The sequence below is a fragment of the Balaenoptera ricei genome, chromosome 10 (genome assembly GCF_028023285.1).
Source record: "Balaenoptera ricei isolate mBalRic1 chromosome 10, mBalRic1.hap2, whole genome shotgun sequence".
NCBI lineage: Eukaryota > Metazoa > Chordata > Mammalia > Artiodactyla > Balaenopteridae > Balaenoptera > Balaenoptera ricei.
In genome coordinates, this window is record NC_082648.1 from 6,366,825 (window position 1) to 6,639,091 (window position 272,267).

Sequence of the window (272,267 nt, forward strand, 5' to 3'; positions counted from 1 at the left end):
CGGGGATAAAGGACAGTGGAGGGGCTGGTCCCCTGTGGGGCTGGAGTGGGGGGAGTGGCCCTCCTCAAATCCCCATATAAGGCAGGGCAAGCAGTTAGGCTCCTGGATTGGCTAATTCAAATGAGCATTCCACCTGGCAACAGAGTTTCTATTGGCTCTCAGGAAAAATAGGAGGAAGGTGGATGGAGGTTGTTGGTGGCGGTGATTGGAGGGGGGGGAGGGGAGTGGAGATGACCGGAGTGGGGGGCGGTTACCAGGGCAACAGGGTAAGAGCCCAGCAGGGTGTCCGAGACAGCAGGCGGGGCTGCTAGGTGGAGAAGGGGGGAAGAGGAAAGGAGGGTGGGAGGGAGAGGAAAGAGACTGACGGGGAGGGAGCGAGACTGGGAGACTGGGCGGGGGGGGGGGGGGAGGAGGGGGGAGAGGGAGATAAATGAAGCAAGAGAGTAGAGAGATGGAGAGGGTCAGAGATCGCTAAAGACATCAGCGAGTATGTCAAGAGAAACAGAGACAGAGATGGAAAGATCTCAGAGAAAGATGGACAGAAGTCGGCAAGGAGAAACCTGGGTGGGGCTCCAAGATTTTTGAGGAGACAGAGACTGAGAAACTGATAGAAGAGTCGAAAGAGCAATTAGGAGGTGTGGACACCAAGGGACCAAAAGATGGGGTACTTAAGCACTCAAAGACTAAATGGTGATGATTGGTCAGTTATGTCTTTTTTTATTAAGAAAATGAAAATGATAAAAAGATGAAGACTAATGATAGACAAATACAGGAGTGCACATACACCAAAGATATCTTTTTCCAAACCCTAGCCTTCCATTCCATCCACCTTCCTGACCTTTGCTACACACCCCAGGCCTCCTGTCCCCTCCTGAAACCCCAAGCTTCTCAAAATGACCCAAAGATACCGAGACTGAGGGAGAGGAGCTGAGGGTGTGTGGAACAGTGTGGGCTGGAACCCCCTGCAAAAGAAGCAGATATCATCCAGAAAGGCTGGGGAAGATGGCAGCAGAGGAATGAGAAAGACCAAGAGAGGGAAAATGTGGGAAATAAGGACATGAAGAGGAGTTGAGGAAAATCAGCTAAGGATGTAGGGCCGGGTGACAGACTCAGATGAGACAAGAACAGTGTTGTCTGGAGAGAGAGGGAAGGCAGAGATGGAAGGTAGAAGAGGGCAAGTGAGAAGTGGAGAAGGGGCGACAGAAGAAGAGAGATGTGAGACAGAAATGGATGAGGAGGGATGAAGATAGAAGGACCAGGCAAAGAAAAGTGAGGTGGGATGGGCAAAGAAGAAAGGTCGAAGATGGAAAAGGGGAAAGGAGATTGGAGGGCCTCTGACTCCCCTCAGATCACAAGCGAGAACCCGGAAGGGAGGAACCCAGCAGGGGTCACAAAAGTCAGCCTAGGGCAGGATGGAGGGTGGGCGGCCCTTTCTGCTCTCTCAACCCCTCCCAAGGCCACCCAGGGAACGCAGATGCTGCAGGAGAGGGGAAATCCAGCGAGATGTGGAAGTAGCTCCCGCCCTCTTCCTCCTCTTTAAAGCTTTTGGTTTCTCAAATACCTGCCCGGCCTTTCCATCTGCTTCCCCCCACCCCACCCCTTGGCAAAAATCTCGAGGCTATTGGTGGGGTGTCTGTAGGATCCAGGCCATCCCTCCAGCCCGCCCCCAAAAGACACACTCCACATTCGCCGGCAGTAGGTCGGGATTCGGAGAGGTCCCTCCCCGCAGGAGCCCCACCCCTTCCCACCTCCTCGCCCCACTCCTTTCGCCGCGACCGTAGTCTCTCCATTTCCCCCTCCTGGTGTAGTCCTCCCTCCCGCCTCTCGCGCGCTCCCTCCCCTCGCTTTCATCCTCCTATCCCCACCTCTCCAACCTCCGCTTTCATCCTCCTCCCCTCTCCTCTCCTCCCCGCTCCCGCCTGCCCCACCCCTGGGAAGCCCCTCCCGTCGGGCAGCGCCACTTTATAAGCGGGTTCCCTGGCCGGGGGCGGCAGCGGCTGGTCGGCGGCAGCTCTGCGGGTGCGGGGGCGGCGAGCCGAGGACCGAGCGACCGCGGCCGGAGCGCGCCGGCCACCGCCCGCACCGCCCTTCCGCCCGCCCTCCGGACGGCCGCAGCCCTGCGGGTCTCCGCTCCAGACCCACCCCCGCCCCACCCCGCGCGCCTCTGCCGCCTCTTCCTGAGCCCCAGCTTGCCAAGCGGCCGCCGCTGCCGCTGTCGCCGCCGCCGCCGCCACCGCGCCAGGTTCCGGCCGCGGCCACCCTCCGCCGTCCAGGGCCCTTCCGTCCCGGCCCCGGGACCCCGACTCCCCGCCAGCCCCGGCCCCGGCCCCGGCACCATGTCGGAGAAGAGCGTGGAGGCAGCGGCCGAGTTGAGCGCCAAGGTACGGGCGGGGCCGGCGGCGGCCCGGCCCCCGCACGCCCCCCGGGCTCCGCGCAGTCGTGCGCCCCAGGCCGCCCCCGACGGCCCCAAGCTGCTGCCCGGATGCGGGGTCCCGGCGGACCCCGTTCCGCCCTCCCCCCGCGCCCCAGCCTGGCGCTGCCTGTCCCGCTTCGCGCGGCTCGCGCCAGCGCCCTCTAGCTTCCCGAGCACCGTGCGCCCGGCTCCCGGCCTGGCCGCTCCGGCCCCGCGCCGTCCCCACCCCTCTCCGGCCCCGGCTCGCGCGCCTCCACCCCGGCCGGTGACCGTCGGAGCTCTGCGCGTCTCATCTACCCTGCCCCCTCCCCCGCGCCCCTCTCCGGCGCCCCGTCCCCTGTCTTCCCTTCCAGTCTGACCTCACCTTTCCTCCGCTAAGCGGTTTGAGAGCCTCCGGTGTAAACAGGACTCTCCTGGGAGGCTGCTCCTCTCGGCCCCTCCCCTCGAGGCCCGACAGTCTCTTGCTTCTCTCCTCCGACAGCTACTGCCTCTATTTTCTCCTTCCCTCCTTTCCTTCCATCTTTCGTCCACTGGCCTTCAGCTCTCTTAGTCTCCATAGCCCTCCTCCAGCGTCTCCCCCCACGCTTAAAGAATCTTGAATTCCTAAAAACCAGAAGGGGGCCGGGAACAGCCTTCGAAAAAGCTGGGGCCCAGCATTGCATGGCATTGCATCGCGCCGCCCTTGCTCCTGTCAGCTCCCTCCCTGGCCCCATCCCTTCGGCCTTGCCTCTCTTCCAGCCTTTCTCTAATTTCCCTAGGGAACCTGCTGAGTGTCGCTTGGGGAAATTAATTCGGCCAGGGTTTGGGGGCTGGGAGCCCGACCTTGGGTGGGGGGTGGTTGCTGAGGAGGTCACAGAGGTCTCCTGGAGGCCGGTGAAGTGAAAGGGGGAACCAATGGGATTCGAGGCAGTGGGAGACAGGGGCTGCGTGTGAGATCTGACAAGGTGTGCTGAGCGGCCCTCCGGTGGGCTGTGCGGTGGCATGTGACTTCCCTGAGTAGGTGTCTTTGTATGTCTGAAATCCAGCGAGTGTGTGGGACTGCCCGTGTCAGTTACATGTGTGCGTGTGGAGACGTAGCTGTTCTGGAATCGTGTTGCTGCTTTGTGAGTGCCGAGTGGCTCCACTGTGCTCTTGTGCTGTCTCAAGAGTGTGTGCCAGAATGCCCAAACACCGGGCCGTGTGTCCCCGGATCGCGTGGGCGCCCCTCTGTAGCCGTGTGTGTGAATCAGTGTCAGCCCGTGTCAGTGTGTGTGCCCGTGTTGAGCAAATGAGGCCAGAGAGCAGCCTAGCACAAGACCTAGGTCACATACCCTCCTGGAAAAGGGATCACGGAAGGACAATGACCAGGAGGACAGGACCAGACAGGGGAGGAGAGGGCCCGGCCCCTTGGACTTTGGCCTCTGGTAGACTCCCTCCCTCCCTGGCACTCACTCTCCTTCCCTCCATCAGCCCCGATGAGAAACTCAGGCAGGCCAGGGCCGTGCAGACCTGGCGCTGGGGCCCCCAGAGAGAAGCTGACGATCCCCTGGCTCTCCGGGCCCAGGATGTAGGGGAAAGCCCACCAGGTAGTAGAAATGCCATGCCGACCATGTGGCAGAGAAATGAGGACAGCGAAGTGGCATGAAGAAACCTAGCTGGAGTGAGAGGGGCAAGCGTTGTGTGCTCCCCATAAAGGGAGAAGGGAATTGAGCGTCCCTCCAGGCCAACCACCCAGCACCAAACCTCTCTCCTGTCCCAACCCTGTTCCAGAAAGGACACACCCTCCCAGGGTGATCTACTCACCCAGAAAACTTCCATCCCCGTGGAATCGGATACACAGAGTTGCACACCAACACCAGATCCGATCCGATCACACAGAGACACCACAGTGCCTGCCAAGGGGTGGGGTAGAGAGAGGACTGGAATCTCAATTGGAAGGGCCGGTGTGGTGTCCCAAGAGAGGGGACTCTTGTGAGCACCTCCCTGGGCCACATCACATCAGGACAAGACATCAAAGGTGTGCCTGCTGGGGTCTTGGGAAGGAGAGAGGGGCCGTGTGGCGGGAGGGGACTCTACACAGGGACCTTCCCCTCTACTTTCCCATCCCGCCCACACAGACCTTGTCTGTCTCTTCGTCTACGTCTACCAGGTCCCAGAGTGTTTCCCTTCCACATTTCCCTTATCCTGCTTCCCCTACATCCCCGCTGGCAACGGTGACTCCTACCCTTCTGCCACACCAGTGCACACACCACACCAGGGCCCACACCACACCAGTGCACACACCACACCAGGGCCCGCACCGTGCTGGTGCATGCACCATGGGTGGTCGGGAGGAGGAAACCACCTGCACTGTCTCGGGGCAGGAGTGGGCAGGTGCTAAGGGGCCCTTCCTATTCCTGTAGCCTTGGGCCAGGTACGAGCCTGAGGATTAGGGGGGCACAAAGGCAGAAACAAAGGCTTTCGCAGCTGAGAGGGAAGCTGGGAGGGATGCCCAGGAGAGAGTACTCAGGAGAAGGCCCCAGAGGTAGACAAAAGGCAGAGCAGGGCCGGCAGAGGGAGGGGGCAGGCGAAGGAGGGACCTCCAGAGGGGGTGGGGCGTCAGGGCTGCGAGCAGATGGAGGGGATTTGCTTTGCTGAGCTGAACTCTTCAGCCGGTGAGGTTGGGCAGAACTTGGTGGGGGTGATGAGCGCTTACCTTGGCTGCCTCTTCCCGGGCTTCGTCACTTTTCTCCTCCCCCGAGTCTTGGGGAAGGTGTCTGGTCTCAGCCCCTCTGTGGCTGTGAGGACCCTGGGACCTCTGTTCAGTCTCTAAGCCGCACTGCCCACTTTCTCCATCTCCCACTCCTCTAAAGTCACTGCAGAGGGAGAACCGGGCCTGGAGGGACTTAAGGGCTGCAGATCGTTTGTGGTGAGAGGAAGGTGACCTCTCTCTCTCTTGCAGGACCTAAAGGAGAAGAAAGAGAAGGTGGAGGAGAAGGCAAGCCGGAAAGAGCGAAAGAAAGAAGTGGTGGAGGTGCGGAGGGGTCACCTGCCCACCGTGCCCCCAGCTCCCTTCCTGGGGGCCCCGCCTTTCCCTGACCCCTCCCATCCTCGCCGCCCTGCCCTCAGGCCCCTTACCCTTGGCGGTGATGGTGGGTGGAGGCACAGGGCCACCCTGACACCTCCCTCTCCCGGTCCCGCAGGAGGAGGAGAACGGAGCTGAGGAGGAAGAAGAAACTGCCGAGGATGGCGAGGAGGAAGATGAAGGAGACGAGGAAGGTGGGGAGGGGCAGGGAAGGCTGGGCTCAAAGGAACCGTCAGGGTGGGTTTGAAGAGCCGAAGCAGGGCTGAGGGCCGCCACAGGGGGTCTCTGCTGGAGCTTCCAGCCCTTCCCCAATGACCCATTTCTGGCTCCTCAGATGAGGAAGAAGAAGAAGATGAGGACGAAGGGCCCGCGCTGAAGAGAGCTGCTGAAGAGGAGGTTTGGGCTGGGTTGTGGGCTGAGGGGCTGTCAGGGACGCAGCAGGGCCGGGAGCCCTTTGGATTTGGACCTAGATCCCGGTGGTGCAGGGCGGGGGCTGGAGCAGCACAGAGGGCGGTCCCTCTCCCAGGCGACAGCTACCCCAGCTCTTTCCCTCTCCACAGGATGAAGCGGATCCCAAGCGGCAGAAGACGGAAAACGGGGCGTCGGCATGAGCCCCCTGCCAGTGGGCTGGGGGTGGGAGGCCACTCGGGGGCCTGGAGGTGAGGGCAGGGACAGCCGAGCACAGCCGCTCTTCACCTGGCTCCCTGCTCTGGGCCCCGCGCCAGAGCTGCCGCCCTCTCTCTCCCCAGCCTTCTCATGCCGCCCCTCCACACACTGCCCCCTCCATCCTCACTGCCATCTTCCACCTCCTGACCTGCTCCATCTGAGCTCCCCAGCTGGTCCCCGGTGGCCCCCTCCCTCTCCCTCCTCTCTTCCTCCATCCCCGCAGCCAACCCCACCCTCCTCTGGGAGCCTCTCCTTCCTAACCTCTGCATCCCAGCCTCACGTCCTGCCCATCCCTACCCTGCCTGATCCCTGGGTCTCCCTCAGATCCCCTTCTCTCAGACAGCGCCAGGCCGGGGTGGGAACAGGGTTGGGGCCGAGCCCCACAGCTGCCCCCCTCCCCTCCCCTTTTTGTATAATTTAATAAAGAAACGGTCGCGCTTCTGTTTTTAACCTGTCTCCTGCTTTCCCGGGCAGAGCGAGGAGGGTGGCCGATGGCACATTCTATCAGGACCCCTTCCCTCTATAAAAATATCAGCGGCACCCTCCTACCACCCACCCCGGGAGAAGACAAGAGCAGCTACGCTCCGGGTGGACGGGGGGCGCGGTGTCTTTGAGAGCTGACTCGCGTCCTGGTTTTGGATTCTTGGGGATGCTCCTCTCAGCCATACACACACCCTTCCCTGCTAACCCACACCAGGCTAGACACTGCTGAGCCCAGTGGAAAGCTACCAGCCCTATTGTGCTGAACCAGGCAAAGAAACAGCCTCAGAAACAGGAAGTCCCGCCCCTGAAGTGGGAGAGGGCAGGAGACCTGGGTCTCAGCCTCTTTGGATGGAGTGAGAGTTGCCTGGCACTGAGCAGTGAGCTCCTGGTCAAGCAGGGAGAACTCCAGGACCTCCTGTGGTTCCAGGCCTGCTGCAAGTTCTGGCTCCGCAGGCTGGGTGGCGTGGGGAGCAGGGGTTCCCCGCTGGCCTTCTCAGGCTTCCTTCCTTAGTTCTGCCTCAGTTTTTCCTGAGGGAAGATCCCTGCTGCAAGATTTCTGCATTTTTCCGTATCACCCTTGCCCTCTCTTAGTTCAGAGCCTCTGGATTGGGAGAGCCTGCTGATTACACAGAGGCCTGAGCTGTAGAGGGGTGTGTGTGATTCATTGATACCATTCATCCCCAAAGATGAGAAGACACCTGTAACTCACCCGGGGTCAGGATCACACACACAGACACATATACTCACAGCTTTTGTCTTCACACTCCCTACCTGACCTTAAATCTCTGAGCCTGCCTCAGTTTCCTCATGTGTACAATGGGGGATAATATTAGATTTCATGAGTTACTGTACACAAAGTGCCCACTACAATGCCCAGCACATAATGAAGGCACAATATAGTGTAGCTATTCTTTTCCCTGTGTGTGGGGTGCCCTTCAGACCTACCATCTTTTAGGGTACAGTAGAGCTTCTAGGAGTCATTGGATGGGTGGGGAGACAGGTAGACGAAGGTAATGAAGTTCTGGGAAGGTAAGGGAATAAGGGAGGGGATGAGTACCAAGGAAAGGGCTTGCCAAGAAAGTATGACGGGCCTGGGGAGGCAGCTCAGAGATGGGCAAGTGGGTAGTTCAAGGCAGAGAAGGGCAGAAGTTCCTGGGGAAAGAGAACAGTCAAGAGGGTGGGGGAGGAGTGGAGAGGGTGGCGGGGACACCCAGGACTGAGGAAATAAACAAGGGGAGCGCCACCACAGGGGTGGAGGTAATGCTGCTGGGAATCAGCCCCCTCAGACTTTCCACTGCGAAGCGAAACCGTGAGCCCTGGGGTGCTGGGGGGGGCAATGGGGAGGGGAAGTGCAGAAGGTGGAGGGAAGACAGAAGGACAGGGGCCAGGGCCCTGGGAGCAACAGAACGGCCTCTAGCTCAAGACAGCCACCTTACCTCCACTCTGCTCTCTGCCAGCGCCCTGCCCCGTCCCCCGGGACCCCCACCCCACCCTGACTGCACCCTCTGGCTGCCTGATCTGCCGGGCTTTCCTCTAGGTTCCAGCCCCTGGTCATTGGTTCCTCCCTCTCTCTCCAGGCCTCCATTCCTCTTTTTCTAGATTCTCTTTCTCCAACACCCTCTTTGCAGAACCTCTCTTTTGAACATCAGTCCTTCCCCACTTTCTGACTTCTTCCCTTTGGAGGGCTGTGTGGCCCAGGCCTCAGAGGAGATGCGGGAGGCTCGGTTCCCGGCCTGGCTGCTTCTGCAACTGCTGTGGGCAGCTGCAGGTAAGGTGGGGACCACCCTCTGGGAGGGTTGACCTCCAGACCCACAGCAGGGGGTGAGGAGGGATTTCTCGATGACCACACAGATGCCAAGGTCCTTAGATTGGGTGGATTCTTCTAACGCCTTTCTTGGGGCAGTCCTTCAGCCCCCAAAGCCTCTCTTAGGTCTCCCCCTTGGCAGGGAAGGGGCAGAAACCCAAGGTCTCCCTCAGCCCTGTTTCTCCCTCAGAAAACAGTGAGGCTCCCTCTCTGCTCTGAAGTCTCTTGGCTCATGGCCCCTCCCCTTGGCCTCTCTTTTCCTCCCCAGTGGAGGCTCCAGACCCTGGGGCAGAGGTCCCGGTGGTGTGGGCCCAGGAGGGGGCGCCTGCCCAGCTCCCCTGCAGCCCCACGACCCCCCTCCAGGATCTCGGCCTTCTGCGAGCAAGACAAGTCACTTGGCAGCATCTACCAGACAGGTATGCACCCCAAACTGCAGCAACAAGACCCCCAGATCCAGCAGTAAAGGCATCCAGACTCCCAGTCCCAGGCCCAAGCCAGCCCTCTGTGTTCTCCCCGGAGCTGTCAGTCCCCCAGAAGCCAGTGGCGCGGCCCCCACCCCTGCCCTTCCTCCGCAGCCTGCCCCCCTCACACCTGCATCCCCCAGCATGCCTGCCTCTCTCCGGTGGTGGATGGTGCTGGCCAACCGGAGCGGGGGACGGGACGGTTAGCAGTCCAGAGATCTTCCCTTTGGGTGGGCTTCCTCATCCTCAAAGTGTGGTTGGACGGCCTCTTCCCCGGGGTTTCTCCCCCTCGGATTTCTCAGTCCCATCTCTCTCCTGCCCAGTGAGCCCGCGGCGCTCTCCCCCCGGGGCCCGGGGCCCCGCCGCTACACGGTGCTGAGGCTGGCTCCCGGAGGCCTGCGCGTCGGGAGGCCGCCCCTGCAGCCCCGCGTGCAGCTGGATGAGCGCGGCCTCCAGCGCGGGGACTTCTCGCTGTGGCTGCGCCCGGCCCGACGCGCCGACGCCGGCGAGTACCACGCCGCTGTGCGCCTCGGGGACCGCGCTCTCGCCTGCCGCCTCCGTCTGCGCGTGGGCCAGGCGGCGGGTAGGTGTGGGGGGGGGGGGGATGGAGGGGGGGAGAAGCGGGGCTAGGAGGAGGGCGCCCCATATCCCGCCGCCCCGGAGGCAGGAAGGGCTGGGCAGAGGCTGGCTGTGCTTCTAAGGATGCGCCCCAGGCCCTGACGGAGAGCCCCGAGGGGCGGAAGGGGCCGGCGAGCCTGCCTGCGGGGTGGAAGGTGCCCCCGGAGAAGCACGTGTGTCGGGGGAGGGCCCGGTGGAGAGATCGTATCACCCCTTGAGCTCCCCTTCCCCGACCCACAGCGGGAGTGCCAGGGTGGAGGAGGGGAGGCACCCCTTCCAGGGGAGAGTGCGGGGCTGGAGTGACCCCGTTCAGACATCTGTAGTCTGTAGCTCAGGGGGTGGGCTTAGTGGGGATCCTCAAGCAAGGCCTGGAGAAGGGGAAGCGTAGACCAAGCCCAGTGAACTGGAGGCAGGGGGCAGGGGAAGTCGGCAGGGGACTCCTGGGCATGCATTTTAAGCACCTCCAGGGGCCAGGCCCTGGGCTGGTTGGGTGGGAGGAGGGTTGGGAGAGAGAAGACAAAGAGATCTACAGCCAGGTGCCTGTTTCCAGGAGCGTCCAGCTTAGTTGGCCTGATGTGTTGGGAACGTGGGCCTGATCAACCTTCTCTGTCCTTGCCCAGTGACTGCCAGCCCCCTCGGGTCTCTGTGGACCTCCAGTTCCGTCATCTTGAACTGCTCCTTCAGCCGCCCTGATCTCCCAGCCTCTGTGCACTGGTTCCGGGGCCCAGGCAGAGTCCCCGTTCAGGAGTCCCCCCATCACCTCTTAGCCGGAAACTTCCTCTTCCTGCCCCATGTCAGCCCCTTGGACTCTGGGACCTGGGGCTGCACCCTCACCTACAGAGATGGCTTCAATGTCTCCACCACGTACAGCCTCACTGTTCTGGGTAACTCCTCCAGTCTGCCTTCACACTTGACCACAATCCCTTCCTGCCCCCCTGCCTCCCGTCACCTCCCCCGGACTTATGAGCCCCCAAACCAAGCTGACGGCACCTGTGATTGCTCTGGGCCTCGCTGTCCCACTCCTTTCTCTTTCCCTTTGCAGCCTCTCAGCGGCTTCTCCCTTCCAGCTTTTCCCTTGGTCATCCGGCCTCACTTGCCAGCCTTTGGTCCCCTGCTGGCCCACGCGCACCCGGGGGTTCTGAGTATCCTCAGTTCATCCAACTTATTCTGCTCCTTAGCACTCTTCAGAGCCGGACCACCTCCTGCACCCTTCCTCCTCCCTTCCCTGCAGACCTAGCGCTCCAGCCCCTTTGTAACTTGGGGCTCCCTTTTCTTTGCAGGCCTGGAGCCCCCAGTCCCTCTGACAGTGTACGCTGGAGCCGGTTCCAGGGTGGAGCTGCCCTGCCGCCTGCCTCCGGGTGTGGAGACCCAGTCTTCCCTCACTGCCACGTGGGCCCCTCCTGGGGGAGGCCCCGACCTCCTGGTGGCTGGAGACCATGGCAACTTTACCCTTCTACTAGAGGCTGTGGGCCAGGCCCAGGCTGGGACCTACGCCTGCCGCGTCCACCTGCAGGGGCAGCAGCTCAGTGCCACTGTCACTTTGGCAGTCATCACAGGTCAGCCCCAGGTGGGAAAGGACAGGAAAGGAAGGCTAGCTGGGCAAAGACTGGGCAAGTCTGCCTCATGATGCCAGGCCACTGGGCACAAGTTGCAGGGGGATGCCCCTTGTGGCCTCCTCTTTTCTCGCCCCCATATAACGAACAGAAACTGAAAATCTCCCCTGAGTCACTGGATGAATGTTCCACTCTTCTGTAAGGGACTCCCCTGCTCTGAATTGGGGGGAGGGTCAGAGAAGTTAGAAGGAGAGGTGGCAAAAGTTTGAATGGTTCAAGAGAAGTGGAATATAGTTCAAGAATCCTTGCCCACTTTGGAGCCAGGGCCTGGGTTAAAGTTGCGGGAAGTGGCCTGGACTGGGGAGGAATGAATAAATCCGTCCCTTAGTCAGCAAATATTTACTGAGCAAGGGCTTTTCAAGATAGTATAAAACAAACATAGAAGAAAAAACCAAACTCAGAAAATATGGGTTGATTGTTTGGTAGCTATCACCGCTTGGTTGTGTCTGCCGTACTCACCTATGCCACTAAATAGTAGCACCGCATAGTAGGCGCTTAATAATGTATATTGGTTGAATGAATAAATGAACCTGCCAACAACACATCTCCTGAAGACCAGTGCTGGATTTCCACTTGCTTCCCACGTATCTCTACATAGATATGGTACCCACGCCTGTCTCACTCTGAGCCCCATCTTTTCCTCGCACCCAATCCTCTTGCTAAGTCACCTTCCCGTCAGTAACTCCACTCATGTCCTACTCATCCTCAGCTTCCTCCTTCCCAGTCAGTTATCACAGCCTACCAATTCTTTCTGTCCAAGGTCTTCTTGAGGGTCCACTGTCTTGAGTCAGTTTTCCAAGCTATCTGCATGACAGCTCAACGGGAGAGAGATTGTTGCCCCTGTTTTACAGAGAAGGAACTTTCCCAAAGTCACAGAGCTGGGAAGTGCCAGACTTGGGGCTAAACTCAGGTGTCTGTGCCAGCAAACCTTCAGGGGCTTGTACACCATGCTCAGCTCCAGGCCATTCATCAATTTTCTCCTCCTGCCCATCCCCACCGCACAGCTTCGAGATGATCTGTCTCTAGATCTGTTGATCTGTTCTCTAGACATTCAGAAATGGGGATAGAATTCATTTGGGGGACACAGATGTGAGCCACAGCATGGAAGCAGGAAAAGTGCAAGGTCTCCGGGGGGCCAACTCACCTGAACGATGGGGGTTCTGAGCGTTTGAGTAGAAAGTCATGGAAACGAATCTGAAATATCTGTCATGTGATCCTTCCGGCCAGTTTGAGTTTGAACAGTCCCCCGAAGGCAGTAGGGAGCCTGGAAAGTTTGGGGGCAGCACAGTGATCTGACCAGAGCTTTGTCTTGATAAGATTAATTTGGCCATGACCCTGATCTCCTCCCCTCAGTCTCACCCAATCAGAGCCCAGGTGAGTCAAGGTGACTGAGACTTGGGAGTTGAGCCTATGCTTTCATGTAAGAGGGTCAGGGCCCCAAAAGATCTCTTCCCTCTAATTTTTTCAGTGACTCCCAAATCCCATGGATTACCTGGCAGCCTGAGAAAACTGCTTTGTGAGGTGACTCCAGCATCTGGACAAGAACACTTTGTGTGGAGCCCCCTGGACGAGCGGTCTCGCAGGACCTCTCCAGGCCCCTGGCTGCTGATGCCGGAGGCCAGGCTCCTTTCTCAGCCCTGGCAGTGCCGCCTGTACCAGGGGCAGAGGCTTCTCGGGACCGCGGTATACCTCGCTGAGCTGTCTCGCCCAGGTCCGAGACCCCACAGCACCATAGCCCCAACTCCAGACCAGTCACCTCCATCCCACTTCCAGACCTCCTCCCCACACCACGCCCCGTCCCCGCTCTTTCTCTCCAGCCAGGGAGCTGACCTCCAGCTCTTGTCTAGGCCTGACCCACTTCTGCCAATAATTAGCTGAGTGACCCTGGACAAGTCCCTTAAACTCTCTGGGTCTCATTGTCGGTAACATATCAGAGGGGTATGGCAAGGTGTCCTTCCAGCCATGACCCTATGGCTGTTGCAATCCTGACCTCTCTCCGTAGGTGCCCAACGTTCTGGGAGAGCCCCGGGGGCCCGGAAAACAGGCCACTTCCCTCTCCTCATCCTTGGTATCCTCTTCCTGCTCGTGTTGGTGACTGGAGCCTTTAGCTTTCACCTTTGGAGAAGACGGGTGAGCCGGGAGCCCCCCTCCCCAGTCCTTGGTGTGCTGTCTGGCACCCCTTCCTCAGGTAGATGAGCAAGGTTGACCCCTGAACTTGCCCTCAGAGCCCCCTCTCCATGAGCCTCTGCACTCCAGGGACCCCTTGTACCTGAAGGAACCAAAGGAGGCTCGGAGGGGCTGAGAGAAGGCCTGGGACCATATGGGCAGGGAGGGGCCTGGGAAGGAATAGCTTATTCCCTTTCCCTTCCCCCTCCTCTTTCTCCTACCCTCCGTGTCTGGCTTCCCACAGTGGCGACCAAGAAGATTCTCTGCCTTAGAGCACGGGACTCACCCACCTCAGGCTCAGAGCAAGATAGAGGAGCCGGAGCCCGAGCCGGAGCCCGAGCCGGAGCCCGAGCCGGAGCCGCAGCCGCAGCTGAAGCAGCCCTGAGCTGGAGCCCGGCAGCCCCTGCCCCTCCGCAGTTCAGTGCAAATAAACTCCCCGTCAGCAGCAAGCCTGAGTCTGGCCCCTTCTTGCCGAGGGAAGGTTCTGTCTCTCCCCAGCCTCTGGGGCTCCCTTCTCACACCCTGGCCTTCTGACCTACTTTCCCCAGGCAGTCTTGCATCTTCCCCTTTTCCGTTCCTGGTTTCTTCGTGAGTCTTTCTTCCTGGTCTCTCTCTTGCTCTTTCTTTCTCCTGGGGAGTCGTTTTCCGGAAGGTCCGAGCAGCCCTCACCCCTCACCCCTCCAGCCCCCTCCTCCGTCCTGCTCACGTTGCTCTGGCTGCCCGCTTTCCTTTCTATTTTGCTCCTCTGGCCCACCCCACGCGCGCCATACCTCAGCACGGTCCTTGGCCCTCTGGCGGCAGCGCGCGCGCACACACACACACACACACACACACACACTCACACACACACACTCAGCCCTGCCGGGTCGAGTCCTCCCGGAGATGGGGTCTCGCAACCTTTCTGGGTGGCAGCCTCCGCCTCACCCCTACATTCCGCAGCCCTGGGCGACCTGTCTGGTCCCAGTAACGAGAGCACACTGCCCCCCAGTGGTCTCTGTTTGTCACACACCACCGGAGGCCACAGGGCAGGCTGAGGCAGATTAGCAGTGTGGGGACCGGAGACCAGGCAGCTCAGATGCCCCGTGGGCTGGCTCTACCTTTGTGACTGCGCTCTCCGTGGTCCGCGCACGAGCGCGCACCCAGCGACTGTCTCCCGCCCTGTACACCCTCAGGACAGATCACCCTGGCCCTGGCAAAGTTATGATCCAAGTCTGACACAGGGGAGTCCTGGGGACAAAGTCCCCCACGTGGGGAAGAGAACAGACAACCAGACTCTGGCTGCTGCTAGAGCCTCAGGAGTCCAGAACCCTGGCTTCTGATCCCGGCTGTGCTGATGTGACCAGAGCTAGTCTCCTTGAGCCTCAGTTTCCTCATCTATTAAATGGGGCAAGGATGATACTGCACCCAAAGGGGTTGTGCAGACATTGGATAATACAAGGGCTTTGAAACCTGTGACGGTGCTGAGCGTCCAGTCGTGAAGGAGGAGAAGACCCACGAGCCTGACTGCCGCCTTGCTCTGTCTGTCTGTCTCTCTAGGAGGGAACATTTCTCTGGGCGGGGCAGACGGTGCTTTAGCAGAGCACACACACACACACTCACACACACACACACTCACACACACACACACACACACTCACACACACACACACACACACACAGGGACCCAGCCCTCCGCCTGCAGTGTTTGCAGGGCTCTGGACCTGGGCTGAGGGAGCTGTCACCCTGGAGTGGAGGGAGAACACGTTGCAAGCGGGTAGGAGCTGGTCTACAGGCGCCAAGGGGTGGTGCACAGACACAGGATGTGGCAAAGGCCCTGCCACTGTCCCCCGAGCCTGTGTGCTGTGTGCAGTGACACAGACACGAACCATGAAGCTGAAGACCTGCCCTGTGGAGACACAATGGCCAGAGACTTGGGGACAGAATGGGGAGACGAGCACCTTCGTTCTGTGCAGAGCCCTGGTGGGGAGGGGCCTGAATAATGACCCATTTGAGGCCCTCTGAAGTTCCCAGCCTTAGGATGGTGGTGACCCTTGTCTCGTCACAGGCAGGGACACAGGGGCGCAGAAAGGAGGCTCTGGGGGCTCGCCAGGGACGGTCACACTGTAAGGAGAGGCCTGAAGCCCCTTGGAGCGGCCTTCAAAGCACCATCTCCCCCCTTTGCTGTGGGCTAGGGGCGCTGCCAAGGAGACTCCTCGGCTCTGCCCACAACCTGCTCTCCACGGCCGTGGTGGAAGCCACCAGGCTTTAATGGAGCAGGGGTTTCCTGGAAAGTTCCGTGGGTGACATTCTTCCTCTCTACGAGGTGACACCCTCTGCCCTTTGGGCTTCTGAGAGGAGTCACTGAGGATTCACAGGCTCTGTGCAGGGACGTCCCCGCGCTCCTGCACAAAGGGGACAGGGAGGGGACAGAGGCCACCTGTTCCTCCACCCACTGAGGAAGAGAAGAGCAGACAGCAGAAGCGAGAGGGGGCAGGGGGCTTGTGTAGCAGTGCTCCTTTGATTAATTCTCCCCCCTGTCTCTGTGGGATCTCTCCTGGGGGCAGGGTCGCTTTCCTGCTCCTGCCCCTCTGGCCCGGAGCCCCACTCCCCATCCAGCAAGAGAACCTCCAGCCCTATCCATATCCTCTTAGGGTCCAGGGAATGAGGTTAATCCATCCTGTTTCACCAAGTTTATCTGCAAACTGACATTCCAGGCTGGGGTCCTGCAGGGGAAAGGGCGGCAAGGAGGCAGGGAGCTCATGGTGGGTGTGGGGAGGGGGAATTGTCTTCGGTCCTCATTAAAAAGGAAGGGAGGGGAGCTCCCTGGTGGCCTAGTGGTTAGGATTCCGGGCTTTCCCCCTGTGGCCTGGGTTCAAGCCCTGGTAGGGGAACTGAGATCCCGTAAGCCGCGTGGTACAGACAAAAAAAAAAAAAAAAAAAAAAAGGGGGAAGGGGGTGTATTAGTTGTTTACTGCCATGTAACAAATCACCCCCAAACTCAGTAATTTAAGACAGTAAAGATATTATCTCACAAGTTCAGGAATCTGGAAGCAGCCTGGCCGAGTAGTTCTGGTGCGGGTCTCGTACGGGGGTTTCTGCCACGATTTGGGCCAGGGCTGTAGGCATCTGAAGTCTGGGCTGGGCTGGAGGACCTGGTGGTGAAAAAGTTCCCTCAGGCGGCTGCCGGCCAGGGGCGTTGGTCTCTCCCCACATGGGCCTCTTCACAGGGCTGCTCATGACCTAGCAAGACGAACGCTACCATGTCTTTACAATCTAATCTGGAGAGTGACGTGCCATCCCTTCTGCTGTTTTCTGTTGGCCACAGAGCCCATGCTGGTACAGTGTCGGGGACAGCATGAGGGTGTGAGGTGAAGGAAGCAGGAATCGCGGGGGCCATGTTGCACCCCGCTATCATGGTGGGGAACGGTGCCTGAAAGAGACATAGGTCAAGGGGGGAAGAGGCCTCTCTGAGGACCTCCACCCCCAGCCCTGCCAGGGACCTGACGGCCTCCTCCAGAAGTTCTGGAGGCCAAACGAGGTCCAGAGCTTTGCCCAGTCCAGCGTGTCAGGCAAGAGGCCATACTGTGCGCCTTCAGGCCTGTGGTCACCGTTGCCAGTGTGTCCCCCGCCCCCGATCTGGTCTTCTCATCTCCACGGGGCAGGGCAGCCCCGCAAAGGTGCCTGCCTCACCTCCCCCAGCAGCCAGAGGTACTAGGCCTGGGCCCCTGCTGTTACCCCTCCCCCAAAGGAGGTGAGCTTAGCTTTCCCTGCTCGGGCCCACCCCAAGGTGGGGTTCGCCCTTTGAAGGGAGTGAGATTGGGGTGGGGATGGGTTCTATCTGCTCCACTCTGTGGCTGACAGTTTCTCCAGGGGCTGCAGGTGCCAGCTGGCTGAGCCCAGGCTGGGCTCTGAAATTTGCCTGCTCATACCTCCCATGGGGCGGGAGGCCTTGGAACCACCCTCTGAGAGTTGTAGAAAGTGGTCGTGGAACCCGGGGGGGAATGTGGCCTGGGTGGAGGTGATGCAGTCCTGCAGAACTCTGCTTCCCAGAGAACAGCCTCTGTGACCCCTCGCCCCTCCCCCACCCCCAAGCCCCGCCCGCGCCCGCTTTGCCGAGGCTGCGGAGGGTGCCGCCGCAGCTGTTCTGGTGAGGAGGCCACCACAGGACTGCACCTGGGGCTTCCAACCTCCCTGCTCCACAGGCGGCCCCACCCCTCCTCCCATAGCCTGGTCCCCGACATTCTGTCAGCAGCCTGGGTGCTGGCTGCCCTCTGTCTCCACCTCTTGCTCCCCCCTTGGTCTCCCCCCCGCACCTCCAGCCTGGAGACAAAATACAAGCAGCAAAAATAGCTTTGTTTCAGGGACCAGGAGACTTCTGGAAACCCCCATGCTCCGAGCCTACCGTCATATAATGGGGCAGAGAGCTTAACCTCGGTTTCTTCTTCTGTAAAATGAGGATAGTCATACGTGCTGAAAAGGTCTGGCATGTGCTAATGTATGTGAAAGTGCTTTGAAAATGGAAAATCTCTCTATAGATGTGAGGGATCCTGGGGATGCCGAGCCTCAGAAGCCCCAGATGAGGTCACTGGCCTCCTACCCCCTCCATTGCTGTGGGAGAAGACTTCCCGCCTCCTCATCCTGGCCTTTCTTTTTTTTTTTAAATTGAAGTACAGTTGATTTACAATATTATATTAGTCTCAGGTGTACAGCATAGTGATTCAATATTTTTAGAGATTATACTCCATTTAAAGTTATTACAAAATGATGGCTATATTTCCCTGTGCTGTACAATAGGTTCTTGTTGCTTCTTTATTTTATACATAGTAGTTTGTATCTCTTAACCACCTACCCCTCTCGTGCCCTTCCCCCTTCATCCTGGCCTTTCTTTTTAATTTATTTTATTTATGTATTTTTGGCTGCGTTGGGTCTTCGTTGCTGCGCGCTGGCATTCTCTAACTGCTGCGAGCTGGGGCTACTCTTTGGTGCGGTGCACGGGCTTCTCACTGTGGTGGCTTCTCTTGTTGCGGAGCATGGGCTCTAGGCACACGGCTTCCATAGTTGTGGCACATGGGCTCAGTAGTTGTGTCTCTTGGGCTCTAGAGCACAGGCTCAGTAATTGTGGCGCACGGGCTTAGTTGCTCCGCGGCCTGTGGGATCTTCCTGGACCAGGGCTCGAACCCGTGTCCCCTGCATTGGCAGGCGGATTCTTAACCCCTGCGCCACCAGGGAAGCCCTCCTGGCCTTTCTTAACGCAGAGGAGAGGCAGTAGGGTGAGGGGGACCATCCAGGGATTAGGGGCCAAGCAGGTAAGTTCAAATCCTAGTGCCATCAGGTGTAGTTACTAGCTTTGTGACTGTTAGCGATTCTCTTAAACTTTTCGAGCCTCAGTTTCCTCATCTGTATGGTCTGGAAAATAATACTTATGCCCGATCATTGTTGTAAGGATTAAATAAAATACACAACCATATAAAGCACACAGCAGTTCTAAATGTTCAATATAAACTTGCTGTCTCTTCCCCTTTTCTTTTCCTGCTTGAAAACCCCAGAGGGAGGCATTGGTTCCTGGGAACCCATCTTCACAGGCAGTCACAGGCCACAGACCCAAGAGCTGGGTGGAACTGATGTACCAGATGGACTGGACATCAGTACCAGTACATCACACCGTCCATCTGGTACATCAGTTGCAAACTGGTGGGCCCTGAGCTAGATCCAGCCCTTGGAATGCTTTGTGTGATTTATTCAGTGTTAGAACAAAACACAAAATTAGTTGCCAACATTAAAATTAGGAGATATTACATAAATGTCTGGTTTCCCACCTTCTCTTGAAATTTTGGCAGAGCTGGCGACTCTGGGTTCACGTTCTGGTACAACCTCTACTGTCAGCTCAGCTGGAGCTGTGTGGTTAGTAGCTGCCCTCATTAGCTGAGGCAGGGCCTCTGTTTACCTCAGTCCTCACCCCTCCCTATTGTTTACTACCAGCTTTTCTCAGTTATAGTGCCTAGCAGGCTCCTATAGGCATTTAAATCTGTGAGCCTTTCTATAGCCCCTCTGCATTCATTCATTCAGAAAGTATTCACCAGCCAGGGGTGGGGGGGAGGGGGGAACAGAGAGTTTGCATTTAAGAGGGACAGAGTTTCAGTGGGGGAAGATGAAAAAGTTCTGGAGATGGGTGGTGGTGAAGGTTGTACAATAACATGAACGTACTTAATGGCATAGAACTGAACACTTAAAAATGGTTAAAATGGTAAATTGTATGGGATGTATCTATTACCACCGTATATTTAAAATCAATCAATATCAATACAACTTAATATTTTAAAAAGTATTCGACAAGTATTAAGAGTCTACCAGGCCCCAGGCTCTCTGCTGGGTGCTAAGTAAGACAGACGTGGTCACCACTGTAGCCCTTGAGACAGACACTAAACAAAGATTTCATAATTGTTTCACTTAGATAAGTGCTTCCAAGGGAGAAGCCGCACAGGGTACTGGGAGGTCTTACCACAGGTGAACCTTCATTCAACTGGGGCGCCTGAGCAGCCTTCTCAGACTATGAGGTGAGGGTGTGGAGCAAGGTACAAACAGCCAATCCTGCCCCTGGGGTGGGTGTGCTGTTCCTCACCCCACAACCCTCACCTCTGGACCACCCGCCTCCAGGCTTCTTTCAGGGGAGAAATCAACTTCAGTCTCATTCCAGCCTCTGTTATGTTGAATTTTCTTTCACTGAGAGCAGAGCCCAGCGGTTACTGATCTATGCTTCCCGCGGAAGCCTTTCTCAACCTCCCAGTTGAAATAAGGTTCCCTGTGACAAGCTGTCCCAACATTCTGTGCTCCTCCCTTTGTAGCACTTATCCAGTTACGATGGAATTATTAAATGTTTAGTGTCCGTGTCACCATGTCTAGCTTACTTAACATTACACCCCCGGGCCCCAGCAGAGTGCCTTGGGCTGGTAAACACTGCACATTTGTTGAATATACAAATGAATGGAGAGAACTAGGCCAGGTCAGGGGTTATGGTCTTAAATGCCTACAGGAGCCTGCTCAGTCATGTAAATGAGAAAAGCAGGCAGGATGTTTGCATTCCTGCCTGAAGGAGGACACACACTCTCCCTTGAAGGACACGCCTTAGGGGTTGCACCTAATACTTGCTCTTATATCCATTAACCAAAACCGAGTCATTTAGCCATACCCAGCTGCAAGGGAGGCTGGGAAATATAACTTAAATCTGGGCAACAATGAGCTCAGCTAAAAATCGAGGGTTCTATTACTAAGGAAGAAGGAGAAAACAGATTTGGGGGACAACTAAAGGTCTGTCTGTGCAGAGAGAGAGCTAAGAACTGAAGAGTGGATACAAGTTTTCCAGTTTGGTGATTCTCAATGTGTGGCCCATGGGGGTCCCTGAGACCCTTTTGGGGAGGGGGTGTTGCCAGGTCAAACCATTTTCATAAAAAGAATAGGACATTATTTGCCTTTGTCACTATGTTGACATTACAATGATGTTGCAAAATCTGGGTTAGACTGCTGCCTTAGCACAAATCAAGGTCATGGTGTCAAACCACGCTATGGTCATTGTGCTCTCTACCGCCAGGCACTTGCAGTAAAAAAAGAAGAAAAAAAATTAATGCCAGTTTCACTTTAGAATGCACTTGATGAAGCAGTAAATATATATTAATTGTATTAACTCTCAACCCCTGGGTACACTGTGTTATGAAATGAGAAGTAGCAGAAAGCGCTTTGGCTGCAAATAAAGCACAATGGTTGTATCAACAGAAACACTCGTATTAATAGCTGGAGTTGCAAGCTGAACTAGCCACTTTTGTTCGTAGTAAGAGAATGTCGTGATGACACGCGCATGTTGGAAGGACCACTCAGGCTGCTGTGCAGAGGATGGCCTGGAGGAAGGTAGAATGGAGAGGCCAGGAGGCCAGTGAGGAGGCAGGAGCTGTGGTCCAGGCGAAGGATGATGATGGCACCGTGGATTGGAGTGGTGGTGGTGGGCAGAGTGACTTGGACAGACTTCAGAGCTGCTTAGAAGGTAACTTCCAGGGGAACTGGTAAATAAATACATGGGAGGGGGCGGGTGAGGAAGGAGGCAGAGATTACACCCGGCTCCTTGGGCTTGAGCAGCTTGGTGGATGGTGGAGCCCTCACTGAGTGGGAAACTTGAACAAGAAGTAGGTTTGGAGGGCAGTACTATTCAGGGGATGAGTTTAGTTTGGGATGCGTTGAGTTTGCTATGTCTGATGAACATCCAAACGGAGAAACCCAATGGGCAGACGGATACCCCCATTCGGCGCTCATGAGAGATCTGGGCCAGAGAGAAACATTTGAGGGTTGGCCGTGGATGAAGGCCCAGAGGAAAGGAGCCTGGTCCATGGTCACTCTGGGTGTCTGAAATGCCTCAGCCCAGGCCTTTTCTGCTACACGGGCCCAACTATAATGCCCCTGGGGAGGGAGCCCCAGAAGCCCTCCCGGAACAAATGTCCTCAGGGTCCTGGAGCCAGGGGCTGTGTGGGGCTGACCACAGCGGCTATCGTAGGCCCTCTATCTCCCCCCCCCCCACATCTGCTTTCCCTGAAGCCCAGGCCAGACTGTAGTATCACTGATACAATCTTTTTCTTGCCACCCAACGAAAAGCACAGTGACGCTTGTTCTCGCCACTCAATGAGAAGCGCAGTGACACTCTGGGCTCCAGCCGGGTTCTGCTGATTTTTTTCCCTTGACTTTGCCATTTTCATTTTGACAACTTCCCCAAGAGGCAGGGGGTGGGGACCCCAGCCCCAGGTGGTGACGTTGGGGGCTGGCCCAGGTCTGGGGCGTGGACGAGCTCACTACCAGGCTTCCTGTGTCTCCGGTTTAGCACATCTCTGCAGAAGTAACAGGCGCTCTCCCCGGTGGGCGCCTGCTCCCAACACTCACATAGACACACCTGTGCAAGAAGCAGAGGGGAAGGGAGACCCAGGCCCAGAGGTAAGAGGGACAGACAGGGCTTCGTTCCTTCCCGAGGGGCGGGGAAGGGGAGAGGAATGCGGCAGAAGATGTGTTGGATTTCCAGGTCTCTGCCCACAGCTCTGACCACCTTCTCTTGCATTTCATGAGCATTGATCTCCCCTTGGAAATGGGAGCTTGCAGAGGCCGGGGATTACGCCACACTTCTCTCCGCAGTCCCACGGCGCACAGCTCAGTTCCCAGAGCGGAAGGGTGTTGACTCGGAAAGGTGACTCCGAGAGCAGAGAAGGAATGGGTGCTCAAGTGCCCCGGGCTGAGAAAGGCCACTAGTCATGGGGAGTGGAGGAGATGAAGACAGGGAGAGGGGAAAAGAAGAAGACAAGAGGGAAGGAGGGATGGGAAAGACATAAAAATAATCAACAAATATTAAGGAGGGAGGAGGCCTAGAAAAAAGAAAGGAAAAGAGAAAACAAAATAAAAGCAAGAAAAAGAGAAAGAGAAGTAGAATCTGGTCTAGAGACAACTCTCCTCCAAAATTAATTTTCCCAATGACCCAATCACCAAAAACTCACACCAGAACTCATACTGGGGGCACTTCATAAGCTGTGTGATTGATGTAGCCTCCATCGACTCCCTGTTTATGTGTTTCTACACTTTTGTGTACTTTTTGTGCATTTTTAGGATTTTTGAACAATATGTCTGAAGGCACTTCCACTTTAATTAGCTTTAAAATGATAAATGAAGCAGTGGAAAGGTAAAATTCCCAGAAAGGGTTGAAACTGAGCTCTTCGGTATGACACGCTATAAAAGTGACAGATACGTATTTTTAGGCCACGACATCGTTAGAAAAATTGGTTCTAAGGAATTGGTTTTAGGTGCCTCAGCTGCTCTGGAAAAGGAGGCTAGTGCGGGTTAGAAAAGGATTTGCAGACCCTCCCCGGGCTTGGTGGGCGTGTGTGATGGGGGGGGGGGCACGCAGGAGGTGATACCCCTCAAGTGGGATGCCCTGAGGACCCCAGCCTTCCGCTCCCATGCCCTGGGTCCTTTCCTCTTTCCTGAGGCCTCCCTGGCCTCCAGCCTTGTTCCCTGGGGGTCCTCTGTCCTCCCTTCCTGGCTGGATTCTGGGCGAGGGGCCTCCCTCCTCACGGTCAGATCCCTCAAAATAGAAAGGCCCCGTTCTCGCTAATTCAGAGATTTCACTCTGGGTGGGATAGCGCTTCCTGAACGTCCTGCTCTTGTGGCGTGACTTTTTCGGGGTGCGAGGCTGAGGGTAGAACCTGATGGGAGAGGTCACCGCACCTCATGTTCTGGCAAACAATTTCTTGCGCTGTGCAGGCTCTGGGCTCGACCAAAATGGCCGCCCTCCTCACCTCCGATGAAAGGGTTCCCAGAGGGCCGGGTCAGAGAGAACCCCGGGCTGTTTCCCTCCTTCAGCGTGGGGGCCCTTAGGTAGAAGAGGCCCCCCTGGGATAGAAACTCCCCCCACCGACCGGTTTGGGGCAGAAGCCCCTCAGCCCTGGGGCCCTGATCCTGGCCACGGTGGTGTCCGCCACGCAGCTGGAGAGCAAGGGCCCGGCACGCCGTAGACCCTCAATGAGCGCTGGTTGAATGAACTACCTCCGATGAGGGTGGGTGTCGGGGAGGAGCAGGCGGGGGCCTGGGTTTGTGGGCTCCGAGGCTGGGGACTGTTCTGCACCTTTCGGGGGATTGTGGTAGGAGGGGGGCTGCGCTCTCCCCACGTGGGCGGCAGAGACAAAGGAGAGGATGGCGGAGGTTGCAGCCAGGGAACCACAAGGGTCCCTCAGAGGGACCACGTCGCTAGGAAGTCAGTTCCTGTGAAGCCGGGAGCAGCACCCGGGCGCGTGCGGTGGAGGCCGCATCCCGCGGCGGGGCTGGAGGGGGCTGCCGGGGGCCGCGGGGAGGAGATGAAAGTGCCTGCGGGACCACAGACGGGCACTGCGGCGGGGATGCGCCCTCCTGCTCCCCCCCCAGCCTCGCTCCTCAGCCCAGCCCGGGCCGGGGAGCCTCGGGGCGCCGAGGGTGTGCGGTGCCTTGCCACTTTGGCCTCTCCTCGCCTCTCTTTGGGTGTCCTGCTCCGGGCGTGGGCGTGGGTCTGGCCTCTCAGAATTCCCTTCGCTTCCCCTCCGCCCCTACCTTGTTTGTAGGACCCTGGGCTTTGTGTGTGATCGTGGGCTGTGTGAAGTGCAGCTGCTGCTTCAATGAGCTGCTCTGGGTCTCGCCCTGCCGCCCTCTTTCCCACCCATCCTCCCGTCATCTTCCCTTGGGGCTTCTGTGTGTTTCTCTGAACCTGTCCTTTCCCTTTTCTTTTTTAATATTTATTAATTTAATTAATTTATTTATTTTGGCTGCACTGGATCTTCGTTGTGGCATGCGTGTGGGATCTAGTTCTCCGACCAGGGATCAAACCCAGGCCCCCTGCATTGGGAATGCGGAGTCTTACCCACTGGACCACCAGGGAAGTCCCTGTCCGTTTCCCTTTGTCCAGCCTGCAGCCATCTCCCTGGCATCCGCCCCTGGGCTCCAGGCTGTGTTCTGCAGGCTCCCTTCACACGGAGGCTTGTGGAAGCTTGCATCCCTGCCAGAGGCCTGGATGCCGGTTTCCAGGCCAGAAGGGCCTAGAGAGTAGTGGCAGCTGGAGAGAGGAGGGATGCCAAAGGAGAAGAGGCAAGGGGCTCTCAAGGTGAGCCCAGGAGAGCCAGACTTGCCTCCCGGTGTCCGAGGCACAGAAGAAGGGGGACACGGATGCAGGGAGTTGAAGGTGGAGGCATCAGCGTGGGGAAGCATAGGTGCAGGAACGCACAGATGTGAGCAGAGAAGCAGGGAGAGAGAGAGAGGAGCCAGGGCCTCGGGGACCAGCGGGCCCTCCCAGCCGCTCTCAGGGGCTGTGGTGCACAGGATGCTACTGTACCGGGGCGGAGCGCCTCTGGGGAGGCTGAGGATGTGGAAATCAAAGGCCAGCTCTCTGAGGCAGCAGCGGAAGCCCCAGGCACCAAAGCAAACAGCAGCTGGGAACCCAGAGCCTCCTACACCAAGCTGAGCCCTGGGGTGGTTTGGGGCAGCGCAGGGAGCTGGTGGCGAGAGGTGGCCCTTGCACAGACCCCAGGATCACCGAGTGGGGAAGAAAAAATGACCACCACTTGGGGAGAGGCAAGAATGTCCCCAACCTTGCTCAGGCATCTAGGCTGACTTTGGACCCCAGGGAAGGGCTATCCCACATGCAGACTCCTTCACTCTCCGCTCACCAAGGACACGGTGAGTCTGGGGTGGCGGCAGTGGGACCCGCTCTCAGATGTAAGCGTGCCCTGCCCTACTCTTTCACCCCAGCCTTCCCCTCTGTGCCTCCACGGCCTAGGCCAACTTGCAAAACAACTGCACCTGTGACTAGCTTCCCTCTTCCTTTCCTGGAAACCTTCTTCCTGACCTCTTCTCTTCCTATTTCCCTGGTTTAAAAAAATTCTATCAAGTTCCCACCATGAGTTAGGCCCTGGATAGTTCCTCTTTCAGGCAGATGGAGCAACAGGAGGGGGCTTTCCCCCTGCCCCCCAAACCTCATGAGGAGGACCAAGCCCTCAGCACCCATCTGAGTGCTATATCCTTATCATGGATCAGTGCCCAACAGGAAACAGAATGCATCTCAGATGGTTCAAGACCATCTGCAGAAAGAGGCGTGGACAGGGGCCCAACCAGCATGTTGAGGCACCAGATACCAGTAGGAAGAGGCGGAGTCTTGAAGGGGAAAGGGCCAACCTGATGTTTCTAGAACCCAGTGAGGGTTTGAGCTGTGGTTAGGGGGCCATCTGACAGAAGCTGTAGTCGCCAGGGGAGGGAGCGGGGAGAGAGGGAATACAGCCATTGCCAGAAAATATGCCCAGAGCTGGGAGAGAGTAAAGATAAAATACCCCAGCCTCTCTCCCTGGCCCTCCCATCTCTTGTGGGTGCTTCTCAGTGGCCAACCCCAACCAGGAGCTGGAGGGTGAGGGAGCCGGGGTGACACGCTGTGTAGGGTGTGTAGCAGTCAGCCTCCTCGTGGAAAGCAGGGCAGAGAGGATGGAGCATACCTGGGGGGGATGCGCACGAGAATAGGCGGCGTGGATGCGGATGATTGGGCTTCATCCAGGCCAGGCCTGGGTGGGTGCAGACCCTTCGCTGACCCATTTTAGTAACAGAATTAACATGTTGAGTACAGAAAAAAGGAATCAGTAATTTCCCCTCTTCTGTTCAATTCAATTTGGTTTAAGTTACCCAAACACACCCCGAGACCCTTCTCTGTGCTCCAGCTGGTACCAGTGGCAGCATTGCTGGCTGGACCATCACCTCTAACCCAGAGGAGATCAAGGTGGTGGAGGAGAGGTGGGAACCCAAGTCATTGCACCCGAAGGTAGAAGGTGGGACGTGCCCAAGGGGGTGTCAAGTTCAGAGTGGGAGGCTGTGGGAGTTCAGAGGGGGCAGATCACTGCAAAGGTGGTCTAGAGGGAGAGAAAGACCAGGCAGTGGGGAGAGAAAAGTAGGTCTGGATGCACAAACTCTGGGCCAGGTGCATGCCGACACTGCCTCCAAGGCCGTCTATGCTCTGAGGCCCGTTTACAGCCTGGGCCTGGAGTTCAAAGACACTTTTCTTTAAATTGCAGTATAGTTGATTTACAATGTTGTGTTAGCTTCTGCTGTACAGCAAAGTGATTCGGATACATGTATATATATATACATATACATTCTTTTTCATATTCTTTTCCATTATGGTTAATTACAGGATACTGAATATAGTTCCCTGTGTTACACAATAGGACCTTGTTGTTTATCCATTCTGTATATAATAGTTTGCATCTGCTAATCCCAAACTCCCAATCCAACCCTCCCCCACCCTGCTCGAAGACACTCGAGCCTGCCCCTGCCTGCCTTCCAGGCACTGTCTGGTGGCCTTCCTTTAGTCTCTACTTCCTCCATGTCATCTATCTGGTCCCGTTACCACATCAAGCTTCCTAAAGCTCTACAAAGACCACTCACATCTCTGCTCAAAAAAACAGCAGCGACTCCCAGTGGCCTGCACAGCCGAGCCCTAACTCTCTAGCCTGCCTCTGAAGATTCAAGGTCAGGTTCCACGCGCCTTCCCATGTCACCCCCGACTACTTCCCTCCACAGCCCCCTGACCTTGCACATGGCAGTGGGATGCCCCTCCCCTTTCCTTTCCAGCTAGCTCAGTGTTTTCAGACTTGAGTGTGCATCAGTCGCCCAGAGGTTTGCGAAAACACAGACAGCTGGACACACCCCCAGCTTCTGATTCAGCAGGTCTGGGGTGGACCCGAGAGTTTGCCTTTCTCACATGTTCTCAGGTATCAGCCACTGCTCATGACCTGTGACCACACGCTGAGAATCACTGCTCCAACCCAGTGCCGCCCATTCCTTGAGGCCCGTTCAGAGCCTTTCTGCGACCCCCTCCTCCACAGCCTTGTCTGTTTTCCAAGCCCACAGAAACTCTGAAACATCATCTTTCTCCTTGCCCCACTCAGAGGCCTCATAGGGTCGGTCTGACAGTGAGCAGGGAATTGCCCTCTGCTCTTTCTCTGACCGCATCACTCACACTGAATCAGGCCCCAAGTCCTGGCAGTTTTATTTTATTTTTTAAAAATTTATTTATTTATTTATTTTGGCTGTGCTGGGTCTTAGTTGCGGCATGCGGGATCTTTAGTTGCGGCATGCGGACTTCTTAGTTGTGGCATGCATGCGGGATCTAGTTCCCAGACCAGGGACCAAACCTGGGCCCCCTGCATTGGGAGCGTGGAGTCTTACCCACTGGACCACGAGGGAAGTCCCAGTCCTGGGAGTTTTAATTCAGAACTCCTCCCTCAAGTCCCTCTCTCTGAGTTCAGGCCTCATCTTCTCTCACCAGAATTCTTGAAATCCTGCCTCCAGGGCTTGACCTCCTCCAGCTCATTGTTTGCTCAGCAGCTGAAGGCATCTATCTTGTAAATCTACTCCTGTCCTTCTCTAAGTAAAGCTCCCTAGCGCCCAGGGTCGAGTCCCAGCCTCCCAGTATGGCACTCAAGGACCTTCATGACTTGGCTTGGCTCCCTGGTCCTAGTCCCAATTTACCACCTTCTCCGAGAATCCGTTTCTGATCCCACCTGGCAGAGAACCCACCCCTGGCCTGAGCACAGCATGTGTGGCGCGTCCAGTGGGTGTCTTGTTAGAGATCTGCATGTCTAGATCCTGGCCTGGCTGTCCAGGTCCTGAAGGGATCCCAGGCCAGGTGAATGCCTGCTGACTGATGACTGGTGTCTCCCCCAGGCCCTGCCTTTTCTTTGGGGGAAGGCCCAGGTCCCTGCCTGCCTCAGCAAAGCCACAATGGACCCTGGAACCTCTCTTAGGCACCTGTTCCTGGTGCTGCAACTGGGTGAGTGCTCAGACTTGGAGTCTGGGTGCAGGTGGCCTGGGAGGAGGGGCTGATTGGGAAATGCAATGGGACGGGGGGATGAGGCAGAGGCAGGGCAGCCACACCCTCGAGGCCTGACCTCCTGCCTGTTTTTCTACCTAGTGATGCTCCCAGCCGGCACACAGGGGAAAAAAGTGGTGCTGGGTAAGGCAGGAGACCTCGCAGAGCTGCCCTGCAAAGCTTACCAGAATAAGAACCTGCCCTTCAGCTGGAAAAATTCTAACCAGATCAAGATTCTGGGGCGTCATGGCTCCTTCTTGCACAAAGGTAGGCTGGTCCCACTCCCCGTTCAGAGAGAAAAGCCCCAGGGATTGAACACCTCTGGTGTCAGAGCCCAGCTCCTAGTAAACTCTGGGATCCTGGAGGTTCCAGCTGAGAGTCTCAGGGACTCTCCAAGTCCAGAGCCTCCCTCTGCCAGCTGCTGGTGGGCTGGGGAATGTCTTCTGGTGGTCTATTATAATTTCATTATTTTAATGGATATTAGAAAAATAACTATCATATAAAACCCATGATTTCATGAATATTGTTGCTACAGATCCATGACCATACTTTGTTTACTTCCATTAAAAGCGATAGAATGATTTATTTCTAGCTTTTCAAGTGGAAAGAATTAAGATTTCAATACTTATTAGGAACGTTATTTTGCAGTAAAGGAGATTACTTTCTCACATAAATTTTACGCACATGCTTCTCTTTAAATAACTCTTCTTTCTTCTGTGTATGACCTCTAATATTCAGCACATTATTAAATGGGAGTGTCATATAAGTCAAAAGTAGAAAAAAAAATGAGTCAAAATGCCACCAGTGGCACCGCTAGCAGCATGAGGGGTGGAGCCTCGGATGCTCCAGGACCGTGAAGAGTTGTCCCAGGGATAGGGGAGGATGGGGGCGACGGCTGCTTCTTCTAGACGCTAAAGAATGCAGCTGGACCTGGATCCCAAGCAGGCTCTCCATATCAAGCAGACCCGGAGGACAACGCCTAGCTGGAGGACCAAGCAGAGCGGAGAAGGCCAGCCACCCTGTGCCTTTGGATTGAAGAATTTAACCCATTTACATGTAAGCTGTGTGGCTGACAGGGTCTTAGTGCTCTGGCCAGGTGTCAGGCCTGTGCCTCGGAGGTGGGAGAGCCGAGTTCAGGACATTGGACCACCAGAGACCACCTGGCCCCATGTAATATCAACCAGCGAGAGCTCTCCCAGAGACCTCCGTCTCATCTCCATCTCAACGCTAAGACCCAACTCCACTCAGTGACCAGCAAGCTCCAGTGCTGGACACCACATGCCAAACAACTAGCAAGACAGGAACACAACCCCATGCATTAGCAGAGAGGCTGCCTAAAATCATAATAAGTTCACAGACACTCCAAAACACACCACCGGACGTGGTCCTGCCCACCAGAAAGACAAGATCCAGACTCATCCACCAGGACACAGGCACCAGTCCCCTCCACCAGGAAGCCTACACAACCCACTGAACCAACCTTACCCACTAGGGGCAGACACCAAAAACAACAGGAACTACGAACTTGCAGCCTCTGAAAAGGAGACCCCAAACACAGTAAGTTAAGCAAAATGAGAAGACAGAGAAATGCACAGCAGATGAAGGAGCAAAGTAAAAACCCACCAGACCAAACAAATGAAGAGGAAGTAGGCAGTCTACCTGAAAAAGAATTCAGAGTAATGATAGCGAAGATGATCCAAAATCTTGGAAACAGAATGGAGAAAATACAAGAAACGTTTAACAAGGACCTAGAAGAACTAAAGAGCAAACAAACAATGATGAACAACACAGTAAATGAAATTAAAAATTCTCTAGAAGGAATCAATAGCAGAATAACTGAGGCAGAAGAACGGATAAGTGACCTGGAAGATAAAATAGTGGAAATAACTACCACAGAGCACAATAAAGAAGAAAGAATGAAAAGAATTGAGGACAGCCTCAGAGACCTCTGGGACAACATTAAACGCACCAACATTCGAATTATAGTGGTCCCAGAAGAAGAAGAGAAAAAGAAAGGGACTGAGAAAATATTTGAAGAGATTATAGTTGAAAACTTCCCTAATATAGGAAAGGAAATAGTCAAGTCCAGGAAGCACAGAGAGTCCCATACAGGATAAATCCAAGGAGAAACATGCGAAGACACATATTAATCAAAGTATCAAAAACTAAATACAAAGAAAAAATATTAAAAGCAACAAATAATATTCAAGGGAATCCCCATAAGGTTAACAGCTGATCTTTCCGCAGAAACTCTGCAAGCCAGAAGGGAGTGGCATGATATATTTAAAGTGATGAAAGGGAAAAACCTACAACCAAGATTACTCTAGCCAGCAAGGATCTCATTCAGATTCTACAGAGAAATTAAAACCTTTACAGACAAGCAAATCTAAGAGAATTCATCACCACCAAACCAGCTTTACAACAAATGCTAAAGGAACTTCTCTAGGCAGGAAACACAAGAGAAGGAAAAGACGTGCAATAACAAACCCAAAGCAATTAAGAAAATGGTAATAGGAACATACATATCAATAATTACCTTAAATGTAAATGGATTAAATGCTCCAACCAAAGGACATAGACTGGTTGAATGGATACAAAAACAAGAACCATATATATGCTGTCTACAAGAGACCCACTTCAGACCTAGGGACACATACAGACTGAAAGTGAGGGGATGGAAAAAGATATTCCATGCAAATGGAGATCAAAAGAAAGCTGGAGTAACAATTCTCATATCAGACAAAATAGACTTTAAAATAAAGACTATTACAAGAGACAAAGAAGGACACTACATAATGATCAAGGGATCAATCCAAGAAGATATAACAATTGTAAATATTTATGCACCCAACATAGGAGCACCTCAATACATGAGGCAAATGCTAACAGCCATAAAAGGGGAAATCAACAGTAACACAATAATAGTAGGCGACTTTAACACCCTACTCTCACCAATGGACAGACCATCCAAAATGAAAATAAATAGGGAAGCACAAGCTTTAAATGACACATTAAACCAGATGGACTTAATTGATATTTTTGGACATTCCATCCAAAAACAACAGAATACACTTTCTTCTCAAGTGCTCATGGAACATTCTCCAGGATACACCATATCTTGGGTCACAAATCAAGCCTTGGTAAATTTAAGAAAATTGAAATCATATCAAGTACCTTTTCCGACCACAACACTATGAAACTAGATATCAATTACAGGAAAAAAAAAACTGTAAAAAATACAAACACATGGAGGCTAAACAATATGCTACTAAATAACCAAGAGATCACTGAAGAAATCAAAGAGGAAATAAAAAAATACCTGGAAACAAATGACAATGAAAACACGACTCCCCAAAACCTATGGGATGCAGCAAAAGCAGTTCTAGGAGGGAAGTTTATAGCAATACAATCCTACCTCAAGAAACAAGAAACATCTCAAATAACCTAACCTTATACCTAAAGCAATTAGAGAAAGAAGAACAAAAAACCCCCCAAAATTAGCAAAAGGAAAGAAATCATAAAGATCAGAGCAGAAATAAATGAAAAAGAAATGAAGGAAACAATAGCAAAGATCAATAAAAGTAAAAGCTGGGTTCTTTGAGAAGATAAACAAAATTGGTAAAGCACTAGCCAGACTCATCAAAAAAAAAAAAAAAAAAAAAAAAGAGAGAAGACTCAAATCAACAAAATTAGAAAGGAAAAAGGAGAAGTAACAGATGACCCTGAAGAAATACAAAGAATCATGAGGGATTACTACAAGCAACTATACGCCAATAAAATGGACAACCTGGAAGAAATGGAGAAATTCTCAGAAAAGCACAACCTTCTGAGACTGAACCAAGAAGAACTAGAAAATATGAACAGCCCAGTCACAAGCACTGAAATTGAAACTGTGATTTAAAATCTTCCAACAAACAAAAGCCCAGGACCAGATGGCTTCACAGGCAAATTCTATCACACATTTAGAGAAGAGCTAACACCTATCCTTCTCAAACTCTTCCAAAATGTAGCAGAGGGAGGAACACTCCCAAACTCATCCTATGAGGCCACCATCACCCTGATACCAAAATCAGACAAAGATGTCAAAAAAAAAAAAGAAAACTACAGGCCAATATCACTGGTGAACATAGATGCTAAAGTCCTCAACAAAATACTAGCAAACAGAATCCAACAGCACACTGAAAGGATCATACACCATGATCAAGTAGGGTTTATCCCAGGAATGCAAGGATTCTTCAATATATGCAAATCAATCAATGTGATACACCATATTAACAAACTGAAGGATAAAAACCATATGATAATCTCAATAGATGCAGAAAAAGCTTTTGACAAAATTCAACACCCATTTATGATAAAAACCCTCCAGAAAGTAGGCACAGAGGGAACTTACCTCAACATAATAAAGGCCATATATGATAAACCCACAGCCAACATCGTCCTCAATGGTGAAAAACTGAAGCCATTTCCACTAAGATCAGGAACAAGACAAGGTTGCCGACTCTCACCACTATTATTCAACATAGTTTTGGAAGTTTTAGCCACAGCAATCAGAGAAGAAAAAGAAATAAAAGGAATCCAAATTGGAAAAGAAGAAGTAAAACTGTCACTCTTTGCAGATGATATGATACTATACATAGAGAATCCTAAAGAGGCTACCAGAAAACTACTAGAGCTAATCAATGAATTTGGTAAAGTTGCAGGATACAAAATTAATGCACAGAAATCTCTTGCATTCCTATACACTAATGATGAAAAATCAGAAAGAGAAATTAAGGAAACACTCCCATTTACCACTGCAACAAAAATAATAAAATACCTAGGAATAAACCTACCTAGGGAGACAAAAGACCTGTATGCAGAAAACTATAAGACACTGATGAAAGAAATTAAAGATGATACAAATAGATGGAGAGATATACCATGTTCTTGGATTGGAAGAATCAACATTGTGAAAATGACTATACTACCCAAAGCAATCTACAGATTCAATGCAATCCCTATCAAACTACCAATGGCATTTTTCACAGAACTAGAACAAAAAAGTTCACAATTTGTATGGAAACACAAAAGACCCCGAATAGCCAAAGCAATCTTGAGAAAGAAAAACGGAGCTGGAGGAATCAGGCTCCCTGACTTCAGACTATGCTACAAAGCTACAGTAATCAAGACAGTATGGTACTGGCACAAAAACAGAAATACAGATCAGTGGAACAGGATAGGATAGAAAGCCCAGAGATAAACCCACACACATATGGTTACCTTATCTTTGATAAAGGAGGCAAGAATATACAATGGAGAAAAGACAGCGTCTTCAATAAGTGCTGGGCGAACTGGACAGCTACATGTAAAAGAATGAAATTAGAACACTCCCTAACACCATACACAAAAATAAACTAAAAATGGATTAAAGATCTAAATGTAAGGCCAGACACTATAAAACTCTTAGAGGAAAACATAGGCAGAACACTCTATGACATACATCACAGCAAGATCCTTTTTGACCCACCTCCTAGAGAAAGGGAAATAAAAACAAAAATAAACAAATGGGACCTAATGAAACTTAAAAGCTTTTGCACAGCAAAGGAAACCATAAACAAGACAAAAAGACAACCTCAGAATGGGAGAAAATATTTGCAAATGAAGCAACTGACAAAGGATTAATCTCCAAAATATATAAGCAGCTCATGCAGTTCAATATCAAAAAAAAAAACAACCCAATCCAAAAATGGGCAGAAGACCTAAACAGACATTTCTCCAAAGAAGATATACAGATTGCCAACAAACACATGAAAGGATGCTCAACATCACTAATCATTAGAGAAATGCAAATCAAAACTACAATGAGGTATCACCTCACACTGGTCAGAATGGCCGTCATCAAAAAATCTAGAAACAATAAATGCTGGAGAGGGTGTGGAGAAAAGGGAACCCTCTTGCACTGTTGGTGGGAATGTAAATTGATACAGTCATTATGGAGAATAGTATGGAGGTTCCTTAAAAAACTAAAAAGAACTGCCGTACAACACAGCAATCCCACTACTGGGCATATACCCTGAGAAAACCATAATTCAAAAAGAGTTATGTACCACAATATTCATTGCAGCACTATTTACAATAGCCAGGACATGGAAGCAACCTAAGTGTCCATCATCGGATGAATGGATAAAGAAGATATGGCACATATATACAGTGGAATATTACTCAGCCATAAAAAGAAACAAAATTGTGTTATTTGTAGTGAAGTGGATGGACCTAGAGTCTGTCATACAGAGTGAAGTAAGTCAGAAAGAGAAAAACAAATACCGTATGCTAACACATAGATATGGAATCTAGAAAAAAAAAATGTTCTGAAGAACCTAGGGGCAACACAGGAATAAAGATGCAGATGTAGAGAACAGACTTGAGGACACGGGGAGGGGGAAGAGTAAGCTGGGACGAAGTGAGAGAGTGGCATTGACATATATACACTACCAAATGTAAAATAGATAGCTAGTGGGAAGCAGCCGCATAGCACAGGGAGATCAGCTCAGTGCTTTGCGACCACCTAGAGGGGTGGGATAGGGAGAGTGGGAGGGAGACGCAAGAGGGAGAGGATATGGGGATGTATGTAAACGTATAGCTGATTCACTTTGTTATACAGCAGAAACTAACACAACATTGTAAAGCAATTATACTCCAATAAAGATGTTAAAAAAAAAATGCCACCAGCATGAAATGTATTTTTATAAACATATTTGTTATTTTATAAGTTTATTCAATTTATTATTGTTTGCATTTCATTGCTTATTTTTAACTTTTTAAAAAATTTTCATACATATATAAAAGTAAAATATTTATATAATGAACCCCCATGTATCCCACTCAGCTTCAACAATTATCAATTTGTGGCCAATTTTGTTTCATCTATATTCCCAACTCCCCACCACCATATTATTGTATAGCAAATACCAGACTTGTGTCACTTAATCCGTAAATACTTCAGTATGTATCTTTAAAATGTAATGACTTTCAAAAAACATATCCACAGTAAGGACCTACTGTATAGCACAGGGATCTATATTCAGTATCTTGTAATAACCTATAATGAAAAGAATCTGAAAAAGAATATATATATATATATCACTTTGCTGTACACCTGAGACACTGCATATCAACTATACTTCAATTTAAAAAAACACATCTACAGTATCATTATCAATGCTTAAAAATTAAAAATAATTCCTTAATGACAATAAATATCCAATCAGTGTTCAAATTTTCCCAGTTGCCTCATAGTCGTATTTTTACATTTGGTCTATTTGAGTCAGAATTCAAATAAAAATTTATGCATGGTATTTGCTTGATATGTCCCTTAAATCTCTTTAAATTTATACATTTACTCTCCTTTTTTTCCCCTCTTGCAACTGATTGTTGAAGAAACCAGGCAATTGTCCTGCTAAGTTTTACATGGTGGTATCACTTAACATGTTCCTCTGTCCCTTGAATCTCCTATAGATTGGTGATTAGATCTAGCGCTTTGATCAAGTTCATTTTTTTTTCAGTGACTTATTACTATTTAATAACTGTATTCCACATTACAACACATTAGAGCCCCATCTTTTTAAAATTGAAGTATAGTTGATTTACAGTGTTGTGTTAGTTTCTGGTGTACAGCAAAGTGATTCATTTATATCTATATATTTATCCCTCCCCCTTTGGTAACCATAAATTTGTTTTCTTTGTCTGTGAGTCTTTCTGTTTTGTAAATAAGTTCTGTTTTGTAAATTTTGTATCATATTTTAGATTCCACATATAAGTGATATCATATGATATTTGTGTTACTCTTTCTGACTTACTTAGTATGACAATCTCTAAGTCCATCCATGTTGCTGCAAATGGCATTATTTCATTCATTTTTATGGTTGAGTAATATTCCATTATATATATCTATATCTATCTATATATATGTCTTCTTTATCCATTTATTTGTAGATGGACATTTAGGTTGCATCCATGTCTTGGCTATTGTAAACAGTGCTGCTGTGGATATTAGGATGCACACATTCAGTCTTTTGACAAGACCATTTTATAGATGGTGTTTTATACTACCAATTTCATCACATCAGGAGCATGTAATATCTATCACTCCTTTTGTGCTATTAAGGCTAATCAGTGGCTCAAGTTTAGTTTTAAGTGATAATTATAATAACATTCTTTTTAGGTTTTTGGTTTTTTTTTAACAGTTGCTTCTGTTTATATCAAGTGATATTGGCTTTCTGCTTACTACAGTGCTACAGTTTCCTTTTAAAATAAATTAATTTTAAAAAGTGAATCCATTTAAAGATGTTTCGTTAATAGGACAGGTAGATTTGGCCAAAGTCATGTATGAGGTGCAAGAATAATTGAAGCTTGGGAAATACAGCTCTAGTCCAAGACTCTGATGTTACTAGTGAGGAAACTGAGGCCCAGGGAGAGGAAGATTCTGTTTCTGCCCCAAGCTTTTGTGCCCCGTTAGAGGCAGAGCTGTGGCTAGATCTTGGCTGTGGCTTTGGTCTTTCAACGTTCAACCTGGGCTCCCCTGGGGAGTCATCCTCAGGGCAGTCAAGGATGAACTGGTTATGGTGCATAGGAAACCATCTTTGTTGAAAATGCATGTCTCGCCTTCCTGCCTCTGTCCAGTGGAAAAAAATCTCCTCCTTCTCTGGCAAGAAAGTTCTTGCAGGGCTCCTACAGTCATGATTCAGACACCCATGTTCACCCTTCAAATCTGGACGTGAAGAAAAAAGGGGGTATTGGGCTGGATCTTCATTGAATCAAAGCCACTTCCTAAAATTAACAAAACCCCCAATTCCTGATCTCTTTCTGATAAAAAGACACAAAGCAGAAACCTGCACACTAAGCAGCTGACTGCCCTTTACCTATGTCCTCTCCTCTCAAACAGCTGCTTCAAGATGCCCCTATGATCAGCTAACCTCTGTCCTCCCCTGGATGGTGGGCTCCTGGTGCCCATTACATAATTTATATCCCTGGGCAGAGCTCAGGACAATAACTCCCTCCCACAATCTCTGTGAGCCTTTTTTTTTTTTTTTGGTCCTAGAATTGTATTCTGCTGAATTGCTTGAAATAAGTGGACTTTCAGCTGGGGCTTTATTTTTATTAATTTAAAAGTTAAAATAATTTGAAAAAGTAATACAGTACATGGTAAAAAATTTATTTTTCTTATTTATTTATTTTTATTGGAGTACAGTTGCTTAAAAATGTTGTTTTAGCATGGTAAAAATTTTAAACCGTACTAATGTTACACAGTGACAATAAATCCCCCTCCTACTCCTGATCCTCAGTTTCTTGGTTCCCTTCCCCAGAAGCAACCGTTTTAATCAGTTTCTGTATTTCCATCAAGAGAGGAACTATGCATGTAGAAGCATATATATATAGGTTCCCCTCTCTTCTTACATAAAATCAATTTATCATATATGGGTGTATATTATATGTATATATATATATATATATATATATATATATATATATATATATATGGAGAGAGAGAGAGAGAGAGGCTACATGTTAATTAAGTAATTAGATAATGTTCTAGGTGCTGGGGATATAATATAGTAAAGAACAAAAGAAACATTCAGGCAATGAGCACACCATAACAATGCACCTGGTTCTAACCTTGGGGTTTTTTTTTCTTAAAATTATGCAGGCATTTTGAAGATTGTTCTGTATTCAATATGTGTGTGCATCTATCTATATCTGCATATATCTGTCCCTCTATATATTTCTACCTCATTTCTTTTCTGTGACTGCATAGTTCTTTTGTATAATTATACCATGATTTATTTGACTAATCACATATTGTTCGACACTTAGGCTGTTTTCATTTTATTGCTCTCACAAAGAAGAATTCTTCAGTGAGTCACACCTGGTATCTTTGGACATATGTACAAATGTATCTGTAGGATGAATTCCTAGAAGTGAAATCAGTGGGCCAGGTCAGCTTGCTCTTTAGATATCTTTTTATTATACAAATTTTGCTGAAATGGCATCTGCTATAGTAACATGCGACTGTATATCAATGTGCACTTTTCAATATGTTACTTCCTTTATGTAAATTTTATTGATGTTAACTGTTTTTTTCTCCAGATTTTTAAAGTATTACATGCTCATTATAGAATATTTGGCAAATGCAGAAAAGAATAAGGAAGAAAATCAAATGCACACATAATTCCACCACTCAGAGATATCTGCTGTTAACATTTTCATTTACTTCCTTCCGATCTTTGTTTAGTGTGGAAAATATATATTATTTACATAGATGATATCATACTATACATACTTTTTATCCTACTCCCTCAGAACATTATATCATGATGGGACAATCAATTATTAGGCTAATTTTTTAAAGTAATCTGTCAATGTTTACTAAATACAAAGTTCTAAAATCTTTTTATCTAGTAATAGCTATTCTGGAAAATCTATTTTTTTAAATAGTTTTATTTTATTTATTTATTTGGCCGTGCCACGCGGCTTGCGGGATCTTAGTTCCCCAACCGGGGTTTGAATCCCCGCCCTTGGCAGTGAAAGCGTGGAGTCCTATCCACTGGACTGCCAGGGAATTCCCTGGAAAATCTATTTGACAGGAATAAAATCAGAAATATTTCATGAAACCTGTGCAAGGATGTTGTTATAAGCATTACTTATAATATGAAAGCACAGAATTCAAACTGAAAACCCATCAATGATGAAAGGGTTGAACTATGGTACAACTGTGGGAAACTATGCAGATAATAAAAAACAAAGGCTTTCCAGAAAATTGAGTAGACATACATATTAGTCTGCTTGGGCTGCCATAACAAAGTACCATGGTCTGGGTGACTCAAACAAGAGAAACACATATTCTCACAGTTCTGGAGGCTGGATGTCCTGAGATCAGGGTGCCAGCATGGTTGGGTTCTTTTATTTATTTATTTATTTATTTATTTATTTATTTATTTATTTATTATTTTTGGCTGCATTGGGTCTTTGCTGTGTGCAGGCTTTCTCTAGTTGCAGTGAGTGGGAGCTAGTCTTCATTGTGGTGTGCAGGCTTCTCATTGCAGTGGCTTCTCTTGTTGTGGAGCATGGGCTCTAGAGTGCAGGCTTAGTAGTTGTGCCACACGGGCTTAGTTGCTCTGCCGCATGTAGGATCTTCCCGGACTAGGGCTCAAACCCGTGTCCGCTGCATTGGCAGGCAGATTTTTAACCACTGCGCCACCAGGGAAGCCCCATGGTCAGGTTCTTAAGAGAGTTCTCTTCCTGGCTTGCAGATGGCCACCTACTTGCTGTGTCCTCACATGGCAGAGAGAGAGGGAGGGCTCTCTGGGGTCTCTTCTTATGAGGGCACTAATCCCTCCAGGAAGGCCCCACCCTCATGGCCTCATATAAATCTAATTACCTCCCTATCTCCAAATATCATCACATTGAGTGTTAGGGTTTCTACACATGAATTTTGGGGGAACACAATTCAGTCCAGAGTAACATACTTTTCACTCTTCCTCTCACGAAATACAAATGAAAACCTAGACATTGCATATAGAACTAACATAAGAAGATTCTGAAAGGTGTTGAGAAGAGAGCAGACTGGTAGGGACCTCAGGGCCTGAAGAATAAAAGGTTGGCGAGTTTTCTTTTTGCCTCGAATACCCCAGTCTTGGAGCTGAAGAAGCTGGCAACCTGGAAGCTCTGATGGGCACAGACAAAAATAAGCCTCACAGAAGCCTGCTCTCTTTAGTCAAAGGACCAGGGAAGGAGCAACTCAGCAAGACAAAAAACTTCAGTATAACGACTGCTCTACTTCAGCCAAACACCAGAGGAAAACTGTGACCCCACACCCTCCCATGCCAACAAAGGCTGAATGGGAGCCTAAATTTCCACACACCCCCACCCAGGCTGTATAAGGCACCCAACACCTCCACTGAGATGGGATCAGAGAATGCAAAGTAGAGAATGGGGCTGTGCATCCCCACCAGCCAGTGAGAAGGCTCCTCCACCCCCTGTAAAGTCAGTGGAGATCACAGGAAGATCCTGGACTTCCACCCCACCCAGCAGTCAGGAGGCACCCCACCCTGCTGGGATGGTGTCAGAAGAGGTCTAGTGGAGAGTCAAGACCTTTACCACCACCCTGCAGTAACCAGGATCTATGGAGACCACATGGGGAACTGGAACTTCTCCACGTGGGGAACTAGAACTTCCATCCCTGACCAGTTATGAGGAGCATCCCCCTCTAGCACAGTGGAGGGTGAGAGGAGAACCTAGATTTCTTCCTCTACCTGGCAGTAATAAGAACGGTATAAAAGAAAGCCAGTTAAAATAGAAGGTTTAAATAAGATCCAGAATCTCATAACACTCAAATGTCCAGGTTCCAAGTGAAAATCACTCTTGATACTAAGAACCAGAAACATCTCAAACTGGATGAAAAAAAGAACCAACAGATGCCCACACTGAGATGAAAGAGAGGTTAGAATTATCTAACAAATATTTTAAAGCAGCCATGATAAAAAGTCCTTCAGCAAACAATTACAAACATGCTTGAAACAAATGAAAACCAGAAAGCCTCAGCAAAGAAACAGAGGATGTTGGAAATTTCCTGGTGGTCCAGTGGTTAGGACTTGGTGCTTTCACTGCTGGGGCCCAGGTTTGATCCCTAGTTGGGGAACTGAAATTCCACAAGCTGCACAGCCTGGCCAAAAAAAAAAAAAAAAAAGGGTAACATAAAAAGAACCAAATGGAAATGGAAATTTTAGAATGGAAAAATATAACCAAAATACAAGGGATCAATGAATGAGCCCAACAGCAAATTGGGGTGGGGGGGACAGAGGAAAGAATCAGTGAACTGCAAGATAGAACAATAGAAATTACACAATCTGAACAACAGAGAGAAAATAGACTGGAAAAAATGAACAAAGCCATAAGGACCTGTGGGACTATAACAAAAGATGTAATATTTGTGTCAGTGAGTGAAGGAGAAGGGAAAGAAAATTGGACTGAAAAAGTACTGGAAAAAATACTGGCTGAAAAATTTGCAAATTTGGCAAGAGATATTAACCTATAGATTCAAGAAGTTGATCAAAGCCTAAGCAGGATAAACCTAAAGAAATCCACATCAAGACACATCATAGGGCTTCCCAGGTGGCGCAGTGGTTAAGAATCCTCCTGCCAGTGCAGGGGACACAGGTTCAAGCCCTGGTCCAGGAAGATCCCACATGCCACAGAGCAACTAAGCCTGTATGCCACAACTACTGAGCCTGTGCTCTAGAGCCCATGAGCCACAACTACTGAGCCCGCGTGCCACAACTACTGAAGCCTGCGTGCCTAGAGCCCATGCTCCACAACAAAGAGAAGTCACCGCAATGAGAAGCCCGCGCACCGCAACAAAGAGTAGCCCCGGTCACCACAACTAGAGATAGCCCGCACACAGCAACAAAGACCCAATGCAGCCAAAAATAAAATAAATAAATAAAATAAATTCTAAAAAAAGACATCATAATTAAACTTCTAAAAACTAAAGACAAAGAAAAAAATCAAAACAACTGGAGAAAAATGACAACTTACCTATAGGGTATTAAAAAAACTTTTTAAATTGAAATATAGTTGATGTACATTATTGTTAGTTTCAGGTGTACTATATAGTGATTTGACATTTGCATACATTACGAAATGATCATCATGATAAGTCCAGTAACCATCTGTCCCCAAAGTTATTACAATATTATCGACCATATTTGTTATGCTGTATACTACATCCCCATTACTTATTTATTTTCTAACTGGAGGTTTGTACCTTTTAATCCCCTTCACCTATTTCTCCCCTCAACCCCCCTCTAGGGAAACAATTTGAATGACAGCATCAACCATGCTGGCTGAAGGAAGTGATATGATATTGTTCAAATACAAAAAGAAAAGAATAGTAAACTCAGAATCTTATACCCAAAGAAAATATCCTTTAGGAATGAAGGAGTCAAGACATTCTCAGATCAAAAACAAACAAACAAAAAAACTAAGAGTTTGTTGCCAGCAGACCTACCCTAAAAGAATGGTTCAAGGAAGTCCTTTAAACTGAAAAAAGATGATAAAAGAAGGAATCAGAATATCAGGAAGGAAGAAAGAACAAAGTAAACAAATATATGGATAAATACATTAGGCTTTCCTTTACCTCTTGAGTTTTCTAAATTATGTTTGATAGTTGAAGCAAAAATTATAACACTATTTGTGTAGTTCTAAATGTATGTAGAGGAAATCTTTAAAACAATTATAAATAGGGAGGTTAAAGGGATGAAAGGAAGGTAAGGTAAGATGATAATACAAGTAAGCTGTGATAGGTTATATATGCATATAATGTAATACCTGGAACAATCAATAAAAAATACAAACAGATACACTCAAAATTGCTATAGATAAATTAAAATGTATTCTAAAACACTCTTAAAAATGTTTATGTCCCAAAGTATAAAATAAACATCTATGAGTCCACACTGGTATAAATAACTGATTAAGTAAATAAATGAGAGGAAAGAGACAAATCTCCCATGTAGAAAAGTTTCAAACAATTTCTGTCTATAATCTGCCCTCAAGAAGGTAGAGAACAACTCCTTACTCTTTAAATGTGGGCTGTTAATAGTTATTGACTTCTAAAGAGTACAGTATGGAAAGGGGGGCAAGAATAACTTCTCAGTGAAGAACCTGAAAAACACTACCTCAGCCAGGTGATTAACAGCTTTAAGTCATGTTGATAGTGTGTACCCTTGATGTATAATGAAAATGACACTTTACCTCTGTGATCTTCCTCCCAAAACCCATAAACCCAGACTAATCAAGAGAAAAACATCAGAAAAATCCCAATAGAGGGACATTTTACAAAATACCTGACCAGTAATCTTCAAAAATATCGAGGTCATCAAAAACATGGAAAGTCTGAGAAACTGTTGCAAGCATCAGGCACCTGAGGAGACATGAAAATAATCATAATATGGTATTGTAGATGGGAGCTTGGAGTGGAAGAGGGACATTAGATAAAAACTAAGGAAATCTGAATAAAGTATTGACTTTAGTTACTAATAATGTATCAATATAGGTTCATTAATTAAAGGAAATGTTACTAATGTAAGATGTTAATAATTGCAGAAATTCAACATGGGGTATATGGAAACTGTACCATTTTCACAATTTTTCTGTAAATCTAAAACTGTTCTAAAAAAGCGTATTACAAAAAGATATTCAGGTAACCTACAGGAAGACAAGACAAAGAAAAGAAAGCAGAACAAGCAGAAAACAAAAACAAAATGGCAGACTTAAGCCCTAACGTATTAATAATTACATTAAATGTAAACCGTCTAGATATACCAATTAAAAAACAGAGATTGATAGAGTGGATTAAAAAGCATAATCCAACAATATGCTGTCTACAAGAAACTCACTTCAAATATAATGATACAGGCATATTGTAAGTAAAAGGATGGAGAAAAAGATATACCATGTAAGCATTAATCAGAGGAAAGTGGGATTGGATATGTTAATATCAGATAAAGTGAATGTCAGAGGAAAGAAAACTACCAGAGACAGAGAAGGACATTATATAATAATGAAAATGTCAATGCCTCAAGAAGACATGGTACAGTCAGCTTTCCATATCTGTGGGTTCCACATCCAAGGATTCAACCAACTGCAGATCGAAAAATATTTGAAAAAAATTCCAGAAACTTCCAAAAAGCAAAACTTGAACTTCTCTTTCACTGGCAACTATTTACATAGCATTTACATTGTATTTACAGCTACTTATATAGAATTTACATTGTATTAGGTATTACAAGTAATCTAGAGGTGATTTAAAGTATACAGGAGGATGTGCGTAGCTTGTATGCAAATACTATGCCATTTTATATAAGGGACTTGAGTATCCATGGATTTTGGTGTTCACCGGGGGTCCTGGAACCAACACCCCTCAGATACTGAGGAATGAGTAATCCTAAATGTGTATGCACCAAACAATAGATCTATAAAATATGTGAAGGAAAAACTGATAGAACCAAACTGATAGGAAAAATAGACAAATCCTCATTGATAGTTGGAGTCTTCAACACCTCTCTCCCAACAACTGACAGTACAACTACACAGAATATTAGCAAGAATATAGAAGAACTCAGCAACACCATCAACCAACAGGATCTAATTGACATTTATAGAACACTCCACCCAACAGCAGCAGAATACACATCCTTTTCGATGTCCACAGAACATAAACCAAGATGGTCCATACCTTCAGCTATTAAACAAACCTTAACAAATTTAAAAGAATTGAAATCATACAGTGTGTTCTCTGATCACATGGAATCAAACTGGAAATCAAAATAGAAATATAACAGGAAAATCTCCAAACACTTGGAAACTCAACAACTTTTCAATATTCCATGGGTCAAAGAAGTCTCAAGAGAAATAAAAAAGTATATTCAACTGAGTGAAAATTTTTAAAGCATCTAAAAGAAAAAAAACCTACAACTAGTGTTATACTTAATGGTGAAAAACTGAATGCTTTCCCCCTAAGATCAGGAAGAGGGCAAAAATGTCTGTTCTTACTACTCTTATTCAATATGGTACTTCAATCCCTAGCCAGTGAAATAAAGCAAGAAAAGGAAATAAAAGGAATACTGGTTAGAGAAGAAGAAATAAAACTATTCCTATTTGAAGATGACATGATTATCTTTGTAGAAAATCTCAAGAAATCTATCTTGAAAAACCTCTTAGAACTAATAAGTGAGTTCAGTAAGGCTACAGAATATAAGATAAACATACAAAAATCGAATGTAATTCTATGTACTAGCAATGAACATGTGTACACAGAAATTTAAAATACAATGCCATTTACAGCTGCTCAAAAAAAAACATAGGTAAGTGTAACAAATATGCACAGGATTGGTATGCTTAAAGCTACACAGTGTTGGTGAAAGAAATCAGAGAAGAACTAAATAAATGGAGAGACATGCCATGTTCATAAATTGGAAGACTCAACATAGTGAAGATGTCAAATCTTCCCAAACTGATATACAGATGGAACACAATTCCTATCAAAATTCCAGCAAGATTTTTTTGAAGATATAGATAAGGTTATTCTAAAATTTATATGGAAGGCAAAAGGAGCTCAAAAAGCTAAAACAATTTTGAAAAAGAAGAATAAAGTAGGAGAAATCAGTCTATCTGCTTTCTTTTAAAAAAATTTTTAAAAAACACTTATTTATTTATTTATTTTGGCTGCACTGGGTCTTAGTTGTGGCATGCATGTGGGATCTAGTTCCCTGACCAGGGATCAAACCCGGGCCCCCTGCATTGGAAGTGTGGAGTCTTACCCACTGGACCACCAGGGAAGTCCCTATCTGCTTTCAAGACTTATAATATAGCTAGAGTAATCAAGACTCTGTCATATTGCAGAGGAATAGACACATAGATCAGTGGAGCAAAATAGAGAACCCAGAAGTAGATCTTCATAAATATGCCCAACTGACTTTCTTTTTTACAAAGGTACAGAAGCAATTCAATGGAGGAAAGATAGCCTTTTCAATAAATTGTGCTGGAGTAATTGGACATCCATAGATAAAAACAAAATCACTCTCAACAATAACAAACCCTTGGGGACTTCCCTGGTGGTCCAGTGGTTAAGACTCCACACTCCCAATGCTGGGGGCCCAGTTTCTATCTCTGGTCAGGGAACTAAATCCCACATGCCTGCCACAACTAAGAGCCCACATGCCAAAACTAAGACCCGGCGCAGCCAAATAAATAAATAAATATATATGTACATATTTAAAAACAAACAAACAAACAAACCCTTGACCTAAGTCTCAGACCTTATTTAAAAATTAACTAAAAATGGACTATGAACTTAAATGTAAAATGTAAAATTATAACACATAGGAAAAAATCTTCAGGATCTAGACTAAGCAAAGAGTTCTTAGACTTGATACCAAAATCATGATCCATAAAAGGAAAAATGGACACATTGATTTTTTTTTTTTGGCCGCATCCCACACGGCTCGCGGGATCTTAGTTCCTCAACCAGGGATCGAACCTGTGCCTCCTGAAGTGGAAGCGCAGAGTCCTAACCACTGGACTGCCAGGGAATTCCCGACACGTTGGTCTTGATCAAAATAAAAAACTTTGCTCTGCAAAAGCCTCTATTAAGAAGAGGAAAATTGTCTTAATTTATAAAATGTGAGAAAATATATTCAAACTACATATCCAACAAAGGACTAGTATCTAGAATGTGTAAACAACTCTCAAAATTCAATACAAAAAACCCCAAAAAAATCCAATTGGAAAATAGGCAAAAGACATGAACAGACATTTCACCAAAGAAGACATAGAGATGGCAAATAAGCACATGAAAATGTGTTCAGCATCATTAGTCATCAGGGAAATGCAAATTAAAACCACAATGAGATATCACCACACACCTATCAGATTGGCCAAAATAAAAAATAGTAACACCAAGTGCTAGTGAGGATGCAAAGACACTGGTTTACTTTTACATTGTTGGTGGGAGTATAAAACAGTACAGCTGCTCTGGAAAACAGTTTGGCAATTTCTTTAAAAAACTAAACATGCAACAACCCAGCAATTGTACTCGGAGACATTTACCCCAGAGAAATAAAGATTTATGATGACATGGAAATCTGTATAAAATTGTTGACAGCAGCCTTATTAGTAATAGCCAACAACTAGAAACAACCCAGATGTCCTTTAATGGGTAAATGGTTATATCCGTGCTATGGACTATTTTTCAGCAGTAAAAAGAATGAACTATAGATTCAGACCACAACCTAGATGAATATCCAGAGAATTATGCTGTGTGAAAAAAAAAAAAAAGCCAATCCCAAAAGGTAACATACTGTATAATTTCATTTATATAACATTCTTAAAATGACAAATTATAGAAATGGAGAACAGATTAGTAATTGCCAGGAGTAGGGAGAGGGGTCTGGGAGGGAAGGGGGTTTGGCTAGAACAGGGAAAAGGGTAACATCTTTATGCTGCTGGAAATGTTCTGCATCTTGATTTGTATCAATGCCAATATCCTGGCTGTGATATCGTGCTATAGTCTTGCAAGCTGTTACTTTTGGGGTGACCTGGGTCAAGGGTACTCCAGATTTCTCTGCACTATTTCTTACAATTGCATGGGAATCTACGGTTTTCTCAGAGTAAAATGTTTAATTTAAAAAATCAGGGACTTCCCTGGTGGTGCGGTGCTTAAGAATCCACCTGCTAATGCAGGGGACATGAGTTAGATCCCTGGTCTGGGAAGATCCCACATGCCGCGGAGCAACTAAGCCCAGCTACTAAGCCTGCGCTCTAGAGCCCGCAAGCCACAGCTACTGAAGCCCGCGCACCTAGAGCCTGTGCTCCGCAACAAGGGAAGCCACCGCAATGAGAAGCCTGCGCACCGCAACGAAGAGTAGCCCCCGCTAGCTGCAACTAGAGAAAGCCCGCGCAGCAACAAAGACCCAACACAGTCAAAAAAATAAAAATATAAATATAAAAATAAAAAATCATCAGAGTATAAAGATTAGCTTTCATAGTTTCAAAACAAACAGAATGAAGAAGCTCCACATACACATGCTTAGAAGGATGTCAAGCACATTTTGTTTAGTGGAAAGTAAGCTATGGGCTTCCCTGGTGGTGCAGTGGTTAAGAATCCGCCTGCCAATGCAGGGGACATGGGTTCAAGTCCTGGTCGGGGAAGATCCCACATGCTGCAAAGCAACTAAGCTCACGTGCCACAACTACTGAAGCCCGCGCGCCTAGAGCCGGTGCTCCGCAACGAGAGAAGCCACCGCAATGAGAAGCCCGAGCACCACAACGAAGAGTAGCCCCTGCTCGCCGCAACTAGAGAAAGCCTGTGTGCAGCAACGAAGACCCAACGCAGCCAAAAATAAATCTTTAAAAAAAGAAAGAAAGTAAGCTATGTATGTATCAATAATATACTCCCTTTTTTTTTTTTAATTTATTTATTTATTATTTATTTATTTTTGGCTGTGTTGGGTCTTCGTTTCTGTGCGAGGGCTTTCTCCAGTTGCGGCAAGCGGGTGCCATTCTTCATCACGGTGCGTGGGCCTCTCACTATCGCGGCCTCTCTTGTTGCGGAGCACAGGCTCCAGACGCGCAGGCTCAGTAGTTGTGGCTCACGGGCCCAGTTGCTCCGCGGCATGTGGGATCTTCCCAGACCAGGACTCGAACCTGTGTCCCCTGCTTTGGCAGGCAGATTCTCAACCACTGCGCCACCAGGGAAGCCCTATACTCCCATTTTAATTTAAAAATTCAATGTGTGGAATATATGTCTGCATGAGCAAAGAAAAAATCATGGAGGAATCCACACCAAGTTGTAGTATTAAGAGGGTGGGCAAGGGAGAAGTGTTGAGTCTGTATAATTTTTTTAGTTCAAATAAGTAACGGAAAAAGTAAAGATGATCTTAACACAACTTTAAAAATGTATATTATGAATATTTCCATTTCATTAAAAATTATTTATAAATATCATTTTTGGTGTCAACCTAATAGTCCATCAAGTTTATATGCTCTAGTATACAGCCATTATCCTTTCATCTGATCTTGTACCCTATTAACAACACTGTAATTATTGTTTTTGTACCTACATTTTGGCTTGCATTTAAAAAAATTTTATTGGGATATAGTTGCTTTACAATATTGTGTTAGTTTCTACTGTACAGCAAAGTGAATCAGCTATACGTATACATATATCCCCTCTTTTTTGGAATTCTTTCTCGTTTAGGTCACCACGGCTTGCATTTTAAAATTATCATTTTAAGGATAAAGTTCTAGAAATGAAATTAAGGGTATGAGCTTTTAAAAATAGTTGGTATATACTGCAAGATCACTTCCAGAAAGGTTCTAGCCATTTACAGTAAGTCTAGATAATAATGTCACTGTGTGCCTATCTCACCAGCACCCTTGCTGACACTGAATAGTAATATTTAAAACTTTCTCTCTCTCTTTTTTTTTTTTTTTTGGCTAATTTGATAGTTGAAAAATATATCATTTTTGGTTTAATTTGCATTTCTATGATCGCCTGTGAGATTGAAACATATGTGCTCCCTTCTAAACATTCTTACCTCTTTTGTGTCGACGTTTTTGTTCTGTTCCTATGATTTGAATTTCCTTCAGAGCAACTCCCCTTCCCGGCTTCCTGATCTCTGACCACGGCAGTATCACTCTCCTGACTCCCCCAGTTTCTGAACCATAGAGCCAATTTTTTTTTCCCCCTACTTCAGTCCCTGATTTCCCATCAGTCACTGCTTATGGCCATTCCTTCCCGTGGAAGTGTTTTTCTGTTTCATCTTCTTTGTTCTCATGGGAACGCCACCCTCATTAGCCAAGGCCACATACCCCTCCCCTGGATTACAGTGGAAGCTTCCTGGCAATTCTCTCTGCTACCAGTCTCTCCTACTTCGATTCTCTTCCTCCTGCAGCAGTACTGGCTCCTAAAGCAATGCTTTGCATGTGTCACTCCCTAGTCCGTTAGGCTAAGCCTGGAAGCCTCTGCCTGCCATTCTTCCCCTCAGCATCGCTTCCTGCAGCTCCCCAGCCAGAAACCTCACACCCAGCTGTTTTCCTCACTGCTTTGAGGTGGTTGCCTGCACGGCTTTCCTGGAGCTTTTCCCCCTTCCTAGATGTCCTTGCTGCAACCCTTTCCTCTAGCTCACCGCCTGTACTTCTTTTAAGGCTTGGTTCAGTACTGGTCGTCTCCATGAATTGATCCCAGACGCACTGATAATCTTTGACCTTTCACAAAGTACAATCACTTTTACAAGGTATGGAACAGTCTGGACAAGGGGGTCATGATGAGGCTCGGAAGACGTTTTAAAAGGGAAGCAAGGAGGAAAAGTTATTTTAGGGAAAGGGTGTTACATTTCATTTGGAACCAATTGAGTTTTGGGTGATGGCAGGACATCCAGATAAAGTCATCCCTTGGGCCACTGGAAATGTAGGCCCAGGATGTAGGCGAGAGGCTGGGGCTGGGGGTCATCTGCAGAGCCGACAGGGGATGCAGTGGAATTGAGAATGTGTACAGAAACGGGGAAAAGGATCCAGGAGAGAGTCTGGGGTAGCACCTAAATGTAGATAGCAGAATAGGAGTCCAAGATGAAGAAAAGGGAAGGGTGCTCAGATGTGGAGGAGAGAATCGAAAGAAGTGACACGGGGGCAGAACCAGAGGAGGCTACCCCTTCAAGCAGTTTGGTAGATTGTAAAAGGAATGTAGTAGGATTTCAGAAAAATTGGGGAGCTAACCAGTACATGGATCCAGGGGAGAGAGCAGGTGGGGTAGGGACTCCTGCAGGACAAATGAAAGGGGAGGTGGGCAGAGCTGGAGGAAAATCTGGGGTGGGTGTGAGCCCAGGGCTACAGTTTATCTGGAAAGGTCTCCTGGAGAGAGTGGACCTGAGCAGCGGGAAGGGGCTGTGAGGTCTGGAAGAGGCAAGAAGGGAGAATGACGGCCGACTTGACAGTAAGTCTCCCGCACCAAGGCCAAAATGGGGGGAGGGCCAGGGGGTTGAGGGTGGGAACTTTATCTCAGCCCCCTTCACCCCATCCCTCCAAATATGCATTCTAAGTAAAAGCCTGTGTGTTCACTATGCAAATTTAGCTTCTAAAGCCCTTCATTGTAATGAAGCTCTGGGGCTGCTGCTGCACCCAGAAAATGGTTAGCTAAAGAGAAGAGCTCCCTCTGGGTGCTGGTTGTTAGTTCTGATGAGGAGATTGAAGGAGGCCACATGTCCGTGCCTGCAGAACTTTCCAGAGACAGTATTGCACAGTGTACCCAACAGCCTGAATCTTAATCCTGGCTCCACCACTTACTGGTGTCAAAATTCAAAAGGTAGAAAAGGGCATAAAGTGAAAAGCCCTCCCACACCTGTCTCATGGGGATGCACTTCCTCTCCCTAGGGACTATCAAGGCAACCATTTCCTTACGTTCACCTCTAGAAATATTTGTTCATATACAAGGCAGGATAGATAGAGAGACAGATAGATAGATGGATGGATAGATAGATAGATAGATAGATAGATAGATAGATAGATAGATAGATGTTAAATAACTTTCCCCCTCCTTTTCAAACAATGGTAGCCTGCTTAATATCTTGCTTTATTCAGTTAATGATGTTTCTTAGATCCATCTCAGAATAGAAAGAGCCTTCTCATTCTTCTCTTATAGCATTCCACTGAATGGGTGAACTCTAATTTATTTAACCTCTCCTTTCTTGGTGAACATTTAGTTCTGTATGTGCATTTGTAATTCTGGTAGATATTACAAATGACCTTCCAGGGGAAGGGATAAATAGGGAAATTAAGACTAACATTACACACTACTATATATAAAATAGATAACTAATAAGGACCTACTGTATAGCACAGGGAACTCTTCTCAATACTCTGTAATGACCTATATGGAATAAGAATTTTAAAAAGAGTGGATGTATGTATATGTAGAACTGATTCACTTTGCTGTACTGCAGAAACTAACATGACATTTTAAATCAACTATATTCCAATAAAAATTTTAAAAACGAAAACCAAAACAAAACAAATTACCTTCCAAAGAAATTGTACTGGTTTATGTTTCTGCCAATAATGTGTGAGCAAGAGTTTGGGCAACTACTTAATTTCTCTGAGCATCAGTTTCCTTATTTGCAAGATAAGCAAAACAGTACCTATTTCTCAGAACTGTTGTGAAGATTACTTGAGATGATGCATGTAAAGTGTTTGGAGGACACTTTACAGGAGTAGGTGCTCCTAAATGAGGATAAGATTTTATATTTTGGGTTAGTGAGATGTTGTCCTGGCCTGGTAAAAGGATGTGTTGGGACCTCCTCGCCAGTCTGGGCTTCTCGGATTAGGACCCGAGGCAGATTCTGCTGGAAATGAGCAACTCAGATCAGCAGAGTTGTGGGCACCGCCCTTGCCAGTGGGTGCCATGTCTCCAGGGTACCCCAACGTCCTCAATACGGTGGCGTTCTACTCCCAGGTCCCTCCAACCTGAACTCTCGAGTCGAATCAAAAAGAAACCTGTGGGACCAAGGATACTTTCCTCTGGTCATCAAGGATCTTGAAGTATCTGACTCGGGGACTTACATCTGCGAAGTGGAGGACAAGAGGATCGAGGTGGAATTGCAAGTGTTCAGATGTGAGTGGGGCAGCCTGGGATGAGGACACCCCTCCAGCCAATCTCCCTTCCTCCTTGGCTCCCATCCCTGTACCCAAACCAGGGCCTGAGCTGGTGGCATTTCAACAGTCCAGAGACTGATCAGACAGGCCGCCGCGTCTCCTCAACCCCTCCTCAGGCCTTGGGTCAGGCAGGGGGAGTCGAAGAGACCTAGGGGTGGGGGTGAAGGGGATGGAAAGGCAGGAGACAGAGGGAGGACCGAGAGAGACAAGGAGGGAGGACTGAGAGAGACAAGGAGGGAGGACTGAGAGAGGCAAGGAGAGGGGGAGGGGAGAGGGAAACGCTGCCTTGGGCTGGGGATGGGCAGAAGGGAGATGTTGGGATGGGGGTAACGGAGAGACACCCTTGGTCTCCTGGCTTCTTCCCTTCTCCTTGGAGATGGTGATTGTGTGTGACACAACTGGCCTGCTTCCCCCACAGTGACTGCCAGCTCGGACACCCACTTGATGCTGGGACAGAGCCTGACCATGACCTTGGAAGGCCCCTCTGGTAGTAACCCTTCAGTGCAATGGAAAGGTCCAGGGAATAAAAGGAAGAATGAGGCCAAGAGTCTGTCACTGCCCCAGGTGGGGTTGCAGGACAGTGGCACCTGGACATGTACCGTCTCCCAGGACCAGCAGACGCTGGTGTTCAGCAAACACATCCTGGTGCTGGGTAAGAGGCGCGCCCCTCCCCCGCAGGCCCCCCTGCCTGACAGACGCTCCCTCTGCTCTCGCTGCCGCTTCGCTTCTGGGTCTGGTGTGGGGTGCGGGTGGAAGGAGGCCAGCGCCAGGGCCCCCTGCAGCAGAAGTCTGCCCTGGGGGACATACTGGGCCCTCTCTCCCTCAAGATGCTGATTTACAGCCATGCCTCAGGGTAGTGGACATGGGGGAAGGAAGGGACAGGGGATGTGAGGATGTGAGGGACCCCAGAGACCCAGGAGGAAGCCCCAAAGGAGGGCTGTCAAGGGCGTCTATGTTCTCCATTGCCTCAGCTCCCCCCTCCCACCAAGTTGGCAAAGCCACTCATTCAGGGACACTCACAGCAGCAAGCCAGCCCTGATGAAATTTGACGTTGCAAATTTGATGCCTCCTGAGCTAGGCATCAGGACGGAAAAAAAAGAGCCCAGAAGGCAGGCACTACCCCAGATCCTGTCCTCCAGGTGCTTATGGGACACACGGTAGGGTAGTGTGGTGGTGAAGTGTGTGGACTCTGGTTGAAATCCTGGCTCTGGCTTAACCGTGTGGCCTTAGGCAAGTTACTGAACCTCTCTGTGCCTTGGTTTCCGCATCTGTAAAACAGGGATGGTCTAGCCTACCTTGTCGTGTTATGGGGAGAAGTAATGTATGGAATGCACTTAGAACAGCGCCTGGCACATAGTCAGCCAGTATCTGCTCTTATCTTGTGAAGGGTGATAACTTATGTACCCAAGTGGTACAGGCCAAATGGCCTCCGTGCTCCAGGATCTTGAGGAGGGAGAGGCCCCTTGTGGCTGGGCTGTTCTAGGAGGGCTTCTAGGGAGAGGGGGTGCTGCCGTGGGACCTCCCTGGGGTGCAGAGCTGAGAGAGGAGAGGAGAGGTAGATGGGAATTTAAGCGCCCGAATGGCAGCCTAGGTGTTTGGACTCACCTGGTCTCCTCCCGTCTCCCCCCACCACGTGCCTACCCGCCGCGTGCCTGCGTATGGACCCAGGTTCTCTCCCGTCCCCCTCCAGCCTTCCAGGAGGTCTCCAGCACAGTCTATGCAAAGGAGGGGGAGCAGATGAACTTTTCCTTCCCACTCACATTTGAAGATGAAAATCTGAGCGGGGAGCTGTGTTGGCTGCAGGCAAAGGGGAATTCCTCCCCCCAGTCCTGGATCACCTTCACCTTGAAGAACAGGAAGGTGACTGTGGAAAAGGCTCGCAAGGACCTCAAGCTGCTCATGAGCGACAAGCTCCCGCTCCACCTCACTCTGCCCCGGGCTTTGCCGCAGTACGCAGGTTCTGGAAACCTGACCCTGGATCTCACCAAGGGGAAGTTGTATCAGGAAGTGAACCTCGTGGTCATGAGAGGTGAGGGGCTAGGCTGAGAAGGCGAGGGCGGGGCGGAGGTGGAGGGACCTGGCCCTGGGACCCTCCAATGCAGGACAGGCCCCCAAAGGGATGCCTAGGCCCTGGCTGCCTGATAGAGCCAGTCAAGGGCCCTCTGGTTTGGGGGCTGGTTTTGAACTGAGGTTGCAATCCTCTGTCCTTCCCTGACATCCAAGAGCCGGCCTCCACTAGGATTCCCAAGGGGCCTCCCTGAGAACCAGGCTCTAGTTCTGCCTCTGCCCGACCCTCTGTGACCCCAACTAAGCCCCTCCCCTCTGTGGGTTGGCTTTCTCCTAAGAAGGATAACAGTATGAAAGTGATGGTGACAATGTCAGATGCCACATTGAGTTCTCCCCATCCTTATCTCCTTAATCATCATAACAACTTCACAAATAATAATGGCTAATATTTGATGCTTCGTACATGCCAGGCCCCATTCAAGCGCTCTACATGTATTTCTCCATTTAATTTTTGTCTGGGGCTCAGGTGGGTAAGTAACTTGTTCAGGGACTCACAGATAGTAAGCAGTGGGGCTGGGGTTCAAATCTAAGACTGTTGGACCTCAAAAGCTCTGTTTCCTCCATTATAACTGCATGAAAATGTGCTCTGAGAGGCTAAAAGAGGGATGCCAATGTAAAGTATCCTTTTCATTGTCCTACGAATCCCCTTAGAGCATGGAGGTGCTGGGAACCCAGAGGTCCAGGCTTCCAGTCTCAGGCTCTTGTCCCTCTGCAGTGACTAAGTCCCAAAACAGTTTGACCTGTGAGGTGCTGGGACCCACCTCCCCCAGGCTGACACTGAGCTTGAAGATGGAGAACCAGAGTACGAGGGTCTCAAATCAGCAGAAGCTGGTGACGGTGCTGGGCCCTGAAGCAGGGATGTGGCAGTGTCTACTGAGCGACAAGGGCAAAGTCCTGCTGGAATCCAAGGTCAAGAGTGAGTGAGAGTCCAGATTCCGTGGCCTAACCCCGAGCCCCTCCCTCCTCCACTGCGGGACCCTCCCAAGGCTGGTGGAGACCACCCAGCCTCCCAGCTGCTCTGAGATGGGTGGGTTATAGGTATGGTGCCTGGACACAGGGGTGATGAGGTGAGGTGGGGGTGGTCCTGGGCTCTTGTAGTCCTGCAAGCTCCCATCTCCCTAAGGTCTACAGCCCAGGAGTGGGGCCCACCTGACCAAGAGCCCCCTCCCTGGCTCCTCTTCAAACCCAGACAGACACACACACACATACACACATTCATGCGCACGGCACATGGCGTGGACCACCGCTTCTAGCTCCCCAGGGTACAGTGCAGTGTCTAAACCTTAAAACCCCTTCCGCAGCCTTTCCCTTCCGGCCCTGGGGGCCCCTGGGGGCCCCGTGCACCCTGCCCCGCTCTCCCAGCCCAAGGACCAGACCCAAGTGTGGCAGGGCAACGAGGCCCTCCCTCCTCGGGCCGCCCCCCCCCCCCCCCCCCCCCCCCGCCGCGTGCCCTGTGCCTGACTGAGCGGGCAGGGAGCTGAGCACAGCTCTTTCTCTTGCAGTCTTGCCCCCAGTGCTCACCCACGCCTGGCCGAAGCTTCTGGCTGTGGTGCTGGGGGGGATCACCAGCCTTCTGCTTCTCGTTGGATTTTGCATCTTCTCTGTTAAATGCTGGCACCGCAGGGTGAGTGAGCCTCCCCAGACCCCCTCGTTCCCCCGCAGGGCACTCGAGCACCTGAGGCCTGTAGGCAGCAAGGATGTCCTGCATCTGTGACCTGCTTCTGCTCTGGCTCCCTCTGCCCACCGCTCGGCTGCCTCGCTGCCAGCTGGGCCCCGTCCCAGATCCCACGCGGAGGGAGAGACAGGAAGACGCAGAGTTAATTCTGGGACAGATGGCCTCAGCCACAGGCACTGCCTCGCCCCTCCCACGCCCCCCTCCGAGGGGCAGCTCCCGTTCAGAGGCCTGGGACCCTCACGACTCCTCTCTTTCTCCCTGGACAGCGCCAGGCAGAGCGGATGTCTCAGATCAAGACACTCCTCAGCGAGAAGAAGACGTGCCACTGCTCGCAGTAACTAGGGGGCCGAGAGGGAAGGGAGGGGAGGAAGAGAGGGAAGGGAGGGGAGGAAGAGAGGGAGGGGAGGGGAGGAAGAGAGGGAAGGGAGGGGAGGAAGAGAGGGAAGGGAGGGGAGGAAGAGAGGAGGAGGGGAGGAAGAGAGGAGGAGATGGGGGCTAGAGGGAGGTGGTGGCGAGGAGAGAAGCGGGCAGGGATGGCCCAGGAGGTGGAGGACGGCGAGGTGAGGGGCAGGGGGCCTGCGATGTGTCCGGAGGCCATCACTGAGCTGGAAGAGAAAAGCAGGGTCTGGGAGCCACGGAGGGCCTGGAAAGCAAGGGGTTGGGGAGGAACAGACGTGCTCCTCGTATTCTTCGTCCCTCCAGCCGGCTCCAGAAGACGTGTAATCTCACCTGAGGCCCCAGCCAGGAGGAGCGTCCCACCTGCAGCCTCCCCAGCTGGCTCGCCCTGCGTCTCCTGTTGGTCTCCTGGGCCTGCGGACCAGATGAACATAGCCGGCATAGCGCCTCTGTCTGTTTCCTGCCCTCCCCGTCCAGTGGGCCTTGGGTCCGCTCTTCCAGAGGCTCACTCACGCCCTCTTCCCCGTTTCCTTTTCACTCAAACCCTAGCCCTTCTTTGACGATTTCTTCGCGACCCTCTCCCTCACTGCTCACTTGGATCTCAGGGGAGCACGTGGGACCAGCCCTGCCTGGCCTGGAGAGTGAGGCTGGGTGTCTGAAGCACGAAGCACAGGGCTGTCACTGTACGAGAGAGGACCCTGGGACCAGAGAAGGCAGGGACTAGCCCAAGATCACACAGCCAGTCAAGGACGGATCCAGATCCAAAGGCTCCTGACTGCCGGCCTGTGCTGCTTCATTCTGCCTGCGTCTTACCCTGTGTTAGCAGAACCACAGACTTACATCCTGACCTGAGCACAGACCAGCACCCTGGGCACACTCGTGCGCAGATACAGTTCCTTACCACCCAAGCAGCGTGGCGCTGTCTACAAATCAGTTTCACATCCTTTGTCTATTTGAACCTCATGAAAATCCCACAAGACTGGTAGTGACAGGACCAAGATTATCATCTCCAGTTTATAGACCAGAAATGGAATGCAGAGAGGTCAGATGATTGCCGAGGTTCACACGGCTAGTACGTGGACGAGCCCAGGTCTCTTGACCTCTAGGTCCACTGCTATCTCTTGGACACAGGGACAAATACCACACAGATCTCTGCAGTTGGCTGGTCATAGATGCCCGGTATGTACCTTGGATTCCCTTCACCGCAGGGAGGTTGCCTCAGAGAGTTCAGGGCCTCCCTGCCTAGGATCCCTCCTTCGTCACCTGCAGGCAGCAGAATCCTGTTACCAGAGGACAAAACCTGCAGTTCTCCTAATCAGGGCACAGGCTGCGAGCACAGGCCCTGTGGGAGAGTGTCCAGTGACCCGCCACTCACCCTATCAGAACCTTCTAGAAGGTGAGCTTTGCCAGGGGGACAGGGTGGGGAGCTGGCCAGAGAGTGAACCCTCTGAGGGTACCTCTGGGCCTCAGAGATACCCCCTGGGCCTCAGTCTCCCTGCCCCATACCCCCCTTCATCCCTCCCCCAAATGAATCAGGGGACAAGAAAATTGGGTTTACAAGTTTTCTTCTTCCTCCTCTTCTTGATCCATTTCTCTCAGGATCCCCAGCCTCCTCTGCCTCTCTCTCCTCCCTTCCCTTTCTCACCACCTCCCGCAGTCCCTACCCTTTTCCCTTTTTCCTTTCCTTCCAGCTTGCCTCTTCCAGGAAGAACACCCGGTTGTCTCCAGGGCTCCCCATGGCTTGCTTTGTATTCCTGCCCACTCCCCACCCCTGCCTCCCTGATCTGACAGAAAAATCCAAGAGACTGACTTTAAGGAAGATGCTCTCCTTCATTTGTGTGTGTGTGTGTGTGTGTGTGTGTGTGTGAGAGAGAGAGAGAGAGAGAGAGAGAGAGATGACTCTTTTCTGGGGACCTGGAATCTTCTGATCTGTGGGGTCAGACCCAGAGGAGAGGTTGCCAGGCTTGCCCCAGGAAGGAGACGAAGTTTCCCTGGGGAGGGAAAAATCCTCTGGAGGCCGATTACCCACCTCCCCACCCCGGAGGGCCCTGAGTGTGCGGGTGTGTGATACACTGAAGGGGAGAGACTGCAGCAGGGGCTGTGTGTGCCCTGCTCGTGAAAACCTGTGATGTGTGCGGGAGAATTGTGTGTGTCGCCCACGCAAGTGTGAATCTGTGCTCCAGGAGGGGGAAGCGGTGTGTATTGGTGGGGTGCTTTCTTTCAGCCTGTGTACCCCACATCCCGCAAGCGGCCCCAGCGTCCTCACCAGCGCCCCTCACTCGGCAGCCTCCAGCACATGCCCGCGTGAGGTTCCCCCCGGGCACAGCCCTTACAGATACACACAGTGACACTCGGTGACACACGTGTCCAACTCCCCGAGCAACACCAGCTGCCTCATCGAGCTTGAGTTCGTGTTGAAAACCGGGTGGGGTGGGGGCAGGACACGATCCAGTTCTCCAATGAAGCCGGTTCCCCGCCGTCCTCCTCGCCCCCTCCCTCCTGGCGCCTTCTTCGCCCCTCCCCCTCCAAGTCCCCACCGTCCGGTCCCCCGCCCCGCGCTCGCCCCCGCCCCTCAAGGCTCGCCTCCGTCCCGACCCGGGGCTGCGGCGGCAGGACCCCGGGAGAGAGGGGCTCGGAGGGACGTAGGGGGCCGAACGGAGAGGCTGGGACGGGCGGGAGGAGGGAGGCCCGGAGGGAGGAGGGAGGAGGGAGGAGGGCGGCGAGCTGGAGCCGGCAGGCGGCGGGAGCCGGGGAGAGCCGCGTCGGGAGTGCTGTCTCCATGGCAGTGCTGGGCGCAGCCCGAGGTAAGGCGACCCCGGCCCTGTCCCCCGTGGTCCCCTCCCCTCTCCCCCCCGCCGCCTCCTCTCCCCTCGGGCCGGCCCCTCCTCCCCAGCCACCTGCTGTTTCTGCCCTGGAGACCGCGGTGGGTGGCAGGCAGGAGGGAGGAGCCGCCTGACCTTACCCCTTCACCCCGAAGGGCAGGGCGAGGGACCCCTTTCTGCCCTGGAGTCCCCCGGACCCCCTCCCACCTTCCTCTGATCTCTCTCCGTCCTTCGCCTCCTCTCTCTGTCCTTCACATCCTTCCTGCCTCCCTCCCTCCCCGAGTCCCCAGCTCTTTCTTCCTGAGCCCACCCTCTGGGCCTGGGTGGGTGTGGATGGGAAGGGGTCCAAGGCTGGAGGGGAGGTGGGGGGCACTCCTGACCAATTCCCTCCATCTCCCTCTAGCTGGCCATTGCCATGGCAACTAGGGTGTACTGGGCTCCGAGGGAAGACAAAGGTGGGGGATGGACTAGGACCTCTTGCGGAGGGCAAGAGTCTAAGGGTCTGCTACAGGCAACAGACCCTACCACTGATGTGCCCCATTTTTACCTCGCTTACCCCAAAACCATTATGCCGATCCTTCCTGCCTCCACTCTCTTCAGGCTCTCACTCGAGTTCCTCTGAACCCCTCCCCAGGGCTCAATGAAGCTCAGAGTCACCAAATCCAGAACATCTTCCTTCCCATCAGAGGGAAACTGAGGCTCAGGGTAGGGGAGGAAAGAGTGGGGGTCTATGAGGTGGAGGGAGTCCGAACCTTATTGAACACTGGGCTTTTCTTCTCAGCCTCCCTATTCCCTGCTCCCTCCCTCCATCCCCCCCTCACCTCCCCCCAAAGCCTCCTCTCCAGGGGTCTCTTGGCTTTTCCTTCTATTTTCAAATACTATCACTTTGCCCCCTCTTTCCTTCTCTTCTGTTCAAACTCTCCTTTTTCCCCCTAGTTCCCCCTCTTTCCTTTTCTGGATGCTTCTGATGTCAGTGGTTCCCCTGCCTTCGGGTTCCCTGCCACCCCCCACCCCACCCCACCCCCGCCTCGGTCCCAGCTTCCTTTCTCCCATCTTCCCAGATACCCGGTGAGTGGGCGGGTGATCATGCAGGCTTGGGGAGATGGAACTGAGCACCTGGACCCCTGGACCCAGGAGCCTGGAAGGTTGGGGAATGGCTGTAATACCATATCCCAGTTTCCAGTGAGCCCTCAAGAAGAAACAAGTCTTGCCTCTGCCATGGTAGCTCTGAGGAGAGATTCAGGGATGTGAAGATAGCGGTTGAGGAGTGCTGAGCAGGGGACAGAAAGAGGGACCCGGGGGCGCCAGAAGCAGGAAAAATGGCTGACGAAGGATGGGAGACAGGAGGTCAGAATACCTTCTTTCCTGGAGGTCTGGAAAGCAGGGCTCTCATCTGTGTGGGGTGTTTGACCATCTGCTTTAAGGCAGGAGAATGTTCCGAATGACCCCATGACCCCTAGTAACCAGTCATTTCTATCATTTCAAGAGAAGGGAGCCTTGGGTGCCAGCTGGAGACCAGCCTAGACCCAACCTTTGCTCCGCCCCTTCCACACCTCATCTCTCCCTTGCAGTGTGCCCAGGAGGCTGAGCCCCGCCCCCATGCCCCTTGAGACATCCAGAAGACCCCTGACTGGCCAAGCACCAGAGGCAGAAGACAGCTGGAAGTCCTGACATGGGGACCAGGGCTTCCCAGCCAGCCTCCTAGTTGGGAAAGCGGTCAGCTTGCCTCCCCCATCAACTACAGGGATACTTCTGGAAGGGTCCCACCCAGCATGGAGGCGGAGGACCACCTCTGCTGACCCTCAGTCCCCTCCCCTGTCCTCCACACCTGACCTTAGCTGGGTCAGTCGTGCAATGCTGAGCGCTAGGGTAGGCCTAGGGGCGGCCTGCCTCACTCCAGGGCAAGGACTGTGGGCATCATGGGGGTGTGTGTGAGTGGGGCTCCTGGGTGAGACCTCGCCCCCACCCCCAAGAGTTCAAGGGGGGTGGGGGGACCGACGAAGGATGGCTCGGGGTGGGCCGGGGGCAGAGGAGGCCTCCCTCCGCTCAAACGCCTTGTCCTGGCTGGCCTGCGGGCTCCTGGCCCTGCTGGCCAACGCCTGGATCATCCTCAGCATCTCGGCCAAGCAGCAGAAGCACAAGCCGCTGGAGCTGCTGCTCTGCTTCCTGGCAGGCACGCACATCCTCATGGCGGCCGTGCCCCTCACCACCTTCGCTGTGGTGCAGCTCCGGCGCCAGGCCTCCTCCGACTATGACTGGAACGAGAGCATCTGCAAGGTCTTTGTGTCCACCTACTACACGCTGGCCCTGGCCACCTGCTTCACCGTCGCCTCGCTCTCCTACCACCGCATGTGGATGGTGCGTTGGCCCGTCAACTACCGCCTCAGCAACGCCAAGAAGCAGGCGCTGCACGCGGTCGTGGGCATCTGGATGGTCAGCTTCATCCTCTCCACACTGCCCTCCATTGGCTGGCACAACAACGGCGAGCGCTACTACGCCCGCGGCTGCCAGTTCATAGTCTCCAAGATCGGCCTCGGCTTTGGCGTCTGCTTCAGCCTCTTGCTACTTGGGGGCATTGTCATGGGGCTGGTCTGTGTGGCCATCACCTTCTACCAGACGCTGTGGGCCCGGCCCCGGAGGGCTCAACAGGCCCGGAGAGCGGGGGCTGGGGGCGGGGCCAAGGGGGGTGGGCCAGGGGGGTTGGGCACCCGGCCAGCCTTTGAGGTGCCGGCCATTGTGGTGGAAGATGCCCGAGGGAAGCGGCGGTCCTCGCTGGATGGGTCCGAGTCGGCCAAGACATCCCTGCAGGTCACCAACTTGGTCAGCGCCATCGTCTTTCTCTATGACTCACTCACAGGGGTGCCCATCTTGGTGAGATTGGGGCTCTCCCCCCACCTGCTGTCTCCAATATCCAGACCCCAGCATGATCACCTGACCTCTAACTCCATCATCCATCTTCCTCTCCTCTACCCAGCCCCACTTGTGAACCCCCATCTCCATCATCCATCTCCTAGTTCCCATTAGCCCAGCTCCGTAGCCTGTTCTCCAGTGACCAGTACTCAACTCCATCATCCATCCTTCCGTCCCACTCCCTGTCCTCTGGCTCCATCATCTATCCTGCAGCTCCACTATTCAGCCCCCCAGACCTATCACCCAGCTGCCAAGCTCCACACTCCACTCCCGAACTCCCTCTGGATACAACAGAGTCTTGAGCACCCCTGGGTGGCAACCCCAGAGAGCTCACCACCCCCCCCCCCAGCTTTCTGTATCCCCATCTAGTCCCTATTTCTGTCTGTCTTCAAGTTTACTGTACAGTGTCTGCTCCTCTCCCTCTGGACCCCTGGGCTTTCTCTCCAGTACTCTCTCCTGATCTTCCTCTGAGTCAATCCCTTCCCCTCTGTTCAACCTTCTTCACCTCCAACTTTGCCTCTGTCCTGACCCTATGTGATCCGGACCATCCGCTCCTGACTTCTTGCCCTCCCCGCCCCCGGCTGCACTAAGATGTCGGATCTGGGGTCGAGTGGGCCCCCTCGGCTCTGGGCCCTGACCCGGGGCCACTCTCCATCCTCCTGCCAGGTGGTGAGCTTCTTCTCCCTGAAGTCGGACTCGGCTCCCCCCTGGATGGTGCTGGCTGTGCTGTGGTGCTCCATGGCACAGACGCTGCTGCTGCCTTCCTTCATCTGGTCCTGCGAGCGCTACCGCGCCGACGTGCGCACGGTGTGGGAGCAGTGCGTGGCTATCATGTCCGAGGAGGATGGCGACGACGGTCAGAGGAGGGACTGGGCTTTCGCTTTCCTAGGCGTCGGCTCCCTTTCCTGCCCTTTTCTACCAGCCCTTTTCCTTGTGGGGACGGGCTGCCCTGGAGTGCCCCCTGCTGGACAGAACCTGCCGCGCCCCTGGGTTGACTCGTGGCTCCCCTCTCCCCAATCATCACCCCGATGCACACCCACTGCTTCCTCCTCTCGGTGTCTGTTCCCCCTCGAAGGCCACGCTAGCCAGCTCTGCCTCCGCCGAGCCTAAGAAACAGTCCAGAGAACTAACACAACCATAAAGGAAGGCTGTGGAACCAAGGGAAAGCTAAGCTTCCTGAGAGAGACTCCCCAGCTACAGGGACAGCTCCTGGCGTGGGATTGGGGGGCCAGGGGTAACTGTTTCAGATAAGTGTGTCTATATGTATGAATCGCTAGGGATTCAGCACTGAATGCAACAGACGTTGGCCACTCTTGTCTTCCTCTTGGAGCTTACAGACTAATGGAAACAGGATTCTCTGGGGAGCTTATAAGGGGGTGGGAGCTTTTGAAGGGGGTGGGGAAGTGGGCATTCCCTGCCTGTAACCACCCTGCCCCTTTTTTCTCCTAGATGGGGGCTGCGATGACTATGCAGATGGCCGAGTGTGCAAAGTTCGCTTTGATGCCAACGGGGCCGCGGGACCAGGGGGCAGGGACCCTACCCAAGTGAAGCTGCTTCCTGGAAGGCACATGCTCTTTCCCCCTCTTGAGAGGGTCCACTACTTACAGGTATGGGACTAGGCAGTACACCTCCTATTCTGGGTATCCCCTCACTACTTTTCTCCAGTCCCTGCTATCCATCCCGACCCCCTATTCCCTAGCCCCAGCCTGCAGGGCACATGAGGAGTAGGTGAAAGGAAGGCATGGCAAGGGAGGCTCCCCTTCAGACCGCTCAGAACCAGGTTTGCCCATCAGAGGGTGTTTTGCAGAAGTGTAAGGGGTGGAGCCATCTTGCAGAGTCCCCACTTTGGTTCCTGCCTCTACCCCCTTTGTCCCGGCAGCACCCCTGGGTCTACTTGCTCCTCTCCCCAGGTCCCTCTGTCCCGCCGCCTGTCCCACGATGAGACCAACATCTTCTCTACTCCTCGGGCACCTGGCTCCTTCCTGCACAAGTGGTCATCCTCTGATGACATCCGGGTCCTCCCAGCCCAGAGCCGGGCCCTAGGGGGCCCTCCTGAGTACCTGGGACAAAGACAAAGGCTGGAGGATGAGGAGGAGGAGGAGGAGGCTGAAGGTGGGGGGCTGGCCAGCCTTCGCCAATTCCTGGAGGGCGGGGTTCTGGGGTCAGGTGGGGGACCCCCACGGGGTCCAGGCTTCTTCCGAGAGGAGATCACCACCTTCATTGACGAGACACCTTTGCCTTCTCCGACGGCCTCGCCAGGGCCCTCTCCTCGCCGGCCCAGGCCGCTGGGAGTCTCACCCCGCCGACTCTCCCTTGGGTCCCCTGATAGCAGAGTCGTTGGACTTCCTTTGGGGCTAAGTGCAGGGCGACGCTGCTCCCTGACAGGAGGTGAGGGGAGTGCAAGAGCTTGGGGAGGATCTTGGGACCCAGGTAACCCCATCTTCCCCCAGCTGACCCTGTGAGCCCAAGTGGGCCTGCTGGACTTGGGTGGGGGGGGGGGACCTGGGTGGGTAACACCTCGTTCTGTCCCTGAGCCTGAGGCAGCTGCCTCCAGACTCTGGGGAGATGGAACCCCTGCTGTCTCTCATCCAAGTGACCAGATGCCTGACTCACCTTCCATCATCCCTAGCAAAATGTATTAAAGTCTGAAGTGTCACCATGGAAACCTCTGTGTCCAGTGTGCTGTGGTGGCAAAGGGGATGGTCAGAGGCTTGGCGGGTGGAATGGCTCATAGAAGACAAACTAGAGCAGGCACACTGGACAGAGGCACAGAAATATGCACGGAGAAAGACAAACATGCAGACATTCACAGAGACGGCCTTATGAGAGCACCTAGGGCTTGGCTGGGCTGGGCTGGGCGGGAGGGGGGTGTGGAGGGCGGAGGACATAGGGAGACACTTGAGTTTGCTGGTTTGGGGTTTGAAGGACCTTCGTTGAGATCTGTGGAGGTGGTTTTAGAGGATGTCTCTATCTCCCGTGCCTCAGCGCTCCTCCTTTTCCCAAATCTGAATGAGTGCACTTTCTGGGCAGGAAAGGGTTTGAGCAGACTTGGTGTCACAGACCTGGAGTTTACCCCCCTCCCTGCTGCGTTCGAAAGTTCTTTGTCCAAAAGTGCGTGTGTGCGGGTTTGTGGGAGGCATCCACGCTCCTTTTCCTGGACCCAAGAGTGGAGGGGGACGCAGACGCAGTAGCTCTTCCCACCCAGGGCCACGGCGGCTGGAGTCAGGGGTCCTAAGAGGCTCCTCAGGCTGTCTTCAGAGCACCAGGCCTGCTCCACGGCCGGCCGTCTGCCCTGCTCTCCCCGCGGTCTGTTTCTTGGTCCACACCACCCCGCTTGTCCTAAAGCCCGCGTTCTCCGCGTCCTCCGCGTTCTGCCAGGCGTCCTCTGACTCCTGGCTCTCTCTCACCCCGGCCTCTCCCAGGGTTGGGGCTCGGTCCCATCAGCTCCCGTCGGCGCCGCTCATTCCTCCTCTCGTCCTCTCCTCCCTCCTCTCTATCTCTCCTTCCTTTCCCCTCCCTCTTCCTTCCCCGTTTCCTCCCTCTTCCTCGCGGCTCCCGCAGTTCCCTCCTGCAGCCGGCCGGCGGCTCTCGCACGATGTTCCGGCTCCTCCGGTGGCTGACGCTCTTGCTGCTGCTGCCTCCCCCGGGGTCCCCCGAGCCCCCCGGCCTGGCCCCGCTGTCCGCGGGGGCGCCCCCCCAGGCCCCCGACTTGCTCTACGCCGACGGGCTGCGCGCCTACGCGGCGGGGGCCTGGGCGCCGGCGGTGGCCCTGCTGCGGGAGGCGTTGCGCAGCCGGGCGGCGCTGGGCCGCGCGCGGCGGGACTGCGGGGCGCGCTGCGCGGCCGAGCCGGGGGCCGCGCTCCCCGCCATGCTCCCCGCCTCCCCCGGGCCCGACTCCGGGCCGGGAGCGGCGCGGAGCGCCTGGGAGCCGCTGCTCCTCCGCGCCGCGCTCCGGCGCGCCGAGTGCCTGACCCAGTGCGGGGCGCGGAGGCTGGGTCCGGGGGGCGCGGCGCGGCTCCGAGTGGGGAGCGCGCTCCAGGACGCCTTCCGCCGCCGAGAGCCCTACAACTACCTGCAGAGGGCCTACTACCAGGTGCGCGGCGGCCCGGGCCCCGGGGGTCCTCCCAGGCCCCGCCGCCCTCCTCCTCCAGCTCCCGGGAGGGGCGGCGAGCCAGCGCCCGGACCCGGGTGGGGCTGTGTGGATAGGACCTCGTCTTTGGAGTCCGTCCTATCAAACCGCGACAAACACCCATCGAGGCCGCCGAGGGACAGCCTTGGGAGAGTGGGAGCGAAGTTGGAATGGGCGTCATGCGGCGGGGTGGAAGTAGATCGGAGATGGAGGGCAGGGGCCTGGAGTTTTAGAAAGTCTTACTGAGACCTACGTGAAGTGACAGCCGCCTCTTCCCAGGAATGGAGGGGGAGGATTAGGGTTGAGATCCGCCGCTGGAGAGAGAGCATGGGGGCGGGTAAGGGGGTGAGTGTGAGCCTTCGCTTGGGGCAGGAGGGAGCTTCGGGAAAGAAAGAGGAGCGGGCCAGGGCTGAGGGGCCCGGTGTCCCGGGGCAGGGGCAATGGACAGTGCGAGCTACTGGTGCGGTCGCTGTTGCCTAATAATGCCTACGTGGCCGGGGAAGGGGGGCGCTGGTCACACACACCTCAGCTCAGGGTCCTAGAGCCCTGCGGCTTTTGCTGGTCGCTCGGGTCACCTCTACTTCTGCACCTCGCTTACCCATCACTTCCACTTTGTCTCCCAACGAGGTCCCTCTGCCCATATCCCACCCACTCCAGTCTTCAGAACCTGCTTCCGTAGCTACCAGACTCCTGACAGTCCCAGCATACTGGGGGTCTGGAGGTTGGGTGGTGGGCAGTTCTCACCTACCAGTCTTCCAGAAGGCTCTGGGGCAGTGCCAGGTGTGTCTGGGGTGGGGAGGCGGGGGAGGAGGCAGAGTCTGACACCCCTACTCCAGGGCTGACTCCCTCATCCTTCCCGCTTCTCAGCTGAAGAAGTTGGACCTGGCAGCAGCCGCAGCGCACACCTTCTTTGTGGCCAACCCAACGCACCTTCAGATGCGAGAGGACATGGCTAAGTACAGACGGATGTCCGGGGTCCGGCCCCAGAGCTTCCGGGACCTGGAGACGCCCCCATACTGGGTGAGACCCTCAGCACGACCCCTATCCCGCCCCCAGTCTTTGACTGGCTGGATACACAGGCCTCGCTGGACTGTGCATTGTCCGCCGGGCATCAGGAAATCTGGGTACCGTCCTCTGTGACCCTGATGGGAAGTCCCTCTCTGGGACTTAGTTTTCTTCCTGAGATTCACAATGTCCCATGTTCTAACATTTGGATTTCCGAGGCCCACCCTGTATTCCCCAAGGTGAACTGGGACCTGGAGTCCAGGCCCCAAATGAGACCCACACCCCTCTCCTTCTTTCTCCCTCCTGATCTAGTCTGGCAACCCTTGCCCCAGGATTTCAGGTGACTGACCACTCCCCTCCCCAGCAGGCAGCCTATGACACCGGCCTGGAGCTGCTGGGGCGCCAGGAAGCAGCACTGGCACTGCCCTGGCTAGAGGAGGCCCTGCAGGAGAGCCTGGCCCAGGTGGAGAGCTGCCGGGCTGGCTGCGAGGGGCCTGAGGAGCAGCAGAAGGAAGAAGAGGAGGAGGGGGGGACCGGGAGCCAGGGAGGCCTGTATGAGGCCATCGCAGGTGAGGAGCTGGAGCGCGGGGCCTCGTGGTGCCAGGGGAGGCGCATCACAGGCTGAGGGGCGCACGTGTGTCCCCCGCAGGGCACTGGATAGGGGTCGTGCAGTGCCGGCAGCGCTGTGTGGAGGACACGGCCACACGTCCTGGTCGCAGCTTCCCTGTCCCAGACTTCCTTCCCGGCCAGCTGAGGCGGCTGCACGAGGCCCATGCTCAGGGTCAGTGGGGGAAGGGTGAGCCCTGGGGGTGACTGAGGTTGGAAACGGGGAGAGTGAAGGTTTGTCTCTGATGGTATCCTGAGCCCCATCCCTCCATCGCTCCGTCTGTCTCTGCATCTGTAGTTGGTCAGGGCTCCATGGGGACCACCACCTCAGGAGGACTCTTGCTCTCCTTTGGTGCCATCGTGGAAAGCTCAGGAGATGGGTCACAGGGCTCCTTCTGTCCTTGCTGTTTCTCACCTTCCTTTATTCTCTCCTCTCTTCCTCCCCTCTGAACTCTGCCCACACAGCTCAGGTATGTTCCAGTAAGCTTTGGAAAGAAGTAGTGGATGAGCCAGTCGGCTGGGTGGGATGGGGCCCTGGGAGACCACCTCCTCCGGCTCTGCCTCTGTCCCCCTGGCTTCTTGCCTCTGCCCAGGGATCACAGCGGTGCCCGGTCTCTGGGTCCCCCCTCCCCACGCTATTCTCTGTCTCCAGTAGGGAATCTGTCCCAGGCTGTGGAAAATGTGCTGAGCGTCCTCCTCTTCTACCCGGAGGATGAGGCTGCCAGGAAAGCTCTGGACCAGTACCAGGCGCAGCTGGGAGAGCCGAGAGCTGCCCTCGGGCCAAGAGAGGTAGCGCCTCCACACTGCCCCCGTGAGGTAGCCCGAAATCAAACGGGTGTGCTGGAGAAGTCACCTGGATCCCGCCCCCCATTCTGGCCAAAGGCGACCCCAAGTCCAGCATCTGCTCGGTCTCCACTCCCTGCTCCCCACTGCAGGCTCTACTTCTGAGTCCAAGCACCAGCCCAGCCCTCTTCCATTAACCTCACCCCTGCCTGCCCCCACCTATGCACAAGTGCACATGTGCACAGCACACACACACACACGCATGCACACACACACACACTACCCCCAGTCTGAGCCCCGACACCCTGAAGCTGCTGAAGGAGGAGGGTTGAACCGAGGGGCACAGCCGAGCCTGCGGGCTCCCCTGCTCTTCTCCAGCCTTAACTTCCCCGCCCCCCACTCCCCCCCGCTGCTGTCCCCCTTCTCCAGGACATCCAGCGCTTCGTCCTTCGATCCCTGGGGGAGAAGAGACAGCTCTACTATGCCGTGGAGCACCTGGGGGCTAGCTTCAAGGATCCCGTGAGTGACCCCACTGCTCCCCACCCGCCCCCAGGAGGGGGACAGCAGTAATCCCCTATGTGGATGTGCCACATCCGTTCCCAACAGCGCTTCCCATTTCTCCATAACCCTTCGAGGGTTGGAGAGGACTCTGTGTCCCAGCATCGCAGGGACAGAGGCAGGCGCCTGTAGTTAAGGGCGGCTTTGGGGTCATGCAGGCCTAAATGTTGGTCTCTGTGCCACGAACAAGCTCTGGACCTTCACTTGCCTCGGCCTCAATTTCCTTACCTGTAAAATGGGAACATCACACTTATCTCATAGCCCTGTTGAAGCCACGTCGCTTGCTCCGAAGTACAGAAAGCTCTGTTGCTGCTGCTTTTCTTACTCTTTGTTATAGTTGTGAGAGGGAACTAAAAGGCAGAGGTTATTCTCGCTAGTGCTACAGCATAAGGCAGGCTTCCTCAACCTTTTTGGCACTATTGCCATTTTGGACCAGATACTTCGTAACTGGGAGAAGGGGGCTGTCCAGGCAACGTAGGATCGTGTAGGCCAGCTTACCCGACCTCTGCCCAGTAGGTGTCGCTAGCACTCCCTGAGTCATGACAATCAAAACTGTTTGCAGACATTGCAACGTCCCCTAACGGGCAAATCTCCCTGTTTGGAAACCGTTGGTTAAATCCCAACTCTGTCCCTTATCAGCTGTGTGATCTTGGGCATGTTACTTTACGCCTCTGTGTCTCAGAGTCCTCTCAACTGCAAAATGGGCACATTACTACGACCTGTTTGATAAGACTATTGTGAACTTTAAATGATAAATTCCACATCCATGTATAAAGCTCTTAGAATAGCACCTGGCAAATAGTGCTACGTAAGTTGTTGTTGTTGTTATTATTATCATTATTATTGCAGAATTTGGCCCAGTGCCCAGTGCCCGGGGCTCCCGACAATGAGTCCAGGGCTTTCTCCACCTCCACCTTCCCCTCTGGAAGCAGGAGGACCTTAATGTGGTAGCTCAGGGTCTACCGTCAGGGATTCAGGGGTGGACTTGATGGGTGATGGCGCTTTTCCTGACTGTCCCAGGATCCCTGGACCCCAGCAGCTTTCATCCCTGAGGCCCTTAGAGAAAAACTCAGGTAGGAGGTGCCTTGTGGTGGGAGGGGCGTGGCCTGAGCTGGAAGGGGAGGGACGGGTCCTGGGGAAGATGGGTCTGGACTGGCCTGTGCGTCCGCTGAGCGTGTCTCTCACCCCTGAGAGAGGATCAGGAGAAGAGGCCGTGGGACCATGAGCCTCCACAGCCGAAGCCCTTGACTCACTGGAAGGGTGAGTTCCTGGGACAGCAGGAGACAGGAGCCTGGAGGGGCTGGGGGCTGCCAGCTACTGCTGGGCCTGCCCTCAGGGGACCCTCAGCCCCGGCCCTGTCCCTCCCCTGCAGATGTCCTCCTCCTGGAGGGGGTAACCCTGACCCAGGACGCGAGGCAGCTGAATGGGTCGGAGCGAGCGGTTCTGGACGGGCTGCTCACCCCAGCCGAGTGCGGGGTGCTCCTGCAGCTGGCCAAGGTGAGAAGACCTGTGGGGGCGGGGCACTGCCACTACTTGGGGACCCTCTGGCACAGCTGCCTGCCCCCTTGCTCTTGGCCTGCCCCCCTGTCCTGCCCTCCCTGACTCTCCAGCGGGGACTGTGCTTGCCACTGCCTCCCCGCTGGGGACAAGTTCCTTTTCCCCTTAACTTAGCTGACATGGGCTGGTCATTTTACAGAAGGATTTTGCGAGAAACTGATAGGAAGAACAAAATACAAAGCATAAATGCATCAGAAAGGGTGAGTGCGCAGGTGAAGATTCCTTGGTTGGCCGAGAGCTCAGTTTTTGGCTCGGCAGACATGCAGGCTGTTTCTCCATCATCGCATCCCCTCCTGGATTGGGTGGGATGATCTGTATTCACCAGGTTGAGTCTGCCATTTTATGAAACTCTAGTCTCACTCTGGGCTAGCATTTCTTCGACACACGCTCTTTGAGACCCTGCTGTATACTGGAAATGCCTAGGTTCCAGGGAGAGGTAGATGAACACAGACCGAGCATTTGGGAGCTCGGTGTATAGAGAAGGAATCAGGCATGGAGACATAATCAGAGTGGGTGGTGAGTTTGGTGAAAGAAGTCTGTACAGGGTACTCATCCAGGGACTTCCCTGGCCGTCCAGTGGTTAAGACTCCAAACTTCCACTGCAGGGGGCATGGGTTCGATCCCTGGTCGGGGAACTAGGGTCCCGCGCCGAGATGCAAAGTCACGGAAGGCTTACCGGAGGGGCTGGCATTTGAGCTCAATCTTAAGGATGAGTTAACCAAACAGAGAGGGAAGGAAAGTCAGGCTGCAAGGGAGAAGAATAAGGGGGGTTATTGTTCTTTCTGGGAACTGCAGTGGAGCACAGGAGTTAAGAACATGGGCCAGTCCCAGCAGGAATTACCTGTGTGACCTTGGGCAATGTATTTTAACATCTGTGAGCCTAGTTTCCTCTCTATGAAATGGGGCTAAATGCAGCGGTTATGTTGTAGGGTTGCTGTGGTTGCTGTGAGGATTAATGAGTTAGTACATGGTAAAGCTCTTGGAAGAAGGTGGAAATAGTATGATCTATCGCTATTAACATCAGGCCGTATATTATCCAGAGGCGGTGTAGGAGTGGAGGCACAGGAGAGATGGGGAAGGGCCTCTGTACCCTACCAAGGAGTTTGGACTTTATTTGTGGACGGCTTACTGAAGGATTTAAGGAGGGGTGGACTTTTGTCTTCCTGCAGAACCTCCACGGGCAGGGTCTGGAGTCCTCATCCTGTAGGACTGGGAGCTCCCTCTAGTGGCAGTTTGGAGAATGCAGTGGGAGAGGGAAGTAAGGGGGAGCTTCTGGGATGATTGCAAGAGGGCCGCCGCCCTGGGTTAGGTTCTCATTTCAAGGGAATGAAGAGGGAGACAGATGAGAAATATTTAGAAAATCAAAGAAAGAGAATTTGAGAACTAAATCTATGTGGAAGATGCAGAAAGAATGGAGTCAAGGATAACTCCCAAGTATCAAACCTTTCTGTTCCTTGATTACACTAAACTCATTCTGGCCCCAGGACCTTTGCATTTGCTATTTCTGCTGCCTGGAACATTTTTTCTCTCAGCTATTCCTTCATATCATTTGGTTTCAATTTAGATGTCATCTCATCACTTAGCTGTCCCCTGACCCCTGCCGGGGCACTCTCAGGGTTGTAACCCTGCTTTAATTTCCATATAACACTTACCACCGTCTGAATTGATCTGGTTTGTTTGTTTATTATCTCAAAATATAAACCCTGCTGGAACTTTTCATGTTCACAGTTGAGTCCACAGTGCCTAGAACAGTGCCTGGCACATAGTAGGTGCTCAGTGCCTACTGAACGAATGAATGAATAAAAGAATAGAGGGTTAGGTGGCTTGAGTGGCCAGGTAGCCTCTATATAAACCTCTCAGAGATGAGGCTTAAATACCGGGTAATTAGATAGTGGTACCTTGAGTTTCAAAAAGCAGACAGAATAGAAAAAAGAAAGAAAAAGCAGACATTAGGTGTCAGGAAAGGGACACTCAGATACTAGGAGACCCCCAGTTGATAAGAGTCATGTAGACAGTCGGGTAACTGGGACTTAGCATCAAGTTCTCCAAGAGCATGTAAGGTGAGAAGGGATGGAAGAGAGACACCTTGGCTGATACCATGTCCCTACCTCGAGTCAGCCAGGACCTGTCCCGACTGTCGAACCTCCTGCCAGCGTCCTTTTCCAGAGAAACTCCCCTATTCTCGGCCCATCGGGATGAGTGATCAAGCCCCTCCTGCCCCCTTCCGCAGCTGTCCTTACCTCTCAGGGCCCCTTCCGCACTGTAGGAAGCTCTCCAGAGTTCTGTGCACAGTGGGGTTCCAGATCTTTACCAGGAGTGACAACACAGACGCGGAGACAGTCGTTCTCTGGGAAAGGGCAGCAGCTCAGAGAACTTCGGGAGCTTCTAGCCTCTTCCAGGGAGTTGGGAGGGTTGGAGGGAAGGCCATGCGGCCCTGTGGGCAGTGAGGTGGGCGATAGCCCGGGGCCAGGGAGGGTGACTCCGCAGCCAACACCCTCCCTGCTTAGGACGCGGCTGAGTCTGGAGCCAGGTCCGGCTATCAGGGCCGCCGCTCCCCACACACTCCCCACGAACGCTTCGAGGGGCTCACGGTGCTCAAGGCCGCCCAGGTGAGAGGAGGCCCCCAGGCCCTGGCCTGGTGCCAGAACTGAAGAAGAGGGCCGGGCATCTCCTGTGGAGGGCTCTCCCGGGACCCAGAGTAGCCGAGTCCTCGGCCCAGGGTTGAGCAGGGGGTTCCAGACCGAGGGGCCCGGGTTGCCGTCATGGAGCAGTTGGGCGGATGGGCGCCCCCAAACCGTGGGTGGAGGGCAGTGGAAGTGGGGCAGGGGCAGGGGCCACCCTTCCAATGCCTCCCCCTTCCCGGCCCTTCCTTCTCTGCTGGCAGCTGGCCCGGGCTGGGGCTGTGGGTAGTCAGGGCGCCCAGCTGCTTCTGGAGGTGAGCGAGCGCGTGCGGAGCCTGACACAGGCCTACTTCTCCCCGGACCGGCCCCTGCACCTCTCCTTCACCCACCTGGTGTGCCGTAGTGCCATAGAAGGTAACCGCCAGGGGCCCTGCCGCTCCGCCCCCACCTCGGGGCCCCTCGGGGCCGGCGCACTACACGGCGCACTGCACACCTTCCGCGGCCCCGGCCGTGTGCGTCCCGGTCTTCACTGCACGAGGACTGACTCCCCTGCCCAGGCCGGGCCCGGCTGTGACCCCAGAGCTGCAGGGTGGGTGTCGGTGGGCGGGCACCGGGCAGCGGGGTGCCCACCAGGCCCCTTCGCTTCCCAGGAGAGCAGGCGCAGCGCATGGACCTGAGCCACCCGGTGCACGCAGACAACTGTGTCCTGGACCCTGACACCGGGGAGTGCTGGCGGGAGCCCCCGGCCTACACCTACCGAGACTACAGGTGGGCGGCCCTCCAGGGGTCAGGCAGGGGGGCCTGGGCGGGGGTCTCACCGCCTCCTGTCTTCCTCCCTCCCCAGCGGACTCCTCTACCTCAACGATGACTTCCAGGGCGGGGACCTGTTCTTCACAGAGCCCAACGCCCTCACCGTCACGGTAAATGGGGGCTGGGGCGGGGGACAGGGAGCCCAGCTGTGGGCTCAGGATTCAAAGCAGAAGGTTCCCAGAGGCAAATGCAGAGCAATGGCTGGGGCCGCCTTAGCCCTCTCCTTCCCTGGCCTCCCCAGCTCCTCCCACCACTTGTCTGTTCAGGGGCTCTCCTAGCCCCTCCCAGGAGACCTCCAAGGGCCCCTCCAGGCCCTTCTAAAGGAGGGCGGGTAAAGCACAGGACCCCAAGCCCCTGTTCCAGGTAAAAGCTCCGGGCTAGGGTCAGTAGGAGGAGCGGAGCAGAGCTTCTTCATTGTGTATTGCTCTGCCTTATCCAGTTACTTCCTTCTCTGCTCACCACCTGTAATCCAAGCTGTCTCTGGGGTGGAAAAGTGTCCTCAAGATCCTTATGCCCAGAACCCAGAGTCTGGTACTGCGCTCGTGCCTTCAGGTGGCTTCACACCTGGTACAAAGGACCTCCAGCACCTGGCCAGGAAAAGTCAGGGCACTGGGGCGGACGGAGGTCCTTCTCCCTTTGGCTCCAACTCCTCTAGCCTCAGTCTGGCACTTGTGCACCCCAGGTGGAGGCCCATTTCCCATTTGCCCCCAGACAGCCCCTGAATTAAGGAGGGGAAGTGGTGGGCAAGAGGGCTGCCTTCTCTGGGCCCCCTACCCCCGTCCTACTCCGGGGAGTCAGGGCCAAGCTTTCCGAGTGTCTCTCCCTGGAGCTGAATCCGCCATCGCCTGCCAGGCGCAGGTCCGTCCTCGCTGCGGGCGCCTCGTGGCCTTCAGCTCCGGCGTGGAGAATCCCCACGGTGTGTGGGCCGTGACGCGGGGGCGGCGCTGCACCCTGGCGCTGTGGCACACGTGGGCCCCTGAGCACAGGGAGCAGGTGAGGAGGAGCGAGCGGGAGTAGCCGTGTGAGGTGTGGGCAGGCTGACGGGTAAGGCGCGGGGGCTGGGATGACCCAGGGAGGGTCCTTGGGGCAGGGTGGATGCAGGAGATCAGGCCAGACCCTCCTCTCCACGGCCCCCCAGGAGTGGACAGAAGCCAAAGAGCTACTGCAGGAACCAGCGAAGGAGGAGGGAGAAGAAATGCCCAGCAGAGACCCCGCCCCAGAACCCCCCAGCCACAGGCTTCAGCGGGTCCAGGACAAGGCTGGGAAGCCGCCTCGGGTCCGAGAGGAGCTGTGAGGGGCTGAGCCAGCTCCTTGGGGATGTGGCCTCTTGACTTGTGGGGGGTCTGCCTTGATGCCAAGACCCCCGAGAAGTCCCCACGTGACAGGAGCAGAACAGCGAGCTGTCCGTCCCCGCACGCCCGCCAGCCTGGGGACCCCAAGGGCCGTGCAGCCCTGGACTCAGAGGACGCCGCACAGACTAGCCTGGGGAGCCAGGCCTGGGCCCGGCCGACGGACCTCCAGCCCCAGGACAGACAGAAGACGCGATGCTGCCGCCGTGGGAAGGAACGGCAGGGGGTAGGGCCCGACTGCTCTCAGTGAGGCGGACGAGAGGGAGGTCACCCCACTGCCCGCTCCCCGCCTGTCAATAAAGATCCTGAAGATCCCTCAGCCGGGGCCCAGTCAAGTGTGTCGTAGCAGTTTCCGTGGCGGCTGGAGGGTGGAGAGGCTGTGACCAGCCAGGGAGGACAGGTATCGTGGGCCTCCCAGAGGCAGGGCCTCTCCAGCCTGTGATTTGTCAGGGAAATCTCGGCCACCTGCTCCCCTCATGCACACGAGCCCTAACCCTGACAGCTGCTCCTTGGGCCTCCTACTCTAAGCCCTGTCTTCCCTCTCTGAGCTTGCCTGGGACTTCGGACAGCCTCGTCCCTCTGCTTCTTGCCTTCTCAGCCCCAGCAGGCCCCTGTGAGTCCTGGGGGCCAGCAGGGGGCCCAGCCCCGGATGGGAGCAGGGCACGGGGTTGCCCTCCACTTGCCGTTCTTTCTCCACCCAGAGCTGGGCCAGGCCTGTCCATCCTCCTCTCTGGAGCCCCCGGACCTTCCCCCTCTCCCCCAGGATCAGACCCTGGGGGCAGCTGGTTGGGGCTTGTCCAGAAGAAGGATTATCCAGATCAGTCCCTTCTAATCTCCAGCTCCGGCCTACACCCTCCCCATACTCACCGTAGCCCTCTCCGTGCCCCACCCTGAGCTAAGGAACACAGTTTTGGGTATTGACAGTGGGCTGTCTCTCACCCTCGTTCTCTGGCTCCTGGACTGGTTGCTAGCTAGGCCCTGACTGCCAAGATCATCACCACTGGTGGGGGCCAGGGCCTGGGGCCCCCCACCCCCCGAGCTGTGGTCGTGCTGCTCCTTTGCACCCCTCCCAAACCCAGCCCTTAATCCTCACAGCTTTGCTCTAATCCCATGGGGCCTGATGCTCTGCTCTCTGCCTGGAGACTGGCCGGGGAAGCACCCGCACCCCTTCCTCCCTCCGGGGCTCGTTACGGGGGGCTGCTTCTCCGTAGAGCCCCGCACTCCTGCTCCCGCCCACCCACCCCCCCAACCTGGGCTGGGCCCAAGCCTCTCGGAAGCCACACGCCTCCCGCTCTGTCCTCTCCCCCCACCCTGGCCAGCTGACTTCATTTGCCTGACGTCGCTGGCCCTACCCTTCCCTGTCAGTGCCCCCCCGCCCCCCGCCCCCAGTCGGGGCCAGGCCAGGCCAGCTCCCCTGGCAGCAGAGCCGGGGCAGGTGACGGGCGGGCGTCGCAGCTGAGGGAGTGAGGAGGCGCCTGGGAACTGGAGCTGGAAGCCTAACGAGGTCCAGTCAGAGCCCAAGTAAGAGGGAGCTGGGCTGGCTCTGCCCTCTGGGGCTGGGGGCTGCAGGCAGGCCTGGGCCAGCGCGGGACTGGCCGCACAGGACTCCACACGGGGAGGGGCGGGCGGGGAGAGGGGTCCAGACCACCCAGTCAGTTCCCTGTCTGGGGGGTGGGCTCCAGCCTTCGTGAGGGGTCCGGTGTGGGATGTGAGGGACAGAAACGTGGGGATCCCCCTACACCCACCCCGTGTTCCTGGCAGGAGCCGGAGCCGCCCCTCAACCCGTCCGCCATGGGGGAGATGGAGCAGCTGCGGCAGGAAGCAGAGCAGCTCAAGAAGCAGATTGCAGTAACCCCAGAACCCTCCCACCAGGGAGCCCCAGAAAACAAGGGACCGGGCCGTGCGGGAGTGTGGCCTGCGGGGGAAGAGGGCTGGATTCACCCTTGAGTGACACCCGAGAGACCCCTGACCTGGAAGTCGCCAGAGACCTCCTGAATTTGGATCTCATATTTGAGAGGCGCCCCCAAACCCTAGAGCCCCAAACCCACCCGCATCAGACGCCCACGCACCCCCACCACTGACACCCTGCCCTTACCGTCCCCTGATGCCTGCTTTCCCCCCAGGATGCCAGGAAAGCCTGTGCCGACGTTACTCTGGCAGAGGTGAGAGCTCCTGTCCCACTGACAGGGCTGGAGGGGAGGGGTGGGGAGGGGAGGGGATGGGCTGGGAGCCCCATAACCAGCCACAGCCTGGTGCCCAAGCTCTAGTACAGCGTGTCCTTGGAGTGAGGAATGACATGAATTCATTCATTCGACAAACATTTTGCGAGGTCGGTCTGCTCTGGGCCAGGCACCGAGTCGGAGACTAAGGAGGCAGACTCTGTCCTGTCCTTGTTCATAAAGCGAGAGTGATTACCCCCCCCTCGCGGGGTGGCAAGGATGAAGAGGGGTAGGGCTTTGTCAATCAGAAGCGCTTCGCGACTCTAGGTACTAGCTGTCTAATACTGAAGTTCGTCAGTTCTCAGATGCATTTTTTCACAATTTGACATCTCGGAAATTGAGATGCGTCCAACAATCGATGCCTTACAATTATAATTCGCAGCATTTTTTCTTTCTTAGTGATCCATGTGAGAACCGTGCTTCTTAGGGTTGGTGGCATCTTACATTGGATTAAATGTTAATAATAAGAGTAAACATTTACTGAACATGAGCCAGGCACTGGGCTAAGTTGCTTAAATACATAATTTCATTTCATTTTCATGACAACCCCATAAGGTAGGTGCTATAAACCTCATTTTACAGGCTCAGAGGAAAACAGGCTCAGAGAGGTTAAGTAACTTGCCTGAGATAACAAAGCAAGTAAATGGCAAGTCAAGTCTTTTGACCCTGGAGCCCCAGCCTAAGTCTAGGAGGTCGAAGGAGTTTCAGGGGCACAGGACTGCAAGTTTCAGGAGGTGCAGTTCCGGGCCATGGAGCTGCTCTGCGTATCCAGTGAGAGCTGGCCGTGCAGCAGAGGTGGGTGAGGGCAGGCTTCTAGCAGCTGGGTTCAGCCAAATGTGTACATCTCTTCCCAAGTCCGTGTGTGGTGGTCTCACATTGGCAGCTTGAATTGGTCAAGGTGGTATTATTTACGAGATACAAATCCCCCCCCTCCCCCTCCCCCTCCTCCCCCAGCCCACGCAGGAGAGGCGGTGGTTAAACCCTTAGCAACATGCCTGTGTCTGTCTCCGCATCAGTCTAAGCCACTGCCGGGCAGGGCCTGATAACTCTGAGGCTGGGGCCCTGACCCCGAGCCTGGCACGTAACAGACTTGTACAGATCAGTGGCTGTGACACTGACGTGTGGGCACGCGCCCTGCTCACCCCCTGATTTCCTTTTTTTTTTTTTTTTTTTGTGGGATCTCAGTTCCCCGACGACCACGGATCGAACCCGTGCCCCCTGTATTGGGAGCATGGAGTCTTAACCACTGGACTGCCAGGGAAGTCCTCACCCTGATTTCTAATGCTCCCTTTCCTGCAGCTGGTGTCTGGCCTAGAGGTAGTGGGACGAGTGCAGATGCGGACACGGCGGACGCTAAGGGGACACCTGGCCAAGATCTACGCCATGCACTGGGCCACCGACTCCAAGTGAGGCTTAAGAGACGTGGGTGGCCGGGGGTGGGTGTTAGGGGGACACAGGAAGGAGAGTTGGGTGGCACGAGTGTTCTCTCCCCAGGCTGCTGGTAAGTGCCTCACAAGACGGGAAGCTGATTGTGTGGGACACCTACACCACCAACAAGGTACCAGTCCTGTCTCCCGGCCCCGCTGCCACCCTCCTTCCTGGGGGCGTCCTGCTGCCCTTCTCTGCTCTCCACCTGGGAGCTCAGCGCAGGCCCCCGCTGCCCCGCCCCCCACAGGTGCACGCCATCCCGCTGCGCTCCTCCTGGGTCATGACCTGTGCCTATGCCCCGTCGGGGAACTTCGTGGCATGTGGGGGGCTGGACAACATGTGCTCCATCTACAGCCTCAAATCCCGGGAGGGCAACGTCAAGGTCAGCCGGGAGCTCTCTGCTCACACAGGTGAGTGAGAGACTGAGGGTCCCTGGAAGCCCCGGCCCTGCGGGGGGCGGCCGGCAGCCAGGGCACTGTCCTAACTACCCGCAGGTTATCTCTCCTGCTGCCGCTTCCTGGACGACAACAACATTGTGACCAGCTCCGGGGACACCACGTGGTGAGGACCGAGCGCTGTGGGTGCTGGGGCTTGGGAGGCACCTCTGTGCTGGCCTTTCTCTGTGACCCCCCTCCCCTCCCCCTCCCCCTCCCCCGCAGTGCTCTGTGGGACATCGAGACCGGGCAGCAGAAGACTGTGTTTGTGGGACACACGGGGGACTGCATGAGCCTGGCCGTGTCCCCTGACTTCAAACTGTTCATTTCGGGGGCCTGTGATGCCAGCGCCAAGCTCTGGGACGTGCGGGAGGGGACCTGCCGGCAGACGTTCACGGGCCACGAGTCGGACATCAATGCTATCTGCGTGAGCAGCCCCCTCACCCCCGCCCCCTCTGTTCTCTGACTCCCGGGAACACGTCTCCACCTCCAACACACACAGCCTTCATCCCCTCCTGCAGCCTCCTGCCCCTTTCCTTTTTTTATTTTTTTTGATTTAATAATTTTTGGCTGCGCTGGGTCTTCGTTGCTGCGTGCAGGCTTTCCTCTAGTTGTGGCTCGCCGGCTGTAGAGCACAGGCGCAGTAGCTGTGGCGCACGGGCTTAGTTGCTCCGCGGCATGTGGGATCCTCCCGGACCAGGGCTCAAACCCGTGTCCCCTGCATTGGCAGGCAGATTCTTATCTACTGCGCCACCAGGGAAGCCCCTGCCCCTTTCAACTTTCCACTTTGAAATAATTTCCCCTTACAGAAAAGTTGCAAGAGTAACAAAAACTGCTCCCATCTACCCTTCACCCATATTCACTGTTACCTTTCTACCACATTTGCTTTATCATTCCCTCTCTGTAGAGTGAGGGAGGGATAGATGGACAGACGGACACAGACACACACACACCTAGATGTAGGTATAGACACGCTTTGTCATTAACTTTTTCCCTGGGTTCTTTGAAAGTAAGTTGCAGACCTCATGCCTCTTTACCCATTAAATACTTCAGTGTGTGCTTCCTAAAATCAAGGCCGTTCTCTTTCGTAGCCACAGTCTAATTCTTAAAATCAGGAAATTTAAATTGACGCAGTACTATAGTCTATAGTCTATATTCAAGTTTCACCAATTATCTGAAAAATAGCAATTTTTTTTTCTGTCCAGGAACATGGATCGCATTCCCTTGCCTTGTCTTTTCAGTTTCTTTTAAACTGGAACCGTTTGCGCCCTTTCTCTGTCTTTCGTGACATGGACATTTTTGAAGAGTACAAGCCAGTTTTCTGTAGATGTGCCCTCCATCGGGTTGCGTGACGTTTCCTCATGATGAAATTCAGGACATGCATTTGTACTTGGCCCCATGCTCGCACGCTGATCCAGCCGACTGTAGTCGCTGGCACCTGGGACAGCCTCCGCCCTTCTGACCGTGTGACCCTGGGCACGCTGCCCACCCTCCCTCAGCCTCCCCTGCCCCGTGGAAACACTGTGGAGCAGGGAAGGGGGTAGGGAGCCCGGCTGCAGCTGGCATGTGACAAACGTCAGCGGTGAAGAGCGACCGTGCTGGCGGTGGAAGGGATGGGGGCGGGGGCCAGAGAGGCTGAGGGAAACAGCTGGGCCTGGAGCCACCAGGGCAGGAGCAGGGAGAGGGCAGGAAAGGCAGCGGGCTACCCAGGTCTGAGTCCTGACCCCTGGCCACCTGTACCCGCAGTTCTTCCCCAACGGAGAGGCCATCTGCACGGGCTCGGACGACGCCTCCTGCCGCCTGTTTGACCTGCGGGCAGACCAGGAGCTGACCACCTACTTCCACGAGAGCATCGTCTGTGGCATCACATCCGTGGCCTTCTCCCTCAGCGGCCGCCTGCTCTTTGCGGGCTACGACGACTTCAACTGCAACGTCTGGGACTCCATGAAGTGCGAGCGAGTGGGTAAGAGCCTGCCCACCACGGCCACCTCGCTCCCCTTGTGGGGACCCTCTGACCACTGCTCCCTAATTATTGGGTAACTCTGAGCTCTACCCCTAGAAGCCAGTCCCCCTTGCTTCCCAATCTAGGACCACCTTCTCTCAAAGCAAAGTTGCTCTAATCGGCCCTTCTCCACTGCCCCCCGCCATAGCTGCTTCCCTCCAGAAGAGCTTCTTCCAGTCGCCCCCAGACCTGGGGGCCTTGAATGTCCAGTCAGTGCTGGGTTTCAGGGGCATCCACCAAACGGAAGGGCCAGCTCAGGGACTATGCAGTGACAGAGTTAAGGGGATGGAGAGTGACCTGATGGCCCTGACCCCAATCTGGGCGCTTCTCTAGGACTGGCCTGGTCTGAAGTTGAATCAGATAGTGTGGCTTCTTCTCTCGGGAGAGGCCAGGTGCCCAGTGAAGATAACCCTGGGCCAGAGAGTCGGGATCCAAATCTTAATTCCACTGCTTACTTTCTGAGTGGCCCTGGGCAAGTCACTTCTCGCGGGGCCTAAGTCTCCATTTGGAAGCCCTCCCCATTTTCTAGTGCCCTTGCTTTTCTCCCCGCACGTTGACCTGTCCAGCTCTCCCAGGTCCCTCCCCTCCCCTCCCCCACCCCAGGTTCTACACAGAGAGATTGGCCTCAATGGAAGGCCCGCCCCTCAGGGCTAATCCTCTTCCCTCTTCTAGTCAGACGTCTCGCCCAGCTAACCTAGGGGCCCTGTGTGCACACACTCCCTGCCAGGCTGACTCCTCCCCCTTTTCTTCAGGCATCCTCTCTGGCCACGACAACAGGGTCAGCTGCCTGGGGGTCACGGCTGATGGGATGGCTGTGGCCACTGGTTCCTGGGACAGCTTCCTCAAAATCTGGAACTGAGGAGGCTGGAGGAGGGGAGGTAAAAGGCCATGCAGACACTCGGTTGCCCTCTCCCCTGCCCGATTTCTTTAAGATTTTCTCTTCTACCCCGCAGCCGCCCTTCCCGCCCGGCTTTCCCCTTTGAGGGCGTGGGGAGTACGGGGAGCGTGCCTTTGGGAGGCAACACCAGGGACATGGGTGGGGAACTGCCCCATCTCCTCCCATGGCCTCCCCTCTCCATGGTCCTGACAGCTTCTCCCTTAATGAGCAAGGACAGCGGACCCCCCGACCTCCACCCTTGGCAGGCCTAGCAGGCTTCCCATCTGAGGCCACAGGCCTTAGGATTCCCCCTCTACCTCCAGAGCCACCACCTTTGTCTAGACCCGAGTGGCGCAGGGCCCTCAGCCCCGTGACTATGGCTCTGGCACCACTAGGGTCCTGGCCCCCTTCTTCGTACTTTCTCCTTTGTCTACCTTCTTGCCTCTCCTAAAGCACTGGCAATAAAGTAGTGCCCTGGTATGTCTGTGATGTTTGCCTCCCACCCCACTTCTGTTCCAAACAGACGCAGGTCCCACTTAAGTAATAAAGTATTACATGTGCAATGATAAAGGCTGGGTACCAGAGAGCTGTGGGCAGAAAGGAGGGTGGAGGCAGGAGCCCAAGCCTCATGGGCAAGGCCTGAGCTGGGGCAGGAGGAGAAGGAGGCTGGGAGTGGGGCTGTGCACAACGGTTCCCCACTGCCTGCCTTTGGTGCATATGTGTGTGTTTGTACAGGAGGGTTGTGTTGAGAAGGAATCAGATTGTAAGAGGCCTAAAAAAGCTAAAAAGTCTAGACTTTATCCTACAGGCAACGCGGGACGATTGAAGAGTTTTGAGCGGAGTAGTAACGTGATCAGTGATGCTCCTCGGGAAGACGGCCCTGGCAGCGATGTCGGTTGATGAAATGGAGGAAGGGGAGCCTGGAGGGAATGGAGGGAAACAAGGTAGGAGGCAGGTGGCAAGAAATGCAAGAGCGATAGGACAGAGGGGGAAGGGAAGGGGTGGGGAAGGGATTAAAGATGCAGAGTCGCCAGGAGGAAGTGACCAACACCTAGGCTATGGGATATTCAAAGGGAAGGATTCAAGGTAATGGCCAAGGTTAGGGTTTGGCAACTGGGTGGATAGTGCTGTCATTCACAGGGAGAGAGAATAGGGGAGGACGAATAACTTTGGGGGGAAGATCACAAATTCAACGTTAGACAAGCTCTGAAGTTCCTCTGGGGCAGCTGGATGAAGATCAGGGTTAGGTAGAGAGACCTAGATGTCACCAGAATACAGATGAGTGACAGATGAAGCCCTAGAAGTGAACACCCAGGGACAGCAAGAGGAAAGGGCCAAGGACAGTGCCCTGGGGAACACGAGTATTTAAGGGAGGTGCGTAAATGAGGCTTGGAGGTGTCAGTGCCGGGACACTCAGGCAGTGGAACACAAGCCCCCCTCACCACCCCCGCCCCAGGCTGCCTTTCTGCATACAGAAGACCCAGTGCAAGGTTTAGGTATAACACTTAAAAACATCATTTAAGTGGGAATGTAAACTGATACAGCCACTATGCAGAACAGTATGGAGGTTCCTGAAAAAACTAAAAATAGAACTACCATACGACCCAGCAATCCCACTGCTGGGCATATACCCTGAGAAAACCATAATTCATAAAGAGACATGCACCACAATGTTCACTGCAGCACTATTTACAAGAGCCAGGTCATGGAAGCAACCTAAATGCCCATCGACAGGCGAATGGATAAAGAAGATGTGGTACATATACACAGTGGAATATTACTCAGACATAAAAAGGAACGAAACTGGGTCATTTGTAGAGATGTGGATGGACCTAGAGACTGTCATACAGAGTGAAGTAAGTCAGAAAGAGAAAAACAAATGTCGTATATTAACGCATATATGTGGAATCTAGAAAAATGGTACAGATGAACCTATTTGCAAAGCAGAAACAGACACACAGACAGAGAACAAATGTATGGACACAAAGGGGGGCTGGGATGAATTGGGAGATTGGGATTGACATATATACACTACTATGCATAAAATAGGCAACTGAGAACCTACTGTATAGCACAGGGAACTCTACTCAGTGCTCTGTGGTGACTTAAATGGGAAGGAAATCCAAAAAAGAGGGGATATATATATACGTATAGCTGATTCACTTTGCTGTACAGCAGAAACTAACACAACATTGTAAAGCAACTATACTCCAGTAAAAAAAAAATCATTTAAAATCACTTGCTTTAATATACAGAAACACATAAGACACAAAGAAAGCCAAGGAAGCTCTCAGTCCCAGAGTTGGTGGTGTAGGGGGAGTTGAAGAAAACGAGCCTTTCCAGTCTCCCAGGGAAAGAAGGGGTGAGAGGACACAGAATATCACTAGGCCCCTGGTGAGTCCCGGTGCTGAGGCCGTGCATGCCCTAGTTCTCTACCAAAGGAAAGTGCTGATTTTCCTTGTCATGGCCCTGGCCTTGCTCCCATGCTCGTCCTCCAGTTTTCAGAAGTCGTCCAGTTCCCAGAACGGCCCCTTCCTTTAGTTCCCTAACATTTTCACTCAGGGGAGAAGGCCGCTTTCCCTGCAAAAGGCAGTGGGCAAGGTGAGGGAGGGCGGGAGGTTGTTCAGGGCAGAGAAGATCAGGGAAAAGGGCTCCCATCTTTACGTTGGATTTCCTAGTAATAGCTTTCACCCTCTCTCCCTTTACCTGTCGTGGTGTCAGAGTCCCGGGGGAGTTGTCATCCTGCAGGATGGTGAGAGGAGATCTCCCTAGCACCTTGCTGTTTGGTTTCCATCTGCTGCACTTAGAACCTAGGGTTGGTAAGGAGTTAAAACAAGGAGCCAACATTACAGTTTATTTCTCCTCCATCCATTCATGGACATTATCCCAGAGCGTTCTCCCAATTTCTCTACCCCATACCTTGCCCTTAGATTCTGTACCTGAAGATCGAGGAGTCTCGGGGTCTCTCAAGGGCTTGTCTGAGTCCTGGCTGGCCATAGGGGTTTCTGAGGCATGTCCTATTTCCTCCTTGGAAAACACCTGCCTGGAGGGGAGCTCAGTCTGGCTCCAAGGTGGCATCTGATCCTCAAGGGAAAACTGGGTGCCCAGAGGCAAGTCCAGTTGAGAAGATGAAGGTGTCTCTAGGGGCAGAACAGGCTCTGGGGGAAGACTTAATGTGGGGTCTTCGGTCTCAAATACATCACTCAGCTGTTTCACCAGTGGGCTTGGGGGCTCTATGGGGGGGAGAAGTGAAGTGAGATAGTGACCCTCTGTTACAAATCATTCAGCAAGGAGGAAAAGATACATGAGCCTTAGGAGTCATGCCCTGGTGGGTGAGGGATTGGGAAGAGACAAGTTGATGAGAGGGAGCAAAGTGTTGAGAAAAGAGTGACATGGGTTCAAAGCAGGAGGATGGAGGCCCCTTCTGATAATGCTGTCACCCAAGGATGCTAGGTGACAGCATTACCAGAATTCCCTGGGCCCAACACTTACCTCCGCTGGCCTTCATAGGTGTCCGTGCAATGCCAAGGGTAGGAGAGCGGGGATCTGAGTCCTGGGACTGCTTAGGGCCCTCCAGCTGCTCCCCTGCTGGCAGGTTTGGCTGAGGAGAGCTCTCTACCTGTCAGGACCAAAGGCTAGAACAAGTCTGGGCCCTCACTCTTCCACCCCCAGGTCTCTAGCCTCAGGTCCACACTCCAGACGGGAATTGCCAAGGCCCTCAGACACTCAGCCTACTTCACCGGGATTGAGAATGTGGAAAATAAGGCGGGGGGTGGTGGCGGGGAGTGAGCTCTCTCAGAATCAGGTTAGGCAGAGGCCCCCAAATTCAGACAGTTTCGCTGCCTCCCCCACCCCGATCCTGAGTACCTGGATGGGCCCTGAGTACCTGGATGGGAGTGCGCAGGATGCCGGCGCTGGGTGAACGGGGGTCCGCCACTCGAGCCAGAAGCTTGTTGTGAGGCAGAGGCCGCGCTGGAGTGACTGGGACGCTCTTGGCTGAGCCCATCTCAACCAGGAGAAATAGGATGGGGCAGGGCCCGGCCCGGGCGAGGAAGGGATGCCTGTGAGAAGTGACTCAGGTCTCAGTCCTTACCGCGACCACGTTCGCCCTCTGACTCCAGACCACCCGAACTTCCCCAGTTCGCCGCGGAGGAAGCGCCTGGCCGCCGGGCCAGAGGTCTCAGAGGGGATAATGACTGATACAGATGACAAGGCAGCTCCTTCCGGGCCTCCTGGGCCCTCTAACTTATTCACTAATTTATTCAAATCACTTACCGGGCCCCAGTTCCAGCTTTGGGTGCAAAACAGCTCGATCCTCAACTCCCGAATCGAAGTTTCAAACTTCCCGCCACGCCCCTGCCCTGACCCTATTGGCTGAGTCGATCCTGGTTCCTATAGGTCCGCTATGTGAGGCCCGCCTCCAGCGCAGGAAGCCATTGGGCTGGGAGGACGTCTATCATGGGGACCGTGGGGCCAATGGACGGCGGCTTGACTTGCCAGGGGTGACGCCTCCTCGATAGGGGGACTTTTGTTCAGTATAGGGCTGCGAGCTGTCTGTCGTGAGACTTTGCAGAATGCCAATTTTAGCTTTTGAGACCTTCCGTTTCGAAATCAAATGATTTTTTAAAAAAATAGAATCATGAATTATTACGCTATTATGTACATATCCAGCTGGAGACGGAGTTATGAAGATTTTTCTGAGGCCAAAGAGATCGTAATCCTTATTGGTCGACGGAGTTAGCAATCACTCGACACTAACTCTCAAACCCCGCCTCATTGGACAGCCCCTTTTCAAATATCAATACTACAACTGCCCTTCTATTTTCCCATTGGACAGGTCCCCAGGAAAGTTTCTGGGATTGACTGGTTTAAACCACCGTCCGTTTCTGCTCTTCAATAGACAGCACGCTAATGGATTGTAGGGTCCCGGAGTCCCAGCAGCCAAAACTCCGGGGCCCACCTCACTGCTCTACGTGCGCTCTGCCCTGGAGGAGTGGGATTGGCTCTTCCGAGCATCGATTGCATTAGAAGCGCTTTTCATTGGCGATAGTCAAGAGCCGGGCAGAGGGCGGAGCACTAGCGGGCAGGCTCCGTCCAACTGCCATTCTCGCGCGTCTTTCCTTCAGCGCATGCACCTAACGAGTGGCGCTCATTGGACTAAAGGGTAGGGGGTGGGGGACTAGAAGCGGTGGGAGCCGCTGTGTGTGGAGGGGCTGCTGCCGGTGTCATGGCGGAGCTGAGTGAGGAGGCGCTGCTGTCAGTATTACCGACTATCCGGGTCCCCAAGGCTGGAGACCGGGTCCACAAAGACGAGTGCGCCTTCTCCTTCGACACACCGGTAAGCCCATTCCCCACGGCCGCAGGGAGCACGACTTCCTTCCATTGCCCTGGTCATTCCGCCGGGGCCTGCAAGTCCTGGGCCACCGCCTCCCTGCGGTGCACCATGGGACTTGTAGTCTCCCACGCTACTTCTGCCGTTGCTTCGAATTCGCGGGAGCTGTCGTGTGACTACCGCCCCCGGAAGCCACCGCGCCCGCCTCACCCACACCCGGTCTCGTGGAGCACTGTGGGGATTGTAGTCGCTCACTCCCTTCGTTACCGTTTTAAGCCGGAGGGGCAACCCGGTTGCCGGACTACATCTCCCATGTGGACCCCTGCGAAAGCCTGGGAGTTGGCCTTGCCTATCGCGCGTGGCTCTCCGGGTTTTGTAGTCTCGTGTGGGAGGGATGGTGCGACTCCCCCCCATCCCCCCCCCACGCAGTTCTGGGCCCGGGTTGGGGTAGGAGGGTGGGGACTGCAGTTCCCAGGCGCCTAGTAGTCTGGAAGTGGCCTTGAAGAAGCCCAGTTCTGAAAAAGGCAGAGTTACAGAGCCTCCACCCATGGTTAATATGGACAGGGGCCGGGGAGGTGGGTCATTGGTGGTAGGGAGGGGAGGAAAGAGGAGAGGAAAGCTCTAGTCGTTTCTCCTTTGAGGTGAATTATGGCCGCAGCCCTCTCTCTTTCTCCCGCCCATCACAGAGAGCAGAGGGAACCCTTTTGAAAGTATTCCCAGAGAGGTGGTTTCTTTCGTGGCAGATACTAAGGCCCCTTTCCCATCCCGCTCCCACTCTTGACTAGTTAGGCAAAGCCGCCACCCACACCGTGCTTCACATTTTGCAGGCTCCACCCGGTACCTCCCTCCCTTCCTGCAGTTCTGCCTTCCTGTGACTCCCTCAGGCAGACACAAGCCTCCAGCTAGGCCAGAGCCTGAACTGAGAGGGCAGCAGCCTGGCTGGGATCCGCCCCCCTCACCACCCGTCCCTCAAGCCGCTGCTGGGCCCTGCCCAGGGTGTTCAGCCAGACCAGCTCATGGCCGGGAAAACTGCAAGTCAGAGTGGAAAGGCTTCATTAATGCATCGCCAGTGCTGAGGATAGCAGCGTGATCTGAGGCCCAGTTCAGGATCATCACTGTGATTTGTAGGTTGCTTGGTTTGCTAGGCTTTGATCTGGGCCCCAGACAATGTGCTGCTTCTCTGAAGTCTGGCTTTGGCAGAGCTAAAAGAGGACGGCTGTTCAGAGCAGAGCTCCAGGGTTCCCAATCTTTGGTGGAATCAGTGTCTTCTATTTGCAACATAGGAGTTTAATCACTGCAGAGCTCCCACAGGCCTCCCAGTTTTATCAAGTGCACGCATTGGTGAAGCACTGTCTTTCTCAGGAGGGAAAGGTTTTTTTCTTTAATTATCAACAGATGGTAGAAGTCTCCCTTCTTTCAGTTACCTACAGTGGCTCCTTCTCTACACTCCTGTCCCTCTCCTTAGTAATGGTTTGAATAATCCAAAAGGGGTTTTTGTAATCTCATTACACTTTCCTTCTCTCACCCCAAGTCAGGAGATCTCCACTGGTTGGCTTTGCTAACCAACTTCTGGCATATTTGATTATCTTCAAATTGGGTTCATGGTAGAAAGAGCTTATTTGACCTCCGTGATGAGAAATGCTCTATTTGTTCATGAACGTTATAACCCACACTGTTCTAGGGAGTGGTACAGAGCAATCTATGGGACTGAGAACTGCGGTGCGGTGCCCTATTTTTAACTCACAGCAGAGAATATTTCAAGGCCACTGAGGCTTTAATTCCAGGAAGAAGATGCCTGTCGTTGCTTGGATCTGAGGGAAGACTCTGTTGTCCAATTTCCTCCTCCTCCTTCTCCATCACTCTCTTCACAAGGGCACGGGTGGAGTTGCTCAGTTTGGGGAAAGCCCATCTTCCCTCCTCAGCTGTGATTTACAGTGGATACTTGTCTTTCCCTGTTTTCTTCCTGGGTTATATGTGTTCTAGTTGTCTTAGAAGGTGTTGATAGATGGTTCTAGAAAGGGGATGGCTTTGAGGTTGGAGGTTGATGGGACTTCAGTGGGGATTTGGTTATTGGTCGGGGGCGGGCAGGGGGAAGCATCAGGGCGGTGACTGGAGAATGCTGGACTTCATGTCCTTGCCAGACTGGGTCCCAGTTCAGCTGTGAGCCCCAAGCAAGGCATTGTTCCCCTGGAGCCAGGCCTCAGCAGGCAAGGAAGGAGGAGACCAGTGTGGACCAGGGTTCGACTGCCTAGTAGAGTGAGGGAAGGGAAAGGTCTGGCCTTGCTGGCAAGCTCGGGCTTAGGTGTCTTGTTCAGGTGCTGGCATCTGTGCTTGTCCGGTCTGGAAGGTTTGCTGAATCTTGGAGGTCGGGTGGGGCTGGTCATGGTGTCCCTAGATTAGGTTCAGTGTCTGACATGGAGGTCTTTCCAAGTCTGTGGTAGTTGATCCCCATTCACTCTCTGGATCTCTAGGCTCCAGGAAAGAGGTAAAGGGAGTTCTCTGCAGTATACCAAAGGGCTCCAAAGAAGGAGCAAGAAGGAAGAGGAATGGTGACTGATAGGTGTTGCTCAGCCCCGGTGTCCTTGTGGGTTGTTATCAAAGTCACAGGAGGATGGGGAGACTCTTCGCCAGGTGCCAGGTCCTAAAAGGCTAAGTGACTCGCCAAAAGCCACACGGTGTCTGAGGACAGGCCTTTCTTCCGGAAGCCAGCAGTTTCTGACTCCAGGTCTCGGTTTCCCCTGGCACGGCTTCATCCTGCCTGGGTCCCCTCCCCTGCCTCTTGTCCTGCAGGAGTCCGAGGGTGGCCTCTACATCTGCATGAACACATTCCTGGGTTTTGGGAAACAGTATGTGGAGAGACATTTCAACAAGACGGGCCAGCGAGTCTACCTGCACCTCCGCCGGACCCGGCGCCCGGTAGGCAAGGCCTGAGGACATTCGGGCACATCCCACGGGGCCCCCGTACTGAATCTGTCTGTTCCATCCTGACCTCCCACAGGCCTCAGTTGCCCCCTCACCTATTTCTGTTGGTGTCATTAAAACCCAGCACGTGTGTTTTTTACCTCCTTTCTCTTCCGAGATTAGCCCACTCCATCCCGTCCATCCTCGTTTGTACCTCCCTTGGTGCTCGTGGCTGATGCTGCCCTTCCTGCCTTGTTGCAGAAAGAGGAAGACACAACTGCGAGCACTGGAGACCCTCCCCGCAAGAAGCCCACCCGTCTGGCTATCGGTGAGCATCGCTGCCGTCCTGTCCTCCTCCCTGAGCTGGCCATTCCTGCTCTCAGAGGTGCTAGGAAAGCCCCCGAAGGATGGGCCTGATCCGTGGCCCTGAAGCTCTGGAGGGGACAAGGTGAAGTGCTGTATCAGAGGAGGGGTGTCGACCTGTGGTGGTGGTCCTACTCCCCCTCTTCTTCCCTGTCTTACCAGGTGTCGAAGGCGGGTTTGACCTCAGCGAGGAGAAGTTTGAATACGATGAGGATGTAAAAATCATCATTTTGCCGGATTACCTGGAGATAGCCCGGGATGGGTTGGGGGGACTGCCTGACATGGTCAGAGATCGGGTATGAATACCTTCCTGCCCTACCGAAGATTCTTGGGCAGGCGGGGCCAGAGCAGTGATGTCGTGGGCAAGGCCCGAGAAAGCTGAAGACCACGGGGCTAGAGGGGCATGTGGGGCTGTGGGCTGGGTCCTGTCTCTCACCCTCTGCTTCCCCCAGGTGACCAGTGCGGTGGAGGCCCTACTGTCGGCCGACTCAGCCTCCCGCAAGCAGGAGGTGCAGGCCTGGGATGGGGAAGTACGGCAGGTGTCTAAGCATGCCTTCAACCTCAAGCAGCTGGACAGCCCTGCTCGAATCCCTCCCTGGTGAGGCCTGGCCCCTCCACCTCGGGGTGCAACCCCCAGAGCTGGGGCAAAGAGGCCACCCTCCTGGGGGTCTGGTGGGAGAGAGGGTCGGGAGCAGGATAAGGAGGGAGACTTGGGGGAGCTGAGCTAAGCGAGGGGACCTCCAGAGGAGAGGAGAAGAGAGAGGTCTTGGACCAGCGGGGCACCCACCGCTCCCATAAACCCCTGACCCATATTTCGGCTAATTTTCTTCTCCCGGGGTTAGTGGCTGGAAGTGCTCCAAGTGCGACATGAGGGAGAACCTGTGGCTCAACCTGACCGACGGCTCCATCCTCTGTGGCCGGCGCTACTTCGACGGCAGCGGCGGCAACAACCACGCTGTGGAGCACTACCGGGAGTCGGGCTACCCGCTAGCCGTCAAGCTGGGCACCATCACGCCCGACGGAGCTGGTACCACCCCGCCCCCGGCCGCCCGCCTCCACGCGGAAACCCCTGGGTCTTAACCGTCAACTCATTTCACATGACACGAACGAGACGCGAGTTTGTTCTCTTGATAAACGATGAAAATATTGCAGTGAAACTGAATTTTCAGTTAACCTCCCAAATCCCAGTCCCCTTCCTAGTGGTTACCATCGTTATCTTTTAGTGAGCGTTCTTTCGAACCCGTCTCACTCTAGAACCTTATCTATAGGGTGGAGACACGATGAATTCCAGCCCTTATCCTGTTTCACCCCATCTTCCCGGACAGCCCGTCCCAGAAGGGCTTATGGCCTCACTGATGCTCGAGGGAGCTGAGAGCGTTGCCCTCACGGCTCGTCCTTCTGTCCCACCGAGGCCTCTCAGGGCAGGGGGTGGGGTTGGTGGTCAGGCTGGGCCTGAGCCGCCCCCTCCGACCCCGCTCCTGCCTCCTGTGCTAGATGTGTACTCATATGACGAGGATGACATGGTCCTGGACCCCAACCTGGCCGAGCACCTGTCCCACTTCGGTATCGACATGCTGAAGATGCAGAAGGTGAGACCCCTTTAGCTTCTAGAATCATTTCATCATTCATTGACTACTGCTGAGCTCCTACTATGTGCTGGTCACTGCAAATGAGACGGGGTGGCCCTCGCTCTCATAGGCTTATATTCCAGATAAGAGGCAGGCATTGATCAGATGCTCACGCAGATACGGGAGTAACTGCAGACTGTGGAGGGAGTGCAGGAGTTTCCAGGGGGCCACCTAGTCCAGGGGATGGAGGAAATGGCCCTGAGGAAGCGATGCTTGGGTGATCTGAGGGTGAGAAGGTGGGGCTTCAGCATGGATGAACGCTTCAGCTCGGGGGAGTTGAGTTCGTCTCATCCCCTCATTTGGGCAGAGGCCTGCTGCCTAACGGGCCCCTGGGACAGTTGCCTGTGGCCTTCCGGAACTTGCACTGGAGGATACCCAGTGGGCCTCCCGTGTCAGAGCCCATAATTCAGCACATTGCAGGCTCCAGCTGGCTCTCGTCCTAGACCCAGTGAGAGAACGGAAAAGACGCAGGGCTGCGTTCCTTAGCCTGACTGAGGTGCCCCTTCCCGTGCAGACGGACAAGACGATGACGGAGTTGGAGATAGACATGAACCAGCGCATCGGCGAGTGGGAGCTGATCCAGGAGTCGGGGGTGCCGCTCAAGCCCCTGTTCGGGCCCGGCTACACAGGCATCCGCAACCTGGGCAACAGCTGCTACCTCAACTCGGTGGTCCAGGTGCTCTTCAGCATCCCCGACTTCCAGAGGAAGTGAGTGCTGCCCTCTCCCCGAGGCCGGGCCCTGGGCTCTGCGCCCCTGACACCCGCTCCTCCCCTGGCGGCCAGCCTCCAGGCACCCTCCTTTGGCTGCCCTCAGGACCTCTGTTCTAGCTCAGTCTTAGTTCCTGGTACTCTGCGAGGGGAACAGGTTCTAGGGCTGTATCACCATCAACCCGGCCACACACAAACCCACTGGTGGGGCCAGACGCCCAACACCAGGGCCCCCTGAGGCCTCCTGACTGACTCAAGGGCTAGCATGTGGTCTTTATTTTAGGCCAGTGACATCACGTGAGCACCTAACAGGTACATGGAGCATTTGAGGATAGGGGAGGGATAGGGACGTGACGAGAGAAGAAAGGCAGGTTCTCAGCATAAGTGAGTTTATTGTCTAATTGGGAAGGCCTGGTACACGCTTGAAAACTTAGAACATATTGACACGTTCTGTTCAAAGAATATGAACCGTATTTATTCTTCTCCTGGGCTGTCTTCTCCTTTCCCCCGACTCTCTCTCAGGGAGGGGGCTGGAGTGCCCTGCCTGCTGACCGAGTTGGAAATGGGAGGGAGGGCAGGTTGCTGGAAAGAAGTGGACCCCAAGGGTCAACTGCGTGCCTCCCCCCTCTGGAGGGAACCTGTTCCCTGAGCTAGTAGATAATTACTCCCTTCCCTTTTCCTCTGGGCCTGGGCCCAAGCCCCTCCAATGATCCTTCCCTTTGCTCTCAGATATGTGGATAAGCTGGAGAAGATCTTCCAGAACGCCCCGACGGACCCTACCCAGGATTTCAGCACCCAGGTGTATGTAGCTAGTCCTGTGTGGCTTCTTGCTCCTCCGTGACCCCCTGGAGTGGACAGCAGTTTAGCCCCTGGCCAGCTAGAGGCTTTCAGATGACTGCCTTCTGGGCATGCTGTCTGCCTTGAGTCGGGTTCCCATGGAATCTAAGGTTTTTCACATTTTAGAGAGTTGTCTAAGGGGGCTTTGTGCAGGGGCTGAATTGGGGAGGATCCGGTGTAGACGGGTGTCAGGCGGAAGCTGAGTGGTTCTCTTGGATGTTAACGCAGGGCCAAGCTGGGCCATGGCCTTCTCTCGGGAGAGTACTCCAAGCCAGCACCAGAGTCGGGCGATGGGGAGCAGGTGCCAGAACAAAAGGTGAGTCTGGGCCTCCATCCCTTTCAGGCTCTGGAATTGTGGGGAAACTGAGATCCGGGAGGTGTCTAAAGAAGGCCACTTGGTGGCCTCTTGGGCCCCAGCTGAATCGCCGCCCTGGCTCTGCCTAGGAAGTCCAAGATGGCATCGCCCCTCGGATGTTCAAGGCCCTCATTGGCAAGGGTCACCCCGAGTTCTCCACCAACCGGCAGCAGGATGCCCAAGAGTTCTTTCTTCACCTTATCAACATGGTGGAGGTGAGGGCGGGGAAGGTGGCGAGGGAGGGCGCTTATCACACTCCTTCTGTCTGCCTGCGATTCAGTTCCCTCCTTTCTCCGTGCTGCCCATTCTTTCCTGTCAGCCCTAACCCACTCCCACCCCTGGGACCCCACAGCCTTCGCGCCCTGAGCTTTCCCCGCGAGGAGCAGTTGCACCTGAGGAGAGCAGCAAAGGAGTGACCCTTACAGTCGCTGGGCTTGCAGCCTAATGAAGGATGCACCCAAAGAAAACGATAGGCGGATACTTAGCACTTAGAAAGTACAGGCGCTTTCCCACGCAGTCCCACCTAGTCCCACCGTGCCCGGATGGGCCAGAACTGGCGGGGTTGATGAGGGAAGGCTTCTGCTGTGCTCTTGCATCCCTGCCCCTCTTCGTGGTCGTCTCTCTTCCACTCCCCTCTCTCCCTGACCCCCCGAGTGACTCCTCTAGGCTCCCACCCCGTGCGTGGCTGCCCAGACCTCCCTAGCCTGCCTCTCCCCCGTAGAGGAACTGCCGGAGCTCTGAAAATCCGAACGAAGTGTTCCGCTTCCTGGTGGAGGAGAAGATCAAGTGCCTGGCGACAGAGAAGGTGAAGTACACCCAGCGAGTGGACTACATCATGCAGCTGCCTGTGCCCATGGACGCGGCCCTGAACAAAGGTGGGCACTCTGCTCTCCCAGCGGGGCCTGGAGGCGGAGGCGGAGGCCTGGGAGCAGTGCTTGGGTGCCTTACAGAAGCAGAGCCCGCGGTCCGCCCTGCTCCCCAGCCAGAGGGCCGAGGCGGGGCTGTTGGGGGCAGGCGGGATTAACCTTGCCTGCAGCTGGTCAGCAGAGCTGTGTTGAGAAAGAGGCAAGATCACAGACGGACGTGTGTCCGGTAGGTTTGGGGAGGCGGAGGAGCTGAGGTGGTCGTGGACTCAGAGCCAGTAGGGAGAGGTTAAGGGGGGAAAGAGGCAGCCCCCTCTGAGGGATCCACCCACCGATTCTGTCACCAGAGGAGCTCCTGGAGTACGAGGAGAAGAAGCGCCAAGCCGAAGAGGAGAAGCTGCCACTGCCAGAACTGGTCCGGGCCCAGGTGCCCTTCAGTTCCTGCCTGGAGGCCTATGGGGCCCCCGAGCAGGTGGATGACTTCTGGAGCACGGCCCTGCAGGCCAAGTCAGTAGCCGTCAAGTAAGTCCTGTGGCTCCGGGCCCGCGTCAGGGTAAACCCAAAGATGCTGTCAGCCTTTTTTTGCATTCTCGAGTCCCTTTGTGGTCAGAATCTCAGACTTGCATCAGTTGAGGCTGGTACCCTGGTCCAAGAGGCCCTAGCAGGAGTGGACTCGGATAATTGCAACACGTTACCTTGACCTGCCCCTACCAGTCCCTCGTCTCTCTTGGGATGGGATCAGTTCCCAGGGCAGCCTCTCTCCGCTCACTTCCCCAATCCTGGCAAAGCACAGGCACTTAGTAACAGTCGTGGACAGGATTGAAACTTCCAGTAGATGATCTTACTTTTTGCTAACCCATCATTGGCATGCACTTGAGATGTGAAAGAGTCTTTGGTCTCCGGGATTTCAGCCATCTGCCCCTTTGCCGCTCCTGCCCGTGAGACACCCCCCATCCCCCTCACTTCCCCGGCTTCTGCTTCTCCTTTTCTACAGATGCTTTTGATGCCTGGCCAGGGCAAGAAAAGAATATGGAGTGTCTTCTGGGCTGTTAGGCCTTCTATCCATGACAGGCTGAGGGTGGGGCTTTCAGGAGAGGTTCTCTGGGTACCAGGACATTCTCTCTTCCCTAGGACCACACGATTTGCCTCATTCCCTGACTACCTGGTCATCCAGATCAAGAAGTTCACCTTCGGCTTAGACTGGGTGCCCAAGAAACTGGGTATGGTGGCTGGGACGAGCGAGGGAGGTTAAGCAGAAAGTGCTAGAAAAAGAAGGGGCCTTAACACATCAACTAGTGCTTCTCCAGCTTCCCTCTGAAAGGGGAAACGTTACCTTAGATGTTTCAAAATGTGTCTAGTTTGAAAAGAGCTGACTAAAAATATTAAGACTTCTTTGATTTTTTGATTTTTTACTTTTTTCACTACATTTTTTAATTGAAGTATGGTTGATTTACACCATTGTGTTAACTATTGCTGTACAGCAAAGTGATTCAGTTATATATACACATTCCTTTTTTTTTTAATACTCTTTTCCATTATGGTTTATCATAAGATATTGAATACAGTTTGCTGTGCTGTGCAGTAGGATCTTGTTGTTTAACACTTCTTCGATTTTATAGTTATGACTTAAAACCAAAAGTTATCTTCATAGTTTTATATAATTGGTAAGATGTTTTCATTTTGATAATCTTGAAACAGTTTTTCATGGGCCTTACAGGCCCCTGATGACTTTGCGAACTGCAGAATTAACTTCATTCCCTAGATAAGTCGAGCCCCACGGAAGTATAGAATCATTCTGCGGCACAGTCAGAGGCCCCTTCCCGGCTCATGGCTCATTGGTGGTAGATCCAGGACTGGAATCCTGGTCTCCTGAACCCCGGCCCGTGATTATTTTTATTACACTGAGACCCCTGCATTGGGTCCCGCTCTGAGCAGCATCTTAGTACAGAGCAGGATGGGGGTAGGGGCTTGAGATTCCTGGAGTGCTTATCCCCAGAGGGCCTCGGGGAGCTGCTGAGGTGACCTCTGTCCTGCTGTTCCACTTGCAGATGTATCCATCGAGATGCCAGAGGAGCTAGACATCTCCCAGCTGAGGGGCACAGGGCTGCAGCCTGGAGAGGAGGAGCTGCCCGACATTGCCCCACCCCTGGTCACTCCGGATGAGCCCAAAGGTAGCCTTGGTTTCTATGGCAACGAAGACGAAGACTCCTTCTGCTCCCCTCACTTCTCCTCTCCGACATGTTAGTGACTCTTCTTCCTGCCTGTCTCTTTCCCTTGCTGATGGGGGGTCTTCTCTGCCTGCCTCCCCTTGTCCCTGTCCATTGTGTTTCTCCTGTCCTCCCTTTCGAATTTCCTCTGCCCTCCTGATGGACATGAGGACCAATAGAGAACCCCCAGCCACATCCTCCGTGTGGGTGGCTAATCGCCTCTGCCCTCGTTCACCTCGAGTTGGCTAGGGGCGGGGGCAGGTTCTCATACTCCAGAAACGGCCTGTTCTCAGAGAGTGGGCAAGGAAGGGGCTCCCTGGGGGACCTCTAGCCTCAGTTCTGTACCTTGAGGATATACTGCTGGCCACACGTGATGTTGTGTTGTCATTTTAGTTCTGGAATAAGGTGCCAGGCCATGGAGGAAAAACACCTGGACGGGCGGCTGGAAGAGGGCTGGGGTGGACGGTGGGAGCGAGGAGGGCCAGGGAGTGGCCCAGGGAGTCAGGCCCCTGTGCCCGCGCCTCTCCGCCAACAGCGCCCATGTTGGATGAATCGGTCATCATCCAGCTGGTGGAGATGGGCTTCCCGATGGACGCCTGCCGCAAAGCCGTCTACTACACGGGCAACAGCGGGGCCGAGGCCGCCATGAACTGGGTCATGTCGCACATGGATGATCCAGGTAAGCAGAGCTGGGGAGCTGGGGGGTGGTGAGCAGGCAGGGCCAGCACCCTCCCCCAAACGCTTCAGCCCCTTCACGTCCGCAGATTTTGCAAACCCCCTCATCCTGCCTGGCTCCAGCGGGCCCGGCTCCACAAGCGCAGCAGCTGACCCCCCGCCAGAGGACTGTGTGACCACCATCGTCTCCATGGGCTTCTCCCGGGACCAGGCCCTGAAAGCCCTGCGGGCCACGGTATGGGCGCCCCCAGACGAGGACGGGACCTGTGGGAAGAAGCGGGTGGGAGTGAGGTTCCATCCCTCGTGAGCAAGACCGAGGACGACCTGTGTGGTACGGCCAGTCTGGGGCTCTGCCCTTTAGTGGCTGTGATAAGGGAGCAGAGGCCTTCACTGGGGGCTTTCTTGGCCCCGACTTTGCTAAAAAATAAAAAGTAATGCTTCCCTCCTCTCCCAGAATAACAGTTTAGAACGGGCTGTGGACTGGATCTTCAGTCACATAGACGACCTGGACGCAGAAGCTGCCATGGACATCTCCGAGGGCCGCTCAGCTGCCGACTCCATCTCCGAGTCCATACCGGTGGGACCTAAAGTCCGGGACGGTCCTGGAAGTGAGTGTCCCGGGGAAACAGGACGGGCCTGGGAGAATCTAGCCAGTCGGCTTCCAGGTCCTCATCCCAAGGTAGCTCTGCTTCCCTCGGGGGGCACAGAGGTCAGAAGCTTCCTTCCACTCACGTGACTCCTGAAGGTGGGATCCTCGGGGGCTGATCGACACTCCCTGAAATCCCGTCCTGGGTGTGAGCTGCTGGATGCATCCGCCCTCACTGTCTCCTCCCCTCCCCCTCCCTCCCTAGAGTATCAGCTCTTCGCCTTCATTAGTCACATGGGCACCTCAACCATGTGTGGTCACTACGTCTGCCACGTCAAGAAGGAAGGCAGGTGAGGGGACGGCACGTACCTTTTGAATGGGGCAGTGTTTCTGGGGATGGGGAGGGGCCATCCTGGAAGTCCTAGAATATTTGTGAGGGACAATAAAGCATTGCCTGGTGGGGGGCGCAGATTCACCAGAAATTGACAGAAAGCCTGACGGCAGAGATGGGCAAACGAGGGCCCAAGGGCTGAATCCCGCCACTTGCTTTTATAAATAAAGTTTTTACAAGCACGGCCACACTTACTCGTTTATGTATCGCCTGTGGCTCTTTTCATGCTGCAACAGGCAGGCTGAGTAGTTGTGTCAGACCGGATGGCCTGCAAAACCTGAAACATTTCCTGTCTGGCCCTTGACAGACAAAGCTTGCTGACCCCTACCTAAAAGGAATGGGCGCAGGTGGCTGTAAAGATACCACAGGGTCTGAAGACACCGAGTAGAGTAGGAATGAGCCTGTGAGATTGGGACGTTCCCTTGAGACAGGTGGCAGCTGGACTGTAGGTTTGGGGACCCAGGCAGAGAATGTTGGGAGCCTTCGCCCCAGAGTCACCAGGGTCAACTCCAGGGGCCACGTCAGAGAGACTGAGTTGAGAATGCCCGGGTTGTTCATCCTTTTCCCCCACCCCCTTCCCCAGATGGGTGATCTACAATGACCAGAAAGTGTGTGCCTCTGAGAAGCCGCCCAAGGACCTGGGCTACATCTACTTCTACCAGAGAGTGGCCAGCTAAGAGCCTGCCCTGAGCCCTTACCACTGAGGGCGGGGGACAGACCACCCAGCATGAGGGATGGGCGCCCCCCTGCTCTGTACCCTTTTTCTTTTCGTCCCCAGTAGCAGGGAAGAAGCTAGTGGCCATGGGAGAATGGCCAAGCAAAGCGAGGGGCACTCGGGAGACTTTGGGGATAGAGCAGGAAGGGCACAGGAGGGGCCGGCTGCCTGTCTGTGAGGAAACTGTTGCTTTCCTGCCCTTGACCCCATAGTGCTCTGCTTCTCTGTGATCCTGCCGGCCTGGCGTGGAGCGGGCTTGTTTGTGTGTGTGGTGTGGGTGTAGCTTTGTGCAGCCTCTTCCACAGGAGGGGGCTTCTGTGCCTCCCCTCCCCACTTTGTGTTTGCTCCCCGTGTGGTCGGGCAAGGAGGGACATAAGGGAAATGGGGACCCCCCTCACCCTCCTGCCTCAGTCTTTTCCCCACCCTGTCTCTCCCCTGTCCTTCTCTGGAAAATGCCAAAATACAGGATGTGAATAAAAGTACAATGGCTCAATTGTGTCCTGTTTGATAACTTGGGGGAGACCGTTAACCCCCTGGGGTTAGCAGGAGGGCCAGTTTCTGAAAACTCCTGGCCCCAGCCCTTTGACCCTCGTGCCCCCTCGTAGGCAGTTGTGTGCTTTTTACCGTTCTGGCGCTCTTGGGAGATTGGGGGCTGAGTGAGGTGAGCACTGGGGGAGTAGAGGAAAGCTGAGGGGTGCGGGCTGTCAGATGAAGAAAAGTGGAGTGGGGTGACACAGACACAGATGGGGTCAAGAGTCCTTCCTTCCAGCCATCACAGGAGAGGGGGCCCAAATGGGTACCTCCCAAATGTCCCCAGTGGCTAGGGAGCCCTGGGCCCCAGGCCCTGCAGTCCCTTGTCAGTCCTTGGCCCGCTGGAGTAAAAAGTGGGGTACTCCATGGACTTCCCTGGTGGCGCAGTGGTTAAGAATCCGCCTGCCAATGCAGGGGACACGGGTTCGAGCCCTGGTCCGGGAAGATCCCACATGCCGCGGAGCAACTAAGCCCGTGTGCCACAACTACTACTGAGCCTGCGCTCTGGAGCCCGCGAGCCACAACTACTGAACCCCGTGCTCCGCAACAAGAGAAGCCACCGCAATGAGAAGCCTGCGCACCGCAACGAAGAGTAGCCCCCGCTCATCGCAGCTAGAGAAAGCCCACGCGCAGCAACGAAGACCCAACGCAGCCATAAATAAATAAATAAATAAATATATAATAAAATAATTTTTTTTTAAAAAGTGGGGTACTCCTGGGGGCAGGGCAGACTTCTGAACTGCCTCTTTCTTAGCTGCACCGTCTCCAGCCAACGTGGGCCGTCCCTCCGCCTCTGAACCCTGTTACTTGCCCAATTTCTGTTGCGCTGGGCTCGCCCTGGTAGGTCAAAGGTGCCTGCTCAGCAGTCAGGGATGTGGCCGCTCCGATGGGGGGAGGGGGTTCATTTTCCCAGAGTTGGGAGAGAAGCCCCTCAGGGCTCTGAGGCCAAGCCTGGGAGTGGAGTGGCCGGGCCTGCAGCCAGCGCCCCCCTCGGGATCCCTCTGGCCCTCTGGGGGGCTGCAGCCGTGAACAGGGGGCTCCCCTGAGTGCCTGCCAGGCGCACAGCTCTCGCCTTCTCCCCAAAGTCTGGCAATTGCGGCTGAAGCGACTGTGAGCCCCAGCCAGCCCTGGAACGTTGCTACAAGAATGGTGGTAACGTCAGAACTTTGCAACGCGGGCGGCGGGCGGGGCCGGGGGCAGGGCCTCCGCGGGCGGCGGGCGGGGCCGGGGGGCAGGGCTTCCTCGGGCCGGGCCAGCCATGGCAGAGGACGCGGGGGGGGCGGAGTTCTGCCTCTCCGCGCTCTATATAAGCGGCCAGTGGAAGCGGTTGCGCGCTGTTCCTGACCTTCAGTGTGCCGGCTTCATCGCAATGGCGCCCTCCAGGAAGTTCTTCGTGGGGGGGAACTGGAAGATGAACGGGCGGAAGAACAATCTGGGGGAGCTCATCAACACTCTGAACGCGGCCAAGGTGCCGGCCGACACCGGTGAGCCTTGGCCAGGGAGGGCCGGGGTGGGAGGTCCGGCGTGGCGGCGCCCTCTCCCGAGCTCTCTTAGCCGGTGTCCGCGTGGCCCTGCGTGCACGGCTGGGGACCAGGGCTGTCGGGGTCCGGGCCTTGGCCCCGCGGCCGCAGGACCCGGGGTGTGTCGACGCAGAAAGGCGGGGCCGCATCTCACGGTGCCCTCCGGCTGTGGGTCGTCGGGAGGATGGTGGCCCCGGGGCGCGGACGGGGGCTGCACCCGCCGAGAGCCAGGGATGGAAGCGGAGACCAGCCCCTGCGGGCGATCGGGAGAGGCCGGCGGCAGCCCGGTGTGTGGGGGAGGAGGCTGAGTACTGGCTTAAGCTGCCCCCTAGGCGCGGGCTCCGTGCGCCGCCGCACGTAGCCCGAGACTCCTCCCCGCGCCTTGCCTGGGCGGCCGAGTGGCTTTGGCCTCCTGAGCTACCGCTCTGACCCTTTCCCCTCGGCGGCCTGCATGACTCCTGCCTTCCGCGGAAGGGGCTGAGCCATTTGGGAGTGAAGAGCGATCCTACCGCTTTCTCCAGCCTGGAAACGGGAAAGCGCCAAGCCTCTATGAGCCAGTCGGCTCGCTGCCACCCACGGCAGAGTGCAGTCCTCAGCTCTTCCCGTCCCATGCACCTAAGTCACAGAACCCCGGGTCTGATCAAGAGGCATCCCCTTCTGGTTTATTACCCCCAAAGACACCAGTACAAACCCCAGGAGTTGGCCCCTTCTGCTTTTGCTAAAAATCCTTGCCTGGCCCGGTTCCGAAGGTGGGGATGGGCTATTTTAGAAGGGAGGCGGGGTCGGCCCCCAGAGAATGTTGAGTCTAGGAGGTGCCCAGGCCCAGAATAGCCTGGGGAAATCGGAGCCATAGCTGTTAAAAGAGCAGAGGGCAGGGCAAGGGCCATGGCCTCTCAGGGGTACCTGGAAGGCTCAAAGAGCTGGGTCCAGGCCCAGCCTGAGCTGCAGAGCGAACAGAGATTATCGTGCTGGTGTGAAAAAGGGCAAAAGCAGAACTAAGAAAGTGGTGAAGGCTAGGGGGCTCCCGAACACTGGATGGGGTCTGGGGAATGAAGGCTTCCAGTGACCTCATCCCCTCTGTCACCGTCTCATCCCTCAGAGGTGGTTTGCGCACCCCCCACCGTCTTCATTGACTTCGCCCGGCAGAAGCTAGATCCCAAGATTGCAGTGGCTGCGCAGAACTGCTACAAAGTGGCTAATGGGGCCTTTACGGGGGAGATCAGGTGAGGTGTGGGTGGGTGGTGGACGCAGCCCTCATTATTCTCATGAAGGGGAAAGCGACAGGGTGGGCTCCCTGCTGAACCGTGGCTTGTTCTCTTCCTTTAGCCCTGGCATGATCAAAGACTGTGGAGCCACGTGGGTGGTCCTGGGGCACTCGGAGAGAAGGCATGTCTTTGGGGAGTCAGATGAGGTTAGTAACCAGGAGAGGAGATAAGAGATGGCTTATCCCAAGACAGGTGTCTCACCGAGTCTGTTCCTCAACAGCTAATTGGGCAGAAGGTGGCTCACGCCCTGGCAGAGGGACTTGGAGTAATCGCCTGCATTGGGGAGAAGCTAGATGAGAGGGAAGCTGGCATCACTGAGAAGGTCGTTTTCGAGCAAACCAAGGTCATCGCAGGTATCTCTGGAGAAAGGGACCTTTGAGCCTAGCCAGGGCTACGGAGGCACAGAGGGTGGGGTCAGATGCCCTGCAGCCTGACTTGATCCCCACGCTGATTCAGGAAAGGGGAGGGTGAGAACCCTTGTATCCTTATCACTTCTGCTCCTGCCCTGATGGTATAGATGCCACTTGGAGTTCCTCTAACGGCCGCCAGGGGGCAGTAGGCCACCGTCACTCATTCCCTGGGGAAACAGCTGGCTATCTCCTTCCTGTTCACCCTTCCACCTGTGATCTCTGTCCCACAGATAATGTGAAGGACTGGGGCAAGGTTGTCCTGGCCTATGAGCCTGTGTGGGCCATTGGTACTGGCAAGACTGCGACACCCCAACAGGTAACCAAGCCCAGGAGCCCTACCCTCATCTCCCCTGCCTTGGTAGAACTGGAGGGTCATGGAGACCACCTGGGCCAACCCCTCATTTAAAAGACAGGAGAGGGGAGGGGGAAGGGTAAGCTGGGACGAAGTGAGAGAGTGGCATGGACATATATACACTACCAAATGTAAAATAGCTAGCTAGTGGGAAGCAGCCGCATAGCACAGGGAGATCAGCTCCGTGCTTTGTGACCACCAAGAGGGGTGGGATAGTGAGGGAGACACAAGAGGGAAGAGATATGGGGATATATGTATACATATAGCTGATTCACTTTGTTATAAAGCAGAAACCAACACACCATTGTAAAGCAATTATACTCCAATAAAGGTGTTAATTTAAAAAAAAAAAAAAAAAAAGACAGGAGAAAAGAAAAGAGAGTGACATGTCAAAGGACATCCATTCCAGGACCTGGGTGGGATCGAAGCCCTGGTGTTCTACTCAGATCCCAGGGTTCTTGTCCCAAAACCACACTGCCTGTCTCCACTGGTGCCCAGGGTTTTTGCCCCTTTGAGTGAAAGTCTTAGTCTAGCTTCTTGTTCTAGGCCCAGGAAGTACACGAAAAGCTCCGGGGATGGCTTAAGTCCAACATCTCTGATGCAGTGGCTCAGAGCACCCGCATCATTTATGGGGGTAAGTGGGTTTGGTTCCAGCCGGAGGTGGAGTGGGCTGAGAACCCGATTGAGTCCTTCTTCGACATGGAGGTAGGGCTGGAGTACCCCCTCCCATCCCTGCCCTCTCCCCCTCTTCTCCCTTCCCAGGTTCTGTGACTGGGGCAACCTGCAAGGAGCTGGCAAGCCAGCCTGATGTGGATGGCTTCCTTGTGGGGGGTGCTTCCCTCAAGCCTGAATTCGTGGACATCATCAATGCCAAACAATAAGCCCCGCCCATCTCTGCTACCCTTCCTGCTGAGACAGGGACTAGGTAGCTCAGAAGCCCAGTAACTGTACTGCCCCCCCACCTTCACACGTGCTTCTGATGGTGTCACCTGCTGCCTCTTGTGGCCTAATCCAAAGTGTACCTCTTCCTTTACCGTTTACACCCTACCCTGTAATGGTTGGGACCAGGCCACTCCCGCTTCCACTTACTGTAACAGTTGGAACTAAACCTGTCACCAAGGTGGCTTTTCCTTGGCTGAGAGGTGGGAGGGGTGTTTGCTTATGGGTCCCCTCAGTCCCCAGTGAAGGCAGGAGAAAGACCCCGTCCTGTCCCATCTCACGCCACGAGGGCAGGGGCTGAGAGAAAGCCCTGTCCTCTGCTGAGGCCGGGGTGCTGCTCCCTGCCACGGTGCCGATGCCTGTGTGTGTTGTGTCTGTGAGCAGTCCTGCGTGTGCGGGAAATAAACACCTGGCACTAAGCCTTGGGGTGTGTCCTTCTTCACTGAACTTGTCCAGATCATCTTCTTCCCTTTTGACGCAGCCACGGGACCCTTGTGCAAAAAAAAAAAAACCAAAAAACCACAAACAGGTTTCTACAGCAGCACATCTCTTACAACTTTTACTTGCAGAAATGTCTTGTGTACCAGGCTGCCGCAGCCTTGAGTAACAGCTCCCTCCCTTCCACCCTCTGGGTGGCCCTGGGGCTGCAGTGCTCCCCAGAGCTTGGGGTGGGGTGGGACCCAGCGTCACCGGCTTCAGGCAGCTGGTCTAGGCCAGCAGTGCTGCCTCCCCCCGAGGCATGGGTCAAGGCCCCAGCGCAATCTGTGGTATCACAGGGGTCACCGGTAGAGCAGGTAGCGCTTCATGGCGGGGGGCAAGGGCAGAGCAGAAACGTGGCCTAGCCGCGTATCCCCCAGGGCGTGGCGCACACACAGGCGGCTCAGGTGCAGAAGGGAGTGTGGCTCGGCTGGGAGAGAGAATGAGGGAAGGTAAGTACGGGTGCGGCCACCAGCCAGACATCCTCAAACCACGGGGTCCTGCCCAGAGTCCCTTCCGTTTTCCTGCTGCAAGTCTGCTCCCACCTCGGTTCAGGGGAGGTCTACGGTGCCCTGAAGTTCTGCATCTGCTCTTATGGCGGACGCATCATGGATCTCACACGTCCCCGGTCGGAGTTGGGGTGAAGCTCTAAGTAAGGCCGTCTTAAGCAACAGGCCGAGGCGGCTCTGACCGTGGAGCTGGCCCAGGCTTTGAATCCAGAGAGGCCCCAGAGCTGGGGCTGAGGAGGTGAAAGGAAGGGTGGCCCTCCTCCACTCTACAATAGCTCCCATGGGCTACGGGGGAGAGGCGGCCACCCTCTGCTGCAGACTCGGCAACTGCAGAACAGTTAAGTCCGCTCAGCCCCAAGGCCCTGCCTCCTTCACTGCTCTTCCAGGTGCCTGGACCTCAACGGCTCCTTCCTGGGGTTCGACTGAGGAAGGAAGTAGGTATGTGTCAGAGTCAGAGCCCAGTGAGCCGGGTACACACCCTGGGCGCCTGGCACCGCCAGTCCTCTTCCTCTGGGACTTGTACACCTAGCCCAGGACAAATCTAACCCTTTGCACCTCTTGCTCCACGGGCTGATCTCTCCTGTGAAGCCCTAATCCCCACAGGGCTTCACTCCATTCTGAGGGTTCACCTCTCACTAGCAAGTTGCTTTCCCAAGCCTTACTTTTACCTCTATGGCTGTTAGGAAGATTGAGTTAGGTAACAGCTGTGAAGACTCTTAGCCATTCCTGGCACTGAATAGGGGTAGGAGACGGGTCAGATGAAGGCCAGTTCCCTCTGCTCTTGTAAGGCGTTGAGCTTCCATCCCAAAACCACAGACCCCCGTGACAGAACTTACTCTCCCCACACCTGCCCCAGGCCTCACCTCTCCTTTCGCCCAGGTAGCTGATGCGGACCTGGCACTGGCCCCAGACAGCGCTTACTGCTGGATAGAGGGTCCTGCCCTTCAGTCCGCGGAAGGCCGGCCCCAGGTAGGTGCCCCCAATAGCGTAGCCCAGAGTTCCCTCCTCCATATCCAGAACCACCAGCAGCCTCTCCGGCACCTCCAGCTGCTCACCCTGCGGTCTGGCTGGATACCGGGGGGCCTCGGGCCCCTTGCTCTGATGGTACAGCTTCCCGCGCCCAAGGTCCCAGCCCCACGACTCGCTGTTGCTGCCCAGCAGCGCCGCATAGTGGTCAGCCTGCAGCGGCGCCAGGGCCGTGGCCACGCCCACCACAGCGTGGGTGCCCCTCTGCTCCCGGGGCCAGCTGATCTCCCAGGCGTGCAAGCCCCTCGAGTAGCCCCTCTTACCCCGGGCCCCATCAGTGCTCTGGGCCACGGGCCGCCGTTCAAAGCACAACCCCCCTTCCTTGACCTCGATGTTCTCTGAGCAGTCCTTGGGGTTCCAGCTGTGGCGCCGTTGGGCCCCCAGGTCAGGAGGGGGAGCCGAGAGCAGCTCCTCCAAGCCCTCGGGACAAGACAGGTCAGGGTACAGGGCCTGCGGGGTGTGGGTGCTGCTGCTGCCGCCCCCTGCCGAGGCTGTCTGGCCCATGGAGGTGAGGAGCTGGAGAACTCCCCTAAAGAGGCTTGCTGGGGCGTCTCTCTTCTGAAAGTCGAGCTCCCGGTCGGGATCGACCTAGAGAGGAGTTGGGAGAAAAGAGTGTGTGAAGCGAGGGATCCTGGAGGGGACTCCTCACCCAGGCGCCCCATCCTTTCCACAGGTTTGCTCACCGCCCCGCTCCTCCCTCTTTGCTCCCCCAAAGCTCCCAGGCCCATCACTACCCTGCCCTCACCCACCTGTCCCGGTCTCTCGAGACTCGCGAGTTCGCCGCCTTTCGGCCTGTCGAGGGACCTTCCCCCTCGCGCGCCCCGCACCCCTGTCACCGCCCTCGAACCTCGCTCGGCTTCCCGTGCCGGGAGGTCGCCGGTCCTCGGGAGCAGCCCAGCCTAAAGTTGCCAAAGCGCGCCGAGCGCAGACCGCCGGCCTCTTCCGCCGCCAGCACCTCCCCCAGGCCTCGCCCCGCCCCGAGGCCCCGCCCCCACGGCCCCGCCGGGCGGTTAACTCTCTCATCGCCGTCTCAGGTCGCGCCCCGCCCCGAGACCGCGCCCCCGCGGGGCCCCTCGAGGGGCGGTTAACACTCGGCTCCGGCCTGGGCCGCCGGGGGCACGTCGCGCGTAGAGCCCATTCCCGGGCCGTAAACCTCTGGTCACAGTCGCAGGCCGCTCCTCGCCCCGAGGCCCCGCCCCCGCGAGGAGGCGGGCCGGGCGCTTGAATCTCACCCGGCTGCTCTGGAGTCCGCCCCTGGCCGCCCAAGCTCGGCGTTGACCCTTTCATGGTATCATCGCTTTGGAGGTCTGTTCTCCACCGTCAAGAACTTTGAGCCTCCTGGGCCAGCAGCTCCTGAGCCCCTAGGGATATGGGACAGGAGGTCAAGGAAGGGCTTCCACTGTGGTGACATCTACTTCCGAGTCCTGGTGATTCTGGGTCACTGTCACTGGGCTGATCTTTTTCTGACCCGGGTTGTGAGTCAGCCTGCTCTGTGCCTGAGGTTCTGAACTCTTGAGGTTCTGGCTCTGAGAGGTAGGCGTCATGGGTCTGCGTGCTGTTCCAGCCTTCATGCTACCCGTCGATCCATTCCTGAGCTGTCAGCCTCATCTGGTAGAGTGTGTGGATAAGACCTTGGTTGTGAGTGAAGCTACACCACTAATTAGTTCTCTGACCTTGGAGAGGTTGCCAGACTTCTCTAAACCTGTTTTCTCTTACGTAAAATGGGAATAATGATGGTACTTACCTCACAGGGTTGTTGTGGAGTTGAGATAATCCAGGTGAAGCACTTAGCACAGAGCAGAGTCTGCTAGATAGTTTGTACTCACTAAGCGTAGCTATTCCTGTTTCCTTAACATTTACTAGGTGCCCACTTCATAGAGAGGCAATATTAGTGGTAAATGATGCCAGCTGGGGAGCCAGGATGACTGGGTGTGAAGACCTGAAGGCCCGTAGGCGGGGGACCTTGGGCAAATTTACTAACCTCCTCATGCCTGTTTCTCCCTCTGCAAAATGGAGATGCTATTGATATCTACTGCATAGGCTCTAGTGAGGATTCAGTGAGGCTATATACATGTAAAGCACTTAGAACAGTTTCCAGTTCAAATTTAATCATTTGTGCTGAGCACTGAGGATTAAGCAGGGAATCCTCAAGGAACTTACAAGGACATTTATGAAACAGTTTATCTATCGTGCGGTAGATAAAATTCTGGATATCCAGAAAGTACTATAGGAGTAAAAAGGGTGGGACTCCTAACCAGAGATCAAGCAGTTCAGAAAGGAAAGTGTCCTGGAGGAGATGACACCAGGCTGAATCCTTTTTTTTTTTAGTATTTATTTATTTATTATTTATTTATTTAGGCTGCCTGGGCTCTTAGTTGTGGCACACCGTATCTTAGTTGCGGCATGTGGACTTCTTAGTTGCGGCATGCATGTGGGATCTAGTTCCCCCACCAGGGATCGAACCCGGGCCCCCTGTATTGGGAGCACGAAGTCTTACCCACTGGACCACCAGGAAAGTCCCTGGGCTGAATCTTTAAGAATGACAAGGAATTTGCCTGAGAGGTGGTTCTGCAGGACTGGAGGTTGGATTAGAGTTGCTGCATGAATAAGACATTCAGACTGAGAGGTCAACATGAAAATAAAACAGAAGCGGTAGCTGGGTTTGAGGAACTTGGAAGATTTCAGGGTTGCTGCAGCGTGAGATGCAAGCCTAGGGAAGTCGGTGTGAGATCAGGAGGGCTTGCAGGCCAAGTTAAGAATGCAAATGTTACCCTGTAGGACAGATGGGTAATGGGGGAGCCACGTAGGAGAGAGGCGGGAGAGGAACATGGTCAGAAACTCCTTTTAGAAAAACCATCCTGGCAGCAGTGGAGCGGCCCAGGTGACAAGTGTTGAGAGCCTGGAATAGGGCAGTCGAAATAAGGATGAAAAGAATTCAAGAAACACTGATGAAACTGCAAGACCTGGTGACTGATTAGATGCTGAGGCCAGGGAAAGGAGAGAGAGGGAAGTTTTCTAGCCTGGAAGACTTTTTTTGGAAGGTGGTGCCACGAGAAGACGGAGATGACAGAAAGAGGAGCCGATGGGGGCAGGGGCAGGAGGGTGGGAGAGAGAGATGGTGAGTTCACTTTAGGACGTGTTCTTGAGGTGCCTGAGCAACAACCCAATGGAACCATCCAGAACACGCTTGACAGTGGCAGGTCTGGAAAAGAAAAAGAAAATGGCGGGGCTGGAGGGGGCAGTGAGAGGCCTGGACTGGAGATATAAATTTGGGGAGTGTATCAGCCTTTAGCCAGAACTATGAGAACAAGAGGAGCCCTGGAGAGAATGTGTAGAGTGAGGAGAGGGTCAAGGAGGACACAGCACAGCAGACAATTCAGGTTTGATTACATACATGATTTTTTGGGTCATCGGCAGTTTTAGTGAGAGAGTGCGTGTGGATTGTGGAAAGTGGGTGTCCAGGCTGAAGGTGCTGAACTGGCACTTGCTGTGTGTCAGGCACTGTGCTACACGCTTCACATTTTTAGGGGATAGAGAGTCGGCAGAGGTAAGGTGACAGGTTTGTCTCAGAGTTAAAATTACCCTTGAAAACACCTTACTTACCCCATCTATTAGGTACAGCATATGTTAGTTTCAGGTAAAATACAATACATGGCAGTACACATACAGTGATGTACAGAATAACATTTTACATTGTTTTAATTAAAGAGAAAGAAGAAAGCATATTAAAAAGAAAGATGTGGGGACTTCCTTGGCGGTCCAGCGGTTAAGACTCCGCGCTTCCACTGCAGGCGGCACGGGTTCAATTCCTGATCCAGGAACTAAGGTTCCACATGCTGCAAGGCGTGGCAAAAAAAAAAAAAAAAAAAGAACCTGAACATTTGAACACTTGTCATCCACCCAACCTGGATATCCTTGCCAATGTGACAACAAAAATAAAGACATCATGTTTTGGGGGTCAGATACCAAGCCTAATCCAAGGCCAAATCCTGTTTAGCTTGAGAAATTGCAGCTGCTCAGCTGCTGGTGGTTTAAAACGTCTCTTCACCAATTGTTGCCACCGAATCTTGAACTGCTCAAACATTTGTTGGTAATAGCTCAAATGCTCCACAATGCTACAAGTAATTTTAACTTTTACATCCATGTTGTTGCATGAAAACGTAGCTCATTACTTCCATCATTTTACAGTATTCCGTTGTATGGATATACCACAGTTTACCTATTCTACTGTTGATGGACATGTGAGTTGTTTCCATTTTCAGCTATTATAGAGAAAGCTACTACGTACAGTATCGCAGATTCTTTTGATGGACCTAGGCACGCATTTTTGTTGGGTGCATACTTACTGTGCAGAATTGCCGGGTTACAAGGAATTACAATGCATAGATTTAACCAAATGTAATTTTCAGGTTTCTCTCCATGGAGGGATTTTATTCAGAAATTAAATCATTCAGGTATTTTACAGCATGGAACACTTCAACAAGTTTATGAAGATTTGAACTGTTCTTCTCTTCCTGTTCTTCCTATCTTTATCTTCCGGGGATGATTTTATCAGTTCCTCAGCTTTTTATTCGTGTTTCTCTGTGGCTCTCAAGTTCTTTAATTTCTTCCACAAAGCCATAATGATCCACTTGTTAGGCCAAACAGTGAGTTTCACTTCTTTGTCAATAGAAAACCCTTAAAATACTAAACACATTCTTCCCAACAAGCAGGGACTGTTCGAGGCTTGGTTGTTTCCATGCCTGCTTAATATAAAGGATGCAACTGGCAATACTGGAGCACTTTCAACTCTTCTAACTCATGACCACATTAAGATCAGGGTTAGCATTCAATTGGTTCTGGGAGTCAAGGAGGAATCTCAGCCTCATGCATGTGCCTTTGAAACAGCAACTCATGCTTAATCAGCAGAATGAAGGATAGGGGTGATGTTAGAGGGAAGAAGACTTCAAAGCCTTTATGAGCACACTCATAAAGTGTGTGGTACCTCAGAGTGGTACTGCCGCCCGTGAGCAGCAACAACAAAGCCAAGGCTTTTCTCTCTGAGATCCTACTTGGCTTCTAGAATGTAAACTGCAAAACCAAATCAGGAAAGGTGCTGCAGCCACCCAGGACTTTGCATTTGATTGCTAGAGTACAGCAAAAAAACAAAAAACAAAAAACAAATGGGGGGGGGGGGCACTGGGATTTGTACCTCTGTAGAACTCTCTGGCTTTATTAAACAGAGTGCTACACTGCCACCAGGAGAGAAGAAGAGAGAGGTGGTCACAAGGTCATTAGTTGCTATCAAACCAGGGCCTTGTGTTTCTAGTTTGGAACTTTAATGGCAATTGGGCATTTCCCCATCAGAAGATACCAGCCTCATTATATTCTGGAAGCTAGCCCTTTGCCCAATACTTCTTTTTAGTAACTCTGGGTGGCTTTTGCTTCCTGTTCCTCCACTGATACAGCCTCATCAACAGTTTGAACGTTTTTGGTTTCTAAAACTGTTATGCCATCCTTGGCTGGTTTTGAAATCCTTCCATCCCAAGGCTGTCTTCTCTGGCAGGAGGTGTGAACTGTGACTTGAGACCAAGAGCTTTTCTTTTTCCTTTTCTGCCATGTATGGCCATTGTGAGGCACATACTTCTTCATTTCTTCCAGGAATAAGTTTAGTGGTTTTAAAGATTTATCACATGTACTTTGCTGTCACTTTAACAGTTACAGAACTTGATGACCTGGCTCCACGAATCTGTTGACTCTTGATTGCACATGTGATTTTTTTTAAAATAAATTTTACTTATGGCTGCTGCACGCCGGCTTTCTCTAGTAGCGGCGAGGGGGCTACTCTTCGTTGCGGTGCGCGATTATCTGACTTCGGTGGTTTCTCTTGTTGCGGAGCACAGGCTCTAGGCGCGTGGGCTTCAGTAGTTGTGGCTCGCCGACTCAGTAGTTGTGGCTCACAGGCTCTAGAGGGCAGGCTCAGTAGTTGTGGCGCACAGGCGTAGTTGCTCCACCCAGGAAGATGTGGGATCTACCTGGACCAGGGCTTGAACCCGGGTCCCCTGCATTGGCAGGTGGATTCTTAACCACTGCGCCACCAGGGAAGACCCACATAAGATCTTGAGATCATACTCACGTGCCACGTTGGAGATGGACACACTGCCCCTCCTTAAGTAAGCTCATTTTTCTTCCAGCATGGGAAGGGATATCTGTTTCTTCGGTTGGGCGCCAGATGAAATGGTTAGACTGCCTTCAGGTGGGTCGTGTTATGCGGAAAAGAGGCATCTTAAAACACTGGAATCTAGCTTAAAAAGCAAACACTAGAACCCAGTCAGCCTCCCAAGAAACACACAATGAGAGGCTGAGAACCGGCCGAGAGCACAGAGTCCAGTCTCCCGCCTCCTCCCGCTCGCGTGGAACGGTGGCTGGAGACCTTCCGCCCTATTTAATCTGAGAATTATTGGGCTCACGTTAAGGGTGCCTATGATGAAACCCCACCACATCTCATTTAATCCCCACAACAAAGACGGCCCAATGTTTACAGATTCATAAAGCGAGGGTCCGAAAGGTTAAACGACTTCTCTGTGACTAGAGCTGGTAAACAGCACCAACGGGGCTCAAAAAATGAGAAGCCACTGCGCCCAACCCCCGGGCGGGGACGAAATGGCGGCTGCAAGAAACGCGCCCTGAAGCAGACGTGACACCCGCGCTACCGCCCGGGCGCCGGCTACGTAACCGCGGCGCAGCGGGAGGCGGGACACGCTGACTCCCCGGGGTGGCGGTCACGTGCGCGATTACGTGCGCAGGCGCGGCGGACGGGCCGCCCGAGTGGCTCGCGCGCCTCCCAGCGGCCGCAGCGGGGACGCGGTCTCCGCCCCGCCACGCCACGCCCCGCCACGCCCGCCACGCCCGCCGCGCCCGCCGCAGAGGGCAGCCTTGGGCCTGCAAGCTCCCGCCGCCGCCCACCTCCTTCCGGCGCCGGCGTTTGCGTCTGGAACATTCAGCGCCGGAACAAAGGCTCCAGGGCGGAAGTGAGGGCCGCTCAGGGGTGGCTGTAACTCCGGGTTACACGGGAGAGTAGAAGGATCTGCTTCAGCAGATCCGCTAATGGAGGCTAATGGAGTTTATCTACGTTTGAAGGGCTTCCTTCCTCCATCACTCAAAAAACGGTCCTTACTTCCCCATGTCTCTCCTCTTCCCACGGTCAGCGTAGTTGTGTCTAGGGACCCTCCACAGGAGACAGTATTTGTGTTCAACTGGGAGGAGCGCGAGGCCGGAAGTAGGAAACACCCAGGTTATGCTAGAAACTGCAGGGGAAAGGAGCACGCCTACAAAACCCACTCCCTCTTAAACTCGGCCAGCCTAGGTCAGTCAGTCATCAAAAGTCTTACTTGCCAAATCGAATGCCCCTTTGTTTATCATTGCTAATTTTTAAAAGACTGACAACTTTTTCTAGTTTTTCTCCACCTTTATATCCTTCAGGGCCTTCACTTCCTTCTAGTGAATCTTAAGTGGGGCTAGCTCCCTGGCTTGTCCTTTGTTCACTCATTAGTGATTCACAAAGTGGAGGGAGGAGCTAAAGGCATTTCATCTATACAGCAAATCCAAATTGAGGGCAGGAAGTTCTTAATTACTTTTAAAAATCACATTTAATACTCATTCTGCAAGTATTTATTGAGCACTTACTATGTGGCATGCACTGGGCCTGGGCAGTAGGGATGCAGAGCGAAACTGAAGGTCTGTTGGAGTTAGAAGAGTCTGACATAGAAGTACTTGATGACATTTGGAAAGGAACAAACTCATCCACAAATTCAGGTATAAAGACAAATTGTGTTTGCTGCCATCAAGGAAAAGCAGGGCCCGGTAAGAGGGAATCCTAATTTAGATTATGGTTAAGAATGGCATTTCTGGACTTCTCTGGTGGCACAGTGGTTAAAAATCCGCCTGCCAATGCCGGGGACACGGGTTTGAGCCCTGGTCCAGGAAGATCCCACATGCTGCAGAGCAACTAAGCGTGTGCACCACAACTACTGAGTCTGTGCTCTAGAGCCCTCGAGCCACAACTATTGAGTCGGCGAGCCACAACTACTGAAGCCCGCGCGCCTAGAGCCTGTGCTCCGCAACAAGAGAAGCCACCGCAATGAGAAGCCCGCGCACCGCAACAAAGAGTAGCGCCCACTCGCCACAACTAGAGAAAGCCCACGTGCAGCAATGAAGACCCAAGGCGGCCAAAAATAAATAAATAAAATTAATTAATTAAAGAAAAAGAAAAAAAGAATGGCCTTTCTGAGAAGGCCTAGAAGACCTCAGGATGTAACCGAGCAGGACCCTATGGGCCTTCCTGGGAGAGACCCCTCCCACATAGCCTCTGTTTTATAGCTCCTCTCCAAAGTACCTAGATGATAGTATCTGATGCACATTTCCTGAGTTGTTTCATAGATGCTAGAACCACCACCAAGTGGAAGAAATTAACTGTTTGATGGCCATGAACACATAGCCTACTGGCACCTAAGGATTGATAATGTTAACCCCTGTGACACGGGCCTGTTACCTCACCATTCAGAAAATTGTGCACGAGCTGATCACATACACTGGGACTCCCCCTTCCTCACCTGGCCTTTAAAATTACTTTGCTGAAACCCATGGAAAGTTTGAGTGTTTTAAGCACCAGCTGCCCTGGGCTCCTCTCTTGCAGCCCTGCAATAAACACTGCATTTTCCTTCACCACAACCTGGTGTCATTAGATTGGCTTTACTGTGCATGGGCAAACAGATCCAAGTTTGGTTCAGTATCAAGGTGTTAGTTAAGAGTTCCACACAAAAGAAAAGAATATAAGTGAAAGCCACAAGAAGGAGGGAGTTGGGTGGGAGAAGGAACTGAAACAGGAGGGAAGGGGGCAGGGCACAACCTTTAAAAGAATGATGTAGCCATAGGACATGACAAAAACTGGTTAGAACCAACCAGGTCCAAGATGGCAGAAGTTTCGACTTCCAGTGGACCTTGAGCCTCATTATACACTCATTGTAATATATTAGCATGCTAAATGACACACCCAACAGCGCCATGACAGTTCTGAGGCTAACCATAAAAGGTCAAAAAGTGGGCAGTGGCCCAGTTCCTGGAAATCCCCACCCCTTCCCCAAAATAGTTGAAATAATCCTCCCACTCATTAGCCTATGAAATTACCCAGTCCATAAAAACTAACCACCCTCATATTTCAGGGCTTCTCGCCTTCCACACTCTGTCTCTGGAGTGTGTTTCTCTCTAAATAAGTCCACTTCTTACCTATCACTTTGTCTCTCACTGAATTCTTTCTGCCATGAGACATGAAGAACCTGAGCTTCATTAAGTCCTGAGACCAGGTGTGTGATCTCAATTTAAAAACCGTGGGTTCAAGTCCCAATCTGGGTTGCACGGTTTCAGAACTGGCCCTGTGACCCAAGTGTGGCTGGAGCTCAATAGCAAAGGTCATGACAGACCTTGCTGGGCTTGCTACAGAACACAAGTTCACGTGCCCAATGCATGGTGAGGCCAAACAAACCAAAATGTTGGCGTTTGGAGCAAAGAAAAGTTTATTGCAGGGCCAAGCAAGGAGAACAGGTGGCCTGGGCTCAAAATCCCAGAACTTCCTGATGGTTTGGGGGGAGAAATTTTTTATAGGCAAAATTTGGGGTGAGGGCTACAGGGTGTGACTTTCTTCTGATTGGTTGGTGGTGAGGTAACAGGGCGGTGCCATCCTCCACCTGGGTGGGGGCCTTAGTTCCTGCAGAAGAGCTCAAAGGTATTATTATTATTATTTTAATTTATTAATTTATTTATTTTTTGCTGCATTTGGGTCTTCTTTGCCGTGCAAGGGCTTTCTCTAGTTGTGGCAAGCGGGGGCTACTCTTCGTTGAGGTGCATGGGCTTCTCATTGGGGTGGCTTCTCTTCTTGCAGTGCATGGGCTCTAGGACTGCGGGCTTCAGTAGTTGTGGCACGTGGGCTCAGTAGTTGTGGCGCACGGGCTTAGTTGCTCCTTAGTTGCTCCACGGCACGTGGGATCTTCCCGGACCAGGGATCGAACCCGTGTCCGTGTCCCCTGCATTGGCAGGCGGATTCTTAACCACTGCGCCATCAGGGAAGCCTCAAAGGTATTATTATGTATATTCCTTGGGGAGGAACCAGGACCCTGCCCCAAGGTTGCACTATTGTTTCTTCACTGCTCTCCCTTTTTTCTGCATTCCCCCCCTTCCCTGATTAGCAACTGTTTGAACCTGCCCTTTGGAACTCAGGGAAGTTTGTGAATGAAGCCTATTTTCTACAAATAAGAAACAGGGGACACAGAAAGGATTTGTACCAGGGAGGGGCCCACAGGGTCCTGCTCGGTTTCAGGCTTTGCTTCTAGGCTGGGGTGATGAGTAACCATTTTATCCTAAGAGCAAAAGGAAAAGCCAGAGGCTTCTCTTTACATTGGAAAAAGCTTACTGTGGCTGCTCTTGAAAGATGGTTGGATGAGAGAGTGTGGAATCAGGAAGACGATTTAGGAGGCTACTGTACTAGTTCCAGAGAGTGATGATAATAGTTTGGGCCAGAGAGGTGTCACAGAAGATGGAAAGAAGTAGATGGAATCGAGACTGAGAAATAAAACATTGCCTGCCATATCAGCAAACAAAGGATGTCACAGTCATCAGCAATTGCAGTCCTCCAGTGGTGAGCTGGTGAGCCCTGAGGGAACTCAGGAAGGAAACAAAGAATACCTGCCATCTAGGAGCCATCAGACTGCAGCCACTCCCCACGGTGAACCTGAGGAGACTCAGGATGTGAAAACACAGGATACAGGCCCCAGAGAGCTGAGGTGCATATCAAAGGAATGATTTCAGTGAGCCCAGACTCTTGCATCTTCCCAGACACAGAAAAGCGCTAAATTCCTTAACTTGAGATGTATAGTTTTCTTTTATTAACAGTAATCTTTTTTTTCCTGCTGAAACCGTGCACCTCAGATTTGGACTTGAGCCCCCGTACCGGGACTCAAACCCAGTCTAAACCCAGATTTGGACTTGAACCCACGTGGCCGGGACTCAAAACCAGCCAGAACCCTGATTGGGACTTGAACCCCCGGTCTTTTAATTAGAATCACTCACTGGTGTCTGGACTTACTGAGGCTCAGGTTCTTTGTGTCTCAGCGCAGAAGGAATTCAGCGAGAGACAAAGTGATAGGCAAGAAGTAGATTTATTAATATAGGATGCTTGTAAGAGATTCAAGCAGGCAGGCGAGGGAGCTCTGCCCTGAGGATTAAGTGGGGGTACAATTTTGTAGTCAAAGGAAAGAGGGAGGGGAAAAGACCACCTTCTTCGAGTAGACAGGAGGCTTACGTCACTAGTTCCTCCTTCATATCAGGCCAGAGAGTGTCTGACCCTATGAGGTCAAACTAGGATTATCATAGCGTTTATTCAAATCAGTAGAAGGGTGGTGACATTTTTCTTCCACCTAATGGCCTGGGGCATATCTCATGCTTTTGTTTATGGCTTTATAGTTAAGTAAGCCTGCTTCGTTCCACGATGTTCCAATAGCTTTCTTGAGGGATCATTAACTTACAGTGGTCTCGCAAAGTTTCCTAGGTTTCCCTCTCTATCTATAGTCCCCTACTGGGACTTCTACAGCTACCTGTATAACTATCCTATTCTATCCCTGTCACTACTACTTGCCCTTTGTTGAAAAACTCCTGTATGTCCTAGTTCCCACTCCGTCTCCTCAGACCAGTTTTCTCAGGGTTACTTGAGATGCTGCCTCCCGGGATTGAAGTCCTTAGTATGTCCACTGAATAAAACATAACTCTCAACTTCTAGGTTGTGAATATGTTTTTTAGTCGCCAAGATATATTTGGAGGTGGGATGGATCACGCTGGTGATAGATTCAATGGGAGCCATTGGGGAAAAATGTCACTGAGAGAGAAAAAAAACCGGCAAGGATGACGCAAGGTTTCTGGTTTGAACATCTGAATGGTGATATGGGGAGCACTGAAGAAAAGCAGAGTTAGAGGAAAAGATACAGAATTTGTTTGTATGTTTTAATTTTGAGATCTCAGTTATATAAATTGAGAAGTAGGAGGTTAACTATACAAGCCTTGGACTGAGAAAAGGGTTCTTGGTTAGAAATAGAAATTTGAGACTCATTGAAATATGCAATGAGCTGGAGCTGGCTTGAACAGGCTTGTGAGAGCTGATTATTAATTTTTCATGAATTCTGTGAGCCGGTTATTAAATGCAGCCATTTAAAAAAAATAAAATCGGGGACTTCCCTGGTGGCACAGTGGTTAAAAATCCGACTGCTAATGCAGGGGACACGGGTTCCATCCTTGGTCTGGGAAGATCCCACATGCCGCGGAGCAACTAAGCCCATGCCTCACAATGACTGAGCCCTCGTGCCACAACTACTGAAGCCCGTGCGCCTAGACCTTGTGCCCTGCAACAAGAGAAGCCACCGCAATGAGAAGCCGGCGCACTGCAACGAAGAGTAGCCCCCGCTCGCCGCAACTAGAGGAAGCCCGCGCGCAGCAACGGAGACCCAACGCAGCCAAAAATAAATAAATAAATTTTTAAAAAATAATAAAATAAATTAAAAAAATAAAATTGTAAAAAGGAAAAAATAAAATAAAATTGTACAAATATAATTTAAATAAATTATATTAAAAACAAAAGTTAAAAAGTACTCAAAACTCATCACTTTCTAATTATTTTACTACCTTTTTGTATTAGTTTGCTAGGACTGCCATAACAAATATGCTAAAGTAGTTTAAGCAACAGAAATTTATTTTCTCACAGTTCTGGAGGCAATCCAAGAGCAAGGTGTCAACAGGTTTGGTTTTGACAGAGGCCTCTGTCTTTCGCTTGAAGCTGGCTGCCGTCCTCTGTGCCCTCACACCATATTTTTATCTGTGTGCGTGCCCCTCTGTGTCCAAATTTCCTCTTCTTTTTTTTTTTTTTTTTTTGGACCATGCCTCTCGGCCCGCAGGATCTTAGCTCCTCAACCAGGGACTGAACCCGGACCCTTAGCAGTGAAAGCATGGAGTTCCAACCACTGAACCTCCAGGGAATTCCTAAATTTCCTCTTCTTATACTGACAACAGTCGGATTGGATTTGGGCCCACACTAGTGGCCTCATTTTAACTTAATCATTTCTTTTAAGGCCCTATCCCCAATACAGTTACATTCTGAGGTATTGGGGGTTAGGGCTTCAACTTATGAACTTGGGGGTACACAATTCAGCCCTTAACAAAATTGAAATTATTGGGTTGGCCAAAAATTCATTCGGGGTTTTCTGGCCAACCCAATATTTATCTCTATTGTATCTGTATGGTGGAAACATGTGAGTTGCCAGCTTGCAATCAGCCATGGTGGGAATTTACACCAGAGAAATTAGTATATGCTAAAAAGGAGGGCCTTTTGTTCTCTCTGGAGAGCCTGCTGTTAAACATTTACCTGCATATCACTGCTACAGATGTTATTTAGTTTTTAGAGTATAATTTGAATGTGAAAAATGCGCGCACACACATACGCACACACCACTTTTGTTGAAGTGCCGCAAATTATGGCTGATAGAGATACAAAGAAAGTCTTCCTAGGAAATTCCCTGGCGGTCCAGTGGTTAGGACTCAGTGGTTTTACTGCCAAGGGCCCAGGTTCGATCCCTGGTCTGGGAACTAAGATCCCACAAGCTGCACGGCGAAGCCAAAAAAAAAAAAAGTCTTCTGAGTATCTATCACTGATTTTGCAAGGACAGGTGTATCGAGATGCTTTCCACTGAGTCACAGAAATTCTGACCACATGGTATTAAAGGACATCTCATAAGGATCATCTCATTTATTATTTCACATTAAACTAAATCCAAGGGTAGTGGGGTACGCTGGAAAAGAAGGTTCTTTGCTCTGCCTGAGGTAGGCGATAGATGGGCCCCTGGGCTGGACAGCTGGGGTTTGTCAAGTGGAGTAAAACTGAAGCTTTGTTTTCACCCAGACACTCCAAGGACAAAGCTAGTGGCAGAAGCTCAGCTCTGCTAAAGTAAAGAGATAAAGGGCCCACTCCTGAGGTCAAGGAAGACTTCCCGGTCTGCACATGCGCAGGAAGGCTCCTGGGGGGGTCAAAAAGGGAGGGGGGCCCCCACCCCGTAATAAGTGTGGACATTCACCCACAGGCCTCTGCGGTGGCATCCATCTTAGCAAAAAGTTGCACACGCATGTTGGGGGGCGCATGTATGTTGGGGAGGGTCCTGGGACCAGTCAGGTGTGAAAAAAGAGACGAGATAATTGGCCCAATGTAAACAAAGACCGGGAAGGACTGTCCTATATAAGTGATTTAAATCACCTCTTTACGGTACTCCTCATTCAGGACGCCCACACTCCTCTCTGGGTGTGTATTTCTGCCTAGCTTCTGACTTAAATAAACAAACTCCTCCCATACATTGTGCTATGTCTCTAATAATAAACTTTGTACCTGTTTTTACAGTTTTTGCCTCCTTGGAACATTCGTGCTTTCAATGGGGGAACGAGCAGGGGCCACTTTGCTTCTAGCCTCTAGCCCCTAGTGGTCTAGTGGTTAGGATTCCTGGGTTTCATCCAGGCTACGCAGGTTCAATTCCTGGGCTGGGAACTAAGATCTCTCCTCAGGGTCGCTGACTGCTGTCGCTCCGAGATCATTGTGAGAAAGCAGCAGGAAGAAGCTCTCTCTGGCTGCATGTGAATGGTTTCACCTGGGTCACAGATTGCGCTCTGCATCCGTCACATGACAACGGGAAGACTCAGCCACAGGGGAAGGCAGTGCAGTACGGCGGACTGCAGTCCTCGAGGACATAGCGGAGGGGAAGGACCAGCCAACCTGGAAGCTCAGCTCTAGCTCCCTGTTTCCAGTGGTCTAATGGCATCTCCACGTGGGTGTCCCACTACCATTTCAACCTCAGTAAGTCCCAAAGAAATCGATCGTCTGCCAAAGCTCCAAGATCAAACCTTTCTGTTCCTTTCCTTGCCAGTACTATTTCCCCAGGAACACTAGATTCAGGCAAACCTTGGGTATATTCCTCTTCTCCATATGCTATGTCCATCCAGTTGCTGAGTCCTGTTGAACTTTCCTCTCCACGCCCCCTCCTTACCCCAGATTCTTCCACCTTCAATGAATCATTATGCATCCATATATATATATATATATTCATATATATGTAGTTACTCTGCATTTTCTATTTTAAGAACTTAGCATCTTAAAATTTATTGAATTCCTCTACTTCTCTATCCAATAGATAGACTATTCTAGTACTAGAACTAATAAGATAGCAGGATAAATTATATACATGGAAAAATCAATAGTTATGACAGTGTGGTACTAGAGCAGAAATAGCTATATATATTATATATAGGTCAATGGAAAATAATAGTCCAGGGTTTTATATATATATATATATATATATATATAATGGCATTACAAATCAGTGGGTAAGGATGGGATTAATCATTCCTTTAAGGTGACACTATAAACAAAGTGAAAAGACAAACTAGGAAAACATTTTCAGTATTTATAAAAGACAAAAAGTTAATGTGTATGTGTGGTGGTTTTAAAACATGCCCACCAGGAATTCCCTGGAGGTCCAGTGGTTAGGACTCCACGTTTCCACTGCCAGGGGCCTGGGTTTGATCCCTGGTCAGGCAACTAAGTTTCCGAAGGCTGCGCTTGGTGCGGCCAAAAAAACAAACACAACAAAACAAACAAAACAAAACAAAACAAACAACGGAAAAAACCCACGCCCACCAATTCTTTGATACTCTTCTCTTCAAGAGGTGGAGTCTATTTTCCCTCTACTTAAGTGTGGGCTGCACTTAGTGACTAGCTGCTAAAAATAGAATAAAGTGGAAGTGATCTGTGTGACTTTGGAGACTAAGTCATAAAAGGCACAGTGGCTTCCACCTTTGTCTCCTTCTCTCCTGAGGGAAGCCAGCTGCCTAATTGTGAGGACACTCAGGCAGTCCTGTGGAGAAGCCCATATGGCAAGGAACAGTTCTGCTAACAGCCCTGTCACTGAACCATCTCCAGGCCCAGTCAATCCATCAGATAACTGTAGCCCAAGCTAAGATACTTTTAGATTCCTGATTCACAGAACCTGAGATAATAAATGTTTTAAGCTACTAAGTTTTGAGATAATTTGTTATAATCAACTGAGAATTGCATTTGGCTACAGCATAGATCCCCCAAACCCAGTGGCTTAACCAGTTTTTCTCTTTTATATAAAATAAGTCTGGAGACAGGCAGTTCAGTGCTGATGTGATAGCTTCATGATATTTTCTGTATCGTAAGCTGCTTTCTACTTTTGTTCTGGCATCTTAGCATATGGCTCATATTCTCTGGGTCATCTCACAGCCCCATGTGGTTGCTGGAACTCCTGCCATCACATTTCTACTTTACAGAGGAAGTAAGAGAAAGGGGGGGAGGAAAAAGGGACATTCTAGATGTTTCACCCAATGACTTTCACTAATAGGTCACTGACCTATCAGCAATGAATGGAGGTTGAGAAATATATATATTTTTTAAGCTGGGCACAGTGTTGCCCCAATGATATAAAAGTTCTGTTAGCTCAAGAATGAGAAGACAAGAAAATCCAATTAAAAAATAAGCAAAGAGTTTAAACAGACAGTTCCTCAAAGAAGATACACAAATGGCCAATGAAAACAAAAAAGATGCTTAACATCTTTAGCCATCAGGGAAATGCAAATCAAAACCACAATGAAATACCACTTCATATCCACTAGGACAGCTATAATCAAAAACAGGTAATAGCAAATGTTGGCCAGGATACGGAGAAATTAGAACCCTCAAACACTGCTGGTAGAAATGTAATGTGGGGCAGCCACTTTGGAAAACAGTTTGGCAGTTCCTCAAAGGATAAATATAGAGTTACCATATGATCCACTTACAATTCCACTTGTAAGGAAGAAATTGCCAATAAACTAGTTGAAATATATGAGGTCTGGTTCTATTTGTAAAATTTTATTTCAGGCTCCTAGCAAAATGCCTGGTACCTAGTAAGCACTCAATATTCATAGTTGAATAAATGAATATGTTGAAACTGTAAATATTTTAGAATGAAATCACATGGCAAAGAATCATGTCCTCCTTTGGAATCCATTCATTACTGTATAGAATTCAATATCTTGATACTAAAAGTATTATTTTTTTTTTTATTGATACTATTTGGGTATATAACCGAGGGAAATGGAAATATTCGGCCACACAAAAATTTGTACATGAATGTTCATAGTAGCATTATCCATAATAGCCAAAAAATGGAAAGAACCAAATGTCTCTCAACTGATGAATGAAGAAATAAAATAAAATGTGGTATAGACCATACAATGGAATACTGTTCAGCAATTAAGACGGATGAAGTACTGATACATGCTACAGCACAGATGAACTTTGAAAACATAATGCTAAGTGGAAGAAGCCAGACGCAAAGGACCACATGTTGTATAACTTCATTTATATGAGTTGTTTAAAAACAATTCTGTTAGTAAGAAAGACGGGAAGAATGAATATCAGGTAAGAAACTGGCAGTTTCCACCGCAGTTAATATTCAGATCATATAAAACTCCTACAAATCAATTTTTAAAATTAATGACTTAGCAGGAACATGAAAAAGGACATGAAAAGGCATTTTGTAAAATAAATACAAATACATAGACATATAAAAAAAATCTCACCCACAATCAAAAATGCAAATTAAAATAATTTTATGGTTATTTGATAATGGCTATTATTAAAAAGACAAGAAAAACAAATGTTGGTGAGGATGTGGAGAAAAGGGAATCCTCACACACTGTTGGTGGGAATGTAAATTGGTGCAGCCCCTATGGAAAACACTATGGAGGTTCCTCAAAAAATTAAAAATAGAACTACCATATGATTCAGCAATTCCACTTCTAGGTATTTATCTGAAGAAAACGAAAGTACTAATTCAAACGATATGTGCACCCCTGTGTTCATTGCAGCACTATTTACAATAGCTAGATATGGAAGTAACCTAAGTGTCCATCCATAGATGAATGGATAAAGAAGATGTGTGTGTGTGTGTGTGTGTGTGTGTGTGTGTGTGTGTGTGTGGTGGTGGAATATTACTTGGCCATAAAAAAGAATGAAATCTTCCATTTGCGCCAACATGGATGGACTTGGAGGATATTACGCTAAGTAAAATAAGTCAGACAGAGAAAAACAATACTGCATGATTTCACTTATATGTGGAATCTAAAAACCAAAACAAATGAACAAACAAGACAGAAGCTGACTCATAGATACAGAGAAAAAACTGGTGGTTACCAGAGGGGCAGGGGATGGAGGGATGGATAAAACAGATGAAGGGGATTGAGAGGTACAAACTTCCAGCTATAAAATAAATCATGAGGATATAATGTACACATAGGGAATATAGTCAGTATTGTACAACTTTGTATGGTGACAGATGGTAACTCGTCTTATTGGGGTGATCATTTCATAATGTATAAAAACATCAAATCACTATGTTGTATACCTGAAACTAATATAATACTGCATGTTAATTATAACTTTAAAAATGCCATAATAAGCTAACCTCCCTGAAAAAAATAATATCGACATATGTATTTTTCAATCTATTAAGATTGGTAAAGTTAAGTACATACACTTTGAACCAGAAACTGCACCTCCTAAGAATGTATTCCACAGAGCCATGTTACTCAAAATGCGGTCCATGGACCAGCAGAATTGGTATCACTTTGAGAGGTCGGAATCTACATTTTAATGAGCTCCTCAGGCAATTCCTATGCACATTAAAATTTGAGAAATACTGTTACAGATTACTCACACCGAAGAGCAAAGATATATCTATGAGGATTTCTATTGCAGGATTGTTTATAATGTTGATAATTTTCTTTAAAGTTAATACACCTCAACAGAAAACAGTTAAAAAAATTACCATATAGCTATATAATGGAAGACTTAGAAAACTATAAAACAAAGTGGTAGATACATGTTTAGTAATATGAAAGATTTCTAAGACATATTGTTAAATGAAAATAATCCAGATGTATGTATGATTGATAACATTTTTGTCTTTTAAAAATCTATATATTAATGAGAGTGGTGCTGAGGGAGATCATGGACTTTTATGTTCCTCCATATACACGTCTCTATTATTTGCGTTTTTATTTTAATTAAATAGTACTTTCGTAATCGAAGGAGATGTTCTCTAGACCAGGCACTGGGGGAAGGATGTCACTGAGAAGGACGGGGAGTTTCTAGCTCTCATTACATGGCATCAATTCAGTCCTTGTCAACAAAACAAAATAAAACCTCCAGCGGCTCCTTACAGCTTTTGGGATAAAGTCCAACCGTCTGTTGCTCTTCCCTCATGCCCCTGAGTGAACCTCCGTTCCAGCCAGCAGAACCCCTGCCTTCCTTCCGCTGACACTGAGCTCTTTCTCCACCAGGGAAGTCCCCTATTTACTCTTTTTTATTCCTCACAACAACCCCAGGACTGAGGAAACAGGCAAGGGGTGGGTGGGAGGTGTTTATGAGAGTCAACTAAGTGAAGGCAGTAACTCACACTCTTTTAACTGTCCAGCAGTCTTTTGAGGTGGACATGTTTATCCCCATTTCAAAAATGTGAGAATGGGGCTTCCCTGGTGGCGCAGTGGTTGAGAATCTGCCTGCCAATGCAGGGGACACGGGTTCGAGCACTGGTTTGGGAAGATCCCACATGCCGCAGAGCAACTAGGCCCATGAGCCACAACTACTGAGCCTGCGCGTCTGGAGCCTGTGCTCCGCAACAGGAGAGGCCGCGATAGTGAGAGGCCCGCGCGCCGCGATGAAGAGTGGCCCCCGCTCGTCGCAACTAGAGAAAGCCCTCGCACAGAAACGAAGACCCAACACAGCCCAAAATAAATAAATAAATTTATTTAAAAAAAAAAAAAAATATATATATATATATATATTTTTAAAAAATGTGAGAATGAAACCTCAGTAAAATGATATAACCTGCTGAGGAACACGCAGCTATTAAGTGGTGGAGTGGGTTTGGAACCTGCTCTCTCTGACTTTAAAACCCCATGATACCAAGTGAACAGATTTGTCTGTGAACTATATTAGTCAAGCCGGACAGGGCAGGAGGTAGTTTTTCCCGATTTTCAGCTCAACACATCTGCCATCAGACCATTCTCATTGCAGTGGCTTCTCTTGTTGGGAGCACAGGCTCTAGGCGCGCAGGCTTCAGTAGTTGTGGCTCGCAGGCTCTAGAGCGCAGGCTCAGTAGTTGTGGCGCACGGGCTTAGTTGCTCCGCGGCACGTAGGATTTTCCCGGACCAGGGCTCGAACCCGTGCCCCCTAGCATTGGCAGGTGGATTGTTAACCACTGTGCCACCCACCACTTGGTATTTCTTGCCCTTCTTCCCCACCTTTTGTTTCAGGGAATGAGTTTCTTTTGAATTCACAGTACTTCTGCATTGAGGTTGTCCGGTTCCTTTAAGGTCTCGCATGATGCAATGGCTAGCCCCGCCCCTGTCCCGCCCCTCAGCTCTACTAAGCCACGCCCACTGGCTTTTTTAGCCCCGGGCCAATTACCGCCCCTCATCCGGGTTCCTAGGACTGGGAAATTCGGCTCGTAACCAGGCAACAACCGGTCCACTTGCTTCGGGGCGGATTTTCAGTTCGGTTATTCGCAGCTCTTCTCTCAACGGCTGCCAGCTGCGAAAGGCGAGTGCCCGGCCCCCCCGTTGCCACAACAGCAGTACACAACTCCTTCTCCCTTGCCCTCTACCAAACAGTCCTTCCCTCTCGGGGCCAAGACCTCTCCAGTACAGCTTCTAGTTGAGCAGAACCAGGGTCTGCGCCCCTTTGCAAAGGAGGCTTGATTGAGTGGGAGGGTTGGAGGCCGCGCGTCAGGCTGGTGTCCCAGAGGGGACAGGGAAATGGGTCTACGCGGCGTGGGAGAGTTAGAAGAAAGGAGTAGAGCAGGGGTTATAGAGATGGAAGGGGATGGGAGGGGGCGGTAGGGAGGTTTGGAGGAGAACGTGGCTTAAGGCAGAAGTGGGAAGAACTAAGGAGAGGGAAGTCCAGGAAGCTGGACACCGAGCTGCTGGAGGAGTTGGAGCCCCTGAGAAGGGCAGGAAATGTCTTGGGGGTCTGGGAAGGCATCCAAGTGAGAGGGGTCCTTGGTGGGAAGTATGAAGTGGAGGTTGGGAGTCAAAATGAGATGTTCACAGGGATGAGGAAAGAAGCATCGCTAGCAGGAGGTCTGGGGTGATAGGGTGATGGGAGGGGTACCCATTCATGGAGGTGAGGGAGGGAGCGTTGGCAGACGCTGAGGAGACCTTCTTTCTCAGGGCTGGGACCTAGCTGGATCTGACTCCAGAGCCTTCAGCAGGGAAGAAAAATGTCAGATGAAGATGATCTGGAAGACTTTGAGCCAGACCTGGATGGTCTGGAAAGGGAAGACGACGACGAGAAGGAGACAGAGGAGTGGGAGGACTACAGGAAAGAGGGAGAAGACTCTGAGGGAGTGAGAGCTTGGAAACAGGGGGCCGGGATTAAGGGCTGGGGTTAAAGGGATGCCTGAGTCCGCTTCCTCCTGCAGTGGATGTCCACGCCCCTCACAGAAGACATGATGAAGGAAGGGCTTTCTGCGCTCTGCAAGACGGGTAATGGACTGGCCCATGCTTACGTCAAGCTGGAGGTTAAAGACAGGTGTGTTCATGGGGGACCAGAAGAGGTCTGAGGGTGTGGGACCCAGTGTCCTTTCTCAGCCTCCATCCTGGGTGTTTCGGCTGAGTTTGGGTCTCTGGCATCCTGGACCAGCGAGGAGGGAAGGATAGAGTCTTACTTTTCAGGACGCTGTGACTCCCTGTGTCAGAGCTGGCCTGGGCAATTGGAGGCTGTGAGGGTATGGGATGGGGGTGGGGATTCCTGTTGGACTCCCTCACTTGTCTTTCAGAGTGTCGCTTCTCGGCCCTTCACAGACACAAGGTCCCTGCTCACCCTTGAGAACCCACCTACCTTCTCTTCCCCCTCCCCAGCACTCCCTTCTGTCAGCCACTCTTCTCTCCACTCTAAGCCATCTTCATACTGCCCTCTGCTTTAGTACCTCTGACAGTCCTTGCTGGATTCTTAACCCTGACCCTGGCCTCTACCGTCTCCTAGGGATCTGACAGACATCTACTTGCTGCGTTCCTACATCCATCTGCGCTACGTGGATGTTTCCGAAAACCACTTGACAGACTTGTCCCCACTCAATTACCTCACCCACCTGCTCTGGCTCAAGGCTGATGGCAACCGGCTGCGGAGTGCCCAGTTGAACGAACTGCCCTACCTGCAGATCGCCAGCTTTGCCTATAACCAGATCACCGACACTGAGGGCATCTCTCATCCTCGTCTGGCCAGCCTGGATCTCAAAGGTGGGGCCTTAGGATGGGCCTCACAAGATTCCTTCCTCGCCTGGGGCCAACAGAAGTGGGCAGTGTGGTCCTTGGCTGTGCCACACAGCAATATGCATTCATTCATTCACTCATTCAGACACTCATGATGGTTCACGATGACAGTTCTGTGTGCTGGAGATGTAGCAGTGAACAAAACAAAGAAAATCCCTATTCTCCTGTAGCTTACATTGTAGTCAGGGGAGGCAGGCAATGATCAGTGATCAGTATTTTATTTTTATTTTTTGGCCGCACTGCGTGGCATGCGGGATCTTACTTCCCCAAGCAGGGATCAAACCCGTATCCCCTGCAGTGGAAGCGTGGAGTCTTAGCCACTGGGCCACCAGGGAGGTCCCAATGATCACAATAAATAAGTAAATTTAGGGACTTCCCTGGTGGCGCAGTGGTTAAGAATCCGCCTGCCAATGCAGGGGACACGGGTTCGAGCCCTGGTCCGGGAAGATCCCACATGCTGCGGAGCAACTAAGCCCGCCAGCCACAACTACTGAGCCCGTGCGCCACAACTACTGATGCCCGCGCGCCTAGAGCCTGTGATCCACAACAAGAGAAGCCACTGCAGTGAGAAGCCCGCACACTGCAACTAGAGAAAGCCCATGCGCAGTAACAAAAGACCCAACACGGCCAAAAATAAATAAGTAAAAATTTAAAAAAATAAGTAAATTTATAAAGCATGTTAAAAGGAGATAAGTGCTATGGAAAAAATCGGGGTAAAGGAAAAGGGGGGAGCAGGGGTGGCGATTTCAAACAGGTTGGTTAGGACAAGTGTCATTGGGAAGTTGACATTTGAGCAAAGACTTGAAGGAGGAGAGGGAGTTAGCCATATAGCTTGCTGGGCACTCCTCATTCACTCCTCAAAGACTTAGGTGGGCACATCCATCGGGCCCTTGGACTGCCAGACCACCGTCCAGGGCTCCGCAGCTGTTAAGTCTGGAGCTGTCCCTCCTCGTATCACCTGGCATTAGAGAAGATGATGCAGAGGCTCCCCAAATTCAGGCTCTACTGCTGAACATTTGACGTGGCCCTTTGAACTCTTGACACCCTCCTTCTCAGGGAACCACATCCACATGGTGACAGGTCTGGACCCCCAAAAGCTGATCAGCCTGCACACACTGGAGCTTCGGGGGAACCAGCTGAACAGCACCCTGGGAATCAACCTTCCTAAGCTGAAGAACCTCTTCCTGGTAGCTCACTGGGTCAGAGGGTGGTTGGTGCCGGGAAGGGGGCACTGTCCTGGGGGCCAGGATTCCTGGTTCTAGTAGACTCACCTACTAACTTCACCATCATCATCATAATTGGTATCATTTCCTGAGTGCTTACTTGGTGCCAGATGCTGTGTGGATTCAGAGTCAAAACAGACAAGGTGCTCACCACCTAGCAGGGCTGATAATACACAATGTGTGGATAATATAGAGACAGTTTGCTTTGATACAGGTAGCAGCACCATGTGCATAACTGAGGTACAGGTCAGGCTAAGGAGGCCACTTACGTGCCTAGGCTTTTAGACTCTTGAGCTGCCTCATTCCAGGATGGTGTTGAAGCCATTTCTCCTCAGTGGGGCAGTGAGGCTCTTGGCCCGGGCGGTGGGTTGAAGCATCTCCTCCCTAATCAGAGGTGGCTGTGCTGGGATGGGCAGTAGGGGTGACTGCTGAGCTTTCTCTGGGTTGGCAGCTTCTTCTGGATTCTTTACTCTCCACACGGGTCTCTACCCACCTCCACTCCCCTCCTGTACCCTCTCTACCTCTTAGATTTGCTCTTTTGCTGCATCTCTTTCTGATTTCCTTCCCTCTCCCTGCTCCCCTCTCCTAACCTATCTACTGTATCCTGGGGTCTAGGCCCAGAACCTGTTGAAGAAGGTGGAAGGCTTGGAAAACCTAAGCAATCTCACTACCTTGCATCTTCGAGACAACCAGATTGAAACTCTGAGTGGCTTCTCCAAGGAAATGAAATCACTGCAGTACCTCAACCTAAGGTATGAACCCCCTCCAGGCCCACCTTGCCTCTACCCCTGACCAGGAGCCACCTTTGACCCTATGTTTCTCCCTGGTCCCAGCCCCCCAGTTCTAGACCACCCCAGATTCTCACCTCATCCTCTGTCCTGATCCTCACCCCTTCTGTCCTTACTTTCTTCTGCATCAGTCCTAATTACAGCACTGAGACCTCTGTAGCCTGAGACCCTGAATCCTATTCATTCAACCCACATATTGAGAACGTACTATGTGCCAGGCCTTGTGCTGTGTTTTGGGAACCATCTGAAGGAATCAGAGATGGTCCCTGTTCTCAGGGACTCAGTCTGGCTCCATCCCATATAAGTTCTCACTGCCCTTCTCCATCTCCTGGGCCCCAATTCCCCTTCCAGTCTCCTGCCTCTCTTCTCCTGAGCCCCACCTGTAAGGGATGGCCCCCTACTGCTATAAAACACAAGACATGCTCAGATTTGTTTTTGGGTTTTTTTTCCATAAATTTATTTATTGATTTATTTATTTTTGGCCGCGTTGGGTCTTCGTTGCTGCGCGGGCTTTCTCTAGTTGCGGTGAGCAGGGGCTACTCTTCATTGTGGTGCATGGGCTTCTCATTGTGGTGGCTTCTCTTGTTGCGGAGCACAGGCCCTAGGCACGCTGGCTTCAGTAGTTGTGGCACGCGGGCTCAGTAGTTGTGGCTCGCGAGCTCTAGGACGCAGGCTCAGTAGCTGTGGCGCACGGGCTTAGTTGCTCCGCGGCGTGTGGTATCTTCCCGGACCAGGGCTCGAACCCGTGTCCCCTGAATTGGCAGACGGATTCTTAACCACTGCGCCACCAGGGAAGTCCCCGTGCTCAGATTTGAGGCGAGAAGAGTATTTAAAAGAAAATCTCTAGTTGGAAAGGCACTGGGGATCAGGGGCGATTTTCTTGCAGCAGCTCTTGCCGGATGGAGGATTTTATGTGTGTATCTTTAAGCAAAGATGTAAGGAAATTGCCTCCTTCGTCAACAAAGACAAATCCTCGAGGCTGGCAATGGAAAAAGAGTCTCCAAGTAGGGAGTGGTGGTTGCACCTTGAAGCCCAAAGTCCTGCTTTGACTGCTGGATCGATCTCTTGCTAATTAGCTCTGCCCCCTTGGTCTGGTAGGGTGCAGGGGGTATTGTTTTCCTGTTAACGGTCTAGACAGGGATAATGGACCTTCCTCAGTGGCTATTTACCAGGGATGTTTGGAAGTAAGTGTGGGGCGGAGGGGTTGTCTCAGTGGCTGGGAGGTGCCCCTGGGGCCAAAGACCTGCAAGCAAGGACAGTCCAGCCCCTGAGAAACACCAGAGTGGTTCAGTGCCTCTCTTGAGATAAGGCTGAAACATTTAAGCCTGATTTCACAAAGGCGTGAGGCAAGAGCATGAAAACAATACACAGTATCCTACAATGAGGTACTTTAGGGGAGGAAGCTTATTCTTCAGTCTGGGAGGCCCCGACCCATCCCCAGCTCCAGGCTCCTTCCTGTGGGAGCACCAAGACAGCACCATCTCCGTGACCCTAGAGCCCATTTCCTTCTCCAGTGGCTCGGGTCCTACCTTCTAACCTTTGATTAGGTGTGATGACACAGAAATCTGTCCCTACAAAGGAGATTCCCCCCTACTCCCCAACTATAAGACAGGGCTGAGACCTAGCTCTGCTGTTCCAAAAAGATAAATATGACCCATTACAGAATAGACTGTGGTACCTAGGGATTCCCTGAAGGGCAGAACAGGACAAGAGTAGGGTTACACAGCATCTCTGCAGCAAATCTGGCAGTGCGTGGCAGGCCAATCCACAGAGGCCATGTTTCTAGAGAAACCGGAGCCCAGTGGGAGATTTCCCCTGAGGGCCCATACCTGGTAGCTGGCCTCTGAAGCCCGTCGTTCCCTCGCGAACCCCTCCCGACCACACCGGCAGGGGCAACATGGTGGCTGACCTGGGGGAGCTCGCCAAGCTGCGGGACCTGCCCAAGCTGCGAGCCTTGGTGCTGCTGGACAACCCGTGTACGGACGAGAACGACTACCGCCAGGAGGCCCTGGTGCAGATGGCGCATCTCGAGCGCCTGGACAAGGACCTCTACGAGGAGGAGGAGCGGGCTGAGGCTGGTGCGACCCGGCAGCGGGTGAAGGAGGCGCAGGAGGCTGAGCCCGAGCCCGAACTGGGACCGGACCCGTCATCCATCTAGCAGTTCCCCGAGCCTCCAAGGACAGTAAGGAAGGGGGGCAGGGAGGCCAGAGAGGAGGCCAAGGGCCTGGCAGATGGGAAGGGAAGTTGCTGTAGGAGGAGGTGGCTGAGGAAGGCAGAGGCAAGGAGAACCCTTGGGGAGACCTGGGTTAGGAGTCACGGGGGAGGAGAAAGAACCAGAAGAGCCTGGGGGGAACTGAGAGAGGCTTAGGAGAAACATCAGGAGGCCTGAGGAGTGAGCAGTATGAATGGGGTGGCAGGCAGAGACGTGGCTGTGGGCTGGGCGGCCACACCTGATGGGAAATGCTGGGTCTGGGGCATGGGGCGGGGCGGGGTTGGGGGCTGTGTATGAGGATGGCAGCTGGGCCTAGAGGAGAAGGCAGGAGAGGAAGATCCTGCACTAAAGAGCCAAAGCTAAAAATAACAGGACACTGGCAGAAGGAAGAAAGGAGGACAGAATGAGGCAGAAAGGGACTGAGGCTATGAGACCAGGGCAGCGCGGCAGCTGGCACTTCAGATGGGGCAGAGGCAGCAGTGGGAGTGCAGTGGGGCCCAGAGGATTGGCTTCTGTCCTCTTCCTCCGGGAGACCAAAGATGCTGGCCCCAAGACTGAGGAGACTCCCAGTTGGGGGGGCCCACACCCCCTCTTCCGGAGACAGAGGACGCCTTCTCTTGCCCCAGGCCTAGGAATTCATCACAGCCTGCCTCCCAGCCTCTGTGACGGGCACCTGGGCAGCGGGCACCTGGGCAGCGGTGATTCGGCGGGAGCAGCCCTCAGGCAGGCCTGGTGGGAACCAGGCCTGGATGGGCCAGGGGATGCTTGAAGAATTGGCTGCGGAGGAGCTGCGGAGGCGGCGGCCTGGAGTGTTAGGAACAGTTCGTTTTTCCAATAAAGAGACATTTTGATACTCTTGTGTCTGACCGGGTTTGTGAGACCCTGAGGCTGTCACGGGCTTCACTGGCGTGAGGCTGAGATTGTTACTTTCCACGGGGTCGGGGTGTGGGTATGAGCGCGCGTGGGCGGCGGGGGGCCAGGTCCTGGGTGGCCCCCGGCCCCTCCCGCATCGCTCTCCTCCTGCCCTCCCCGCCCCATCCCATCGGTCCCCCCCCCCCCGCCCCCGCGCTCCTACGTGCGCCTCCGCTGGCGGCTCCTGAATCATCGGGGGCTCCGGGTCACATGCGCCCGCCCGGCCCTATCCGCGCCTCCCCCGCCCGCCGCCCGGGCTCCGCAGCCACCGCCACCGCCACTCCCGCTCTCTCTGCGCCGCCACCGCCACCACTGCCAGCGCCACCGACAGCGCCACCGCCACAGGCTGGGTCTGCAGCCCCGAGGTGAAGCCCCGGCCGAGCCCCGCGCCCCTCCGGCCCCCTCCCCTCGCCGCCGCGCCCCCGCCCCTCTCCCCGGGCCTCGCGCATCCCTCGCCCCGCGGCGCTGCGCACCTGCTCCGCCACCCGCGCCCCCCAGGCACCTCCTTCCCCAGCCTTCCCGGACCGCTCGTCTCGGTTTCAGGCTGTCGCCCCCTCCTCATTCGCGCGCCAGGCCTCTCCGCACCTGTGTCTAACTGCGCCTTTCTCCACCCTGTCTGCCCCCTCCCCATGCCCCTTTTCGCCTCCGGTTCTGTCGATGATAAGGTTTCGCGGTCTCCCCGGGCTATGCATTTTTACCCTGGCACGTCCTTTGGCTTTGCATCGGGGAAATGTCTTTCTCACCCTTCCTCGGCATCCGCAGACTTCCTCTAGACGCCCCTCTCCCACTCCTCTCCCGCATCGCCCACTCCGGTTACAGTGTTTCCACTGCACCGGGGAGGGATGGGAAGAAGGGAGAATTTGTCTAGGGGCCGGGGGAGGACCGGCCCAGCTGTGCCTCTCCCCACGGGTCTCTCTTCGTCCTCCTCCCTCCCCACGGCAACCCCCAGAGACTGAGGACCCTCTCCACAGACTTCTCTACTGTACATCTCTCGGGAAGAGGAGGGACATACATTGGAGGGAGATTGGGACCTTGGAGTGGGGGTTGGAGCGTTAGATTGGGGGGGATGGGGGCTCGGGAGGAGAGGCCTCCCGCTGCCCATGCGACCCATGCTCTTCTGGGCTCCAAGGAGAAATGCAGACCTAGCAGCCGGACCGCCCTGAGGAGATCTGGGGGAACCCCACCAGCCGGCTGCTGAGGGGGCGAGGGAACCACTGCCGTGCCCCTCCCCTCCTCACTGCGGAGTCCTCCCATCTCGTTTTTGATCCTACCCCGCCCCCCACTGCAGTGACCTCCCCTTCCTCACTGCATTGACCTTCTCCTCTCCCCACGGGCGGGAGGGATCCCTTCTACAGCCGACGACTGCAGCCAGCTCCTCGCCACCCCCCACCCAGTGCGGTAACCTCTTTCCCATCCCTCTCAGCCTCCCAGCCTTTGGCCCCTCCCACTGGTCTCAGGCTCCACCCCTCTAAGCCTCTTACCTTTCTCCTTCCTTTCCTTCCACCCAAGGAGATCCCAGCCATCATGTCCATAGAGAAGATCTGGGCCCGGGAGATCCTGGACTCCCGTGGGAATCCCACGGTGGAGGTGGATCTCTACACTGCCAAAGGTAGTGGGCAGGGCCTTCCCACAGCCCCCATGCTGGCTTTGCCCTCGCCTGGCATGGGAGGCTCCCTGGGGACTCCCAGTGGGGATGGGGTGCTGGGCCAGGCTAACGAGCCTGGAGCGGGGCGGGGTGGGTCCTCCTTGTCCCAGGGAGCCAGGATAGGCCGATCTCTGTGTGCTGGTTTAGTGTGTGATACACCCTGCCTCTGCCCTCTGTGTTCACCGTGTGTGCGTGTGTGTGCGTGCACCATGTGTGCTGCCTGCATAGCTTCATTTCTGTGGGTTCCCACTTGCGCCTGTGGGACCTCAGTTGGGTGGATGAGGAGGCCACTGCTTGTGCATCCGCCTCCGTGCGTGTGTCCGGGTCGGGGGGCGGGGGGTTGTTAAGGAGCGCTGTGGGAAGAAGGCTGGATGCGGCTGCAGGGGCGTAGAGCTGGAAGGCTGAAGAATCCCTGGTCCCTGTGGTGTCGTCTCTCTCCATCCTCATTCCACGTTCCCCTCCCAGGGCTTTTCCGGGCTGCGGTGCCCAGTGGAGCCTCCACTGGTATCTATGAGGCCCTGGAGCTAAGGGATGGGGACAAACAGCGTTACTTAGGCAAAGGTGAGGCCCTTTGTCTTTTCCCGGCTCTCCCATCCCTCCACTGGGGACCTCACACCAGTCCCCAGCCCTCTTCCTGCATGCCTTCCCCCCACCTTTTCTCTTCTGGCCCCTCCTGGCCTGAGCCGGCCTGACCTCTCCACCTCTCCTTAGGTGTCCTGAAGGCAGTGGACCACATCAACACCACCATCGCCCCGGCCCTCATCAGCTCAGTGAGGCCCGCTCTTTGCTGGGGGTGGGGACCAGGGTCCTGGAAGGAACCCTGGATTAGGGGAGGATGAAGAAGAGGGAGAAAGGGCCACCTCTTGGGAATCATGGTTACCGGGGAAGGATGCCCCCTGCTCCCATGGAGCTTCAGGTCCTCTAATCCAGACAGGCCGCTGTTGCAGGAACCTGGTTGGACCCTGGCTAGATGTGAGCCTGTGTGTGGATGTAGGAGGCCCTCTGGCTTAGGGTCCAGCCTTTATCCTGGCTTTGGGTGATGGAGGCTCTGCTCACAGGGTCTCTCTGTGGTGGAACAAGAGAAGCTGGACAACCTGATGTTGGACTTGGACGGGACAGAGAACAAGTGTAAGCAGCGGCTGGGAGAGAGTGGGGGTGGGGAGGGAACTCACGGAGCAGATGGAGAACTGAGGGGCCAGCGCTGTGGGGGGCTTCTTAGCAAGGATGACCTGGGACTTCCCTGGAGGTCCAGTGGTTAGGACTCTGTGCATGAGCTTCCGCTGCAGGGGGCACGGGTACGATCCCTGGTCAGATCCTGCATGCCACGAGGTGTGGCCAAAAAAAAAAAAAAAAGAGAAGGATGACCCGAGGAGGAGTAGCCCTCCAAGAAACCATGAGTTTAACGCCAGTGGGAGGGAGTGACATTAGACAGAAGGGAGAACTTTGCAGCATAAGGAGGGGGGAGTTGGTGGCAGATAGTCTGTGGTCTCAGGGATGTTTAGCAATAGTGCCGCTCTCTGCCCTTTCCAATCACCTCCCCTTGACGCCCCCCACTATTTTCAGGAGAGGATGCATGAGGTGTTGCAGGAGTGCAGAGGGAGGAGGGGGGGGTCTCCTTTACCGGCTCCTTTTGGGGAGTATAGGTGGAGGCGAGGCCTGGAAGGGGAAGGGGACGTGTTTGCTCAGTGTCTTCCTCTGTAATCTCCCAGCCAAGTTTGGGGCCAATGCCATCCTGGGTGTGTCCCTGGCCGTGTGTAAGGCAGGGGCGGCCGAGCAGGAATTGCCCCTCTACCGCCACATTGCTCAGCTGGCCGGGAACTCAGACCTCATCCTGCCTGTGCCGGTGAGACTAGACCTGCCCCTCCCAGGGGTGGGTGGGGAGGGAGTCTGAAGCCTCCTGAGGACCGATGGGAGGAAACTGATGGGGCGCAGCTAAAGAGAAAGGATGGGGACGGGGGACTCTGAGTCCAGGAAGCTGGAGGAAGTTTGGGATTTTGGGTTGACACTCCCAGGGGCGGAGAGGGAAGTGCTCTGTGACTTTTCTTTCCTCCTGTGGCTCCCAGGCCTTCAACGTGATCAATGGGGGCTCCCATGCTGGGAACAAGCTGGCCATGCAGGAGTTTATGATCCTCCCAGTGGGCGCCGAGAGCTTTCGGGATGCCATGCGACTCGGGGCGGAGGTCTATCACACACTCAAGGGTGTCATCAAGGACAAGTATGGCAAGGATGCCACCAACGTGGGAGACGAAGGTGGCTTTGCCCCCAATATCCTGGAGAACAGTGAAGGTGAGGCCAGGAGCCCCACTCCTAGCTCTGAGCCTCACTCCATCCCGGGACATCAGGAAGGGCCACACATTTCACCAAGTCCCGAGGAGGCTGCGTGAGGGTCCCTGAGCTAATTCCAAGAGGTTCCAGTCCTCGGAGTGGGTGCCAGAGGGCCTAACAAATTCCCAGGCAGGCCTAAGGGGACATTCTTTATCCACCCAGCCAGATCTGCTAGCATCTGCAAGTTCCCACTGGAGCCCCTGGGGATGCTGGGAGATGGTCTAGGTGACCTGTGGGATCCATCCCCACCTTTAACTCCGATGGATCCTCAGTTTGATGAGATACACCATACTCCAGGGAATCCACTCCAAATCTATCCCACTCCCACCCCAACCTCTTAGACTTCTAGGATTTCTAGTCTTTCTCTGCCCTGGTAGAAACCTTATAGTGAAGAGAAACTCTACAGGCAGGTAGTGGCTAAGAGTTAACTTTCTGGGGCCACATTGCCTGGATTTGAACCTTGACTTGAAGAGTTACTGGCTGGTGATCTTGCTCACTTAACTTCTCTGTGCTTGTCTTTCTCGTCTGTAAAATGGGAATAACAACAGTATCTACCTCTTAGCATCATGGTGAGGATTAAATGAGATCATATGTGTAAGTGCTTAGGTGACATAGTTAAACCCTCAATAAATTATAGCTATTTAAAACAAAACAAACAAACAAAAAAACAAAACTATGGGACTTCCCTGGTGGTCCAGTGGTTAAGAGTCCACGCTTCCAATGCAGGGGCTGCGGTTCGATCCCTGGTCGGGGAACCAAGATCCCACACACCGTGCGGTGCGGCCAAAACAGAAACAAAAAAAAACTATTATTAACACAATTCCATTCCTCTGCCTTTCTAAAAGGTGGGCTGCTCGTCGCACACCTGGGAATAACCCCACAACAAGCTTAACCAGACCTCTCCCTAGCAACAGCCCTCCACTTCTGTTCTGAATTTCTTTCTTTCTCTCACTCCTCCTCGCCCATTGTATTCCATCCCCAGCCTTGGAGCTGGTGAAGGAAGCCATTGACAAGGCTGGCTACACAGAAAAGATCGTCATTGGCATGGATGTCGCCGCCTCGGAGTTTTATCGTGATGGCAAATACGACTTGGACTTCAAGTCTCCCGCTAATCCTTCCCGATACATCACTGGGGACCAGCTGGGGGCCCTCTACCAGGACTTTGTCAGGGACTATCCTGGTGAGAGCAAGGGCTGTGGCAGGGGGAGGGCAGGGGGCAGGCAGGGATGTGTTGGGGACAACTCTGGACCTTACGGGGGGGTGCTGACCCGGGTGCCAGGGAGAGATGTCCTGAGAAGAACCTGAGAACCAGGGATGGGGTGAAGGAGCCTCCTGCAGAGGCTGGGCTTTGGATGTCGTGCAAATGTGCAGGTACATGTGGTGAATCTGTTCCATCTGCTTTGGACCCTGATTAAAGTCATGATCTCTGAAGCTGCTGGGATCAGGGGGCGGGTTTGGGAGGAACCAGGCATGGTGAGAGGGTGACTGGAACTAGCACAGTTCAGGATCTCTGGTTGATAAAACTGGATGCTGGGAAATTCCCTGGCGGTCCAGTGGTTAGGACTCTGCGCTTTCACTGCCGAGGGCACGGGTTCAATCCCTGGTCAGGGAACTAAGATCCCATAAGCCACCAGTGTGGCAAAAAACAAAACAAAACAAAACAACAACAAAGAAAACTGGATGCTGAATGGAGCTGCACGTGACGTGGATGAGGAGGTGCTGAATCACCCTCTCTAGGTCCCCCAGTGGCTTTTACCCCTGGATGGAGGCAGTTGGTTTCCGGTTCCTGAGACAGAGCGAGAGAAAATAGACATAAATTGCAGAATGAAGTTTTTAGAATAGCAACGAGGAAGGGCTTCCTGGTAGAAAATGGGAAAATACAAAGATAGGTTGTGAGAAAGTTTCTAAACTCTTGTTTTTTGAAAGGTTTTATGGAAGAATCAAGAAGCAGTGAGGGCAGGCTTATTTCAGGGGAAGCAGGGGTGAGGAGGCTGAGTTGGCCGGGGGGTCTGATCTGTCCATTCAGGGAATCTAAGCAGGGTGTTCCTGCCTGACTCAGAGCTTCCTCATCGCTCTCCCAACAGTGGTCTCCATCGAGGACCCCTTTGACCAGGACGACTGGGCTGCCTGGTCCAAGTTCACAGCCAACGTGGGGATCCAGATTGTGGGTGATGACCTGACAGTGACCAACCCAAAGCGAATCGAGCGGGCCGTGGAGGAGAAGGCCTGCAACTGTCTGCTGCTGAAGGTCAACCAGATCGGTTCGGTCACCGAAGCCATCCAAGCGTGAGTGCCTCGCGTCCCTGACTCAGCCCGTTTCTGCAGGATGCCTCTCACCAGTGCTCCCAGCCCAGTCTTGGCCACAAGTGCTGAAGGGGGCAGGGAACCTGGAGTCACTTTCACGGCTCTCCTGGTTCTGCTCCCTCCGCCCAGATTCCCTGCTCCCCTCCCGGACAGCTTCCCTCCAGATGTTTCTTGACCAACATAGGGGATAAGAAGAGGGTGCGGGCGTGAGGGGCTGGGGCTCAGTGCTGCTGTACGGATGCAGGTGCAAGCTGGCCCAGGAGAATGGCTGGGGGGTCATGGTGAGTCACCGCTCGGGAGAGACTGAGGACACGTTCATTGCGGACCTGGTGGTAGGGCTGTGCACAGGCCAGGTGAGCACCAGGGAGCCCTTTGTGCAATTGGTGGGTTCTAGGCTCAGGTGGCTCTGTCCTTCCAGGTGTTTGCGGGTGTTGGGGGAATTTCAAGGGAGTATAAGTTTTCTTTCACGGGGCAAAGGGCGGCCACTGAGCTGCTTATCTTTCGGGGTGTTTCAGATCAAGACTGGTGCCCCATGCCGTTCTGAGCGTCTGGCTAAGTACAACCAGCTCATGAGGTGAGGGAACCCGAGGAATGGAAGCCCAGGACCCAGGGGGTTATAAGCTGTGTTTCTCCACCATTTCATCTCCAGTGCCTGGGGCCTGGAGAACAAACAGTAGGCATCCAGAAAATACTTGTTTTTGATTGATGGGTTTACAGATGGCCTGACTGACGGCCCATGGAAAGCCAGGGAATGCCCTCACTCAGGCCAGGACCCGGGAGCAGGTGGTGCGAGGGGCTTGGAGGATGGCGGCCCCATGGGAAGGGGGGTGCGGTCCTCCTGCTTCCCTGACTGTTTCCTTTCTGACTCACCTCTCTCAGAATCGAAGAAGAGCTGGGGGACGAAGCTCGCTTCGCTGGACATAATTTCCGCAATCCCAGCGTGCTGTGATCCCTCTACCTGCCTGGAGACTTGGAACCCCTCGCCCGTCCTCCTGGAACCTCTTCTTTCCGGTCCTGCTCGAAATTTCACCCCAGACACCCCGGCTGACCTGCTGCGCTGCTCCTTGGCTGGTCCAGCCCCTGCTGTCTCCGCTCTCGCCCACTCTGGGTTCTACACTCTCCACTCCTCCTTCCTTTCTCTTCTCCCTCCTCAAAAACTGGCCATGGACTGAGGATGTAAGGGCATCCACGGAAGACCGATCAGGGTCTGTGCTGGAGCGTCAGGGTTGGTTGTTGCGGTGTGTAGAGGGGCCACGTGTCATGTGTGCGTTGCGCCGGGTCTGTTCGTTTCCAGGTTGCCTATGAGGCAGGAACCGCGCAGTGCTGAGTGGAGGGGAGTGCTGGCTGCGTGCTCAGGCCTGGCCTAAGGCGCTGATATATTATTTATTCATTTATTTAATTTTCATTCATCCTATTAATGATTCACTTCCTCATAACTCCAGGGCCAGAAACTGGCCTGACTGGACGGGACCATGTGTCTGTATTTCATGTGACTGTAGATTCTGAGATGGCCTGGGGTGGGGGTCTCGCTGGAACGGGAAGGGTCCCAGAAAGGGGCCTCGATGAGGGTTCCTGTGTGCGTGCCAAGCCTTAACCACAGCCTGGCTCGGTCCAGAGGTGGGGCTGTGTGCCCGGGGCTCCTCCCCTGTCCCTCTCTCCCCAGCCCGTTTCCCCCCTCGTTCGTTCTTCCTGCAGCTGCACCTGAGCACCGTCTCACTCCCCCGTGCCGTGTTCCACAGCTGCCAGCACCTCTGTGGCGTTGAAATGAGTACCACCATTAAAGTCTGAGTCACCGTGCATTACTGTGTCTGAGGAGTCTTACTCTCGTCCACACGAGGGGAGAGAAGATGGAGCTCGTGGAAGTCGGTGAAACTGGATAGCAGAGCTGGGGAGGGCACAGAAAGGGGAAGAAACCCAACAAATAGGCCAGGAGGATGGCATTGCCTACCTCACCCTGGCCAGGTAGGGAGCACATTGCCCTGCCTTGTCAGCAGCAAGCCTGGCCCCAGGACCCAGGTGAATTAGGGGTTCTTAACCTGGGGTCCCAGAATTCCTAAAAGTATCAGAAATTGTGTGTGTATATGCATTTTTGGAGAAAGGGATCCAAAGGGTTTGCAGATTCACCAAGGGCCTTGACCAGAGAAGGGATAAAGCTGTGGGCTGGAGCAGCTCCGGTACTGGGCCTCTCCCAGACCAAGTCCTGGCTGCTTCTGGGATGGACCAGCACTGCCTGGGCAGCACCCCTTGCAAGATGGGGACCCGGGGAGGACAGGATGGTACGAGGGAAGAATGGTACCATGGAGCGAGGGAAGAATGGTACTGGGGGTACAGAAGCCTGAGGAAACAGCCTTCCAGTAAACTGGAGATTCAGGACCTGGGGTACTCAACGGGCCCCTCCCTGGGTCAGCCTGCGAGAAGGGTGCCAGTGTGTGGCTGGGGAGACGCACTATCACCCTTCAGCTCCAGCGGAGCCCCAGCATTGAGATGGGAACCCAGGAACAACCGGGGAGGAGGGGGGAGGGGGCGGAGGAGGGGGGAGGGGGAACCCCCTCCAGGGCTCGGATACCGGGATGGAGCCGGCAGGGTCTGGGGGAAGCTGCGGCCGCTAGAGGGAGTCAAGCTTCTGTAGGCTGTTGACTGCACTGGCTCCAGGGCGAGGGTGGGAGGAATTGCAAGGCTGCGCCCTCTGTGGGCCTCCCACTCTGTTTCTTCTCTGAGTTCTGGTCCTGGGCCCCCTCTGCCATCCTGCCCAGCTCCAGGACTGGAAGAGGATTCCTGTTCTGTATGGGCAGGACCCGTTTCTCTGCTTTTCTCCTCCTGTGTCGCTGACAACTCAGCCCTTTTCAGTCGAAGAGTTTCTTGCCCCGGCCTCTGTGCCTTTTCATTCCAGCGCGGGCATCTCAGCTTTCCCTTCTCTGCTGTCTCCTGGTGCCCCTTTCTGTTTCCCTTGGGGGCACACCGTACTTTTCTCTAGGGTCCATTATATCCATCTTTCTTCAGTAACTCCTGGTCGGAGCCACATTTCCTAACCTCTGCCCTTTCCTCCTTGCTAGGTCGCCTTCTCATGCCCCCCACACCCCAACCCCTCAGGTACTGGCTTGGATTGGGTTACAGCTAGCTCTGCCTGGGCCTCCCAGGCCCCTCTCTCCACTTTCCTTTTGTGCCGTTGCCTGGAGACGGGTGGGTCGTGGGGGACCGGGGCCAGAGAGGGAGCTGGGGTGAGGGATGGCGGTGGGGTGTGTGTGATGTTCCCTGAAGCTGAACTGTGAGCCCGGCCCTCAGGTAGGGGAGGAATTGGAGGGGGTAGGCCCTGGCTTCTCTTCTCACTCTCCTCATCCCATTTCTACCACTGCCTAAGTTTTTCTTTTAGGCTCAGATATGTCACCATCCTAGCCCATCCCTTAGTGGTTAAAAAAGGAGGGATAAGAGCTCGGCCTGGAAAGGAGCTGGGAAGAGCCTGGGCCAGGGCCCAGTGGGGGACTGAACTGAACAGTGCAGACAGGGAGGAAATGCAATGGAGGGGGGACCATGGGGAGAGGAGGAGTCTTGGAACAAAGTTGGGGGGTGGGGAGAAGGAGCTGGGGTTCTCCTAGGACACAGATGAAGGGAGTGGGCAGCGGGGGGCGGGCAGGGTGGAGCTGTCTGGAAAGCCCTGAGGGATAAGGAAGGTGGGACTGGGGTAATAAAGTGAGTGCCAACCAGTTCAACAGTCTGAAGAGTGGTGATTCATTCCTAGGCCAGGGAAGCCTTCCTGCTCAGGTTCCCCGGTGCCGTAGAATCCATTTAGAGCTTCTGGGTATTCCTAGAACTTGGCTGAGCCTGGCCCGGGGAAATATGAGGCCAAATCTACTAGTTGCTACAGAGCCAAGCTCCTTCCTTCTCAGAAGGCTGGTGGGATCCTACCTTCAGGGCCCACCCTCGGCCTCTAGCTGGCGGGCTCACACACACACACCACCCCCAGCCCCAGCCCCAGCCCCAATCTGGAGCGCTATTGAGGGCTCCCAATCCAGACTCCGGCTCCAGCTCTTCCTGTTTCCCAGCCTGCCTCCCTCCCATTCTCTGGCCTTCCCAATCTCAGCTGCCAAAAATCACCCAGCGTCTTGGTGTCCTTTGTCCTGAGAGATGTTGCTGCTTGGTGTGGGGCAGGGAGAGAGCCCAGGAGACTCTGGGGGGTGGGGACCGGGGGTGCTGGCCTCCTGGCTGAAGACTGGGAGTGGCTGGGGACTGTCAGGGACACAGGCTGCCTGGAGAGGGGTCTGGGGTGGAACTGTCTCCACATTAGAATGATCGCGATGGGGGAACCTGGGCACCTGGGGTTGTTTCCACGTGGAGCCTAATCCCCACCGGACCCCTTCCCTGTAGCCCAAAGTACTGTGAGTGATGACTTCGAACAGATTTGAGAAGGAAAATGGAGCTGCTACCAGCCAGAGGGCCTGAGGATGGTGTCCCACTCCCATAAATGAACGCTCATGCACCCCCATTCCTACCATTTCCTTCTACTGCTTTCCCTTCCCATCTCCCCTAGCTTGTCCTCCCTATCACTGAATTTCCGTCCTCCTCCGCATGGCCACCAAAGGCCTTGTCTATCTTACATTTCTTTCTCATCTTCATTACCACTCCCTTCCACCCGCACTCCATTCTATCTACCTTGTCTTGCCAAATGAAACCCTCCTCAGCTCTTTTGGAACCCCCCTGCCCCCCCTGGAATCCAGCCATCCCCCCGCCCCATCTTCCACCTTCCTCTCCCACCCAGAACCCAGTCCCCTAGAATCTGCATCTGGTCCCACCGTCTCCATCCTTTCTTAAGGTTCCTCTTGCTTTCCCTTCTCTCTCCACATGACATCTCTAGACTTGTCATTCCCCCAAATTCTTATATTTGCTGTTCTTTCCCCAACACCAATCACCCCCAAACTCTTCACTCTCGTCCAGAAACCCCATCCTCCTGTGTATGTCTCCATCTTTTCAATTTCTTCCCCTCCTTATGACACCAAACTTCCATCCCATTCTCTCTCACAAATGCCCTCCCAAACCTCTTCTGCTACATGTCCGCCAAAGACGCTGTCACCCCAAGCTTCTTTCCCCTCCCCGTGTCACACACCTCACTGCCCCCGTGGCCCCCAAGAAGCTCAATCTCTCCAACCTAACTCCATTACCCCATCTCTGCCACAAACCCACAGGCTCCCCCCCTCACCTCTACCGCACACCCCTTGGCCCCCAAACTTCTCCAGCCTCCCTCATAACTGCCCATACAACCCACGGCCCCTCCTACCTAGCCCTCTCCCGCGCCAGGCCCGCGGTCTCCCCGCATTCCGCCTGAGCGAACCCCTCCCCGCGCCCAGGCCCCCTCGGCCTCGGTCTCTGCCAACTCGCACGGCGCCTCCCCCTCTCCGGATCCCCCTCCCCCCCCTCGCCTCGCCGCTCGCCTCGCGCTCCCTCCCTAGCGGCTCCCTCCCGGCCCCTCTCTCCTCCGTTCCTCCGCGCTCCCTCCTTCTCCCTCTTCCTCCCTTCTCCCATCCCCCTCTCCCAAGCTCCCTCCCTTCGCCGTCCGCTTTCCTGTGCGAGTCGCCGGACGCGCAGCCCAGCCCGCCCGCCCGCAGCCCCGCGTCGGGCCGGGGCCTGGGGCCGGGACCCGTTTCGGGGGGACCGCCGGCCTCCGGGAGGGGCCAGGAGGGGGCGAGGGAGACGACCGCCCGGCAAGGGGCGGGGGCCGCGGGCGGAGGCCGCCTAGGGGGCCGGGGATCGCGCGAGTGCGGGCTGCGCGGGGCGGGCGCGGGCGGCGGGCGGCGGGCAGCGGGTCGGAGCTGAGCGGAGCGCCAGCCGGGCCGCGGGGGCGGGCGGCGGCGCGGCGGGGGCGGGCTGCGCGGCCCGGGCGTTCCGGGTGGCCTGGGGAGGCGGCGGGCCTGGGGAGGGGCCGAGCGAGAGCGGGGATCGGGATTTGCTCCGGAGGCGGGCGGGCGATCCGGGCCAGGTGGGGTAGAAGGGGGGATGGGGGCCGCCCTCCGGGGGGGTCGGGGCCGCCGCCGCCGCCGTCGCGGCGGCGACTGAAGCCGGGAAGAGGAGAGGGGGGCGGGGGAGCGGCCGCCGCCGCCCCCCGGAGGCGCCGGAGCCCCGAATCCCGCTCGGAGCCAGCCAGCCGTCCCGAGCTACAACCAGGTAAGATCTGCCGCGGCCCGGGCCTCGGGCCCGCCCGGGTGCTGGCCCGCGGCTCCCCACCCCCACCCCTCGTAGTTCCCCCTCCCGCCGCCGCCGCCTCCATTTGTTATTTTCCCGATCCGGTCCCCCACTGCGGGCACTGCCTGGCCTGAGGCTGGGGGCTCAGGGGGTGGGGCCGGCCCCCGAGGAGGGATGGGGGCCAGGGTACCCGGAGGATCGGGAAGGTGGGGGGAGGTGGGAGGATCTCAGGAGGAGGGCTGATGGGGCAGGAGGGTAGCCAGGACCCTGGGACCCAAAGAGGAACCCCGAGGTGGAGGGTCGGCGGAGGAAAAATGGGATGCCCGTGAGGGGGCTTCGGGGCGAAGGCAAAAAGGAATGGAGAGATGGCAGCGAGGTGGGGCATGAGGACTCCAGGAAAAGCCCCAAAGGCCCAGAACCCGGGTTTCAGAGCCTGGGTTTCGGGGTGCTAGGTGTAGAAGGGAGTTGGGAAATGGGGAAGGGGTGTGGTAGGTGGGAAGAGAGGGATTGTAGCTGATGAGGGAGGAGAATGGAACCTGGGGAAACGGAGGCTCTGAGAGGGCCACCTTTGAGAAGAAGAACCCGGCGCCCGGCGTGTTCCCGGTGGAAGTGGGAAAGTGATGCCTTTGTGACTCAATTTTCTTTCCCCTACCCCGGGTCACCTCTGACCCTGTTTTTCCAATCTCAGACACAGGTACTTCTTGGCGAGGGGCACACTGGGGCCCAGTAGTGTGGGTCCTCCTGCAACTGGTGAGGAGGAAGACTGGAACCCTGAAGGGAGAGTTAGGGAGCAAGGGTTTCTGGGAGGGTGGAAACAGAGGAGAGAATTGGGCAGTCTTATAGGCACTCCAAACAAGTTGTGACCCCCATCCTCAAATCCCCAGAGCACCCACTGCCCCTCTAGCTGTGGTTTCCTTAAGAGGGGGTGGATCTTCATTACTGTTTTGTGCTCAGAGATTTCCCTTTGTGCATGGACTTATTTCTACTGGGGTAGGTACTCTTAAGCTCCCTTCCCTGAGGGTGCTATAGGAGGACAGGAGTTGCTTTGGCAACTGTAGGGGGAGTTGCTGGCAGATGGACCCCTGGGATGGACTGTTGAGGGGCAGGTTCTGCCATTTTGTTGCCATGGCAATGATCCAGCGGGATGGCTAATAGTTGGGGGGTCAGAATCTTGACTGGGCCTTTGGCTATGCCCTTGGAACTCTTGGCTGGATTCTGGAGGATGTTTCTGGTGCTGCTCATGTAGAGGAGGTTCCCCAAGGGGTCCACCCCCTTCCATCCAGGAACAGGTAGACATATTACTTGCAGGTCATAGTTGTTTCTCTAAGACCCTCCCTTTAGGCATGGTGGGAGGATAGAAATGCTCCTGTTCCAAGTTATACCATCTTTTGGCAGTTCATTATTAGGGACTTTTTGTATAGTCTTTTTGCTTCTTTGCACAGGTATTCTTCCATTTTCTTAAACTTGAGTCTTCCTTCCCAAGTATCCCTTTTCGTCTTTCCCAGACTATCCCCACAGTGACCGCTTCCCTCAGCTAACCTTGGACCTTCTGTTTCTCTGACCTTGTAGGAATGGCTGGGCTCTCCATGCCCATCCCAGGTGAGGGTGGCCCAGGGGAGAGGGCTGTGGAACAGCCTGGTGTAGTGGAAATACTCCAGAACAGGAGCCGGGAGACCTGGGTCTAGTCCTGGCTGTACCTCTAACTAACTGTGACCTTGGGCAAGTCACTTCTCTTTCTTTGAGCCTCAGCTTCATTGTCAGATGAAGGGATTATAGATAAGATGATATCTGAGGCCCCTCTGACCATTGTAGATTCTAAGGCTTAGGCCAGTGCCTTGTTATCTGCTGGTCTGGGCTGCACTGTTATCTAGGACTTTGTGAGTCTGGCAGGTCTGGAATGATGGTGGAGGCTGGGCCAAAGATCCTGGAATTCACCCTGCAAGCCCATCCTAGAAAGCCTTGTGCCTCGAGTGTATTCCTTCAGACAGCCTCCTCAGATTTCTCCCTTAATTTCTTTTCTTGTTCTTACTTAGAGACTCTTTCCCTATTTTTCATGTTTTCACCTCCGCAATCTGGCCTTTATCCTTTTGCTTTTGCAGTAAGGTGCTGAAAGGTGAATGTGCTTAGTGTTTTGCAGACACATAGTAGGTGCTTATAGATAGATCGGAGTTACAGTGACCGGCTACTAGGACAGGAAGGAGGGTAGCTCAGCTTGTTGGTGCTAAAACATGCTCCAGGTTCTGGAATGTATATATAACCCAACCCTACCTCCTTCTCTCTCCTGCCACTCCTCCCCAGGGTCACCTACCCTTTTATGACTGCTTTTCTCCTTCAGAGCTACTCATTGCTAATTTTATCAGATTTTAACTGATTAAAGAAGTTGAGGTGGGGGAGGGCCACGCGAGGCTTGCTCTGTTCTTCAGGTACATCCCTGCCTTTCTCTGACCTTTTGGATCCCCTGACTCTCACCAACCATGAACAGGTTCTGTGATAGGAAGGAGAGATGAGCACCCCCCTTTAAGGGGCTGGCAAAGACACACCAGTCACAGTCATCTCTCTTGTGCTTGTGTTAGGATTGTTTTCCCCTTTTGTTATGTTGGGTTTTGTTCTTTGGCTTTTTGGGGGGGTTGACAGTATTTGAAAACCAATTCACACAACAACTCAAAAATGTGGTAATAGTTGTAATGGAAGAGAAATGGCTGGTGTACTGGGCAGAGCATCAGCTGTAAGTTCAGAAGACAGCGGGCTCCGTCCCAGCTATTTTGGGACTCTAAGTAAGTAAATTGTTATTAAGTTTCCTGAAAAGGTTAGGCTCACCCCTCACTGCATCCCTCAGTAGGGTTCAGTGGAGGTGAGTGAGAGGTATTTACTCTGTATTCCTTGGGAAAAATATGCTACAGAATCTAGAAAGGCTATTTCCCTAGCCAGGCCTCCTAACTAACTCAGAATAGGTGGCTAAGCCTACTCCATTTCCACTGAGGCCAGCAGCACTTCATTCGAGAAGACCTACTGAAGTTAGTGGGTTTAAAGGTCAGTAGCAAGAACAGACCAGAACACCCATACATATATGACATCTGTGGGGAATACAGAAAGGAAGAAAACAGTAAGAAGATATCATTTTTGTTCTTAAAAGATCTTACGGTTAGTAATATGGAGAGATGTGACACTTAGCAAGAAATACAAACAAGTGCAAATGAAAATTGCTGGCTATGTAGATAGAGATATGTAGATAGGCCGTGAGGAGGTATGAGTCCCTGTCTAAGCCAGGTGGGAAGATAGGCTTACAAATGTGTACATTTGTCTTGTTTACCCACTGATGTTCACTGATTTGGTTGGTAGAGTGAGAGCCTTGACTTTTCCTCTAGCCTTAGGGAACGCAAGCCCTAGAGCAGGGGTCTTATGAGAGTCTCAGAATTGAAGTTCTGCACTTTGGGGATACCTAGGTTTGGTCTTGGGCTTGGTCGGGCTGTGTGCCTTTGCATTGTAGAATGGGACATTGTTCTCCCAGCTACTCTGATGTGAAAAAAGTTTCTTTTCATATCTCTGGAACTGATCTAGGCCTTCTGAGAATTCTCCCCACCAACTTCTGATGAGAGTACAGCTAAGTACTGAAGAGCGAGCATGGGCTTTGAAGTCAGGGAGATGGGGCTTGATTCTGGGGCTGTCACTGGTTCCTCACTGTGTATTTCTCACACGAAGTTGGGCTAGTCACAGTCACAATCTTTGAGCCTCGGTTTCTTCACCTATATAATGGGGATAATAAGAATACCTCCTTTTCAGGGTTGGTTGTAAATATTAAATGAAATTGTACATGTAAGGGCTTGACGTAGAGAAGGTACTCCATAAATTAGCTAATACTTCAGCTACATTTCTTTATGCTCCCTTTAAAGGCTCTGTGGAATTCGTGTGCGTGCATCTATTTCCTAGGGATCATGAAGGGTGAAACAGTGTGATCTCCTGAACTGGGGTGCATAGGCACCTCGGCGTTTTCTGCCGTCCCACGAGATGAAAGGGAGGCTATTGCCGGCAGAGTTGCCCTCACAGGTGGCTGGGACGACCCATGGGCACGCCAGCAGTGTCTCATGGCTCGGCTGCTTACTCAGACCCTTGACAGGCACAGTAGTGTCCCCTTCAGACCAGTGTTCCCCAGTTTGGAGACTCTGATGGTCTTTTTCCAACAGGCTTCACTGAAAACAGACCGTGTGAGTTCCAGGTGCCTGTACTGGAAACTTGGAGATCCTGCTTCCTAGGCCACAGCTGTGGGGAACTTAGGGCGAAGCAGATAAGTTTCTGTATTCAGCTGCCCAGGCGGAGGAGAATGGGGTCTCCACAGCCTGAAGAATGAAGACACGACAGAATAAAGACTCAGTGAGTAGGAGCTAAAATGAGAAACACGAAAGATCAGGGGCAGGGAAGCTTCTGGCCTGTCCCAGGGCCCAGCCCCGCCCCTGCCACCCAGCTCCACTCTTTCCTCCCTCTCTTCCACCGCCAGGCAGCACCTCCACCCCCCAGCAGATGAGCCTGGCTTTGAACCCCATCCCTCTGGGACACCCACTGGAGGGGAAGAATAGAAATAAGGCACATGATAAAGTGAGGTGCAATGTAGAAAACGACATTATCTGCTTGCTTCCTTCTCCCTCAGATGTCAATGAGGAGTGGACGGAAGAAAGAGGCCCCTGGGCCCCGGGAAGAACTGAGATCGAGGGGCCGGGCCTCCCCTGGAGGGGTCAGCACGTCCAGCAGCGATGGCAAAGCCGAGAAGTCTAGGCAGACGGCCAAGGTATTCTGTCCCCATGTCCTGCAACAGGATGCTCAGGCACCAGGGCTGATGGTGTGTATGTGTGTTGGGGAGAACTTCCTGTCTGGCTGAGGGTACTGGTGGAGCTCGGGAGGTATAGGACAGGAATTTTCTTTCTCTCTAACAGAAGGCCCGAGTAGAGGAAGCCTCCACCCCCAAGGTCAGCAAGCAGGGCCGGAGTGAGGAGATCTCGGAGAGTGAAAGTGAGGAGACCAACGCGCCAAAAAAGACCAAAACTGAGGTGGGAGACCCTTGCAGCCATCCTGACCCATTTTCTGACCATTCTTTCACCCAAACTTCCTTTTGCTCACAGTTCTTATTTTAGTTTTGCCTGGAATATGAGAGGAAAGTCTTATCCTCGTGCTTATTAAAGTAGCCTACGTGTCAGTCAGATCTGCAGGGCTTTGGCCAGACTGTCAGATGATCAGGCAGGGCCAGAAGGGGACTGGAAGAGTGTGGGATTCTAGCCTCTCCTCTTCTAGGTGCTTTCGTGCAGGGGCTGGGGAGGAGATCCAGGCTGAGGGGTCTCAGTGGAAGGAACAAATAAATCGTAAGGAGCATGCAGAAGTGGCCTTTTTAAGAACCAGTGGTTTCCGGGATGTTTAGTTAAAGGGGTAGATGAGAGGAGAGGATGGCAGATGGGCTGGTGGAAGACAGGGATTTGGGTTCAGCTGTGGATTGGGAGAAGGTGCTAGAGACGGACACTTGAGGAGGGAACTCAGACGGCTGCTGGGGAGCAGCAGAGACTGTGGGGGGAGTGGGGGAATCCCCGGATGGCAGGGAGGTGGGCTCGAGCAGGAGTACTCATCGCATCGTGGTGCAGTGGTGTGCTGTGAGCGGGAGGTTATTTTGTGCGAGGGAGGCCCCACATCCAGAAGCAAGGAAGGAAAAGGAAAGGGAAAAATGGCCCTCCCTCTTCTCCAGCAGGAGCGCCCTCGGCCACAGTCTCCCTCGGATCTGGATAGTTTGGACGGGCGGAGCCTCAATGATGATGGCAGCAGCGACCCTAGGGATATCGACCAGGATAACCGAAGCACGTCCCCCAGCATCTACAGCCCTGGAAGCGTGGAGAATGACTCCGACTCGTCTTCTGGCCTGTCCCAGGGCCCAGCCCGCCCGTACCATCCACCTCCACTCTTTCCTCCCTCCCCTCCCCCTCCAGATAGCACCCCCCGACAGCCAGAGCCTGGCTTTGAATCCCATCCTGCTGGGACACCCACTGGGTATCATGCTCCCATGGAGCCTCCCACATCTCGAATGTTCCAGGCTCCTCCAGGGGCCCCTCCCCCTCATCCACAGCTCTATCCTGGGGGCGCTGGTGGAGGAGTTCTGTCTGGACCCCCAGTGGGCCCCAAGGGGGGCGGGGCTGCCGCTTCAGTGGGGGCCCCTAGTGGGGGTAAGCAGCACCCCCAGCCCCCCAACCCCATTTCAATATCAGGCTCTGGGGCTGGTGGTGCTCCCCCAACAAAGCCGCCCAACACCCCAGCTGGTGGAAACCTACCGTCTGCTCCACCACCAGCCACCTTCCCCCACGTGACACCAAACCTGCCTCCCCCGCCTGCCCTGAGACCCCTTAACAATGCCTCGGCCTCTCCTCCTGGCCTGGGGGCCCAGCCGCTAGCTGGGCATCTGCCCTCTCCCCATGCCATGGGGCAGGGTATGGGTGGACTTCCTCCCGGCCCAGAGAAGGGCCCCACTCTTGCTCCCTCACCCCACCCTTTGCCCCCTCCGTCCACCTCTTCTGCTCCCGCCCCGCCGATGAGGTATCCTTACTCGTCCTCCAGCAGCAGCTCTGCAGCAGCCTCCTCTTCCAGTTCTTCGGCCTCCGCCTCGGCCTCCCAGTACCCAGCTTCCCAGGCACTGCCCAGTTATCCCCACTCCTTCCCTCCCCCCACCAGCCTCTCCGTCTCCAATCAGCCACCCAAGTATACTCAGCCTTCTCTCCCGTCCCAAGCTGTCTGGAGCCAGGGTCCCCCCCCGCCTCCTCCCTATGGCCGCCTCTTGGCCAACAGCAATGCCCACCCAGGCCCCCTCCCTCCTTCAGCTGGAGGCCAACCCACTGCCCACCCACCAGTCCCGACACATCACCACCACCACCAGCAACAGCAGCAGCAGCAGCATCATGGGGGATCTGCGCCGCCCCCACCCGGGGCATATCCTCACCCCCTGGAGAGCGGTAGCGCCCACCACGCACACCCCTATGCCATGTCTCCCTCCCTGGGGTCTCTGAGGCCCTACCCACCAGGGCCCGCACACCTGCCTCCACCTCACAGCCAGGTGGCCTACAGCCAAGCAGGTCCCAGCGGCCCCCCAGCCTCTTCCTCTTCCAATGCCTCTTCCTCCTCTCAAGGGTCCTACCCGTGTTCACACCCCTCTCCTTCCCAGGGCCCCCAAGGGGCGCCCTACCCCTTCCCACCGGTGCCCCCGGTCACCACCTCCTCGTCTACGCTTTCCACGGTCATTGCCACAGTGGCTTCCTCGCCAGCAGGCTACAAGACAGCCTCCCCACCTGGGCCCCCACCGTATGGCAAGCGAGCCCCGTCCCCAGGGGCCTACAAGACAGCCACCCCGCCCGGATACAAGCCGGGGTCCCCGCCCTCCTTCCGAACGGGGACCCCACCGGGCTACCGAGGCGCCTCGCCGCCCGCAGGCCCAGGGACCTTCAAGCCGGGCTCGCCCACGGTGGGGCCCGGGCCGCTGCCGCCTCCGGGCCCCTCGGGCCTGTCATCCCTGCCACCACCGCCTGCGGCCCCCGCCTCAGGGCCGCCCCTGAGCGCCACGCAGATCAAACAGGAGCCGGCTGAGGAATATGAGGCCCCCGAGAGCCCGGCGCCCCCGGCCCGCAGCCCCTCGCCCCCTCCCAAGGTGGTAGACGTGCCCAGCCACGCCAGCCAGTCGGCCAGGTGAGCGGCGGCGGGGTTGGGGGGTGGCGGGCGCGGGACGGGCCTTGCGTTCGTTCGTGTGGTGCTTTTCAAAGTACTCCAGACCCTGGTCTCGGCCGCTGGTGCGGGGCCGCTCGCAGGGGCTGAGCGCGCGCTGCCTCCGCGCCCGGCAGGTTCAACAAACACCTGGACCGCGGCTTTAACTCGTGCGCGCGCAGCGATCTGTACTTCGTGCCGCTGGAGGGCTCCAAGCTGGCCAAGAAGCGAGCCGACCTGGTGGAGAAGGTGCGGCGCGAGGCCGAGCAGCGCGCGCGCGAAGAAAAGGAGCGCGAGCGCGAGCGGGAACGCGAGAAGGAGCGCGAGCGCGAAAAGGAGCGCGAGCTGGAACGCAGCGTGGTGAGTGCGTCACCGCGCGCTGCCTCCCGCCTCTGGCCCGCCCTCTACGCGACTCGGGGAGGCTCGAGGGGTGGGGATGGGGGTCATGCGCCACCTGTCGGAGAGGAGGAACCACTGCAGCCCAGGAAATGGAGACCAAAGGATTCCAGCGGGAGGAATTGCATCTCTGGGCTGGAGGAAGGCAAGCTCAGGTCAGAGTACCTGTGGATCGCAGGAAGAGCCACTAACCTACATAGGAAGAGAAGGGGCAGGGAAGTCCCTGGCAGGCTGAGTTCCAATAAGTTGAAGCTTTAGGTATTCAATGCTGAGACCTGAGCAGCTGAGGACCAGGACCAGCCACCTCTTTCCAACCTGCCTTTTTGACCCCGCTTCTCCGTTATCCCACAGAAGTTGGCTCAGGAGGGCCGTGCTCCAGTGGAGTGCCCATCTCTCGGCCCAGTGCCCCATCGCCCTCCGTTTGAGCCGGGCAGTGCTGTGGCTACAGTGCCCCCCTACCTGGGTCCCGACACTCCAGCCCTGCGCACCCTCAGTGAATACGCCCGGCCCCACGTCATGTCTCCTGGAAATCGCAACCATCCATTCTACGTGCCCCTGGGGGCAGTGGACCCGGGCCTCCTGGGTTACAATGTCCCGGCCCTGTACAGCAGTGACCCAGCAGCCCGGGAGAGGGAGCGGGAAGCCCGTGAACGAGACCTGCGTGACCGCCTCAAGCCTGGCTTCGAGGTGAAGCCTAGTGAGCTGGAACCCCTACACGGGGTCCCTGGGCCAGGCCTGGATCCCTTCCCCCGACACGGGGGCCTGGCTCTGCAGCCTGGCCCACCTGGCTTGCACCCTTTCCCCTTTCATCCGAGCCTGGGGCCCCTGGAGAGAGAACGTCTAGCGCTGGCAGCTGGGCCAGCCCTGCGGCCTGACATGTCCTACGCGGAGCGTCTGGCAGCTGAGAGGCAGCATGCAGAAAGGGTGGCTGCCCTGGGCAACGACCCGCTGGCCCGGCTGCAGATGCTCAACGTGACCCCCCATCACCACCAGCACTCCCACATCCACTCTCACCTGCACCTCCACCAGCAGGATGCCATCCATGCAGGTGAGACTCCTGCTTCCTTGCCCAGGCCCTTTGAGGCCACCTTGCCCCCCTGGCACGTGATCGGGTGCTTCTGTTCCTCGGGCCAGGACTTCCCTCCCCACGTCTGGCCTGAGCCTCTCTCCTGAGATTGCTGCCCTGGTCTTTGCCTTCCCAGCCTGTCTCCTCCTGCCCCAGCCTTGCCACGGAGACCCTTCCTCACACCCCAGCCCTCTTCAGGTCTGGTGCCCGCCCACGATAGAGGCCCAAGGTGGAAACCTTTGAAGGAGCACGGTCTTCCTCCCCTCACAGCCCCTGTCTCTGAGCCCTTCACGTAACTATTTTCTTCTTCCTCTGGATTCAACTCTTGTTTCTTGCCATCTTCTCCCCTCCCTGGCAGAGGTGTTTCATATTCCTCTCTGCCTCTAGATCTGTGACCTTCTGGAAAGAGCCTTGGGGCTCTGGTTGTGGGATCACAGTTGACAACGAGCTTTACTCACTGTCTTTTCACCGCATTTCTTATTGTCAGAACACTGCCCCGTCTAGCCTCACAGTCACGTTCATTGCAGGCTCCTTGTGCTTTCTCTCTTTTAAGCTCCTCCCGTCTCATTTCCTAAACTTCCTATCCTCTTCCGTCTCCTCTCAACAGTCCACTCCTCCCTCCCTATTCCTCAGGTCCCTCTGACAACTGTAATCTCCTGTCCTCTGCCATATGTACATCCCTACTGCAGTAGGGTCTTGCCCTGTCCATCTCCCAGGCCCCTAGTTCCTCCATTGTGCCTCCCTGATCCACTGGATCTCCCAGTGTGTGATCGTCTACCTCTCGTCCCAGGCATGGATGCCTTCACCCAAATGCCTGGCTTTCCCCAAACCTCCCTCTGGTGACACCTTCCTCTTCTCTACCCTCCAGCCTCTGCCTCGGTGCACCCTCTCATTGACCCCCTGGCCTCAGGGTCTCACCTTACCCGGATCCCCTACCCAGCTGGGACCCTCCCCAACCCCCTTCTTCCTCACCCTCTGCACGAGAACGAAGTTCTTCGTCACCAGCTCTTTGGTAAGGATGGAGGTCTCGGGGTTGGGGAACGTCTCATGAGGGAAGGGCAGAAAGGAGGAAGTTAGGTGGTGGGATTGGCCTGGTTGGGCTTGGGGAGAGATGAGGAGGTGCCCAGAGGAGCTGGGAATGGGAGTAGGAGGGCTGAGGCCCTGCCCAAGAGAGGCACAGGTTTTAGGGCCAGGCTAAGAGGCCTGAATCCTAACCACCCCTGGCAACTTGCTGGACTGGCTGTCACCTAAGTTGATGAGTGGCAGTTCCTCTGTAGGTAAAGCGGCTGGCTACCTCAGTACGCCGTCAGTCATGTGGCCCCTGCCCTCCCTGCCCACAGCTGCTCCTTACCGGGACCTGCCAGCCTCCCTCTCTGCCCCGATGTCAGCAGCTCACCAGCTGCAGGCCATGCACGCGCAGTCCGCTGAGCTGCAGCGCTTGGCGCTCGAGCAGCAGCAGTGGCTGCACGCCCATCACCCGCTGCACAGTGTGCCGCTCCCTGCCCAGGAGGACTACTACAGGTACCGCAGGCCCTAGGCCAGCCGGAGGGGACGCAGCTCAGCCCGCCTGGGAAGGGGCGTGGCTCCCGTGGGAGGGGAACCCCTTCCCCACCATCCTCTGTGAGAGGGGCCGGGTCAGGATGGACCTCAGTCTCTCAGTCCCTGCTCTGCCCCCCTCTTCCCCCAGTCACCTGAAGAAGGAAAGCGACAAGCCGCTGTAGAACCTGCGATCGATCAAGAGAGCACCCGTGGCCCCTGCATCTGGACCCAGGAGGCCTCCCTCCCCGCCTGCCGCTCAGAGCGGAGGGGGGTGCCGCTCAGTCCCAGGGCCTGGGCCTCTGGGCAGAAGGAAGGAGGAAGGGACAGATGGAAGGCCAAGGCTCCTGTGGTGTGCGGAGGTGGGGAGGGGGCGGGGGTGAGGGCGGAAAGCGCACAGCATCTTGGACCAGGTCCCTCTCCCTTGGCCCCCGCCTTTCTCCCTCCCCCACGCCCCACCCCCGTGGCCACCGCCTCTCCCCCACCCCTTGGTGTGATTATTTCATCTGTTAGATGTGGCTGTTTTGCGTAGCATCGTGTGCCGCCCCTGCCCCTCCCCAGCCCCCGTGTGCGCGCCCCCCACTGCGATGTATGCCCCTCGCCCTTCCCCCACATTAATAATTTATATATATAAATATCTATATGACGCTCTTTAAAAAACATCCCGAACAAAACCAACCAAACAAAAACATCCTCACGACTCCCCAGGAAGATGTCTGTGGCTGTTTCTTTGTGGGCTACGGGGCGTGGGTTGGGGGCGTGGGTCTCTGCGCGGCGACGCCTCGAGAGAAAGCTGTGGGATCACCGGAGACTAGCCCGGAGGTGGGTGGGGCCCCTGGAGAGTTGCAGAGGGGACCTCGAAGAGCCCGGGGTCCTGGAGCCCTGGCTCTGCCCTAACGGGGTCCGTTATGGCAGAGTCTTGGCCTTCCTCCCAAGGCCGGCAAGTCAGGATGCTGGCGGCCTGGGACACCTCTAGGGAACTACGCAGACTTGGGAGGCGTTTCTGCCACTGGTCCCACAGCTAGGGGCCACCAGAAACCTGCATCCTTTCCGTAGGATAGTTAGAAATGGTGTTGAAGCGGAGGTGCAGGGGGCGTGGCTGCAATAAGTTAAAGCGTTCAGAACTCAGGAGTCTTAACCACCCTATAGTTGGAGGACGGAGTGGGTGACAATTTCAAACGCCCAGAAGGGAAAGGAAATTAGAGGGCGTTAGCTTCCCCCCACCCCGCCCCAAGGCCATTTTCGGAAAGCGCGGGAGCTGCTTTAACGCCAAGCTTTTACTGCTGCGAATCCCTGTCTACGTTCTTAAAAACTAAAGGGGAGTGACTGGCTTCTTCCTCAGCCAATCGGCATCGAGTTATTTGCATAGGCCTGTACCAAACGTTCACGAACTCTGGAAAGGAATGATTTAAGAGAGTTCTTTTGAATAGTGTTTTCCTTTCTGAAAGTTGCAGTGTGCCCTGTTGCTTGTATAGCAGTAAAGAGTAGGAAATGCCAGTGGGAGCTCACCCTAACCAATAGTGGAGTTGGTGGACATGCCACCTTCTCTCCAGGGTGTGTCTCGGCAGTGTTACAGCTCTTTTAGAATTTGTCTAGTAGGTTTTCTGGTTTTTACCGGAAAACCCCCACCATACAGTTTGTTTCTAATAATAGAATGATTTTTGAGTGAGCTTTGGAATCTTTAGGTTGCAAGCTTGTTTAGTTTTCTCATTACAAACTCGATACCGGGTGTTATGAGTGGAGAAATGGAGGTTGCACCGCGAGGTTTCCGGCTTCAGCTGATGCAGTTTCCCATCTGCCCCACCCGTTGGGAGAGCCGCTCTAGGAGACTGCTCGTTTCTCTTGGGCGTTTCCCTGGCTCCGTTGCACGTGCATCTTTTGTTCTATGGCGTCCGCCTCGGCTCAAGCTGCAGCGTTGAGTGCCGAGCAGGCCAAGGGTGAGAAACCGTCTAGTTGTCGGGTGGGCTTTCTGCTAGAAAAAGATGCGGGAGGAAGATCCGGGGCGAGCAACGTGGCTGCGTTTGCTGGGAAATGCGGGTGCGCGGTACCATACTCTCACTTAAGAAGGGTCCTCGCTCTTAGAGAGAGTCGGAGGCCGAGCTATTCGGGTTACTGTGGTTTCAGTCCGTTAAGTAATTTCCTGTCCTCTTCTTTGTGTTTTCGGCTGGGCCCGCCGGCCGTGCTCCGATGCCTACACGGGACTCTTTCTGGGGTTGTGTCTGATGTACAGTGGTTCTGGCCGAGGTGATCCAGGCGTTCTCGGCCCCGGAGAACGCCGTGCGTATGGACGAGGCGCGGGACAACGCGTGCAACGACATGGGCAAGATGTTGCAATTCGTGCTGCCCGTTGCCACGCAGATTCAGCAGGAGGTTATCAAAGCTTATGGCTTCAGCTGCGACGGGGAAGGTGGGTCAGACGGGGGTTGAGGAGAGAGCGAGGGATCTTTTGGGGCTCTGAGCCGTCGTCCCCTTTCTCGCCACATGGCGGCAGCCACACTCTACCTGTATTCGTACTCGTGAACTTGAGCCAAGCGAAGTCTGAAGTGCGTTTTCTAGTTACCATTAATTATACTGTTATCCCATTTTAAGATGAGGAAACAGACTCTAGAAATAAACCAAGTGCTGGAGGTCACAGCCGAGCTAGACCTGAAACCCGTTCTGATGGCTTGTAGTGAAGTATCGGCATGACCGTACAGTTCTGTAGCCCCCTCTAAGGTGTTTCAGCTCATCTCTGTATGAGGGTTGGCAGTCAATTCCTTTGGTGAGATCAGGGTGTTCCCCAAGGGTGCTTATTGATTCAGCCCAGCTGGCCCATGGCCCTCCTGTGTCCTGGTTATAGACTGGTGATCTTGTGGGTGTGCATCCTTTGGGGTCTTGTGACTAAATTGCTAAAATGGTTCACCTGATGGTGGGAAGCATGCTTCGGGATATTTTCATTCACTGCATCCCATCTAGTTGTACCCCAGTGTAGACCAGGAAGTAGTTGATCCAACCACACAGGGCAGAGGCCTGCATGTGTCTTGTTTTGCAGACAGCTACCTGGGGCCAGAGCGAGAGTAGCCAGCGACTCGGGCTCAAGCTGCCTCCTCCTGCCATCTTGGGCACATCCGTCTGCTGGGGGTGTGGATTGATGCTCCTGTTTCCCTTTGCAGGTGTCCTTAAGTTTGCCCGCTTGGTCAAGTCTTACGAGGCCCAGGATCCCGAGATTGCCAGCCTGTCGGGCAAGCTGAAGGCGCTGTTCCTGCCACCCATGACCCTGCCGCCCCACGGGCCTGCTTCGGGTGGCAGTGTGGCCGCCTCCTGAGGGTTGGCCCTCCCTTGGCACTGCTGGGGAAGGGAAGACCTTGGTGTTCCGGAGGATATAAATGTGCCTATGACTTAGCCTTGCCGTCTGTCTTTTGTGACCCTGACAACCTCTACGTCCTGGCCTGATGCGCTCTGCCTTGCAGGCTGCTCCATCTCCCGGTCCAGACCCTCCCCATGCTCCTGCTGGGCCCAACCAGCTCCAGGGCAGAGTGGGAGGAGGGGCCGGCTCCTCAACGCCCTGGGTTGGGGGGCCTGCACAGGGCAGCCCCGCCTCTGAGGAGTGGGGCTTCCTGGGCTTTTCCTGAGGCCCCTTGGCTTCTGCGTGCTGGGGGGCTCCCCCATTGGTTGGTGCTCCCTTGGCCAGGGTTACTTCCTGGTCTCTGCCCGCAGCACCCATCCTCCCTCAGTTCCGTTGGCCGGAGCGCCAGGTGGAGCTCCAGGTGGCTCCTCCCTTCCCCAGGGAAGGAGGCGGGGGAGAGGCAGGCGGCGCTGGACTCCGGCCTGGGGCTAGAGGGAGAAGCCAGCTGCTGTGGGCGGTCTGAGGCCAGCCCCTCCCCACCTGTCCCTTTTCCGGGTTTATTAAGTCCATGGGCTTGTCCCTGTGGTGTCTTGGCCTGGCGGGCAGCATCGAGAGGAAAGTGGCCGGCCGAGTTCTGAGTGTTCTTCCTCACCTTGGGCCACCGCACAGCTGCGCCACGGGCTCAGCCCCGCCCCCTGTGGCCATCTGCCTGTGACTCCCTACCCCTCTCGGGAAATGCTGTCCCATGGGTAAGTCCCCTGCTCCACTTGGGTATCACGGTCCCCTGTTCATTTGGGAGGGAGGGGCAGTGTTTCTGCTCACTCCTGACAGGTGTGTGACCACGAGTGCGACCTGCCCCTGCCCCCTGCCCTGGGTCTGCTTCCCCGAAAGATGTCAGGAACTCCAGGCTCATTTGTGGCCCTCTGCACCACCCCCCCGCCCCCCCTCTCTAGCACTTTCTCCCTGACAGATGCATATTTCTTCTCACCATTGCGTTTCTCCCTTCACCCTCTGGTCCCCTGCTTCTGCCATCTGCTTAGGATCTGTCCCCCTGGGGAGCCCATGTCGTGTGAAACATTACACATCTGAAAGGCAAATCTGAGAAGGCTCCCCTGTTCCCACTCAACTTCCCAGTATCCTTCAATCAGATCTCCTTCAGTTTCCCTTCACTCTGCATCAGTTCATTCAACAGATACCTGTTGAGCATCTCTTATATGCCAGGTGCTTTTTAAGGTGCTGCCAATACCGTAGCAAACAAGAGAGACACGGTCCCTGCCCTCACAGAGCTTCACTCACTCCAGTGGAAGGTGACAGACTGGCCAAGGAACCCACTAAATAGGATAATTGCAGGTTCTCAGAAGTGTTACCCAGAAAATGAAACAGCTTCATGTGCTAGTAAGTGACTGGGGTGCCAGTGGCATCACTGGCTGGAGGGGGCAGGGAAGGCTTTCCTGAGGAGGTGATACAGGAGCTGTGACCTGGAGGAAGAGGAGGAGCCAGGCTCCAGTGCCCCTGGGCAGAGGGAACGGCCAGTGCAAAGGCCCTGCTGTGAGAACAAACTAAACGACAGTGCCTGCAGCAGAGTAGGCCAGTGGGGAGGGCCGGGACGGACCGGGCCTTGCTGGAGTTTGGATGCTACAGTGAGGACCTGCTTGGCGTGTTGGTGAGCTGATGGGTTGGTCACCCCCGAGTCCTGCAGGTTCTTGCTTCTCACACTGACATCTGCCCTGGGGTGTGCCCTGCCTCCCCCGGTGCACACCTTGCCTCCTTCAGCCCTGATGTCAAGGTTCTGATTGAGTTGTCTTGTCCCTGATCCCTTCCGCACTCCCACCTCGGTCGTTTTCCTACCAGGTGGTTGGCGAGGCCTCTCCTGGGACAGAATCCTTCCTTGGGTCCCCAGCCTGGCCCTGTGAGACCCTCTGCCATGGGTCCCGGCCTCTGAGAGCAACTCAGCTCAGCCACAGTGCCCTGCTCCCACCCAGCGCTGCTCCGGTGGGTCCTGTGCCTGCCCCCCGGGTGCCTTTGCAGATCCTGCCTCTGCAGGAGTGCCGGCCCCTGTGGCCTCATCATGGGCTGTGCCAGTGCCCTGCCTCCTTCTCCAGCAGTGGTTGGTGTGGTGGGAAGGGCAGTGGCCTCACGTCAGACAGCCTTGGTTTGTTGCCTTCCCCTTACTAGCTTGTGACCTTGGGCAAGTTACTTCTCTGAGGCTTAGTTTTTGTTTCTAAAATTGGGCTAATGAGACCTACTAAATAATGTTGGCATGTGGATTAATAACGTCACATAAAAGCTGTTCGTGCCAAAAACTTACTTCATATTGGTCTTTTGTATCAGTATTTGGGAAATATTGTTAAGCCCATTTATCAGGTAGGGATACTGAGGCTCAGGGAACTTCAAGAACTTTCTAGATATTATTTCACCTTCTTTGCTCTTCCAGACTGCCTGTCTTTCTGCATCCCCCTTGATCTTCATCACTACCTTTATTTCCTTGCTTTCCAAGTGAATAATTTTCTCTTCGGAATTAATAGGCCCTTACTTTTGTAACTCTGAGCTTCCTTGAGCCTGCTTTCCTCCCTTAAAAAAAAGATTCAGAAAAATAATTCCTACATCACAGGGATGTCTGAGGCCCAAATGGGATTGTGTGTGTGTGCAAGTGCTCTGTGAACTCCAGAGCACTTATGTCAAGGGAAGGGAGGTGCTTCTTATTTATTTTCCTGCCAGAGGACAGCAGAGACAGTACATCTCATCCTGGTGTCTGTCTGTCTTCTGGCTTGACTCCCTTCAGAGAAATTCCTGCTTCTTCCATGGTCAGGAGTTTCTGGGTTCCTAGTTAGTTTCTCTCCACCAAGTGGTGTAAGCTCCAGAAGGAGAGTGGCTTGTGGCCAGGGTGCAGGGAGTGTTTAGTGCCGAGCATGGACCTGCAGCTTCGTGTGTGGTCAGGATGTGGTGTCCACACGTGGGTGTTTGCACCCAACCAGGTACGTGCGTAGATGGACATGAATGGTGAGGTGCATGTAGTGGGACTGTGTGTGCATAAGTGGATGCTTGTGTGCTTGTTTGTGTGCGTGTGTGTGTATACTCATCTGTATATGACAAGCAGGGTGTGCATGTGTAGGACCGGACCTGGGCTTGTGACCATGTATGTGCATGGGTCCGGATGAGCTTGGTTATTGGACACACACTCTGTGCGAGGCATGGTGCTAAGTTTTGACCACTTGGAGGTAATCCAGACCGGCAGCGGACCCCCTGTGGTGGAGACGCCGATGTCCACCTCCTTACTGCCCCCTGCTGTGGGGGTGACTTCATGGTCTTTCAGGGCAGCTGTCCAAGACTGGAGGTAGTCAGTGTTAGACCATGCAATAAACAGACCAAGCAAGGCTCCCAGGGCCCCAGAAAGAGGCAGAAAAAAGAAGCCCTTTTTGGGGTGGGGGGGGAAATTGATGTTCAAAAAATGATGAAGTAGCCAACATAAGAAAATAGACTTTTGTTGGGCTTGAACACTTTGTTATTTATTTTCCTTATTCTTTGAGGCCCAGCATACATCATGTGCATGAATATTGAACATCACGTTTATTCCATCCGTGTATACACCACCCAGATCGCGATGTAGAGCATTCCCAGTAGCCCAGAAGTGTCCCAGGAATTGCGAGCTCCCAGGCAGTTTACTTATTTTTATAAAGGTAATACACGCCCATGATATAACCTTCAAAAAGGTGGAAGGGAGAAGGAAAGGTCCCTCCCAGCCCTCTCCTCCAGCCACCTGGTCCCCCTCCCTAGGGAAGCCACCGACAGGAGTTTCTTGCGTCTGTTCCGTTGGGCTTATTTCCTCTTACTTTGGTTTGGGGATGTTTGTGATTGTATTTGGAATTACAGGGAGCATGACAAGCTTTTAGTGTTTAGGGCCTCTCCAGGTCAACCGGCCCTGAGAATAAGCCCTGGCAGGCCCTGGGCCCCCAGCCCCAGTCCCAGGAGACAGGCCTCTGGTCAGAGTCCTGAACTCCAGCGGATTCAGACCAGACCCCCTTGGCAAGAACCTACAGCTCAGGCATAGGGTGGACGCACCCATGGGGGCTGGTGGCTCCACCCCCACCTGCTTCCCTAGGTCTGCTCCTTACCTGACTGCAGGGTTGGGGCTAGATGGACGGGCCAAAGCCTGAGGACAAGAAGCAGAGAAGGTGCAAGTTGCACAGGGCATAGGGGTCATTCTGTCTATCCCTCTGCCCCAGGGCACCTCTTCAGCTGTGTGTGTCAAGGGAGGGGAGGGCATCCCTCTGTAGGCATCTTCCCGGCCTTGGCAATTACGGAGTCTCCCCCTCCCACTGTGACCCTAATAGAAGAGTCTCCCAACCTCTGTTCTTTTTTTTAGCTTTTTATTTTATTTTTAAAAATATTTATTTATTTATTTTTTGGCTGCGTCAGGATTTAGTTGGGGCGTACGGGCTCTTCGCTTAAGTTGCGGTGTGTGTGCAGGCTTCTCTCGAGTTCTGGCATGTGTGGCATGTGGGATCTTAGTTCCCCAACCAGGGATTGAACTGGTGTCCCCTGCATTGCAAGATGGAGTCATTTTTAAAAAATTTTATTTTAATTTCTTTTCTTTTATTTATTTGTTTTTGGCTGCATTGGGTCTTCGTTGCTGCACGCGGACTTTCTCTAGTTGTGGCGAGCGGGGGCTACTCTTTGTTGCGGTGCGCGGGCTTCTCATTGCGGTGTCTTCTCTTGTTGCAGAGCACGGGCTCTAGGCGCATGGGCTCAGTAGTTGTGGCTCGTGGGCTTAGTTGCTCCGCGGCATGTGGGATCTTCCCGGACCAGGGCTCGAACCAGTGTCCCCTGCATTGGCAGGTGGATTCTTAACCACTGTGCCACCAGGGAAGTCCCAGCTCTTTATTTTTTTATTGGAGTACAGTTCCAACCTCTGTTCTTTGAAGCCCTGAGGCCGGGCATACAGTAGTTAAAATCACCGGCTTTGGAACCAGGCCGTCTGGTTTGCAGCCCGACACTGCCACTTACTGACTGACTGACCCTGGGCGAACTCCCTACACTCCCCGAGCCCCAGGTTCCTTGTCTGGAAAATGGGGATAACGAAGGTACCTGCTTCACGGGGCTATGGTGATGACACCTGAGATAAGGCATGTAAATATCATACAGTACAGTGCCTGGCATACGGACTCCACTAATGACAGTTGCCACCGTCACCATTATTAGTGGCTTGGACCAGGGAAGGCTGCGTGGAAGTGGCTGGGGGAGCGGGAGTAGACGGCGCGTGGCTGGGCGGCTTCCCACGTACCGAGCATGGTCTGCGCCCGGAGTGCGCCAGGCGCACGTGTGTCCTTACTCGGGTGTCCCCCCACGTGTGGAGGGCCGCGCTCCCGAGGCCTTTGATGGCAGGCGTATGGGAAGTGGGCCCCCCCCCCACCTCGCCACTGCCACCCTGCGCAGCTTCTCCCCACTCTGCTCTAAAACGAGAAGTAGAGTGAGTTCCCCCAAGGGGTCGGCCGCGCCCCTTCCTGTCCCCGCCCTGCCGGCTGCCCCAGGCCAGTGGAGTGGCAGCCCCAGAACCGGGACCGCGGTGGTGAGGTGGCCTGGGCGCTGAGAGCCTCGCGAGGCTTAGCCCCGGCGTTCTCCGCCTGCCCGGACTCAGCGGCACCACCCTGTTGCCTGCACCCCCTTCCCCCCGGGCACCCCCAGGATGGTGAGGTAAGGGCCGGGGACCCTGGGTAGGCAGGAGGTGGGGTGCCCCAGGGCCCTCTCCTCACTGCCCTCCCGGCCTCCCAGGTGGTTTCACCGAGACCTCAGTGGGCTGGATGCCGAGACCCTGCTCAAGGGCCGAGGGGTCAACGGGAGCTTCCTGGCTCGGCCCAGTCGCAAGAACCAGGGCGACTTCTCCCTCTCCGTCAGGTGGGTGGCCCGAGGCTCTAGCGGGGGCCAGGACTCGGCCTCTCACTCTGGTTGCCCAGGCCCCAGCGCGTCCCGGCCCTGTGTGTGTCCACCCCGCCCCCGTGTGCGCTCCCTGCCCAGGACCCCCGCCCCCCCTCCGCTCTCGCATCCACCGGCCTCACCGCCGCCCGGTGCCCTGCAGGGTGGGGGATCAGGTGACCCACATTCGGATCCAGAACTCGGGGGATTTCTACGACCTGTATGGAGGGGAGAAGTTCGCGACGCTGACGGAGCTGGTGGAGTTCTACACGCAGCAGCAGGGCGTCCTGCAGGACCGCGATGGCACCGTCATCCACCTCAAGTACCCGCTGAACTGCTCAGACCCCACCAGTGAGAGGTGAGGGGCTCCGCGCCCTGGCCCAGCCCACGGAGAGGTGGGCTGGCCTCCACCCCAAGTGCCCCCCCCCCCCCGCCCCCGCTCCTTCTCAGGGCTCTGTGGGCCTCTTCCCTCCATGTGATCCTGGGGCCCCTTTCCATCAACCCCTGAGGAAGAGAAGGTCACCTCGCCCTTCTCCAGGGTCCCTGTCTGCCAGCAGCCCAGGCTCTGCTAGTGCCCGAGAGGCCACTCCTCGTGGCTGTGTTTCCCAGCAGTCTGGCTCTGTTGTTAGAAAGAACTTCTTCTTACCTGGAACAGAATCTGCCCTCCTGTAACTGTTCCCTCCCCAGCAGGGGTTAATACAGGGAGAGGCTGATGTTGAGGAAGAGCATAGGGACCAGCGTTTATGAGGACACTTGGTGCCTCATCTCAGCAACCCCGTGAGGACAGGTCTGCCCCCTTGGGCTGGGTGGAGCTGGACGAGTCCCTTGACCAGAACCCAGATCACTGAAAACTGTGTGATAGGTGTGTAAGGGGCCTAGTACCTGGGCACAGGGTAACGCTCCAGGCATCTTTTTGGCTCCATCTTTTTGGCTCCAAAGATGTGGTCCCCAGAACTGGGTTGGCTACTTCCCATGCAGTCTCCCCAGTGCACAGGTGGAGGGTGGTGGGACCCTAACACTCAGCAGGACATGGTTAGGGTCCTGGTCCGTGAGTCCATGGCTCATTTTATAGCTTCATCTCCGTGACAGCTCCTATTAAGGGGAAGGGCAGCTGAACAACTCTGGGTTTATTTTTCACACTCCTGGGGTCAAGTCAACTTGCCCTTGTCCTGTATTTGTGTATCGATTGTTGAAATGATTCTGAACTTTGATTTTGTCCGCTTTCAGTCTCTCTGACATGCGTGCCTCCCAATGTGCATTCATATTTTTTCCAAGTCAGTGATTGAAACTTAGCCCTGGATGAGGCTGAGGTAAAGGCCCTGGGGCCCACCCCTGGAGACCTCTTTCCCGTGAACATGGAGCCACTGATCCACTTCCTGTGAAGCTACCTCTTCCAGGAGGGAAGCCACATTGATGACCTTGCTGGTGACTGCCCTTCCTTGGTGTCTGCCCCCTCTTGCCCCTTTTCCTGCACCCCACCTGCAACATTCATGGGGATTTTCCACCCAGACTCTCTTGAGCTCTTCATGTCCTGGCTTCCTCCTCGTCTGGGCCAGGATCTGCCCTGCTGGCTGCTGCAGGAAGAGGGTGGAGCTGGAAGAGGGATGGAGCTGAGCAGACCCCCTGGGAGGGGCCTGAAGCCTGGGTTCCAACTGCGGCTGGGAGAAGTCGAGCACCGAGGGAATCAAGACCAGGGCAGCTGACCCTAAGAGGCCCTTTTGGTTACCTGTGCCAGGAGGCCTGGGCTCACCCTTGACCCCGGGAGTGTGTGGAGGAGGCTCTTTCTCCAAACCTCAGCTTGTGTTCTCGCAGCTGCCCCACCCCCTCTGCGGGAATTTGCATTTGTCCCCTCACTGGCTAGCTCTCCCCTGTGGTCAGCCTGACATTTGCATGGAAACTTCCTCATCCTGGGGCCTGGGGGAGGCGGGTTAGCCCCCTCTCCATAGCCCTGGGGACCTGGCCTATCCCCGAGTGATGGGATGGGGTGGCCCAGGGGGTCCTGGACAGGGCAGGAGACTCTGGAAGTCTCTGAGCTGCAGTCTCCTTGGGGCAGGAGTGAGATGGGGTGGGACAGACTGGCCCCCTCCCTCCTTCTCCCCATTCCTGCGGTTGGAAAATGCCCCCCCTCCCCTGGTCCCTGGGCTGAGGAAACCTCACAACCTCACTTCTCACTCTCTCCCCAGAAGGAGTTTTGTGTTTTTTCCATCACGTGGTTTCCTGTGGGGCTGGGCATTGCGGGGCTACAGTTTCCTCCTGGGAAGGGGGTGTGCTTTGGGGAAAGGTCCTAGTTCTGCTTTCTGCCCCTCTGAGCCCCTCTGAGCCCCTCTAACAGCTCCTTCAGTGACATCATCCCAGGCACCCCAGAGCCCCCAAACCACTCTTACCCAGCGGGGTTGTCTGCCTTCCCGTTCCCCCTGGGGAACTTCTCCCCATCATGCCTCCCTTGTGACTTCCGTCTCTCCCATCCCCAGCACTCTCTGTGGTTTGGCCTCTGCATTTGTTTCCCTAGCCCAGCCCTGCCTTTCATGGAGACCCTTCCTGGGTTTCTCCCCTCCAAATATTCTGGATATGGCCTGCCTGTCTGCCTTTGTCTTAAACTTTCAGAGGTGGGCCTGCTTAGAAGTCCTGAGGCTCGCCTCTTATCAGCAAGGGCCTTGGGCCAGTGTGCAATCACCCAGCCTCAGTTTCTTCATCTGCAGAATGGGTAGTATCTACCTCTCAGCATTTTTGTGATGGTGGTGGATTTGAAAGCATATAGCAGAGTGCCTGCACGTGGCAGGTGCCCGGTTTCCCTGCCCCCTCCGTGAATGTCTACCCAGCACCTGCCCCTGGCCTCGGTCTCAACTCCCCGGATGCTGTCTTCTCTAGGTGGTACCATGGCCACATGTCTGGAGGGCAGGCAGAGACACTGCTGCAGGCCAAGGGTGAGCCCTGGACTTTTCTCGTGCGTGAAAGTCTCAGCCAGCCTGGAGATTTTGTGCTGTCCGTGCTCAGCGACCAGCCCAAGGCTGGGCCGGGCTCCCCGCTCAGAGTCACCCATATCAAGGTCATGTGTGAGGTAAGGCATCTGGGTAGTGGGGCGGCATCCTGCTGGGGGTCCCATCTGTGCTCCAGCATTGCCCGTGGAGAGGGTCAGCCTGGGCTTCAGGCTGAGGCTGGGGGTTCAGGGAGGGAGACTCGGGTCCTGAGAGGTGGCCTGACTCGGCCCCCCTCAGGGTGGACGCTACACAGTGGGCGGTTCGGAGACCTTCGACAGCCTCACGGACCTGGTGGAGCATTTCAAGAGGACGGGGATCGAGGAGGCCTCGGGCGCCTTCGTCTACCTGCGGCAGGTGAGGGGTGGGCCTGGCTGCCTCCTTCCTTCCCCTGAGCTTCTGAGCTCTAGAAGCGGCTGACTTCTTGCCCTCCCTCGCCCCAGCCATACTACGCCACGAGGGTGAACGCAGCTGACATTGAGAACCGGGTCTTGGAACTGAACAAGAAGCAGGAGTCGGAGGACACAGCCAAGGCTGGCTTCTGGGAGGAGTTTGAGGTGCGTGATGGGACCAGCAGGACAAAGGGCCTGGGGTCCCAGGCAGACCCCGTCCCCTTCTCTCCCCACCCCTTACTCTGATCTGCCCCACGTCCTCGCCACCCGTGGACGGCCCTTCTCCAGGGCCTGGGGCTCCATTTCCCCCTCTTGCCCCACAGAGTCTGCAGAAGCAGGAGGTGAAGAACTTGCACCAGCGGCTGGAAGGGCAGCGGCCAGAAAACAAGAGCAAGAACCGTTACAAGAACATCCTTCCGTGTGAGTGCCCGATCCCTGGCAGCCTCCAGCCCTCCCCCAGCCATTCACCCAGGAAACTCCCCTTCTGCCAGCCGACCTCCCCCCAGCTCAGAGGGTCTCTTCCCCCAGCTCAAGGGGGGACCCCTCTCCACCCGCAGTAGAGCCTCCCCTCCTCCAGAAAGCCTCTGCTCCTCCCAGAGGGGCCTCCGGCACACCACCCCCACCCCCTTCTTCCTCTGAAACCTCCAGCCCCACCCCATACAGATCCCCCATCCCTGCCTGCCCGCAGGGCTCTGAGAGCTCGTGGCTTCTGGGCAAGAAAGGCCTGGAAACTCAGGAAGGGTCTGACCCACGCCTTTCTTGCTTCCTCTCTGCCCGCTCCCAGTCGACCACAGCCGAGTGGTCCTGCAGGGACGCGACAGTAACATCCCTGGGTCCGACTACATTAACGCCAACTACGTCAAGGTGGGTGTGCCCGCCGGTCATGGGGGAGGGGGGCCTGGGCCCTGGGGACCCCCGTTCGTTGGGGGGCTGGGTCCAAAGATGCACGGGCGAAGCCAGAGCTGTTGTTGCCTTGGGTGGCTGAATGTGGCAGGGGTGCGAGGGGCTCACGGTCCTGCGTGTCTCTGCACCCGCGTCCAGAACCAGCTGCTAGGCCCCGATGAGAATGCTAAGACCTACATCGCCAGCCAGGGCTGCCTGGAGGCCACGGTCATCGACTTCTGGCAGATGGTGTGGCAGGAGAACACCCGTGTCATCGTCATGACCACCCGGGAGGTGGAGAAGGGCCGGGTAAGCCCCAGTAGTCGTCCACCACCATTAAGCCAAAGAGACTTGGGGCACCTCGGAGGGCAAGGGTCCTACCTTGTTGGGAAACTGAGGCACGAGGCCTGGGTACACGCTGACTCCCGGATCCCTGCTTGCCACCCTGGGCTCCCCTGACCACCAGACCCAGATTTCCAGCGGCCTCTTTCCTTAAAGTGTCCCTCTGTCCCGCTCTGGGCAGCAGCCCTTCCTGTCCTCTCGGCCTCGTAATAGTCTCTGGAGTCAGCCCCAAACCCTCACCCCACGGGCAAGCGACCTCCCTGCCTGCAGGCCGCCCCCTTCCCACGGCACCCTCTGCAGTGGAGTGGCCGTGACCCGTGCAGAGCACACACTGCACCAGGCGGCTCCCTCTGGGAACACTGCCACGGCCCCCAGCTGCCTTCAGAACAGTCACCCTGCCGGGCCCGGCACTCGGGCCTGATGGCTGCTCCTGCAGCCCTCGCTGCCTCTGAGCGGCCAGGCCCCCTAAGGCCTCCACGCCTCTGCACGAGCTCATTTCTGCTAGGGACTGGCTTCCTGGCTCTGCGCTCTCTCTGCCTGGCAGACTCCTCGCTTTGTTGTTTTTAAATTTTCTTTCTTTCTTTCTTTTTGGCTGCGTTGATTCTTCGTTGCTGCGCGCGGGCTTTCTCCAGTTGCGGCGAGCGCGGGCTACTCTTCGTTGCGGTGCACGGGCTTCTCATTGCGGTGGCTTCTCTTTGTCGCGGAGCACAGGCTCTAGGCATGCGGGCTGCAGTAGTTGTGGCATGTGGACTCAGTAGTTGTGGCTCGAGGGCTCTAGAGTGCAGGCTCAGTAGTTGTGGTGCACGGGCTTAGTTGCTCCGTGGCCATGTGGGATCTTCCTGGACCAGGGCTCGAACCCGTGTTCCCTGCATTGGCAGGTGGATTCCTAACCACTGCGCCACCAGGGAAGCCCGACTCCTCGTTTTTTGAAGACCCAGCTCAAATGCTCCCTCCTCTGTGAAGCCGTCCCTGATTTCCTCTGTTCCGAGAGGGAGGATTAGTCTCTCCCTCCCCCCGGCTCCTCAGCGGCTCTGGTTCCCTGCTCACCTATCTCTCTGTGAGCTCCTGCAGGCACAGGGGCATAGGCTGCGTCTTACTTGTGTCTGTAACTCCAGCCTGGTTTGCACAGTTTCAGGTTCAGTGCGTGTGCCAGCCAACGTGCACTGAATGACTTGTTAAGTGGCTGGTGAGGTCTCACCACCTGTAAGAGGCCGAGCCAGGCCCTATGTCTCTGACTCTTGGCTAGTTCATCTGTTCATCCATCAGATGCTGACGGGGCCAGCACCAGGGACTCAGGCCCTGCTTGAGGTGGGCACAGGCCTCAGTCCCCACCTTCACCCTCCCTTTTCAGAACAAATGTGTCCCATACTGGCCAGAGGTGGGCACTCAGCGCGTTTATGGACTCTACGCTGTAACCAACTGCGGGGAACACGACACAGCTGAGTACAAACTCCGCACCTTACAGGTCTCCCCGCTGGACAATGTGAGTGGCCCCTGCCCCATGCCCGGGGCCCTCCTCACACCTGTTCTCTTTGGTTGGGTCGAATGAGGCCATGCGTGGGAGCAGGGGCCACTGACTATGTCCTTGACCCAGGGGGACCTGGTTCGGGAGATCTGGCACTACCAGTACCTGAGCTGGCCTGACCACGGGGTCCCCAGCGAGCCTGGGGGTGTCCTCAGCTTCCTGGACCAGATCAACCAGCGGCAGGAAAGTCTGCCTCACCCAGGGCCCATCATCGTGCACTGCAGGTGAGAATAATAATGATGATATTAGCAATAATAATCAAAGTAGTAGCTGGCAAGTGAGTACTGCTAAGTGCCATGCGCACTTGTAAGCAATTTACATATTAACTCATTTAATGCCTCCCCTGGCCTCCACCTCTTCTGGGTTCCCTGATACTGTTTTTTGTTTTGTTTTGGCCATGCCACGTGGCATGTGGGATCTCAATTCCCCCACCAGGGATGGAACCCGCGCCCCCTGCATTGGGAGCGAGGAGTCTTAACCTCTGGACCTCCAGGGAAGTCCCTGGGTTCCTTGATGACTCCAGACCCATGGGTGGAACTTAAGCTTGAACCAAGCCCATTGTTTGATCCTGTGCCTGGTGGGGTGGGCTTCCTCAGAGACTTCCCTGGATGTAGCATCTAGTCCAACCCTGCCACACACAGATGAGGAAGCAGGCCCAGCCTCCTGCCAGGTCACCACTGGTCAGTGGGGGAGCCTGGAGCAGGGCTCACGGTAGACCCAGGTCCTGGTCACTCCTGTTTTCTCACACGCGCCTACTCAGCCGGTGTTTCTGGTGTTTCTCCTTGGGGTTGGTGTAGCTCCCCATCCCTTCTCTTTTCCATCTGCAGCCCTGGGTGGCGGGCTGAGGCTTCTTCATTGCTGCGACCTACCTCTCCCTTCCCGCCAGTGCCCCCAACTCAGCCCTTGGGCTCATGCACCATTAGCTCCACTGGAGACCCTCATGTTCATGGTCAGGAGGCCCCGTTCCTGCTCAGGTGGGAAGCCGAGGGGTCAGCAAGGAGGAGCAGGTGCCCCATCAGGCCTGAGGGGCAGCGTCCCGCAGACGGGCCTGGCCTGGGGGGATGGGGGGCAGCAGGCACAGGGTCCTGGACAGACGCCGCTGCTCAAAATGCCAGCTCCTCCACTCACTGGCTGTGCGATCTTGGGCAAAGGACTTCCCTTCTCTGACCCCCGGATTCCTTGTCCGTAAGATCAGGGTCTCATAGGGTTGTTGCGAGTGTGAGACCCTCTCACTGCGTCTGGAATACAGTAAATGCCCGAGAATGGAGCTGTTAATGCTTTAATAGCTCACGTCAGGCAGGGAACGGGGAAATGGGAATCTGCTCTGTCCTCTTCCCTTCCAGCTCCCTCCACGTGACCCCGGGGCCGTGAGGGCTGGGGCTTCCTCCTTCTGCCCCACCAGCAACTGCGCGTCCTGGGGCAGGGCCGGGGGGCTGAGTCTGGAGGTGCCCCCCACGTGCTGCCTCAGGGACTCTGCCTCCAGGCCGTGCCTCCCCCCCCCTTCTTGAAATCCCCATGGCCTTAATTTAGACGTTACAGGAAGGAAGTGGGTGAGGGGGTGTTATTTTTGACAATCTGGGTTTGAAATTAGACAGTGCACCTCAGGGCATTGGCCTGACTGGCCTAGCCGAGGGGGTGGGACTGGGCTCTATGTGCGGTCCTGAGGCTCCTGGGGTCTGTTTGGCCAGGGCTGGCGGCAGAGGGCGGGGAGAAGGCAGACTTCCTGCTGCGATGCTCCCCCAAGGTTCCTGAGCCCAGTGGCTCCCGAGGCCTGCTGTCTTGGACACTGCCCTTGCCCTGCCATCAGGATCTGAAGAAAAAGGGAGATGGAGCCTTGCCGGAAGGTGCTCCCGCGGCGAGGAGGGCAGCCTCGCTGGGGCCAAGGCTGTGGGAGAGGGCCGGGGAGGCCCAGAGCACCAGGGGAGCAGGCAGGATGTGGTCGGGGAACAGGGTCCCAGACCTCCTGGGGTGGGGGGCAGAGTGAGGGGTGGAAGCAGGCGGTGGAGTGTGGTGCTGGGAAGAAGGAAAGTGATGCGTGTCTGGGGAGCAGCGTCTTAGCACTTGAGAGCCAGGTTCTGCCCCCAAATCCCTTGGCTGGAGTGATGAGCACCGGTGCAGAGCTGGGCAGACTTCTACCCTGCCTACCCTCCCAGTGACCCTGCCTGGTTCCTGCATCTCACATCTCGCCCGGTTCCCTAAGCCCCGCCCCTGCGGGTGCTGCGCTGACACCCCGCCCCCCCTGCCCTGCCGCAGCTTCCCGGCTAGTGCAGGCTGGGTCTCTGATGGTGCCCCTTCTCTCCCCAGCGCCGGCATCGGCCGCACCGGCACCATCATCGTCATCGACATGCTTATGGAGAGCATCTCCACCAAGGGTGAGGGTGACCTGTGGGAGATGCGGGGGCAGGTGGGGGAGCAGCCCCCCGTGTCCACCACCTCTGCCCAGGGCCTGACGTCCAGCTGCCCTCCCTGCCAGGCCTGGACTGTGACATCGACATCCAGAAGACGATCCAGATGGTACGGGCCCAGCGCTCGGGCATGGTGCAGACGGAGGCGCAGTACAAGTTCATCTACGTGGCCATCGCCCAGTTCATCGAAACCACCAAGAAGAAGCTGGAGGTCATGCAGGTGCGGGCAGAGCATGGCCTGGTGGGGCCGAGGGAGGGGGGCAGTGGGCATTGTCCGGTGCTGCTGGGACCACCGGCCTCCCACCACACTTCTTCCCACAGTCCCAGAAGGGCCGGGAGTCGGAGTACGGGAACATTACCTACCCCCCAGCCATGAAGAATGCCCATGCCAAGGCCGCCCGCACCTCCTCCAAGTGAGTGGCCCCACCTCCCGCCTCCCAGCATCTGCCCCTTTCTCTTCCCCAGCCCGACCCGTCCTTTCCAGGGAGGTTCGGGTTCAAGTTCAAGCTTGGTTCTTACAACCTGTGCTCACAAGTGTCTCCTGAGTGCCCTCCACGTGGGGCCTGTGCTAGGCACTGATGTGTGAGGTGGAGCCTCCGCCCCCAGAGGAGCTTCTAGTCTAGTGTAAGGACACTGTCAGGACTGGTCTCCTCGCTCTCCTGGCCTCAGTTTGCTCACCTGTGAGATGGGGTGGCCCCGAGGGGCTGCTGGTGCTGGAGACCCCTGCCCTGTCTGCTGACTGCCCGCACCTGCCTGCCCCGCCTGCAGACACAAGGAGGACGTGTATGAGAACGTGCACAGTAGAAACAAGAAAGAGGAGAAGGTGAAGAAGCAGCGGTCAGCGGACAAGGAGAAGAGCAAGGGTTCCCTGAAGAGGAAGTGAGCTGGGCCTGTCCTGCGGCGGCCACGGTACGAGCCCCTCCCGGGCCTGCCCTCAGGGGCCCCCCAGGCCCCGTGCTCTCCCCGGGATGGGATGGATGGGGCAGCTGCGGCCTCACCCTGTCTTCCCAGCCCAACCAGACCTGTGTCTTGTCCCCCCCTCCAGGTCCAACCCCCTCTTACCCCTTCCTTCCCTGTCTCTGCAGCCTCAGCTCCGTCCCTGCAGAGGCCTCCAGTGGAAGACCCAGAGCCTGAACCTCGGAGCCTGGCCCCCAATTCCATTGTAATTTAAATGGCCGTGTTCCCACCTCCCTCTCCCAGCCCCTGTATATAGCCCAGCAAGGCCCCTGGCAGGGCCAGGCCTTTCTCTTGTAAATAAAGCCTCTAGGTCACTGTGTGTGGGTCTCTAACTCTGTGTGCCTGGGTGGGTGGGGGGGGGAGGTGGGCAGGGAGTGCTACATGTGGACACAGAAAGCTGGGCCTTCACAGTCTGACACACGAGTGTGAGTGTGGGCCGGGTTCCTCCGCCATCTCGTCCCTTTAAAGTGGAGGATGGTCCCGCCAGGGTGGTTGTGAAGATCACTGAGATCAGGGATGGTGACATTCGTTCCACTCTCGCCATGTGTCAGGCGCTGTTGAAAAGACTAAAAGTGGTCATTGAACCGAGGTACCTGTATCATTCCTATTTTACAGTGGGAGAAACTGAGACACAGAGAGATTAAATAACTTGCTCAAGGCCACAGAACTACTGAGCAGCGAACCTAAGCTTTTATTTTAACTCAGGCCTTCTGGCCCCAGAGCCTGCATTCCTGGAGACGCAGCCAGGGTCACCCCGAGGGGGACACAACCACATTCTCCAGCCTGACTTCTACATCCGGGAGCTAAGAAGATCGATAACAAACGGCCAGTTAACACAGGCCCAGGGCCAACCTCCCTCCCCCGGGCACCTGGTGTGCAAAGGGGCGCCACGCTCCTCCCTTTCTGGGGCTACTAAGAGCCCTTAGGCTGTTGGTCAGAGTTTCAGTTTTATTTTTGTTCGCTCTTCCTTCCCCTGGGTCCAGAGTGGACAACAGCGATGACTCCTTCTTTGCGTTAAGGCTTCATGTTGCTTGATAACGCTAGTCTCCTAGGGAGTTGAGCCCGAGAGAGTCTGACTTGGGAAGGCCCGGCTTCCTGCTGCTGGGCCGGCTGAGGCTGGGTGGTCATTCACTCAGCGTACACTTTGTTTATTGAGCGTCCCTGTGTCCCAGGCACTGGAGCAGTGCTGGGGCATGATGGTGAACCCGACAATTCCTGTCCTGGTGGGCAGGCAGTCCCAGAAACAGTCCACAGACATAGAATAAATACAGACAAGAATTAAGAAGGACGCCAACAAAGGTGGGGGGGCGGGTAGGGAGCGAGAGGGCAGAGCTGGGATTGGGCGGCACAGCTCAGCTCCCACGAGCTATGGCCCTCCAGGGGGTGCGTGGGTGGAGAATCACCTGTGGGCCTCAGGGCCCCTCTCCCAGCAACGCCCTTGCTATCCCAGCTTGAGCCACACAAAAGAAAGGCGGGTCCCATCCCCTCTCACCGCCCTCGGGCTGACTGCCCCGCGGCTGGGACTTGGACTCTCCAGGGCTGTGAGGTGGGTCCAGGGGCAGCTCTGCCCGGCGGGGTGCCCGGTCCCTCTGGAGAGCAGAGCCAGGGCTGCAGGAGAGCAGCTCAGAACTTGAATCGGCCGGGTCAGTGCCGACGCTCCTGGCCAGCTTGGGACTCTTGGCAGGGGCGGGCACCCCAATACTAAGGGTGAGGACAGGGAGGCGCCCCGGGGGGAGCCGCCTGCCCTCCACAGGCCGGGATGTCCAGCACAGGTGGGCACCGGGCAGGGGCACAACCCAATCCCTGCTGAGCTGAGCCCTCTCTGCCCTCAGGTTCTCTGGCAGGGGCCTGGGGGAAGGGGCTAGCTGGGGGTGGGAGTGGCCGTGGGGCGAGGCCAAGGAGGAAGGCGAAGGGGGCGAAGACAACCCGTCCCTCTGTCCCTCCGACAACAGGCTGCCTGGTCTGGGCCCCGGGGCAGAGGAGGCAGGTACGTACGAGAGGAGAGACCACGGCCGAGGGTCGGGGCCTGCTGGGGTGACCAGGCCTCAGAGGAGGCGCCTGCGGCTGGCGCTGGGAGGGAAGGGGTTAAGGCAGCGGGGGGTGCAGCCTATGGCTGGAGGACACACCTGTGCGCAGGGGCGGCGGGCGGGGCCCAGGTAGGAGCCTGCGCTGCCCGGCAGGAGAGAAGGAAGGAGGAAGAGTGGAGGCCAGGGCGGCTTCTAGGCCTTGAATCCTGAGCCTCAATTCCTCCTCCTCTCCGTGGCCCTCGCTCCCTGGGGGGCAGGCGGCCTGGTGACAGGTAAAGGCCGGCGGGAGAAGGGTCCTGGGGCGGAGCGAGGGACTGCCGGGGTCGGGAGGTGCTGAGGGCGGTGAGCTGGTGCCTGGGGGGCAGGGACAGGCTGCGGGGGGCGGGGAGGGGGCTCAGGGCGGGGAAGAGATGGGCGGGGGGCTTCCGAAGCCTTGACCCGGCCTCAGTGGATCGGCAACCCGGGGTGGGCCTGGTGGCGGCTGCCGGGCTCACCCGGAAGTGTCCCTGGGGACACGGGCGGTGGGGGAGGGGAGCCAGGGCTCCGCAGCTCCACCGGGCGCCTGGGCGAGGACTGCCGGCCCGGCCGGGCGGTGGGGTGGGGGCCCCCGTCTTACCCAGCAGTGTTTGGGTGCTGGTTGAGAGTCTCTAATACTGCCGGGTAATGATGGAGGCCCCTGCCCCTGTGCCAGCGACGTCCACCGCCCCAGGCCCCCAGCGCCCAGCTGGCTGCGACGCCCACTCCCGAACCTCCCCACAGCCTTGAAGGCCCCTTCTTCTTGAGCAGAGGGTGCTGAGAAAGAGGTGGCTCTCGGTTGGCTGTTGGCTGGTTGCCCACGGAAGGGACACAATGGCCCCAGCCCCTCCCCCAACCCAGTGTGATTTGTCATCTGGAGGATCCAGAACCCACAGCTTGACCCTGAGCTTGGGATTGGCTCGCAGACTTTCAATAGACCTCAGCTGGCCTGCGGCCAGGGCCCTTGGAGCGACTGGCCAGCTTCAGCCCGGACGCCTGTGGCCGGCTCTGGGTCCATCTTCCAGCACAGTGTTGGGTGGTCTAATGGTGAAGCTCCTAACACTGTCTGGTAAAGATGGCCCCCGGCCGGTGCCCTCGCCATCGACCTTCAGGGAGCCCTGAAGACCACGGAGGCCTCCAGACCAGCAACCTCTGACCTTTACCCCTGGGGATGGGGGGGTGGTAAGTCACTAGGAAAGGGAAACAATGGGAGGAGACAAAATGGCTGCCTCGGAGACACAGCGGGACTTGGAAACACGCTGGTTCTCTGGGCACCTCCATCCTCTTCCTGCCTCGGGAATGCGAAGGAAATAAAACGTGGATGGGACTTGGGCGGCCTCGTTCTGCTCATTCACCTCTCACCTCGGGCTTCCAGTTCCTCAGGGCTGGGGCGGCCACATCTGCTTTGTCTCCCCGTCCCTTTCATGACAGTCAACCTGCAGAGCAGGGGACAGTTAATCTACTTTCTTCAAAAACCAAAGCAGCTGAAGGTGAACCCAGGCCCTGTGCCCTCTAACCCCGCCACTAAGAATTCCAGGATTCCCGCCTACACTTTCGCCCCGGCACGGCTGGGGTGGCACGTGGGCACGGCTGGGGTGGCACGTGGGCACAGCCAGCGGCTTCGTTTCGTGGCCGCCCAACCCTCAGCGAGGGCGGCGCCGGGGAGGGAGGAGGCGCCTGTCCTGTTGGGGGCCCAGGGCTGTGGGAGTGAAGAGCCCACCTCCAGAGGTCGAGCCCTGATTGAGAGACGGAAGTGTGGGTAGCCTGCAGCAGGCAACAGGGCCCGCCAGCCGTCTGAACACGTAAACCCCCTGATGAGCACAAGTGGTCTCCCCACAGCTGCATGGAGCCCTGTTACCAAGGAAGCAGCTCCTGTTGGGGTCATCAGATTTTTGGTCTAGCTCAGCAAAGCCACAGCTGCTCCAGCCTTTGAAAAAGGAGATGTTGGTAAACAAAGGGGTGATGCGGTTTAGGAGGGTGGGGTGGGGAGTGCAGCTGGCCTCAGACTCCAGGACTCGCAGTTCCCACCCTGGGTCCTGTTCTGGATCCGGCTCTGCCGGCTTCCAGGGTGAGAGCAGCAGGCCCCGGCTCTGCCTACCTGCCCTGGCCGGTGTCCTCGCGCCCCCTGCTGGAAGAGACGAGGAAGGACCCAGGGGTGCGCGGTGTGAGCGTGCGCATGCGTGCCTCCCCAGCCCAGTTCAGACACCAGAGGCTTTGACTTCAGCTTAAGTAATAAACATTTATTGAGAATCTCTGGGGTGGTGGTTGTTGCTTCTGACCACGAGGGAGGAATCAACCCTGCAGGAAATCACACACTGTCCCAACACCCCTGGCCGACACCGGGAGGAATGTCACTCCCCTGAAAATGGTCAGTCTTCATCCGAGAAGGGCTGGGAGGACAGATGCAGAGGGACCATCGCAGGACAGTGGGGGCTGGGTAGGGCCCCAAGTTGGCTCCTCAAAAACCGGGGAAGAAAAAGATCCACTTCCTCCCTGGGGGTGGAGTTCTTGTTCAGCGGTTCATTTCTTACCCTTGATGAGGCTGTCACTGTGGAAGTGAGACAGACGGTGACATTATTAGGGGACGTACCTGTGAGAGGCAGAGGACCTCGGGCCACTCCCTCCTCAACTACCCTCCTCCCTGAATGTGTGGGTGGGGAGGTGAGAAAGGTGAAGTGGGGAAAAGGCAGGACCCCATAGAAACAAGGATGCACCATCAACTTACCTTCCCCTTTGGACGCCAGGTCACCAGATGAACAGGGAACACAGACCGACAAGAGAAAGGTACACGTGATTCGACAGTTTCATGCCCCACTCAACTCTAAACCCTCCTTCGCTCCCAAGAGAAAAAGACAAGCATGTTGGAAGCCAGGAATCTCAGGCTCTGGAAAGAAGACTTGCTCCCTGGCCACTGCCATTTCTCACCCCTGCTTTCCTAGCATCCTTCCGTGCCCCAGAGCAGCTCCCAAGGAAAAACAGCCAATATCATCTTTTACCACTTCTCACTTAAAACTTTACAATTAAAGTGCTTTTTACATGAATAATCCCATTGGATCGCATAAAATCAATCCCGTGAGATTCAAGTTAGGAATTGTCAACCACCCACTTTTCTAACTGGTTCAGAGACATGGTGTTTTCAAGGGTCACACGAGTAAGCTGGTAACAGGCGCCAGAGCCCAAGCGGCCAGACTCCAGCCCTTGTTCTGTGTCAACACCCCACCTGAAGGCCATGTCTCTCACCGGGTGAAACTTTCATCCTGTAGGTTCAGCACGAGGTTGTCAGCAGTGAGATAGATACGATTCTGTGATGTGGCGATCTACAGGGCAGAAAGTAAGATGACTGTTTGTACCAAGCAAAAAAGACCTTGATTCCTACCCTTGCAATTCAGTAACCACTGGTGGAACACGTGTGGGTTACGAACAGGGATGTGGCGATGTGAGAGCTACGGTTTCTGCGCTCACACAAGGATCCAGAGCAGCGAGCAACTGTGATGTGTTAGGTCCACAAGAGGCATGAACAAAATGTCAGGGGCACCCAGGGAACATCATTTTTGATGGGAGAAGGAGTGTCAGAGAAGCCAGTTTGAATAGAAATCCGAACAAGCAAGATCCTAATTCCCTCATTTCAACGTGTAGAAACACTTTCCCCCCCTCAAGGCGGCCTTGAGCTCACACTCACCGTCTTGGAGATGTTCTGGGCTGCCCGAATCTTGCGCAGCTTGATGTAGCCTGGGTTCTTGCCCAGAGCTTCTCCCAGGTGAGCAGGGTGGGGTTAAGGGTTCACACAAGGCCAGATCTCAGCTGGGGCTGCACCCTTATGACTCCGCTCACTCAGCCATCCTCTGGGCTGTCAGATCCAAGGTTGCGCTCAGGTGGCTCGTGCCCAGCCCTACTTTGCCCCCACCTGTAGGCCTCCCCGCAGGCAGCTGCTGGGAACAGGAGGCAGCAGCACAGATGGAGGCAAGGCCAGCAGTGCTATTGATCTGCCTTACAGTGAGGAGCCAGGCCTCAGGTGCCCCACTAAGACTTCAGATCCCACCCGGCACCCCAACCCCCAGGGGTCAAAGAGCACGGTTCGCATTCGCCTTAGTCTCATCAGCCAGCCCACAGGGCCGGATGGGAAGCAGAGTGTTCCAGGGGCTGGGCTGAGAGCTCTGCAGCAGAAGGATATCATCTTGGCGGCCTCAGCCTCACCCTCGGCCTGCACGATCTTCTGCCGCTGTTCCTGCTTCGCTTTTTCCACCAAGAACTGGGCCCGCTGGGCCTCCTGCTGGGCTGTGGTGGGAGAGAATCGGGGTCGCAGATGCAAGGTGTCAGGAACCCCATCCCTCCTCCTGCTTCCTCAGAAACCCTTGCCTGACTCCTCTTGCGACTCACCCACTTGTTTAGCTTCTACAGCAGCCGTGTATTCTCGGCTAAAGCTCAGCTCAGTGATGGCTACATCGTCCAGTATGAGGCTGAAGTCCTTGGCCCTCTCTGTCAGCTCCCGTCGGATCAACAAGGACACCTGCGGGCCGGGGGGAGGAGGGGAGGGCAGAGGGGCATTGAGGGGACTGGAGAACTGAAAGGAAGGCGTGCTGCTGTGATCATCAGAATCCTAGATCTCCGGAAAACCGCAGAAAGTGCGCTAACTCTTTCTTAGTTCCTTACTAGGCCAGCTGAGCTGGGAAGGACTTGGGTCACACTGAGTCCTCCACGCTGTACCAACCCCACACGCACGCCTCGACCACTTTTCTCCCACGCCGCCCGACACTAACTGTTATCGAGCTCCAATCTTGGCTCTCCTTGTTTCCCACGGTGGCCATCTACACAGCTTTTTGGTGGCAACGGACCTCGGGTCACTACCCTTTCCTAACACCCAGTGCGCTGGGCCTAGGAGAGAAATGCTGACGCTATGCAGATGGTGATGGGAGCCGGAGTCAGACCTGGGCCCGCTGGGTGATGAGCTGCGAGGCGTTGAACTTGGCCACCACGCTCTTGAGCACCTCGTTGACGATGGACGGCAACACTCGCTCCTCGTAGTCCAGCCCCAGGCGCTGGTACATGCTGGGAAGCTCCAGGGCGTTGGGTCTGGACAGCACCCGCAGGGAGATGTTCACCATCTGCAGGTCTAAGAGTGAGGTCAGCAGTGGCTGGGCAAGGCCACGGGGGCCTCACCTGGCTTCTTAGCAAAGCCTCCCTCCCCAAGCATTTTCTCCTCTGGCTTCTCTCTATACCCAGGGCAATGCCCTGCGGTCCGGAACTGCCCCGCGGGGAGGAGTGACTCAGCACAGACCAAATGCGTCCTTGTCCACTGTCAAGTCTTCTCTACCCACAACCCTCCTCCAGTAAAGCTGACCTTTCTTTTTGCTCCTCTACTTTAGGCTCTGTTACACTGTATCATAATCCTGAACTAGATGGTAAGGACTTGAGAACAAAGGTGGTGTTTTGTGAATCCTTGATTTCTTAGGGCCTAGGGTTTCGGGAATGTTAAGCAACCTGCACTAAAAATCGTGCAAAACAGTACGTTACAGGTGAGCTACCTGCCTCATTGGGTACCTGTGTGTGTGTGTGTGTGTGTGTGTGTGTGTGTATGTGTGTAAGGGTTGGTCTGGGGAATCTCAAAGGCACAGCTTCTGTGAATAGTCTAGGAGGAAACAGGTGCACCAGTGAAGAGTGCGGCCAAGTTTCCCCAGGACAGAGCGTACCAGTAGATTAATGAGTCAAAGAATTAAAAGAAAGAAAGGTTTTAAAACAAGGTTTTGATCTAGGCAGTGACTAAGACAAAGGACAAACAATGCTCTCACCGAGTTTACATTGGGGGGAGGAGGAACAGTTGAAAAATGTGCAAACGCACAGCGTGTCCAGAAGGTACTGCTTGAACTCCAGAAGCAGGTACCTTTATTTTAGCTTGTTTGCAGAGGTGGAAACCAAGGCCCAAGAGATCTGACACTCCCATCTTGCCTAGTCTCTGGCCAGGCTCCCTTGTTTACCGCCAGTGACGCCCCAGTGCCCAGACCTACCTTTGGAGCCTGTGGGGGAGGAAATTTTTCGGGGTCTGGCGCGAATGTCATAGATGATGGGGTACTGGAACCAGGGGATCCTGGAGGGGAGAGAACAGGGACAGGGATTAAAAGACTACAGTTTCCCTAGTTTTGTCCGGTTTTCCTTCACCACATGTTTCGTGGCCTGCTCCTCCTCTTAATGACCACGGTCAAAAAGAAATTGTCTTCTCCCTCCGGAGAACAACAAACAGCATGTGCTCCTGAAGATTTGGCCGGCACGCACTGTTCTGGGAGATAGGGTGGGGAGGGTAAAGAGCGGCTTGGAATCCCGCTGAAAGTCCTCCCACAGCCATAGGTGGGTCGGCGTTCAAGGCTGAAGGGTCAGGGTCAGTCCGCTCTGCCAGCCATTACCTGAAGTGAAGGCCCTCGGCCAGAATGGTGTCCTGCTGCACGCCTCCGATCCGATTAAAGAAAATGGCTCTCTGCCCTCCTTCCACTGCAGGGAGAGGGGTAGGGGTCAGCCCAGGCCGGGCTCGGAGTCCGTGCCAGCCTCTGGTGGGGCGGGGTGAGGGGCTGGGTGTGCGCGGGGACCTGGCGGGGCTGGGCAGGGGTCCGGGAAGGGTCGGGAGGAGTCCGGAGGGCAGGCGGAGGTTGCTCACCGGTGAACACCGACTCGCGGACGCCGTAGGCCACGGCGCCGGCCCCCAGCAGCAGCTTCAGCGCCGTGCCCATGCCCCGGGGCCCGGAGGGCAGCCGTCCCGCTAAGTCCTTCAAGTTCTGGGCCATGTTCGGTCCTGAGGCCGGCGGCACCAGTGGTCCGAAGGGGGTGCCGGCCCGCCTCTACCGCTCTCCAGTTTACGGATCGCACCCTCCGCACGAGGGTCCGGGCCCCAGGTGCTCGCGGGAGAAAGGGCACCGGAAGTGCGCTCCCTTCTAAACTCTCCCCCCAGCCTGCGGCGGACCCGAGCTTGAGGCACAGGAAGTACGCCTCTGGAAGTTCCCTCCCCTTTCTGGAACCCTGCCCTCCCAGAGCGGCTTCGGGAGCACCTGCAGCCAGCCGTCGCCATTTCCGAGCGCCCACTTTCAAAATGGCAGACGGAAGGAAGCTTGCAATTGGGCCGAGCGCGAGGCTGTAGTTTAAGGACGTTACACAATTTCCGGTCCGGTTGCAAGATGGCAGCGCCCGGTGGTGGATTCCAACCTCGTGAGCGGCGCGCCGCGGAGCAGGAAGAGGACTGGGAGGCTGTGACGCCCAAGCGGCCCCGACTCGGGGCGGGAAGCAAGATCGGAGGCCGTAGGCTCATTGTGGTGCTGGAAGGGGCCAGTCTGGAGACAGTCAAGGTAGTTGCGGACTAGGGGGTGAAGAGCGTAGATCGATAGGATGGGACCGGGTTGGGTGAGGGTGATGGGCTCAAAGTGGATGGAGAAAGCGGAGACAGGTGAAACATGCTTTTGGAGAAAGAGTGGCCTAGTCGACTGTCTCTTCCTTTAACATGGGTCGGCAGTGCTCGTTTTCTTTGCCCTTGAATCCCATTGCAGCCGTCACATGCTTGCTTCCGATTGATTTACTAGGATTCTGTGGTAACCCTAACCCCATCCCCAACCCCAAAGTCGTCTAAGGGGAAGGGGTTTCGTCCATCGCGTCGTCCCGCTTCATCCCAAGACAAGCTTACTAGGCAGAGGGGAAAGGTAGTTACTGTAGCTCAGTCTTCCCACCCTTTTATTTGTTAAGGACTTAATGTTTTAATACGTTGAAAGGTGTCTGTCACTCTCCTTTCTATTACTGTACATTTCAAAACACTGCCTGGACCAGATTATCATTAATACTTTCACATCTTTATTTTTACTTATCATTTGGCTCTTCTCCCGAACAAATCCGGCAGTTCCCTGTCTTAAAAATTTGTGCAGTGTTCTCATTCTTTCTGATATTGTTTCTCATACTGTTTAGAACAACTTGTTCAGTGAGTAGGGCCAGAAGAAATAGCACTGGTTTAGAAGCCAGACCCGGATTTTAATCTTGGTTCTTACACTTATTTCAAGTGTGTGATTTTGAGAAAACAAGTTTGTAAAGCGGGGGTTAATACTTTGCAGGGGAACTGTAATGAAAGTGCTTTAAAAGTAGTACATTGCCATAGTAATCTGAGTGCAATTCATTTCCATCTTTTCTTCCTCAACCACTATGGCACTTTATTAAGCTTGTAGTTTAGAAAACTTTTTTTTTTTTTAATGACCATCTAATCAGGTTTCCTTTCATTTTCTTCTATAATTGATATTTCTAACCTAATTATAGGTTCATATATTCATCTCTCACTTCATTGCCGCTGTCTTCCCAGGCTATTAATTCTGAGTGTCACGTAACCACTTCATTTCTTCATATCTGTGGGGATGACAGTAGTACCTATTTTACTGGGTTGTTGGAAGGATTAAAGGAGTTAATATGTGGAAAGGGTTTAGAATAATTTCTGTCACTTGGAAATAGTTGTTATTATTATTCTTGATTCAGGTTACTTATTAGGAAGTTGAAAATGTTGTGGGCAAATTAAAGTTCCTAGAGCATGCTCTGGAATAAATTAGGCCAGTTGTCATTAATGGTACTCCAAGGGTGATGGACTCCATAGCTGGTTGAAATCTTCCATACTGTTAGCTTTTGCCTTCCTTGTGCTGATACCTCTTGCTTCTGCAAGCCTCACCTGGGCCTGCACTCTCCATTTATTCTTTTTCAATTTTTAAAAATTGTTTATTTTTTATTAGAGTGTAATTGCTTTACAATGTTATGTTAGTTTCTGCTGTACAATGAAGTGAATCAGCTATGTGTATACGTATATCCCCCCCTTTAAAAAAATTAATTAATTAATTAATTTGGTTGTGCTGGGTCTTAGTTGGGGCAGGCAGGCTCCTTAGTTGCGGCTCCAGGGCTCCTTAGTTGTGGCTCAGTGGCTCCTTAGTTGTGGCATGCAAACTCTTAGTTGCGGCATGCATGTGGGATCTAGTTCCCTGACCAGGGATCGAACCTGGGCCCCCTGTGTTGGGAGCACAGGGTCTCATCCACTGCACCACCAGGGAAGTCCCTCCATTTATTCTTTGTACTCCAGCCTCACTGGCCTTCTTTAAGCTCTTTGAAAGCACTACGTTCTCTTATACCTTAAGGTCACTGCAGATAATATTGTTTAACTGCAAGCACCCTTTACTCAACTCTTTGCTTTATTAATTCTTACTTAATGTTTATTCATTTAACAATTATTGAGTCTATTAGGCTACTCATTCTTCAGTTATTAGGTTAAATGTTACTTTCCCATAGAAATGACTCCCTTCCTCGTATAAATCAGGTCCTCATAATCGTTTAGTGAACCGTTTAGTTTTCCTTCGTAATGTTTATCACAATTCGAATTAAATACTCATGTGCTTGTTTAGTTTGTCTCTTCCACTAGAAGGCTATAATGAGGACAGAGAATAAGGTTTTAAAAATTCTTGTATCTCTAGTGCCTATTACAGAATACACATGGTATTCATTCCCTGATTATTCTAGTTAGTGGTTTTCAAGCTTATTAACCACAGCCCACAATAAAAAAAATTACATCGTGAGCCAGTATGCACACTCAACTATATGAAGCCGAAAGTTTCATAAGCCTTTACTTACCATGACTACATTTGAAGTACTCTGATGTTTTCTATTCTGTTCCATTAAGAGAACGAAACCCTGGTTATAACTTACTAATGGGTCAAAACTAGATTCTTCTATTCAGGAGGTTCTTTTTCTTCTATAACTAAGAGTGTCCCATGGACTTAGTTCTTGGTCCTTTGTTTTACTCTCTGTGACATTCTTGTTATTTCAGGTACTCAGTTAATTTCAAAATCTATATGCCTCTTCCCCCAAACTTTTTGGAGTCATATCTCAAGATGTTGCCGGACATACAAATGTTGTGTTGATACATAAAAACTTGGCCTTTTCAAAACCTGTGTTTGTACTTACTGGTGTGTTTTTATTTTTATTTTTTAATTTATTTTATTTTTTCCCCATATTTGCTTATTTATTTACTTATTTATTTTATGGCTGTGTCGGGTCTTCGTTTCTGTGCGAGGGCTTTCTCCAGTTGCGGCGAGCGGGGGCCACTCTTCATCGCGATGCGCGGGCCTCTCACTATCGCGGCCTCTCTTGTTGCGGAGCACAGGCTCCAGACGCGCAGGCTCAGTAGCTGTGGCTCACGGGCCTAGTTGCTCCGCGGCATGTGGGACCTTCCCAGACCAGGGCTCGAACCCGTGTCCCCTGCATTGGCAGGCAGATTCTCAACCACTGCGCCACCAGGGAAGCCCATGTTTTTAAACTTTTTATTGACCACCCTATAATGCTCCTCAGGGTTCTGATTTGCAATTGTTTCTTTTAGCGGTTGCTCACATGCTTTAAAACTGGAACCATCCTTCTTTGTTTTACTTATGAGAGTGTTCCTTGATTAAACTACCTCTTGCCTCATTAGAATTTTCACATTTCTTCCTGCTCAGATTTGCAGCTCTTTGTGCATGTTTGTTATAAGCAAACTGAGGGTAGTGACTGTGTATGTTTTGCCCAGTGTATACATAATGCTTTTGTGATAAACAAGCATTCAATCTTGCTCATTAACCTCACTTCTGCCTGGTTCCAGAATCCCTCACTGGTTTTGCCTAATACCCATAGGTTTTAAAATTAAATCCAGTTTAGGGACTTCCCTGGTGGCGCAGTGGTTGAGAATCCACCTGCCAATGCAGGGGACACGGGTTCGAGCCCTGGTCCGGGAAGATCCCATGTGCCACGGAGCAACTAAGCCCATGCGCCATGACTACTGAGCCTGTGCTCTAGAGCCCGCGAGCCACAACTACTGAAGCCCACGCGCCTAGAGCCCGTGCTCCGCAACAAGAGAAACCACTGCAATGAGAAGCTGGCACACCGCAATGAAGAGCAGCCCCCGCTCGCCGCAACTAGAGAACACCTGCGCACAGCAACGAAGACCCAGCACAGCCAAAAATAAACAAATAAATTAAAAAAAATTCAATCCAGTTTAGATCGTGTGGAATCACAGGCTGCACTCTTCCTCCCTTTTCCCTCCAAGACCAGTAATGGGATGGGGGTTGGAAGGGGAGGACGTGGCCACACAGTAATCCCCTGGAGGGCTTTTGGGGCCGCACACCGTGTGTCTGATTTAGTAGATCTGGGGTGGACCTGAGAATGTGACTGTGTAACAAGTTTCTAGATGTTGCTGGTTTAGGGACCGCCTTTGAGAACCGCTGTTCCAGGTGAAAGCAGCTTATGTTGCTCTTGATCTTGTTCCCTGTTCTTCAGGTGGGGAAGACGTATGAGCTGCTCAACTGTGACAAGCATAAGTCCCTGTTGCTGAAGAACGGACGGGACCCTGGGGAAGTGAGACCAGACATAGCTCACCAGGTAACTCCAGGGACAGAGCTCAGGCCCCCGTGCCTCTGTACGGAAGGTAAGGCAGCTGCGTGCGACTTCTCTTGTCTTAACCGTGCCTTGGTCTTTGCCTCCCTCAGAGTTTACTGATGCTGATGGACAGTCCCCTGAACCGGGCTGGCTTGCTACAGGTTTATATCCACACGCAGAAGAATGTGCTGATTGAAGTGAACCCCCAGACTCGAATTCCCAGAACCTTTGACCGCTTTTGTGGCCTCATGGGTGAGAGAGAAGCCTTAGGACTTAAACTTGGCAGTAGTGATGAAGGAAGAGGCAAAGGGATATATTAAGTGTGGAATTTTTAAGTGGGGGAGGGGCACATGTGGCTGATTCCAGAACAGGGGGTCTGCGCTTTCTTCCCACGCACAGTGGGTACAGCGTGCGTGGGTTCCTGGCTGAGGAGCAGGGAGGGGGCCTGTCACCACACAACCAGTGATGTGCTTGACAGCTGCTTGTGCATGACATTTCAGTTGTGTAGACACGCAGGGCACGTGGAGCTCAGCTCACCTAAGGTTTTTCCTGGTTAAATTACTGGGCATAAAAGGCAGGCTCTCTGGCTAGCTCTGAACTCTTTTTTCTGCCCTAGTTCAGCTTTTACACAAACTCAGCGTTCGAGCAGCTGATGGCCCCCAGAAGCTCTTGAAGGTGAGGTGTTGACAGCTACTGGTTGGAGGTAGTGCTCTTGGAATGTGTTTGGGGCTGATTTCTCTGTTTTTCTTTAGGTGATTAAGAATCCAGTGTCACGTCACTTCCCAGTTGGGTGTATGAAAATCGGCACTTCTTTTTCTGTCCCGGTCATCGGCGATGTGCGGGAGCTGGTGCCCAGCAGCGACCCTGTTGTCTTTGTGGTGGGGGCCTTCGCCCACGGCAGGGTAAGGCCTGGGCTCAGCTCTTAGATTCTTCCCGGAGCTGAAGCTCAGGACAGAATCCCAGGAGCACTTAGCGTTTTGACGATCCTTGTCCTTATAAGTTGGGGACAGATGAAGCTTCCATTTCCTGCCCCCAGGGCGCATCCTTTGAGGAATGCTGGCATATGTGTCATGGTCAAAGCCAGGGCCGTCTCCGTCCTTTGCCCACACTGGTATTAAACAGCACTGGGAAATGGTAGTTTTCCTGCCCTAGACAAGGGCTGAACGTGTGACGGAGTGACAGAGTCGGCTGACTGACTGCCCTCTCCCCAGGTGGACGTGGAGTACACAGAGAAGATGGTGTCCATCAGCAACTACCCCCTCTCTGCTGCCCTCACCTGTGCAAAGCTCACCACAGCCTTTGAAGAAGCCTGGGGGGTCATTTGACAGAAGCGCCCTGCCCTGACACAGAGACTGTGGACATTGCTTCCCCGCCCCGGTGCTCAGCTGACTGCTGCACGACCCCCTTCCTGCACCGAGACCGGGGTTTGCACGGGTCCAGGCTATACACCTGCTATTTGTTTATCTTATAAACATTGTTCTTGCAAACCTGGTTGTCCTTTGGGGATTCCTAAGCTCAGCAGCCTCTGATGGTGTGACCTGGCGTAACCCCTCAGACCTCAGGAAGACACATGAGGTTACAGTGTTTGCAGTTTGGCCCTGGGCTTCGCAGGTGGGCTTTGTGCCCTAAAGGAGGGAGCCCTGATTATTTCAGCCATGGCAGGTGTGGAGGGCTGTGTCTGAAAGAAAGCATCCAGGAGCGCTAGCAGTGAAAAACAACACACTGAGGTGACTTTATCTGGTACAGTCCTAGGTAGAAAAGTGGAGCAGGCGGGGCCGTGCCCCTCCCCTCCCCCCATGGGGGGGGGGGGCGGAGGTAGCGGCACATATACAATCATAGTAAATTGGCGGAAGAAAACCACAACAGATTCCTGGCTAGAGGGGGAGAGATAAGGCAACGTGCATGGGGGAGCCCAGAGGGGAGACAATGGACCCCTCTACTCCTCCCACGAGAGTCTCCCCTTTGGCCCCAGATGGAGACGTGGCCGGCAGCAGAGGCACAGCTGGGGGAGCCCCGTCTTCCCGCACCCTGGCTTCTGGTTCTCTGTGCTCTGGGACGAAGGAGTGCTGTGGGAAGGGAGGCGAGTCGTTTCTGCACCAGTCCTGCTCTGGGCCACCTGCAAGGGGAGAAGGCGGGCAAGCAGGTCGGCCTCGCCCTCCTCGTCCCTGGTCTGCAGCCCTTCCAGCTCCCTCCGGGCGCGCCTCCCGGCAGTCAGTGCCCCATGCTGTGGTTCCCGGAAGCCAGGCCCCGCGAGGTTCCCCCCGCATCTCCAGTACTACCCCCCACCCCGGTCTGTTGCTCTCTTCTGTAACCTGGTAGTTTCAGCTCAGCTGGAGGGATCTTACCAGGGAAATAGATTATTCCATTTTCTTTAACTTCTCTTTCCTCGGCACCATTGCTTTGCGAACATAAGGCAATATGAATAGTAGACTCAGGAAGAAGACATGGCCAAGGAAATAGACGGATTTATACACCTGTGGAGGGATACAGGCCACCGCGGTAGACAGAGGGCCTGGATTCAGCCCCACTGCCTGAGCTTTCAGTGGCTCCCTCCCCTCCTGGCAGGCAGGCCCTTGTGTACCTTCAGCCATTTGTCCCACGTGAAGAGGCAGAAGGCAGTCATCGAGTAACCCATGAAGAGCCAGTGGATGGTCTGCTGCACCAGATAGTAGAGGGGCTGCAGGACCCTGATGGAGGCCAGGCTGCTCAGGGCTGGGCTGTCTTGAATCAGGCTGGCAGCCTGTGGAGGAAGGGGAGAGGGCTCAGCGTCTTACCCCTTCTCAGGCCCCTTTCATCCACCACCCTTAAGGCTTACCTGTCTTTCCACAATAACAATGAGGAATTCCATCTGAAAGCAGACCAGGTACCCTGAGTGGAGGCCGTGCCAGAGGGACAAGAATAGCAATGAGAGGCCCTGGGATAGTTGTTTATTTCCAAGGAACTTGAGTCGTTTGAAGAAGTAACTAGAGAGAAGGGTGAGAAAGGATGAGACTCAGATCCATCCTGCCTCTGGGTTCTTGGAGTCCTTAGGGGTGCAGGGGTGGCGGCTGCTCCCACCGGGCCCCCTGGGGGAGGGGAGGCAGTGCCCTCCGATCACTTTATTTATTTATTTATGGCTGCACTGGGTCTTCGTTGCTGCACGTGGGCTTTCTCTAGTTGCGGTGAGCGGGGGCTACTCTACGTTGCGGTGCACGGGCTCTAGGTGCATGGGCTTCAGTAGTTGTGGCTCACAGGCTCTAGAGTGCAGGCTCAGTAGTTGTGGCGCGCGGGCTTAGTTGCTCCACGGCATGTGGGATCTTCCTGGACCAGGGCTGGAACCCGTGTCCCCTGCATTGGCAGGCGGATTCTTAACCACTGCGCCACCAGGGAAGCCCCTCCGATCACTTTAAAATGAAAGGCAGTGAAGCTGACGAGTCGTGGTTTAGACAGAAAAGAGACGTAAGGCTCAGCTGGGGCCCCGCCTGGTACAACGGGTAATGGCGGAGGGCCTGCCAGGCGCCTGGTGCTGAGGCTGCAGCGGTGAGCGGGGCCGGCCCTGCACCCACGCTGCCGACAGTCCCCCCAGTCGTGGGACTGAGGAAGTGTTTGTGAACGTAAGGCCAGCAGCAGAAGTGGGGTGAAAACCCAGCACTCAAGGCCATGTATGCCTTGTTTCTGTCTTTCAAAAATGACAGGGATGGGACTTCCCTGGTGGCGCAGTGGTTGAGAATCCGCCTACCAACACAGGGGACACGGGTTCGAGCCCTGGTCCGGGAAGATCCCACATGCCGCGGAGCAACTAAGCCCGTGCGCCACAACTACTGCGCCTGCGCTCTAGAGCCTGCGAGCCACAACTACTGAGCCCGTGCACCACAACTACTGAAGCCCGCGCACCTAGAGCCCGTGCTCCGCAACAAGAGAAGCCACTGCAATGAGAAGCCCGTGCACCGCAACGAAGAGTAGCCCCCGCTCGCTGCAAGTGGAGAAAGCCTGCGCGCAGCAACGAAGACCCGATGCAGCCAAAAACAAAAAAAAACAAAAAAAAAATGACAGGGACGGTTTGGGGGGGTTGGGTTGGGGACAAAAGTGGGTGTGGCTGGGGTGTGAGAGTGGCTGACGGGCGGGGCCCCCCGAAGCGGGCAAAGCTGGAGGAAGTGACGTGCGACCTCCCCGGCTGGGCGCTTACCGGGCCACCCAGGCGTTGGTGTTGATGTTGAAAGAGGCGATGGTGCCCGTGAAGCGGGGGTCTGTCTCAAAGAGCCACACCTTCATGTTGGCGCAGGTGTCCCACTTGGCCCTCCCGAGCTCGTCAAGGCCGTGGAAGCCCAGCCCCGTCAGGATGCACACGCCTTCCTGAGGGAGCCACGGCGTAAGCGACCCCGCCGCTCTGCGCCCTACCCAGCCTGCAGCTCGTCTCGCCGCGGCCCCGGGCCCTCTCTCCTTACCGTGACCAGCCAACAGGCGACGTATTTGTACAGCACAACCTTGCCCCAGACCAGCATGTACAGGCAGCGGAACCAGAAGCTGTGGTTCTTGACAGGAGAGAAGGCATGGGCATTAGGGACACCGCCAGGCCAGGAAGGGCCCCCCGTGCTCCCCGCCCTCACACGTCTGGCTGACTACTACTCCGTGCCCCCCGATGGTCTGCCTAACTGCTTTGCAACAGGCCAAGGGGGCCCAGCAGGGAGCGCCCTCGCAGAGGCCCTCAAACAGTGCTGTCCTCAACTCCTCTCCTAAAGAGCCGGGCACCTGGGACACTAGTGCTGGGGGACTTTTACATCCACGTTCGACGTCAGCTGAAGGAGACCAACCTCCCCAGAGCTGGGACGGAGCCCGAGCCAGCACTCCCCCTCCCCGGGTCCTGAGCTCCTAGAGCCCTGGTCTGCCTGGGCCGGAGGGGGCTCGAGCCGCCTGGCTGTAAGAGGGCGAGCTCGAGCCGCTGGGGGAAGGTCAGGGGTGCTGAAGTGCACCTGGCACAGCCCTGTGCCCGCGAAGGTCGTTCAGTGCTGGCTGATGAACGGGTCCCGGCCCGGCTGGCATTGACACCAACTCTCAGATCTAGAGCAAAACCAACACGCGTCTGTAGGTGGTGTTACCCACTTCTCGGCTATCTACGGGCTCCTGGCCTGGCCACTGTCTATCTCTGGCGCAGTCGCACTGCTGCTGTTCGGGAAGCACTCACTTCGTAGTCGTCAGTGAGGAGATAGTCTTCTGTGATGTACTGGCTGAGCAGGGTGTAGCCCACTAGGTAGATAAGGCCCAGACTCAGGCGCCTGAGAGCAGGTACGGTGCTGGAAAGGAACAAGCAGGGTCACCGCGGGCGGAGGCCCCTCCCTTCGCCCTCCGACCTTCACGAGGGAGCAGCTTCCCAGAGTGAGCGCAGCCTTAGGGCTGGACGTGAGGATGGAGCGTGCAGACGCTGCGAGTTCTGGGGTGGGGGTGGGGCAACGGGGGGCGGGCCGGGGAATCTGGGGTGCTCGCCCTCAGGGGTCCCGTGGACCTCGAGGACTCCCCCATGTGCTCGGGCTACATCGGGACTGAAAGCCCGATGCAGAGACGGGGAAGGACCGGTTTTGGATCTGCTCCCTCCTCTCCTGGCTGGATCGATGCTCAAATGCAGGCTGGACAAGTTCTCAGCAAAGGGATTTTCCTGGTAACTTATCAATCTTCTACTGTAAGATATATTTTTATATATATAGATTTTGATATATTTAACAGTATTTTTTAAACTGGGAAAGTGAGTTTTAAAGGCAGGGACATGACTGGTTCAGGCAAAATCCTATGGCATAAAAGTGAATTTTTAATGTTTGTACTACAGGGTCGGGAGGGATGGCGGGAAGTGACCCAAGCTGAAAAGGGCCCCCTTCCTGCAGCGAGCAGGCACGGAGCGCCCATCACAGGCCATGAGCCAGGGCCAGGCCAGAGAATGCAGCCGGCCAGCCTTCAGGAAGTCACTTGAGAAGTGGCTTTGTGTCGGGCGAGAGGCCTACGCAGACGTCCTGACTGAAGGGGGCCGTTACCTGTTTGGTATCTTGCCTGGTAGGTCAGTCAGCTGTCCCTGCACCAGCTTCATGTAGTGGTTCACTGAGAACTGGGGGCCCACCAAGAAGGCCCCATAGAAGTAGGAGAAGCCAGCAACCTCCAGCAGGGAAGGGACATGGCGTATGGCGTATTTCTGTTGCTCAGAGGACAGGGATTTCTATGGCGAGAAGAGAACGAATGGTTCAGGACCCCAAGAGCCAGTCTGAGGGCTCCCCACCCTTGTCCCCACTGATCCAGGTTCTTCACATAGAGCCTCTTTGAGGGGATGACAGTACGGAGAAGAGCCGGTGCTTCAGCGGGTAATGGGCATGTGCAGGCACAGCTCAGCCTAGGCCGGCTGCCGCTGCTATCCCCAGTGCCTTGCTGGCCCTGATCTCTGGACTCTGAAGAAGACCTGGACCCGGGCAATCAGACTTGTCGGTCCTTGATCAGTGCGGCCCGAAATGGCGATCACACGGGCGGGCATGAGGGCGTGGGGATAACAACAGCCGTCCTCCTTCCCTCTGGTTAAACTCCTTCACGTCTCTGCGGAGGGAGGGGTACTTACTTGATCTTTCCCTCCGTCATAGTAGTCGATGGCGAGACCTGAGCAGAGAGAGAAGGTGTGGGTGGAGAGGAGGGAGGGGACACAGGACGTGGCCAGGAGCGCACGGGGCAGGGCCCGGGGTAAGCTTACGGTCGGATGAGAGGAGCCTGGGTGTCAGAGGGGAAGGCAGGGCCCCACCACTCACCGATCAGCTTCAAGGTCAGGACACAATGTGGCATCGTCCACTTGATATCGTAGTTGCCAGTGGCTGTGTAATAGTATCCGGCAAGAAGATAGGCCTAGGAGAGGGGCAAATATTTATTCTACTGTTGCTATGATTTATTTTCTCCCTGCTCTGAAATCCAATGTATTCTTTTCACTTTTCCTTTCTCCTGGTCTAGAAACTGAACCTGTTAAGGGGAAGAGACGTCCTCAATGCTTACACTCTGTGGCTCATTCTACGTGGATTTTCTGCCTTGCCTTTAAGTGACTCCCCTCATGGACGGCTGGGCTAATCTGGTCAGACTCAAAGCACCCCAATGGCACAGTCCTATGCAAAGGACCGCCGGCACCCCGTCCTGGAGGCGGGTGAAGCATCGTCACTGCAGCCTGCAGATGAAACACCTGGGGCTTCTGGAAAGTGACCCAGAGCCACACTGCCAAGTGTCGTGGGGAGAAAGGATTAGAAACCCGATCTCCCGGTCCACGGCTTCTTCTACACCGCAGTCCCCATCCTCCCCGCGCCCAACTGCTGTCAGCTGTGACCTGAGCTGCCCAGGGAAAGACGTTTACCATCTGGAAGCAAAAGGTAGTGAGGACGGCAGTGATGGTGCGGCCCATCAGCCGGAGGATGAGGAACTGAAGCACGATGCATAGCAGGGAGTGGTAGAGCTGGTTTCCTGGATGCGGAGGAGAGAGCAAATTTTTGCCTGTTTTTTTCCTGCATTCCCACCCTTCCTGAGACTTCTAAACACAAAGAGAATATATATATATATATATAAAAAACTTTGGTATTAGGATTTTTCTTCTTTTTTAATAGCCTCATGTTTTGGAAGAAGGGAAGGAAATTAACTGTATAAATATAAAGGACTGCCAGGGAGCTCCTGTATTTCTGAACTTTGGGCGTAAGGGATGCTCCTGGGGGACCGCTTGGGTCTGTCGGCCAGTTCCGGCCACAGCAGAGACAAACTGGTGCTTCTCTGTTGATGGCGTCTGGTAAGGGTAACCATTCTCAACATGCTTTTACCGGGGAGAGGAATGCCTGTGAAGGGAGAAGTTAAGCTGTGTCCCTGCCCATACAAACCCTCTGCTACCAGAGCATCACAACTCCCCTCTCCATCAAATTCTCTCCAGGAAATTTTGTTCAGGTCTGTTCCTTCCCAGGTTCCCCGTAATCACAGTGCTCAGTTCACTCACCAAAGTTATAATAAGCAATTGAGAGGCCTGTAAAGGTGTGGAAGAGATGGATGAGGTAGCTGTCCTTGTAGAAAAGGTAATGCCGATAAAACAAAGCCAAGGGGTAACCTGGAGGGGGAGGAAGAGCAGAAGAGGGTTACTCGTGTCTGGGGTCCTCCCAGGTTTGTTTTGGAAGTTGATCTGGCATGAAACTCAGCCCAGAGAGGAAGAAACATGCATTGTACGGATGTCTACAAAGACAATAACAGCATCCCCAATTATCAAAAGAAGTCTCTTTGTAAATACAAATTTAAAACTGAAGATATTTCATATTGAGGCAATACAAACTGGGTCTGAAGACTAGGTTTCATTTATGGCTTATTAAATATTGCTAGGAATTTTCTCTTGCATTTTTCTGAAATGATACAAGGGATTCAGGGTGCCCAACTATGCCCAGAAACACCATTTTACACCTTTATGATCTATAATAATTTCATCACTAGCAGAGTATTATCAGTCAGATTATTTTTTCTTTTTCTTTACTTTTTTTTTTTTTTTTTTTTGGGCTGCCTGGCATGTGGGATCTTAGTTCCCTGACCAAGGATCGAACCCACGCCCCCTGCAGGGACAGCGTGGAGTCCTAACCACTGGACCACTGGGGAAGTCCCTCAGTCAGATTGTTAAGAGGATAAATATAGGGCTTCCCTGGTGGCGCAGTGGTTGGGAGTCTGCCTGCCAGTGCAGGGGACACGGGTTCGAGCCCTGGTCTGGGAAGATCCCACATGCCGCGGAGCAACTGGGCCCGTGAGCCACAACTACTGAGCCTGCGCGTCTGGAGCCTGTGCTCCGCAGCAAGAGAGGCCGCGATGGTGAGAGGCCCGCGCACCGCGATGAAGAGTGGCCCCCGCTCGCCGCAACTAGAGAAAGCCCTCGCACAGAAACGAAGACCCAACACAGCCAAAAATAAACAAATAAATAAATAAATAAAGGAGTTCCCTTAAAAAAAAAAAAAGAGAATATAAATTATTCACGGCTACAAACTGGGGTTGCTGACGGCATATACAGTTGCATAGCAGTTACAGGATACATGTAGATACTCCTTACATAATGGGCATCGACCAAGTTATAAATCCATCTAGGTATACTGGGAAAATGTCTTGTCAAGCTGTGATTTAAAGTATGGTCCCGGGGCTTGACTGAACTACAGGGGATCTCCTGATGGGCCGTGAACTGATGATGCACGGCCAAGGGTTGCTTACTGAATTAAAAGGGCCAACAACATTTGTTATTCCTAAACTAAAATTAGCATGTTCCCTGGTTTTACTACAGACCCACATTCAGTGTTCCATCAAGAAGTCTGGCTGATGTGCTTGGCAACCTTCCTACTGCAGTAGCGCATGTGCGAAGAGTTGGGATCCCTACTGTTTCTTGGAAGGACACTTTACCCAGTCTATCATTGCATAATTAGTGTTCTGAGTTGGTCATGGTTTACAGCTGCTGCAATTCTTACTTTTTTTTTTTCTTTTTTTGGCCACGTGGCTTGCGGGAATCTCAGTTCCCTGACCAGGGATCGAACCTGTGCCCTCAGCAGTGAAAGCCTGGAGTCCTAACCACTGGACCCCCTGGGAATTCCCCTTACTTTTCAATCATAAGTTGCAGTTAGTTTATCATTGGCGATATAGTTGTGAGTTTGGTTAACTCTGCAAGGCGTAGATGACTGTCATACATAAAGTGCTCAATTATTTAAGTGAATAACTAAATGGATAATCATGTTATATATTAGCTTATGTCCTTCTAGTCTTTTTTCCCATAACTTTTTTTTTTAACTTATGATCACAACCTGTGTACTCATGTATCCTAGTTTTTTCACACAACAGTGTATCAACCATTTATCTTCTTGGTGCCAGGATTTGCTGGTGTTCTTTTTTTTTAAATTTATTTTTTAATTTATTTTTGGCTGTGTTGGGTCTTCATTGCTGTGCGCGGGCTTTCTCTAGTTGTGGCAAGCGGGGGCCACTCTTCGTTGCGGTGCGCGGGCTTCTCATTGTGGTGGCTTCTCTTGTTGCGGAGTACGGGCTCTAGGTGCGTGGGCTTCAGTAGTTGTGGCACGCGGGCTTCAGTAGTTGTGGCACGCGGGCTTCAGTAGTTGTGGCTCGCGGGCTCTAGAGCGCAGGCTCAGTAGTTGTGGTGCACTGGCATAGTTGCTCCGCGGCATGTGGGATCTTCCTGGACCAGGGCTCGAACCCATGTCCCCTGCATTGGCAGGCGGATTCTTAACCACTGCACCACTGGGGAAGCCCTGCTGGTGTTTTTTGAAAGCTGTTCTCATAATGGGCTACGCTCTTTACCAAATTTATAGCTTCATGCAAATAGTTGATTTTGTAGATATTCTGTGGATTACTGACTCATTTGCTCACTCATTCATCTGACAGATGTTTATTACGTGCCTATTATATGCCAGGTATTCTGCTTGTGTAGCACAGAATGAGGGACGAGGTGGCATGGAATGGTTTATTTTCTAGCTATCTGAGATGAAGTGATATAGGACTGCTAGCCAAAGAGAGGGAGGAAACTGTGACCCTTTCAGTCAGATGAACGAGTAAAGAAATAGGACAAGTCTCACACATACCACGTGGGCAGAAATTTGGCAGGATTAGCAGCCAGTATTGCTAAGAACCAGAGCCAGGTAATAGAAAGTATATAGAATAACACCCAAATGTCTTAACTCTTTTGCTTTTTATGTTTAATGTTTTAGGAATAGGGGTATAAAGGACCAGAAAGAACAAATAGGGTAGATCTTAATTACCTAGAGTACTCATAAATAAGTTCTGGACAGCTAAGAGTTTACCTCTTAAAGCACTTAAAGGGTTAAAAACCTTTGACCAAGTGAAATCACTAAAACCCTTTATCATTTGGGATGCTCGAAATTAAAAAACACAACACACATTACTCTGCCTCCTTAAATTGAATATAACTGGACATTTTCTTGGTAATCTGGGTCATAACTACTCTAGAGGCACGACGGCTTTATGACCTCTTGGGATGTAGAGAACCCTGACAGGGCCCACACTGTCCTGCATTCTGAGTCCTTTTCTCCATATTTCACACTTTTCTGCCCCTTTCCTTGCTATTCAGGGATCTATAGTCACTTCTTGAGCTTTCAGTGCCAAGAATAGTCCCTTTCCCTCCTTCTAATTTACTGCAGGCCTTAGAAGGCTTAACTTTGTTTTAAAGGTGTAAAACAAACAAACAAACAAACAAAGATCTAAGACAAGAGCAAGGGCCTTGGTGTCTTGCTTGCAGACTTAGTGCCAGGCCTGGTAACAGCTGTTCTGGCCACTCAAGGCCCTTTTGCTCTCTCCTGTTTTCAGGTGTATTTGGGGGGAGTGGAGGTGGGTGAGTTCCACGCAGGGGAAGTCTAATCGCGCACCAGGAAACGCACGATAAAGAGATGGAGCAGGGCTTCCCTGGTGGCGCAGTGGTTGAGAATCTGCCTGCCGATGCAGGGGACACGGGTTCGAGCCCTGGTCTGGGAGGATCCCACATGCCGCGGAGCAACTAGGCCCGTGCACCACAACTACTGAGCCTGTGCGTCTGGAGCCTGTGCTCCGCAACAAGAGAGGCCGCGACAGTGAGAGGCCCGCGCACCACGATGAAGAGTGGCCCCCGCTTGCCGCAACTAGAGAAAGCCCTCGCACAGAAACGAAGACCCAACACCACAGCCAGAAATGAATAAATAAATAATAAATTAATTAACTAAAAAAAAAAAAAAAAAAGAGATGGAGCAACTGGCAGAAAAAGAAAAAGAATGCAGCAGGCCGGGTTACCAAGAACGTCAAGATCATGACAGAGAACAGCAGAGCCTGGAGCGAAGCTGCGAAGGGGAGGAAGGAGCTGTGCTGGGTGAGTTGCTGTGACAACCCGGAGCTGGTTTTGAGCGTGTCAGCACCGAACCCTCCTCCCGGCTGCTGCTGAGCTCGGCCAGCTTCGGAGCCTGGATACCCAGCCACCCCTTGAGGGATGTGCTGTCTGCGCGGAGGGTGTCGTCCTCCGAGCCGCTTCTGAGTCTCAGCGCTTCTCTGTGGGAGCCAGGGCTTGATACAGCAGCTACAGTCACCTGAATACTCTCTAAAAAGACAACAAAAGCAGCACCTCACCCGTCCACCCACCCAGCAGAGTCTGATCCAGTAGGTCTGAGTGGTTCTGAGGTGCAGCCAGGGCTAAGAAGCTCTGCCTTCCTAAACCCTTGGGCAGGGCAGCAGTATTACTGGTCCTGAAGATAAAATCCTGAGCTCCATGACTGGGGGTTGCTGTTTTTCTTTTAATGGCACCAAACAGGCCATTGGCTTTATAAACCTGGTCTGGAGGTTTTTTTTTTTTTTTTTTTTTTTTTTTTTTTTTTTAAACATCTTTATTGAAGTATAATTGCCTTACAATGGTGTGTTAGCTTCTGCTTTATAATGGAGGTTTTTAAGAGCTTGTTTGGCCGCCACACTGTAACTGTTTCTTCTATTTGATTGTTTGTTTAAAGGAGGGCCCTGCAGAAACCTATTAGACGGTGAAAGATGAAGACCCAACCTGCACCCTAAACCCAGGGATCCCTGACTAGAATGGGAACATTCCAAGAACAGAACCAAGGGCATTCACAATGCTGTGACCCTACAGCAGACTGCTGGGACGCACTGAACTTGGTCCCTTCAGGGGTTCCGGTAGTCACAACATGGAGCCTATTTATCCAGCTCATTTCCCCAGCCTGCCTCTGGGTGTTTACTGAAGCCCAAGTGCCATCTGAGTCAGAAACTCGGATCTATCAACTGACATTGCTTGTGGAACTGCTCCTTCTCTGTATTATGATAGTTGTGAAATTACTCATTAATCCTAAAGGTTCTGAAGTTCCATTTGAAGAAACAGAAATGGGCTGTTTTCACAGAAGTCTGATGAATTTCTTTGCCTCTCATCCCGTATCGCTATTTCTGGGCTCTGTGGGAATATGATACGACCCCGATTGATCAGGCAGTAGTTCATGTGACCCTGACGAAAAGAAAACAGAGCATGTTTTGGCAGGTGTGAGGGAGAAGATGGAACTAGACAGAACTGCTATGTGTTGGCTTAGCCAGGTATTGATACGATTTTAACAAAAGAAGAAAACCACCTCTGACACCACACCAAGAGCCGACAGAACACCCTTAGCATACGGTAACGGCTGTCAAACCTTTTGGTCTCAGCACCACTTTTTTTAAACCATGTTGAAAAAATTGAAATACAGTTAATTTACAATGTTTTGTTAGTTTCAGGTATATAGCAAAGTGATTCAGTTTTATGTATACACACACACACGTGTATATATATGTATATAGATTCTTTTTTGGATTCTTTTCCACTATAGGTTATTACAAGATATTAAATATAGTTCCCTGTGCTATACAGTACATCCTTGTTTATCAGCATCACTTTATATTCTTAAAAATTATTGAGGACCTCAAACAACTTTTGTTAGTGTGGATACTGTCTATCGATATCTACCGTATAAGGAAATTCTTAAGTGCACCTGCCCTTTTTTGACCGGTGGTGAAGAACGCAGGGAGTGCTGGTTCAGTTTGGTGCCCTTGCCGTCATTCGTACTAAGGGAACAACATCTTGCCATCATTCGTACTAAGGGAACAACAGAGCTTTACCCATCGCTGCTTCTGCACCATCAGTGCAAATGTCAACACAGTGACAAATAACATCTTAATTTTATTCTGAAAATGACTTCAAGGTTCTCAGGGACTCCTTAGGAGTTCATGGACTACATACACTTTGAGAACTGCTGACACGGAATAACGTTTCGGCTTAATCTTCCTGGTTAAAATGCCCCAAATCCAACTGCCTTTTCTTCCTCCCTACTTTCCTCAACTGCTCCTTCTGTATTTTTTTTTTTGAAAGCTTCTCTGGCGTTGGTTTTGAGATATCAGTTTCCCTGCTTTTTTTCTTATTCTATTGAGATGTATTTCACATACCATCAAATTCATCAAACTCAAAGTGTAGAATGGGAGCTTCCCTGGTGGCGCAGTGGTTAAGAATCCGCCTGCCAATGCAGGGGACACGGGTTCGAGTCCTGGTCCGGGAAGATCCCACATGCCGTGGAGCAACTAAGCCCGTGCGCCACAACTACTGAAGCCCACGCGCCCTAGAGCCCTGGCGCCGCAACTACTGAAGGCTACTCGCTCTAGGGCCTGCGTGCCGCAGCTACTAAGCCTGTGTGCTGCAACTGCTGAAGCCCGCGTGCCTAGAGCCTGTGCTCCGCAACAAGAGAAGCCACCGCAGTGAGAAGCCCGCGCACCGCAACAAAAAGTAGCCCCCGCTCGCCGCAACTAGAGAAAACCCGTGCAGCAATGAAGACCCAACACAGCCATAAATAAATAAAAAGTAAAATAAAATAAAAATTTAAAAGAAAGTGTAGAACGGAGTGGTTTTTAGTACATTCACAAGGTTGTGCAACATCCCCACCAACTAATTCCAGCACGTTTTCACCCCCCAGAAGAAACCCCATCCCTGTTAGCAGTCGCTTTCCAGGCCCTGGTGACCACCCACTTACTGTCTACAGATTTGCCGATTCTGGGTATTTCATATAAATGGAGTCATATTATATGTGGCCTTTTGTGTCTGGCTTCTTTCATTCAGTATAATGTTTTCAAGGTGCATTTATGTTGTAGCATGTATCAGTAATTCATTATTTTTTTAATATAAATTTATTTATTAAAAAATTTTTTTATTGGCTGTGTTGTGTCTTCATTGCTGTGCACAGGCTTTCTCTAGTTTCGGCAAGCGGGGGCTACTCTTCGTTGCGGTGAGCGGGCTTCTCACTCAGGCGGCTTCTCTTGTTGCGGAGCACGGGCTCTAGGCACGTGGGCTTCAGTAGTTGTGGCTCGCGGGGTCTAGAGCGCAGGCCCAGTAGTTGTGGCACACGGACTTAGTTGCTCCGCGGCATGTGGGATCTTCCCGGACCAGGGCTCGAACCCGCGTCCCCTGCATTGGTAGGCGGATTCTTAACCACTGCGCCACTGGGGAAGCCCTAGTACATCGTTATATTTTATGGCTGAATAATATTCTTTTGTTTGGACAGACCATACTTCATTTATCCAATCATCAGTTGATGGACATTTGGGTTGTTTCCACTTTTGGGGTATTAAGAATAAGGCTGCTATGAACATTCCTGTACAACTTTTGGTGTGGTGTGTTTTCAGTTCTCTCGGGTATATACTTAGGAGTGGACCTCTTGGCTCTTTTATCCCCTGACTAGCCCTTCTCGGTCAGTGGTGTAGACCAGTTTTCAAAATTTCCTATGCGTTGTGGACCAATACTTTTGTAAAATACAAAGTCATGGGCTTGGATGATGTGGCACTATGGAATGGCTACAGAAGTTCCTAAATGTTTACTTTTCACTCTTTGTGCTTGCTTTGAGCTTTGCCTTGGCCAAGGGTGGCGACGCAATTCAAATAGATCGTGCCAACCTCTCTTTCTTTGTCTCTTTCACCCAAGGCTTTTCTCTGGCTTCTAAATACAGCTGACCTCCAGGAGTCAGCCCTGGTCCTCTGCTATTCTTGCTATACTGTCCTCTGGAAACTCCATCCAGTCTCATGTAACTTAATGTGATCTTTACGCCAAAGACAGGTCCACATCTTTAATCCTGACTTCTCAAGTTTCAGTTCCACATTTCCTACTTCCTGGCTGGGCATTTCCAGTTTGATATCACATACCATCTCAAATTCTGTGTGACTACAACATGGACTTTCCCCCTGAATCGGTCTTCTCTTGGCTTCTTCTTTTGTTTGTTAATGGTGTTACCGTTGTCCAGGCCACACAACTACATTCAAAGGCTTGAAGTTGTCTTTGCCTCTTCCCTCTCCTTGGTTCCCTATACCCAGCCACCAAATCCTGTTGATTCCTCCTTTCCGGTGTTTCTCACCACCGTCACATCCCCTTCCTTTCCTGTGCTACATCTGCAGTGAAGGCCCTCAAGCACTCCCCCTTCAACTCTTGCCGTGACCTCATCTCTGCCTGCAGCCGCGTCCTCCAACAATCCTCCACCAGAGGGCTCTTCCTGTAACCCCTGCTCAGAAAACATCAACGACTCCAACAGTTCCCAAGCCGAAGATTCAAGGTCTATCTTCTAAACTACATTTCCGGTTAAAGCCTCTATCTCCCTGCTCCAGCTGACTGATATGCTAGTTTTTGCTCAAATACATCTTATGTCTTTCATCTCTAGACCTTTGCTTGTGCCAATGCCTTTGGGTGGGACACATTCTCCAACCACTCCTCTACCCAATAGAGTCCTACCCATTCTCGGAAACCCAGTTCAAGTGTCTCCTCCTTTAAGGCTACCGCAGACCACGGTGAACTCGTGGCCCTGTGCGTTATGGACTCATGCCTTAAATGCATGGCACTTAGAGCAAAGACTCTTATTTGGCAAATCATTGTATATAACAAATTGCCATTCCTTACATTCTTGTTTTATATTAAAATTATCACACGTTCACAATCTCTTTTCCTCAAGTCCTCCTATACCTTTGGATCTCCCATAGCATACTATCCTGTATACTTCATTTTTTGATTGGTTGACCAACAGTAATTGACACTTAATAGCCATTTGATGTTGAGCATCAGTTTCCTCATCTGTAAAATGGGGACAGTACCTGCCTCAATGAGTTGTTGTAAGGACTAAAGGAGATAATGCATATAAAGTAGTTAGCACAGCCTAAAATATTGTAAGTGGTCACAAAAATTATACACATTCACATAAAGTTACAGGGAGTTTGTAAAGCAAGCTTTACAACTTTAACTGAGAAATTCTGGTGAAAGTGGGTATCAGGGCTTCTGAATCTAATCTTCATTCCATGTGACAAATGACTAAGGGATTTCCTTCCCATCTTCATTTCAAAAGAAGAGTCATAGCATATTTATTTTATAAGGATACTGATTATGGTTTGCCAAGAGCACTTTTTCTAAAATGCAACATACTATTAAATTAAGGGACCGTATGGTTAGAAGAACACGAACTCTGGAGTTGAGACAGATCTCAGTTTGAATCCCGGTTCTGCTACTTACTAGCTGCTCCCTCAGGCTGGTTGATGAGTTCATTTTTTTTGGCCCTCAGTTTCATCAGTAAAATGAATATCTAGGTTTGGGTTCATATAGTAAGCCTGGTACATATTAGATACTCAGTAACTGTGAGACTGCCTCAACCTCTGCTTTAACAGAGAAGTGCCCGGCGATCTCATCCAGCCACATGGCTTTATTTATTTATTTATTTATTTATATATTTATTTTTGGCTGTGTTGGGTCTTCGTTTCTGTGCGAGGGCTTTCTCTAGTTGCGGCAAGCGGGGGCCACTCTTCATCGCGGTGCGCGGGCCTCTCACTATCGCGGCCTCTCTTGTTGCGGAGCACAAGCTCCAGACGCGCAGGCTCAGTAGTTGTGGCTCACGGGCCTAGTTGCTCCGCGGCATGTGGGATCCTCCCAGACCAGGGCTCGAACCCGTGTCCCCTGCATTAGCAGGCAGACTCCCAACCACTGCGCCACCAGGGAAGCCCAGCCACATGGCTTTAAATACCATCTGTTCGCTGATGGCTCCCAAATTTGTTCTTCACACTCGTGTACAATGTGGACTGGGTGCATGCCTAACGGATATCTCAAATTTAACAGGTGTCAGACTGAACTGCTGACACATCTCCCTCACAAAGCCCGCTCCCCCTCGGCTTCCTCATTTCAGCAAGCGCCACCTCACCCTTCTGCTCACGCGAGGCTGAAGCCCTGCAACCTTCTCACCCTTCCTGGACCCCACCCTCCCCCTGCAACCAGTCAGTCGGCAAACTCTGTCTGTGCTACCTTCAAAGTGAACCCAGAATTTGACCACTTCTTCCCCTGGTCCAGGTCAATGCCATCTCTGGCCTGCACCATTTAAAAAAATTTTTATAGTATTTTCTGAAAATTTTATTTATTTATTTTTGGCTGCGTTGGGTCTTCGTTGCTGCACGCGGGCTTTCTCTAGTTGCAGCAAGTGGGGGGCTACTCTTCGTTGCAGCGCACGGGCTTCTCCTTGCAGTGGCTTCTCTTGTTGCGGAGCACGGGCTCTAGGCGCTCGGGCTGCAGTAGTTGTGGCTCGCGGGCTCTAGAGCTCAGGCTCAGTCGCTGTGGCGCACGGGCTTAGTTGCTCCGCAGTATGTGGGATCTTCCTGGACCAGGGCTTGAACCTGTGTCCCCTGCATTGGCAGGTGGATTCTTAACCACTGCGCCACCTGGGAAGTCCCTCTGGGCTGTACTATTACAGTCGCCTCCTGACTAATCTCCCCCTAGGCCTTCAGTCTCACTCAGCAAAAGCCGAAGTCCCATCAGAAGCTACCAGACTGATCTGTTCCTCCCTCCCCCACCTCATCTCTTCTCTCGGCTGCCCTTCGTGGAGTGCCAGGCAGGTGCAACCTTAGAGGCTTCACATTAACAGGTTCCTTGCCTGGGATGCTCTTTCACAGATAAGCTCACGTCCCTCCAGCCCTTCAGATTTTTACTAAAATGTCACCTTATCAGTGAGGCCTTCCCTGACCATGTATCTAAAATTGCACACACTCACCCCACCCTCTATGCCACCAACGCACACTTCCTGTTCTTCTTTCTTACTTCATTTTTCTATTTCCCCTCAACACTTATTACTCTTTCACATACTACGTATTCTACTTATGTATCGGTCTTTGAAGGCAAGGATTTTTGTCTCTTTTTTCCCCCTGCTGTACCACAAGTGCCTTGTATAAAAAAGGTCTTTTCCTGGTACAAAAAAGGTCTCAAAAATATCTGTTGTATGGAAGAAAGAATAAAAGAATGAATGAACAAATACTGTATTCTAGGCAGTCAATAAAATATTTATAGAGCATCCATTATGTGGTCAGCAATGCATTAGGCAAAAGGAGAATATGGTAGAGTGTAAGAGATGCTTTTAGACTCTTAAGGAGCTTTATAGAGAGAAAAGAAAATCAAGCAACGATGTTCTATAAATGCTAATTGCATGGAATAGCCAATGTTGCAGAGGTTAGAGGAGAGGTCAATAATGAACACAGCAGTTAGGATGAACAGAGAAGAAATAAGGAATGGGCAGGAGAATTATGTACTAAAGACACGGAGGTAGGAAACAGCATGGAACAGTCACTTCACAAGACCAGGTTGACCACGAGAAGGGACAGGAAGGTTTGGAAAACCAGGCAGAGTCTGAAATTGATACAATAGGAAAAAAAATCACGAGGAATGACTGGAATGAGGGGTATGATGGAAAGGGATAAATTAAAGGTGGTTAAGCCCCTACAATGGTCTTCAAACTTTTTTGATGGAATAGCCCCTGAAAGAATTCTGAAAAATTATAGATGCCTTCTCACATTTGTAAGTTGCCATCTAACATTTATAAGTTTTTTTTTTTTTTGCTTTTAATTAATTTTTATTGGAGTAGAGTTGCTTTACAATGTTGTGTTAGTTTCTACTGTACAGCAAAGTGAATCAGTGATACATATACATATACCCCCTCTTATTTGGATTTCCTTCCCATTTAGGTCACCACAGAGCACTGAGTAGAGTTCCCTGTGCTATACAGTAAGTTCTCATTAGTTGTCTATTTTATACATGGTATCAACAGTGTATACGTGTCAATCCCAATCTCCCAATTCCTCCCACCCCCCAACCTTCCCCCTTGGTATCTGTACATTCGTTCTCTGCATCTGTGTCTGTAAGTTTAAACAACAGCAAATGATGTGTTTTTAAAAATGTATATTGAAGATGTGCTTTAAGTACACATGGAAAATGTCTGCCGTGTAATCTAAATGGCAAACCAATCAGCTTGATCACTTTCTGTCAAAAGGGGTCTAACCTCATTTTTTAATTCAAATAAACAAGTTAATACTTCTCCCTCATGACAACCACCTTGTTTCTGAATTCTACTTCTAAGATGGAACGATAAGGCAGAGGGTCGTCATGAGTTTGTCGCCTGGATAAAATAAGGGGCTGCTCCTCTTTGCTTCACTTTCGTGGCTCCTGTGAAATGTTTCCCTGGGGCACCCCTTACCCCCGGGCCTTTCTCCTTTTTTTTTTGCCACGCCGTGCGGCATGCAGAACTTCCCCGACCAGGAATCGAACCCACATCCCCTGCAGTGGAAGCACAGAGTCTAAACCACTGGACCACTGGGGAAGTCTCCTCTCTAAAGGCTGGTGAAGAGTGACCGTAAGAGAACTTTCAGAGCAGACACAGTCTCAAGCACGTCAATTTTAGAAAAGAATACATATGGAAGCTGAAAATCTGAAAATGGAGTCCCTCATCTGTGCCCACGTATCCCTGGAAAGTCTTCATGTACCCCTAGGGTACATGGACCCCAATGGGAAGACCACTGGCCTCAAGGTTCCATGTCAGAAGGTGATGCCACTGACAGAGACACACAGATCGGAGGAGACAGCTGGCTCTGCTGGCAACAACTGAAGCCAGATAAACTCTCACAGGGAGAGGCCGCAAAGGGAGGGCTGAGTCCTGGAAAATGCCTGCACTTAAGGAAGTGCAAGCAAAAGAAACGGAGATAAAACAGAGAACAAGAGGTAAATGAGGACGGTACCCATGTGAGAAAGGAAGATGACTTCTGCGGTAGGAAAGGAGTTTAAAAACATCGAATGTGCCGAAGTCTAAGGAGGGTGAGGAAGACGTTCACAATGAGGTCATTAGTCACCGTGAAACAGAGCAGCACGAGGGGCACGGGGGCCGGGACCTGGGGGCCAGCTAAGAAGCGGGCGCTGGACCAAGAGGAAATGCAGGCTGGACGTGGACGCCAGGCAGCAGGCAGTAAAAGACTCTGGCCAGAGGGTGTGGCCACTGAGTGAAGGGAAGCATTTCTAAGACAGAGAAGTTCTATCCATGTGTTTTTTTTTGTTTTTTGTTTTTGGCGGGGGAGGGATGTCTCTGGATTCTTTCTGTTTGTGTATTCTTGGGAGATGGCATGCTGTTTTTTATTTTTTATTTTTAAAAAAAAAATTTTATTTATTTATTTTTGACTGTGCTGGATCTTCGTTGCTGCACGGGCTTTCTCTAGTTGCGGTGAGCAGGGGCTACTCTTCGTTGCGGTGCGTGGGCTTCTCATTGCTGTGGCTTCTCTTGCTGTGGAGCACGGGCTCTAGGCACGCGGGCTTCAGTAATTGTGGCACGTGGGCTCAGTAGTTGTGGCTCGTGGGCTCTAGAGTGCAGGCTCAGTAGTTGTGGCTCATGGGCTTAGCTGCTCTGCGGCATGTGGGATCTTCCCAGACCAGGGCTTGAACCCATGTGCCCTGCATTGGCAGGCAGATTCTTAACCACTGCGCCACCAGGGAAGTCCTTATTTTTTTTAAAATAAATTTATTTATTTATTTTTGGCTGTGTTGGGTCTTCGTTGCTGCACGCTGGCTTTCTCTAGTTGCGGTGAGCAGGGGCTACTCTTCGTTGTGGTGCGCAGGCTTCTCATTGCAGTGGCTTCAGTACTTGTGGTGCACGGGCTCAGTAGTTGTGGCTCGCGGGCTCTAGAGCGCAGGCTCAGTAGTTGTGGTGCACAGGCTTAGTTGCTCCGCAGCATGTGGGATCTTCCTGGACTAGGACTCGAACCCGTGTCCCCTGCATTGGCAGGCAGATTCTTAACCACTGCGCCACCAGGGACGTCCCCATATGTATTTTATGAAAGAAGAAAAGCCGTATAGTGGGTGAGGACAGTATGTGTGGGAGAGCAACAAGTGTTTACCGCAGAAGGAGGGAAAAAGCCCTGGCTCTTCCCGAGACTGGAGGGCGAGGCAAGGAGACTGGCAGAGAAACCTGGGAGGCAGGTGAGCAAGCTCAGGAAAAGAACCTTCCTCTCCTCAGTGAAATGGGTGATGAGGGCTGTCTCTCGGGAAGAACGGCGGTGTAGGAGGAGCTGGGTGAGACGGGGGGCTGGAGGGACCCCAGCCCACCCCCAGGGAATCAGTCAACCCGACTGATTCTCTTTGGAAAGGTTACTGAAAACAGGAGTGGGCAATTCCTTAGCTGTGGAACACGCCTCTTTCTTCGGAAGCTGGGACTGCGTAGGAGCACGGCAGAGAGCTCCCCAGTTCTGATTCAGAACATCGCCGCCAATGTCCGTGTTTCATTGTCTAAACGTGAGCAACTGATAGGAGCTGGGAGACAGGTGTGGCATGCCCACTTTACTAGAAGTTCTGCAGGAAAAATTCTCAAGTAATTTAACTGGTAAACCAAATCCATTATACAAAATGGAATGCCAAGTTGTCCTGTATTTTAAAGATACAACACGAGGCTTCAATGACACTTCTGTCTTTCAACAGCTGCTTTAGGCTGAGTCCCTGAGCCCCGGAGAGGATACCTTTGTTTAGTTTTCCACCGTGGCCTTCAGGGAGCTGTCCGCGGGAAAACTGAAGAAGCTCTGCTTGAAATCCAAGCTTTTTCCTTCTCTCCAGACTCAGAGGAAGATGTCCCTCCCTTCTCTTTAAACACCCTCTCCTCCTTCCCTTTGGTCCCAATCCTCTGAATTCTATCTACCCCAACCACTCTTAGGTGGGAACTTCATCTGTGATCTTTCTTGCCAGCTTCCTCAGTCTTTTCTTCCCAATAACAAGTATTATCATCAATACCGGCAACTAACCTTTATCAAGCACTTACCGTGTGTCATGCATTGAGTTTTACACGAAATTTAGGCACATGACCCCAGTTAGTCCTCACAGCAACTATATGAGGTAAGTAACCATTTATGGTCTGCGTTTTACGAATACAGTGACATCAAACACATCAAAGCGGTTATCTAACCTGTACTGACTGCTTGTGACTGATGAAGCTGGATCCACGCATGACTCAGTCGCTCCGCACATTCCCTCCGCCCCCTTCCAAAGGCACAGCCCCGCCCCTCTAGCCCCGCCCCTCGGCCCTGTGCTGCTCCTTCCAGCTACTGTCCTTTTGCAGTCAACCTCCAAGAGTTGTGGTCTAGCTCATCGCCCCTGTTTCCTGCCTACCTATTTCTTCCTTGGCCTTCAGGAACGTGGTAGCATACCCCCAGCCCAGGGCAACTTGCCCGCACCTCCTGTGAGAAGATCTGGTTCAGAGTGTCAATGGGCTCCTTAGAATAAAGTGACTAAAAGTCATCTCAAACTCAAAATTCATGCTTATGGTCAGAGATAAAGGGATGGGGGACAGAGGATCTCAAAAAAAGGCTCTGTCCATCCATCACTGCTCTTAGGGATTGTTTACTGACAAGATTATGCTGACTCTGGCATTTCTAGTTAAAGGAGATGGTTGGAAAAACCTGTTTCAGCCTTGCATCATCTGGATGTTGAAATTTTTCTAGACTATGTAATGTTCCCATAGATAATGGGTATTTTGCTTTGGGCAACTGGAAGGCCACTTTCAGGATCAAATTTCAGTTCAGTTTTCCCAAGAATCACAGACTAGAATATAAAAGAGGACTGCTTTTGAATATGGCTTATTTGTAGATTATTTTTATCAAATATTTTCACATGATAATTTTATCATTCTTATTTCTACTGTGAAGACCTGCCACTCAAATTTCCTTTCTTTTCTTTCACCAAAGTGGAAATTCCTTGTGCTGAAGAACTATACAGAGAAAAGGAAGACAAGTAGAAATAGGAAGTAGAGTGAAGCCCTGCGTGAAGGGTGAAGACACTGTCTCTTTTCGGTGATAGGTAACTGATTAGGCACTTAATGCTTCGAGCTTAGTTACTGATCACTCTGCCAGCTGGAAGAACACTGGGAGGTTATGGACATTGAGGTGGGGATGAAGCTCGCCTTTGGAATTTGTTCACAATGGCCCTGTTTCTGTTCTGCAGATTAAGCCTTGTTGATAGAACGGCCAAGGTGCCAACACACCTTCCCCACTCTGACAGTCTCTATGGCTCGGGCTGAATCATATGCTGAATGGTTATTCATAAGCTCCAAATTCTTCGAACCCTCGAAACCTTAGGAATCACTGACTCCAAACCCTTCATTAGATAAGAAATTAAGGCCCAAAGGGGATAACTGGCATGCCTCAGGTTAACAGAGCAGAGCTCCAATTAGAACCCACATCACTTGATTTCCATGCTGAAACTTTGCCGCATGCCTTGACACCTGGCAGTGGCCTGCGAGTGCATCTCTAACAACCAGCTGTGTGCTTTTAAAGCTACAGCTGTATTATCCTCTGATTCTCTGTTCACAGACGCATACAGGCCCATGTTTACACGTCTGCTTATCTTCCTATCTAAAACCATTCAAAAACTTCATTTCAGTGCTAAATTTAGGTGCTCTTCCCTACTTTCTTTCTTCATCAATTCTTGGGGACTCCCTGTCCCTACCCTCATACTGTGCAGTTCATTTCTTTTTTTTTTTCCTCCAATTTTTTTTTGGCCATGCCACGTGGCTTGCAGAATCTTAGTTCCCCGACCAGGGATCGAACCCAGGCCCACAGTGGTGCAGGCGCCGGGTCCTAACCCCTGGACCACCAGGGAATTCCCTGTGCAGTTCATTTCTGAAAGTGACCTCCAGCTGAGTATCTCAAATGTTTTGACAACTGTAGTAGAGGATTCAGGGAAACTGGGACAAATGATCAAAATGTCCTGGGAAAAAATGAAGAACAGAGGGGACATCTTAAGGGTAAACTAGTAAACGGCTGTTACTTGTGAGAAAGAAAGGAAAAGTGTTCTTATGAATATTAAGAAATATTAGTTTTTTTAGTCACTTAACCCAAATAAACAACCTAAACCTGAACTGCCCCAAAGTCCCACCAAAAGTCAGTCTTCAATTGCTCCACTCAAACCACGTGCTTCTGGTAATTAACAAGCAAGGACTTCTTAAGCTTAGTGTCAATGACACACATGCCGGCGGGCTGGTGGAACCTGCTGCCAAAGCTGGAAAGTTATAATACTACAACAGACCAGCCCTGAAGCCGCCAATCCCCTCTGTGTGACCCTATGGGGAGCAGACACTCAGGCGCTCACTGGCTTCTGAGCCCAGGAAAAGTCAGCCACCCGGCAGTGGCCAGCCCTCAGGAGTATCTCAAGCCTGATCAGATGGCAAAAGGGATGCTCGGAACACCGTCTTCATCTGTGAACATCTGGATTACAGTCTTTTCTGTACTACTACAGATTGTTCAAATGGTCACGTAGTTATTTTGTTACGACAAAAATTTATAGACCGAAAGAATGTTAAGGCTGTTGACTAGCAGTTCTTCCTTTTAGTGGAACGGGGACAACAGATGTTGACCGACTTTGATGCACTTTAAGACACCGAAATGCCTTTTCTAGCAAAGATAAATGGCACTCCTGTTGCTTATATTCAGTGCATTTTATCACATTTTAATTCTTTGCAAGTTAGCAAACCACATGGTGGCAACTTCTAGCCAGATTATCTGATTCTAGCTAGAATATCCCCGGACTCAGGAATCAGAGTAATCTGGTTTAGAAATTCAGCTCTGCTGCTTGGGCGAATCACTTAGATTCTTTGCACCTTAATTTCTTCATCTCTGAAATAGGGATGTAAAGAAAAGAATGTTGCCCCCCATTCCAGTTCTACAGGGACCAAGCCATCAGGCAGTGCAGTCACCCACCGATAATGCACCCAGAGGGGAATTCAGGATGGAGAAAAACTGGAAGGATTCTGGGCTTTGGATACGGGCCCTAGATAGTTAAGATATATATCTAAGGAATAGTTTCAATCAGCCCAGATTCTTGCATCGTCCCATATACAGAAAAGCACTAAAATCATTAACTTGAGATGTCTGTTCTTTGTGATTAGCAGTCATCTTGTGATGCTCGACTACATGTTTTTTCCCAGCAAAAAATTCCTATATATCCTGGCTCCTCCCTTGCTTCTTCGGGGCAGTTCCTCAGAGCCATCTGAGAGGCTGTCTCCCGGGCTATAGTCCTCAGTAAGGTCCCTGAATAAAACTTAACTTGCAACTTTTAGGTTGTGCGTTTTTCTTTCAGCCGACAGGGAAAATATTAGACATCTTGCAGGCTGCTGTGCAGATTAAAAGAGAAAATATCTGTAAAAGCATTATACATGTACTTCCTTGAGGCCACTTAAAAAATATTTACGTATGGACAAATATTAAAAAAAAATTTTTTTTTATCACAGTGTTGTTCTTTCTTTTTTTATATAAATTTATTTTATTTTATTTATTTACTTTTGGCTGTGTTTGGCTGCGCGTGGGCTTTCTCTAGTTGCGGCGAGCGGGTCTACTCTTCGTTGCAGTGCGTGGGCTTCTCGTTGCAGTGGCTTCTCTTGTTGCGGAGCACGGACTCTAGGCGTGCGGGCTTCAGTAGTTGTGGCGTGCGGGCTTCAGTAGTTGTGGCATGCGGGCTCAGTAGTTGTGGCACACGGGCCCAGATGCTCTGCAGCGTGTGGGATCTTCCCGGACCAGGGCTCGAACCCGTGTCCCCTGCATTGGCAGGCGGATTCTTAACCACTGAGCCACCAGGAAAGACCCCTGGACAAATATTTTATATAAGCATATCTATAGCTAATTTCTTAAAATTTGAGTATTCATTTAACCAGTTTTAAGATATAAAATCTCAGGCTCAAGCCTCTAACCTAGAGGTGGGAAATTCTGGCCTTTGCCCACCTCAATCTGATTTAAAGTAAGCCTATAGCAAATTTCAAATATAAAGGTCTCAGTTGCACCCAGTACTCCCAGAAGAAGCCAATTTGCCAGGAAGTTTAATCAGGCTTCAGGCTGAGGCCCTTCATCTGCATGGGCCCCTTTAAGACCGGGGGTGGGGGGGTGGGGGGGGTGGAGGCAGGAGCTAGCGATGTGTTCCCAAGGTCATACGTTTTTATAAAAACATGCAAGATAATTTTGTATTCTTTTTCTTAAAGAAGTTCACCAAGATTATAGAAGCTTCAGGTCCCACAAACCCTGGATTATTTATAAAAAAAAAAAAGTCAACCACCACAACAAAACTAGGCATACACCAGAAAATTCTGCCACTCCCAAAATTCTGTGGACACAGGGCTTCATCCAAGGTCCTCCAAATAATAGGCATATTCCCCAAAGAAGTTCTGGTGGGCGTTTGAGGTGGGGGGCTGGGGGCAGGAGGGATGGTGGCAGCAGGATCCTGGCCCTCAGGAGCTGCTCAGGCCTGGGAGGGGTGAGGCTGAGAAGGCTTGGGCAGGACTGTGGCTGGTAGCAGGCAGGGTGGGCCAGCTGGGATGCAAGGGCTGGGAAGCAAATTGTGGAGAGAAGGGGCGGTAAGGCTGTGAGTCTGGACTCTGGGGTGCATCGTCGCCCCTAGCTCAGTATGTGGAGTAAGGCAGCACCGCGTAGCATGGAACTCCTCTTCCGGGGTTGTTCACTTTTTTAATACAGTGGCTGAAACGAGTACCTCAAGGAGAGTAACTAACTTCCGGGACGGGAATTCGGGCAGACGGGAAGAGAAGGGAGTGGGGCCCTGGGGGTGGGAAGGGAGTAGAAAGATCCTGTGATTATCCGCTAAGGCTAAGTATTTCAGACCCAGGGCACCTATTTAAGTCCAGGAGTGGGAAGGGGTGCACAAGTCAACTAGCAGAGATGCTTCTCACCTGGGAGCACAGGTATAGGGAGGGGGGGTAGAGGGCTGGCCAGGCCTGCAGAGCCCCCAGCCTCATCTTCTCTGCTCTCTGACCTGTCTGCCCCTCCTCTCGCTTCTTATCTTGAAAAAACAATACTTTTCTCACCAAGTATTCCAGCAAGTGAAACAATAAACTCTTTCTGAACCAGCTAAGATTCTAAGATTCTAACAGGAGAAAAGATAACAGCATCACACCCTCTAATTGTCCTTATGAATCTGAATGGTTGTAATTATTTTTTGGGTTCTCTTTCTCTACCTTTGTGATCATACATAGTCATTCTTTATTCTTCAAGTGTGCAATTCGGTGAATTTTAGTATATTCACAGTTTTGTGCAACCATTCCCACTACCTAATGCCCGAATACTTCCATTACCCTAACAAGAAACCCCACACCTCTCAGCAGTCACCCCCAATTCAACCCTCCTCTCATCCCCTGGCAACCACCAATCTATCAATACTTAACCACCGATCAATACTTTCTGTCTTTATGGATTTGCTTATTCTGGGCATCTCACATAAGTGGAATCGGACACTATGTGGCCATTTGTGTATGGCTTCTTCCACTTAGCACCATGTTTTCAAAGTTCATCCATGCTGTAGGAGGTATCAGTACTTCATTCCTTTTTATGGCTGAATATCCCATTTTACGAGTATAACATTTTGTTTATCCATTCATCAGTTGGGTCATTTCCACTTTTTGGCTATTATAATAATGCTATGAACATGTGTGTACAAGATTTTGTGTGAACATATGCTTTTAATTCTTTTGAGTACATAACTAGGAGTGGAACTTCTGGGTCATACTGTAACCGTTTAACTTCGAGAAACTGCCAAACTGCTTTCCACAGTGCCTGAGCTGTTTGACATTCCCACCAGCAATGCATGAGGATTCCAGTTTCTCCACATCTTTACCAACACTTGTTTATTCTTTTTTTTTTTTTTGATTATAGCCATCCTGGTGGGTGTGAAGTGGTATGTCATTATGACCTTGATCTGCATTTCCCTAATGACTAATGATGTTGCGCATCTTTCCATGTGCTCATCGGCCATTTGTATGTCTTCTTTAGACAAATGTCTATTCGTATACTTTGCCCATTTTTTAATTGTGTTATTTGTCTTTTTATTGTTGAGTTATAAGCATTCTTTATATATTCTGGATACTGGACCCTTATCAGATATATGACTTACAAATATTTTCTCATTCTCCTTTTTTAAAATTTTTTCTGTTTCTCATTCTTTTCACTTTCTTTATAGTATCCTTTGATGCACAAAAGTTTTGTTTGTTTGTTTGTTTTGGCCACACCACAAGGCATGTGGGATCTTAGTTCTCCAACCAGGGATCGAACCCATGCCCCTGCATTGGGAGCACAGTCTTAACCAGTGGACCGCCAGGGAAGTCCCAATGCACAAAATTTTTAATTCTGATGAAGTTCACTTTATCCCTGACCATCTATACTGGAAATAATCTTCTTTCTAAATCAGCACCTCAACATTACTTGAAGGTTTGGGAAGAATTTTCAAAAATATTGAAAAATTATATATTTTAGAATGTAATAAAAACACACATACCTTAAAAATATAAAACAAGAGGTTAAGACTTGAAGAAATTTGGAGCTTCTGGTGAGATGATGACCAGGTCCCCCTAATTACTCTGTTAGGCTCAGTATAAATAATACAAATGCATGCTATATAGGAGTTCATATGTTTTGCTTTTGTTCCCTACTCTTTCAGAAGAACTAAAGAAGTATTAAAGAGTGGAATCAAATTATCCTTTAGCTAAAGAATGAGGATTTCTAGCAGCCCTTATGGGTCAAATATTTTAAACCAGGGCCCTGTATGCTGTCCTCAAACTGTAATCAGTCTGTTCTACTTTTGTCTGAGTTATAAGCTATAGGAGCCTTAAAGGGCACCGTTCCAGTTGGCCTCTGCTTGCTGGCTTGCAAACAGAAGTTTTATATTTATGGACAGTAATCCAGAGTGGTGTCCATCTGAGTTTAGAATTGCTATCACAGCAGAAACTGGAAACCTCAAGAGCTATAAGCCATTTAGCACGTCTACATGGAAGCCACTTCTCATTAGAGCACATACAAATATACAGTGACCAGAACCTAGCCTCCTGGGCTCTCATATCCTCCTCAGATTTGCACACAACATATGCACACGAGTCCTCTATTTTTTGTTTATAGTGAATTCTTAATTGCCTGCAAAATTACTATCTCACCACTTATAATTTCATGTAGCAGGTATGACTATGTATACTTTTTTTTTTAAACATCTTTATTGGAGTATAATTGCTTTACAATGTTGTGTTAGTTTCTGCTGTATAACAAAGTGAATCAGCTATATGCATGCGTATATCCCCATATACCCTCCCTATCCCACCCCTCTAGGTGGTCACAAAGCACCAAGCTGATCTCCCTGTGCTATGCAGCTGCTTCCCACTAGCTATCTATTTTATATTTGGTAGTGTATATATGTCAGTGTTACTCTCTCACTTCGTCCCAGCTTACCCTTCCCCCTCCCCATGTCCTCAAGTCCATTCTCTACATCTGTGTCTTTATTTACGTCTGACTATGTATACTTTTCTTATCAAAATGCTGTAGCAACATGAGAGCTACTTGATACTGAAAAGTATCTTTAATTGACAAAGCTTTTTATTTTTAATTTAAACTTAGCCTATGGTTAGCGTCAGGCATTTAAACCATCTACTTGACTTCATATGAATCAAGAACAAAACCTGAGTCTGATCATTTCTGGCCTGACCTTCTACCCGCTTTCTGGCCAACTGTCCCTATAATTCGAACGCAATGACATTTCCATCAGAAGCCTCTATTACTAACAATTATAGTACACATGGTTCTCAGACAGAATCCTTCATTCAGGGTGTCCAGAGTTTCATGAATCTCACTTATCTTCAAAGCCACTGCTTGAATAGGGAGGAACTTAGATTTAAAAAGCAGTCCATTTTAAACCAAAAGGAAATTCTTATCCAGAAATTACTTATCCTTATTTTTAGTGTCTTACTCGCCCCCTGCTTCCCCTTCTTGTTTTGAAAATAGAGGTAAATAAAGATGCATACAACATCTTTTGGGCTACACAAATCTTAGGCTTTACGGTCTCTAGGAAGCTATGATTGCTTCATCAAGAGAACTCCAAGTGGGCCCTAAATCTCCTTACCCTTGACTTCAGCAACTGCTGGGAAAATGTCAACACACACCCCGAACTTAAAAACTCTCTGCTTGGGCTTCCCTGGTGGCGCAGTGGTTGAGAATCTGCCTGCCAATGCAGGGGACACGGGTTCGAGCCCTGGTCTGGGAAGATCCCACATGCCGCGGAGCGACTAGGCCCGTGAGCCACAACTACTGAGCCTGCGCGTCTGGAGCCCGTGCTCCGCAACAAGAGAGGCCGCGATAGTGAGAGGCCCGCGCACCGCGATGAAGAATGGCACTCGCTTGCCGCAACTGGAGAAAGCCCTCGCACAGAAACGAAGAGCCAACACAGCTAAAAATAAATAAATAAATAAATAAATTTATAAAAAAAAAAAAAACCTCTCTGCTTGAGGACAGTTCACTTAGAACATCTTTCCCTGGCAGCTGCAACGAGGGCACCTAATTTTTGTTAAAGCTCCAAGTCACAACAGACGGTGTGGGTAATGATGATAGTTCTGATAATAAAGATGATAATGATATAATAATGTCATTATTATAATGACATTAATCATATGATTCAAGAATGATAATAATATTTGGAGAATAACAAGAGATGTTAGCAAACGGGGAAAACTAAGCTATAAAGAACCTGAGAGCATTTTGTTTATTCCAAAGATCACAGGATACAATGACATTTCAAAAAGTTTAAGGTACTATCAGGACATCAAGTATTACAAAACAGATACTTGAAGCCACACACTAAACCCGTGATCCTCAAACATCAGGGGAACCGGTATAACCTGGAGGGCTTGTTAAACTGCAGATCACTGGGCCCCATCCTTGGTTTCTCATTTAGTCGGTTGGGGGTGGACCTGAGAATCTGCGTGTCTAACGAGTTTCTAGGAAAGCTGATGCTGCTGGTCTCCTCGAAAAGGAAGGAGACGAAGATCTACTGAGGGAAGGGAGAGAACGGTTACTTAAAACTACCCTGGGTCAGGCTTGCTCAGGAGTTTATACAGTTCATCTCATTTAGTCCTCAGAGCTTCCCAAGGAGCAATGCTTCTCACGCTTTGCCAGAGCAGAATGAGAGTGAACGCACACATGCGAAGGATCTGCTTAGGCAGTTCTCTAGAAATAAAAAAGCTCTTTGATGACTATATTATCTTTTAAAAATGCAGGTAAATTTTGTATTCTATCTCAAAATATTGCTGCTTGTTATGAATTAAACATAACTAAAAAATTATTTATCAGATACACTGCTTAACTCTTAACCTCAATTTCTTTAGTAAAATTGGCCTTTGGGAACGTGAGGGAAAAGGATGGCTGAAGTTTAGTAATTGGTCGATGGTGAAAGAGCTAGTACATATTTAATCTTTTTTTTTTTTTTGGCCGGGCCGTGCAGCATGAGGGATCCTAGTTCCCCGACCAGAGATCAAACCCGTGCCCCCTGCAGTACAGGCACGGAGTCTTAAGCACTGGACCGCCAGGGAAGTCCCAGTACATATTTAATCTTAATTAGTTTTAGAGACGTGCACCTAGGCCCGCAGGTCTCTGAAGATGATGCACATGCTGCCAGCTTACTCAGCCACCTGCACCTCCCACACACCTGAACACTCCATCAGGCTCTTCTCTGCTCCTCCTTTATGGAGTCTCTGTTGTTCTAGCCAAACTGGATTCCTTGCTGTGCCTCAGAATTTTCTCACTTTTCCTGCTCTCCACATACATGCTCGTTATTCTTTGCCACTGGAAAGTTCCCCTTTTTATTTCCACCTGACTAGAATCTTCCACACCTTTTAAGGTCCAGCTGAAATGCCATTTCCTTTTTGAAGACCAAATCCCATTTTTAAAAGGCTGCTGGACGGAACTCCTTCAGTGAGTTCCCATGGCTGCCCAGACAGATTTAATGTCAGTGGGCATGTAATTGCTTTTGTTAAATTACCCTCTGTGTATAACCTCATGGGCCCTCATTTACACATGCCTCTGCAAAGAAATGGTTCTGTTTGACATTAAAGTTATACTGGCATTCAAACATGAAGTTTTGTGCAATGTAAGATATTGGAGTGTAGATAAAAAGTAGTTGGAAAGAGAAAAGAGATATGGGGACATATGTATATGTATAACTGATTCACTTTGTTATAAAGCAGAAACTAACACACCATTGTAAAGCAATTATACTCCAATAAAGATGTTAAAAAAAAAAAAGAGAATGAGTAAAATTCTAATTAATTGCTTGAAAGTCATGAATGTGTCAAACTGGTTTGTTGGAGCATTTATTTTCAAAAAAAAAAAAAAAAAGTAGTTGAAAAATATATTTAAAAGAAATCCCCAACAGGAAGCTTTAGGTTATGATGAAATTTGTGGCTATGAATTAGAATAAAGTCTAAAATGTAGAATGTACCTAGCCTTTTAGGATCAGAAGAGGCTTTGAAAGTCATTTAGGACGACTCCCTTATTTCACAATCATAGAATTTTTGGAACCTGCTTTGTATTATGGTCCGAAGTCCCATTTGTTTAGTTAATGCAGTTCAATTTCCATCTTGCTTAGCTTTGGTTTTCTTCATATTGCTACCCGAAGAAAGCTTTTTGCCCTGAATGATGATTTAGTTCTGAAGGGCCAGACCTGACTTTGGTCCAAAGGGAGCTTAACTGCAGGACCTCCTTTGATTTTAAAGGTTGCTAACCGTAGTGGTGCTAATTCGGAACCTCCGAGGAATGAGTCCTTACCCCCAAGTGCCATTTTTGATGAGTCTACCAGCCAAGCCACAGCTGTGGCCAAGCTTGGGGAGGAAGCTCGCGCTGGGCGGGGTGGCCATCTGCTTCATCTGGCCGGCGCCAGCTATGGCCTCAGAGAGGTATCTCACATGCTGATTACATCTTCGTTCAATCACGTAGAATGAGAAGAGTGAAGGATACCGAGGGTCTTTGTCTTTCCCACCCCTGCATGCTCCTCCCAATCCCAAGGTGGTGAAGAGCAGGGATTTTAGAGGTGGGTAGAAACAGGTGTGACCTTAGGAAAGTTATTCAACCTTTGGAGGTCCCAGTTCCCTATCTACACAAAGGAGATGGTAAGAGTACTGTAAATATCTTAGGGGTAATTGGCAAGCTTAGGTGGGGTATTGTTGAGCACATATTATCATCTTTATAAATGTCAGCCACCGTCATTATCAGCAAAGGGCAGCAACGTCAACACACTCTAGATTCTCTTCTGTGTAAGCTTCAGTCGCTCCCTGACTCAATTATGATATCACTGTTGACTCCTAAAACTATATCTTTTTAAAATTAATTAATTAATTAATTAATTATGGCTGCATTGGGTCTTCGTTGCTGCACGGCCTTTCTCTAGTTGTGGCGAGCGGGGGCTACTCTTCGTTGCGGTGCGTGGGCTTCTCATTGGGGTGGCTTCTCTTGTTGCGGAGCACGGGCTCTAGGCGTGTGGGCTTCAGTAGTTGTGGCACGTGGGCTGCAGCAGTTGTGGCTCGCAGGCTCAGTAGTTGTGGCTCGAGGGCTCTAGAGCGCAGGCTCAGTAGTTGTGGCACACGGGCTTAGCTGCTCCACGGCATGTGGGATCTTCCCGGACCAGGGCTCGAACCCGTGTCCCCTGCATTGGTAGGCGGATTCTTAACCACTGCGCCATAGGGAAGTCCCTAAAACTATATCTTTAGTCCAAATTTTTTCCTGAACTGAAGACTAGGCTTCACAAGACAACCTGGAGGTGCCCTTGGAACCTAAAGCAAGTCCAAAACTAGATCATTCCCTGGCACTGAGCACCATCTCCTCTTGACCTCTCATTTGTGAAAGACACTGTCACTTTTCCAGCTACGCTGGCAGAAGGACTGAGTTTGTTTTTTTTTTCCAACTACTTCTTTATCCTCCATGTAATCAGTTGCCAAGTCATTCATTCACACATTCGCTTATTCAACAAGTATTTATTGGGCCTTTTCCATAAGCTAGGTACTGTATTAAACTCTGGGTACACAGTGACGAACAAAACTTACATGATATCTGCCCTCATCTGCAAATATATAATTACACATTGGCATATATACTTAGAAAGAAATTTCAGTCAGTAGGAGAAAGTACAGCAGGGGACTTAATTTAAAATGAGAGACAGGAAAGAACTCTCGGAGGAAGTGAAAATTTGAACTGAGGCCTGAAAGACGAAAAGGCTCTGTCAGGTGGGTAATGAGTGCAGCACGTTGCCGGCAGTGGGGTCAGCAAGTACAAAGGCTCAAGGTTGGAAAGGACCTGATGCGTTTTCTGAGGAACTGGGGGAAGGCCACGTGGCTACAAGGCTGTGAACTTGCTTGAGTCAAGGCTGGAGCAGGAGATTCCCAGGGCTGTACAGGAGCCCCTGCAGGGGTCTGAGTAGGAGAGGCGCAGGGTCGGACCACCCTGGCTGCTCTCAGAAAAGGGATTGGGTGGGCAGGAAGAAATCAGAGACCCATCGGGGGCCGCTCAGGCGGTTCCGGTGACAGACGGTCAGTGGCCGTGGTGATGGAGGAAAGTGGTGTATCTGATGCACAATTTGGAGGTGGTGTTGATAGGACTTGGTGATGGGGGTGAGGGGAGAGAGAGAGAAAGGGAGGCGGCAAGGCCGGTTCTTAGGCTTCTGGCTCGAGCAGCTGTGTAGATGAAAGTGGCCACGGGATCCACCTTCCAAAAGAGGCTCTACTGCTGTATCAGCTCCCAGTACAGTGCCAGCCACATCGCTCCCCTTTCAAGTATCTGGCGTGGCTCCTATCACCTGCTTAAGCGCACACTCCTTGCCTTGGCTTTCAAGGCTCCACGACCCACGTTTCCAGTCTTATTTCCCACCACTTCTCTACTTAGGTTCTGCTTCGGTCCAACTGGACCACTTCCTGTTCCTTGAATGTGTAACCACACGTCCCTGCCTCGGTGCCCCTGGCTCATCCTATTCCTCCGTCTCACCATCTCCGTCTGCTGAAACCTTATTCAACGACTTTCAAAGTTCATTAAAGGTCCAGTGTTTAAATCTCACAAAGCTCTGTAACTCTGTGATGGCACTTAGACTTCCGCCTGTTATTGTGGTACTTATGACAGTACTTATCTTGTGCCCATTCCCTGCCCCCAACAGACAGAATGTCATACCTTCGGGTGCCCGGCCCTATTACTCATTCTGCACCACCGCCCTTGCCCTCGCAAAGGTCCAGTACAGGGCTTCACCCACAGTAGGTACATTTTACTGAATTCGTTTGGGACAATTCATGTTATTAATTATGCTAAGGAACGAGGAGACCCAAGTTTTTGAGGCCGAGATGTTTTCCAGTAGCACCTGCCAGCACCAGAGCTCACAGCAGAGTTTATCTTCCACCAAAACTCCTGGCAAGTCATATGCAACACAGACATGCCTCCCACAACAGTCCCCTGCCTGTTCAAAATACTCCAGTGCAGCAGTGCTCGTAAGCTTACCCTTTCCTCGAAGTATGGAATATTAAAAATTACAGCCTCTACCTCAGGATTTTTCAAACTGCTTGTTGTAACCCATTAATGGGTCATGAAATCAATTTAGCAGGTCATCAACAATACTAAAAAATAAAACAGAAAATAGCCAAACACACTGCCTATACTCAGGATGGGTAATGTTTCCTGAAACTTTTGCTTCCAATGCAAGTAGTCACCTATGTGTGTAATGGGTCATGATGTAAAATGTATTTCTTATCATGGGTCTCAGTTAAAAAGGTTTAAAGGCTAATGCTGGCTGGCCCACCTCAAGATCAGCACACAGAACTCAAATAGGGAGAGTAAGATGTTAAGGAAAAAGTAATGAGACTATCTAATTAAAATAGTAATGAGGGGGTAATCATATGATTCAGTAATGATAATAATATTTGGAGAATAACAAGAGATGTTAGCAAATGGGGAAAACTAAGCCATAAAGAATCTGAGAGCATTTTGTTTATTCCAAAGATCATAGGATACAATGATGTTTCAAAAAGTTTAGGTATTGGGACTTCCCTGGTGGCACAGTGGTTAAGAATCCGCCTGCCAATGCAGGGGACATGGGTTCGAGCCCTGGTCTGGGAAGATCCCGCATGCTGCGGAGCAACTAAGCCCGTGCGCCACAACTACTGAGCCTGCGCTCCAGAGCCCGCGAGCCACACCTGAAACCGTGTGCTGCAACTACTGAAGCCTGAGCGCCTAGAGCCCGTGCTCCGCAGCAAGAGAAGCCACTGCAAGAAGCCTGAGCACCGCAACAAAGAGTAGCCCCCGCTCGCCGCAACTAGAGAAAGCCTGGGCGCAGCAATGAAGACCCAACGCAGCCAAAAATAAATAAATAAATAAAAATTAAAGTTCCCTTAAAAAAAGAAGAGTCGAGTACAATTTAAAAAAAAAAGTAATGAGACTATCCCTTTAAAATGTGAATGTCTGATATCAATATATAATACCTAACTCTTCCCTCACAGCACCTGCATTTAGGTGCTTTTAACCCAAATTAATCTCGTTAGTAGAAAGTGAAGAAAGTGAGTCAGAAATCATTTCGGACTACAGGCCTTCTTGGTACCTCAAGCAAGGATTTCCTCCAGTATCCCAGCTCCCTGAGAGAGCTGGTTCAGGAACTCCATTGCTGAAAGGCTACTGGTTTCTAGGTTACAATACACAGAAGTGATAACATCTTTGTAAGAGAAACTTATTTACAACCAGAATGCACCCTTTCTTCCACACACTTGTCAACAAGCTTATCAATTTATGTTTCTATGTATGTATTTAACATAAACCTAGAAAATACAGTCCTATACATCCACGTGCAAGACCTATGCCTGATCTGAGGTAACATGAACCCCAAGTTGATCTAAACGTGAGATATACTGTGAGGTACTGAAGGCAATAGCGCATGTGGGATAGGAAGGGGGGATGTGGGAAATGGTACAATGGACAAGGGGGCTCAGGAGTGTGGTAGATGTATTATGCCAAGTGTTTATTACTTCGATGCTTGGTGGTAATGAGAGGATGAGGTTAGAGGGGTGGGATACGGAGAAAACAATTTTCTAGACAGCTGTATGCACCATGATAGTATACAGTAGTCCACCAGGAGTGCACAGGCTGTATTTGGTTATGTCAGCACTAAAAGGACAGATTCCAAGTCCTAATTCCAGCCCCAGCTCCATTTTACAGGTTGCCCCTTATAATTTGTTGCTTCTTGTGTTACATTCTCAATTTATAGTTGAGACATCAACAGTGAGCTTCCTAAGGAATGAAATGTAAACACTCTTAATTGCCAATTAGAATCCCAACAAATAACTGGGCCAGAGACAAGGATGAAGAAGTAGGAAGTTCAAAGTTGGTGTGGTGCACAGAACCTTAGATTGAGGTACTGATAAATTTGGGTTAGATCTGGGTGACGTGACATGAAGCAAGTCACACAACCAAACGTTCCTTCCGCCTATAAAATTTTACAGTTCTACAAGGGAGGGAAAAGGTGACCTTCATCTGGAAGAAAGGAAGATTATCTTGGTTTGGTGTGTAATAGGCAAGTGACAATGACATTACCCAAGGTTGTTTAAATATGAATTAATGCCTCTCCCATTATCTAGATCGGGTTAGGTGATATATGTCAGTGTCTTTACTGACTACTGGATAACTTCCAAATTTCTTTCCCGGCATTTAAGGCTTTCTACATCTGCCCAACTTATCTCAAATTTCTTGTGGTTCAGACCCGCTCTTGCCCCCCAGTCTTGTGTGCTTAGTTCTTCCCCACCCCTACTCTCCTAGCTAATGTCCCATAACCTTCCTAAAACCTTCCAGCTACTCAAATATTTATGTATCAGCTCTTCACCTTTGAATTCCTACAAGACTTTACAGCAGTCCTATTAGATAGGCATTATCGTCCTCATTTCATAAATAAGAGAATTGAGGCTCAGAGAGGTTAAGTGGTTTGCCCAGGGACCCACAGTTTGTAAGCAGCAGCAGGGCTGGGTCTGGCTTGTTTGCCTTCCAAGTCCACACATTTTTTTTTTCTCTCATCGTGCCATGCTGCTTCCGTGTATTAAAAAACCACGGAGGACGGATGCAGTAAAAAAGCCTATAAACCAGTTATAATACAGTTTGTTGTGACATAAATGCAGATACAAAACATCCTTTGAACCACGTGTGCAATAAACGCTTGGGGTAGCATGGGTAGTTTTTAAGAGGTTGCCACTCTTGTTTCCCAAGCCCAGTATTAAAACGATATTCCAGGGTAAATGACAGGTGTATGGCTAAGGAAAAGAAAAAGCAATATGGTATAAGAAGAAAACATTAGAAGCGGGACAAAAAGATGAAGGTGTAATACAAGCTGGGAATGCACAAGAGACACTCAGAATATGCAAGCATGGAGTATGGGGCTGAGGGGGCCCATAGGACTAAAATATCTAAGTTAGGGGGCCTATACCTGCCAATAAGAAGCGCACGTGTGTGACGGTTGATATTAATAACAGCAGTACACATGGAAAGAGAGTAGAACTCCAGAGAGAGACAAATAAGGACGGGTCGCCGGGACACAGGGTAGAGCATGGCAGGATGAGAGGGTGGTGGCGCCTAATGAGGGGCCAGAAGGGTACAGCAGGGGCCGAACGGAAAGGTGAAGAGGTTCAGAGGGCACAGCGCCCACGACTCGGGACTAGACTCGTCTTCCTCTCCACAGCTGGTTGGTGTGTTCTAGGATTCACATCTGCACCCCACAAAGCCCTCCCAGCGGCTCCGGGAAGAGGGGGCGGTCACTTCCCCGTTCCTTGGGGACTCCGCGAGGGGTCCTTACCTAGGAAGATGGAGATGATGAGCCGCAGCGCCTGTTCTGACGCGCCCAGGGACGTCGCCAACTTGTTAAGGCTCAGGTTCTGGAAACCCCACCGCAGCACCGTCGCCAGCTCCGCCACCACTCCCACGTCCCCCTCGGCTGCGGACGCCATCTTAGCTCCGGGCGCCCCCCGGGGACCCCTCAGCTCCGCGCGCCCCGAATGTGGGCACAACGCTGGAGCTTCACCCCCAATTCCGGCCCGGAGCCCGCCCACGGCGTGCGCATTGGCTGCAGGACCGCCCAGCGGCTCCGGGATCAGCCGGTCATTGGTCGGCCCGGGAAGGGGGCGGGGCCTCACGCCGCAAGGTAGGCAGGGGGCGGGGCCGAATGTTTGTAAGGCAAAGGTGACTCGGGCCTAGAATGAACGCGGGGCAGGCCGGGGGCGGGGCTTGGAATCGGGAACTAGACCCGTGATTGGAAAAGTCAGAAGCCGGCGGCGCGGCGAAGGTACAACTCAGTTCTAACAGCTCGGGGGAGGAGTCGGGGCGGGCGAGAGTCCGGCCGGCTCGAGCGCTGCCTCCCCATTGGCTGAGAAGGAGCAGGCGAGAGTCAGGGCGGGGGGGCCGTCACCCGACCGCGAGGTTACTCTCGGTCGCCGGCGCGCCGGGGTTACTGGGGCATGTAACGGGAGGGCGGGAATTCCTGCCGCGGCCTCGCGAGCGCCCCCTAACGGCGCCTCGGCCGTTTTTGAACCGTTAGACATGCCGCCTTCCCTCCCCGAGGGTGGGGAGAGCCCGGCGCCCCCAGCGCTCTTTGCCTGCTCCTTTGATTTCATGTAACTTCCTGTATTAAAACTTTACCTTCCCCCAAGAGACGATGAAGTTAAGATATGCTGATTTAATCCTTATGATTTTCATTAAAAATCAAACTAGTTTGTTACTATTCAGGTAATACAGGTTCAAGATCAAAGTGCAAAGAGGATAGAGACTGAAGACAAAATAAAAGTCCTTTCTTCCTACCTTGCTTCCCATTCTTACTTCCACTGTTCAGATTAGACTAACGAAAATGTGCCAGGGCCTGTGCTGGGCTCTGAGCCCAAAGCTGTGGAGTGGGGATGGCGCACGGTCATATAAAGAGTGTAATTGCAAGAGAAAGGAACAAGGTTCCGTGACAATACTTAACAAAGGAACACTAAGAGTTTCCAGTAACCACTGGAATTCGTGGAGCATTCTTGTACAATTACAGCTAATACTTCTATAGCACTTCGCGCTTTATGCAGCTCTGATATCCATATTATTTCACTTAATTGATTATGAAACAGGATATTTATTATTACGATGTCCTCTTACAGACACAGAGGCTTGGAGAAATTAAGGAACTCGCTAAGTTCCTTCCCTGGTAAGTGGCAGAGACAGAATTGAAACCTTAAATTTCACCTCCCTCCTCTTTTTGGGGGGACAAAATTTAAAAAAAAAATCAGAGAAGTCAAGAATAATATAACATCCCCCAGATTAAGAAACAAACAGCAGGGCTTCCCTGGTGGCGCAGTGGTTGGGAGTCTGCCTGCCAATGCGGGGGGACACGGGTTCGAGCCCTGGTCTGGGAGGATCCCACATGCCACGGAGCAACTTAGGCCCGTGAGCCACAATTACTGAGCCTGCGCGTCTGGAGCCTGTGCTCCGCAGCAGGAGAGGCCGTGAGGGTGAGAGGCCCGCGCACCGCAATGAAGAGTGGCCCCCGCTTGCCGCAACTAGAGAAAGCCCTCGCACAGAAACGAAGACCCAACACAGCCAAAAATAAATTAAAAAAAAAGAAAAGAAAAGAAACAAACATCACATGTACAGCTGAAGAGCCTGGTGTATCCCTTCCACAGGGCATTTCCCTCATTCCCTTCTCAGAGGTCACCTCCTTTCTGACTTTGGTACTTATCAACCCCATGCCTATTTTTATACTTTACACTCTGTATATATATCCAGAAACAATTATAAAATAGTTTTGCATGCTTTTAAACTTTATATTTATGGTTACAGTGAATGTATCATTTTGCAACTTGTTTTTATGCTTAACATCTTTATTGAGACATTCATGTTTCTACATGTAGCTGTAATATAGTCGTTTTAACTGTGAAGTAACATTGCACTGTATGATTATACCACAATTATTTTTCATGATTATGTTGAGGAATACTTGGATCACTTCCTATTCATGTATTTCTTCTATTACAAACATGGCTGCTGTGGACATTCTCCTTTAAGCAACAGTGAAAATTTCTCTAGGGCTGTAACTCCAAACGGTTTTTTTTTTTTTTTTTTAATTAACTGGAGTCTATTGTAGGAAACACATTGCTATCCAGTATACACACATGCTCATACACTATGCAACTAATATGTACACGCATGCGTGCAGCGTGTGTATGTGATGTGTTCTCTTATATTTTCTATTCTATTTTAATTCATTAAAAAAATTGCTCATCAGGATCCACTAACTTGATATCACTACTTGCTCAGTGTAGAAAACACCCCCCTAGGGTTTATAACCAGGAGGGGAATCATGAGTTGTAAGGTTTGCACACCTTCAATTTCACTAGATTTTGCCTAATTGAAGTGTTTGGCTAAATGTTATTTAAGACTCTTAAAATCTTTGATTTGCTGAATAAGTAAATATATTTATTAAAGCATCTAGTTAGTTGGACCCTATTTAAAAATAGAGGAAGTCGGTTTCTTTTCGTTTTATGCAATTAGGTAATATGTCTGCCCCTTCTTACACCTCTGGTTTTCCAAGACAAGAGTCTGTGTGGCAAGAGGCTGTATCTCCGTTGACACAACAGGTTCCTGTTTGCCTTTCCCCTCAGGTGTTTGATCAGCTACATTCCCTTCATTCTTCCTACTGTTCCGGCGCAGCACCTGTTTCTCCAGTTACACTAGCTGCTGAGCTGGTGAGTGGGAGAAGATTAAGATTATATGGCCTCTTACTTTATAATGAAGCACATTCATGGAGGGCTTAGTAAGTCAGGTTCTGTGCTGGTCCATCGATGCAAAGATCGATAAGAGACAGTCCCTGCCCACAGGAAGCTCTGTGTATGGGGGAAGAGACGCATGAAAAGATAATTATAAACCAAAGTGGATGTGTCTGTATAGAAATAAGCATAAGGTATTAGTGAAATCCCTCCTCTCTCATTACTGCTTTTCCCTGCCCTGCCCTTCCTTCTTTAGCGAGTTCAGTATTTCCTTCTACTCCCTTTCCTCTGGCTCATTGACCTCTACTATCTATTACTATCTGCAGGGCTTCCCACCTTAAAACATCTTGCCTTTCTCTGAGGTTACTGCCCTCTTTTCCTTCCCTACCGTACTTGTGGAGAAACAGTCTAGTCGGAGTTCACTCAATATCCAGGTATCAGTTTACAACTTCTCAACCCCCTTGCAGTAAGCTTGAGACCACGTGACTAGTTATGGCCGATGGAATATAAGCAGAAATGAAGTGTCATTTCCTGGCCCAGGAGGTGCACAGCCAGTGTGACTCCCAAATTTCTCTCTTCCCTAGATAGTAACACATACAGAGGCCATGCGTCCTGTCTGGTATAGTATGAGATGGAGGAAGCCGCCCAACTGGCATCTTGCTCAACACTTAACTTAAGCAAAAAATAAACATTTGTGGTATTAAACCCCAAGATTTAAGGTTACTGCTTTAACTTACCCTGACTAAGACACTTACCCACCAGTCTTTATGCCTATTAGAACTTGGTACACATTTGTGGTATTAAACCCCAAGATTTAAGGTTACTGCTTTAACTTACCCTGACTAAGACACTTACCCACCAGTCTTTATGCCTATTAGAACTTGGTACTCATTTTCACTACTTATGAAACTATTCACACAAAGGCCACCAACTATTCCTTAATAGTTACATGTACTCTCCCTTCTCCATCTCATTTTTAATAACCTTTTTTTTTTTTTTAACCCGCGCTGCCCAGCTTGCAGAATCTTAGTTCCCCCACTAGGGATCGAATCCGCACCCCCTGCAGTGGAAGTGCAGAGTCCTAACCACGGACCTCCAGGGAATTAATTCCCTCCATCTCATATTCTTAATTTTCAAGAACTCTTTATGCTGAGAGAGTGTCTTTTTTTTCCCACAGCATTCTTGTTTTATGGATGAACTTTGCTATACTATCCTTCTGAGAAGATTAATTAGGGATTTTGGGGGATTTTTTATTTGTTTATTTATATTTCTTCGTCTTTCATTCCCTGCATTTTTCCTTTTCCCTCAGGATTTCTGCTTTCCTTTTGTTTCTTTTATCTCTTTTAAGATGCCGACTGTCCTTTCAAATACAAACAAGGCATTACAAAGTTGATTGGATACATGGGCCCTGAGTAGGGCTTGTTGACTGGTGAATTTCCCTGAAGGGGATTGGGCTGGGAGCTCTCCTTTTGACCTAGAAACTTCCAAATGTCTGTATGTGGAGGGTTTATTTATTTTTTATTTATTAAAAATTTTTAAATTCTATTTTAGGGCTGCGTTGGGTCTTCATTGCTGCGCTCTTCGTTGCAGTGGGCGGACTCAGTAGTTGCGGCACCCAGGCCCTGGAGTGCGCGGGCTTCAGCAGTTGTGGCTCGCGGGCTCTAGGGTGCAGGCTCAGTAGTTGTGGCACATGGGCTTAGTTGCTCCGCGGCATGTGGGATCTTCCCGGACCAGGGATCAAATCCGTGTCCCCTGCGTTGGCAGGCGGATTCTTAACCACTGCGCCACCAGGGAAGTCCCTGGAGGCTTTATTCTTTAGGATTATTCAGTCTCTTCAGAGAGGAGTCTGCCAGTCTCCTGCCTGGAAGATGTACGTCTGTTTCATGGGTGTACATCTCTCTCTTGTTCCATGCAATGCTTGATGTCTTTGGGTCCAGAGGCTTTCCTATCCATTTTCGCAGAGAATATAGCATCAATTCTCTGCCTGGTGGTGGTGGGGTTGGGTACTTCCCTGGCTGTGCTAGGTAGGGAGGGGGCTTGAGGGTCCACCTTTTTGGAGTCTAGGCTTTCAGGCCATTCCTCCTGTTTTGGTTCCTCATCAGCTACTTCCCCTGGGCGGTATCATCACTACACCCCACCTTCTTTCCATTTTTCAAAACTGTGTTTAAATGTTTCATCTGCTCTTCTTCCATTCACTTTGTTCCTATAGATTTATACCTTCTCCGCCCCACCCTTTGCTATATTTTAGTGGGATTTTAGGCACAAGAGGCAAGTTAATTTGCCATCTTTATGAGAAGTTTTCCTCTTTGTTTTAAAGTATTTTTCTTTTCTTTTCTAAAATTATTTATTTGTTTATTTATTTATTTTGGCCACACCATGTGGCATGTGGGATCTTTTTTTTTTTTTTAATTTTATTTATTTACTTTTGGCTGCATTGGGTCTTCATTGCTAGCGGGCTTTCTCTAGTTGCGGCCAGCGGGGGCTACTCTTCGTTGCAGTGCGCGGGCTTCTCATTGCAGTGGCTTCTCTTGTTGGGAGCACGGGCTCTAGGCGCGCAGGCTTCATTAGTTGTGGCTTGCGGGCTCTAGAGCGCAGGCTCAGTCGTTGTGGTGCACGGGCTTAGTTGCTCCACGGCATGTGGGATCTTCCCGAACCAGGACTCGAACCCATGTCCCCTGCATTGGCAGGCGGATTCTCAACCATTGTGCCACCAGGGAAGTCCGGCATGTGGGATCTTAGTTCCCCGACCCTGTGCCCTGTGCAGTGGAAGCGCAGAGTCTTAACCACTGGCCCGCCAGGGAAGTCCCTAAAAGTATTTTTCTAATGGTCTGCTTAAAAAAGTACTTTTAGGGAATACCCAGGTGGTCCAGTGGTTAGGACTCTGTGCTCTCACTGCCGAGGGCCCGGATTCAATCCCTGGTTGGGGAAATAAGATCCCACATCTCACAAGCCACGTGACACGGCCAAGAAAAAAAAAAAAACTCTTAGATAATCTATATTTTGAATAGTTTTATGTCTTTAAAGAACATGCTTAAGCTTCTGTATTAGTCTGGGCTCTGCAGAGAAACAGAGCCAGTAGGATAAATGTATATAGTTGACCCTTGAACAACAGAGGCTTGAACTGTGTGGGTCCACTTATACGCAGATTTTGTTTTACTATATGCATACTGTAGTGCCACACGATCCCTAGTTGGTTGAATCAGCAGATGCAGAATCACTGATACGGAGGGTCGACTGTATAGTTATACACAGATTTTCAACTGTGTAAGGGGTTGGCATCCCTAACCCCCATGTTGTTCAAGGGTCAACTACATATATATAAGTATATATATATAAAATAAGGAATTGGCCCATGCGAATATGGAGGCTGAGAAGTCCCAAGATTCACAGTCAGCAAATTGGAGATGCAGGAGAGACAATGGTCCAGTTCCAGTACAATTCTGAAGGCCTGACAACCAGGAGAGCCGAAGGTGTTATTTTCAGGCCGAGTCTGAGTCTGAAGGCGGGAGGAGACCAATATTCTAGCTCAAAGGCAGGCAGAGAGAGCAAATTCTCCTTCACTCAGCCTTTTATTCTATCAGGCCTTCAAAGGACTGGATTAGGCCCACTCACGTTGGGGAGGATGATCTGCTTTACTCAGTCTGCCTATTCAAATGTTTATCTCATCCAGGAACACTCTTACAGACACACCCAGAATAATGTTTAACCAAATATCTGGGCACCTCATGGCCCAGTCAATTGACACATAAAATTAATCATCACGAGTCTACCCCCTGTCAATGTGGCACTCATATGCGTGTCCTTAAGCCATACTTATTCTCCAAATAAAGACAACAAGGTCATCATTCCACCTAACGTGATACAACCATCCTGTGTGCAACTGAAAATGCACCAACCCCTTCCCCAGAAGATGAGGTAAAGTCCTTGAGTGATGTTTACTCTTCTCCTTGATCTCTCATAACTTCAATACTATGATGTAAAATTAAAAACACTTAAGTTCAGGACTTTCCTGGTGGTCCAATGGTTAAGAATCTGCCTTCCAATGCAGAGGATGTGGGTTCGATCCCTGGTCGGGGAACTAAGATCCCACATGCTGCAGTGCAACTAAGCCCGCACTCTCTAGAGCCCGTGTGCCACAACTACTGAGCTTGCACGCAGCAACAAAAATTCCCGCATGCTGCAACTAAGACCCGACGCAGCCAAAGAAAGAAAGAATGCAAGGGGAGGTATAAATAACATGACGTATGGATGTCATGAGGCTAGTGAGGAGCAGGGGATTCATTCTAATGAGGGGAAATCACTGAGCCTAAGTTAAAAAAAATCACAATTCTATGAAAGAAAGTCAATATATATTATGGTACATGATAAGGGAATAAGAGGGAAAAAAACATAATATGTACGTATATAAATTCATAACAAAGTAAGGAGGAATACTTTTTTTTTTTGATAGGCAAGAAGTAGATTTGTTAATATAGGACGCTTGTAAGAGATGCAAGCAGGCAGGCGAGGGAGCTCTGCCCTGTGGATTAAGTGGGGTACAATTTTGCTTTTTTTTTAATATTTCTTTAATTAATTAATTAATTAATTAATTTTTGGCTGTGTTGGGTCTTCGTTTCTGTGCGAGTTGTGGCAAGCGGGGGCCACTCTTCATCGCGGTGCGCGGGCCTCTCACTATCGCGGCCTCTCTTGTTGCGGAGCACAGGCTCCAGATGCGCAGGCTCAGCAGTTGTGGCTCACGGGCCTAGTTGCTCCGCGGCATGTGGGATCTTCCCAGACCAGGGCTCGAACCCGTGTCCCCTGCATTGGCAGGCAGATTCTCAACCACTGCGCCACCAGGGAAGCCCCTACAGTTTTATAGTCAAAGGAGAGGGGGAGGGGAAAAGACCGCCTTCTTCGAGTAGACATGAGGCTTACATCACTAGTTCCAAGGAGGAATACTTTTGATAATTACAGTCTTTATGTAACTGGTCACATGGCCATAGTTGGTATTTATAACTACCTTCTTTTACTTCCCATTCTATATTTCCTTTGCCTTCAGCAAGCACCTCAGTTGGTTGTGGTTCTTTACTTGGTGGAGTGACTCGCACCTTCATTCCCGAGAGGTCTGGGTCATTAATAGTCCTGCCTGGATTGGATTGTCAGTTTTCCATTGACCTTCATCACAGGGCATGGTAATGGGAAGAGAAGCCCTAAGGGATCTCTTGTATGGCAGACTTACTCTCCCTTATGCCCATTGTGGAGAAGCAGTCCAGTTTCCCCTTGGAAGTCAGGGTCAGTCAGCCCAGCCAGCACAATAACTCCCTTCTTTGAGTTCCTCATGCCTCTAAATCAACAGGCAAAGTGGCCGGGCAGCAGTCTTAACTTCCAGTTCAATGGAATCATTGTTGTGTCTCCTAGTGGAAGCATTCCTTCCTCTGAACCAAGACCTCCAGGCCAGCAGAGCATAAGGACACAGGGACAAGAAGGAAAAATGTTGCTAGTGGGTTCCTAGGATTAGTAGCGATCACTGCCACTCCCATTTCCACCCCTTGATTCCTGGACCCATGAATCTTGGCTGTGGGTGAAATATTTTAGATGCTGATTCAGAGCATATCCAGCTTTCTGGAGGACCTTGCCCCAGCCTTGCCAGCTATGACCACTGTAGGGGAGCAAAATTTGTCATCCCCAAATGTCTCTTTGGCATGTGGATTATTTTGAGCTGAAAATAATCAAGGCCTAAAAGACTCAGGAAGAACATTTGACCTTCTCCCTAACTGCCTAAAACAATTCAGATAGAGGGTTTGTTTCTAGAATAGACCTATCAGCAGAGATATTTGCAAAGAATATGGGCTGAGTGTGGTGGGGGAAACTCTCTGCAGGGCCCGAGATCAGAGTCGACTCTGTGTCCAGTAACTGCACAGCCCAGAAAACATTTGTTTACCAAACATTTGTTTTTTCACCTCCATATGAATTTCTTTCCTCCCCTTTGAAGTCCCATCCATTGTCCCCACCATTTTCTTTTGTCTTTAGCTGAAGATGCTATTTAAGGTGAGGGTTTTGGCCATTTTGTTGCTCAGTTTTCCTGGGTCTCTCCCATGTAAACATGCTATTAAACTTTTGTTTGATTTTCTCCTGTAACTCTGTCTCACATCAATTTGATTCTTAGACCAGCCAGAAGAACCTAGAAGGGTAGAGGACAATTTCTTCTTCCCCAAAACCACTGTGGGGGAGGGGAATTTCTTCCTCTTTCCCCTCTTAGTTCTTTTTGGCTGTCAATTAAAATGACATAAGGCAGATTAACAGGAGAAAATCAAATTTATTACATGCGCATTGGGGAATCCACATAAGCATGAAGAATTCCAAAGAGAGCAAGGCAAGATGAAGAATATATATTATTCTAGACTAAGGACAAGGAGTCTGACCCTTCAAAGGGAAGTAAGGTAATTCACAGGACGATAAAAAGAGTTAATATTTGGCAAACAGATCCAAAGACAATGGCACACAGAGAGGACTTTGATCAAATGGGCCTTGCTAGGTTTCTCCCTGTCTACCACACCTAATTTATACTTTACTATAGTTATCTATAACTCCTTCCTGGGACAGCCCTCCTATTTTAAATTCTTTTGGGCAATAACAGTGGGGAGTTGTTCAAAGGTTCTTCCTGAGTCTTTTAGGTCTTGCTGTTTTCAGCTCAAAATAATCTGCATGTCAGCCTGACACATCTTGGGGTGACCTGTCCTGAGCCCCATCACCACCTACCTGGCACTGTAACTGAGTCTTCAAAAGTCTACAAAAGCTATCAAGCCAGCTGCTTCAGGATGGTGAGGAACATGATAAAACCAGTGAACTCCATGAACATGGACCTGTTGTTGCCCTTCTTTTGCTGTGAAGTGAGTTCTTTGATAAGAAGCAATGTTATCCACCCATGATGGTGGATAAGGCTTTCTGTAAGTCCACAGATTATAGGTTTGGCGGAAGCATTGCAAGTTGGAAGGCGAATCCATATCTGAAGTGTCTAATCGCAGTAAGAACAAAATGCTGGCCTTCCATGATGGAAGTGAAACGGGAGGGAAGGGGGCAGAGCATAACCGTTAAAAGAATGACATAGCCATTGAGGACAGGACAAAAACTGGTTAGAACCAACTAGGTCTAAGATGGCAGAAGATTCGACTTCCAGTAGACCTTGAGCCTCATTATACGCTCATTGTAATTCATTAGCATATGCTAAATAACACACCCACCAGCACCATGACTGTTCTGAGGCTAATGATAAAAGGCCGAAAAGTGGGCAGTGGCCCAATTCCTGGAAATCTCCACCCCTTCTCCAAAATAGTTGGAATAATCCTCCCACTCATTAGCCTTTGAAATTACCTAACCCATAAATACAAAATACCCCATATTTTAGGGCCTCTCACCTTCTGAGATAGCCCACACTCTGTCTATGGAATATGTATCTCTTTAAATAAATCCACTTCTTACCTATCACTTTGTTTCTCACTGAATTCTTTCTGCGATGAGACTTAAAGAATCTGAGTTTCATCAAGTCCTGAGACCACATGTGTGGTGTGATCTCAATTAAAAGACAGTGGGTTCACGTCCCACTTTGGGTTTTGGCTGGGTTCGAGTCCTGGCCTGTGGGTTCAAGTCCCAATCTGAGTTGTGTGGTTTCAGAAGTAATTCAGTGTAATCAACTTGCCACCATGTTGATCACCCCTGGGGAATGTTGCCATATTGGAGACTTGGTGTTTGTTTCCACTGTTGGCAGATTGGGCATTGAGCAGTGACCATAGCCAAGTTGGCCTTGGGGAATGGAAGTTCATGTTGCTGAGGCCATGCATAATCTCCATCCCAGCCACCAGGACCACTTAGTTCAAAGCTCACTAAGCAGTGATAGGTGGCTGGGAAGAGGCTGGCTGGTATCCACAGAATGGGTCATCTTTTCCACGTGATTCTTAAAATCCTCCTCTGCTGGGGTCACCCTTTGGTGAACATTCACATGGGACAACAATATATTCATGCTTTTTGCCCATTCAGAGAGGCCTACTATATACCTTTTCCCCAAATTTCCTTGTCATCTATTTTCCAATTGTGTTCCTCCCAAGTGTTCGACTATCCAACTAAACCACTGGCTACAGCCCATGAATTGATATGTAATTGCACATCTGACCATTTCTCCTCCAAGCAAAATAAACAGCCAGTTGCACTAATCTATGTTTTGCCCACTGGGGTTTCCCTTCACCGCTTTTCTTCAGAGATGTCCCAGAAAGGGACATCTGTCCACATTCAAACGCTACCTGTGTATCCTGTGATGCCATCTGTAAACCAGTCCTTCGCTTTCTCTTCCTCTGTCAACTGATTGTAGGGACTCACCATGAGGCCATAGGTACAGGCTTGGAGAGAGGAGGCAGTGTAGCAGGAGTGTGGACCATGGACATTTGAGCCACTTCTTCATGTAACTTTTTTTGTGCATTCAGAGCCTGCTTGGACCGCTTCCATTTGGTGATGGAATGCTGCTGTGCACACCCAGCTTTATGGGTGGGTCATGTGACACCTAGTTCATGATGGGCAGCTCAGGTCGCATGGTAATTGGGTGGCCCACGGTTAAGCGTTCAGTCTCTACTAAGGCCCAGTAGCAGGCCAAGAGCTGTTTCTCAAAAGCAGAGTAGTTATCTGCAGAGGATGGCAGGGCTTTGCTTCAAAATCCTAAGAGCCTGCCCTGCGATTCACCTATAGGGGCCTGCTGAAGGCTCCAAATGAAACCGAACAAAGGGCTCATGTGCCCACAGCACAAAAAGCCAAACTCTGAGAGTGGGTATTTTTAAAATTGAATTGAATTGAATTGAATTTTTTGGCCGTGCCGTGTGTCATGAGGGATCTTAGTTCCCAGATCAGGGAACTCGGTGTGAGACCTCTGAGTCCTAACCACTGGACCACCAGGGAATTCCCAACAGTGGGTGTCTGCAGCAGAGTAAGGATTTTATTGCAGGGCGCCGAGCAAGTCTCGGATCCACTCCAACTTGGTCTCTAAATTAGGGATTTTTAAAGGGGAAGAACAGAGGAGCTGGGGTTAATCATCTTAGTCATCTGCAGTCCACGCTCTTTGGTCTGTTGACCTGGGTGGGGAGAGGACCCTGGAAAAGGCCATCTTGCCCTGGAAGATAACTTAAATAGCACATAAACAGTGATGCTTATCGGAAAGTGTAGCTCAAGTCACCTGATCTTCATTCTCCTTATTGATTAGCAAATATGTGGTCAAATTGGTATGCGCTAAGACAGAAGGGAACAAAAGAGGAATGAGAAAGACAAGAAGAGAAACCCAGGCATTAGTTTTAATTATAAATGAATCATAGGACTCGGTTTCACAAACAGCATCCCTATCGGCCGCTGCCACTTCCAACATCATTGGATCTGCTGGACCACAGGCACCCAGTAGCTGAGCGGCTTGCCTAGCAGTCTGGACCTGTTATAGGGTATCCCCACGTTTAATCTCCACTCAAAACTAGTGGATTTTGGTTACTTGTAACAAACCCAAATGAGGATTATGTTGCCTCCCAAATCCAAAGAGGCTCAATAGGCATTGTGCCTCTTTTTTGATTGTAGGAGGAGCCAGATGCAACAACTTATCCTTTACCTTAGAATGGATATCTCAAGAGGCCCCACATCATTGGACTCCTAGAATTTCACTGAAGTAAAGTCTCCTGAATTCTGTTGGATTTTTTCCCCACCCTCTGCATGCAAATGTTTTATCAGTAAGTCTAGAGTATTTGTTAATTTTTGCTCACTAGGTCAATCAGAATAATGACATCAGTGTAATGGATGAGTGTGGTATCTTGTGGAAGGGAATCAAGATCAATCAATCAAGGCAATCCAGATCAAGAACTAAATTATGACATAGGCTGGAGAGTTGATATGCCTCTGAGGTAGGCAGTGAAGGTGTATTGCTGGCCTTGCCAGCTGCAAGCAAACTGCTTCTGTTTTGTATTGATAAAAAAGCATGTGCCAGATCAATAGCCACATGGCAGGTACCAGGGGATGTTCATTTGCTCAAGCTATGAGAGCACATCTGGTACAGCAGCTTCAGCTGGGGTCACTCACCTGGTTATACTTAGGATAATCCATCTGTCTTCTGCACAGGTCAAATAAGTGAGTTGAATGGGGACGTGGTGGAAATCATCACCCCTTTCAGGGCCTTGATGACAATGCTAATTTCTGCAATCTTTGCAGGAATGTGGTATTGCTTTTGGTGTACCATTTTCCTAGGTAGAGGCCATTCTGGTGACTCCCACTTGGCCTTTCCCACCATAATAGCCCTCACTCCACAGGTGAGCCAGTGTGGATATTCTGCCAGCTGCTTAGTATATTTATATTTATTTATTTATTATTTATTTTTTGCCACACTGCACAGCTTGTGGGATCTTAGTACCCTGACCAGGGATTGAACCTGGACCCTCGGCAGTGAGAGCATGGAGTCCTAACAACTGGACTGCCAGGGAATTCCCTTAGTATGTTTAATCCAAGTATGCATTTGTAACTGGGGAAATAACCAGAATGGATTTGGGGACACACAGAGCCCACAGTGAGAAAGATCTGAGCTAAAACTCCGTTGGTTACCTGACCTCCATAAGTCTACTCTGACTGGTGGACCACAGGGATGTTTTGGGTCTCCTGGAATTACTGTCAGTTCAGAGCCAGTGTCCAGTATCACCCAAAGTCTGATGATTTCCTTTTCCCCTAGACACAGTTACCCTGGTAAAAGGCTATAGGTCCCTTTGGGGAGGGCTGGGAGAAAGATTAACAGTACAAGTCTCTGACAGTGTACCAGGATGCTTCCTCGAGGGCACCCAGCCTCTCCTTCATTCAAAGGTCTATAAACTGGCTCAAGTCTGGGATGACTAAGGGCCCAAGACTCTGTTTTTAAGATTCGGGTTAGACTTTTGTTCACTTGACCTAAAACATTTCTGCTTATCCAGATCAAGTAAGAATTTAGTAGGCTTCCTATCGATTTCACTTCTGGAACACTCTGATCAACTAGTCAATGCCATAAGTCTATGCCAGTCAGACCATTCTGATCTCTGCTTTGACTTTCTGTCCATTATGGTAACCCCACCCACCTTGTCTTTGGGGGTTGAATGCTGCCATTTGGCCCCTGCCACCCCAGAATTCAATTATGCCCATTGCATTTAGGTCTCCCAGTTCAGTGACTGCAGTTCTCACTGTGAGGTCTGGCCTCTGGGGAAGGGCCATCACAGAGTGCTTCAAGGATACTGGTGCTCCCCTCACAAATTTATTTCTCACAGTAGTGGCGAAAGAGTCTTCTGGACCCTCCCAGGGTGGCTGAATAGGTCTTGAATGGCAAGTCTACTCGAACATTCCAATCTCCCTGAGCCTTTGAATCCCTTTGTTGCAGGAGAGAAAGTGGGGCTGGAGAGGATGGTTGAGTCCCAGGTCTCAGGTGAGTCCCTGGGATGGCTGCCAAGTGTGGGTTCTTGGCTTCGCGCAGGAAAGAATTCAAGAGTGAGCCACAGTAAAGTGAAAGAAGGTTTATTCAAGGAGATATACACTCCATAGAGTGTGGGCCATCTCAGAAGGCAAGCGGTCCCAGGGTACAGGGCTGTCAGTTTTTATAGGGGTGGTAATTTCATAGGCTAATGAGTGGGAGGATTATTCCAACTATTTTGAGAAAGGGGTGGAGATTTCCAAGAATTTGGTCACCGCCCACTTTTTGGCCTTTTATGGTCAGCCTCAGAACTGTCATGGAGCCTGTGGGTGTGTCACTTAGCTTTCTGATGTGTTACAATGAGCGGATACTAAAGCTCAAGGTCTAGTGGAAGTCAACTCGTCAGCCATTTTTTGTTTTTTTTAATAATGGCGTGTCTCCTTCATGGAGACAATGTTTTTTTTTAAAATTTATTTATTTAATTAATTTATTTGCTTGCCCCAGGTCTTAGTTGCAGGAGGCGGGTTCCTTAGTTGCAGCAGGGGGGCTCCTTAGTTGTGGCATGTGAACTTTTAGTTGCGGCATGCGTGTGGGATCTAGTTCCCTGACCAGGGATCAAACCCGGGCCCCCTGCATTGGGAGAGCGGAGTCTTAACCACTGTGCCACCAGGGAAGTCCCTCATCAGCCATCTTGGATCTAGTTGGTTCTAACCAGTTTATGTTGTGTCCTCAATGGTTGTCATTCTTTTAAAGGTTGTGCCTTGCTGCTTCCTGTCTCACCTTCCTCTTCATTAAACCAAGGCTGGTCTGGCATTTCTTATTCACTCACTGTGTGAAAACTTTGGGTACATGTTTCAGCCAACCAACCAACCAAGCTGTTAGAGCCCTTCCTAACTGTAACATTAATGCAGAGTCTTTGCTTAGGGAGCTCATAACAACAAATTTGGCCTGCTCCAACTTTACGTTCCTTCCACCATTGTCCCGCACCCTCAATACTATCCATTCCCACACATGGTCCCTGAATTTCTCTGTGTACAAGTTAGAAAACTCAAGTAGATCTTTTAGACTGCAGTGTGCCTGTCCATGGGTGTACCTGTCACACTTAGTACCTCACACTTAGGGGCCTGCTGGGACTTGAGTTCTCCTGTTAATCTGCCTTTTATTATAGGGGTCTAAGCCAAGAACCTGGAAGGATAAAGGGAAAATTATTTTTCCTCCCCCCACAGCACCATCATGGAAAAAAAAAAAAAAGACCCAGTTTACTTTTTCACATTGTCTGCTTGGTCTTTGTAGGTCCCAGAGTAGAGTGAGGGGCCTGATATAGAATGGGGACTGAGTAGTGTGGTGTAACAAACATATCTGGTGTCTGGTACAGAGCTCCTAAAACCCTTAGAATTTCCTGAGTGATCAAAGTGTCTTGTCATCCATAAGGGGCGTAAGAAACCCCTTTTGAGCCTATGCTGATGAGGTGACTTAGGGTGGGGTCCCTAGATAGCCTCAGGATGGGGCTGGTCACCAGAAAGTCCAAGAGATTAGAGGGCTGGAATTTTAGACCCTCCCATTGACCTTTGCGAAGGGGAGTGGGGCTGGAGATTAAAGCTCCATAAAAACTCTTGAACGACTAGATTTGGTAAGCTTCGTGGATGGTGAACATATCCACATCTGGGGAGGGTGGTACATCCTCCCTGTTGGTACATCTCAGTACAGGAGACAGAAGCTCCTATACTCAGGACCCTTCTAGACCTTGCTCTATGTACCTCTTAATCTGGCTGTTTATCTGTATCCTTTATAGTATCCTTTATAGCAAACTGGTAAATGTAAGTAAATGTTCTGGGAGCTGCTCTAGCAAATTAATCAAATCCAAGAAGGGGTTGTGGGAGCCTCTGATTTGTAGCCAGTTGGTCAGAAGCAAAGGTAACAACCTGGACTTGTCATTAGCATCTGAAGTGGGAGCAGTCTTGTTAGACTAGAAGAAAACATAGGCAGTATGCTCTTTGACTTTGGTCTTAGCAATATATATATTTTGGATATGTCTCGTCAGGCAAGGGCAACAAAAGCAAAAATAAACAAGTGGGACTACATCAAACTAAAAAGCTTTTGCACAGTGAAGGAAATCAAAGCCACAACGAGATGTCACTTCATACACGTCAGAATGGCTATTATCAAAAAGACAACAAATGACAAGTGTTGGTGAGGATGTGGAGAAAAGGGAACCCTTGTGCACCTTTGGTGGGAATGTAAATTGGTACAGCCACAATGGAAAAACAGTATGGAGGTTTCTCAAAAAAATTTAAAATAGAGCTACCGTACTATCCAGCAACTTCACTTCTGGGTGTTTTTCTGAGGAAAATGAAAACACTAATTTGGAAAGATATATGCATCCCTATGCCCATTGCAGCATTATTTATAATAGCCAAGATATGGAAGCAACCTAGGTGTCCATCTATAGATGGATGGATAAAGAAGATGTGATATACATATATAATGGAATATTACTCAGCCATTAAAAAGCACAAAATCTTGCCATTTGTGACAATATGGATGGACCTAGAGGGTATTATGCTAACCGAAATAAGTCAGACAGAGAAAGACAAACACCATATGATTTCACTTATATGTGGAATTTAAAAAACAAAACAATTGAACAAATATAACTACACACAGGAACAGACTCATAGATACAGAGAACAAATAGGTGGTTGCCAGAGGGGAGGGGGTTGAGGGGAATGAGTGAAATAGTTGAGGGAGAGTAAGAGGTACAAACTTCCAGTTACAAAATAAGTGAGTCACAGGGATGAAATTTACAATATGGAGAATATAGTCAAGAATATTGTAATAACTTTGTATGGTGACAGATGGTAACTGAACTTATCATTGTGATCATTTTGTAATGTATAGAAATATCTGATCACTATGCTGTGCACCTGGAAAAAAAAAAAAGAGATGTGATAGAGCAAAGGATGCATCAAATTGGTTAGAAAGTGTCCTGATGCAATGATTGAACTGAAGCTGCTAACTCTCTTGAAAAACATCCCCTACGCTTTCCAACATGGTTTGAGAGCCAAGATGAGAAATAAGCAAACAAATCCAAAATGACACTTATGAATAAAAACTGTGAGAAATGACCATTTCCAGTAGTAAAGAGAGCACTGATAGTCCACGGTGTGATCTGGCATTAGAGATACTCAAAATATCTCCTTTGGATACTCCTAATCAACCACTTGTAATAAGAAGGAGCTGGGTGAGTGTGTATATAATACTTCTATGGGTGAGGAAGAGTAATTTCCCCTCTATGTTCTAGGTTCTTGGCTGAGACACCCCTGTAATAAAAGACAGATTAATAAGAGAAAAGCAAAACAGAAGTTTAAAAACATGTATACCTTCTGTATATCTGGGAGATGCCTAGGAAAACTGAGTAACTCCCAGAAATGGCCCAGGTCATCGCCTTCAATACCATCTTCCACTAAAGACAGAAGATGTTGGTGGAGGGGCAACCAGTTAAGGGAGGACATCAAGCAAAGCATAGGAGGGTATGGTTGTTATGTACTCAGTCCCTGCCTTCTCCATTGATAAGAGTTTCTAGAGATTCAGTTTTTGGCCTCTTCCTGCTACAGAGAGGAAGACACACTTAGAAATGGGGATTTCCCTTACAAAGGTAAATGTCCCTTACAAAAGCGTAACTTCTACTTGGTTTCAGAGCTTCTCTGATGTTCTTAAAAATAACCAGCTCAAGGGAATTCCCTGGCAGTCCAGTGGTTAGGACTAGTTGCTTTAACTGCTGAAGGCCCAGGTTTGATCCCTGATCGGGGGACTACGGTCCCACAAGCCTCGCTGAGTGGCCCAAAAAAACCCAAAAAACAAAAACCAGCTCAAGATAATCCTTACGCCAAAGAGGCATATTTTGGGGTGTCATATTCTGCTCCCCTTTGGTGTCTTCAGCAGAAGTTTTTTTCGTAATAATCTGGTAGGAATATTCTTTATTTCCATAAAGAAATAGGTTCTGTCCCACTTTTCTTAATCTTGTGAACTTGTTTTCCCACTTTTGATATATACAGGGCTATAAACATTGTTCCCTTTACTCTTTCTCTAGGAAAAACAAAGTGACGAATGACAACTGACTGTTGACCTCAGAGTCAGGGACAATAGGGAGTGGTAGAGACTATGGAAAACATTATAGAGTATGCCTCATGTAGAATTGCAGGCTAGATATTCTGTTTCCTTCAAAGAAGCTGGAAGCGTGTGTGTGTGTGTGTGTGTGTATAACCCTCTATTTTTTTTTTATAATTAAAAAAAAATATTTATTATTTATTTTTGGCTGCATTGAGTCTTCGTTGCTGTGTGCGGGCTTTCTCTAGTTGTGGCGAGTGGGGCTACTCTTTGTTGCAGTGCACAGGAGTCTCATTGCGGTGGCTTCCCTTGTTGTGGAGCATGGGCTCTAGGTGCACAGGCTTCAGTAGTTGTGGCACACGGGCTCAGTAGTTATGGCTCGTGGGGCTCTAGAGCACAGGTTCAGTAGTTGTGGGGCATGGGCTTAGCTGCTCTGCAACATGTGGGATCTTCCCGGACCAGGGCTCGAACCCGTGTCCCCTGAATTGGCAGGTGGATTCTTAACCACTGAGCCACCAGGGAAGTCCCGAACCTTCTGTTTTTTAATCTTGGTGACTAATTAAAAAATTTTAAAAATTCTGGGTAGGCCAGTACTATATAAGGCAAACCAAACACATTTGGCATATTTTCTCTCAGTGGCCTCATACTTTCTGATCAGTTCACCTGTGTAGTGAGAGGCAGAGGATGGTGGTCCCAGCCTGACTTGGGATTCATTCTTATCCGGTTCTCTCTGGGGAATGGGCAAGGTGAGTGTATCAGTAATCTATTTGCACAAGGAGCTTCCTGGGAGAGAATGCAACCAAAGGCAAGGAGGAACTTGGTCTGATATGCTCAACTCATAACAAAATCTCTGGATCAGAGTTGAAGTGAGACTCTCCACACTGGGCTGTGACTCTTATATGGGCAAGGACTATGTCATTCTGGGTACACTGTGCATCCGGAGCTTAGCGGAGCCTGGCACATAGTAGATACTCAGTAAATGTTGACTGATGGACTGGCTGACTGACTGCATTCTTATTACTGCCCAGTGCCCGTCACTCAAGTTGGTTTTTACCTCGACCCTGATCAATTCATACCTGGAGAGCCTGTATGTAAAAGATGTAGGAATCATGTCACTGAAAACTCTACCAGACATTGGAGCACCTACAGGCTGCCCTGGTACTCCCTAAAAGGAATAACCGAAAAGCAAGAAGGGGGAAATTCTCTGGTGGTTTAGTGGTTAGGCCTCTGTGCTTCCACTGCAGGGGGCATGGGTTCCATTCCTGGTCGGGGAACTAAGATCCCACAAGATGCACAGCATGGCCCCCCCCAAAAAAAAATTATTTAAAACTTAAAAAAATAAAAATTTAAGCTCCTGGGTATCCTGCTCTAAGAAGTCTTCTTTGAACCTTCAAGCTCATTAAAAAAAAAAAAAAAAAAAGCAAGAAGACGGTATTTGCTTCTCTTTACGTTACTGTGCGGTTCTAGCCTTTAATGGGCATCTGGGTAACAGCAGGAGCTCCTTCCAGGAGACGGCACTGCTGGGGTTGTTACAGTCTCCCACAGCCTGATGAGGAAGTTGCCAGGTGATAGAGAGTTTGTGAACATGGGGACCTGGTGTAAGTGGGGAGCGGGTATAGGGAAGCAAAATCTGCCACCCCGAAACGTATCTCTCCGGCATGAGGATTCTTTCAGGCTGATTAATTTTAAGAAACAGAAGACTCAGGAAGTCACTCTTTACTTCCTCCTTAACTGCCTGAGAGAATTTAGATAAAGGGCCTGGTCCAGGGCAAGCATGCTCACCAGAGATATCTACAAAGAATAGGGGCTACACGTCAGGCAGAGCCAAGAGATCAGAGTCCTCTCTGGGTCCCATTGTCTCTGCATGGCCCAGCGAACATCTGTTTACCAAACATTTGTTTTTCCATATCCATGTGAATTGCCTTCCTCCCCTTTGAAGTTCCATCCCCACCCCCTTCTCCTTTCAGATGGCATATGAGCCTCTCAGTAGCCTAACTTGGGCCCCGTATTCTTACGGAACCCCTGTATGTATGCAATTAAATTTGATTTTCTCCTGTTAATCTGTCTCATGTCAGGTTTTTAAAAAACTTTTATTTATTTGTTTATTTGGCTGCATTGGGTCTTAGTTGCAGCACGCAAGATCTTTGTTGCAGCATGCGGGATCTTTCGTTGCAGCGTGTGGGCTCTTCCTTGCAGCGCATGGGCTTCTCTAGTTGTGGTGCTTGGGCTTCTCTCTAGTTGTGGCGCACAGGCTCTAGAGCACGCGGGCTCAGTAGTTGCACCACGTGGGCTTAGTTGCCCTGAGGCATGTGGGATCTTAGTTCCCCGACCAGGGATCGAACCTGTGTCCCCTGCATTGGAGGGCAGATTCTTCTTTTTTTTTTTTTTTTTAATGTCTGAAACATTTATATTAACATATTTCCATACAAATAACCCAATGAAAGTTTAGTATTAGTTGTTTTGTTTGTTTTTTTATACTGCAGGTTCTTATTAGGCATCAGTTTTATACACATCAGTGTATACATGTCAATCCCAATCGCCCAATTCAGCACACCACCATTCCCACCCCACCGCAGTTTTCCCCCCTTGGTGTCCATATGTCCATTCTCTACATCTGTGTCTTGGAGGGCAGATTCTTAACCACTGGGGAAGTCCCCTCATGTCAGTTTAATTCTTAGACCAGCCAGAAGAACAGAAAAGGGTAGAGGAAAATTTTTCCTCCCCCACAAGGGGAAGAGCTTGAGAAGTATTAATGGGACCTTATTTGTATCCACAGCTTGGGGAAATATGGGATACATTCGGGGGTTGTGTCAGAGACTACTAGCTGCTCACCAAATCCTCATCTCTCTGGGCACACACTCACAGTTAGATGTGACCTCGTGGTTGAGTTCTAGCCGATGGAATATGAATAGAAGTTGTGTGTACCACACCTAGGCCTGGTCCATAGAAATCTTCCACTCTCTGATCCGCCATGTTCTTTTCTCATGGTGGCCCTGGAGGGAATGTGCTGAGGACGGAGGGCCTTTGCTGTCCTGCTGACCTGGAAACATTTTGGACTTTTTATGTGGGTAAATAATAAACTTCCATTTCGTTTGAGCCAAATATTTTTTAAAGTTTATTTGTTATTGCATTAGCCTACCTAATTAATACAGGGACTTATCTAAAATTTTTATGTGTCTTGCTACTGTATATACCTGCAACATGGGTGTTTGGGAATGGAAATGAAGGTTCAGAGATCACTGCAGATTCTGACAATACTAGTTAGTATGAGGAAGCTGAAGTTGAAGAGACGCCCTGGGCTGGTGTAGGGTGCTTGGCAGGGTTTTCAAAGGGAAGGAAAACATGAATGCAGCTTATAGAGCTTTTGAGGAATGGGAACAGGAAGTGGGCTTCCTAGAAGGTGATCTTTTTTTTTTTTTTTTAAAGAGGTGTCAACATTTATCTTTTTTTTTTTTTAAAAGAAATTCATTTTATTTAATTAATTTATTTATTTTTAATTAATTAATTAATTAATTTTTGGCTGTGTTTTGGGTCTTCGTTTCTGTGCAAGGGCCCTCCCCAGCTGCGGCAAGTGGGGGCCACCCTTCATCGCGGTGCGCGGGCCTCTCACCATCGCGGCCTCTCCTGCTGCGGAGCACAGGCTCCAGACGCGCAGGCTCAGCAGTTGTGGCTCACGGGCCTAGTTGCTCCGCGGCATGTGGGATCTTCCCAGACCAGGGCTCGAACCCATGTGCCCTGCACTGGCAGGCAGACTCCCAACCACTGCGCCACCAGGGAAGGCCTAGAAGGTGATCTTTAAGTATTCTAATTCAGACTTCGAATTTCAAAAAAGACCTAAGCTCTTCCTAGAGAAAGAATTGCAGAGTGTGTGAGATGGGTTGAAGTGTGTGTTTGAGGTCAGGACCAGAGTCCCACGCCTGAGTGTTTCACTGGAGAGACAGGCTGCACCCTGGGTTGGTTAGTGGGAAAGGATGCTCAGCTTCCTGTGGAAAGCATGAAAGTGGCCATTCTCTGAGGATGGGTGGGCCTGACTCAGAGAGGATGAAGGAACTCAGGAGTTATTTTCTCCAGGAAATATTCCTGAATTCTTCCCCAACCATATCTGGGGTAGGAATACTTTTTATGTACTCCTGTAACATCCCATTTCTACTGCTGTTCCAGTTACCTATTGTTGAATAATGAAATCACCCCAAAACTTAATGACTTAATACTTTATTATTATTATTATTATTATTATTATTATTATTATTATTATTTTCTGGCCATGCTGCACGACATGTGGGATCTTAGTTCCCTGACCAGGGATCCAACCCGTGCCCCCTGCAGTGGAAGCACAGAGTCCTAACCACTGGACCGCCAGGGAATTCCCTTATTAATATTTCTTTATTATCTCTCGTGGTTCTGGGCATTCACTGGGCTCAGCTAGGCGGTTCTCACATAAGGGTTTCCTGTGGTTCCAGTCAGATGGGGTTGGAGTCGTTGAGATTGATGCTGATTGACAGCTGTAAACTCAGTGGGCTCAGCCAGAGCACATCCAAGTGGCTTGGGCTTCCCCACAGCATGGCATCTGGGAGTGAGCATTCCATGAGCACAAAGACTGGGTAGGTGCAAGATGGCCTTTTCTAACCTAGCTTTGAAAGTCATGCAGTCACTTCCACTGTACTTTCTACTGTAGGAGCAGTCACAAGCTCATAGCCCCATTCAAGAGGGAGGGGACATAGGAATGTCAAAGAATTTTGGAGCATGTTTAAAAACCACTACAAGCCAAAACAATCTTGAGAAAGAAAAACAGAGTGGGAAGAATCAGGTTTCCTGACTTCAGACTATACTACAAAGCTACAGTCATGAAAACCGTATGGTACTGGCACAAAAACAGAAATATAGATCAGTGGAACAGGATAGAAAGCCCAGAAATAAACACACACACCTATGATCAGTTAATATACAAGAAAGGAGGCAAGACTATACAATGAAGGAAAGACGGTCTCTTCAATAAAGGGTGCTGGGAAAACTGGACAGCAACATGGAAAAAAAATGAATTTAGAACATTCTTTAACACCATACACAAAAATAAACTTAAAATGGATTAAAGACCTAAATGTTAGACTGGATACTATAAAACTCTTAGAGGAAAACATAGGCAGAACACTCTTTGACATAAATCTCAGCAATATCTTTTTCGATCCGTCTCCTAGAGCAATGGAAATAAAAACAAAAATAAACAAATGGGACCTAATTAAACTCAAAAACTTTTGCAGAGCAAAGGAAACCATAGACAAAATGAAAAGACAGCACACAAAATGGGAGAAAATATTTGCAAATGATGCCACTGACAAGGGATTAGTCTCCAAAATTTACAAACAGCTCATGCGGCTCAGTATAAAAAAAAACCACAAACGACCCAATCAAAAAATTGGCAGAAGACCTCAGCAGACATTTCTCCAAAGAAGACATACAGATGGCCAAGAGGCACATGAAAAGATGCTCAACATCACTATTAGAGAAATGCAAATCAAAACTACAATGAGATATCACCTCACACCAGTCAGAATGGCCATCATCAAAAAATCTACAAACAGGGAATTCCCTGGCAGTCCAGTGGTTAAGGCTCGGCGTTTCCACTGAAGGGGGCACCGGCTCGATCACTGGTCAGGTAACTAAGATCCCACATGCCACGTGGTGTAGCAAAAAAAAAAAAAAATCTGCAAACAATAAATGCTGGAGAGGATGTAGAGAAAAGGGAACCCTCCTACGCTATTGGTGGGAATGTAAATTGGTACAGCCACTATGGAGAACAGTATAGAGGTTCCCTAAAAAACTAAAAGTAGAGCTACCATATGATCCAGGAATCCCACTCCTGGGCATATATCTGGAGAAAAACATGGTTTGAAAAGATACATGCACCCCAATGTTCATTGCAGCGCTGTTTACAATAGGCAAGACATGGAAGCAACCTAAATGTCCCTCAACAGATGAATGGATAAAGATGTGGTACATATATACAATGGAATATTACTCAGCCATTAAAACGAATGAAATAATGCCATTTGCAGCAACATGGATGGATCTGGAGATTATCATACTAAGTGAAGTAAGTCAGACAAAGACAAATATCATATGATATCACTTATATGTGGAACCTAAAAAAAAACTGTTACAAATGAACTTACCTACAAAACAGAAACAGACTAGTAGACTTAGAGAACAATTTATGGTGTCCAGGGGGGAAAGGTGGGGAGGAGGAATAGATTGGGAGTTTGGGATTGACATGTACACACTGCTATATTTAAAATAGATAACCCACAAAGACCTACTGTATAGCACAGGGAACCTTGCTCAATATTCTGTAACAACCTAAATGGGAAAAGAATTTGGATACATGTATATATATAACTGAATCACTTTGCTGTACACCTGAAACTAGCACAACATTGTTAATCAACCATACTCCAATATAAAATAAAAATTAAAAAAAATAAAAACCACTACAACTATTACCATAGGAATTTCACACAATTTTCTTGTCTTCCTATTACTAGAAAATTCCTTGAGGGCACTGGGGCTTCTTATTTGTGTTTGGATATAGCTACTTTTTTTTTTTTTAATGATTTTTCTACATCAAAGAAGTACATCAATGAACTATCACTTTTTAGTTTTACTGAACAATACATGAATTGGTATTTTGGCAAGTGTGGCTTCTATTTAGAATCTTTGACAACAGGGTGGGATTCTCCTCCTTAATCCTGATATTTCCTTCTAGAAACACCTCCGGCAGGGAAGCTGAGTTTTGCAAGTGCTGCAGGGCACTACGGAGATTCCAGCTTTAAGTTGTGAGTGCCTGGTTAAGGTAGGGAGTGCTAAACTGGCAAATTCCATTCTTCATTCAGGGCCAGGGAGGAAATTGGAAAGTCTGACCTTGAATTCGAGTGGCTTGTTCAAAGGTCTGAGAGTGGAAAATTCTCAAAAAGTTACTAGGTTGGTTTCAAGGTGATATACTTATTGTAGGTAAGCTTGCTGGCATTGCCTGTGCCCCAAAGTCACCCTAATTTGTTATTGAAATTAAATTTATTTATTCTAGTTATTTATTTTTGGCTGCGTTGGGTCTTAGTTGCTGCAGGTGGGCTTAGTTTCTCCGCAGCATGTGGGATCTTAGTTCCGCGACCAGGGGTCGAACCCGTGTTCCCTGCATTGCAAGCCAGATTCTTAACCACTGGACCACCAGTGAAGTCCCCTTTATTGGTCTTAAAGAGAGAATTTTGACCTCCATTTGCTGCTTTTGTTTTATTTCTCAGTTTCTCTAGAACTTGGAATGGGAAGAGGGATGTTATTATCCAGCCCCTTCAGAGACCCTAATGCTGTGAACAGAATAGTTATGACTTTCAGTTACACTAGGGATTATTTTCTAAAATGTCTTATTCATATTTATGTACATATGTGTTAATTATATTTAATAGTAACATGTACAGGTCTAATTTCTGGTTTGTGTATCAGCATTATCACACAGGCTGGGGTGCAGACAACCCTGAGGGTGACAATAAGCACCAGCGTTTTTATGAATCCTCATGGTACCGGGAAGATTATGCCACATGACCCCTGCTCTTCCAAGGCTGTCACTGTAAGTGGTCTTGGCTTGAGTCCTTGTTGAACTGGGGAAGGGGGCGGGGCCCAGAGTTGACATCACATGTGTGATTTGTTGTCTCCTTGAGAGTTAGAGAGAGAAAAAAAATGTTTCAGTTGCATGGCAAAATTGAAAAAGAGAAGACTAAACACATGTGTGGGTAGGAGAGAGTCATCAACTTTTCTGGCAAGTGTTGAGTTCAGAAGGAAAGGGAAAAGGAAAAGGGACCCTGGACAATTTGGTAAGATGCTCGTTTTCCTTCTCCCTGTATACTGAAGCATGTTCTGAAGCTTTTGTGGAAGGTGATGCTGGTACTCTGCTGTTGGTGTTTGGAGATGAAGTTATTGTTGTTTATTTAAGGGCTTGCTGAGTGCTGGATATATGCTGAATGTGTAGCGTACATGATCTCATTTAATCATGGCTACAACAGGCCCTGACAATGATAGCTTTGTCTGAGGTAGGTGATACCATTCCCATTTTACACATGATGAAGCTCAGAGAGGTTAAATAACTTTTCAAAAGTCACACAGTTACAAGCAGCTAGTAAATGGTCTGAACTCATTGGTGCACTCACGTAGTCATTCATTTCTCAGGTACTCACTGAGCATCGTTCATTTTTAAAAATTTATTTTATTGAAGTATAGTTGATTTACAATGTTGTATTAATTTTTAAAAATAAATTAATTTATCTTATTTATTTTTATTTTTGGCTGCGTTGCGTCTTCATTGCTGTGCGTGGGCTTTCTCTGTTTGCGGCGGGTGGGGGCTGCTCTTCGTTGCGGTGCGCAGGCTTCTCATTGCAGTGGTTTCTCTTGTTGCGGAGCACGGGCTCTAGGCTCGTGGGTCTCAGTAGTTGTGGCACGCGGGCTCAGTAGTTGTGGCACGTGGTCTCCAGAGCGCAGGCTCAGTAGCTGTGGCGCACGGGCTTCGTTGCTCTGTGGCATGTGGGATCTTCCTGCACCAGGGCTCGAACCAGTGTCCCCTGCATTGGCAGGTGGATTCTTAACCACTGTCCCATCAGGGAAGTCCCCACATTTTTATTTTTATGTTAAAAAAAAAGCCTTCTTTATTTATTTTTAACTTTTCATCCCAGAAAATTTCAAATGTACACTAAAGAAAATAATATAATAAACTCCCATTACCCAACACTTCAATAATTACAAATTATGGCCAGTTTTGTTTCATCTGTAATCCCCCCTCACTCCCACCTCTGCCCCCGGTATTTTAGAGCAAATAGGCTTCCTTAAAAAATAGGACTTTTAAACTTAGTGATTACACACGTCACATGTCTATTTCTCTTTTATCACCTCATCAAGACACTAGATAGAGTATGGCACCGCTTTATGCAAATTTGAAGTAGTACAACAAAAGTATCAACAAAGTCTCATTTTATTTATTTATTTATTTATTTGCATGTTTACTTTTTAAAAAAAATTTTTGGTTGCGTTGGATCTTCGTTGTGCACAGCCTTTCTCTAGTTGCGGTGAGCGGGGGCTACTCTTTTTTGCGGTGTGTGGGCTTCTCATTGTGCTGCCTTCTCTTGTTGCAGAGCACGGGCTCTAGGCACGCGGGTTTCAGTAGTTTTGGCACGCGGGCTCAGTAGTTGTGGCGCACGGGCTTAGTTGCTCCGCGGCATGTGGGATCTTCCCGGACCAGGGCTCGAACCCTTTTTCCCCTGCATTGGCAGGTAGATTCTTAACCATTGCACCACCAGGGAAGTCCCTGTGCAATTGTTGTTAATAGCCCAAACAGTGCCATCAAGTGCTGATATTTGTGCTTAAAAACTTGCTCTCATGTCAATAACTTTGGAATAGAAGTTAAATGTGATAAATTGTTCTGAAGAAGGCCAGGCTCCACACAGCCAGTATTGTTTGTTTAGAATAGTTGCCCACATTTCAACACTTCTGAAATCGGATGCATCTTATAATCAATCATATATCATAGTTTAATTGGCAGCTTTAAAAATGTCTAGTGGTATGTAAAATAACGGAGCATCTTCACTTGATGAAGCTGTAGATTTGTTGGAATACAGTCACTAAGACAGGGGTAGAAAGTGACAAGGGACAGAAGGAGAGCTGGGAGGTCAGGGAAGTCTCTGTGGAAGAGTTGTACACGCCCACCACCCCTTGGTCCCTTACCTGAAGCTCTAAATTCCAAAAGGCTCTGGAAACAAAGTGGTTTTTTTTTGGTACCAAAACTCATTTGGCAGAAAAACCTAATTTAAACTAATGTGAAGTAATTTATAAATATAATATATAATGATAACTAAATAACTTTAGTTATTCTACTCACTGTGAAGATCAACCTGTTTAGCTGCAGAAATATTAATGTTTGATGTTGGAGTGTTATCTCAGCCCCTTGCGGGGGGAGGGACAGGAGGAGATGTTACCTAATATTGGGACATTGGGTCTGTATACCGCATTGGCACTGTCTTATTTTTTTTTTATTTTTATTTTTTGGCCGTGTTGCGCGGCTTGTAGGATCTTAGTTCCCCAACCAGGGATCCATCGAACCTGGGCCCCGGGCAGTGAAAGCGCAGAGTCCTAACCACTGGGCCGCCAGGGAATTCCCTGCACTGTCTTTTAAAAGATCATAAAATTCTGAATTTTGAAGCATATCTCGACCCAAGGCTTATGGATAAAGGACTCTGGATTGTATCTGAACTGCAGGTTTATGGGTAGATATCATTTAGATGTGTGAAGATGTGGAGAGGATTTTAGGAAGAGGAAAAAGCATCTTCCCCCAGCATCTGGGATCTAGGTATAAGTCGTTATCCAACCATTACGTTTGCTTTAAAGGCAGAGATGACCTGCATTTCTGATAACTCCTCTCCCTTAATTCATGATTCATACGCAGTTGGAGGGCTGGACTTTCTGGGTTTGGCTTTTCCCTGCAGTATTAATGCCCTCCTTTTCCCACAAATCACCTGACTTCCCCGAAAACTCTGTAACACACCCTTTGGCTAAAAAAGAGCGTTAGGCAATTGGTGAAATTCCCCAGTCCCTCCTTTCTCCCCCTGTGGCCTGGGATAGAGGAATCTCAGGCCTCAGTATGCAGTTCTTGTTTCAAAAGCAGAGGGAGCTCCAAGATCAAGGCTGAGTTCCCCTTTCCCTAAGTCATGGTCTCCCAGCCCGCCTCTTTGTTTGGATCAGGGAATTTCAGACATGCACACTGGGGCAGAGAATCACAGGAACGGAACCAGGACAGGGAGGTGGAGGTTCCTGCACCCAGGCCCTGTGCTGCTCTTCCTGGGAGCCGGCAGTGTTGCCCGGCACGCCCACTGGCAAGAGAGACGGGACTGACCCACTTGTTCCCATCAGCTTCTGAAGGTAAAAACCTTAAAATCAAAGAGCAGAGCTTTGATGGAGGAAAAAGGAAGGCAGAAAACTTTACATAGGAAGGTTTTGGGCAAAGATGGAGGGCTGGAAAGAGCAGAACTCAGAGGGAGAATATAGACCACTTATTTCTCTTAGGTTGACCCCATCCACCCCCATGTCACCCCACCACCTACCACTGTTTTCAGGGTTAGAAGCATATTTGGCAAGACTTTTCTAAGAACTATGGGGAGGTGGCTTGTCTTTTTAGTAAAGGTTAAAAAAAAAAAAAAAACAACTGGAAAATTAAGGTGGGAAATTGAGGGAATACCTTTCCTTTCTTTTCATGTTTCTTGTCATTCAGCTGTCCCTTTTCTCCTTCCACATCCAACCCTGTCTCAGACCACTTCTCCCAAGGTCACTGCCTTCCCCTAGGAAAAGAAGCTTATTCCTCCATCAGTGGTCGCTGGGAGAAATACATGCAATAATACACAGTCAGAAGAGCTGGTTCGAGGTGATAAGGGGGATCCTTGTCAAAGGAAGAGGGAGACGTATCGTAGGTGGATGGTCATGATGGGGAAAGACTCCTGAAATCCTGAGCGGAAAAGGGGATATTTATTGTTCTGTTAGGGCAGGAGGAAGACTGACTGTCGGGGCTGGGGTGGGTGTTGAGTGTGAGGGAGGAGAACAGAGGAAGCAGAAAACTGGGAGAAATTACTCATTATTTTGGAGAAAAACTGGGAGAAGGTCCTGAGAAGCCAGAGGAGAAGGATAAGATGTAGTTTCAGTCTAGAACCAGGGCGAGTGTGAGAGGATGGGTGTCGTCCAGTGATGATTAATGATACGACTCTGTTGAACCTCTGTGTTATTCTTACCAAGGTGACATTGACCCCTTACCACCCAAGCAGGTGCCTGTGTGCTTGTTAGACAAATACAACCAGGTTTGCCACCGCTTTAGGTCCAAAGTCTAGAGGTACAGAGAGCCAGGACCAAGAGACGAGCTGCTCACCAGGGATGGACAAATTGCCAGAGATGTGGTGAGTGATCACGGGTCTATGGAGATGTATATGGACCCCATTCCCTTCATCTTCTCAAGAAAATGGCTCAGATCTGAAGCCTGGGTTTTGCTTTGACCTAGGCCTGTTTGCTTCATTCCAACCCAAGTTTCTCCTCCATGTGCTGGTGCCCTTCGCCTTTCCCATCCCTTCTCCCTGCACTTGTCCGCTGGCACCTGGGTCACCCACCTCTCCATATGCCTTTTTTATTTTTTCAGGTGCATTGTCCTGTTTTCCCTTTTGGCATGGGTTTATGCTGAGCCTACTATGTACGGGGAGATCCTGTCCCCCAACTATCCTCAGGCATACCCCAATGAGGTAGAGAAGTCTTGGGATATAGAAGTTCCTGAAGGGTACGGGATCCACCTTTACTTTACCCACCTGGACATAGAGCTGTCCGAGAACTGCGCATATGACTCAGTGCAGGTATATTGTAATAAGCACGTAAAGGATGGGGCTGGGGTGGTGGACTGAGAGGAGGCAGGAGGGGGTGCCACCGGCATACAGTGAGCTGGGCTCACATAGTCCTAAGATGGGAAATGGTCCAGTCTCTCTGTCACTTTTTCTCTGACCTCCATACCAAAATATTACCCTTTCCTAGCTTCTTTTGACTCTTCTCTTAGATAATGTCAGGAGGCCTTGAAGAAGGGAAACTCTGTGGACAGAGGACCGGCAAGAATCCCAACTCCCCAGTGGTGGAAGAGTTCCAACTCCCATACAATAAACTCCAGGTCATCTTCAAGTCAGACTTCTCCAACGAAGAACGTTTCACTGGGTTTGCTGCGTACTATGTTGCTGTAGGTAAGGCTCACCCCTCTGTGTGCCTCATTGATCCAACCACATGATTAGAAGCCGGACAAACATTGAGCAATGCAGGGAGTGAGGGTTCTGTTTATAACTCTTATGAAGTGTTGACTTGGCTTGGATCCCTCCATGAATTGCTTTTGTGAAATTCAAATGCATAATTGTATCCTGGTGATGATGATTGTAATGATAAAAAAGAGATAATAAGCAGTAATTTATTGAGAACCACCATGAACTGGGCACTGTGTTAAGAACTTTACCTATATTAATTTAATCTTCACCTCAATTCTTAAACTAGATGTTATTATCTCTACTTAAAGATAGGGAAAGTAAGGACTAAGGAAGTTAAATAACTTGCCAAGACTCACACAAGGAATGCATGGTATTCAAACCCATTTAACATATGGCAAACAAACTTTCAAATTCTGTGTGCGTCTCCAGCTATCTCCAGGGTAAAATGAAGTCAGGACATCTCATAAAGCCAAAGTATTGTTTAGATTTGACAGAAGTGCCAACATCATATAAAGTAATACATGTACTAATTGTTCCTCCCTGCAGAAGATATTATCAAGTTAAACTTGCACAGTGTTGTCTCTGGAGCTGAAATGCTGTGTTTGTGAGAAAGGTCAAGAGTCTCTGGCATTGAGAGCTCCACTATAGCTGTGCAATGGTAGAGCACAACTCTGGAATCATAGTTCACAAGAGTAATATAGAATAATACCTTCCTGAAATGTGATTCATTGAATGTCTTTAAGCAACAGACCCTTCCTACTTTTCTTACCCTTGCAGTGTGGGGCTTAACCTCATTCTTCCTTCTAGGTCTCTGTCCTTGACCTCAATCTTTCTCTACTCTTTGTAGATGTAAATGAGTGCACAGACTTTGCAGATGCCCCTTGCAGCCACTTCTGCAACAACTTCATTGGTGGTTACTTCTGCTCCTGCCCCCCAGAATACTTCCTCCATGATGATATGAAGAATTGCGGAGGTGAGCTTGGCATCAAGAAGGGTGTGTGTTCCCTGGAATTTGGAATGGCTTGAGGCTTCAGTAGGGGGCTTGTCTACCCTTTGATTTTGATTAGCCTCAGCCTTGTCTTGGCATCTATTTTTATTTTTTATTTTTTAATAGTTTACAAGCTGATTTCTTTCTTTCTTTCCTTTTTAAAATAAATTTATTTACTTATTTATTTTTAGCTGCATTGGGTCTTTGCTGCTCCACGCAGGCTTTCTCTAGTTGTGGTGAGCAAGGGCTACTCTTCTTCGTTGCACTGCGTGGGCTTCTCATTGCGGTGGCTTCTCCTGTTGCGGAGCACGGGCTCTAGGCACACAGGCTCAGTAGTTGTAGCACACAGGCTTAGTTGCTCTGTGGCATGTGGGATCTTCCTGGACCACGGCCCGAACCCGTGTCCCCTGCATTGGCAGGTGGATTCTTAACCACTGCTCCACCAGGGAAGTCTGACATCTAGTTTTAGTTACCCATAAACTGAAGGGGAGCTACAAGAGTGGAGGAAGACAAACATACAGGGTCAAGTTAATTAATTGGAGAAGAGAGATAGGTGCCTGTGAAGAGTCAACCTGGGGCTCTCCATAACCATGAAAGGCTCTATCATGAGCAATGTGATAGAAACCCAATAGGTATTGGATATCTCTGCTGATATGTATTGGGTATGAAATTGTGGCATGTGGGCTTCAATCAATCAGTGTGACAGTCAATCAATGTGAACTGTCAATTCATGAGAAGTATCATAGAAAAAGGCAGGGACTCCTTTGCTTGACCCTATATTTGATTCTCCTTTTCTCTTTTTCTCCCTTAGTCAACTGCAGTGGGAATGTATTCACCACACTGATTGGGGAGCTCACAAGTCCCAATTATCCCAGTTTATACCCAGAGAACTCAAGGTGTGACTATCAGATCCTGTTGGAGGAGGGGTTCCAAGTGGTGGTGACTATGCAGAGAGAAGATTTTGATGTGGAACCAGCTGATTCTGTGGGCCACTGCGCTGACAGTTTACTTGTGCGTGATGGATGATGAATTTTTCTCCCAACTCACACAGAGAGATTTCTCCTTGAAGACAAGTTATATAGCTTTCTGCCCCTTCTTTTCTTTTTTTCCCCTCCTTATTTTATTTTACTTTTATCCCTTCCATTTTGCCTTTTTCTTTCAGTTTTTTCTCTCTTCTGATTTCATCATTTTGTTTCTCTTCAGTTTGTTGCAGGAAACCAGCAATTTGGTCCTTACTGTGGTAATGGATTCCCTGGGCCACGAACTATTGAAACCAAGAGTAATGCTCTAAATATCATCTTCCAAACTGATGAAACAGAGCAAAAAAAGGGATGGAAATTTCGTTACCATGGAGATCGTGAGTAACTTAGAAGTTGCTCTTTGGTTGGTGGTACCAAAGTCCTTGCACAATGTAAAATCAAAACAGGTAGATTGTTGTATGGATAGGTATCCTGAGAATACTCCACTTCCTCAGCAGGATCTAAACCTGTCAGTAGTTGCTAGAAATGCCTCAACTTCTAGGAATCTTTCAATTGGACTTGTGAATGCAGACAGCTTAGGGGTGGTTCATTTGTAATGCCATATTAATTAATTAATAATTTTTTTCGCCACACCATGTGGCTTGCGGGATCTTAGTTCCCCAACCAGGGATAGAACAGGTGCCCTCGGCAGTGAAAGTGCCAAGTCTTAACCACTGGACCGCCAGGGCATTCCCTGTCATATTATTTTAGACACCTCCGTATTGGGATGCTGGGCGTCAGGATTGAGGATGACTGAACAACTGTAGAAAGTGTGAGAATGATGTAAATATCATAGAGATTCTCCAACTATTTGGTAAAAAGTTGTTTCCTATCCTTTCCAAGCAATCCCTTGTCCTAAAGAAGTCACTGCCAATTCTTTCTGGGAGCCTGATAGAGCAAAATATGTGTTCAAAGATGTGGTGAAGATAACCTGTGTGGATGGGTTTGAAGTTGTACAGGTAAAACACTGTTAGAGTCTTCTCTTTAGTCCCTAGGTCAGGATGGGTGTACTGGAATTGTCTAATCGTTTACCGAGTGTTCTTGTTCCAGCAAGGTCTAACACCTTCTCCATAAAGAGAACCGCTCAGGATCTTTAGTCTTTCCTTGTCAATCATGAAGATCCTTGGGCAGCTTGACATTCCCTTTTTGGCTTTGGTCTTCCTGGGGCAGGGGGACTGATAGGCTGGGACAAAGTTGTCTTTTAGCCCCAACTCCTGGGTACTTTGGGTCATTCTGCTACGATGTCCCCAAGCTTCTTGTGGTGAGGACTCCTCATTGATCCAGGGCCAGAGATCGATTCCATTTCTGGATTTTGATTCCCTAAATCTCTCCTTATAAATTAATGGAGATGTTTATTATTGTCCAGGGAAGTGTTGGCTCGACATCTTTCTATTCTACTTGCCAAAGCAATGGAAAGTGGAGTAATTCCAAACTGCGGTGTCAACGTATGTACCTCTTTAAAATGGGACTTTTTTTTTTTTTTCCTCCCAAAGGGAATGGAAAGATTAGTGCATTAAGATACAAATGCATGGTTTCCTCTTAGGCTTGTGAGAGAGTAGATTGGGTTTTTGAAGGGAAGTCAGTCATGGAGTCCCAGCCCTGATCTGATCCCAGGCCAACCAGACTAGCAGGTTTCTTCCAAAGAAAGAGGCTATGAGATTGGTAGAGTTAATAGCATTATATGGGTCCATTCCTTCAGAGGCCTCACCAACCACTGAGAATCAGGTTCATCCTTGTAGCTTTCAAGGGGCTATCAGACCTGGCAGGACTCAGTGGGCTAGGGTGTTGAGGGATGCCAGTTGGAGACCATGGCCACAGAGAGGCTGACATGGGGGGATTCATCCCAGGTGTGCTTATGGATGTGGGGAGTGGGGAAGGAGTGAGGAACACGGCTGGGAGGATGGACTGGCCCAGTGACTCCTCCTGGGAGGAAGTGGCCATCCTGACCATCTCTCTCCTGCCTTCCTCTTGTAGCCGTGGACTGTGGCGCTCCTGAACCCATTCAGCATGGTAGAGTCGAAGATCCGGAAAATACTCTATTTGGTTCTGTCACTCGCTACACTTGTGAGAAGCCATATTACTACATGGAAAATGAAAGAAGCGGTAGGTTTCTTTGACTAAAGAAAAGAGAAGGAAAGAATGAGAGTGTTGGAGGGTGAATCACACAGTCTTCCAGGGTTGGGTGCTCCCTGTGGTGGAAGCATGAAGTCCTAACCACTGAGCCACCAGGGAAGTCCCCTGACCAACTATTTCATGTAGAATAGGAGTAATGATTCCAGCTTCAAGTCACTATTCTATGACGCCTGACTTTCTCTATGGAGAGGCCTTGGTGGCGCTGGATGAAGGTCTGGATGGCTCACAATACGTCCCACTTCATTGCTTTTAATTTAATTTATTTTCCCACTTGACACACTTTCCCAGCCTCTACCATAACCCTCTTCCTTCTGCTTTGGAGACTGTTCCTTCCCCTCCCTTGGCAGGATAGGGGCCAGAGGGATTGTTTGGAGGATGTTCTCAAGATTCTTTTCTAGTTGGTTTGATCTGATCGCCTCCTCAAATCCCAGAGGTGCTAAGGCTCTGAACGAAAAGGCGGGGTGGGGGGGGGACGGACTCCAGAAGATGTGATGGTGAGTGTGTCCCCTGTCCCTTGTGCTGTTCCAGAGGAGTATCGCTGCGTTGGCAACGGGAGCTGGGTGAATGAGCTGCTGGGCGCAGAGCTGCCAAAATGTGTTCCAGGTAATCAGGGCCCAGGTTTGGGTAGAGAGCACGGCCACAGGTGCGGTTGCATGGGTCTCACCTTCTAAAAGTAGCTGTAATCTTCTTGGGAAGGGACTTGACAGTCTGGGCTGCCAGAGTCTAGCTCAGTCAGGTGGAGACAAAGCTGGGCCGTGGACCTGCCAGGGCCTTGGGGAATTCATCAACCACACTGTCAGGCCGATGGACGGGAAAGAGAAAAGTCAGCCTGTGACAATTGGTGTCAGAGTCTGGGCCAGTTAGGTTTGGTAATGTAGATGTAGTAAGGGCGTCTAGGATTGCTAAAAACAGGGCCTGAAATAAGAGAGTGAGGAATCAACACTCAGAAACAAGACTACTCGGAGAGCCTAGTTATTATATTAAAAGTCTATCTGGTAACAAGATATAGAGGAATAAAAGAAATAAGGGGTTGCATAGAGATCAGAGTTGAGTAGAAGAAAGCTCCCAGGCAAAGCCAGAATAATAATAATCATCCTCTTAGTAACAACAGTGTGATTGAGAGCTAGGTACCGAGCTAGCTCTCAATCAAATAATCAAATGCAATCAAACAATTGCATTTATTATCTCATTCAGTTAAGTCTTTGCAACAACGCTCTGGGGTAGGTGTTATCGGTCCCGTTTTACAGTTGAGGGAATTCAGTTCAAGTTCACAGAGTTAGGAAGGGGCGTGGGTAGGCTTTGAACCCAGGTCTGTCTGTTATGCTCAACTCAGAGTGCATTCAGGCTGACTAGTGAGGGATTTAGGAAAGCCCACTTTATCTGAAATAAAATTCCGTTTTAGTTATATTCGGCGATGGCAAAGCAATCAAACCTGGATCCAGTCAATGGGGGATGAGATGAAAGATGGAAAAAGAGAACCCTCCACGGGTTACTAGGAGGGACTCAGCTGCAATTAGGACTTGAGAAAAGAAGGTGATAAGCGTTTGATCTGGCCATCAGAGGAAGGTAGAATGCTCGCCTCCCCTACCACTTATATGAGGACAGGGTTGCCCAGCTCTGGCTCCCAGCTGGGACCCCGGCCCCATGTGCCGAGCCTGGGGTGAAGTGTCCTCCCCACACTGTGAGTTAAGCCGTCCATAGTGTGAGGCTCGTTTGGGTTCAGTAATTGGCACACGGCCTCAGTTTAAACCAGTCTTTCCCACAAGCCTGCTTTTGGCACTGGCAAAGTGGGATGTTTGGTCCTTAGGTAAGTTCAGGATGAGTCAGGCACTGAGATGGTTGACCAAATATTTGGCTATGTTGTGCTGAGAACGCTGAGGTCCAGCAGGTGTTTGAGTGGTTGTAGAATTTGCAGGGGGCCAGCAATCTACCCTGCTCCCTTCCCACCTTGTTCTTGTTCCTCCCTAGTCTGTGGCGTCCCTGGTGAGCCCTTTACAGAAAAACAGAGGATATTTGGAGGCTCCATTGCAAAGATTGAAAGTTTCCCCTGGCAAGTCTTCTTCTCGAACCCCCGGGCCGGCGGGGCTCTCATTGATGAGCACTGGGTGCTGACAGCTGCCCACACCGTGGAGGGAAACCGTGACCCAGTGATGTACGTTGGATCCACCTCAGTGGTCACCTCGCAACTGGCAAATGCCCAGATGCTCACCGCTGAGAAAGTGTTTATTCATCCCGGTTGGAAGGTCCTGGATGCCTCGGAAATACGGAAGAATTTTGACAATGACATTGCGCTGGTGCGGCTGCAAGACCCAGTGAAAATGGGACCCACTGTCTCCCCTATCTGCCTGCCAGGCACCTCCTCAGAATACAACCCCTCAGTGGGAGATCTGGGGCTGATCTCAGGCTGGGGCCGAACAAATACCAAAGATCATGTTATTAAGCTCAGAGGAGCAAAGTTACCCGTTGCTCCCTTAGCAAAGTGCCGGGAGGTGAAGGGGCTAAATCCCGGAATAGATATAAATTCCTTTGTTTTCACTAAGAACATGATCTGTGCTGGAGGTGAGAAGGGTGTTGATAGCTGCGAAGGGGACAGCGGTGGGGCCTTTGCTCTACAGGTCCCTAATGAAGAGAACCCCAAATTCTATGTCGCTGGCTTGGTGTCCTGGGGCCCCCAGTGTGGTACCTATGGGATCTACACTCGCGTCAAGAACTACATTGACTGGATCATGAAGACGATGCAGGAAAATAGTGCCCCCAGTGTAGGCTAACCATACAGGTCCCACCAGCCTCTCTAAGGGCTGTGACCCATCTGTTGCTTTCTGTTCCTCACAATAATCCCATTATTTCACCATGACTGGGAGAAGACATGGGAGTATGATTTAACTAGAACTTGATTGTTGGGATACCTGGTTGGAGGTGGGGTTTGATCATGTCGTTGTGTTGGTCATTCAGTGTAGTTGGAATTCCTGGGGTCCTCTGCCCTGAATCTGTCCTGTGGACAACAATGTGGGAAGGGACGCTTACCTTGTACTCTTCCACCGGGAGCCCTCTTTCCTGATGATTGCCTCCTGTTCCAGTTCTGACTCTGAAATTCATTGTGGGGCACACCCTTGATTTTTGTTTCCCCTTTACCTGTTTGCAGTTTATCATTATCAGTGTCTACTATCTACTGGTAATAAAGCATGTTTATAACCCAGTTCTGGCTGACTTGTCTTATTCCACATCAAGACTTCAGCACCATAGAAAGGGAGTGGGATGGGCTGCTGTGTCCTGGAAATTCGGGCCCCTAGCAGCTAATATTTAATTGTCATGAAAACAGGGAATTCAGTTTCTGTCCTCTCTTCCAATGGACATCTACTGAGTATTGTGGATTAGCATAACGTCAACACAAGGTACCGTGTTCTGTTTTTGAAATTCATCAAATGTACTTGAACCTCACTCAGACAGCCACAGAATTGGCTGTTTAAGATCTTTAAGTCTAAAATTTTGTGGTATAAATTGTTTCAATATGTCTCCTGAAAATGAATTTTCTTTTAGTGTGCATTTGTATAATACAATATTATGACTCAATGAAAAAGAAAAACAAAAGAAATTCAGCATGTGCTCATCTGCTTTCCTGGTGGTTTTGGTTAATTTGTCAGTCAGGCAACAACGTCTTCCCTGGATCGAACTCTGCACCGAGATGTTATAGCTCATCTTGGTGAGGAGGGACCCAAAGACTCTCTTCTACTTTTTTCCAAGGGAACAGAAAAACAAACAAGTGAACAAACAAACCACTCCTCATCCCCACAAAATGATTAGTGGTGAAACAGGACCAGACAATAGAGACTAGTATTTTTTTTAATTGAAGTATAGTTGATTTACAATCTTGTGAAAATATATATATATATTCTTTTTCATATTCTTTTCCATTAGGGTTTATTACAGGATATTGAATATAATTCCCTGTGCTATATAGTGGCACCTTGTTTTTCATCTATGTTATATATAGTAGTTTGGAATCTGCTAATCCCAAACTCATAATTTATCCCTCCCCCCGCTTTCCCCTTTGGTAACCATAAGTTTGTTTTCTATGCAGAGATTAGTATTTTTTAAACTGAGCACAGGAGAGCTATCTTAGGGTGGCCATTGCACTAACAAGGTGTCTTACGAAAGCCATGGCCTGAGATTAAGAGTTCAGGGACACTCTGGTCTGTTTGACGTGACACGTGGCTTTCAGGAGAACAGTTTTTATCAGAAGCCAAAAGGGGTATATTTGTGGCCCATCAAGAAAGGACTTTGATCTTCCATGGACCAAAAGAGCAAAATTCAACAGCTGACCTTAGGCTGGTGGTTAACACATGATGAAGTAACCAGAACTCTAATCTAAAGGTCTGAAGAACCAAATGGGACTTCCCTGGTGGCCCACTGGTTAAGAATCTGCCTGCCAAGGCAGCGGACACAGGTTCGAGCCCTGATCCAGGAAGATCCCACATGCCGCGGAGCAACTAAACCCGTGCGCCACAACTACTGAGCCCGCATGCCTAGAGCCCGTGCTCTGCAACAAGAGGAGCCACCACAATGAGAAGCCCGTGCACTGCAGCGAAGAGTAGCCCCTGCTCGCCACAACTAGAGAAAGCCCGTGCGTAGCAATGAAGACCCAACACAGCCAAAAAAAAAAAAAAAAAAAACCAACAATAGGAAGCTACTGGAAGTATCATGTCAAATCAACCAAGCAGCATAAAGCCATTTACTTTATTCCTTAACTCTACACCTGCCAACTACCTTCCCCTACCTGCCTGTCATTACATGTGCCATAGAGTTGACAATGTACCCTGGACTACAGAGTTTTGGGCAGGAGAAGGGGGATTCCTCTAGAGAAAAAAAGAACTGGAAAAATATTAAGAAACATGCTTGTGATGTAGAATTTTTCCTTCTTTTTAATAATTGGAGGAGTAGAAAAAAAATCAACCTGGAATCTGACAAATAACAGAAAAAGGAAGTCCATCCCTGCCAGAGAGAATCTTTAGTCTACCTGGGTTCTGCCCTCGCGGATGGGCCGAGGTATTGGTGAAAGGATTCGCTTGTGGCTGCTGCCTTGGACAGTAGGATGGGTCTTTTTTTTGCTTCGTTAACTGTACTACCAGCTCATTTCCCTGGGTGAGGGGCAGGGAGGGGTTTTAAGTGAATCATCATCAGAGACTTTGGAGCTGGGAAAGGCTCATCACCAAGGCCTAGAAGGGCTAGAAAATCATTCATTGTGGCTTAAAAGACATCAATCGTACGGCCTTGCAAGTCGCTTGGGAATAACGTGTGTGCTTCACCTGAAACTCAGGAAGAGACTTAACTTTTAAAAAAGCAGGTGAATTGTCACATTTCTTTGGTCAGAAGAAAATGGACTGGTGGATAAGTTCCTCACGCCGGGGGAAAAAAATGGAGCCAAGAGGACTTTACGGGAAGGACCCTAGTTGAAACAGGACTAGCCCAGAAGGGGCTTGAGGAATTTTGGGATTCTCAAAAGTTGCTTTTACCATGATTTCTAGAATCAGAAAAATATTCTATGAAAATGTGACTTTTTACTTTCTGCATAGCTGTTCTTTTTTTTTTTTTTTCCAATTTTCCATGCAACATAATCAAGAATTTATTTGAAACACCTTATGATATGAACTGAAATAAACTTGGCAAACTACAATTATCCTGAAGTTTTATTCCATGAATTCAAATCGACCTACTCCTGAAACCTCCCTGTCCCAATTCCCCAGGATGGCTTTTCTACAATGATTTCAAGTGTAGCACTGCCCGAGAACCTTCGGGGCGTGACCGTGTGGGCCCGATGCACTTGGTGGAAGAAATCAGCAGCAACTAAGCTTCAAGTGTGACAACTTGAATAATAAGCACATACATGGAATATTCTCCTGAAAGGCCTCCAAAGTCATATACTCCACTTGTCATCAATCACCTAATTTTTCCACATGGTTTTAAGACTTTTGTGCCTTGATTCTGTTAAAAATGTCAACAAACACTAAATCAGACCCAGTGTTTTCATGTAAGCAAGTTAGAGGACTAGTCTCTGGAATTTGATAGATGTAGCTAGTTAACACTACTACTGCATTTCTAAGTGCTTGGTTTTATGGGTGGATTCCAGGGCTATTTCAATACCAATTAAATCAAACACACTTTCATAAAATTGTCATTTAAAGAGGATTCTGAAACTAAATGATGGAAAAGAACCACTGGAAATAAGAGGGGGGATGGCATGGGGCGAGGGGTAGGGGGGAAAGCAAAGGAGAAACTGTAGGAGGGCAGAGTACAGCTGGCACTATATCTCTGTGATGCTCAGACACACTTGCGTGTCTAATGATATTAACTTGATTTGCCTATAAGACAGACTGATCATCAGAATTCTTAACTTGGCTTTCAATCACGTGACAAAATTGAAAAGTTTAGCAAGGAAGGTTTGTGAAGTGGAAGGCAGGTAGTGGATTTTCCAATTATTATGCTTGCATTTCAAACTCCTGTTTTAGACTTTTCAAGTAAGCATGCACGTTCCCGAAGCTATGGTACTTGGCTAAATACACGAGCACCCCTGTCGCACACTGCCCCTCTCCCTGCTGACAGAAGCTGCAGTTGCAGATCCCGTGACGCGGTGGGCAGTGCCCGTTTGGGTCTAGCAGAGCATCCCTGACTTCTTCACCATAAACAGTTTCGAGGGCAGGGACCGCAGAACTGGCCTCGAATGCCCCAGCACTCTGGGTTTCTGCAGTTTGTCTTGGTATCGATAGTTTTCTGGCAGCACTGATGACAAGTCGATCCCAATGAG

General features: G+C 51.5%; 18 protein-coding genes, 3 long non-coding RNA genes, 2 other non-coding genes and 1 pseudogene across 45 annotated transcripts; 15 read left to right on the forward strand and 9 right to left on the reverse strand.

Annotated features, from left to right (window-relative positions):
• Positions 1 to 1,810: 1,810 nt before the first annotated feature.
• PTMS (parathymosin) lies at positions 1,811 to 6,572 on the forward strand. The gene is made up of 5 exons (XM_059935222.1): positions 1,811 to 2,381; positions 5,334 to 5,405; positions 5,575 to 5,650; positions 5,791 to 5,852; positions 6,017 to 6,572. The coding sequence occupies exons 1-5, from the start codon at positions 2,337 to 2,339 to the stop codon at positions 6,065 to 6,067; spliced, it is 306 nt and encodes a 101-aa protein (XP_059791205.1). The 5' UTR covers positions 1,811 to 2,336; the 3' UTR covers positions 6,068 to 6,572.
• Positions 6,573 to 7,975: 1,403 nt separating this feature from the next.
• Positions 7,976 to 13,716, forward strand: LAG3 (lymphocyte activating 3). The gene is made up of 8 exons (XM_059935220.1): positions 7,976 to 8,373; positions 8,678 to 8,825; positions 9,194 to 9,453; positions 10,109 to 10,372; positions 10,769 to 11,044; positions 12,570 to 12,812; positions 13,104 to 13,231; positions 13,512 to 13,716. Exons 1-8 carry the CDS (start codon positions 8,316 to 8,318, stop codon positions 13,650 to 13,652), a joined length of 1,518 nt encoding a protein of 505 aa, XP_059791203.1. The 5' UTR covers positions 7,976 to 8,315; the 3' UTR covers positions 13,653 to 13,716.
• LOC132372950 (uncharacterized) lies at positions 12,038 to 14,008 on the reverse strand. The gene is made up of 3 exons (XR_009505297.1): positions 12,594 to 14,008; positions 12,246 to 12,365; positions 12,038 to 12,144 (listed from the first exon to the last, which is right to left on the reverse strand). It is a non-coding gene; the product is annotated as an uncharacterized LOC132372950 (long non-coding RNA).
• Positions 14,009 to 22,199: 8,191 nt separating this feature from the next.
• CD4 (CD4 molecule) lies at positions 22,200 to 57,570 on the forward strand. The gene is made up of 10 exons (XM_059935221.1): positions 22,200 to 22,213; positions 28,496 to 28,601; positions 28,743 to 28,907; positions 52,684 to 52,842; positions 53,302 to 53,535; positions 54,574 to 54,912; positions 55,666 to 55,866; positions 56,453 to 56,574; positions 56,892 to 56,959; positions 57,328 to 57,570. Exons 2-10 carry the CDS (start codon positions 28,553 to 28,555, stop codon positions 57,356 to 57,358), a joined length of 1,368 nt encoding a protein of 455 aa, XP_059791204.1. The 5' UTR covers positions 22,200 to 22,213; positions 28,496 to 28,552; the 3' UTR covers positions 57,359 to 57,570.
• A 4,277-nt stretch (positions 57,571 to 61,847) lies between these two features.
• Positions 61,848 to 65,215, forward strand: GPR162 (G protein-coupled receptor 162). Its single transcript, XM_059935228.1, has 4 exons — positions 61,848 to 62,714; positions 63,420 to 63,609; positions 64,203 to 64,360; positions 64,664 to 65,215. Exons 1-4 carry the CDS (start codon positions 61,848 to 61,850, stop codon positions 65,213 to 65,215), a joined length of 1,767 nt encoding a protein of 588 aa, XP_059791211.1.
• Positions 65,216 to 66,280: 1,065 nt separating this feature from the next.
• P3H3 (prolyl 3-hydroxylase 3) lies at positions 66,281 to 76,506 on the forward strand. 2 transcript variants are annotated; one of them, XM_059935225.1, is made up of 15 exons: positions 66,281 to 66,846; positions 67,750 to 67,902; positions 68,255 to 68,456; positions 68,537 to 68,668; positions 69,146 to 69,282; positions 69,706 to 69,795; positions 70,855 to 70,907; positions 71,027 to 71,094; positions 71,207 to 71,331; positions 73,899 to 74,000; positions 74,276 to 74,426; positions 74,663 to 74,780; positions 74,857 to 74,932; positions 75,675 to 75,815; positions 75,961 to 76,506. In XM_059935225.1, exons 1-15 carry the CDS (start codon positions 66,349 to 66,351, stop codon positions 76,114 to 76,116), a joined length of 2,202 nt encoding a protein of 733 aa, XP_059791208.1. In that variant the 5' UTR covers positions 66,281 to 66,348; the 3' UTR covers positions 76,117 to 76,506. The 2 variants fall into 2 exon arrangements, with proteins under 2 accessions (XP_059791208.1, XP_059791209.1); XM_059935226.1 differs by having other exon boundaries at positions 66,592 to 66,846; positions 68,252 to 68,456.
• GNB3 (G protein subunit beta 3) lies at positions 76,500 to 83,611 on the forward strand. Of its 2 annotated transcripts, none has more exons than XM_059935230.1 (10): positions 76,500 to 76,571; positions 77,933 to 78,019; positions 78,295 to 78,333; positions 79,690 to 79,796; positions 79,885 to 79,948; positions 80,066 to 80,228; positions 80,313 to 80,379; positions 80,478 to 80,679; positions 81,999 to 82,215; positions 83,007 to 83,611. In XM_059935230.1, the coding sequence occupies exons 2-10, from the start codon at positions 77,963 to 77,965 to the stop codon at positions 83,111 to 83,113; spliced, it is 1,023 nt and encodes a 340-aa protein (XP_059791213.1). In that variant the 5' UTR covers positions 76,500 to 76,571; positions 77,933 to 77,962; the 3' UTR covers positions 83,114 to 83,611. The 2 variants fall into 2 exon arrangements, with proteins under 2 accessions (XP_059791213.1, XP_059791212.1); XM_059935229.1 differs by lacking the exon at positions 76,500 to 76,571 and adding an exon at positions 76,607 to 77,692.
• A 1,744-nt stretch (positions 83,612 to 85,355) lies between these two features.
• On the reverse strand, positions 85,356 to 88,034 carry CDCA3 (cell division cycle associated 3). Of its 3 annotated transcripts, none has more exons than XM_059935232.1 (6): positions 87,407 to 88,034; positions 87,018 to 87,192; positions 86,624 to 86,750; positions 86,071 to 86,289; positions 85,838 to 85,941; positions 85,356 to 85,711 (listed from the first exon to the last, which is right to left on the reverse strand). In XM_059935232.1, the coding sequence occupies exons 2-6, from the start codon at positions 87,135 to 87,137 to the stop codon at positions 85,556 to 85,558; spliced, it is 726 nt and encodes a 241-aa protein (XP_059791215.1). In that variant the 5' UTR covers positions 87,138 to 87,192; positions 87,407 to 88,034; the 3' UTR covers positions 85,356 to 85,555. The 3 variants fall into 3 exon arrangements, with proteins under 3 accessions (XP_059791215.1, XP_059791214.1, XP_059791216.1); XM_059935231.1 differs by having other exon boundaries at positions 86,071 to 86,364; positions 87,407 to 88,030; XM_059935233.1 differs by lacking the exon at positions 87,407 to 88,034 and having other exon boundaries at positions 86,071 to 86,364; positions 86,624 to 86,746; positions 87,018 to 87,089.
• Positions 88,035 to 88,179: 145 nt separating this feature from the next.
• USP5 (ubiquitin specific peptidase 5) lies at positions 88,180 to 101,185 on the forward strand. Of its 2 annotated transcripts, none has more exons than XM_059935223.1 (20): positions 88,180 to 88,469; positions 91,254 to 91,379; positions 91,626 to 91,692; positions 91,890 to 92,023; positions 92,180 to 92,325; positions 92,570 to 92,754; positions 93,222 to 93,316; positions 93,870 to 94,063; positions 94,793 to 94,864; positions 95,129 to 95,216; positions 95,345 to 95,470; positions 95,977 to 96,130; positions 96,466 to 96,640; positions 97,250 to 97,338; positions 98,167 to 98,358; positions 98,861 to 99,004; positions 99,090 to 99,235; positions 99,455 to 99,608; positions 99,852 to 99,936; positions 100,561 to 101,185. In XM_059935223.1, the coding sequence occupies exons 1-20, from the start codon at positions 88,359 to 88,361 to the stop codon at positions 100,652 to 100,654; spliced, it is 2,577 nt and encodes an 858-aa protein (XP_059791206.1). In that variant the 5' UTR covers positions 88,180 to 88,358; the 3' UTR covers positions 100,655 to 101,185. The 2 variants fall into 2 exon arrangements, with proteins under 2 accessions (XP_059791206.1, XP_059791207.1); XM_059935224.1 differs by having other exon boundaries at positions 88,181 to 88,469; positions 98,167 to 98,289.
• Positions 101,186 to 102,480: 1,295 nt separating this feature from the next.
• On the forward strand, positions 102,481 to 105,746 carry TPI1 (triosephosphate isomerase 1). The gene is made up of 7 exons (XM_059935234.1): positions 102,481 to 102,707; positions 103,843 to 103,966; positions 104,070 to 104,154; positions 104,229 to 104,361; positions 104,649 to 104,734; positions 105,317 to 105,404; positions 105,533 to 105,746. The coding sequence occupies exons 1-7, from the start codon at positions 102,482 to 102,484 to the stop codon at positions 105,649 to 105,651; spliced, it is 861 nt and encodes a 286-aa protein (XP_059791217.1). The 5' UTR covers position 102,481; the 3' UTR covers positions 105,652 to 105,746.
• Positions 105,747 to 106,239: 493 nt separating this feature from the next.
• SPSB2 (splA/ryanodine receptor domain and SOCS box containing 2) lies at positions 106,240 to 114,391 on the reverse strand. 5 transcript variants are annotated; one of them, XM_059935239.1, is made up of 3 exons: positions 108,471 to 108,554; positions 107,559 to 108,309; positions 106,240 to 106,616 (listed from the first exon to the last, which is right to left on the reverse strand). In XM_059935239.1, exons 2-3 carry the CDS (start codon positions 108,223 to 108,225, stop codon positions 106,489 to 106,491), a joined length of 795 nt encoding a protein of 264 aa, XP_059791222.1. In that variant the 5' UTR covers positions 108,226 to 108,309; positions 108,471 to 108,554; the 3' UTR covers positions 106,240 to 106,488. The 5 variants fall into 5 exon arrangements, with proteins under 5 accessions (XP_059791222.1, XP_059791223.1, XP_059791220.1 ...); XM_059935240.1 differs by having other exon boundaries at positions 106,528 to 107,117; XM_059935237.1 differs by lacking the exons at positions 106,240 to 106,616; positions 108,471 to 108,554 and adding exons at positions 108,954 to 109,082; positions 113,837 to 114,391 and having other exon boundaries at positions 107,040 to 108,309.
• Positions 114,392 to 128,534: 14,143 nt separating this feature from the next.
• LRRC23 (leucine rich repeat containing 23) lies at positions 128,535 to 135,269 on the forward strand. The gene is made up of 7 exons (XM_059935241.1): positions 128,535 to 128,569; positions 129,070 to 129,430; positions 129,884 to 130,137; positions 131,227 to 131,357; positions 132,009 to 132,145; positions 134,072 to 134,363; positions 135,020 to 135,269. The coding sequence occupies exons 2-6, from the start codon at positions 129,324 to 129,326 to the stop codon at positions 134,337 to 134,339; spliced, it is 897 nt and encodes a 298-aa protein (XP_059791224.1). The 5' UTR covers positions 128,535 to 128,569; positions 129,070 to 129,323; the 3' UTR covers positions 134,340 to 134,363; positions 135,020 to 135,269.
• Positions 135,270 to 135,885: 616 nt separating this feature from the next.
• On the reverse strand, positions 135,886 to 145,467 carry LOC132372959 (uncharacterized). 3 transcript variants are annotated; one of them, XR_009505299.1, is made up of 6 exons: positions 145,279 to 145,467; positions 142,450 to 143,464; positions 138,123 to 141,644; positions 137,831 to 138,015; positions 136,787 to 137,474; positions 135,886 to 136,132 (listed from the first exon to the last, which is right to left on the reverse strand). It is a non-coding gene; the product is annotated as an uncharacterized LOC132372959 (long non-coding RNA). The 3 variants fall into 3 exon arrangements; XR_009505298.1 differs by lacking the exon at positions 145,279 to 145,467 and having other exon boundaries at positions 142,450 to 144,042; XR_009505300.1 differs by lacking the exons at positions 137,831 to 138,015; positions 145,279 to 145,467 and having other exon boundaries at positions 142,450 to 144,042.
• A 2,105-nt stretch (positions 145,468 to 147,572) lies between these two features.
• ATN1 (atrophin 1) lies at positions 147,573 to 159,169 on the forward strand. Of its 4 annotated transcripts, none has more exons than XM_059935242.1 (10): positions 147,573 to 147,732; positions 151,932 to 152,118; positions 152,393 to 152,581; positions 152,676 to 152,789; positions 153,473 to 155,451; positions 155,604 to 155,826; positions 156,214 to 156,910; positions 157,797 to 157,940; positions 158,269 to 158,449; positions 158,616 to 159,169. In XM_059935242.1, the coding sequence occupies exons 2-10, from the start codon at positions 152,092 to 152,094 to the stop codon at positions 158,647 to 158,649; spliced, it is 3,588 nt and encodes a 1,195-aa protein (XP_059791225.1). In that variant the 5' UTR covers positions 147,573 to 147,732; positions 151,932 to 152,091; the 3' UTR covers positions 158,650 to 159,169. The 4 variants fall into 4 exon arrangements, with proteins under 4 accessions (XP_059791225.1, XP_059791226.1, XP_059791227.1 ...); XM_059935243.1 differs by having other exon boundaries at positions 153,476 to 155,451; XM_059935244.1 differs by having other exon boundaries at positions 147,574 to 147,732; positions 152,393 to 152,530.
• An 860-nt stretch (positions 159,170 to 160,029) lies between these two features.
• Positions 160,030 to 160,091, forward strand: LOC132373826 (U7 small nuclear RNA). Its single transcript, XR_009505488.1, has one exon. It is a non-coding gene; the product is annotated as a U7 small nuclear RNA (small nuclear RNA).
• Positions 160,092 to 160,228: 137 nt separating this feature from the next.
• Positions 160,229 to 161,845, forward strand: C10H12orf57 (chromosome 10 C12orf57 homolog). The gene is made up of 3 exons (XM_059934435.1): positions 160,229 to 160,401; positions 160,695 to 160,871; positions 161,617 to 161,845. The coding sequence occupies exons 1-3, from the start codon at positions 160,350 to 160,352 to the stop codon at positions 161,766 to 161,768; spliced, it is 381 nt and encodes a 126-aa protein (XP_059790418.1). The 5' UTR covers positions 160,229 to 160,349; the 3' UTR covers positions 161,769 to 161,845.
• A 399-nt stretch (positions 161,846 to 162,244) lies between these two features.
• Positions 162,245 to 177,496, forward strand: PTPN6 (protein tyrosine phosphatase non-receptor type 6). Of its 3 annotated transcripts, none has more exons than XM_059935247.1 (16): positions 162,245 to 162,538; positions 167,559 to 167,681; positions 167,863 to 168,057; positions 170,568 to 170,757; positions 170,915 to 171,031; positions 171,118 to 171,231; positions 171,390 to 171,486; positions 171,851 to 171,930; positions 172,108 to 172,257; positions 173,642 to 173,773; positions 173,885 to 174,039; positions 176,120 to 176,187; positions 176,289 to 176,440; positions 176,542 to 176,633; positions 176,989 to 177,129; positions 177,266 to 177,496. In XM_059935247.1, the coding sequence occupies exons 1-15, from the start codon at positions 162,525 to 162,527 to the stop codon at positions 177,101 to 177,103; spliced, it is 1,794 nt and encodes a 597-aa protein (XP_059791230.1). In that variant the 5' UTR covers positions 162,245 to 162,524; the 3' UTR covers positions 177,104 to 177,129; positions 177,266 to 177,496. The 3 variants fall into 3 exon arrangements, with proteins under 3 accessions (XP_059791230.1, XP_059791229.1, XP_059791232.1); XM_059935246.1 differs by having other exon boundaries at positions 177,306 to 177,496; XM_059935249.1 differs by lacking the exon at positions 162,245 to 162,538 and adding an exon at positions 162,545 to 167,480 and having other exon boundaries at positions 177,306 to 177,496.
• Positions 177,497 to 177,845: 349 nt separating this feature from the next.
• Positions 177,846 to 179,591, reverse strand: LOC132372375 (uncharacterized). Its single transcript, XR_009505180.1, has 2 exons — positions 179,173 to 179,591; positions 177,846 to 178,397 (listed from the first exon to the last, which is right to left on the reverse strand). It is a non-coding gene; the product is annotated as an uncharacterized LOC132372375 (long non-coding RNA).
• A 1,847-nt stretch (positions 179,592 to 181,438) lies between these two features.
• Positions 181,439 to 186,156, reverse strand: PHB2 (prohibitin 2). 3 transcript variants are annotated; one of them, XM_059935251.1, is made up of 9 exons: positions 185,863 to 186,153; positions 185,615 to 185,699; positions 185,222 to 185,301; positions 184,145 to 184,329; positions 183,597 to 183,780; positions 183,391 to 183,494; positions 182,899 to 182,976; positions 181,945 to 182,536; positions 181,439 to 181,767 (listed from the first exon to the last, which is right to left on the reverse strand). In XM_059935251.1, the coding sequence occupies exons 1-8, from the start codon at positions 185,987 to 185,989 to the stop codon at positions 182,456 to 182,458; spliced, it is 924 nt and encodes a 307-aa protein (XP_059791234.1). In that variant the 5' UTR covers positions 185,990 to 186,153; the 3' UTR covers positions 181,439 to 181,767; positions 181,945 to 182,455. The 3 variants fall into 3 exon arrangements, with proteins under 3 accessions (XP_059791234.1, XP_059791236.1, XP_059791235.1); XM_059935253.1 differs by having other exon boundaries at positions 183,597 to 183,726; positions 185,863 to 186,148; XM_059935252.1 differs by lacking the exons at positions 181,439 to 181,767; positions 181,945 to 182,536 and adding an exon at positions 182,590 to 182,655 and having other exon boundaries at positions 185,863 to 186,156.
• LOC132373865 (small nucleolar RNA U89) lies at positions 183,068 to 183,322 on the reverse strand. The gene has a single exon (XR_009505522.1). It is a non-coding gene; the product is annotated as a small nucleolar RNA U89 (small nucleolar RNA).
• A 143-nt stretch (positions 186,157 to 186,299) lies between the features above and the next one.
• On the forward strand, positions 186,300 to 192,100 carry EMG1 (EMG1 N1-specific pseudouridine methyltransferase). The gene is made up of 6 exons (XM_059935254.1): positions 186,300 to 186,544; positions 190,515 to 190,616; positions 190,724 to 190,865; positions 191,230 to 191,288; positions 191,366 to 191,515; positions 191,825 to 192,100. The coding sequence occupies exons 1-6, from the start codon at positions 186,377 to 186,379 to the stop codon at positions 191,936 to 191,938; spliced, it is 735 nt and encodes a 244-aa protein (XP_059791237.1). The 5' UTR covers positions 186,300 to 186,376; the 3' UTR covers positions 191,939 to 192,100.
• Positions 192,101 to 192,321: 221 nt separating this feature from the next.
• Positions 192,322 to 230,319, reverse strand: LPCAT3 (lysophosphatidylcholine acyltransferase 3). Its single transcript, XM_059935250.1, has 13 exons — positions 230,068 to 230,319; positions 198,577 to 198,684; positions 197,953 to 198,059; positions 197,366 to 197,459; positions 197,182 to 197,219; positions 196,613 to 196,791; positions 195,775 to 195,883; positions 195,038 to 195,124; positions 194,779 to 194,945; positions 193,429 to 193,576; positions 193,195 to 193,353; positions 192,959 to 193,087; positions 192,322 to 192,729 (listed from the first exon to the last, which is right to left on the reverse strand). The coding sequence occupies exons 1-12, from the start codon at positions 230,216 to 230,218 to the stop codon at positions 192,971 to 192,973; spliced, it is 1,464 nt and encodes a 487-aa protein (XP_059791233.1). The 5' UTR covers positions 230,219 to 230,319; the 3' UTR covers positions 192,322 to 192,729; positions 192,959 to 192,970.
• A 25,741-nt stretch (positions 230,320 to 256,060) lies between these two features.
• On the forward strand, positions 256,061 to 268,664 carry C1S (complement C1s). Of its 5 annotated transcripts, none has more exons than XM_059934440.1 (12): positions 256,061 to 256,140; positions 260,363 to 260,494; positions 260,731 to 260,938; positions 261,136 to 261,313; positions 262,176 to 262,301; positions 263,128 to 263,327; positions 263,520 to 263,673; positions 264,179 to 264,294; positions 264,702 to 264,780; positions 265,310 to 265,438; positions 265,997 to 266,071; positions 267,437 to 268,664. In XM_059934440.1, the coding sequence occupies exons 2-12, from the start codon at positions 260,472 to 260,474 to the stop codon at positions 268,234 to 268,236; spliced, it is 2,088 nt and encodes a 695-aa protein (XP_059790423.1). In that variant the 5' UTR covers positions 256,061 to 256,140; positions 260,363 to 260,471; the 3' UTR covers positions 268,237 to 268,664. The 5 variants fall into 5 exon arrangements, with proteins under 5 accessions (XP_059790423.1, XP_059790421.1, XP_059790419.1 ...); XM_059934438.1 differs by lacking the exon at positions 256,061 to 256,140 and adding an exon at positions 259,303 to 259,472 and having other exon boundaries at positions 260,337 to 260,494; XM_059934436.1 differs by lacking the exon at positions 256,061 to 256,140 and adding an exon at positions 259,303 to 259,472.
• Positions 268,665 to 271,941: 3,277 nt separating this feature from the next.
• LOC132372818 (cell division cycle-associated protein 7-like) overlaps positions 271,942 to 272,267 on the reverse strand; it is a 2,493-nt pseudogene continuing 2,167 nt past the window's right edge.

Coding starts and splice junctions, on each gene's coding strand:
- ATN1 (XM_059935242.1), top strand. CDS start 152,092: ATGAAGACACGACAGAATAAAGACTCA. Junction 152,582..152,675: donor CTCAGGCACCAGGGCTGATG/GTGTGTATGTGT, acceptor TCTCTCTAACAG/AAGGCCCGAGTAGAGGAAGC. Junction 158,450..158,615: donor GCCCAGGAGGACTACTACAG/GTACCGCAGGCC, acceptor CTCTTCCCCCAG/TCACCTGAAGAAGGAAAGCG.
- GNB3 (XM_059935230.1), top strand. CDS start 77,963: ATGGGGGAGATGGAGCAGCTGCGGCAGGAAGCAGAGCAGCTCAAGAAG. Junction 78,020..78,294: donor AGCTCAAGAAGCAGATTGCA/GTAACCCCAGAA, acceptor CTTTCCCCCCAG/GATGCCAGGAAAGCCTGTGC. Junction 80,380..80,477: donor AGCTCCGGGGACACCACGTG/GTGAGGACCGAG, acceptor CCTCCCCCGCAG/TGCTCTGTGGGACATCGAGA.
- LPCAT3 (XM_059935250.1), bottom strand. CDS start 230,218: ATGGCGTCCGCAGCCGAGGGGGACGTGGGAGTGGTGGCGGAGCTGGCG. Junction 198,060..198,576: donor AATTGCTTATTATAACTTTG/GTGAGTGAACTG, acceptor CTCCGCATCCAG/GAAACCAGCTCTACCACTCC. Junction 197,460..197,952: donor CTACCTTTTGCTTCCAGATG/GTAAACGTCTTT, acceptor CCCCTCTCCTAG/GCCTATCTTCTTGCCGGATA.
- PTMS (XM_059935222.1), top strand. CDS start 2,337: ATGTCGGAGAAGAGCGTGGAGGCAGCGGCCGAGTTGAGCGCCAAG. Junction 2,382..5,333: donor CGGCCGAGTTGAGCGCCAAG/GTACGGGCGGGG, acceptor TCTCTCTTGCAG/GACCTAAAGGAGAAGAAAGA. Junction 5,406..5,574: donor GAAAGAAAGAAGTGGTGGAG/GTGCGGAGGGGT, acceptor CCGGTCCCGCAG/GAGGAGGAGAACGGAGCTGA.
- PTPN6 (XM_059935247.1), top strand. Junction 170,758..170,914: donor ATATCAAGGTCATGTGTGAG/GTAAGGCATCTG, acceptor GGCCCCCCTCAG/GGTGGACGCTACACAGTGGG. Junction 173,774..173,884: donor AGGTCTCCCCGCTGGACAAT/GTGAGTGGCCCC, acceptor TCCTTGACCCAG/GGGGACCTGGTTCGGGAGAT.
- CD4 (XM_059935221.1), top strand. CDS start 28,553: ATGGACCCTGGAACCTCTCTTAGGCACCTGTTCCTGGTGCTGCAACTG. Junction 53,536..54,573: donor CAAACACATCCTGGTGCTGG/GTAAGAGGCGCG, acceptor GTCCCCCTCCAG/CCTTCCAGGAGGTCTCCAGC. Junction 54,913..55,665: donor GAACCTCGTGGTCATGAGAG/GTGAGGGGCTAG, acceptor GTCCCTCTGCAG/TGACTAAGTCCCAAAACAGT.
- PHB2 (XM_059935251.1), bottom strand. CDS start 185,989: ATGGCCCAGAACTTGAAGGACTTAGCGGGACGGCTGCCCTCCGGGCCC. Junction 182,977..183,390: donor AGGCTGAGGCCGCCAAGATG/ATATCCTTCTGC, acceptor CACCCTGCTCAC/CTGGGAGAAGCTCTGGGCAA. Junction 182,537..182,898: donor CCCAGAACATCTCCAAGACG/GTGAGTGTGAGC, acceptor TCTGCCCTGTAG/ATCGCCACATCACAGAATCG.
- LRRC23 (XM_059935241.1), top strand. CDS start 129,324: ATGTCCACGCCCCTCACAGAAGACATGATGAAGGAAGGGCTTTCTGCG. Junction 130,138..131,226: donor GGCCAGCCTGGATCTCAAAG/GTGGGGCCTTAG, acceptor CCTCCTTCTCAG/GGAACCACATCCACATGGTG. Junction 131,358..132,008: donor AGCTGAAGAACCTCTTCCTG/GTAGCTCACTGG, acceptor CCTGGGGTCTAG/GCCCAGAACCTGTTGAAGAA.
- USP5 (XM_059935223.1), top strand. CDS start 88,359: ATGGCGGAGCTGAGTGAGGAGGCGCTGCTGTCAGTATTACCGACTATC. Junction 95,471..95,976: donor ACCTTATCAACATGGTGGAG/GTGAGGGCGGGG, acceptor TCTCCCCCGTAG/AGGAACTGCCGGAGCTCTGA. Junction 96,131..96,465: donor GGACGCGGCCCTGAACAAAG/GTGGGCACTCTG, acceptor TTCTGTCACCAG/AGGAGCTCCTGGAGTACGAG.
- SPSB2 (XM_059935237.1), bottom strand. CDS start 108,225: ATGGGCCAGACAGCCTCGGCAGGGGGCGGCAGCAGCAGCACCCACACC.
- GPR162 (XM_059935228.1), top strand. CDS start 61,848: ATGGCTCGGGGTGGGCCGGGGGCAGAGGAGGCCTCCCTCCGCTCAAAC. Junction 62,715..63,419: donor TCACAGGGGTGCCCATCTTG/GTGAGATTGGGG, acceptor TCCTCCTGCCAG/GTGGTGAGCTTCTTCTCCCT. Junction 64,361..64,663: donor AGAGGGTCCACTACTTACAG/GTATGGGACTAG, acceptor TCCTCTCCCCAG/GTCCCTCTGTCCCGCCGCCT.
- CDCA3 (XM_059935231.1), bottom strand. CDS start 87,137: ATGGGCTCAGCCAAGAGCGTCCCAGTCACTCCAGCGCGGCCTCTGCCT. Junction 85,942..86,070: donor CGAGACTCCTCGATCTTCAG/GTACAGAATCTA, acceptor TACCAACCCTAG/GTTCTAAGTGCAGCAGATGG. Junction 85,712..85,837: donor GGACTCTGACACCACGACAG/GTAAAGGGAGAG, acceptor TGCCTTTTGCAG/GGAAAGCGGCCTTCTCCCCT.
- C10H12orf57 (XM_059934435.1), top strand. CDS start 160,350: ATGGCGTCCGCCTCGGCTCAAGCTGCAGCGTTGAGTGCCGAGCAGGCC. Junction 160,402..160,694: donor GAGTGCCGAGCAGGCCAAGG/GTGAGAAACCGT, acceptor TCTGATGTACAG/TGGTTCTGGCCGAGGTGATC. Junction 160,872..161,616: donor CTTCAGCTGCGACGGGGAAG/GTGGGTCAGACG, acceptor TTCCCTTTGCAG/GTGTCCTTAAGTTTGCCCGC.
- C1S (XM_059934440.1), top strand. CDS start 260,472: ATGGACAAATTGCCAGAGATGTG. Junction 260,939..261,135: donor GCGCATATGACTCAGTGCAG/GTATATTGTAAT, acceptor CTCTTCTCTTAG/ATAATGTCAGGAGGCCTTGA. Junction 263,328..263,519: donor ACTGCGCTGACAGTTTACTT/GTGCGTGATGGA, acceptor GTTTCTCTTCAG/TTTGTTGCAGGAAACCAGCA.
- P3H3 (XM_059935225.1), top strand. CDS start 66,349: ATGTTCCGGCTCCTCCGGTGGCTGACGCTCTTGCTGCTGCTGCCTCCC. Junction 67,903..68,254: donor TGGAGACGCCCCCATACTGG/GTGAGACCCTCA, acceptor CCTCCCCAGCAG/GCAGCCTATGACACCGGCCT. Junction 74,781..74,856: donor TACACCTACCGAGACTACAG/GTGGGCGGCCCT, acceptor CTCCCTCCCCAG/CGGACTCCTCTACCTCAACG.
- TPI1 (XM_059935234.1), top strand. CDS start 102,482: ATGGCAGAGGACGCGGGGGGGGCGGAGTTCTGCCTCTCCGCGCTCTAT. Junction 104,362..104,648: donor GCAAACCAAGGTCATCGCAG/GTATCTCTGGAG, acceptor TCTGTCCCACAG/ATAATGTGAAGGACTGGGGC. Junction 105,405..105,532: donor CACCCGCATCATTTATGGGG/GTAAGTGGGTTT, acceptor CTCCCTTCCCAG/GTTCTGTGACTGGGGCAACC.
- LAG3 (XM_059935220.1), top strand. CDS start 8,316: ATGCGGGAGGCTCGGTTCCCGGCCTGGCTGCTTCTGCAACTGCTGTGG. Junction 8,826..9,193: donor TGGCAGCATCTACCAGACAG/GTATGCACCCCA, acceptor TCTCCTGCCCAG/TGAGCCCGCGGCGCTCTCCC. Junction 13,232..13,511: donor TTCACCTTTGGAGAAGACGG/GTGAGCCGGGAG, acceptor GGCTTCCCACAG/TGGCGACCAAGAAGATTCTC.
- EMG1 (XM_059935254.1), top strand. CDS start 186,377: ATGGCAGCGCCCGGTGGTGGATTCCAACCTCGTGAGCGGCGCGCCGCG. Junction 186,545..190,514: donor CCAGTCTGGAGACAGTCAAG/GTAGTTGCGGAC, acceptor CCTGTTCTTCAG/GTGGGGAAGACGTATGAGCT. Junction 191,516..191,824: donor GGGCCTTCGCCCACGGCAGG/GTAAGGCCTGGG, acceptor CCCTCTCCCCAG/GTGGACGTGGAGTACACAGA.